Source organism: Dipteris shenzhenensis, chromosome 14, assembly GCF_047967505.1.
Source record: "Dipteris shenzhenensis isolate YYH24624 ecotype China chromosome 14, Dip_SZ_1.0, whole genome shotgun sequence".
NCBI lineage: Eukaryota > Viridiplantae > Streptophyta > Polypodiopsida > Gleicheniales > Dipteridaceae > Dipteris > Dipteris shenzhenensis.
The window spans coordinates 26,468,127-26,718,912 of NC_141609.1; the positions used below are offsets into that span (position 1 = coordinate 26,468,127).

The window sequence follows — 250,786 nt, forward strand, 5'->3', positions numbered from 1 at the left end:
AATTTCTTGTTCCCCTCCTTGGGTATCAGCTTAATAATGCCTCCATTAATGTGAGGTGGGAGGTATTGATTTGCCACACTCTCATTCCAAAGCATTAGTAGATAAGGTCCTGTGAGATCCAAAAAAAACTTGTAGAACTCAATGGGGAGGCCATCCTCACCAAGGTTCTTTCCCTTAGCCATTACATCCACAACCCCTTGAAGGTCATCTAATGAGAGAGGAGTCTCTAGGTAAGTCTTTTGTCCAGCTTCCTGGCATATCTTCCTTGCCCTCTACACAGAATCATCAGGAACAATGGATGTGGAGGGAAAATATCTAAAATGCTCATATAGAGTATGCTTATTCCTCAAAGTCTATAGCTGTTGTTCCATCCTTTTTCTTAACAAGAGGTATTTCCTCATTAGCTCTCTTTCTTTTGATGAGTTTAAAGGTGTCTTTTGTAGGTTTGTCCACTACCCACCATTCTCTAAAGTAAACCTTACTCTCATGGAATCTTGATTTCTCCTACAATCTTAGATCTCTTAAGTAGCTATTCTTGGGCTATCTAGTCACCCTGTCTCGCCTTCTCTTTAGGACAAACTATTGACTATTGGGATGGCATCCATTCTCTTTGGCCATAAATTTTGCTCTTAGATCTCTTTTGGCATTAAGTAGCTATTCTTGGGCTATCGTCACCCTATCTGGCCTTCTCTTTAGGACAAACTATTGACTATTTGATGGCATCCATTCTGCTGGCCCTAATTTTTGCTCTATTTTTTCTTGTTGGTTTTAATATTCTCTTAGTGTCTGTCACAGCCCTTTCCCAAGCTTCTCTGTTTTCTGCAAAGCAACTCTTTCAAGTGGATGAAATTTGAGTTTGAACAATCTTGATTTGAAACAGACTAGGGTCTACTTTAAACTAGGATGAACCCCTTGTCTCATTCCCAAAATCTCAATGCAATAATAGAGGTTTGTGATAAGATTAGCAAAGGGAAAAAAAATTTGCCATGCAATTTTAATAAGGTCTTGAGACAAGTATACTCCTAGTATACTCTATCTAGTCTGGCTTCTCTTCTATTTTCTCCTGTTCGATTGTTGTACCAAGTGTAATCTCATGATGTGTATGCATCTGTCGATTGTAAATTGTCTTTTAGCTCAAGCCATGCCTGCAATTCTAAGCCCCTTACAATTGTCCCCTTCTTGTTCCATGTGTCCTTTATATTTTCCACCATGTTAAAATCTTCTAAGACGATGTTGTTCCCTCCTAAAGTAGCCAAGGAGTCCCAATTATGTAACCTTGTCTGGATCCCAGTAGGAGCATAAACAAAGACCACATTAAAAGCTTGCCCTTTGATCTCATAGTAAACAAAAATCCAGCTGCTCTAGTAGTAGTAGGGTCACTTAAAGTGTGTTTAACACTTCAGAAGGAAAGACTTGCTATAGCTGACCCTCCTCTTCCTTCCTGGTGATTTGTGTAGTACCATTCTCTTCTATATGTCTAAGTCTGTCCTCTAGAGTGTAACCAGTTATCTTTACTTCTTGCAATGCAATGAAAGTAGGGGATAGGGAGTTAGCTCATAGGCTGTTAGGGGACATTTGGTATCCATCGTTGTGCTTGCTAGGCAATGGGTACTTTTGGGTAAGGAGGATACTTGCATGTATCCACCTTCTCTGCATAACCTTAGCAAGTGGGAGGTAGAGAACTATCCGTGGTGGATCAACATGGAGGCAGACCATATTTTAGAGAAGAAGAAGGATTGGCATATGCAATCCAAGGCACAAAGCATAGTCAAGTACCATAAAGAACCAAGCGTGGCTATAGAGAGCACACTACCTCCTAGTATGAGTGATCTTTTCATATTATTTGACAATCCGATATTTTAGCTTGCATGATATTATTTTGTTTTGCATGAATCTTTGTTTGTGAATTGAGGGAATGGTCCTCTAGATGGTAGCGTTCATAGTATAGAGGAGGGCTCATCCTCTTTTGATGATCATGCTGCGGGAGCAACTAGGGTGAGTACTTTTAAAAATGCTTTGACTCATAATTAGATGGTGTTTTTTGCGTAACATTAATTTGACATTTTATTCTCCTAGTGGCGGCGATGGGCAAAATGGTGTTGAAAAAACCTTGCATTTTTGTGTTTTTTGACGGACCACACGTATGCTAATGCTCCCCTTTTTGGGGAAGCAGAAGGTTATACCACTGTTGTGGATTACATCACCATTCTGTGAGATTTTGCTACAGGTTTGCAGAGCCCTTTGTATGAAAACATTCACACACACATGTCAATGGCTAAGACGAGGGGACAGGAGTGAGGTGAGATGTCTCATGAGCAGATTGGATATTTTTTGACCTTCCATTTTGGGGGGGAACACTCTTCATCCCCCGCACATTCGGGGTGGGACATGCTTAGCACGAATCATGTAGCTTACGACATTTCCTTATTGGCATTGGCTCTTTTAGATGCGGGATGGATTATGGTTATGGCCTCCATTGGAGGTACTTTCCGTGCAAGTCCGTCATGTTTCTCATGCTTCTTTGAGAATATTTGGGCAAATGTAAAAATCTGATGTATTGAAAGGGCTTGCAGGAGGGTCCACAGCTTGAGTGGAGTAGAATTCTTGTGTTTATGAGCTGGAGGTGGTACGATGTATAGTTGTCGTGCACAACATAGCGTATGGATCTTATGATTCCATTAGTCTACACACAGAGGTGACTCGCTTTGCTTTGATTCTAGACGTGGAATGCAATTGTAACTCATTCTTTATTTTAATCTTCATAGAGTTCCACTTTTGAGCTCTTCTTGATACGTTGCCCACACACATACGTGTTTGAGAGTATGCCTTTCTTTCAGGCCCTCTGCATGTAGGCGAATGCCAATGTTTATACCACTAAATGCCCGAGTCATCTCTTGCGACATTTTGGAGCGTCTTGGAGAGGAGTCATACTTTGCTCACTTGCTTGAGTAGGGGCATGTCAAACTTTTGTTCTACATGAGTGGACAAGTGGCGTGCACTTTCACTAGGCACCACACTGTCCGCCGTTTTGTGGGCAGACATGTGTGAAACCCCCCTTAGATAACTTTGCTAATCGCTATGCTGGGAGAGCATTGCGTGGAAGCTCATTGTTTTGTTTCGAGTGCTTGTTTTTTTTTGCGTTGTGAGGCACTAACATCCAACTCACAACACAACTCAAGGAGAAGTGTGTCCCCGGACATGCTGTATTTTCTCTTTGGTTTAATACAATTCTACCTTTATCCCCCTGCTCAACCTTTCACTCTAGGGTTTAAGGAGTTGAGGAGTCTTTCTTGTATGTGAGAGTCCCCTTTGATAGTTGTTCTTGTTTGCAAAAGTGGAAATCAAAAGTGTGGATCTGCCTTTGTTTGAAATGTGATGGGAGATCAAAATTGTGGATTTGCCTCTGTTTAATACGATTCTACCCCAAAAAAGTAAAGGTTTTAATGGTCCTCAACGTTTCAATCTAGGGTTCAAGGAATATGAGAGCCCCCTTGATAGTTGTTCTTGTTTGCAAAACAAGAAATCAAAAGTGTGAATCTAGCCCTTGTTCAAATGTGATGGGAGATGGATGTGCCCTTGACATTCTATCAAAGCTCCATGGGTAAAATTTTCCTTGGGTTAATACAATTCTAATCTACCTTTTTCCAAAAAAAAAAAAAAACTTTCAATGAGTCTAGGCCCTAGGGTTTAAGGTATATGAGAAGTGTGGATCTGCCCCTGTTTGAAATGTGATGGGAGATCAAAACTGTGGATCTGTCCCATTTTCGAATGTGATGGGAGATCGTAATGGATTTTCGTCTCCCGGCATCTTCCTTGACTCCGGCCGGGTCTCCGGGAAGAAGAGGAAACGAAAACCTGGCGATTTTTCTCTGCTTTGCACCAGTCCTGCCCGTTCAGAAGCTTCAAGCGGACGTCTTGGAGACACCACGGATGCCTTGGCGGCGAATGGGTTTGTACGCAGGCCTGCTGACGCTGATAGTTTGTTGCAAGAGAAAGAGAGTAAAAGAGAAAGGAAAAGGAGGAAGAAGAAGCTGCAGCGTCATATGAAGATGGGTATATCGGGAAAGGGATCGCAGGCGGTAGAGCACATCAGTACTCGTCACTCCGATCATGTTCCGCTTGAGCCTGACGCTGCAATAGAAATGGAAAAGAAATCTCTGTTGGAGTGGGTAGAAATGGATGTAAAGTCTAAAGCTGCGGGAAGTAGAAGGGTAACGGAAAGAGTTGCCAACGGGTACGATCTTATTGACAGCGAAATCGCGAGGGCGGACAAACTCTGTGTGTATCATGAAGGTGGGACTACGTTGGGGAATGGATGCAACGGAATGGGCGAGAGCCCTAACCGGAAGAAAAGAACGCGGGAGAATGACAGAGTTCTACAGTACGTTGTCAAAAGGTCCGTTGTGGTGAGCCCCCCTCCTATATCTAAATCCCTTTCACACACATTAAGGACAGTCCAAACAGAGGTAGATGCTTGGGGTAAACATATTTCGGTGACGATCACAAGCGAGGCATCCGCTATTCAAGAGTGGATACGGGAACAAAGCGGGGATATATTTGGCCTGGACGTCGAATGGAGACCAAACAGGGTGAAGGGTATAGCCAACAAGGTGGCTCTGTTACAGCTTTGTGGTGAGAACGAATGTCTCATCATACAGATGCTATTCCTCGATAGACAACCGGAAGCCCTCACAGAGTTTCTCTGCAACCCTTTGAAGAGCCTTGCAGGAGTGGGAGTCCATTCTGACTTGAAGCGGTTGCTACAAGATCACGGGCTGGTATGCCAGGGGGGAATTGAGCTTACAACGCTTGCTGTTGAACGTTTAGAGCGGGATGAATTGAAGCATGTTGGCTTGAAAGTCCTTGTGCACGAGATCCTGGGCCTCGACATGAAAAAGCCCAAGAGAGTCACACTTAGCAATTGGGCAAAATTCAAACTGGACCGCTCACAGGTTGAATATGCCTGTATTGATGCATGGGTATCATTTGCCCTGTCTCAGAAATTAATGGCTGAGAGGTAGGGGATTAATTCCCTTGCTGAGAGGTAGATGCTTATCATTCGCTTTGCCTCAGAAATGCATGGCTGAAGTGGTACAAGGAGAAAATTCCTTGGCTGAGTTTAACACCTACATTCTATGTATCTTGGTTGCATTGGCCACCCTATTTCAAGGATGAGTCACAAGTTTTACAAACATTGTTCTCATCTGCTCATTCAAGAGCTGTACTCTAATTTTCAATTGTGACATTTTTGCATTTTCATGAATAGTTAATGTGATATCAGGGACTTCGATGTGTTGACAATGTCTGTTTTCATAGCATTGTTGATATATACAGGTTGTTCACCATGGTGATGGAAAGATAATTCATGCGATGACTGCAGCTTATACTGGTGACTCACGATGCATTCTTCTGCCTAGATGGCCCATATAAATGTTATGACAAAGTAAATATGTGCGTATTATACCACAGATTAAGATACTTGTACTTGAGCTTTCCTCTACTTTATAAAATTACTTATCAGGGGAGTAGGTTTTGCATTTGTTGTCCTCCCCATGTGTGACTCTGATATAGCATTGGGCAGAACATTGTGAAAATAAGACACATAATTGTATGTAGTTCCAGCTCCAAAGCCCTACTTGCAGCCTGCAGGTATCGAGAGTTGTGTAGCTTCTGTATATTTGAATCTTACATGCAAGTTGGCGACCATTCAATTTTTGGGGGCTTGTACGATGGTCTTCTCATCACGAAGGGCCCTTTCCATGTTAAAACCGAGGCACACGTTCCGCAGGTCTGGAAGATCTTTATAGATTGCTTTAGTGAATGCAGAAATGTGTATGCATTCCTCATCAAGTTGTCTCCTGCTTTTCAAGTTTTCCTTTGTGACTGAGAGGATGGAGTTACATGATTTCCATGATTGTGGTTTTATGTAGTTGCTCATCTGACTATCATTTCACCATGAAGCTGCACATCGTTCATTAACAATTGTTCTGCGTGTGGTGTTTTTGGTATCTTTAATTTGAGTTCTTATTCCACAATACTTCAGTATCATTAGCCAAATGACCTTAAATACTTCACGTCATTGTCATCTTGTATAATTGGGCTAAAGTTTATCATATGCATGAAAACTTAGCGTTCTACTTCTATTATTGTGGCAGTGTTGAGTGACTTTGCTTGACACGGGGTTGGTTTTGATGCAGATTTGTTGTTGAGGCTGGGTTTAAATTATCGGTTTCTATTTTGTTTTTTGTTGGGAAACCCACTGCTTTTTTTGCGGGTTGTTCAAGACGACTTATGGAGGTTCACATTGGCCTAACGCACCGATTCAACCTAGTAGTATGAAAGGTTTTTAACTACATGATTTGTTGCTGGAGCTGAGCTCAAATTACTGTTTATTATTTTGTTTTTCTGTTGGAAAATCCACTATTTTTGTTGTGGTTGGTCTAGACAAAGCTTGATCATATGAACAGGTGAAATGCATGGTGATTTGTTGCATTGATGACAGCAAATATATGTCCTTACCTGAAGCTGATTCTTTGGTCTGCATAGGTTTGGCCTAACAAGATGTAAACGGGTTCTGTATTGGATATGAAATAAGGCCAGATAGTTACCTGGAGAAGATGGGGTATTGAGCTATGTGAGCGATGCTCCTTGGGAAGATTGTTGTCAGTGGAGTAATAAGGTATTCTGGGTTTTAATTATGGAATTAATGGACGGTTCGCCTGTTGGTATAATTATTTGACTGATTTGCTCTGCAAAATGTGACTCATGGTTGTTTAGTCTTATTTCTATTTTCATGGAATAGAATGAATGGCCATGGTAACTTTAGCTTTTTTTGGATTGAAGACAATCTTCACAATTTGGGAGATTGAATTTGAACAATGCAGTAGAGTAGGCAATAAGTGTCAGAGGTGGTATGTGTGTGCTTTAGCTGATTACCTGCCTCGAAGAGTGCCTACCCATGTTGTAGAGTTCCAGCTGTCTGGACTCTGACACCACCCCTCCAGAATTTATCCCTCTGCCCCCTTCCCACCTGATTATCTCCCACTGCTTCTCCTTCCCCTTCCATCTCCTTGCTCTACTCTGTCCCTTCTCTATTCTATATCCCTGCTCTACTCTGTCCCAAGCCTTTGTTACGTTGATGGAATTCCCTAATTTCTTCCCTTTCTTTGTTTCAGCCCGCTCTTTTCTTTTGTTTTTTGGTATGGGCAGGCAAGCAATGGGATATCTAGGATGGGGGAGCCTGTAGAAGGGGCTTGTAAACTACTCGGTGCTTTCTATCAATTCAAACAACGGATTTTGCAGAGGCATTTGAATGATATGATTGCGAGTTGCCAAACACATATACTTGAACTTAAAAGTTTGCAATTAAGCTGGAATTAAGACTTATACAGCTTAAACACAAAGTGACATCATTGGAAAATGCAATATGATTGAGGGGCCAAGACAGCCCCCCCCCCTTATCCAGGCTCACTTTATTCTTGAAAATGGAGATACGAGACCAAGGTGCAATGCACCTTCCAAATTGATGAACTCAGTGAAAACCTAGGACTTAGATACAAGACTCAAAAGCATATGTACAAGGTAGACAACAAAAAGGAGGACTCCAAGCTCAAGTTTCAACTCTTGGCTTGCCCAATCCACAAGGAAGAAGCCTGCAACAATCACCACTTACATCCAACATTAGAGACAAGCACTAGTTTCTAGAAAGATAGTAGAAACAACATGAAATAGTGCTGTAAATGAGATAAACTTGACAATACAAGCTCCCTTCGTGACTTGACCCTTTTGTAGATGAAGTCCTTGATGCCTCTGAAGCTACCTTGGGTGAGGAGAGTGTGGAAATGGGGCTGGAATGAGAACAGCTTAGAAAAAACAGCCTGTAGGCTAGAGAGAGAAAGCTTTTATGGAGTGATAGCTGTAGAGAGAGAGTGCCAATGCTGATCCCAAGGGAGGAGATGTAAGAGAGGAGCTGCTGCTGTTTAGAGGTGCACAGAAAGGCAGATTTCTGCAAGGCAAATGGGCTGGAACAGTAGAGAGAGAAATTTTGCAGTAGAGAGAGAAAGATTGCAGCAGGAGAGAGAAAGGGGCTGTGGTTGCTCCAGGCTAGGTGAAGGAGAGAGGATGCTGCTGCTGTTCCAGAAGAGCTGAGAGGGGGCAGATTTCTGGAGAGGAGGGGCTGGAACTGTAGAGAGATAATGTGCTGTTGTAGAGAGAGAAAGTGCTGCTGAGGTGAGAGAATGGCCTGGGGAGAAGCTGGCTGCACCCAAGGAGCTGGAGAGGTTCTGCTGCATCATCCAAAAGGAGGGAGAAGAAAAGTGACGAAATTTTCATGTGAGGAATGAGGGGAGAGGCCTTCTTTTATAGGCTCAGCCCCCCCCCTAGGCCTAGAGTGGAAGGTGGACACTTGTCCCAGATTTTTGGTGGGCTGCAGTCCCAAAGAGGACAGCTCACAACCTGCCCCAAATCTACCAGATTTGGGGCCAAACACTTGGCCTGCATGCCCTGCCACTTGCCATGCATGCTGCCACGTGTGGGACAGGTGGACTGACCTGCCAGCTCAGATTCCATGTGGCAGTCTGCCACGTGTCAGCTGCCAGGTCACTCCCAAAAACCCTAAAATTTCAAAGTTGTCAGAATTTAATTCTGATCGCACCCACGGGTTCCTAACAGCTTAGACTATCTATTGACGTACTCTAAGGTCATAATTGAGCCATACTGAGCTCATTTGTTTGTCGTCTTATCTTGTATCTCCATTACTCTTGGCATGCTGTCAGGCCCACACCCAAAGCTCAGGGAACATTCTCTTGAATGGTTCCTAGGTCGGTATGCAATCTGTGCATTTGATTGGTCCCATGTTTGGGTACTCAGGTGGGGTGTGGTTCCTAGAAGTTCCTCTCAAAGAGAGGCCATCACTCTTGTGGGTCACTAATGCCCATAACCCCAAGCAAGGGGGTCCACCCTCAAATGCTAGACCTAGTCCCCATTGTCCGTAACTAAACAGTAGGAAAACATTTCATTTCTTAATAAGCATTCTATTGAAAAACAAAAAGAAATAGTACCAAGCAAGTGGATACATGTTGAAGCAGGATGACATTCCCTCCGTCTTTCATTCGGTTGTCCGCAACTGAAATGCTTCCTCATAAGCATCCAAGATTTCAGGACACTCCTGAAATGTAGCTCTGTCCACCCATTGGGCATCGGTGGATGGGAGCCCTCTGAACTTCAAAAGGTACATTTTGCGAGTCGTGCCTCGACGTTCCGTAGTGAAGTTATGCAAAATAATTTGCTCTGGGATCAACAAGATCTCAGTGTCCTCTACTTCAGGTGCATCGTCCAGTGTGGACTCTTGAGGTGGTTCCCCAATGAAGGGTTTCACCAAGCTACGTGGAAGACATTGTGGATCTTCCAATGCTCTAGAAGTCTCAATCGGACTGAGACATCATTTATTACTTGCAACACCTGAAAAGGACCATAATATCGAAAGGATAGCTTGAAGTAGATGCGCTTTTTGCCCACTTTGGTTTTTAACCGAGCTTTCTCAAATTTCAATAAGACCCATTGGTCTTCTTTCACTACAAACGCCCTCCGTCTTTTATTTGCAGCTGCTCTTTGTTTCTCCTGTGCCTTTTGAATGGCTGCTCGAACTGTGGCATAAGCAGAGTCATAATCCTCCACGAATTGATCAGCGGCAAAGATTTACTCTTTTGTTTGCATGAGTGGAGTTGGTAAAGATCTACCAAATACAATTTCGAAAGGAGCTTTTCCAGTGGAGGAATGAATTGTGTTGTTATAAGCAAACTCCACAAGAGGAAGGAATTTTTCCCAAAAGGTTTGCTGGTCATGCACATAAAATTTCAGCAAATCCAAGAGTGTACTATTCGTAACTTCAGTTTGGCCATCCGTTTGAGGATGAAAAGCTGAGGAGAAACTTAGAAGAGTTCCAAGGTTCTCAAACAAAGCCTACCAGAAGTTACTAGTGAACTTTGAGTCTCTATCTGATACTATAGACTTGGGCATGCCGTGGTGTCTAAAGATGTGTCTAATAAATAAATGGGCAGCTTCAGGTGCCTTGAGATTCTTTCTGCAAGGAATGAAGTGGGCTTGCTTGCTGAATCGATCTACTATCACCCAAATCATGTCATGAATTTGATTGGTCCTGGGAATTCTTGTAATGAAGTCCATGGTGATGTGTTCCCATGGTCTCTCAGGAATGGGTAGGGGCTGAAGTAAACCCTTGGGTTTTCCTCTCTCATACTTAGCTTTTTGACATGCGAGACAAGCTGAAATGTAGGCAGCAGTGTCCTTTTTCATATTAGGCCAGTAGAAAAATTTATCCATGGCTGAAAAAGTGGCCACAATACCCCTATGACCAGCATAGGGTGGGTTATGGCTTTCCTCCATCACTTTAGATCTAAGCTGCTTTGTGATACATAGTTTGTTCTCCATGAATAAATAGCCATCCCTGATGTGGTAGGCATGATGGGTGCCTCCATCTTTCAAATGTGCCCATGGCTGAGCAAAATCAGCATCTCCCTCATAGAATTCTTTGAGGGCTGTTAGCTCATCATGATAGGGAACTGAAATATGGTGAAGCCGTGGTCTACGAGAAAGGGCATCAGCCACTACATTCTCTTTTTCAGGAAATGAAATGATTGCAGAAAGGTAGACCATTTCATATGTCTCTCTCTGATCAGAGGTTGAGTTAGAAAATATTTAAGACTTTCATGATCAGTTTTTACAAGAAAATCTATCCCTAAAAGATAATGTTTCCAAAGTTTGAGATCATGAATTACAGCTAAGAGTTCTTTTTCATAGATATCATAATGAAGTTCAGCATCTCTTAGCCGTCGGCTTTCAAAGGCCACAGCATGACCATCCTAGGTAAGAGAATGTTAGAGACTCACTGTTCCCACCTGTGAGCCCCCGTTTTGTGGGGACAAGGGGCAGTGAGGGTAAGGAGGGATGGGAAAGAGAGACTCAGCAAACAGCAGAGATTTGGGGGGGGCTCCATGCCTTCCTAGATGCAATGGACTGGCTGCACAGGGCACCCTTTTATAGGGGCCTGTGGCAGGGCCAGTCGGCCCAACCAGGGTCACCGACCAGGGCCGACCCTGGTCGGTTTTCCAGACTGATCTGGTCGGTCCCCAGTCAGGGAACTGACCCTGCTGGTCGGCCATACCAACAGGCCTGGGCAGTGCCTATAAAAGGCCCACACTTCCCTTCATTTTGCCATCCAGTGCAGGACAGAAAGCCTCTGTTTATAGGTTGTGTTGTGCACTCAGATTTGGCATCTTCTGACAGAGAGAGTTTCTTCAGTTTGTCTCAGCACTTGGCTGAGTTTTGTATTGCTCCCTTGGAGCCAGTTTTCTGCCCACCATCCGGTGGATGAATATATTCTCTCTCTGTCTAAGTTTTCTCTGGGTGAGTATTGTATCTGTGATCAGTTATCTGAGTTGAGTGTTGCAAAAGCGGGAGAGGTCTTGGCTGGAGGTTAGAGTGATTCTTTCCTTCTGTTTTCTAACATGGTATCAGAGCCATAGGCTCTCGACTCTTCCTCATCAATAACACTCTCTGAAGGAAGGAGTTCCTTGGCTGTAAGGCAACTCTGTTTTCAGCTCAGTTCAGTACAGAAGGTCAGTTCATTTATTTCTGTTTCAGTTTTTTTTTTTCAAGTTCTGTAGCTTTTCACCGAGATGGATCAGCGATCAGAAGCCTCTACATCCATTGCTTGTCCTTCCTTCTTCTCCAGTCATCTTCCTTCTTCATTTATCCCTAATTTCGGTGAAGCTGGAAAGCTTGATGGTACAAACTTTCCAATCTGGAAAGTCAAGATCCGAAGCCATCTGTTGGCACGGAGGTTGTGGAAGATTGTCAATGGGACCGAAGAAAAGCTGGAGGATATTGTGGACAAGAAAGGTGAAGTTCTAGCTGAAGCAGATGCAGATGAACTCTGTGCATGGGAGGAGAGGGATGCTCAGGCCTTAGCAATGCTTATAGGCACGACATCAGATTCTGTAATTCCTCATATCCAGTTGGCAGAAACGTCTTCAGAGGCGTGGACCATACTGAAGGAGCTGTATGAAACCGATAATACAGCTCGTATCATCACACTGCAGCATCAGCTTTATAACCTTGATATGAATGAGGGTGATAGTGTTCATGATCATCCGACGAAGGTGAAAGTTGTGCGGGACCAGCTCGCAGCGGTTGGTCAGAAGGTGGACTCGAGTCAATTAGCACTACTCACACTCCACAAGTTGCCACAGAGTTTCAAAAGTTTTGTGACTACGGTCACTGCGGGTCAACGGACAAAGCCAATCAACTTTGAGGAGCTTTGTCCACTCCTACTTCAGGAGGAGGCTCGAGAGAAACTCTTTACGCAAACCGACGAAAAGGCATTGGTTACCAAAGACAAGCCTGGCAAAGGCAAGTCAAAGGATTCCAAGAAATCAGAGGACGTTGAACGTAAGAAGAAAATGAAGTGCTTTTACTGTGAAAAGCTTGGCCACTCCGCCAAAGAATGCCGGAAGAAGAAGGCGGATCAAAAGCGGAAACGAGAAGCCAAAAACAAAGAAGAGCCTAAGAGTGATTCTGCCAATGTGACCACTGGACAGTTATTCTTACTCAGTGAACATTGTTCAGCTTATGCAGTTAGTGAAGGTAAAGAGGGTTGGTATGTTGACAGCGGTGCTTCCAACAGAAGGACGTGGTTCAAAACCATGGACAGTACACACCCGGATTCCAAAGTTTCTGTTGGGGATAGCCGGACATGTCCTGTGAAGGGCATAGGTAGCATTCCTTTCATTACCACAGTGGGTGAGGAGAAGGATATCTTTGGAGTACTTTATGTACCCGACCTTTGCAAGAATTTACTATCTGTAAGTCAGATGGATAAAAACAACATGGCAGTTCTTTTTCAAGATGGCAAGGTTACCGTGACATCCAAAGGGAGTGGGCAAGTGGTGGCACAGGGTGTTGAAGAGAATGGACTGTACCGTCTCAGTGCAATGTTGGTTCATGATGATCACGGAAAGTCCAAACTTTGGCATGAGCGCTTCGGTCACGTCAGCTATGGAATCTTGGCTGAAATGTCAAAGTCGAAGATGGTGGATGGACTTCCACCAATTACAGGCAAGGATGATGTCTGTAGGGCTTGTCTTGAAGGCAAGCAGCACAGGGATAAGTTCCCACAAGAAGCTTCGTTTCGGGCCAGCAAACCACTTGAGTTGGTTCACGCCGACATTTGTGGTCCAATGTCTACTGCATCATGGGCAGGATCCAGGTATTCACTTCTCTTTGTGGATGATTTCAGTAGAATGACTTGGGTATATTGTTTGGCTAAAAAGTCTCAGGCTTTTGAGAAATTCAAAGATTGGAAGGCTAGAGTTGAAAAGGAGACAGGGGAAGATGTCAAGACATTTCGCACAGACAGGGGGGGAGAATTCACCTCAAGTGAGTTTAATACATTTTGTCGCAAACATGGGATCAAGCGACAACTCACCACGGCACATACTTCTCAGCAAAACGGGGTAGCCGAGAGAAAGCATAGAACCACCACCGAGACAGGGCTTGCTATGCTCCGAGGGAGAAATCTTTCTAAAACCTATTGGAGTGAAGCTATCAATACAGCGGTACACATTCTCAACCGGACCAAGACGAAGGCCGTCAAGGACAAGACTCCATATGAGGCATTTTATGGTAAGAAGCCCTCTATTTCTCATCTCCGCATTTTTGGTTCTAACGCGTGGGTGCATGTGCCCAAGGAAGATAGGACCAAGCTTGATTCCCGAAGCAGACCATGTATCTTTGTTGGGTAGAGTGAAGAATCCAAGGCCTACCGCCTCTTCGATCCAGTAAAGAAGCAAATACTCATCAGTCGTGATGTTGTCTTTGCGAAAAAAGAACCTGAACCCCAGGAGGAGCCTCAGATTGAGGAGGAGGAGATTGTTCAACCCCCGATCCAACCCCGTCCCAGATTGACCATTCAAGAGGTTACCCAATCAAAAGCTGATATTCCACCCGATACTCAGGAAGAGCATGATGTTCCAGCAGAAGTTCCCGTTCCTCCTCCCACAGAGAAGCAGAAAAAGTTGCCCCAATGGTACCTCCGGACATTGCAAGAGTCTCGTGTCACCTCATTACCTGAGAGTAGCAGTTCCGGATTGCGTCGGTCTCAACATCTTCAAAAGACCCCATTTGTGAATGTTGCTTTGGTGGCTCAAATTGTTGAGCCAAGAACCTTCGCGGAGGCGAAAGACAATCCCGAATGGCAGGCTGCCATGCAGGTAGAGATGGATGCTATTCTGAAGAACCATACATGGGACTTAGTGGCCAGGCCCCTTCGACGGAAAGTCATCGGCACTAAGTGGGTATACAAACTTAAAATACAAATCTGACGGCAGCTTGGATAAGTATAAAGCAAGGTTGGTTGTGAAAGGTTTTGCTCAAACTGAAGGCATGGATTTTGATGAAACTTTTGCTCCTACAGCCCGCATGGTTACTATCCGGACAGTGATTGCCCTTGCTGCCCAATTCCAGTGGCCTATTTTTCAAATGGATGTGAAGTCTGCATTCCTTAATGGAACCCTGGAGGAGGAGGTATATGTGGAGCAGCCACCGGGCTTTCAAGATCGAGTGTCCCCATTAAAGGTCTGCAGGTTGAAGAAGGCGTTATACGGGCTGAAACAGGCCCCCAGAGCTTGGTACCAAAGGATTGATATATTCTTTCAGAAGATAGGGCTCAGTCGGAGTCCTTCTGAGGCAAACCTTTACTTGTTCGTTGAGAAGGGATTGCGATTGGTACTCATCCTCTATGTTGATGATCTTATCTTGACAGGTGATCATGTCAAGAAGATTTCACAGGTCAAGGAGCTACTCATGTCTGAGTTTGAGATGACTGACCTTGGGTTATTACATTACTTCCTTGGGATTGAAGTAAAGCAGGCTAAAGACAGGATCTTCATTTCACAGGAGAAATATTGCAGAGAAATTCTGAAGAGATTTCAGATGGAGGATTGCAGAACAGCATTAACTCCCATGGAGGTCGGGCTGAAGCTAAGTGTTCACGACACATCTCAGCTGGTTGATACTCTTTTGTATCGACGATTGGTAGGAAGTTTGCTTTACCTTACCAATACGTGCCCTGATATTTGTTATGCAGTTGGGCTATTATGTCAGTTTTCTGCTTCTCCCAGGAAGAATCATTGGAATGTAGGTTTACGCGTGCTGAGGTATCTGAAGGGTACTTGCACCTTTGGGATCAGCTACACCAAAGGCATTGAACTAGGCGGGTTCTGTGACAGTGATTGGGCAGGTGATGTGGACACCAGAAGGTCGACAACAGGATATTGTTTCTTACTTGCATCTGGAGCCATCTCTTGGCTAAGTAAGAAGCAACCCACAGTGTCCCTTTCATCTACAGAGGCAGAGTACAGAGCTGCGTGTACAGCCGCTTGTGAGACATTGTGGTTGAGGTGGATTCTGGAGGACATGGATGTGTGTTAGGAGAATGCGACAGTGCTGATGTGCGACAATCAGAGTTGCATAGCTATTGCCAAGAATCCAGTGTACCATGCGCAGACCAAACACATCGAAGTTCATTATCATTTTGTTCGAGAGCTCATCATCGACGACGTGATCGAGCTTATCTACTGCCCGACCGCCGACAATTTGTCCGACCTTTTCACGAAGGCACTCCCTCGAGAACAGATGGAGCACCTCATCAAACGCATGGGGATTGGCCCACAGTTGTGACATTGAGGGGGGGTGTTAGAGACTCACTGTTCCCACCTGTGAGCCCCCGTTTTGTGGGGACAAGGGGCAGTGAGGGTAAGGAGGGATGGGAAAGAGAGACTCAGCAAACAGCAGAGATTTGGGGGGGGCTCCATGCCTTCCTAGATGCAATGGACTGGCTGCACAGGGCACCCTTTTATAGGGGCCTGTGGCAGGGCCAGTCGGCCCAACCAGGGTCACCGACCAGGGCCGACCCTGGTCGGTTTTCCAGACTGATCTGGTCGGCGGTCCCCAGTCAGGGAACTGACCCTGCTGGTCGGCCATACCAACAGGCCTGGGCAGTGCCTATAAAAGGCCCACACTTCCCTTCATTTTGCCATCCAGTGCAGGACAGAAAGCCTCTGTTTATAGGCTGTGCTGTGCACTCAGATTTGGCATCTTCTGACAGAGAGAGTTTCTTCAGTTTGTCTCAGCACTTGGCTGAGTTTTGTATTGCTCCCCTGGAGCCAGTTTTCTGCCCACCATCCGGTGGATGAATATATTCTCTCTCTGTCTAAGTTTTCTCTGAGTGAGTATTGTATCTGTGATCAGTTATCTGAGTTGAGTGTTGCAAGAGCGGGAGAGGTCTTGGCTGGAGGTTAGAGTGATTCTTTCCTTCTGTTTTCTAACAGAGAAGCCCCAAGGCAATCGCCACTGGCATCAGCTGCTACTAGGAATGGTTTCCTTAAGTCAGGAATGATAAGTACAGGAGCTGTAGTCAGGGCATGCTTTAGAGCATTAAAAGAGTCCTTTTCTTTTTGGGTCCATCTGAACTTCAGATTTTTCTTAGTGAGATCATGTAGAGGGGCTGCAAGTTCAGCAAAATGCCAAATAAACCTTCGGTAATATGAGCATAGGCCTAGAAAAGACCTTACCTCATGGGCATTCTTCAAGTCAGGCCACTCTACAATTGTCTGTATCTTGGCTGGGTCCATACGGACACCTTCTCGTGAGATAATGTGACCAAGATAGTGAATCTCAGGAAGAAAGAACTCACTTTTCTTCTCATTGATGTGAAGAGCATTTTCAGCTAAGATTTGAAATACAATCTTTAGATGTTCCTTTTGCTCTTCCTCATTCTTGCTGAAAATGAGGATGTCATCAAAGAAGACGGCAGTGAACTGTCTATAGTTCCTGAACAACCGTTCCATCAGTCGATTGAACGTGGTGGGGCATTAGTAAGGCCAAATGGCATTACCATATATTCATACAGCCCAAATGTGGTTCGGAAGGCTGTTTTATGAATGTCCTCAGGTACAACTCGTACCTGATGGTAGCCACTCTTAAGATCTATACGGCTGAAAATTTCAAATCCTCCTAAACGATCAAAGATATCGTCTATACGAGGAATTGGGAAACGATTCTTAACCATCTGTTTGTTTAAGGCTCTATAGTCTATGCACATCCTGGAGGTTTTATCCTTCTTTTGGACTAGTAAGACAGGAGAGCAAAAAGAAGAACTATTGGGTTGGTTCAATCCCTTGTCCAAGAGTTCTTGGACTTGCTTGAAGATTTCATCTTGTTGAGATTGACTAACTGTATATGGGGGTCTATTTGGAGGTGAAGACCTTGGAACTATGTCAATTTTGTGATCCTCTGGTCTCTCAGGAGGGAGGTGACTAGGAAGTTCCTGAGAGAAGCAACTAGAGAATTCCTGAAGGAAATCTAATCTTTCTTTTGTGAGAGGATTTGACTTTTCTTCACTTGGTTGCTTATGGCATACAAACACTAGAAAAGAACATACTCCTTTCTTAAGCAAATTGGGAGATCGTGCATGACTTACCATAGGAATGGTGTTTCTTGAAACTCCCGCTGTAATGCTCACATCTCTACCCTTATGTTGGAGGGTTAGAATATTCTTCACATAATCGATTCGGGGGTTGACTTGCTTATGCCAGGGCATGCCGAGAATTACATCTGATCCTTGAAGTGGTGCCACCATGAAGGGTAGATGATCCAAGTACCCTTGGATGTGTACCCGAAGCTTGCCGATGATGGGGTACACCTTCTCTTCTTGGTTCTTGAAGGCTGCAATTGCCTCCAAGGCTTCTCCTTTATCCTCTGGGGCTATCTCCAAGTTCTGTGCCATCTCATGAGAAATAAAGTTGTGAGTAGCTCCACTATCAAACAAAAACAAAGCGGATTGATCCTTTACCTGACCCCATGTTTTCAACAAACTATGGGTGTCGTTTACAGCTCCCTTTTCTGGAGGTGCTTCCACCTTGTTGACTACCAAAACTGGCTTTTTTAGGGCTGCTTCTTTGTTGCTGCTGTTTTTGGCAGCTTGAGGGCATTCGTAGAAGTTGTGGCCTCGATCGCCACACTTGAAACACCGCCCTTCGGAGTAATACTTTTGCTTCTGTTGTGGAGACAATGAGCTGAAAGTGCGGGCTGCTTTCTTCGAAGGAGGCTGGCTGGCTGACTTTTGCTCTTTTGGTGCGTCCTTTGCTGTCTCCTTACCCTTTTGTTCCTTGGAAGAGGTTCCCTGGGACTTTCGCTTGTTGTTGCTGCCATTCCGCTTGTTGGAGAAAGATTGTTTCTTCTCCACCTTCAAGGCGATGTTGATGGTGTCTTCGAGAGAAGTAGGAGTGGCAATGTCCACCTCATGCTGAACGATATACCGTAGGCCAGCAAAGAACTTTCTTTGCTGCTCTTTTTTATCCTTCCTACTGAATGCTTGAACTTTTAACAAAGTATCCCAAAAACGATCAACATACTCACCGACTTTCTCTTCTTGGCGTTGCGGAGGATGTCCCACTGCACCATTGTATCTCTCTTAAACTCCTTAGGCAGGAAGTGCCTCATCAAGTTCTTCTTGAAGTGCTTCCAGGTGTGGGCTTGCTGTCCAGTGTTGACCATAGCTGCCCACCAGAGTGAAGCACGGTCTTGCATGTGCAGGACGGCAAACCGGATCTTCGCCTTGTCTTCGTACTCGTCCCCCTCAAAGAAATACTCGAGGTCTCGGATCCAGGCCAGCAAGACCTCGGGCTTGTCCTCTCTCTTGTACTTGGTAAACTTGAAGAGCTTATCTCCAAGAGGTACCTTATGCTTTGCATACCTTCGTCTCCGTGGACGTCTCGAAGGAGATGGACTCTGATGACGCCGTCTACCTCGAGGAGGGGAAGAAGAGGATGATCTTCCCTCCTTGTTGGAGTTGGTGTTCTCCGCACGGCCTCTTCCTTGGGATTGGGGCCCTATGTCATGAGTTTCTGCTTGGCTGCTTTCCAGCACTTGAACCTGTTGAGCAATGTTTGCCAAGAGAGCACTCAACTCATGCAGGTTAGGAGGAGGGTCAAGTCCATTGGCTGCCATGATGACAAGATGACTCAATGAAGGAGAGACTCAACAAGAGAAAGCACAGAGTACAGGACCACTGCCTAAGCTCTGATACCAATGTAAACTACTCGGTGCTTTCTATCAATTCAAACAACGGATTTTGCAGAGGCATTTGAATGAGATGATTGCGAGTTGCCAAACTCTTAAGTTCAAGTATATGTGTTTGGCAACTCGCAATCATCTCATTCAAATGCCTCTGCAAAATCCGTTGTTTGAATTGATAGAAAGCACCGAGTAGTTTACAGGGCTACTATGTTTTGGATAGTGGTATTCTGTACAGGCAGCCTCAGCTGCCTAGACACTTTGTGACAGCAGTCTTGCCTGCTGGTTTGGGTATTGGATGAAGCTCAATGAACACGTAGTCCTCCTATCGCTACTGGTGAGGGGATCCGTGACTGTATAGGAGGCCGGAGAGTAGCAATGGCTCCAACTGCCTGTTTCATTGCAATGGAGGGCACACCCCCCATCTGACAGTTTACAATCCAAAGGAGGCGAGCTGTCATTACATGTTATGGTTGGCCTTTGCCTCCCGGTGCCCTTGGTGGAGATCAGTTCATAGGCCCTCAGGCTACATCGTTGTATGCCAACCTGCTATTTCACTCTGCTCTTAACACAGCACGTTTGACCCTCAAGCTTGCACACCGTCAATTGTCCACCCTAGCGGTATGTGTTGCAAGCTATTTCACTCTGCTCTTAACACAGCACGTTTGACCCTCAAGCATGCACACCGTCAATTATCCACCCTAGCGACGCTAATGAGCAGTGTTACTGCCATCTCTTGCTTGCTCAACTACAAGATCATTTTGTTCATTAGCGACGCTAATGAGCAATGTTAAACAGTTGGCTCCCACATGTTTTTTGCCAGGCCTATGAGTAATTTTAAAGTTGAACTCCTTCAGTATCAGCATCCAATGCACAAGGTGTCCTTGAATAACCGTCTTGTTGATTAAATAAAGCAAGGCGTGATGATCGACATAGAAACAAAGGGATTGCCGTGTAAACAATGCCTTAATTTCTGTACCTTGAATATTATGCCAAGAGTTCACGCTTGGTAGTGCTATAGTTAGACTCAGTAGGTGTCAACAATTTAACCACGGTTAATTATACTTAACCACGGTTAAGTATCTTTGATCGAAGTCAATACTTTGACCAATAAAAGATAACTTTTTGAACATAATTAAGTAAATGAAAGACTCTTTAATTATGATCAAATAAAAGGTCAACTGGAACTTTGACTGTGGAGTATATACAACTTGGTGACATTTGTAGCTTTTAATTAACCACGGTTAGGAAGACTTGGCGTATGCCAAGAGGTTTAATTGTGGCTAACCAAAAAACCTGTGACTCGGTCAGAAAGAGTTGACTTTGGTCAACAAGACTTGGCTTCGGCCAAAGCAAGCTGACTCCGGAATCGGGTCAACCTAGATTATTACTGACTCCAGTTGGAGAGTTTTGGCATTAATTAAGGCACCTTGACCCCTGGTCAAAGTCCTTAATTACAGCCAGAAGGGTTGGTTGTGGTCAACCGCAGAGTTAGGTATTTTTATGTGCACATGTTTGTTTGGTGGGGACGCCCACAGCGACTAGGATTAGTCTATAATTTATTTGCATGCAAAAGCGCTAATGATTAATGGGTGCCATGGCGATGTGCATTTAATTAATGGTTGCATATTTTAAGAGGGGCTGATTGCCCAAGAGCTATGGAGCCCAATGGGCAGCCAGAAGGTGTCCATGTGACCGAGGGCTACGAAGACCCTAGAGTTTTGACCTTTTGTGGCATGCAACTAAATTTTAGCTAGTTGATTTGACAAGTGGCATGTTGCCAAAGATGAGCCTGAGAGTTCCTTGTAAAATGATTCGTGTGGATTTTTGAACAGCAGCTTGCGTGCAGAACGTTTGTATTCAGAATTCTCTTTGATAATAAAACCTTCGGGGGGGGGGGGGTCCAGCCCGACATGTCCTCCTGGGGCCTAGTGGTGTTTGCACACATATAGAGAGAGAGAGAGAGAGAGAGAGAGAGAGAGAGAGAGAGAGAGAGAGAGAGTTTGAAAAAGAATAAAAGCTTACAAGCTATGCTGAATGAATTGCTTGAAGGTTTCACCAGAGGCGCTGGCATGGTAGCATATGCGGGTGACACGTGGCCTTGCCACATGGCAGACAGGTGGCTGACGTGGCCAGTGTGTTGATGTGGCATGCAGAAGCCTGCTGATGTGGCATGCAGCCAGTGCTGATGACATGGCCAGACCAGACTGGTCTAGTTAACCAGATCTCGGTCTGGTTCAGTTACTTCAGTTATCCAGCCAGTTACTTGTATTTATATTATAAAAAAAACAGTTTCACCTGTCAGTTTTCACCTGTCAAAGGCAACTTTTGAGCTGTCAGAAAACAGCAGACAGACAGAGAAAATCAGAGATTTGATAAAGAGATATGCATGCTTTTGAGCAGAGAAATAGGGGTCAGATGCATTTTTTAATGTTATTTGCAGTAGCCAAAAAAGAGGCACACAGTTTTGAGGTTTTGCTTCAACTTTGACAGCCAGTTTTTGGCACGAGTCTGGGCTAAGTTTGTGAATGCATTACACCTCTTGTTGAGGTATGTTCATTTTGAAAAGGCAAGCTGAGTGCATTGGCTGCATATACTCTGTGTAAGAGTTTGCAAATCTCAGGATAAGTTTGCAAAGAATGGCTTCACAGAAGGATGCCATACCCTCCCATGAGGAGAGTGGCAGGAATGATCAAGCCATGCAAGAGCAGAGTGTGCAGTCAAAGACTGAGGCAACTCATGGACATTTACTGGCACAGCTAATGGAAGCCAAAGGGGATCCATTGTTTCGCAGGCTTGTAAATCCTTATGCAGAGGAAGAGCAGCAGAGAGTTTCTTTGGGGGCAACCCAGAAGGTGACAGCCAAAAAGAGATCCCTGGATACAGTCCCTGTTCTTCCTGTAGATATTTTCAGGAAGAGCAAGAAACCTCGAAATGAGGACAGTAGAAAGAGGAAAGCAGGTAGCCAAGAAGGGAGTACACCTTCCAAGAAGAAAATGGCTAAGCATCATCATAGCTCTTCAAGTTCTTCTTCTTCGAGCTCTACCTCTTCATCCTCATCATCCTCTTCTTCTATGGCACGTCCCGACAATAAGTATCCATCCACGATGGAATAAGCCTCTAAACCCTCGACCTCGTTACGTTGAATATTCCCATAAATTTCAGCGAAGTCCTCATCTAAAGGATAAGCTTCAACCATCGCTCCTAATGATTTCTCCTTAATCACAGAAATGTGAATAACGTGGGGCCGTCTACTCAAAGCATCAGCTAGAAGAAACAATGGGTTGAGAAAACAAGTGCTTCGGCCACCAAAGGCCAGCCTGGAGCACCTTACGTGCCATAACACATAAGGAGTCGTTAGGTGAGAAAGCAAAGACCAAGGAGTTCAAAGAAGATGGGAAGTCTGTCAGGTTTGCTACATTTAATGGTCAGTACGGCCAAACAGAAAAGGCCATGCAGTTTATTAGGCAGTTTGATGTAGCTTTTGGCAGGGGGAAATTTTCGGAGTCCTACAAGCTGCGATTAGTTTGCACCTGACAGCAACAGCGAGTGCATGGTGGAGTGCACAGACCATAGCTGGTACTGCTCCAAAGAATTGGAAGGGCTTCAAGAAAGGCTTCTACAAACAGTTTATGCCCAAGTAGTTCAGAGACCATGTCCTTGTTGCTTGGGATAGTTTGCATATGGATGCAGGAGATACAGTAGAGACCTATAACCAGAAATTTTGGGATGCATACTTGCAGATTACTCCCTTCAAGAAGTTCTCAAAGAAGACCCAGGCAAGAAAGTACAGGTCTAGTCTCACTCCAAAGATACAAGCTGTGGTTAATACCCTGCAACGTAAGGGCATACAAGACATCATGCATGCAGCCAATGTGGCAAGCTTAATGCACATGCAGGATCCCACCACAATGCCTTCTCTTTTTGTTAAGAAAAAGCCAGCCACACCTCAGTTCAAGAAAAAGGAGTTTCCTAGGCTCAAAAGAGGGAATTTCAGCCTCAGAAGCTGAACCAAGCACCGAAAGCTTTCAAGGGTAAACCTCAGTTTTCTCTTGAGCAGATAGCCATTTTTTGCAAAGAGGAGAAATGTTTCAGGTGTGGAAAGGAAGGGCATGTGGCTGCCCAATTCCTCAAGAAACCTTTAGGTTCTAAGGAGTAGAGAAAGCCACCAAGATAGCGAAAGCTGTCACCACAATGTAAATATCCTAAGTTAAAATACAGTTGACCATTTATTTGATCATAATTAAAGAGTTTTCATATGTGTTAATTATGGTCGAAGAGTTCTTTTATGGTCAAAGAATTGACTACATTCAAAGATACTTGACTCTGGTCAAGTCAACCTGACTTTGGTTGGGGAGACTTGGTTTATTACCAAGAGCGTTAACTACGGTTAACTAGAGAACCATAGAGCTGACTATGATCAGAGAGTGTTGACTTTGGTCAACGAGACTTGGTTTATTCGTGACCAAGTGCTTCGAAGACTCCAGAGTTGCCCTTAGTGGCATGTAATTAGGAAAGTAAAGTAGAATTGACAAGTGGCTTGTTGCCAAGAAGGGGAGCCTGAGAGCTCATGTAATTGAAATTCACGTTTGAATTTTATATGTGCAGCTTCTACGCTGAACTCATGTACTCAGTTTTCTCTCAAGTAATAAAAACCTTCGGGGGGGTCTAGCCTGATGATTTTCCTGGGCCCTAGTGAATCTGTTGAGAGAGGGAGAGAAAAGAGTGTCTTTGTTGTCCTTTACGAGTAAGATTTCATAGAGAATTGTAGAGGGAAAGGTTTCATTGGTATTAGAGCTTGGCTCGTCTTCTTTTTGAAGGGGGTGACGATCTTAAGCTTAAAGGCTGTGACGACCCAGCAAGAGAGTAAAAGGATTCGATGTTAATTCATGAAGGGAGGATGGTGTTGGCTCAAGAGATGGTAAATAGTATGCTTGGAGCTTCGAATGTGACGGGATAAGAATGCACAGTTCGAAGTCTGAGACCTACGTTGTGCCGGAATTTCTGGAGACCAGCCAGGAGTTTACTCTACCCGGTACTATCTTCTATGCACGGGGCCCTGCAACTCAATAGAAAAGGGAATGTGCTCTCAAGAATGCAACACTTAGCTGGTTAGAGGTTTAGTTAGTTGGTCTAACCAAACTAGACTGGTTAGTCAAACCAGGTCTAACCAACTAACATTAGTTTTAGTTAACCAAACCATAGCTGGTTAACTAGACTACAGATGGTTGAGGTCCAGTTGAGAGCCAACTAGACCAGAGCGTGTTAGTTTGGTTAGAGTAACCAGCCGGTTATTCATCCAGTTACCATCAAAAAAGAAAAAAAAGAAAAAAAGAAAGACAGTTGCAGAGAGTGTTTCTGCTAGTAGTTTTCACCTGTCTGAGAAAGTATTTAGTGTCAGAAAAAGCAGAAATCAGAGGAAAATCAGAAAACTGCACAAGTAAAAGGGATGCATGCCTTTGTGCTCAGAAAAAGGGAATCAGTTGCATACTCAGTGCTTTTTGCATACTCAATACCTTGTGGGTATATGCCTTGAGTTGACAGCCCGGTATTGGCATAGATTGTGAATGCAAGACACCTCTTGTTGAGGTAATTTTTCTCACAAAATAGGGATGCACATCAAAGACAGAAGTGTGCAGCAAAATCAGCAAGAATTTGAGCAGATGGTACGCACTCGTATGCAAGAGATGGAAAATCTCAGAAGGGATCCAAGAGCTCAACATTTGTTTCAAGCAGAAGCTATGCCTAATGCAGCATATGATGTGCCAATGCCAGAGACACACTCTCGTGTACAGCCAGAGAAAGAGAGATCTCATAGGGGACGGTCTCATAGCAGTCACCAATCTCCCAGTCCTTCACTGTCTACCTCGAGCTCGACTTCAGTCTTCTTCTTTATCAGATAAACCAGCCAAGAAAAGAAGGAAACACAAGAAGTCTAGGAAGAGAAAGTCTTCCAGAGAGACCAAGGAATTCAAAGAAGGAGGAAAATTTGTGAAGTTTATGACCTATAATGGACAATATGGTCATACAGACAAAGCATTGCAGTTCATCAGGCAGTTTGATGTTGCATTCGGTACAGAAAAGATTTCAGAATCCTCCAAGTTAAGAATGGTCAATTTGCACTTGACAGCGACAGCTAGTGCATGGTGGAGTGCACAGACCATAGATGGGTCAGCCCCAAAGAGGTGGAAGGACTTCAAGAAAGCCTTCTACCAGCAGTTTATGCCTAAACAGTTTAGAGACCATGTTCTTCAAGATTGGGACAGTTTGCATATGGATGCAGGAGATACAGTGGATGTGTACAACTAAAAGTTTTGGGATGCTTATTTGCAGGTTGCACCTTTTAAAAAGATCTCCAAAGGAACCCAAATGAGAAAGTACAGAGCAGGTCTCAGTCCAAGAATTCAGGCAGTAGTGAATGCTTTGGGGGCAAAGAACATTCAAGACCTTATGCATTCAGCTTCAGTAGCTAGTCTTGTTCCGTTACAAGATCCATCCACGGTACTATCCTTGCATGCAAGACGTGCTAAAAGAAAGAAAACTGATTTTTCAAAATCAGAAAAGAAAGAGTATCCCAAGGTTGAAAAGAAAGGGTTTCAGCCTCAAAAGCCGAGGGGTACTTAGTTTTCAAAGACTTATAAAGGCAAATCCCCATTCACTTCTGAATAGATAGCTGAGTTTTGCAGAGATGGGAAATGTTTTAAGTGGCAAAGAGGGGCATGTGGCTGCCCAATGCCTAGAAAAGCCCTCAACTTTGAAGGGAAAAGAGGTAGAGAAGCCACGGGGACCGCAAAAGCCAATGGCAGGAGGAATTCTTGACATAATGGGTCATGTTTCAAACCCAGAAGAACGAGAATTGTTGCTATCATGGGGCAAAGTCAGAGACCAGCAAGCGCTAATTTTATTTGATCCAGGGGCTACTGATAATTTCATATCAGAGGACCTAGCCTTGAGACTGGGAATAAAGACGGAGAAGTTGGGCAGGGCTTTGGATGCCGATCAGATGTTCTGTGGGAACCTTGTGCCAGTTACTCCCTTGATAGGGAAGCTTCGTCTTCATGTACAGAGTTATGTGGATCAGGAAGACTTCTTCATTCCTCCACTGAAACATCATGATGTAGTCTTGGGTATGCCTTGGTTTCATCGCAAGGCAGTGAAGTTGACTCTTCCTGAAAGAGTGCTGGAGTTTGTACATAGGGGCAAAGTATATCGTGTGGTTGCTAGGAATAGAGGGGAAACTATTCCCATTGTATGAAACAATTCTGTTGGAAAAGAAATAAAGTCTGCAGTTTCAGCTTACATGATTTTTGTAAAAGAGAGAGATGTGAAAATGCATGCTGAAATAAGTGAGGCAAATCAGAATAAATTTCAGTTTCTTGAAAATTTTAAAGATTGCTTTTCTGACACTTTGCCAAGGGAGTTACCCCCTGAGAGACCTGAAGATCATGGCATAGAACTTATTCCTGGCAGCGAGCTACCCAATAGGCCCCCATACAGAGTTAGTGCAACTCAGCGAGGAGATTATGACTCTGGTGCAAGACTTGTTGTCTAAGGGGTTGATTCAGCCCAGTTCTTCTCCTTTTTGTTTCCATGTACTACTAGTACAGATGAAAGATGGCTCATTCTATATGTGTGTCGATTACCACGCATTGAACAAAATGACCATCAAGAATAGATTCCCTATTCCGCGCATTGATGATGTGCTGGATCAGTTAAATGGAGCTTCAGTTTTCAGCAGGATAGACTTAAAGAGTGGCTATCACCAAGTGAGGATACAGCCTCAGGATGTGCACAAGACAGCGTTCTGCACTACTTTTGGCTTGTATGAATATCTAGTGATGCCTTTTGGATTAACAAATGCCCCAGCCACCTTCAATAGGATGATGGATTGTATCTTCCAACCCTACAGACAGTTCACTGGTACCTTCTTCGATGACATAATTGTCTGTTCTAAGTCCGAAGAAGAGCACAAGGAACATGTTGCTATAGTGTTTCAAGAGCTGAGAAATCATCAGCTCTATGCAAACAGCAAGAAAAGTGAATTCTTCTTGGAAGAAATCTATTATCTGGGGCATATAATATCCAAGAATGGGATATAGATGGATCCAACAAAGATCCGTGCCATTCAGGAATGGTCAGAGCTGGAAACTGTGCATGAAGCTCGAAGTTTCCTAGGCCCGTGTTCTTACCACAGAAGATTTATCAGGCATTCTGTGGATATAGCCGCTCCACTCCACGATCTTACTAAGAAAAATGCAGCTTTCAGATGGGGAATTCTAAAAGACAGCTTTCACCACACTTAAGGAGAGGTTGACTACAGAGCCAATCTTAATCGTTCCAGATTTGTATCAACCATTTGATGTGGATTGTGATGCTTTTGGGGAATGTGTTGGGGCTGCACTGCATCAGAATGGTCATGTAGTGGCTTATGAGAGCAGGAGACTCCGGGATGCAGAGAGATATCTGGGAATCTATGAGAGAGTTATTGGCTGTAATCCATGCCATCCATACATGGAAGCACTATCTTTTGGGTGCATATTTTACTGTTAAAATAGATCACCAAAGTCTGATATATTTTTTAACTCAGACAAAACTTTCCGAGAAGCATATGAAATGGGCAAATATGCTGTCAATGTTATCATTTTTAGATTGTCCATACCCCAGGAATTCGGAACAGAGTGGCAGATGCCTTGTCTCGAAGACCCCAGGTCAATAATGTGACTATTGCTTATCATCAGGACCTGGAAGGCATGAGGGAGCAATATGCTAATGATGCAGATTTTGGTGAGATTTTACAGCAAATGCAAGAGGGGCAATCCACCAGTCACTATTCCCTGAAAGATGGGTATTTAATGAAAGATGACTGCCTATGCATCACCCAAGAGATGAGGAAAAAGATTTTGGAGGAATGCCATGCCCCTCCCTATGCTGGACATAGAGGAATTACAGCAACAACTCTAGCACTAGAGAGGTATTTCTTTTGGCTAGGGATGCGGAAAGATATACATCAGTTTGTTACCGAATGCCTTACGTGTCAGAAAGTGAAGTATGATAGACGGAAGGCACCTGGCCTACTTATGCCTCTTCCTGTGCCTCAGGCACCGTGGGAAAGTATTACAATGGGCTTTATTTTTGATTTGCCAAGATCAAAGTCAGGGAATGATGGGATTTGGACTATCATTGATAGATTCAGCAAGCAAGCTCATTTCATTCCGGTTCGCAAAACCATAAAGGCATATCATATGGCTAAGCTTTTCATGGCACAGATCTTTAGGCATCATGGTATGCCTAGTGATCGAGATCCCAGAATGACCAGTCTATTCTGGAGAGCTTTATTTGATAATATGGGGACGAATCTGAATTTTTCTTCTTTCCATCCCCAGACAGATGGTCAAAGTGAAGTAGCAAATTCTACAGCATTGGATATGTTGAAATGCTACGTGGGTGACCAAGGTTCAAATACCTACCATTGGTAGAGTTTGCTTATAATAATACTGTACACAGCTCTACAGGGAAAGCCCCCCTTGAGGTCATTTATGGGAAGGTGATTCTGCCACCTATCCTGAGGACCAAGGATGAAATATTTGCAGCTGATCAGTTTGTGAGAGACCTCTAGAAAGCTTACAGCGAAGTCTAGACAGCAATTGAAAGGTCTCAAGAGAAGCATAAAAGAGCTGCAGATAAGCATAGGAGACAGCTAGATCTCAAGGAAGGGGATTGGGTACTTTTGAAGTTCGAGAAAGCTAGGCTCCGTAAGTTTAAAGGCAAATAGAAAGTGTATGCAAAGTTATCTCCCAGGTACTATGGCCCTTTCAAGGTTACAAAAAGAATAAATGAGGTTGCATACAGGCTAACATTGCGAGAGCATTGGAGGATTCACAATGCATTCCATGTGAGTTTTCTAAAGAAATTCCAGGGGCCAGAGCCTACAGAGCCCATATTAGAGGATCCACCAGAGGTGGATGAGCTGGAGGAGGTCTTTCAACCAGAACAGATTGTGTACCATACTAAACGCAAAGGCCCTCAGGGCAAGGGGTTTTACAGGTATCTTGTAAAATTCAAGAATTATACGGCATTAGATGCCAAGTGGATGGATGAAGACATGTTATTCGATCATCCACAGCTTTTGGATGTTTACAAGGAAGCTTTTCAGTTGAGGTCAACTGAATAGAAGCCGAGGGGATGTCACCACGATGTAAATATCCTAAGTCAAAGTACAGTTGACCATTTATTTGATCATAATTAAAGAGTTTTCATATGTGTTAATTATGGTCAAAGAATTGACTACATTCAAAGATACTTGACTTTGGTTGGGGAGACTTAGTTTATTACCAAGAGGGTTAACTATGGTTAACCAGAGAACCACAGAGTTGACTACGGTCAGAGAGTGTTGACTTCGGGGTCAACGAGACTTGGTTTATTGCCAAGAGGGTTAACTACGGTTAACCTAGATGTGCCAACTTCGGTTGGAGAGACGTGACTATAATTAAGGCGCCTCGACCCTTGGTCAAAGTCTCTTAATTATAATCAAGAGTGTTGACTTCGGTCAAGCAGAGAATAAATATAAATATATATTTTTATATTTGTTATGTGTGCACATGTGTTCAATGGGAACGCCCACCGTGACTAGAATTAGTCCACAGTGTATTATTTGCATGCAAAGCGCTAACAATTAATGGGTGTCATGGTGGTGCGCTTTAATTAATTGTTGCAGGTACTAGGAAGAGTGATTTTCCTAAGCGCAATGGAGCCTACCAAGAGTCTAGGAGGCGGTTCGCGTGACCAAGTGCTTCGAAGACTCCAGAGTTGCCCTTAGTGGCATGTAATTAGGAAAGTAAAGTAGAAATTGACAAGTGGCTTGTTGCCAAGAAGGGGAGCTTGAGAGCTCATGTAATTGAAATTCACGTTTGAATTTTATATGTACAGCTTCTACGTTTGGTGATGCCTTGGCTACTTTCAACAGAATGATGGATCGTAACAGTTCACAGGCACCTTCTTTGAGGACATCATTGTTTTCTCTTAGTCTGAAGAAGAGCATAAAGAACATCGTGCTATAGTCTTTCAAGAGATGCAAAATCACCAGCTCTATGCAACCAACAAGAAAAGTAAATTCCTTCTAGAAGAGATCCACTAGGGACATATAATATCGAAAGATGGGATATGGATGGATCCAGCAAAGATCCAAGCCATTCAAGAATGTCCAGGGCCGAAGATTGCGCATGAAGTCCGTAGTTTCCTAGGCCTGTATTCTTACTACAGAAGATTTATCAGGCATTTTGCGGATATAGCCGCTCCACTTCACGACTTAACCCAGAAAAATGCAGCTTTGAGATGGGATACTCCACAGAAGAAAGCATTCACTACACTCAGAGAAGCTGACCACAGAGCCAATTCTGATAGTTCTTGATTTGTATCAGCCATTTGATGTGGATTGTGATGCCTATGGGGAGTGTGTTGGGGCTGCATTGCACTAGAATGGTCATTTAGTGCACTGCCAACAAGAGTCGAAGACTTCGGGATGCCGAGAGATATTTGGGAATCTACGAGAAAGAGTTGTTGGCTGTGATTCATGCCCTCCATACATGGAAGCATTATCTTTTGGGTGCAGACTTTATAGTAAAGACAGATCACCAAAGTCTGAGATATCTCTTGACTCAGACTAAGCTCTTCGAGAAGCACTTGAAACGGGCAAATATGTTGTCTATGTATCGTTTTTAGATTGTCCATACTCTGGGAGCGCAGAGCAGAGTGGCTCGAAGACCCTAGGAGAACAATGTAACTATCGGTTATCATAGGGATCCCAATGATGCAGATTATGGTGAGATTTTGCAGCAAATGCAAGAGGGGCAGTCCAACAGTCACTATTCCTTGAAAGATGGGTATCTAATGAAAGATGACTGCCTATGCGTCACCCTAGAGATGAGGAAAAAGATTTTGGACGAATGCCATGCACCTCCATATGTTGGGCATAGTGGAATTACAGCTACAACTCAAGCATTAGAGAGCTATTTCTATTGGCCAGCGATGCAAAAAGATATACATCGGTTTGTTATAGAATGCCTCACCTGTCAGAAGGTCAAAAATGATAGACAGAAGGCACCTGGTCTTTTTATGCCTCTTCCCATGCCCCAGGCACCATGGAAAAGTTTCGCAATGGACTTTGTTTTTTATTTTTCAAGATCAAAGTCAGGGAATGATGGGATTTGGACTATCATTGATAGATCCAGCAAGCAAGTGCATTTCATTCCGGTACGCAAAACTATAAAGGTGGATCATATGGCTAAGCTTTTCATGGCACAGCTCTTTAAGCACCATGGTATGCCTAAGTCCATCGTTAGTGACTGAGACTCGAGAATGATCAGTCTATTTTGGAGAGCCCTTTTTGATAATATGGGGACGAATCTGAATTTTTCTTCTTCTTTCCATCCCCAAATAGATGGTCAAAGTGAAGTAGCAAATTCTATAGTGTTGGATTTATTGAAATGCTATGTAGCTGACTAAAGTTCAGACTGGGAAAAGTACCTACCACTGGTGGAGTTTGTATATAATAATACAATTCACAGCTTCACAAGGAAAGTCCCCTTTGAGGTCATCTATGGGAAGCTGATTTTGCCACCTATCCTGAGGACCAAAGATGAAATATTTGCAACTGATCAGTTTGTCAGAGACCTCCAAACAGCTTTCAGCCAGGTCCGGACAGCAATAGAAAGGTCTCAAAAAAAGCATAAGAAGGCTGTAATAAGCACAAGAGTCAGTTAGATCTCGAGCGAGGGGATTGGGATCTTTTGAAGTTCGAGAAAGCTAGGCTCGGCAAGCTTAAGGGCAAGGAAAAAGTGTATGCAAAGTTGTCTCCTAGATATTATGGCCCTTTCAAGGTTACAGAGATTAATAAGGTTGCATACAGATTGGCCTTGCCAGCGCATTGGAGGATTCACAATGCCTTTCATGTGAGTCTTCTAAAGAAATATCAGGGACCGGAGCCTACAAAGCAAGTAACAGAGGATCCACCAAAAGTGGACGAGCTGGACTAGGTCCTTCAGTCAGAACAAATTGTGTATTATACCGTACGCAAAGGCCCCCATTGCAAGGAATCTTACCGGTATCTTGTAAAATTCAAAAACTGTTCGGCATTGGATGCCAAGTGGATGGATGAAGACATGTTGTCTGATCATCCACAACTATTGGATATTTACAAGGAAGCTTTTCAATTGAGGTTAATTGAATAGAAGCCCAGGGGGTTCCACCAAGTTCTAAATACTCCAAAGTCAAAGTTCTATTTGACCATTTATTTGACCCTAATTAAAGAGTCTTTCATTTATTGGTCAAAGTATTGACTTCGATCAAAGATACTTAACCACGGTTAGGAAGACTTGGCGTAAGATGGTTAACTGTAGTTAACCTTTGACTCAGGTCAGGAAGAGTTGACTTTGGTCAACAAGACTTGGCTTCGGCGAAAGCGGGCTAACTTCGGTCAACCTGGATTATTATCGACTCTGGTCCGAGAGTTTTGGCATTAATTAAGGCGCCTTGACCCTTGGTCAAAGTCCTTAATTACGGCTAGAAGGGTTGGCTTTCGCAGAGTTAGCTATTTTTATGTGCACATGTTTGCTTGGTGGGGATGCCCACAGAGACTAGGGTTAGTCTAGAATTTATTTGCATGCAAAAGCGCTAATGATTAATGGGTGCCATGGTGATGTGCATTTAATTAATGGTTGCAGGTTCTAAGAGGGGCTGATTGCTCAAGCGCTATGGAGCCAAATGGGCAGCCAGGAGGTGTCCATGTGACCGAGGGCTACGAAGATCTACGAAGATCCTAGAGTTTTGCCCTTGTGGCATGTAACTAAATTTTGCTAGTAGATTTGGCAAGTGGCATGCTGCCAAAGAATGAGCCTAAGAGCTCTTTGTAAAATGATTCACGTGTGGATTTTTGAACAGCAGCTTGCACTCTGAACGTTTGTATTCAGAATTCTCTCTGATAATAAAAACCTTGGGGGGGTTCCAGCCCGACATGTTGTCTTGGGCCCTAGTGGTGTTTGCACAGAGAGAGAGAGAGAGAGAGAGAGAGAGAGGGAGAGAGAGAGTTTGAAAAAGAATAAAAGCTGCAAGCTACGCTGAATGAATTGCTTGAAGATTTCTGAGTAGTGGTAGATTTCAACAAACTTGATAGGTTCTAATCAAGGTGAAATTTCGGAAGCACTTTGATATGGCCACACATCATTTGATGGTCACATCAACAAGTTTGCGGCATGCGCCTTTTACCAAGGCAAACATTGATGCAAATGTGCAGCCAAGGACTGCCTTTTGGGGGCTGCTTTGCGACAATGTAAAGGGATTCTAAATGATGGAATCACTATAATAACAAATAAAGATAAAAATAATGAAATCACCGTAACAAGTATGGACAATGGACACGTAATGAAACCAACAATGTACACTCCAAAGTGGAAGATTTGGTTAGCAATGACCCGAATGGACATGTGAGGCATATGCAGGTATAAAATGGATGCTACCCACCCTTGGAAACTTTGTTGTTGCAATCCATCCCTGCAGCCGTGATTCTGCTTTTTATATTCTTTTCACGTACAGGCAAATACCCTGCTCCAAATTTCGTCTTCCGATTTTGCTGCTTTTTTCAGTTCCACACAATGATTTCTAATCTGTGTTTGCTTTGGGAGGCAATTCTACACACTTCCAAGCTATTCTAACTTCGTTCTAGGTCGGATTTCAGAATATTGATTTCTAGCTGTTTTCTAACTGGATTTGCTAGGGTTAACAGATACTAAGGTGGATTTGTGTGTTTTACAGCCTCAGAGAAAGACTGGTACCTGTATCGTGATCGTAGTAATCTCAGCCTTGGTGTTCTGAGATCTTTACCTGGAGTGTTTTGTTCTTCTACACCTGAACTTCTCCAGACTGCCATTGTCTACTTGCTGTTATTTTACTCAATAGGAGAGACCTGTGTAATCATGGATATGGCTTCCAGGTCCCTTGAAGTTTTCTCAGAGGATTTATATTGCTATTGTTTAATTGAAGCCTCCCAGCTGCTATAATGGGAAGCGAAGACATGACTGCAACTGAAGACATGGACTTCATGATGTTCAAAATGCTCTGAAGGGCTGACATTTTCCTATCCACATAATGTAAATACAGATGTTGTAAGGTGTCATCCTTTTTGAAACAAATCTATGCTAATTTCTTTTATGGGGACACAAAGGTCTGACAATTTCTTTGCACGTCTTCAAAGTGTTGGAAGGATCTGTGTGAACGGTTGACCATGAAAATGATAGACAAAATCATGGTAGGGTTGGATGGCAAAACAGAGTTCGATGTTAGGACAGTTTTGAAGAGCAATGCTCTATGCTAGGATGCTTCTTGAATAGATGTAACAATGATGATGGAGAACCTTTACACAAGTCTTCTCATTCATTGTAGATTTTTGAACTTTAGAACAACAAAAAACTGAATTTGTACGATTGGATATATTCTAGTCTTACTAAGATATATAAAGTCTTCTCATATTTGATAGTTACTATGCCCATCGGTATATATGTGATGCATCGAGTATTCCTCCTCTATATTGTATTGCAATATGTCTGCCATTTGTTGGAATCTTGCAATGAGAACACAACATTTCAGTATACTAATCTGCCATGCATCGATTTCCCTCTTTTTGCATTGCAATATATCTTGAAGTCCCAGGAATCTCTACAAATAGGAACGTGGATTTTCACCATCCCTTGTATATTTAATCTTTGGTCTACCTTTGCTAGATGGTTTGCCAGTGGAGCTATTGATGGAGTCCTAGGTGGATACTCCATCCTCATGGACGCTCCATTGAACTCAAAGGTCTCCTTGGATTTAGTGGGGTATTGCTTCTTGGTCCTTCATGTCATGGTATGCCCAATTGTCCTTCAAAGATTGAACCTTGACTCCCTTGGCCTTTTTTCAATCCTCTCTCTTTGCTTTGTGTTTGACTACTCAAATTTCCCACTCTTTTCCTTGTCTTGGTTTCTTTTGTCATTCTTTGCAGTTTTCTCACCCACTCTTCTCTTCTTTGCAAACATTTTTTAAAGTTAGTAAGCTCTTTCATCCTTGGTTGTGCCTAACATTCATTTCATGTTGGTTCACACTGCTTGCTCTTTGACCCTCTTTGATTCTTGTCTTTAGCATGGTACTAAGGTGTTCACATTTGATGCGTAGATCATCCCTTGAAAAGTACAGATTCATCGCCAAATTGATGAATTCATTGGGATGTAAGTAGCTTCCTTTCCACATTTTGATGTACACCTAGAACTCATTATGGACACTAGCTTTGGCAAGTCTTGCATCTTGGTGTGCTGAATCAGGGTTCCACCTCTTGTGGGGGTCATTGGTATCTCCATCTTGCTCCCTTGTCTCACTACCTAAGTTTTTGCCATTCTTGCAAACTCCATCCTATCACCTTCCCTCAGTGGTACATCTAGCATAGACCTTCCCTAACAGGGTTACTATGGCCAGAGTTCCACATGCTCATTTTGCTAAAAATGCATTCATGTTTCCCCCACTCTTTTGGACGGCCTAACAAAAGTAGTTGCTCGTTATCGAATGGATTCATAGTGCCACAGCCCCTTTGAAGATTTTGATTTCACATAGAAGACTGAATATAGATGGTGGCAAATTCTTTCGTGAGTGCACAATGCATGCACTACTAATACGCTAATCTTGATTTTGAATTTATTCATTATTTTATTCTTTGTGTGCAAGTACTGTTATCGCACTTGACACGCCCATGGCTTCGTCTTCCTCCCATACAGAACCCTATACTACCTACATACTTTGCATCTATCTATGCACACCTTGCTCATGGAGAACACTGCAATCCACACCACTACTACTATCCTCTCCTATCATACCACGACTAGTGTTCCCTTCACATAAACACTTCCTCCCATAAAGTGTTTCCTGTGCCAAGAGTCGCTCCTGGATGACATTAAAATTGCTGCTAGAACATGTTGAAACTCCCGCACAAAGATCTTACAAAAATTGTTTGGCAAGATCCCTCAACTTTTAGCCACGCACCTTTGTGGCTACTTCGTGTGCTCCTATCACTGACTCCCTTAGTCTCTAGATTGGAGCTTAGACCATTCAACTCAAAGCCTTGGCCACACTTGGCCTTTGCTTCATCCCTCGTTTCATAGTTGGGTCGGTTGTTGAACCTCGCCAATTTGGGTGTTCTCAACAAGAGTCATCCCTTGTTAACATGTATATATGCTTCTATTGATAGCAAGGAATGCCAATCATATGCCATTGTGGGAAATTTGCCCTTGTTAATAGGTATGGCAACTCTATGGCAAGCATGAGAGCTTCAATGGTGCAAGGGATGTAGTTACAAAGATTCCACTTTAAAATGTTCTTTAAGGTAGCTCATTCTTTCAATGGGAATGCAAGTGTCCTTGTATCTTGTTGAATGAAAAAGTATGGCTTTTGACTATGTTGCATAGCTTTTGTGCTTAGGTTTTTGAGGTTGTTACATCTTGGTAGATAGTTAGATATTATTTTCCCTATTGTGGTTATATTGGTTCATGCTCTTGCCTCAAGCGCAAGTGAGCACAGAGATGAGAATGTGAAAAAAATGCTTAAAAGGGGGAAGGTCAAATGTTTGAAGTGTGATTATAAATTGAGCACAGTTTGGATGGAGTGAGCAATCGGAGTGTCTTGGCTTGCAACTTATAGAGCTTTAAGTTGATATGTAATCTCAAGAAATGTTGCTTGAGGAGGAAGCATGGATTGTTTTCAGTAGATGCAACTAAGGAATCTATCTTTGGATGCTAGTATATGTTGAATCAAAGTCAAGAACTACACATGAAATAATAGAAACCAACCCAAAGAGTAGAAATTGTAGTACAAGAAAGTAGATCAATTTAGTAGACATACAAAATTCTATTGATCTACATAGCAAATAAGGAATTTTGACAAAGGCAACATGACTAACCCTCTACATCCCTACGGGGCTTGTAGGAGTTTTACATCATGAAAATACCACACACACGCACGAGTCACATCTAGCCATCACAAGAGATCACATAGATATAACATGGGCAGATGGTGAGCAAGATATGCTAGTGATTAATGAGGAGAGGCTGACATAGAGCTGGTAATCACAAAAGACAAAAGTGAGCTGTATTAATTGTAGGTTATGTAAACTTGGCCTTGGTCAAGAAGTGCTACAATGTCTTGAAAGGATGCAACATGCAAGCTTGTCTCTTGATATTGTCAAAGACTTTAGTGAACCACATGTTGCATACATGTCAATAGAGTGCTGCATGCAAAAGTTTATTCTCTTATTCCGTTTGTGCAATTGATAGTTGATTAAAGACTTATAGTGACATAAAAACTGAGCCAGATCTTGCATACATGTCAACATAATGTTGCATGAAAAAGTCCCATTGTGCAATTTTAGCATGTGGAGAGACATGTATGCAAAACATATCAATGCATCTTGAGTAGATCCATGTTTAGCATATAATGTAATTAAAAGCTCCCACAACATCGAAGTAGAATCTTGTGAAACATTTCCTTTACTTTTGCAAATTGGAATTGATATGATAGGTCTACTACGCTACAATAAAAGTTCAAGCGACAAAAGTATGTGTTGTTAAAATTGAGCAATCTTTGTTAGGGACTTGGGTTATGTGTCTTTAGTAGAGATGATTGAAGGGGTCATTATGCATTAGCCAATGGGCTAGTACGTGGCAAGAAAACACGTAGGAAAGTCATGCATTTGGTGATTGGTGTTGTTTTTAGGTATGTCACTTCGTGGTTTTTGATTACCTGCTCTATGGCGCCCTCTCATCATTGATCATCAATGTATCCTATTCACCATCTACCTGTGACTCTTAGGTTGCTATATCTATGTGACCTATTGTGATGGCTCGTTGCCAATGTGAGTGTGTGTGGTCTTTTAAGTGTGTAAACCTCCTACACGACTACTAGGGATACAAGAGGGTTAGTCATGCCACCTTTGTCTTAGTCCTTATCTGTAGTTTAGATCAATAGAAGTTTCTATGTCTACTTTCTTGTACTATAGTTTCTACTCTTTGAGTTGGTTTCTATTATCGCATGTGATATATTCCAATTTTTCTTTTAATAGAGAAAAAGGGTGTCTTTTGGTCATACAATATTCAGATATGAGGGATTTCAAAAATAGGCCTTGAATGCACATGATAAAGAGGGTTTATCGAGGAAAAAGCAACCACTAGCAAATCTCATTACGTCACAGGATCTCCTTCACATTCATTGGCTTGTAGTTATGGTTGACCCTTACCCCAATATGCTAGAATTACAACAATCGACCACCTCCTACAACCATAATGAACACTCTCCCTCCTCCATGACTCAATTAACCCTCTGCATCCCTATTAGGCTTGTACGAGGTTTACATAGTGAAAGACCAAACACATTCACATCTACAATGATAACAAGATATAGCAACCCAAGCTTGTCACAAGCACATGTTGAGTAGGATGTGCCGATGATCAATGAGGAGAGGTTGCCACAGAGCTAGTAATAATCACAAACAACCAAGTGATCTACCTAACAAAGATGACAATCGCCAAATACTCAGCCTTTCGGCATGTTTTCTTGCCATGTTTCCCCATTGGTTGCATGCATAGTAAGCCCTTTAATTGACTTTGCTAAAGACACTTAACCCAAGTCCCTAACAAATTTTACTCCATGTCAACCCCCCCTTCAAATTGAGGTAAGGGTTGGTTCACAGACTTCTAAAACACCAAAAAACACTACTTGACAAATAGTGAAGACCCAAAACAAAAGTGTCTCACTTTACAAAGCAAAATCTACCAGAAAATAAGCATGAGCCTTCAAAAAAGACAAGGCAAGAGAAGGAATCCCAACCAATAAGACTTTGCTTAACAATCAATAGCTTGACTGCGAAAATAAGAGCTAACTAGGGACATTGTTGGCTTAGAAACATTAATCCTATACTCCTTAAAAACATCAATTCTATACTAGTAAAAAACACCATCCTCATTAGGAAAAAAGGGAGTTCATTTTGGGGCCTTTTAGGGTTTCGAAAAAATGTCTCTCAACCAATGAGGAGAAGGCCAACGTAACGTAGAAATTCCATAAAAAAAGGCAAAAATATGAGAAAGAAAATAGTACTTTATGTTGTTACAAGTGTGTGGCATTAATGAGAAGATTTTTTTTTAATTCTTTTATGGTTCGCCTATCCTATCAAGAGATGTGTACCCAAAATTGAAACAGAGCTCCATTTTGAAACCTTCCCGCGTGGTGACCCAAAACAACCATCCACTTTCTCTTGTTCTCCGGCACCACTCTCTCTTCAACAAGCATTCCTCTACTTTCACCACGATGAGCCATTCCATTCTCGCTTCAACAAGCATTCCTTGTTGCATCACTATTGTTGTGATGCTCTTAAACTTTCAAGACAATAAGCTCCTTTCAACTTTTATTCGCTTGTTCTCAGTTTCGTTCATTTTTGTTAATGTCTTACTAGTTTGGTGTTTCTTTGACTTCACAGGAATTAGAGTGAGGATTTCACATGGCAACCAAAAACTTTGGGTGTGCCGCTAGGAAACAGTCTGTCGCTCTACTTGGCGAAGATGTGGATGTACAAAGTATCTGTTTGCCACGAAGACCTACCTCACTAATCTCATGTGTAGAAGTTTCCAATACTATGAATGTGGATGGTAGCTGGAAACGGATAGCAGTGGCGAAAGGAGATTGGGTTCTAATGCAACCCAACAAGCGGAGAAAGCAACAATCAACCAACACTTTTTTGGCTTCTTGGAAGGGCAGAGTGAAAGATTTTAGAGAAGAAAAGGAAGGCACAAGATGTGTCAGAGAGGTTCAGATACAACATGTCTACATGCACCAAGAACTTGTATTACGAGATTATCCTGCTTATCTTCCACACCATAGACCCAATTATAAGTGCATTTGTGTAATGAAATACTTGAAACGAAATAACTGTTTCTTTCTACGACAGAAAGTCTCTTTGTTTTGGTTCAGATATAAATCCCTCATCATACAAAGAGTGGCAACCAATGGAGTGCATACTAGGATTCTTTGATGCTTTACATGGTGCTATTGGGGAGCTACAATACAAAGGCAAAAAATCAACAACGCTAGTTGAATCAAGTATATTTTTTAATGATCACTTTTATCAATTGCTAGACAATGCTCACTCACACGATTTATTAAAAAAGAAAGATCTCCCAGCATGGAATACAGTTGATTAGATAGTCCCTGATGACAGCATCATAGAATCATATAGAGCCAAACTATTTTCGAAAGTACAGCATTCCTTGAAACCAAATATTGCTACCAGGATAGTTAAAATCAATGTTTTCATGCAACTTACAATTTTAATAGAACTTTTTCAGGATTATCCAGTTAAAGTTTGTAAGACAATGTTGACTTTCAAAGCAAAAGGGTATGATGAAATTCGACTTCCAAATTTTTTGGATAATGGTTGGGATAGAATGGTGGCCAACAATGTGTATTGTGAGGTTGCTCATAACTCCATCAACATTAAGTACATGATTGCCTCGTAAAACTTTATTTTCTCTTTACTATAAACGCAACAGGATGATAGGCACAAAACTTGTCGAAATGGACCAAGACGAGAGGTCATCAGGTCCAATAATTGAAATAAATGTTATTGAGAATGACATCCTTCTTCTCACTGGGACAATGTTGCACTCTCTCTCAGTTACACAATGACATTATTATGGAGAATGAGGACAATATCTGTAAAAAATTTCCATTCATTTTGAACAACAGGAAAGTAAGTTGGTTTCCACCCAGTGTTTCTCCTAATTTGATTCTCTTTACATTTGCATAATACATTTACATATTGCTAAAAATTTATTTTTGCAAATACTTCAAAGGAGTGAAAGCAAAATTCAATGGAAGGACATTGTAAATAGAACAATTCACATAATACAAAGCTATTGCCTTCATGTATTACTTGCAACCAAAAAAAAAAAGTTGACATTTGATATATTAATACAAAATGATGACAAGTATCATCTGTTTTTCTATTATTGCTCAAAATCTCTCTCTTGACTTTTTTGCAGTGGAGACTCCTTCTGAGAATCTTCCACATGCTGCTTAGGTTGCTGCTGCTATGGATCCTACTGTTGTACATCCTGCCTATTGCACATCCTCCGTCGGTACTGCCTCCTCGTGCATCGATTCCTCCTGCTCCTTTGGTGTCCCTGCCTCCTCATCCATGGGCTCGGGCTCGTGCTGCTTTGATGTCCCTACCCCCTCGTGCATAGGCTCGGGCTTATATGGTGGCTCTACCTGGAAAAAATCAACTATACGTTCTCCTTCCACACCTCTAGCAGCTTCAAAATTGTCTTTGCTCTGAAGCTATATACATATTTAGAGCCAAAACTATCCTCTTTCATCTGCAATAAAAACAAATAATGTTTTCAATCTTTTTTGTATCAATGCATTGAATTTAGAACTTCTTAAATAGTATGCAATGAAAGTACTTACAAATTCACGATGTTTCTTTGAAAAGTATGTGTCCATCATATATTTTGCACTTATTAGAGTCCTCCATCCACAAGAGAAAGGATCCTCCTGTTGTGGTATCTCTTTTATCAAAATAGAAAGCTAAGATGTATATTGGACTATGAAGAGTGCAAAAATAAGAGGGAGATAAAGATAAATGACAATGATTACTTCATCTGGAATTGCATTGGTTGAGTTGAATCTAACATCTTTAAATTTGGATCATGGAGGTCTAGTGCATGCATTAGTATTTTGAGACAGTTGCAATGGGAATGAAGGGCAACAAAATATAAAATTTATACTTCTGCATGTAAAAGCAATATGGCTGACTTTTCAAGAGAAAACCTGGAAAATCACGTTTTAGAGCAAAAGTATGGGGAATACTAACTTACAATTCTAAATCCTGGTGGGTACCCTTTAAGGAGTTGAAGGTATAGCATAACTTTTGCTATACATCTATATGTACCAAACTCCAGTGATTGCTGCAAGAGAAACAAATAACATGAGGGGATTAGTTAGACCAAGAGGGTGTAAATACAATTTGAACATATCAGGATTTTGTCAATAGAGGGTAGTAGTGGAAAAGGTCAGGGAACATACTTTGAACAATATCGGAGGAGAATCATATCAACCACATCCAAATTGCAAAAACGAAACCACTTGGAAATGGTTTTGGTTGATGTCTTACTATCCTTCAACTTGAAAGATATAGCTGGATCAACTATATACATAGAGTGCTGAAGGCTTCGGTAGATTTGACTCTTAAAAAAACTACAAAAAAATACATCACTTAGCTTATGAAAAAGTAAATGCTACAAAGACATAAACACAATTGACCTAGAAAGATATACTTACTATAGAATTGCAAGCATGATTGTGCAAGTGACATGTTTTTCTTTTTGTGCTAAAGCCATGATGCAATCTTTTGTCAAGTCCCAGATCAAGTCATCATTCACAGTTTGAATAGATACTCTGATCCTTGGTCCACTCTGATCCCTGGTCCAAGTTGTAGGAGCTTCTACTTAATTTGCACCATCCTCACTAATGTCTGGGATTGCAAGACAGACACTGTTTCTTTGACTCTCTCCCTGAGGGACTCTTCATAGGCAACCTTGCCTCTGGTCTCATGTTGGTGAGTGACCTCTATGAACTTGGCTGCATCTTCTTTAGGTTTCCTGCCTAGAGGTATCAACAAGATATCTCTCATTTTTAGATCATCCCAATCCTCTGCATTATGGATCTTGTCATATCTATACCTGACCCTTACAAGCGTGTGGATGTCTTTTTTCATGATAGTGACCCTATGTGCATGTATTGCTACCATCATGGTGTCCAGGAAAAACTCTATAAGCCACTCTTCAACAGCTTCTTGGAGAGCAAGCAGGGTAGTCCTTTGCCATCTAAAGTCCACATGCCACTTGATGCATTTTGCCCTCAGAAGCCTTTGTAATGGTGTCATGGGTACTGCATACCCTATGGCTTTCTGAGCCTTCTTGATCTCCATCAAGGCAGATTTGCTTTGGCTCACTCTCTTCTTCTTGTTCCTCACTAGCATGTGCACAGGCTTCCCCTTCTTTGAGGATTTTGATCTGGATGGAGCTGTGGCAGCCCCTGCAATGTCAGGTCCTTTCCCTTTCCTTCTGGATGTTGCTTTGGTTCTTGCCATAGTCTATTGTGTTCTTCTCTTGGAAAAAAACCCAAACATAAGAAGGAAATAAGCCACCCAAGTGTTTGTTTGAAAACACGATTTGTGCAAAAATATGGAGAAAATGTTGAAATCGCATTTTTCAGCAAATATTATTTTACATACTTTAGTAACACACACCATGCAAAAAATTTGCTGAAAAACGCGATATGGAGGAGAAATACAAAGAAAAAGCTAAAATCGCAATTTTGAGCAAATTTAGTTGAAGCATAATCTAATCAATCAGTTGGACTCCACCAACCTCCTAAACCCTAGAATGCAGTTGAGGATGTGCTCAACAAAAACAACTCATAGAGTGTCTTTGAGAGAAATCTATGGAATGGTCATTTCACCTTAACAACAAGAAAAACAAATGAATGGTGACAGATTGCTTACCTGGGCTTGTGTGTAGAGCTACAGCTGGTGAGGTTAGAGCTGGAGTTGGGGAGGTGTGAGATGGAGTTGGGGAGGTTGTGGCTGGAGCTGTAGTGGGTGGGGTGGAGCTGGTGAGGTTGGAGTTGGAGCTACAGTGGGACTCTATGATGGAGGTGGTGAGGTTGGAGCTGGAGCTGCAATGGGACTCTATAATGGAGGTGGTGATCTGGTGAGGTTGGAGGCAACTGAAACTAGAGATAGGGGTGAAATGAGGGGTAACTCTACTTAGTGGTGATTTTGTCTCGAAATCTATGCAAGCAATGATGAGGAAATAAATGCACACATACCTAGAAGACCGTTTTCTGCACGTGTGGTTGACAAGACAGATGTGATATGCATTGAAAAATGTGCCCTTTCCTCTTATCTACACTTTTCTCCATCCCTCTAGCAATTTTGATCTACACTTTCCTCCATCCCTACGCCACATCCTTATCTGCATCACTGACATCATCCCCCCCCCTTACTCCCATCACCCCCCCCCCTTTATTGCACCCGTGCAAGAGCCACATACAAGTCACCACGGCCATGGATAGAAAAAATCCAGGTATTCATATATCCCACTTTGGAATCTGATATATTTGTGGGCAATAGTGTTTTATTGATATGTGATTGTCTAGACCTCACCTTTCCTTAGATCCCAGTCCTTGCTCCATAGAGGACAATAAATTTTTTCAGAAAATGTGATTCGAGGCCGCGTTTGCATAAAAACACCCTATATCGCGTTTATCCCCATAAAACATGCTACGTGATCTAGTCTTTGATAAAAAACGCGATTTGGAGCAGTTTTCTTGAACAAACTTGAATATTGCATTTTTAAGCAAATTGTTCTGCGAGAGTCTATAGAATGTTTGAGAAAGACCAGTTTACAAAAGGTACTAACCTTATTAGTATGTAGATAATAAGAGCTTCATGGATGATAGCTTGCTGGTTGTCAGCTTGATGGATCTTGAGTTGTAGTGGGTCAGTGTGATAGAGCTGGTGAGGTTGTGGGTAATTGTTTAATGGGTGTCAGCTTGATGGGTTGAGCTAGAGCTATAGTGAGTCTGGATGATGGAGCTTGAGTTGTAGTGGGTTAGTGTGATAGAGCTGTTGAGGATTTAGGTGACAATTTGATGGGTGTCAGCTTGATGGGTTGAGATAGAGCTATAGTGGGTATGGGTGAAGGAGCTGGAGCTGTATTGGGTTAGTGTAATAGAGTTGTTGAGGTTGTATAGCACAAGACTGTAGGGAGGAAGATGAAACTAGAGATGCAGATGACAAGGGGATGATTAAGTCTGGCAGCTTGGTCTAAAAATAGGTGCATGCAATCACTAGATACTTAACTCAAGCTTGTGTAAGGTCAATAGTGCCAGTTGATTTGACTCTACCTTCTGACCAACTGCCGCGAGCTGGTCCCTCACCATCTTGACTTTCGTAAAATGGTCATGAACATTGTCACCTTCATTCATGTCTAGGTTGTATAGTTGGTGTTGAAGCATCAGAATCCGAGATGTATTATCCATTTCATACAAATCCTTCAGGATAGCCCATGCCTCTATAGACGTCTCGGCTACGTGGATGTGCGAAAGAATAGAGTCTGTGCCGTGGTTCCTATGATTAATGCTTGGGAGTGGGCATCTCTCTCTTCCCAATTCTCAAGTTCTTCACCATCCACTGGAATGAGAAATGTTATCTAACAAATCTTCTGGTTCTGCCTCCACCCCTGTTGTCAGCTTCCACAACTTTCGGGCCACAAGATGGCTCCAAATCTTCATTTTCCAGATGTAGTTTGACCCCTCTAGCTTTCCTGACTCTCTGAAGTTCGGGATAGTAAATGAGAGGAATCTAGAGGAGGAGGAAGGAAGAGAATGGGCTGAAGAGGCAACAATTGAATCTTTGTCCTCCATCCTTGTTGTAATAAAAAAATAGTAAACTGAATATACAGCAGAGAACTTGACCACGCACCTAAGCCTGAGTGTCAATTGGATTCGCCTTCTAGCCAACGAGTTTTCTTGAGAATGAATTTGAGCCTTCTTTAGCTTAGGATTACCCCATATCGTGTTTATGAGCAAATTTCTCACTTCTGCTAGAATTTTTTTTGCATCAATAGAATTTTTTGCTAGAAAACACGATTTCAGTGTATTTAACTAGAAAGACAGTCATATCACGTTTTTCTGCAAATTTTCAAAGAGGAGGAGCTAACCATCTAGGTGATGTAGCAAGACCTGTCACGAAGACCATTGACCTATTAGCTTATGCTATGAGGGAGGAGGAATCTCCTAGTAAGAATTTCTTTATGAGTGCTTCTGTTTCTTTCTAGCTATATGTGTAGGACTCAATTTTGATTTTGTATGATGCAGTCAAGAGAAGAAAGCCCAATGACAAGGGTTCAGTTTAAGGTGGACAGTCAGTTGCTAAGGGAAAGGAGAAGGAGGAAAATAAGTCACCCCAACTGCAGCTCTTAAAATTTCTACAAAAGCCACAATGCCAAATGCACTATCACAAATACCATGAGATGTTTAATAAGGAGATGGATTTGCAGTCTCTTTTGACACAGCACAAGGATTTTCTTGGAGAGGTATATGAATCCTTCCACAAGCTGACAAATAAAGGATCAAAAGTTGTCAACAGTAAGACTTTTGTACATATCAAGGACATTGCCGCAAATGACAGGATGAGATATCAAATGCACAAGCTGTTTGATAGTTTTGAAGACTGCCACAAGGGAATCTGAACTGTACACAAGGGCAATTGCAGGATACTTGAAGAGTCACTTGCATCTGCCATGTATGTATACTATGCTGATGGATCAGTTGAGGACCCAAAGGATAGCGATAAGGAAGAGGAAACAGAAGATAAGTCAGACCTACCAGAAGCGGAAGAGAAGATGGACCCGAAAAAGGAGGAGCTTGCAGTTGCAGCATTGGACCTAGTGGCCTTAAAAAATGAGACCCTACGAGATGCTGTCATAGTGGATGACATTGAGGCTAAGAGTTCCAACCTCATTGTACCCATTCTTCCCTCGTTCAATATTGAGGGAAAAGAGTATGTCTTGTTATATGACGTACAGTGCCTGTATAATTTGAGAGAAGATTATGCAATTGCCCTTATTGCACAATCTTGTAGGGTTGACAAGGAAGTAAAGATTGATGAAGATCCTTTGTAAGAGCTGAAGGACAAATTCAATCCTTCGGAAGCATTGTCCTTCTATTTTGAGCAAGCCAAAATGTATGAAGAGGTGGATGAAACAATCTTCCAAGAACCCAAGCACGAATGAACCTCATAGCAAGCTTGGATATCAGTCACAGGTCCAAGGGGAAGGAAGAGATGGGTATCTCCTTGTTTAACGATGATATACTAGAGAAAGATGAGAATATTGAGGTAAGGCACCTACCTTTCTTGAATTTGGAGTTTAGATATGCAATTTGATGGTTTGTTTTAAATCTAAGTGTGTTTCGCGTATGACAGTTGTTCGTTGAAGATGACAAGTTCCTCCTGAGGGCAACTGGAAGTAGAATTCCTGGGCTTGGTAAAATATCAAGTCTTTCTCATTATATTAAAGACCTATCTGCTACAAAGATATTGATTTTTAGCAAATGGCTTAGCAACGATAGAGTTGCTCTTACTTATTTTTTCAAGTGTTTGTCAAAAGTTTTGGGTGGTCATCCTATATCGTGGTAAACAGATAAGATCATTTTGATAGAGACGCGGTATGCTTTAATTATTTTTGGGTGTTATGCTGGAAAGCAAGGCTCAAGAGCTGGTTACTTTTTGACATATACTGCCTGGGCACTAGCTTTTGGTGTAAAGGATCCCCTCTCCTTGGAAGCTTATGAAAAGCATAAGCTCATAAGGAATCGAAAGCCTTCTTTGGTGGCCCTTCCCGACAAAATGATGAAGAGGAAACTGTGACAACAACAACTCTTGCACAAGATGAGAAGAGTTCGGTTGCTCCTCATCTCAAGAAAAAAAGGGTCTCCAATCAAAGTCACAAGAAGGATTCCAAGCAAAGTTGGAAAACCATTGGAAGGATAGCCTGTATGGCATTGTATATTTTACAAGATAGAAGTAGAGTTGAATTGTAAGAACAGTGTCATTTTAGAATGTCTTAGTTATGTTTATGTGTATTTGTGACAAAAACAATGTACATTTTGAAATAGAAATATATGTAATACTTTTCAAATATTTCAATGCTTGCGTATAATGACTTCTTATGAATGAAAGATCCAAGTGTTGTTCATTGCAAAAAAAAATTTGTTACATTTGATGACACCAATTGATGAACAAGGTTTAGCACTTAGCTTCTATCTATCCATTTGTGGTTTACAAATATCTTTAAGTGTCTCCATTGAGCATGTCTTTGTGCTGCATTTGAGTTCTCCAAAATCTGCCTCCTGCCTCTTTCTTTCCTTTTGAGCCAATCTAAAAGCTAGCTTAACCTGTGATGTATTAACTTTCTTCTTGGCTTGAAGTCTTTGTAGTATTCCTCAATAGAACCACTAGAAGACTTCTTTTAAACTATTGGCTTTCTGTTTTCCTCCAAAATGTTGTGTATGTCCAAAGAATGCATTCCGTGCCATGAAGTGTGATTTCTGCATTCCCTATGTGGACCAAATTGCAGGGCATTCATATTTTTTTTCAAAGAAAGGAACGTAATTGTAGATTATATGCTGTTTTGATACATAGGCACGTGGGCATTAGAATATATAAAACTAATATTGTTTGCTTTTTAAAAAAAACATGCACAAAAATAGAATATTGTTCTTACCATGTAATGAGTAATGTTACATGTTGTCCAAGCCTCTTTCATTGCCTTTCCAAAACTCTTTACTGCTTCTTCAAATGCTTGTTGATCATTTTTACTAAAGGTGGCTTGGTCACAAAAAACAAAAAGCTTATCTAATGTAGTGTGATTTCTGCATTCCCTGTGTGAACCAAATTGCAGGGCATTCATATTTTTTTACAAAGAAAGAAAGGTGATTGTAGATTATATGGTTTTTTGATCCTAATTTAATTCCCATCAAACGAATGAAGGGTTTAGTCTCCACTCTTGTTGCAAAGAACATGATGGAGGAAAATAAGCTTAAGAAGGTAAAACATGAAGTTCTTGAAGACTTTGTATTGGAAAGTAAAGCTGATGTCACGAAAATTCAAGAGGCTCTTAATGTGAGTGAAGTGAGCAGAAAGGGATATGCTTCAATATTTAGAGTTGTGTCATCAACATTAAAAGATCAACAGATAAAACGTGTGTTGTTACCAACACCAACACAAGTGTGGAAGGAACGAGGTCATCTCAACCAAGAAAGTGTATCTGAAAGTGAAAAGGGAAGCACTACATATAATGCTTGGAATAATATTTTTGTAGACCTTGAACAATTGCAAAGACTAATAGTTGAGTTCTACAGTATCACATTTGAAGAATGTAAAGGAGTTTTGAAGTTTGTTGTGAACCTCGATGAGTGTGAAATTGTCAAGGAAAAAAAGATAGAGAGAGTTTCTACCACTTTGATGAATCGAGCACTTGATCAATCGATCACAAAGTCTAGCTCAAAGTACTTTCTATCACTTTGATGAATCGAGCACTTGATCAATCAATCACAAAGTCCAGCTCAAAGTACTTCAGTGTCCAGTCGGAAAAGCATGTATGGTGATTGGGCTCATTTGAGGTATGTAAACTATCGCCTTCCAAATTAGTCTTTGCTCAAAATGTAATAAATTTTATATCATATATCTTGCCAATCTGTGGTTTTAAATTATAGGTGAAGACTGAAGACCATGCAGTACTTTATTGGGTATTTCATCAAACAAATATACCATCAATTATTAAGAGTCAAGTCCAAGGACGCCATCTTCATGTTCCAGGGAACGGTGATGTTCAAATTGAATGGCATATGGCAGGTGACCTGAAGACACTGAAGTGTATGTTCAATATACGCAAAGGGGATAACTCAAAATCTCCTTGCTTGTACTGCAACGAACCAGCTAATGTCCTAGATTCTAAATGGTGGAAAAGAGCACCCAACAAAGATAAAGTAGATAAAAATTTCAAAGCAGTTCTTGAGATCCCATTATGCAATATTCACATTTGTACATTGCATGCGTTATGTAGGATCATTGAGAAACTAGTTTTCCTATATATTGGATTTGCATGGAAACTTCGCCCTGAGAGCAGAAGAAAAGAGGCACTACAATCATTAGAAGTAGTCCTATTAGAAATTGGTCTCCATGGAGGAGATGTACATATTACGAAGGATCTTTAAAAATCTACAAATGGAAAGGATGTTCCTATTAAGCCATCTATTGGTGGAGTAAAGGCTAGAAGATATTTGTCTCATCTAGAGAAAAGAAAAATAAATGGCAGTAAAACAACATACGTATCAAGGATAAAGTATAACTTGTGGAGGAAAATACACAATGTTGTCAAAGATCATCAGGTCGACAGATTGGAAGAGATGTCAAGGTAGAAGTGTGGAAATGCTTAGATAAGCTTTTTGTTTTTGGTGACCAAGCCACCTTTAGCAAAAATGATCAACAAGCATTTGAAGAAGCGGTAAAGAGTTTTGGAAAGGCAATGAAAGAGGCTTGGACAACATGTAACATTACTCATTACATGGTAAGAACAATATCCTATTTTTGTGCATGTTTTTTTTAAAAAGCAAACAATATTAGTTTTATATTTTGCGCATGTTTTCTTTCTGAGGTCCTAAAATTTCCCTGCAACAAGTACACTTTGCGATATCAGAGATTTTCGTGCAAGATAGACACACATATACAAATACAATGGCTAAACCAGATGTAGTCTTACCTTGCTTTCTATACTCTGCGCTTACATCCTCCAGTGCCAGCTTTCAACTCCGCAATGTTTCGAATTCTCTTGCTTCGTTGTCTCTCTCCAAGAACCGTTCTCTTCATTCTTGCTCTTAGTAGCTCATTCTTTATCTTTGAATGCTCTTTGACTTCCCTTTGCAGCAGCAGCTGCTGCTCTTTCAAGTCTAAATTTATCGACATTTCTTGCGCCTTCTCCATTCTTTCTCGGACATACAATGTCTTGTACATTTCCGCAGTTGAATGTTGAGTCAAGATGTATCCATACATTCCATTGTTCCTGTCACCCACAAACCTCAATAGCGTTGTCGGATTAGAAAATGGAGGACTCGAATTTCTCAATGGACATTTTGGGTAAATCTGTCCGTCGCACCATAAGTCGATATGTTGGGAGCCTGCTGTTCTCATGTTTTTCGTTTGCTCAACATTTACAAGCGTAACCTTTCCTCTTTTCTGTAGCGGTGCATATTGTTCTTCTAAATCAATGTGCAAATGGTGTAGTCGCTTCTTTTGACGTTCTTCTTCAACAACATGGTTGCACGCAGCCATTTCGTGAGGGTTGGCTCTTCATCTTGTCTGGTTTTAATAAAACTCATCTAATCTTTCGTGATAACCATTCAAATATTTGAAAAAAAATAGATTAGTGATGGCGTGATGGGTTCTTTATGAGAGGCCTCCAGAACGCCATCGAAAGAGATGTAGAATCTATATGGAGAGTTTAATTCAGTGTCTTCTCAATTATTTGAAAGGACTTTTTTATTCCTCCCTGGATTGACACACCTGTAGTCCTGAACTAACATATATCCATATTTTATTGCTTTCTCCACATTTTAGAAGAGAGATAAAATAGAAAATAGCGAATTCCTTACAGGGCCCCAAAATGAGCTCCCTTTTTTCCTTATGTCTTTAGAATGCATAGTCATCATCACAAGTGTTAGGCTCTTGTTCAACACATACTCATTAGAAACATAATTTGCTACTATGATTGACTTCCATTTTTCTTTGAAGTCTTCAAACTTTTTAAAGAAATACTTCTCTTTATGAGCCTGGTTAGGCTTTCCACAGTAGTCACACTTGAACTTTTACTTCTCTTTATGAGCCTGGCTAGGCTTTCCATTAGATCTATCTAAGATCTAATGGTCCACAACAAATAGCGACCTCTTCCTTTTTATTACACCTCTATTTTGTCAACCTTTGCTAGTTTGGAGCCCACCAAATGTGCCTCCCACCAATTTGAGCATCCTAGGCCTTTGATCCAACCATGATCCACCTCCATCTAAAGGCCAAGGTTGATCAATTTCAAAATAAAGGTACCCATGTCAGTTGAGTAAATGCTAGGGGACCCTTAGCCCATGGGTTACCATAGTGGGTTCACTTGGTCTTAGCTTAATCCATTTCTTAATCCATTCCTTATGAGGCCCTTTTGAGACCCCAATTCTCCCCTAATAAGTTTGCAAGCTAGGTTCCTGTGGCAAAATCAAAGACGTGAACAAGGTGCAAGAAATAGATGATGAGATTGCACAAAAGGGATTGAAAAGATATCCCTTTATCAACAAGATTTTGATTGGTATATATGCTAAGTATGGATCACATTTAGAGCTTTGAAAAGTTGCTAAGTTGCAGGTCAAGTTTCATGGGATGAATGCTTTGAATAATGCAATTGAAGGGTGCCATTCTAGCTATTATCACATATGTGTGTGCCGTGAAAGTTTGTAGTAGCATATGAGCCATATGCAGACCAAGAAATAAATGCTTAAAAGGATATATTTGGAATAAAATATTTGAGATTATTTCATTGGAGACACTTTGGTTGTAAGAGGCAAAATACACTTCTAGAGGCACGAGACACCAAATGTGGCTCACTTTTAGAAGCAGAGGACACCTTCAACAAGTTACTAGTATGTAATTATTAGGGTGCGACTATTTTGAGCATATGCTAAACATGGGCATAGTCAAGAAGTTTTGAGAAGTTCTGATCATTGAAATATTAAGACTTTTGCAAACAATATTGTGAATTAATTTGTGCAAAATTAACTTTGGCAATTCAATAAAAGTTGTGATTGAGCTTGAAAATAAGATTGCAATTGAAATTGTGATTGGGAATGCACGTTTCAAATGGAAGCCATAAGCTTGCTAATTTATAAAATCCAAATAGGACAATTTCCATTTCTTTTGCTAATTTATAAAATCCAAATAGGACGATTTCCATCCCCTTAAAAGAAATATTTTCCTCAAGATAGCAAAAAATGTCCATTGTGTTCTCTTGATGTTGTGTTAACTCATTACTTGAGAGTCAATTTTGACACATCGCATCTATTAAAAATCCTCATGCATTTAGAATGTGCTATGAAGAGTCAACGTTCAATTTATATTTTGAAAGTTAAGAGTGGATTAATGATTATAAAACTAGTAATAACTGCACGACAATATATCTAATAGATAGAAGCATGACAATTAGCAAAATCCACACACATTTCAACCTCATTGAATTTAATACTGCACTATGCATAACTTATGTTACGACTACGTGGATCTAATCTATTTTGGCCTTACAAAATTGCACGACATCCTACACTTCCCAAATGGCATAAATGCAAAATAAATTTTATTACAAAGTTGAGAGGTTGAGAGAGAGAGAGAGAGAGAGAGAGAGAGAGAGAGAGAGAATTTGATACGAATTTATTAAGTCACTCAAGCTTACTCTTTTATTTAAATTCTAGGGGATCACTTGCAATCACAATACCCAATGTTGATTTCAATTACATATTTGATGATGAGATCTTCAAGTTTCTTTATCATTTTAAAGACTAACTAGTGACCACGTGTTGTTTTAAAAGTGACAAAGTAAATACTCATTTTATTATTGTCCTTTTTTGTCCATTTTTATTGGAGTATGTGCCTAAGCAGTACTCTTTTACTTTACGTACTTGTACTCATTGTCCTACTTACCCTTTCTCACTTTTGTAGTCCTTTATGTTTTCTCTTGCAAGTTTCTGTCTGACACACTCATACAAACCAACCTAACAGATTGGGCTACTCTATCTCAGATACTAGCAATCCAAGGCTCCTGCTTGATACTATGACCCTCCGCTCTAGTCCTTGCATAGAGCTTCTTGGAGTACCCAAAAGGCAAGTCACCAAGAATTAAGTTCATGAAGAAATATCCACAATGGGATCCATGCAAGCTTTCTTGTACAAAGACATTCCAATACATGTTACACACAGAGAGAGAACACCACAATCATTGCCAAACCCTTGTTGCACGCACTATGGGAAAATTAATTTAAGGGGGTACAATTCACTCCCATTATACTCTTCAAAGAGTTATGATGCTAATGACCCAACAATATCTTACATTTCACTAATAATAACTATGCTAATTATTAATATGCTCCATGCACACTCAAGTGTGTTTTTTTCCATAAAAATTCACCCACCCACTCCCCCACTGTATTGAGGGGCACCCACCTTGGAAATATGCTACAAGCAGCTAGATTTGAATGCGGACCGTTGCCATGGTCAAGGCACCCTACCAAAGGGCCGCTACTACGGCATCCACTGCACACTTGTGTTAAACATTACAGGAGCTTAGATGTCGGAAAAGCCATGTAGAGCAAATGCTAGCTCATTAGAAACCACAATTTTTTAAAAAGAACATTAGAAACCACAGACAAACACACACACACATATATATAAACCCCCCCCCCCCCCACACACACACATATAAACCACACCAAGGAAGAAGATTTTGAAGGTTGTGAGCCAGAAAGGGTGACCTAAATAAGTGAAGTTTATACGAGCAAAGTTATGCCTCATCTTGATTCAAGGAGGTCCTGTTTGCCCACCACTCATCGGTTTCTGAAGCCATCCCTAGTCTGTCTTCCTGACCACACCCAACAAAAACCCTACTACCATCCCAATCTTGAGCTTCTAGAGGATTGCAATTTGTTCCCAATAAGCGCTCCCAAACATTCTCTCCTGCGGCTACAAATTGATTCTCCTCCTCCTCATCAAGTTCTACTATCACGGGCAGATCTTCCTTCTTCACCTTTGTCTTCGCCTTTTCAGCAGCCTCCTCACTCACCCTTGCTATAGTAATCTCTTCTATCAGATTATGTAGCTGCACTCCCGACATGTCTACCTCTGCATTCAAATACTTCACAAGCCTCACCCTGCTGCTGCTGTTGTCGCTCGTCAATCGCACGTCCTCATCATGATTCATGTCCGGTACTGACCGCCGATCATCTGTTCCATCTTCCAGCTGCGCCGGCCTCTCCTCCCAGTACGCCAATCGGCGTCTCTTGCAGCTCTTTGCGCTCTCCAGACGTTTGGGCTCATCGCTGCTTGTAAACTGATAAGGATAACTGCAAGGTTGCATAGCTTTCGCTAGAAACGCCATTATCTGCTGTTGCCGATTCTCGGTGGCCTGGAGACGTTGCCCCATTGATTTCATCTCATCCAACGTAGCCTGATTTTGATTACCGAGTCTAAGAAGCTCGTGCATTATTGCGCTTCTGTCTCTTTTAAGGCGTCCCAGTTCGTGCTCTGCATGGAAGGCATCGAGGCAACGACCAGCGATCTGTGCAGATGACTTGCGTCTATGTATGTCTTTTAAAAGATGTTTTTGGCCTCTTAAAAAGTTTTCGTTCGCAAATTCCCACCGGTCGGGGTCGACCTTCCTAAAGCCCTGCCAAGGACGAGAGAGAACTTCATCAGACGTACGCTGAATTGCGTGTCGCAGCTAGGCTAAATACTTTCCACCACGTTTACAAGACATATAAAATCGCACTAACTGGAAAACCTGAGCGAATTTCAAACAACGATGCTACAAAAAAAAGGACTGAAAAGCCACAACGCTATAACTACGGCAAGTGGAAGGCCAAACATATGTATTGAGTTGCCGAACGAAGCTGGAGAAATTGTTGTGCTTGAAAAATGTAGGGAGGAGGACGAGGGAGAACTGGTAGAAATCCCAGACGACGAAGCTGTTGCCGGAGGAGCTCCAGGAGACGATGGCATTGGTGGAGGGGTCGTCGACCATGTCGAAGGTCTTGGTAAGGAAAGGGGGAGGGCAGGAGGAAGGCGGGGAGAGCTGGGAGGTAGTATAATCCATGGAAGGAGTGGCAAATTGGCAATGCACAGAGGCGGGTGTGGCTATGGCGTCGCTTGGTGAGCTGCAATGCAAAAACTGTATTGGTGTGTGGCTATGGCGATATTAATGGAGGTCTTGGGCGAAGCTGAGCATCAACCATGACAGTAGTAGGCATTTGCGTCAAATCAGAGCGACAGAACCGGCAGAGTGAGCTTGATAAGATGGCTCAAACGATAGATTTGGACGGAAAAGTGTGGTGGATTTCGCCGGAAAGAGACGGATTTTCGACCGGAGAGCTTTCGCTTGTGAACCGCCCTTTCGCAGGGAAAGGTTTAACCCTTTAATCAACCCTTAATCAAGATACTAATCTCGCTTTTCGCGATCTGATTGGCCCACGCTGGCTTCTAGATTTGTCGCTTTTACCGTAGCTAAAGAAAATAACAGCGGAAAAATCGTTAAAATACCAAGAAACTATTAAAAAATGCATTACAAAATTCAGGCCCGTTTTCCGTGTTGCAACATTATAATAGTTTCTTCGTTTTTAATTATTTTCTCGCCTTTATTTTCCACAACGCGTCAAAATTCAGGCCCTTTGTCCGTGTTGTAATATTATAATAGTTTCTTCGTTTTTTAATTATTTTCTCGCCTTTATTTTCGTCTGGAAGCATCCGTTGTCGGCGCCTGCCTACGTGTCACTGCGTCCACGTCACCCTGGCGAGAGTCCACAGCGGCGTTGTCCACCGTGGCCTCCAGGCTGGCAAGACACGTAGTTCGAGTACGTATTCCACGTCATTTTGACAGTGGCGTTATCTGCCGTGGCCTCCCGCCTGGCAAAACACGTATTACGAGTACACGTCATTTTGACAGTGGCGTTGTCCGCCGTGGCCTCCGCGCTGGCAACGCACTACTAGAACACTTAGAGTGACATGCGGGGCCCACCTCCACACTGGTCAACTCGTGAAGGGACCGGTCCAGCTGGGCTGGTGGTGTCCTGTCTACCACGCCTGACGGCCAATTATATACGGCCACGTGCACCACCCGTCCGATGGGACAATGAACTGATTGATGGGTTATCCCCACCTGCACCACCGTCCGGGGTCCACGTGGGATCTTCCGGACTCCACGTGGCTTTTTAGATTCTTGTTGCTGGGGATCTTGTGGGATATTCGATTGCTCTTTGCAAAGAAGGAGGAACTCCCTAACGGCCAACTAAACTTGCCGTTATCCGTTGCCCCTTCCTCTTGCACAAATTTCAATTCTTCACGAATTCGTAGCGGTGCGGGTAGAGCCTATTTGTATTGATTTTGAGTTGCCGCAATCTAGGTATCCGCTACTTTATTGTCGTATTTACCGGAGGAATAGCTCTCTCGCTAACCTCTCCAAGCCATCCTAGCTAAACAACGTGATCGCTAACCTCTCCAAGCCATCCTAGCTAAAGAACGTGAGAGCATGCGCGAGAGAGATGGAGGTGGGCAATTGAGCGAGCGAGAGCGAGACACACGATTTGGGCGAGGGCGACTGCACAGAGTGTGTGTCTGTGTGTGTGTGTGAGAGAGAGAGAGAGAGAGCAACTAACAGAATGACCCCTTAACTAGAACTGTTCAGAGACGGAGGGGTAGAAAAAGTGAGATTGCTTATCCGGAGCTAAGTTGAGAGAGAGGCAGAGAAAAGGATCCAAAAGCGAGCGAGAGGAGCCCTTTACTTCCAAAGAAGCCAGTTTTAGTTAGCCCCGCATTTAGTGCAGGGAAAGGGGATGGATGCAAGCGACTGCATAAACGGCCTACAGCAGCAGGGCGAATTAACCTTTCACAATTTGCAATATATTATAACCGTGTGCACGACGCCAACGGAACTATTGAAGGTTGAGGCCGAACAGAAGAGTGATGGTACTCGGTGGCGTGGAAGCTTCTCCGCACGCAGTACGTAACCCGTACCGTTTCTCTTGCAAATGGTTATTTAATTATCTGCCGATGATTATTTCTGCAAGCAAAACTTCACAACCAAGTCTTGGCTTTTCAACAACCCAAGCATGCGATAAACTAAGACCTACTGAGCATCCATGCTACTCAGTGCCTTCTCCTCATAAAGGGGGCCTTACAAAGTAGATCTAGTTGGAACCCACGTAGGTTACATGAGAGTGGAGCATTGATTTTTAGCAATAGCTTCTACTTTGTTTTAACAAGAACCCACTATATCAATTGGCAGTGATTTGGGGAAGGCTATTTTGAGAGCTTAGGAGCGACTCGACATCCATCTATCAACAAAATAATCCACAAAGCCCTAGATGGAATTATGATACCACGGCTAACCACAAGAGGTAAAAATGGAGGGTGAAACTGACGTTGCAAAGTTCTCCCCTGGTGCCAAGTGCCGCAGACCAAACCTCCCCTAGTGCCAAGTGCTGCAGACCAAAAAGTGTGATGTGGATATGACCTGAAAGCGACATACCTGACTTGTTGCAATCTCTAGAATTCAGTTTGTGTTCATGAAGAAAAAAATATCATTGGGTTCCCCTGAGGAACCTGTATGCAACTGATTATGTATCTTTTGGTGCTTCTAGTATGGTATCAAGAGTTCCTAGATATAGGTTAGGGATGTGGCACAGACCAATTTCCCCTTCTTAAGTGAATCATTACGTCCTAAGGGGGGATTGAGTTGGCTTGACCTCTCCACATGATATACACTTGGATTTGGCACTAGCCGCTTACATCTCCCAACTTACTGCTTATTCAGATTAGTAGATTTTATATTCAATTTATGATGTACAGGTTGAACAGAGATGAGTTTGTTGGGATGTGTGCTAGTGTTTATTGTTCTTTCTGTCTTAAATTCGTTGGAGATTCGAGCATATATTCTTACTCACATCCTCTTTTACTTATAGTTCTTTCAGTCTTAAATTTATTGGAGATTTGAGCATGTATCCTCTTTTATGTCACAGATGTTGAAGACATGACTCAAAGAACAGGGAACTGTAAAAAGTTTCCTGTGTTTTTGAAAATGCTTTACTCTGCAATATTGCAGGATTCAGACAGTGTCTTTGTTGACCTACTAACATATGAAGACCTTGAGGTACTGAAGTCCAGGTACGATGTTAAAATGAAGAGGCTAATTATTGACTTCCAACTTTGTAATTTGCTTGCCTACTGCTTCATTTCTGCGTACCTTGAGTTTTATCAGGTACCATGCGTAGCCATTCAAGGGCTAAGTGGTATGCTTAAAATCTAAAATGCGATCAACTTCGGAGTTGTGTCAAGTTTGACTCTCAGCAGTTTATGGGCTATATGCAGGAGCAAATGACATCAAAGGAAGAGGTTTCTTTGCATGCTTGTGATGCAATCTTATGGTTCGCCTGAAACAGGAAGACACGGAATTTGGATCGAATAATGGGGTCTCATACTAACAATAAACGCTACCTGATATTGACCTATATTGGGGAGTTTGATAGGTAAAATTTTCCTGTGTATGTCTCATTGTGACTGTGATTCCTTGCATTAGTTTAATTGATCTTGTCTGCAGCACCTTATAATCATTATTTCATACTGCAAGAGCTCTATTCAACCTACTTAATTCTCGTCCTTATTTTTTAAAATGCATTTTTAAAGCTATACTCCCAAGATTTGATGGCAGCAACATGTTGTACATGATCATTTCATCCATCAGCCCAAAGGACTTGAATAATGTCTGAAAAAATGCCTGGAATTAATGTGACTAGATCAACCCCGGCTGCTTTGCCTTGGTTGACAAAGGGCTGGTCTTACGCAAGCTGAGCGAAGAGGCATGGCATAAAGACATCCACGTACAAGCAAGCTGGAGTATTTGTGTGTTTGGCTTCTGCTATCCCAAAAGATTCACCCTTTATCTGCTGGTTGAAGTTTGTCCTAGCTTCTAGAACGAAATCCCTATGAAATTGCATGCGCAAGGCCGCCAGGCAATAATGGTTCTTGGGAAAGAGACTTATGAGCCTAGCATTACTGAGAGATTCCATCTAGGGATAAGAAGAGCTTTTTACTCTCCATATTCGATTCTCCAATATGTTCAGATTGGTCGCCCAGAATTGGACCATTAGGGGAGAGGCCCTTTACTAGAGCAACTATATCCAAAGGCTAACTGGCCTTTCGTCTCCCTTGGCATACCCTCCAGGTTGATGTGACTAGCATTGGGCCAAAATGGACCAGCTTCTTCAATGAGATAGAGCCCACAATCTTGAGACCTTGGTGGTGAAGGGGAAGGGGGCGCTGATCCCTGTATTTCATGCTTGTACTCGATGCCCATTGATGGCTGAGCACACTTTTTACCAAAGATGGAAATTCGACTTATCTAAGGAAAACGTAGTTTTAAACTTTCCAATATGATTACAAGGTTTCATATATTCTTCAGCAGTTTAATCCTCTTCCAGTATAGACATCATTTCAGCCAGCGTCACCATTCTAGCCCTTTGAGTACCACCCATTTGTCGTATGACATAGTCGCCTTGCCTATCAAATGATTCTCCTCCTTAGCGTACAAATTCCTTCCTGCTGTTTGCCGCCTGTCTTGTTGCCCATCAAAATTGTGCGGCAAGTACTGCCACTTCAACAGAGAGGGCATACACTCGACTAGAGATATACGAGGAGCTTATTAAGCTGCCACCTGTGGTGCACAATATCTTTTCTCAAGTTTGACTTCCGTAAGCAATGCCACTTCGACAAAGAGGGCATACACTCGATTGGTGAGCCTACTAAGTTGCCACCTGAGGTGCACAATATGTTTCCTCAAGGTGACCTTCGGTGCTTGAGTACTGGGAGAAACTAATAGCAGATCTTTATACTTCATTCAGCTTTGCATCTAATATCTCTTTGGACACTTGATTGTACTTGTAGGACATGGCATCGAAACATGAACCACGATCTTGAGACGAGTTTTTGCAAAGCAACAATGGAGGGGGTTTGCTCCGCATGAGTGTGTGATTGCAAGTTGCCATAATGGGAGCACATACCAGTGGAAAGAATGCCTTCCCGTCCTATGTCCCCTCAGGCCCAGTTTTTGGAGGCACAACTTGATGGTACAGGGTGGCACTCTTTTGTAGATGGGTTACTGAAACATGAACCATGACGTGGGATAGATAAGCCCTAGTTTAGTCTAATCCAAGACTATAACGTGAAGCACAAGATTTGGAAAACCACCAAGCATTATTAGGACCAATTTGAGGGAGTTGACATGCTCACCACCGAGCCATAGATCTAGTATAATGGACCACCCTTCGAGCCAAGCCACGTCTTTGGCCACAACCTGGTTCCCATACCACAAGGGGTCCACCAATCCAAGTGTTTAGTTAGACTAGGCATAGGCCTTCTCTCTATATATGTGTGTGTGTGTGTGTGTGGGACGCTGGGAGATTTGTAGGGAAGATTCCTGGCTGCCCTTTCTCTACTGCTCTGATACTGGACTGGAAACAAGTACTTTCTAAGGTCAAATGGGCTCCTGATAATCGCTCGGGGACAAACTCAATGAGGAAAGAAAGTATTCATTGGAGTGCCATCTTTGACATTCCACTTGCTTTACAGGAACCTGTTCGGGCATATAATCTCATGAAATTGGGAATTAGATACATCAATGATGTGGTAGATGATCAGGGCTATGTCTTATCTTTTTCTCACGCCACTGTCTCTTATGCATTGGGAATGCATCATAGGTTGATATGGAAGAAAATTGCTAATCTCTTGCATCCTTTTCTACCTATTCCTCCTGTGGCTGACACAGACAGGCTTATGGATTGGCAATTGCACCCCTCTGCTACATGCTCTCATCCTATTCCTCTGCTTGTTTTGACCTCCATCAAAGCCTACAAGCTTCTTCAGCCTGCCCCATGGATTCATCAATATGCTAATACTCTGTGGCATATCAGGCAGTCCCTTTCTTGGTGGCGGAAGAATCTCCGAATATTATGGAGGTGTAAAATGCCTTTAAAACAAAGACTTTTTCTTTGGAGATGCATGACCGGCACATTGTCAGTGGGAATCACACTTGCCAAACGTCACATTGCACCATCCACATGCTTACGGTGTCAGGCTCCATCAGAGACTGTCCCTCATTTGCTTTGGCACTGCCCGTCTTCTCGGAACCTCCTTGGGAAAATTTCAGATCATCTTCGCCTCTGTTTTCTGAGTCACAGATTTGGGAAACTTTTTTGGTTATTTGGCAGATTTAGGAGGTCTTTATCTCAATACTCACTATTTCTCTCATGGGTGAGATATTGGGCTCTTTGGACAATCTGGGATGAGCATAATTTGGCATACTTGGGCCGCCAGATTCACAAGTCATATGAATCTTTCAGAGCCTCATTGTGGCAATCTTTATATGATGCCTGCCATGAGGGTGATATACATGCTTCTTGCATAGAGCTTTTCTTTTTATGCTTTTGATCTTTGGGATACTCTCCATTTTGGAGACTTCCCTTTTTGTAAAGTTATGAGAATATAAATACAATGCACTGGATTTTACCAAAAAAAAAAAGTGTGTGTGGGACGCTTTGAAACCTACATGCGGGCCAATTAGATTATTCTTAGAATCTGGCATATATGCAAGTTTTCTCAAGATGTAATTGCTCTCCTTCTTGGAGACAATTTTGGCTAGTATAATTATTTGAAGGAATAAAAAAGTGTGTGTGTGTGGAGACCTTTCCCAGCCCCAGTTGGAACTTTTTTATTACTGTTTTTAGTTATGAGTAGTAGCTGTCCCACTTTGAGACGGCTATGAATGTAAATGCTTTCTTAATGCAAAATTTCTTTTACCTAAAAAAAGTGCGCACGCGCGCGTGTGTGTGCACAAGCTTTCTTTGATTGCTTGCGACGAGCCCATCAGATTCACAGTACTTGTATAATGACCTTTTCTGATCTTGTAATTGCTTCCCCCTTCTTTTAGGGGGCTGCAAATTTTTATATAAATATTTCACCACACAAAAAATGTGTGTGTGTGTGTGTGTGTGTGTGTGTGTGTGTACATTCTCTTGGAGACCTTTAGTCAGAAGTCTTTTACTATCGCTTTAAGTTCCAAGTAGTAGCTGTCTCAAATAGATATTTTTTGTAATGAATAATGTTTCTTACCCCCCCAAAAAAAGTGTGCGCGCGCGCGTGTGTGTGTGTATGAGTACGCTGGATATAAACTGAAGGTCACATTAGATCCCTTTTAAAGGTTCCCTTTCTTGGATCTAAATCCATAATAATGCTAGTTCATACTATGAGTCCAATGAATCCTTTTATTGTTGCTTTTGTGGAAAGTTCACAGTGGATGTTGAAGTGTACGGGGGCCTGCTGGCACAGTCATTATTGATTTCTTCAACGGCCCTTGAAATTTCCTTCCCCACGTAAAAAATGCTCCATTCTTGCCAATTGGTGGGATGCTTATCCTAAGGTGCAAGTCTGGTGGAGGTATACTTTTGCAATAATCCAAGTATTTGATTCTAGGAGCTTAAGACGACTTCTGAAGTACCTCTCTCTTGGGAGGATTTCAAGGCTAAATACATAGAAAAGCTCTCCAAGGAACCTGATGAGTTTGAGAACTCGTTAAAGTGATCCTCATGCAAGGAGAGGGATTGGAGATTGATACCAAGGAATTTTTTCTCTTAATGAGCAAGTTTCCAACCACCTTAATTAGGTATGGCTTTTTCTTTTCTCCCTTGAGAGAATCAAAACGAGGTGCACCGTGCACCATAACAAGATTACATCCCTTGAGGATGTGATGGATTTTGCAAAGAATTATGACACCACCATCACTTGAGTAAAGGAAATTTCGAGGGTCATCAAAGGAATAGTAACAATAGTCATGCCAAGAGATCAAACGCCACTTCATATTAGCATGAGTGATGTTCATGCACACATATCTCATTCCTTAAAGAGGTTGCACAGCCCTTCATACCCAAAAATTGAAATCAACAGGATGAGTTTTAGCAAACTAGATAACACTAAGGTCTTCAAGTGATTATCTTTTACCCCATCAAACTCTTCCACACCTAGTAGATGTCGATTTCTCAAGGATAGGAAAAGAGGATTCACCTTCTTACCACAATTCAAAACACCACACCTTGAAAGCTGTAGGAGAGCACACAAAATTTCCAAATAGAAATCTCCACGCATTCAAGGTGGGTCACCCAAGTTTTGGCAACACATGGCTCTCATAAAAACTTAAACATGAAACATGGTGAGGGGTAGATCTAGATTAATCCAACACCATACTCCGAAGCACACGAACTACAAAACCACCAAGCAATAGCAAGGAGGGGCCTGGCAAGCTCAACACACATTTATAGATTTAGAATAAAGGATTACCCTCTAAGTTTGAGGTTAGCCAAATCTAGCACAAACTAAGCCCCCTCAGTGGGTATTCTACTAGCTAAGCTACTATGTGTTATGACCCCAAAGCACGAGTTGACACAACTAGGTTGGTGGATTCTAGTGGTATGGGACACAAGGGTTGTGGCCGAAGATGTGGCTTGATGCTTGGCTAACCTCAGACTTGGGGGTGATCCTCTAAACTGAATCTATAGCTGGATGGTGAGCTTGCCAACTCCTCCAATAATGCTTGGTGGTTTTGTCAATCATGTGCTTCAAAGTATGGTTTTGGATAACACTAGGCTTGGGACTAGATATACCCCATGTATATAGGGCCCAAGTTGGGGACACCTTGTATAAGATTGCTGGATTCCAATGGCATGAGACACAAGGGTTGTGGCTGAAGACGTGGCTCGGTGCTTGGGGAGTAGATCTCCCAACAACTTGGGGTAACCACTGCGCTTTAAGACAAGGGTAAGTAACCTACATCCCTACCTGGGGATCGTTCTAAGGGACATGCTATCTTTTCTCTACTATGAGGTCTAGATGCTCAATAAGCTCATAGTTTTCAACCGTGTCTCTCCAATGGAAATTCATTTGGGATTGATGATGCATTCTGTGCACTACTAGGTGATTTCATGCTAGATACGAAGCCCTATGTATTGCAGCTCTCCATGCCTTTTAGACGAAGCCATCTATTCCTTGTCAGCTTAATGGCACAAATCTTGCCCCAAGGAAGCCAATGACTGTCATGAGTTCTATTGTCCTATCCCCAATCACCATGACTAGTGAGATGATGGGTTCACGCTGTATTGTAAGAGTGGGAGAGAGGTAAATCCTTCTCCCATGTTTTTGGTTCACAGTGGGGCATGCAATCAAGAACATATACTCTTATCTCATAGCATTTGAGCACCCATAGTTTGTGTCACCTCATGCTTAGATGGGAGGCGCCACGTTCTAGTAGCAGAGTGGGACGGTTGACCAACCAAACACTAATGAAATCTTGTTTGATTCTTTGAGGCACCACATTTTAGTAACAGAGTGGAACGGCTGACCAACCAACATTAATGAAATGTTGTTTGATTCTTTGTGGGCATATCATGCTCTACTTAGGGACATTAGAAATTATATGCAATAAGAAATGAGATGCTCTATTTAGGGACATAAAAAACGAGATGAAATTTCATTACTATGTAAAAGCCTTAATGGGGCATGGCTTTTACGAGATTCAGCCTCAGTACTATGCTGCTAAATATATCAAGGACAAGCTCATGGTACAAAAGTTCCAAGGGGACACTCGAACCCCTAATGAGCTGGCGGAGAAATGGTTTACGAATTTAGAAGACTACTTCTCTTCTATCCCAAGGGAGATGAGTATTGGATTATTTTTTATGGTATACATTTTACAAGATTATGCTCATACTTGGTGGTGCTACACACAAGATTTACCAAACACGCGATCAATTCAAAAACCTCATGGTGACTATTTTTGTTCCCCCACTTTTCTTGGAGCAATACTTGGCTGATTTTTATGTATTATCCAAAACCGGCATGATCCAAGACTACATATATAATTTTCAAAGACTTTCAGAGTCTCCATGCATGATATTTTGGAGAGTGTGTTAGGGCTATTTGGGTCAACCTGTGAGTGCATGGGTAGGCTAGTTTGCGTATGATGGGTTAGTATGAAAAGAATAAGCATGTGGCTAATATCATGTGTTAGAAATCAACCAACAGAGGGTATGCATAGCGGAAGACTGATAGAATAGCCCAGGAGCTCACACAGTGTGTGTGGTGAGGGAATCACAAACTTCTTAACTTATGTGCTTCACGCCCCACACACACTGTGTGAGATCCTGGCCTATTGTACCCTCTGTTGGTTGATATCTAACATGGTATCAGAGCCCAAGTAGGTGGCTCACAAGTGTGGGAGCTTGAAGGCAGGGACCTTGCTGAAGGACGACCTTGATTCAGAGGCTCTAGGGAATCGCCTTTAGCGACTGTAGGATAGTGCCCTTGTGAGAAGGAGGGTGATTCAGGTTCAGTTAGGTGTGTACGGAGTTCTAGTCTACAAACGGTGAAGGTTGCTTTTTTATTTTGCTGTGGTTTGGCAGCAGAGATGGCAATTTTAGAAGCAAAAGCCTCTTCATCCCCTTCTCTCCCTCCTCCAGTCGAGTTCTTTCTTTCACCATCCCTAACTTTGGAGGGTTCGGGAAACTGGATGGGACTAACTATTCTGTCTAGAAGGTGAAGATCCAGAGTCATTTAGTGGCTCGAAAACTGTGGAAACTGACAACAGGAGCTAAACCAGTAGATGGAGAGAAACTCGAAGCATGGGAAGATAGAGATGCCCACGCACTGGCATTGATCATAGGGACTACGGTGGACTGTGTGCTTCCTCACATCCACACATTAATAGAGGCGTGGGCCATTCTGAGGGATCTTTATGAGACAGATAATACGTCCCGGATCTTGCTTCTTTAGCATCAACTCTACAACTTGGATATGGATGAGGGAGATTCGGTACATGCCTGAGGAAGGTCAAGGTGGTGAGGGATTAATTAGCATCGGTTGGTCAAAAGGTAGACCCTGATCAGTTGGCCTTGATGGTACTTCGGAGGCTACCACGGGGTTTCAAAAGCTTCTTTACTACTATGACAGTAGGACAAAGGACCAAACCTCTGGCTTTTGAGGGGTAATGCGAGATTGGAAGGAATGGGCCTTCTTCAAAGGCAGAAGGGGAAGGGTCGCTACTTCTTCGAATCTCGGACATAGATTGCTGGAAGGGGATGGATAAGGTGTACTGAAGCCAGAAGAGTACTTGCTTGAGAGCTCAGTGCGAGTCCATGGTCCAGGTTATCTGGAGATATTCTTGGGATTTTATTTCTCCAGATGGTTCTTTTGTTGTGGACCTTGCCACCGTAGGAAGAACGGGTTGAAAAAGACCTTGGGAGCATGGGGCCTGGAAGACTCCAGGTTGTTCACTCATTATGAGAGGGATAACTGGAAGATGGTGGCATCTGGATTGCTCGAGTTTGAAGGCGGGAACGTGACTGAAGGTGGTGTAAGTTTTGGAGAGAGAGAGAGAGCAAGAGAGTGAGCTTGAGAGCTGAAAGCTTGATAGCTTGGTTGCAATAGAAGAGTGTGAGAGTACAACTGAAAGAGTGAGAGATAAGGTTTTGTCCTAGTGACAAAACCTTAGTAGTCACTAACCATAGTTAGTGGACTAACTGCGGTCAGGGGGAAAACCTCTTAAAGAGGGAAAAGTGTCCCTAACTAGCTTATTAAATTACATTGGTCACTGCTGAATTATATCTATAATTCTAACACCCCCCTGCAGTGCCAATGTCATGTACAAGGCTGATTAATCACCAAACGGATATAAGTTCAAGGCACTGCGAAATGCCTCAAACTTTTCACGTGGTAATGCTTTCACGTGGTAATGCAACATTGTCATGTGTGGACACAAAGATCATATTGATCTCTCCTGCATGCAACTTCTCTCTGACGTAGTGATAGTGAACCTCAATGTGCTTCGTGCGAGCATGAAACACTGGATTCTTTGCCACTGCAATGGCACTCTGACTATCAGTGAGAATTGGAGAAGGACCCTCCAATGACAGATGAAGATCAGCAAATAGACGTCGTAGCCAGACACATTCAACTATTGCTGTGAAAGCTGCCCTGTACTCAGCTTCACATGATGAGGTAGCCACTGTAGATTGTTTCTTGCTTAGCCAGGAAATGCAAGATTTACCCAAAAAGAAACAATTGCCACTAGTGGACTGCCTAGTGTCATAATCACCAGCCCAATCTGAATCACTGTAGGCATGCATCTGCAAGTCACCCCCCCTGGGAAATAACAAGCCAAAAGACTTCGTGCCCTGCAAATAACGGAAGATGCGCTTAACTGCCTGCCAATGCATAGTTTTTGGGCTGTGCATATACCTGCTCACCTGAGATACTGCAAACTGAATATCAGGTCTAGTGTTGCAGAGATATATGAGGCATCCAACAGCCTGACTGTAAGATGTGGCATCAACCGATTCTCCTGCATCATGCATTGTGAGTTTCAACCCCGGCTCCATGGGAGTGGCTATGGGCTTACAATCATGCATGTTAAATCTGTCCAAGAGTTTCTGCACATACTTGGACTGAGACATAACAGTGCCACGTCTCTCTTGAGAGAACTGGATCCCCAAATAAAAGTGAAGCAGCCCCAAATCTGACATGCTGAAGGTGGTCTGCAAATCCGCTTTGAAATCTGCAATATTATCTTCATTGGACCCTGTGAGCAGTAAGTCATCGACATAAAGAAGGATGACTAAAATTTCCCCCCCATCCATCTTGATGTAGAGGGTGCTCTCAGTAGGACTATTGTGCAGCCCCTTGCTGGTCAAAAAGGCATGAATCTTGGCATACCATGCACGAGGGGCCTGTTTCAGCCCATACAAAGCTTTGTTTAGCTTGCATACCTGAAGTGCATTTGCTGTAATTTCAAAGCCTGGAGGTTGTTTGACATAAACCTCTTCCAACAAGTCTCCATTTAGGAAGGCTGTTTTTATGTCCAACTGATGAACATTCCACTCAAAATGTGCAGCCATTGCAATAACAGATCGGATGGTGGTCATCCGGGATGTAGGAGCAAAAGTCTCCTCATAATCTATGCCCTTTTTCTGAGCATAGCCTTTAGCAACCAGCCTTGCCTTGTATCTGTCAATAGAGCCATCTGGCTTCCGTTTCACCTTGAAAACCCATCGTGTGCCAATGGCATGTTTATTTGGTGGCAAGTCTACGACATCCCAAGTCTGATTTTTCTTAATGGACTGCAACTCATCGTGCATGGCATTCATCCAATGCACATTGTCCTTTGCTTCTTCGAATGTTGCAGGCTCCTCCTCATCGAGAAGAGTACATGCATATGCTGATTCCACTGAATTAGCACCTTCCATGTGCCTTACTGCACTGCGAGTCCTGCCAGGTAATGGAGCATCAATCTTACTCTCCCTGAGAGTCTGTAACAGCCAGTTTGGGACTGTTTTTGCTGCATGTATGTCTGCAATTTCTTGCTGAACTACCTGTTCCACTGCCTGTGGAGGTGGCAAGACATCCTGTGGCTGAACTGGAGCATCGGGAGGTGGCTGTAAATTCTGATTTGCATCAAAAATGTCAGCAGGGGAACCCAAGGCAATGGGTAGCATCCCCTCAAAAACATCCTCTGAAGAAGAAGGCATATGAAATTCAGCCTGAGTGTGAGCTGAATTTTCTGCAAATATCACATCTCTACTGACAATGATCTTGCGTGTAGCAAGATTGTAGAGACGGTACCCCTTGCTTTCTGCACTGTGCCCAACAAATATGCATTCAATTGCCTTATCTGACAACTTATGCCGAAATTCAACTGGCACATGAGCATATGCAAGGCATCCAAAGACTCGGAAATGATCCACTGAAGGCTTTCTCCCATTCCAGACTTCATAGGGAGTTTTTGTTTTCAAAGCCTTAGTGGGAGCCCGATTTAAAATGTAGTTGGCACACATTAGACCTTCAAGCCAGAATTTGTGAGGCATGTGTTTGCTTTTCAGCATACATCTGTCCATCTCCATAAGAGTTCTATTTTTCCTCTCAGCTTTGCCATTTTGCTGAGGGGTCAGCCTCACTGTGAGCTGATGCACAATACCCTTGCCTTTCAGAAAAGCATCAAAATCTGCAGACAAGTATTCCCCACCTCTATCTGTGCGCAACGTCTGTATCTTGAGTCCGGTTTCATTTTCAACCATGGCTGAAAAGTGTTTAAACACCATGAACACTTCTGATTTGCGCTTCAGCCCAAAAACCCAAGTGAAATTGGAGTAATCATCAATAAAAGTAACAAAGTAGAGATGACCACCCAATGATGGAGTCCTCATGGGACCACAGACATCACTGTGTATAAGCTGTAATTTCCAGACAGCTTTAACTGAACCATCCTTTTTGAAGGGGAATCTATGCATCTTGCCTAAAATGCACCCTTCACAGGCATGTGGAGGAGGTATCTCAAGAGGTGGCAATGCATCAACCATAGAGTGCTTCTGAAGTGTCATCAAGCTGTTGTAATGCATGTGACCATATCGGGCATGCCATAATTCTGCATTTTGCATGGCAGCAGTAGGAGTAGAAACTGCCAGAGCATGGGCTGCTCTTTTTTCAAAAAGATCAAGCTGAAAAAGCCCACGCAGCAGAGTACCAGATAATCTCAAGGCATAATCATTTTCCCTGTCTCGGACAACACATTTGTCATCCTCAAAGATGACCTGAAATCCAGCCCTGTTAAGAGTGGACACTAAAAGGAGATTCTTGGTGATACCAGGCACATATAAGACATCTGAAAGTCTGAAAACTGAGCCATCAATGGCAGTAAGCTCAACTTCTCCTGTGCCACGTTCTGAATATGACGAGTTATTGGCACAAGTGACTTTCTTACCAACGGGAGGTGGATGCAAGTAAAGAGACACTTCCTAGAAGTGATATGCTTGGATGCACCGCTGTCAAAATACCAAGTATTCAGTGTTTCATTGACACTGAAAGCAGATGCATCCGTAGAAGAGTCATAACTGCAAGTCAAAAAGGCATATGTATCATCATTACAAGTGGCTGTACTATCCCGAGCATCTGGAGCAGCCAGCCTAGAATCTGAAATGCAAGATAAAAAGGCATAATCCTGTCCAACAAAGTTGGCTGCAGCATCCCCACTGTCAGAGGCATGAGGAGCTGAATCTGAAACAGCCATACCGGAGCTGTTTTTCTTCTCTTTTGCAAGCCTTTTCCTGCATTCTGCAATGTGATGACCTGACTTTTTGCATAATGACAAAAACCTTTCTTCTTGGGATTACTTGCATCATTTTTAGCCTTTTGTGAAGGCTGTCGTGACCCATTGGAAGGCTGATTTACTGATGTCTTTTCCTGTCCTTTTGTTTTTGACTTGAATTTTGAGAGCATAGCTTGTTCACCTGCACGTGAAGCCAAGTTTTTCCTGGTCTGCTCTTCCTGAAGCAGAAGTCCTATCAACTCATGAAAAGTGAGACGATTTGCACCCACCCCCCCTCAATGATAAGTTCAGCGAGGTATGAAAGCTGAGATAAGACTCAGGAAGAGAATTCAGAGTGGTGGTAATCATCTCTGAATCAGGAATAATCTCATCTATGTTCAATAATTGCTCTCTGAGATCCTATAGCTTTGTGAGGTGGACTGACATGGAGTCACCCTCTTCCATATGTGTATTACTTAACTCTCTTTTCAAAAAAGATACCCTTGCACCATTCCGGGCTGCATACATGCTTTCTAAAATATCCCACGCTGCCTTCGAGGTCTTACACGACCGGATATGCGGAATGATAAATCTTTTCACTGAAAGAGAGATGCATGACAAAGCTAAGGCATCCCGTGAATCCCATCTCTTCTGCTCTGGAGTAGTGGCTGTAGCTGCACCAACAACTTGTCCTGCAGCTGCACCCTGTGCACGACCTCTTCCACCTCCTTGCTGGTGAGGGGTAGCAGGTGCAATATTTGCTGGTCAGATCTCACCCCCATTCACATAATCCCATAAATTGCGAGAAATCAGAATATTGCGTACCATAAAACTCCAGAGGGAGTAGTTGGTACCATCCAACTTGTCTTCCTGTGAAAGACCACCGAACTGGAAGTCATTCTGATTTTGATGGGCCATATTTGAGAAAGAGATTTTAGCAGATACAAAACTGAATTCCCTTACTGGGAATGAAATGCACAACTCCCAAAAAGAACACAGCCAAGCACTGGCTGTAAATGCAACTCAGATTTCTACACTTGCGCTGTCAGAAATCTGTCCAAGCATCAAAAACTCTCCAGAACTTGCCAAAAGTGCTGTAAAACACTTCAAGAAAGGCAGTATGAACTGAAATCTCCAAAATTGCTCTCCCAACACAAAAGTCCCAAAATAGGCCAGAGATTGCAACTAGAAAGGGGCAAATTGACCAAAAGCCCCAAATTTCTGAAGTAGATTCTGCAACTTGATTGCAATGTCTGCAACCAACAAGATGCCCCAAATGTGCTCCCAAAAACTAAGCCAAACAATGGCTGTCTGCAAAATGTGCCTGCCAAAGATCACCTGCAAGTTTCACCTGCAAGGAAGAGCTTGTGCGCAAGTATAACCTGTACGGCCAAGTACACACACTTGGAGTAAGAACCGTACAACTGTACGGCCGATGGTGTACAGACACTCAATGATGTACGGACCAGCTGTACCGAATGTCCTGCAGATGTACGGCGGTATGGACAGTCAACTAGTACGGATAGAGTACATTCGATGTACGAACAGTTGCATAGAACCGTATGGGGTGATATGCAGGTACGAGCTGTACGGAATATGACGCAGGAGTGCCGTACGACGTGTACCAACGGCTGGTCGACTGTACGATCTATGGACACCCACCGTACGGGCAGGTAGCGAACAGGAGTCTGAGGTGTAACAGACCTGTACGGACGCCTGCAACACAAGAGTTGTACGGAGCAACGGCTACCCATCGAGCTTCGGGAAATGGGCGTACGGCAGTACGGACGAATTGCCAACGGAAGGTACAAACGAGAAGCGATGGTACGTGCATGTACAAATTGGTACGGATGCAGCACTTATGGCAGATGCGAGCAGGTACAGGACGAAGAGCTGCAGCAGATAGAAGGTATGGCAGCAAAGGGAGCGCTAGAGTCCGGGGGCTGAGAGTAGGTCCAAGAGCACGATCTGCTCTGATACCAAATGTAAGTTTTGGGGAGAGAGAGAGAGAGCAAGAGAGTGAGCTTGAGAGCTGAAAGCTTGATAGCTTGGTTGCAATAGAAGAGTGTGAGAGTACAACTAAAAGAGTGAGAGATAAGGTTTTGTCCTAGTGACAAAACCTTAGTAGTCACTAACCATAGTTAGTGGACTAACTACGGTTAGGGGGAAAAACCTCTTAAAGAGGGAAAAGTGCCCCTAACTAGCTTATTAAATTACATTGGTCACTGCTGAATTATATCTATAATTCTAACAGGTGGTGGTGCCATCTGGTGCTACCTTGTATGGACCTGTGTGTGCTCCTCAGTGAGCTTCCATGTCTTTCTGCAAGTGCCCAACAAGCCCCGAATGTGTCTTGCTTGTAGGCATAGGGATCTCAGTTTGTCCTCGTAACGTGCTGGCCAATGACTCTTGTAGTAGTAGGATGAACCGGCCCTGATGTGATAGGGATGACAAACCCTAACTAGGGCTGCCCACTTACCTACAAGCCGATAATAGGCTAGGTTTTGAATGCCCCAAACACTCTAGTCCATAGCCACAACGTGGCCACCATATATGCTTTTGTTATGTCCACGTGTGGCTAGTGTTACAAAGGTCAGGTTAACCTAGGGTCTCGTGTTTTAACCTTGGGACAGTTAGGACACGTGGTATACCACCCTTGGTACACTGAGGATAGTGTTAGTATCGATATACCTAAGACATCCAACATCTATATAAGTGAGAACAAGTACTCACTTGGGGGCATTCTGGGGAGTGGGGCCTCCTTTGAGTACCCAACTAGGTTGTGAGCTCATCCAGACGTGGTCATTATACTCTATACTACTCCCACATCATGCCGCTCCCTTTCCAGCCTCAACATCTCTCTCTCTCTCTCTCTCTCTCTCTCTCTCTCTCTCTCTCTCTCTCTCTCTCGCCGCTTCATCTCCAGACGATCCAGGATGATGGCAGCTTTTCGGAGGAGACTTACTCATGGAGATCTCGCCCCACCGGCCGCTCACCTCACCTTTGCTCAGATTTGTACTCTCATAGCAAGAGGCAGAGTCGATGGACAGGATTTCCAGTATTATTTTGGTTCTCAGACTCCGTGACACCTGGACTTGTATCTTTGCATTGGCATATTGTACTCATCCCCCCATTTTGCACCCAGGGGCGGTTTTCTTGCATCTAGTTTACTTTGTATTTAGGCTCAGATTTGACATTATGTACTTTCACTTGCATTGTATTGCGTAGCACTTAGATGATATTCGACGATGCCTCTTCTTTGTGGCACGTTGATTTTGTGCTATCTTGTATGCAGATTTCTTGATGTCCCATGGGCCCATTTTGGCCTTTAGTGGACAATAATACACTTTCTTTCTTTCTTTCTTTCTCTCTCTCTCTCTCTCTCTCTCTCTCTCTCTCTCTCTCTCTCTTTCTCTCTAGCCTCAATAGCGGGATAGAGGAGGAGTTAGCTGATATAAGATGTAGCCACCAGATCCTTCCCCATGACCCTGTCCACATGGGCCTGAGATGGGAAGATGCCTCAAAACCCTTGGTTTGACGACGAGTGCAAAGAGGCAAGAGTACATCTCACACGGGAGTGAGCCCTGGGCCATTTGACGTCATATGAGGCACAACGCCATAAGAGGCGGGCCTTCCTCACACATAGGATGGATGAGATTATCATATCATTGCGAGGAGGAGATTCGACCACTGGATGGGTGCTTCTATCAGAGGAGAAGCCACCTATTCCCATTACTGATCCAGATGTATGGCACACTTATGCATGCTCTCTCTATGATGTCCCGATGTAGGCACCATCGGATGACCAGGCCCACTATCTGTCACTTGTTCACTACACAGAATGTATGGGCTGCACAACAGCAAAGCGCAGGATCATGAGGGCCATCGGACTGAGCATTTTGCACATGGGTAGGAGGGTTTAGCTCCGGTCCTAGCACATATGCTCGACCATGCTATATGCCACGGCTTCCCCCGTGCTTGGAGCACTACCAACTTTGTACCGATACACAAAGCAGGAGACCCCATCGCCAAAGACGAGATCCAAGAAATCGTGCCCCCCCACCATAGCGTGAGACAGCCCGACAAATGCAGATCCGAGATATTTTCATAGCTCACCGGAGAGCCACCACAGTGCCAGGCTTCGGCTTTAGAGTCCCAGCTCTCAATTTGCTTTGACCGAGCTCATTAGATCAGTATAGATTAGTACTTAGCAAGGGCCTTAGCACGCCCTTTGCTTCAGCCCACTGAGGCTTGTATGAGTTTGTTTTTTGTATACTTTGTCCCATAGGCTTGCGAGGCCTCCCGCGTATGTTAATACATCTCTCTCTCTCTCTCTCTCTCTCTCTCTCTCTCTCTCTCTATCTATCTATCTCTATCTCCAGCCAGACCATGCAGACTCCCACACCACGAGGCCCCGCAACGATCGTGACACAGAGCCAGTGACGCGACAGCTTAGACAGAGGGTTGATGCACAGATTACACTTGGGGATATTCCTTCCCTGTTTAGAGTTGGGGCTCCACCGATAGGGATCATTGTAGCCCTTATCAGATGTAGAGCTACGACTAGGAGATGACACAGGACCACATCTGCGGGCAGCCACCAACACTCTATCTCAGACTTTATACCCTCACTAACTCCTCCCCCTCGGTGCTGTGATGATGAGGATGTCAGTGTTGTGTAGATGATCATTATTCTGACATAACTGTAGCACTCATCACTTATCATTTGCATTCTGCATTGGAGTGGATGCTCGTTTAGTAGGTTCACCCACACAGCTTGTTTGTAGCAGGATTTTTCACAATCTCATAGACCCATTGGTCTTTCGAAGAATTTAATAAACTTTCTTTCTTTCTTTCTCTCTCTACCTCCCCTTTTAACTACTCTATCTGCTCTATCCCCCATCCTAGTTCCCTCTTCCCTACACCAATACAATGAATGTCTCAAACCCTATGTCCTAGAAAAGCTTTGATTCCATAAACTCTTTAGAAGGTCATAGGAGCAATTGGCGTTAGAATATGGAAGGTAGAAGGTGGCAATGCAAGGAAGACTACAAAAGTTTTGGTCATCTCACTTTAGTTTAGAAGTGGTGGCTTGAAAGTGGTGCTATGTCCTTAACGAATGTACTTTTTGAATTGATTATGTCCGCTTAAGCAAGTTGTGAGGATATGAAATAGATATGAAATAAAGATGGGCTGAGGATGCACACAAGAGTACAATTATGGTATCGACATAACGCAGTCAAGCTCTTTTGCTGTGGGGAGAAGTTTAGAGGCCTCTTTATTGATCTAAGTAGTTGTTGCAACCATGACACTCAAGCTTTAGCTTTTGTTGCAAGTAGGCCTAAAATCTTAAAACGAGCAACAACCGACAATAGGGGATGAGCATCTCAATGACGTGTGTAGAGAGGCTCAAGAAGGAGGAGGGTCCATGGGCAGCTATGACCATGAGGATGACGAGGAGAATGAGGATGAAGAGGTAAATCAACAACAATGGCAATTATTAGATGACAAACACAACGACAATACTCCTCTTCGGACTCTTAGAGGCCATGTGGCAAGGCCAATAGACCTTAGTACCATAGACAAAGGGACATAATAGAGATCTAGCCATATAAGGGCTAGGACCAAAGAGCACTTCTACCCTCCCGGCTTTTGGGGAGAGTACTCATATTGGAACTGGCAAGTGGCAGAAATGGCTTCTAATAACACACGGGTAGCTCGGTAATTAATCATGGCATGTGGCCCACGGTTTTGATTCGGTTTAGAGTGTGATACCTCAGGCCACACATATTCACAGATCCATGCACTATGTGGTGGTGGGGTGATCCAAGATTCTCAAGATAGTTGCTGGCTGCGCTAAGCAGTGGTAGAGGTGCTCAAATGCAAAGAAAAATCTGCCTGCAAATCATGGCAGGAATATAACTGTTATTCAATGGGATTCGCACATAACGACTTGGACAACTGGCTCAGGTGCCCCGATGAGGCACAGTGGCCACACAAAGAACAGCTCAGTCCACTTAGAGCCGGTGGCTAAGAGACAAGCAAGGCGTAAGGAATGACCACGATGGCGGGTCTAACAAGTGCAAGGCACTTGACACTTGCAAAGCATTGAAGTGATCCAATGACATGATGTGGCGACCTGCAGGGAAGAAGACATGGAAATGTCAACCCATAATGAGGCCTCCGAATTGAGAGACTGTGAATTCTTCTTCTTGGTCGCTTTGGGTTAGGATCAAGGGAGGTTGTTAGAACTGATAGGGAGGGATAAAATGCCCAACACTTTTCAAGGCGATCTTTGTTGCGCACCTAACTGCTCTACGATCATATATACTAGCGTGATACCCTTCTCTCCTTTACAGGAGTATTCTTCAGTAGCAATAGTTATGGTGTTTCTGACTCTAACTTTGAGTCCTCGTTCTCTGAAACTGTTGCCACCTCCTCCTCTTTTACTGTCAACTTGGGCACTGGAGCAGGTAATGCCAGAACTGAGGCTTTCTTAGTGTCAAGATAGGGCTGAGTATCACGTAATACCACATCCCTATAGCCAACGCCTTCTTTGACTCCTTGTCGAACAACCGATAAACTTCAGACTCTTTGTTGTACTCAACAACAATGCACTTTCTAAGCCTAGGATCGAACTTGTTCCTAGTACCTTTGTAAACATGCACATAAGTGTTAAAACTGAAAACCCTTCAAGTGCTTTGGCAAGGCCAAGGTGTGAGTCCCATATTCAAAGGGGAGAGATCCAACCATATAAGATCAGTCCAAACCCCTCGGGCTTTTAGGGAGAAAGCTCATAGTGGAAGTGGCTAGATGGCAGTGTGTGGGGCCCTCCTACATGGGTTCCAATTCAATTTCCTTTTTAGCTCATTACAGTGTCGAGTATTCATGTTTCCTAATGATATTATTTCACTCTCTTTTTGGAAAAGAATTTTTTAGCACTATGCTGACAATATTTTCAGAGATCAGGTGTTTGACTCTGTATGGTGATATGTATGCAGAATACACTATCCCTTGCCACTATCATACGAGGAGAATCCAGAGCCTGAAAATTTAAAAAGAACAATCAAGAGATTAAGAATTGAAGTGGAGAGCATTAGAAAACAGCTGCAAATTAGCCAAGAACAAGAAGCACATCCTCAAAGTGCTGACAATAGTTTTGGCATGGATGAAGATGAACTTCAAAGACTGCAGAAAGAAAATACGAGGCTTCTCATACAGGTTTTGCATGTTCTCTTGGAAGCTGTTGCTGGAGTTTGTGTACATGCGATTTTAACTGTTGTACAAATTCCTGGCTGTTATAACAGTCCACGTCTATGAAGTCTACCCACAGTACAAAATTTTGCGAAACGCCAATGGTCTTTCAAAATCAAAATGTACAATTTTATCCAAATTGGCATGATTACTCCTTGGAGTTTGTTAGTTAGATGAATGGTTTTTCGTTGCTTTGGATAATGTGGTGTGACCTTTTTGTGCCAGAATTTCCTTCACATTATTAACAAATCAACGTCAGATATTGGACCCCTGCTTGAAGTTCATTTAAAATTACTTATAAATTGTCCAACTGAAGTAAAGTACCTTTGCCAAGTCATGCCATAATTCATCAATCAGAAAAAACCATGCAATCCCATACACCTAAGAATCCCTAGAAGACCTATCCTACTGGCTCCTTAAAGTGTGGATTTTCATAATCAAATCTAATATTCATTTAGTAGAAATCACCTCCCATGGTGTGTGTGGTGGGGGTACTCCCTGACTCTCTGTATTTACTGCACCAGAGACCAGTCCTGATGTAAGTCTCGGATGACAATATTTCCTCAGCCCCTGTCCTTCTTTTCAGCCCTTCTTAATTCCCTTTCATTCTCTCTCTCTTTCTTTCTAGGTCTAAGTTGAGTTCTCTCCATTTTCACTGCTTCCTTGAGAAAATCTTGCAGGGTGGCATACTTAGGTAGCTTGTTGGTCAGCCTCATAGCTACGGGGGTGTAGGGCAGCGCGTTGGAAAACAGTTGTCTATAGCATAGCACAGCTAATACAACAGGTAGATAAACAAATATCATTGCAATCACCAACTGAGAACACAAGACATCTAGTGCGGAAGACATGCCAAGAAACAACACCCACTGTATCTCACTTCAGCACACATGCACACACAAGAAGATAGAAAACACTCACAGATCTGGGAGAGAGAACACTAAAATGTACAGCCCAAAATAGATGTATAAATCAGTACAAAAGAAGCTCCAAATGTGTACCAACACCTGTAGCAAACTCTGCTGAGAAAGCTACTACCACAAGCCTCATATGCTGCACCCTTTGTCATGACAAGAGAAATCACTAATATTGTGGTTACTAGACATTAGAACATTATTAGATATTATACGCCAATTTAATGGTGTAACATGTATTTGTATTTGTAAGCATCTCTGAAACTTAATTTGCTTGCTGGCTGAAATCAATTGTTGCTGAGAATTCAGACACTCTCTCTCTCTCACACACACAGCACAAGGGCCCAGGACAACAGTCTGGCTGGACCCCCCCAAAGGTCTTTATTACTTGAGAAATTTCTGAGTACATAAGTTCCTTGTAGAGCTGCTGTTACCAGAATTCCATACGTGAAAAGATTACAAGAGCTCTCAGGCTGATTCTTTTGGCAACATGCCAAGTGTCAGATTTTAATCTACTTTCCTAATTACATGCCCCCTAAGGGCAATTCTGGAGTCTTTGAAACGCTTGGTCATGCGAGTGATCTCCTAATCGCTCGCTCAGCTCCATATTGCTTGGCTCTTCAATCCTTGCTAGTACCTGCAACCATTAACTAAGAGCGCACAACCATGGCACCCGTTAATGGTTAGCGCTTTGCATACAAATAATAATCTGTGGACTAGTCCTAGTCACTGTGGGCATCCCCACCAAGCAAACATGTGCACATAACATAAAACAAATTCTTTGGTTGACCAAGGTCAACCCTCTTGGTCGTAATTAAGGGGATTGACCATCAGTCGAAGTGCTTTAATTATGGCCAAGTCTCTCCAACCGGGGTTGGCACATCTTGGTTAATTGAAGTTAACCCTCTTGGCATAAGCCAAGTCTTGTTGACCAAAGTCAACGCTTTGGTTCTTTGATTAACCATAGTTAACCATCTTGGCTGAAGCCAAGTCTTCGTTAGGCTTACTTAACCGAGGTTAAGTAAAATGATAATCAGAAGCACAACCACCAAAAGAAAGAACTAAGGCTTGCCTCTTTGGTGAGTCAAGGCAACATGCTTATGTTATGTAGGATGACACTGTCTTTGCAGTGGTGGAGGAGGTTGCTTGTATAAGTGACACTATTGATTGCAAGGGGGAATCCATGTGCATGCTGGAAATATGTTGTCTTATGCTTCTACTTTTGAGAGGACAATGAGTTTTTTTAACAAGAAAGTGATATATTCCATTCAAAACGAATCATACAACAGGTGGGAGAGAAAGTACTCTATCCCTAGCCTCAACAATGTGGCAAAAAAGCCATGGTGGTGGTCTAAAATGCCACGACATCCCAAAAGGGGTCAAATGAAAAAATAATGAGCAGTCCCATGTCCTCATGAAGGATAAAAGTCTCCCACGAGCTGCCAAAGAGGTGCCTGTACACCGTTCCCACTGACTCCTAAGAGTGAAGATAATCTCCGCCCAAATGGAAGCAAGAATGTCGGCCTCCATGCATAAATGACCCCCAAGGACAAAAGAACAACGCGAACACCATATTCGCCATAGGGTAATGCTAGAAATCACCTCCCAAGCTGAACTTGCAGGTGAAGTAGGCGTGGAATCCTGAGCTGGTACTGGTTTAAAAAGTAAGTCCTGTGGCTCCATGATGCTAACATCAGTGGGACCCCGTCTTTGGCGACACTGCATGAAGAAACCGTGGTCTCCTGGCTCTGACTCATAGAGGGCAAAGGCTCCAGATCCTCTCCCCCAAAGGGCAACACCCCATGTCATCAGAAAGGACTCGGATGTAACATATGAGAGCAACCTGAAGATACCTATCCATACCACTCTAGAGCTGGGGCAGAGAGCTGGGGCAGCTCCATAAACAATGCTTACTAGATTCCTCTGCAAGCTGACAACGCATACACAAGGAGGGTCTACCCATCTGCTGAAGCCAAGTACCCACAGGTATACCCCTATGAATAGTGAGCCAAAGGAAGTAGGAGACTTTCCTGGCTCTACTGATGCCCCAAAAGTGAGTCCAGTAGCTCTGCAAGAGCTCTGCAGTAAGTCCCTGTGCGTGCCAATGCTGTGAGGCAGATGGTAGGTGATGAGAGTCTCTCTGCTGAAGCCTGTAACCTGCCCTCGTCGAGTACTGGAAAAAAGGAAGAGAACGAGCGCCTGCCACCGGAGCAGGCCACGCCCACTCACCTGGGTCCCAGTCGAGCTCCGCAAGAGGTCGACCCTGAAAAATCCAAAGTCTCCATCTAGGATCCTCTGCAATGGTCAACCTGGACGGATCTGTGGCCCATTCCTTACCCAGGCAGCCAATGATCCTGACTCTCTGCCAAAGGAGCTCCTGTCGATCCAGTGGCTGAGTGGGATACAATCTGTGAGAGGAATCTGTCTCAAAATAAGTAAACGGTGCCGGTCCTAAACGAACTCCAATGCATAGCCCAGACTCACTAAAACAACCTGACCAAGTAGAGATGGGATGAACATAGTCTGGATCTGTAAGCATATCCCTCCACCTCTCAGGAATAGCTCTCATGATCAGTAATCTAGTGGCAGCAATCTGTCCAAGTGGCCCGTGTCTATCTCTGATCACCTCCTCTGACATCTCCACACCTCCCCTAAACCAATCTCCGACTGTCACAACCCCTTGAGCATGCCATCTGGCCAAAGGAGTCCTAAGTTCTGTACCAGGGGAAGATCCCTGATACCGAACCAGGGGGTTATGATATAGTGGCTGTCGGGCAATTTCCTCTCTGGAGGAGGGAACTGCTCTGATGAGGTGTTGTCTAAAATGATCCCATATCTGAATAAGCCTCTTCACTAGTGGTGAGGAAGGCTGAGAATGCTGGTCCGTCAGGAAGATGCAACTGACTCTACCTGCCCACACTGGCCTGCTGCTCTGGGGGTGCACTGGTGAATCCCATGCAGTAGGAACTGCTTCCACGGCTGATCTCCTGGAATCAAACCTCTAACAAGAAGTTTGACTAAAAGGGCCCTGCTCTGCATCTCAGGATCAAGAACTCCAAGTCCTCCCTGCGAGGCGGGTAAAATGATAGTATCCCATGAAACCCTGGCCCTAGTGTCCTCAGAACCATCACCACCACTCCACAGGAAGTTCCGGAGCAATCTCCTCACTGACGGATCGAGTCAGCATGAAAGCACCAACATGACGCAACATGAGGACAATGAGTTTGGTGCAGGGTTGTAATGAAAGGACACACATGGTATTTAAACATTGGTGTTTGAAGGCATTGGCTCATTAGAAAGAGCGATTTTGAAAGCAGCAAATCTATTTCATGGTATAGGTCTCATGACATTATGAAAGTGCAAAATGTTCCAATATATGTGTGTGCTTGGGATGTTAATGAATTTAAAATCTATTCTTGTTAAACCTATGCTAGTAGTGAACGAGCATAGAGGTTCCATTTTTGTAATGCCTCTAGTGCAAATGAGCAAGCTTTTGCAACTTGAGGGAATGGGTTTTCAGAAGCACAATGACAACAAGTGTGGTAAATTTGATGTATTTGGTCAGGCTCATCTTGCAAAGGATGGAGTTGAAGAAAGATGAATGCAATTACTTTGAATAGTTGGTCATTCCATTGCAGAATGTCTTAAAAGGGTGTCCAATTCTAAAAAACGAAAGGGCACTCTAGATTGTAATTTTATTACAGATATATCAGAGAACTAGAAGTCCCCAAAACTGTAGAGATATACAATGATATCTATCATCCAATATAGCTAATCGTCCATCACGGCATCAAACATTGTTGGTGTCCACTTCTCCATACTTGTGGAGGCAAGCTGATGAACGTGTACAGGATTCAACCACACTGATTAAGCCCTCTTTGTGGGGCTGCAATATCAAGACCGTCAACTCTAGAGGCATGGGATACAGGTTTGTAATATCAAGGTAGTTCCATGGCCCGAGCCCATGAGGGCTCGCCAGTCCTTGCATTATTGGGGCTTAGAGGGCTGGGATCTAGGCTGGGATCTAGGTTTATTTCTAGGCTTAGGCATTGATGAAGAGGTGCAAAGGCAAGCCATGAGAGGGTTTGAAAGGAAGGGTCCCTTGTGAGATACATGGCACCAAGAAAAGAAGCCGAATGGCAAGTATTGGGCATGGAGAAGTGTTCTAGAGAGAGTTCCAACTAAGAAGAACTAAAAATAAAACAATAAAAAAATTTGAGGTGCCACCAGGGCCTAGCTAGGGGTCTAACTCACACACACACACACACCCTCCTCAACCACCAAGCTAGGGCCCAACTAAGAAGAATTGGGAAAAAATATATGGACGAGTTCACATAGAGAAAAAACGAGGGAGCTCTATGTAGACCTGTCCATGGCTGGGTGGAAATGATTGAAGAGTCTTCATTACATTTCCCCTGGCCCCACTGAAGAGGCTGAATCCTACAAAGGAGGGAAGAGAGCTGCTGAATTGAGAAAGAGGCGGGGAAAAAGGGTACGGCCTTGCCCTTACCTAGGGGTTTATAGCTAGGACTGGGGCCAGAAGTAGTACGAGAGCCGGAAGGAACTAGGGTGATCTTGCTATCTGCGAACAGGTGGGGTGGGAGCGTTGGGGGAGGGGGGGATGGGTGACTAGGGTGATGATGACAGCATGGGGGGCAGGGGGAAGGGAGGGGGGGGAGGGGAGAGACCGGATGTGGGAAGGGGGAGGGAGGAGGGTGAGGAGGACATCCACCAGTCATTAATGAGGGAGGAGGGTGAGGAGGACATCCACCAGTCATTAATGAGAAGGAGGCTCGATGACGTGTGGGTGCCTGGGAACTTTGGGACTTCACCTCTCCAACAGTGGATTGACAGATTGATGAGGGGCACCGAGAGAAGAGCTTCTCCTTCTTTAGCTATACAACTAGAAATGCTCGGAGGTTTCAGCTCAGCAGTAGAGGTTGGAGGCTCTCCAGAGAGCCTCATTGGGATAGTTTTCAGATTTTCGTAGTTGTGCGGAAAAACTTTTGGCGTAGGCTTTGGAAATCCCTTAGGAATAGAAAGGTCACTCTTTTCTTTTGGCTTTCTATTCATGGAGGGATTGCAGTGAACTTGTGGAGATTTAGGTTTGGGGCTGACCCTACTTGTCCTCATTGTCACATTGCAGTTGAGTCAGTATAACATTGCCTTTGGGAGTGCAGAAAGGTGAGGACGATCTAGAAAGGTGTTGCTAGGATTTTCAGTATCTTTCATACAGCACCTTTCTATATGACCTGGGGTTCAGTGGCTTGGTTATCTCTTACCGGCCCTCAGGTGTTTTTCAAGGGACATGATCCAAATCCAGCTCTCATTGTACGGCGACACTCAGTGGAGTCTTGTTCCCTCCAGGATGTTCCCTTCACTCCTTTCAGAGTTGCTCATGCCTCAGTAGACACGTCTTGGGAGATTCTGGCTAGCATTGTAGCTTGGCATATTTGGAGAGCTAGGTGTACAGAGGCGATGGAGGGTATTCAGGTCCACCCTTCCCAGGTTATGGCCAGTATTTGGACCAACACAGTACACACTCTGATGGCCATATGGGCGAGCATGTAGGGATCCTCCAGAGCAGCTACTTCCAGGAGAGTTACTTTTTTCTAAGTTTGGAGAGAATCTCCTTTATTCTCTGAGTCTCCCTCAAGATTGAGGTGGCATTTTCAGCCCCCGCCTTGGCTTTTTATTAGCTCGCTGTAGCCTCCGAGTGCTCAATTGCTTCTGTAACCAGTTGCTGCTCTGCGGGGGACCAAGATGCTCGGGTCCCCTACTTCGAAGGGAGCTAGTGGAAGGGTAGACGTCGCACCCTCCGGGGAAGATGGGCAGCATGCTTGGGGGGCTCATGTCTGCCTCTCCTGGGAGTGGGAGGGCTGCCTGCGCTCTCCTCTTCTGGTTGGCCCACTGCCTATGGCTCTTCGCGGCCCACCTACTCGGTTTCTTTTTCTAAATTTCCACCTTAGTCTGGGACTTCTTTGCTACTGGTGGAGTTGCGGGGTCCTATCCGCTTTAGGCTCCCTTTGTTGTCTCTGCTCGTCCTTCTGAGGGAGAGGAGAGGCCCGACCCTGATTTTAACCTCTAGGCAATCTTGGGTCAGGTGGTCCATCTACTTGCAACGTAGACACTGTTCTAGTAACCTAGATACCTCTAGCCTTTGTGGGAGCATTCCCTTCTCAAGGGTCTTAAGGAGAATCACCTCTGAAAGAGACTCCAGGTCCTCTACGATCATCGTGAGCCGGGGGACACCATCATCAGCCACTATTGGAGCTGTAGTATCTATGGGGGACTCTTGCACGGTACTAGAGGCTTGACTGATGGAGGGAAGGATGACTTTGTACTTTGTCAGAGGCCTGGAAATTGAAGCATCATTGGAAAACCAAGGAGAATGGCACTCTGCTCCCCAAGTGCCAGGGTGGTGGCGGGGGAACCCAGCTGGAGGAGGAAGACACCTCTCTCGTAGATGGTAACCTCCTAGATGTGGTCCCCTTCTAGTGCCAAGCTTGCCCGATTCTAGTCATAAACCTGTCTCCTCATGTGTGTGAGGCCAACTATTCTACCTACTACGGCCCTCTCCTAGAGTGAATGCAATGCATGCTTCACCTGTTGCTCATTCGGAGAGAGGAGAACCTTAACGGCTGGGGGATTCAATGGTTATGGCTGACATATCATTGAAAGGAATGTTCTGCTCAAGCTGAGGTAACATGACCTTGAAATCTTTTGTTCCTTTAGAGGACCAACAATTGTAAATGATCTTTATTGTGCTTTATGTATATGGGCAAATGGATGTAATCCCAAGGTCGTCAGTGAGGGTGATTTTCGTGACAAGGTGGGTCTAAAGGCCAAAGGCCTATGTGTTCCTAATTACAAATTATGCCTCGGGGCAAATGGTTTTAAAGAATACCAAGAAGGGGTAAAAGGGGCACCTAAGTGCAGCCTAGATTAACGGACGATGTATTGGCCTTTATGTATATGGCTGTCGATTAGGGTGATTTGCCTGACTAGGTGGGTCTAAAGGCCAAAGGTGGGCTACATGTTTCTAATTACAAATTGTGCATGGGAGCAAATGGATTTGAAGAATCCCAAGAAGGTGTAAAAGGGGCACCTAAGTGCAGCCTAGATTAACGGACGTGGCATTCTAGGACCATCTAGGAAACTAATGGGCTTTCTAAAAATGGAACATGTGATGAAAAGAATTATGTGAAATCAATCGAGAGTTCGTTTTGTAAAGCGTGGCTGGGAGGAAAGTTATAAGCAATCACCCGTGATCTTAGCTCATACTTGGAAAGTTACAAGTGATCACCCGTGATCTTAGCTCACACTTGGAAGAAAATGTGCATAATAATAACCAATGAACTTTGAAAAGTAAGGTGACTTTTAGCATTGCCAAAGCCATGTGAAAGTCTCATGAAGCCTAATTTGATGTCTTGTTTTCCAAGACCCGCAAATGTGGATGCTTATTTCCTCCCCCTTCTCCTCTTCCTTTTGACTCATAGATTGGATGAGGACGAGATAATAAGGATATGGTTTCTTTGACTTGGAGCCTCCCTCTCTTCAAAATCCCCGTAGGGGGTTGCATAGGTGTCCATAAGGTCCTACTGGCTCTTGTTATGGGGTCGAGAATTGGAAGGTTTAGGGACAATCCCTATGGGGGATTTCTTGGTGACCAGAATTTGTAGGCGAAGGATTGGCAGTGTGTAGGGCTCTTGCGATGCGATAAATGGTCTCAATATCTTCTCATGTCCAAAATAGAAAGGCCAAGCATCTCTGATCTCCAAAACAAGACATTACTGATTTCATCCCGAAAAGGACACTGGAACCGTCCTTTTGTCTCCTAGCAGGGACTACACTAAAGATCCAATAATCCTCAATCTTGAGCTCCTAAACGTGACATACCAGACCCATCCTTTGGTTAATTTTGAAACCCTGAAATGACTCAAGGCAATTCTCAGTAATTGTGACGTGGATCTAAAGTATTCAAGAGTCCATTTCACAAACATGAAATATTGGTGAAAATGATATGCTTTATATACTACATTTGTGTGTCTTCTATGTTTTCTTAACATTATATTTCACAATTGATCTAGTCACGTTTTGGAAGACCGAGAATGAAAAATAATGAACTTTTTCTTACTTGAGTAAGTGACTTGATGGGTTCATGTTTTCATTTTCTTCTATTGTACATTATTTGAAATAGTGTGACGTGGCAGATTGGAATTCTAACCTTGTTGTTCTAACGCACAGATTCATTGCCTTGAGGATTCCATGATGCGGCAAATTGGCTACATGGATAACAAGTAAGGCCGTTTCACGCACTCATAAACAATAATAACATTCTTGTGAATTTCTAGTTCAATACTTAGTTACAAACTGACTAATAGATTTTAGCCCCTGGTCTAGCCTTGTAGGCTAGTTTGTGTGCTAGTGTGCACATTGTGTACTATTAGTTCATTAGCATAGTATCAACCTTAACCGTAAATTTGCTCCATGGGTTGACCAAACTAGGGCTTTAGGGTTAGCCCTCAAAGTGACGTATTATCACCTTTCACTCGTACTTTCTCTTGCACATGAGTGCTACTACAATAACACATCTCTTTTTTCAGCTGTAGCTGTTGTATTTCTGCACTACCGCCTCCATGCAAGCTATCAGTGTATCAGAGCAGACTTTGAGACCTAAACCTGTGCATTCCATCTTGTTTTGGAAGCCTTCCATCGCACAAGAAAAGGAGTTCTACAGCTTAAGAGGAACTGTATGACCAACCGCTACCTGCAGCAGCAGTCTGTGAACTTTGGAGAAGTTTGGAGCTTCCTAGAGCTGCTTTTTGCCAATGCAACTTGATTTGGAGCTTCCTAGATCTGTTTTTTGCTAGTGCAACTTCATCTATAGCTTTCTGAAGTTGCTTACAGCTGCTTCCGTCATGTTGATAGTCGCAATCGACCTATCACAGGCTATATGCCACCACAGCAGCCTCGTACATTGATGCCCCCCTCCCAGAGTTGATGCTCCTACTTGTTCCCACTCTGAGAGCCCATAGACCTCTCATTGTGTACCGATGCTCTTGTGATTCAGGACTTTGGGTTTCCTTTTGTACTGACCATGGGTGTTGATGCCTGCTTTGTGATTCCACCTTCGGCTCATTGTATCAGTTTCTCTATTAGTCTGATAGACCCTTTTGGTCTTCTGAAGACTTTTAATAAAATTTATTTCTATGCGACCTCTTTTGAAGCTTTTCTCAGCTGTTGTGAGCTGATTTCTGCTGCACAGTAGCTGCTGCAACACTTTTGAGCTCAGCTGTTACAGTTTTGGAGCTCTTACAGCCTTCCAAACAGTTTTCTACAAGCGCATTTGTGGTAACCTTTATAAGTGTGCACTTATGAGCTACATCTATGAAATTTTCTGCTGTTTAGCTCCACAACAGGGAAATTTTGTGCATTCTTCTAGAGCGTCCATTTGCAAAAGCACATTTCAAAGTGTTTTGGTACTAGTCTTCTTGGTTCGTGAGCTCTGCCTCAATTTTGAGGTTCAATTGAGCTTCCTTTTGCTGTTTAGACTGGTTAGAGCATCTCAGTTTTATGCAGTTCTGAAGCTCTCAGGAAGGAGTTGACTTGTAGTGGACCATTGCTTCAGTCTGGGCTTTTGTAATTGTTGGACTTGTTGTGCAGTTCATTTCCACAAAGTTTTTGGGTGCCCTTCTCTGGCATATTTTCCTTCGTACCTTGGGTTTTGTTTGTAGGTCGTCTCATTTGTAGCATTGTGCAGGCAACCCATCTTTTGGTTCTTGGATTTTGTGCAGGCATTGTGTGGTCAGAATTAGGCATCGCACTTGCCTCATGTTGTCATTTGATTCAATCAGTTTTCTTGGGGTTCTTTGCATTTGTACCATATCTACAATGCAAACAATGACCTTTTGGATATGCTTGCTTCTGAAGGCAAGCTTGGTGGCGCCAACTATCCCATGTGATCATACATGATGCATCATGTGTTGGCGGCCAAGAACTTATTGTAGGTTTTGAGGTGAGACCTCCGTCACAAGCAATTGCTACCACTACACCCATTCGTTATCATCTGCCAGTGCTGCCCAAGTGCCTCCAACTCAAGATTAGGTCAATAGGGAAGACAAAGATGCTCAAGCTCTTGCCTTAATTACATTATCAGTTATCCCTCACATCAGGTCTTGCAAGACTGCAAAGGAAGCTTGGGATAAGTTAGCCTCATTGTATCAAGTATACAATGCACGTGTTGCATAAGCAATTAGATGGTTTAAACATGGACGAAGGGAAAAGTATGGATGCCTATTTGATGAAGGTCAAGGACTTCAAAGGGCAATTGGCCAACGTTGATGAGGTTGTGCCAGACAGTCAGGTTGCGTCCACGATGCTGTGTGGACTTCTTGACTCATATCAGGGGTTTGCTACCACATTGATGTTGGTTGCCATTAGCAAAACCAACCAATTACAGTTTTGACCAGCTGGTCATTCTATTGTTGCATGAACAACAAAGCCGTGCTAATTGGGATTCGGAATGCCTCTATCTCAAGTGATCACGCTTTTACTACCCTTTATAAGGATAATGCAAAAATAGTAAAGCCTAGTGGTAAACCCAAGCATAATGGTGGTGGTACTTTGGACACTAATAAGATTGCATAAACAAAAAAGAAGGGATGTAATTCTTGCCGGAAATAAGGTAATGATATCTCTGAATGTCGAAAGCGCGTAGAATCAGAGAGAAAGAAGCAGCAGTCTAGCTTTGCATGCTTCTCTTCTCATGAGAAGGATGAATTAGCCAATGCTGCTCACCATGATTGGGGATTTTGTGGTTACATGTCAGTATAGTCCTCCTATTCATGATTCTTGCATGGCAGTTTCTGATGCATTCAGCACGTAGAGTATTTCGACAGTAGTGCTTCTAAGCATATCACTTCTTGCAAGAAGTTCTCTCTCTCTCTGTGTCATGCACTGAAGGAGGGCACAATGACTTGTGCCTATAATGCATCTTATGCCGTGAAGGGCATTGGCCAAGTTGAACTTGCTATAACATCAAGTGATCCTATCTCTCTACAAGATAATTTGTATATTCTAGGAGAAGAATCTCACATCCATTTCAGCTATAGTACTTTTGGATATAGAGTTATCTTTGACCATCTATGGTAATGCCATTGCTAGTGCTGGGACATTGACATGGGTCTATCAAAGTAGCAGCATAAGTATTTATGTGGAAGAAAGATGCAGAAATGCAGCTAGAGAGGGAATGTACTTGTCATTAGAGAGAGAACGTTTTGCACAATGAGCTACAATGGATTGCAAGGAGCAAGTGATGGAAAAACTCTGCCCTTCACTACTGAGAAAACTACTTGGAAGATACAACCCAAGGCAGGAACGTCACCATGGAATACTACACACAAAGGTAGACAACTGTGCCTATGGATGAGTGCAAATAGAAGCTGAACTGATCCTCTAAATGGTTCGCAAACTGAAGTAGAATTGCACCTCAAAATGTGTACAATACAAGGGAAAATGACCCGATTTATAGGAGGGGGTAGGCTGCCAACCTAACCGACGTAACCCGACTAACCCAACCCTAGTCAGGTGGGCTGACCCAACCCCATTGGTTCGGTGCTTGGCTGGCTTGACTGGCCCCAACCAGCCAGCCCTAAATACCCCTTTGACCAGGCCTTAACCAGGCCATAAACTACGCCTTGTTCCATCCCTTAACTCAGCCTATCTACCCTAGCTAACTGCCCCCAACTGATAGTATATTGTACAGCCACATCTCGTGTTACGACCATTTGGTGCGTCATTGCCATAGCAGCCCATCATCATTGGCAAGTACAACACCTTGACATCAAAACTGCTTTCCTTCATGGAGATTTGCAAGAGGTCTATGTCTCTCAGCCACCTAGTTTTTTTTTCTTCAATAAAAATTCTTCTACTAGTATGAAAGAAATCCACACGCATAAACTTAGAAGCGGAAATACATCATGCGAAGCGTGAGAGAAAAAGGCTCCTAAAAAAGAGCTTAAAAAAGCCAGGGTGGAGGCTGAAAATGCCACCTCATCCTTGTAGTAAACTCTGAGAAGAAGGGAGAACCCCACGATTCTGTAAGGAAGATAGTCCTCTAGGCAGTGTCTGCCCCAAATGAACCTTGCATGGTACCCCAAATGGCCATCAGAGTATGAATAGTATCCGTCCAAATACTGGCCAAAGTGTGAACTTGAGATCCATCCATAGCCTCCGTGCATTTGGCTCTCAAAATGTGCCATGCTGAATTGCTAGCCGGTATCTCCCAGGAGGAATCCATAGAAACATGCATAGCTCTGAAAGGTGAGGTAGAAACAACATCCAAAGAGCATGACTCGAGTATGTGTTATCGGATCGAGAAATCCCTTGAAGAGTCATGCCTCTCGTAGAACACCTAACGCCCCAAGTGCTGAAAATTCTGGCAAACCCCTTCCAAACTATCCTTGCCTGTCTACAATCCCATAAGCAATGTATGGATCGACTCCGCTTTCGACATGCATCGAGACAAGTAGCATCTACCCCAAATCTGGTTCTCCACAGGTTCACTGCTCCACAAAACCTAAAATCCTCATAGGATGAAAAAGAAACTCGAGCAAAATGTATATGTGGATCTGGATAGCCAACCTCTTGAGTGCACACCAAAGACAAGGGCACCCTCACCTGCATGGCAAAGGGCAATAACCTGCAAAGGAATTCCCACTCTCGAAAAAGCCCCCATCAGAGCAAGTAATATGCATATAATCTGCCTCAATGACTCCACTGGTATGGCTGCATCAATCTGCTCAATCCTCTCTGCACTTCCCTTGAGGTGACTCACCAAGCAAACTCTGTTATCTTCTGGCAGCTTTTTGAATGCTTTCCAGGAACCCATAGAAGAGGTAGGGTTTTCTTTCCGAGAGAAAGGGGGAACTCTTCGAAGAGCTCCTGAAGCTGGTTCAAGATTTCAGGATAGCAGCCATAAAAGGGGAGGAAGGAAACACTGAGGTAAAGATCAATCTGGTTCTGCCTATCCAATCTCCTCCTGATGAGGGTGTACACGGCTGAATGCAGCGAATGACGAAGTCCTTCCACACCTCTTGCCCCAACAAAAGTCCCTCGCCACCACCTTGTAGAGTAAGGCTATGCACTGCAAGTCCGGACCAATAATCTTAAGACCCTCTTCCCGAGTGGGAAGAATGACTGTATCCCAAGCCACCCTAGCTATTATATCTATCGTGCCATCAAGCCCACTCCAAAGAAAGTTTCTTATAGGCCTCCTGAGCTGAGCGATACAATCCCTAGCACAGCTCCAACAAGAGCAAACAACCAAGCTATGGCAAGGATGTGATTGACAATCATTGCCGTGGATGCTAAGTCAAGTCTGGCTGAACTCTAGAAAAGGAGTTTTCTCATCATGCTCTCCAACACGGTAGCAAACTATTGCGAAGGAAAGAAACCCAAGCCGACCTGGCATCCCAAATACTTGACGGGAATACCCCTCTTGACCCAAGTGAACCCAATATCCATCCCCCAATCCGGAGTGTCCTCATCACAGACCGAAAAATCATTGGATTTATTCCAATTAATATGTGCATTATAAATCCAAAATTGTCCTGAAAGAAGAGAGCGTCTGCGGAGTGGCATCCAAAAAAACAGATGTATCATAAGCCAACTCACTATCTAGAAGCTCTTTTTCCCGTCTGATGAGAAGTCTCAACCCAAGAATGTCAACTTGAGATCTAAAAAATATGCTCATAGCTTCAGCCACAAACAGAAAGAGATAAGGGGCTAGAGCGCATCCCGGCCGGACTGATCTAGAAATTTGAAGCCTCTCTCCCCCGACTCCACCAATAAGTACCTGGTTGTCGGCTGATCTATAGAGAGAGGAAAGCCCTCTGATCCAAGCATCTGTAAATGCAAAACGGTGAATGATGCCTTCAAGAAAATCGCAATCCACCCTATCATATGCTTTCTCAAAGTCTAGGAGTAGAATGGCAAGCCTCTAGCTGCTCTGCCTAGCCCATTTGGAAGCCTCCCAAAATGAGAAAATGTTGTAAAAAATGCTTTGTTCGTGCACAAAACCCATCTACATATCATAAATAAGATTTGGAAGAAAGGGATGTAAATGCAAACGGATGGCTTTAGCCAAGATTCTGTAGAAAGTTACCAAAAGAGTGGTAGGCCTCCTTTGGGACACCAAATTTCTACTACCTTTTTTGCGATGAGATGGATGAGACGCTCTGTAAATGAATCAGGCATCTTCACGAAGGCCCACGACCCAAGTTTGAAGCTTTTCGGCAAGCTTTACACATGATTCAATTTGTTACGTGATTCTACCCCCTAGAGAGAGTGAATATGAAGTGGACATGGAATTTGAGGATGTGTATACCGCTGATAAAGACAACCAAGAATTATGTACTTCACCACGTTAGATAGCTGAGACTTCATAGGGATTAGCTGCAATGTGGGCTCATAGATGATGAGCTTATGAACCAGGTTTCAGAGCAGGTGTCTTTGTATTAGGCACCGAGACAAACCCCCCACAAAAACTGACTGAACATAGATCACACAGACTCAGAGAGAACCAAAAGACTACACAGCCCAAAACAGACTGAACTTAGAACTGAACTTCCCCCCAAAACTCAGAAAACAGTCAGCCTCAGAATACTATGAACCCACAGCCCACACTCCTAAGCTTCCATCAAGAACAACAGCTCATAATTCCTGCAAAGCTGCAACAGCGCCTCCTCCTCTCCCTCTGTATCAGTATCCAGAAATCTCCCGCGATCAAATCAACATAAGATCACAACCATGTCAAAGAGGCTTTCGATTCCTTTAGGATAGCTTCTCTTCCCTCACAAAGCAGAAGATCAGTGATTGACGAACATCTGCAGCAAGCATCAATTGCCTAGCTCCTTTAGGACAACCATCATCGATGAAGGTCACGACCCATTGCGCCTTAGCCTGCAATTCCTTGGTCCCTCTATCTCTTTGCATACGGAGTTCATGGAGTGTCTATCACCCAAAATCCTTCAGCTAGCAGACAACGATACACAGCTATGCCTTAAGCTGTGCTAATCCATAGATCATCACCAACTATGCACAAACCCAACGGAAGACACTTCCAGCAATAGCCCTACTGCCTTCATTTCTCACGGAGAGACTAGCTCACATTTATAGCGTCACCCGCACAGCCACGTAGCTTTCTCAATCAGAAAAAAAACAGAGCCCTTCCATATGATCTCAGCCAGACCACGATTCTCTGCATCACCTCACGTGCAAACAACGACTGTCCTACCTATGTAGTAGCTATGCTCAGCCAACGAACAACAGCTCGTAATCTCTGGAGATCCCCAGCGCCAAGGTCTTCTCAGCGCACACACCCTCTTTCATATACGAGAGCCCCTCCATTTTTCGTCGTTCAGCCTTCTCCTCTCGGAGCCCCCCTTGCATCGTAGATCCTTCCAGCGTAAAACCGAATCAGCTCCCAGTCGCTATCTCCACGTAGCTCTAGCTCACAGCCTAGAAGCTCCCCTTCATCCATCACGTAGCCACCTTTGCATGAGCAAGATGCCTTCCCAATCAGTCCAGCCACCTCAGCCTAATTTGCCACCTCATCAGTGACATTTTACCACTCTCAAGACATTTCCCCCAAATCACATTAAATGCACATTTTGGACCTTTAGTCACACAATTCCCACACACATTAGCATGCACATTAAAGCTTGCATGCAACCCCGTACACACACATGAAAAGCCCTTTGACATGGACACCATAACATATCAAATTCTTGTAACATGCAAGTGCACATTGACTCAGGAAAATATAAAAAACCCCTTCATGACTTGACTTTACATGACCCCAAAAACATTTCGCTTGACCACACATTGGACACCCTTGCTCTGGAAGTCTGGTACAACCACATTGCATTTCATCATTTCCCATGAAGTCCTTGCAAAACATACTTTATTGTCTCAAAAAAACTATACATCAGTCCATCATGCTTGTGAAAGAAAAATCCACAAATGGATGGATGAAGGGGAGCTTCTAGGCTGTGAGTTGGAGCTACGTGGAGATGGCGGTTGGGAGCTGATTCGGTTTTACGCTAGAAGGACCTACGATGCAAGGGGGGCTCTGAGAGGAGAAGGCTGAACGGCGAAAAATGGAGGGGCTCTCGTAGATGAAAGAGGGTGTGTGCGCTGAGAAGACCTTGGCGCTAGGGATCTCCAGAGATTACGAGCTGTTGTTCGTTGGCTGAGCATAGCTACTACGTAGGTAGGACAGTCGTTGTTTGCACGTGAGCTGATGCAGAGAATCGTGGTTTGGCTGAGATCATATGGAAGGGCTCTGTTTTTTTTCTGACTGAGGAAGCTACGTGGCTGTGCGGGTGACGCTATAAATGTGAGCTAGTCTCTCCGTGAGAAATGAAGGCAGCAGGGCTATTGCTGGAAGTGTCTTCCGTTGGGTTTGTGCATAGTTGGTGATGATCTATGGATTAGCACAGCTTAAGGCATAGCTGTGTATCGTTGTCTGCTAGCTGAAGGATTTTGGGCGACAGACACTCCATGAACTCCGTATGCAAAGAGATAGAGGGACCAAGGAATTGCAGGCTAAGGCGCAATGGGTCGTGACCTTCATCGATGATGGTTGTCCTAAAGGAGCTAGGCAATTGATGCTTGCTGCAGATGTTCGTCAATCACTAATCTTCTGCTTTGTGAGGGAAGAGAAGCTATCCTAAAGGAATCGAAAGCCTCTTTGACATGGTTGTGATTTTATGTTGATTTGATCGCGGGAGATTTCTGGATACTGATAGAGAGGGAGAGGAGGAGGCGCTGTTGCAGCTTTGCGGGAATTATGAGCTGTTGTTCTTGATGGAATCTTAGGAGTGTGGGCTGTGGGTTCATAGTATTATGAGGCTGACTGTTTTCTGAGTTTTGGGGGGAAGTTCAGTTCTAAGTTCAGTCTGTTTTGGGCTGTGTAGTCTTTTGGTTCTCTCTGAGTCTGTGTGATCTATGTTCAGTCAGTTTTTGTGGGGGGTTTGTCTCAGTGCCTAATACAAAGACACCTGTTCTAAAACTTGGTTCATAAGCTCATCATCTACGAGCCCACATTGCAGCTGATCCCTATGAAGTCTCAGCTATCTGACGTGGTGAAGTACATCATTCCTGGTTGTCTTTCCTTTTTTTTCTTATCATCTTTTTTGGCGATCCTGCTGAGGAGTTTTGAATTGAGATTGGGTACTCAAGACAAAATAGCCCAGAAGATTGGCTGGGGAATGTTGCTTGAATTTCTGTGTGGTTAGGGATTGAAACTATGAGGACAAAGAATGCATGAGAGTGATTCATTGTGAGTTATGTGGGGGGTGTGGACACAGGAGAGATAGATGCCTTGATGTTAAACTTCGGGTGATACGTCTCCATGCTAAGGTTCAAAAGGCTTTGAAAGTGATTGCTCTTAGGAAGAAGAATGCCAGTCAGATGCAGGGTAAGTTTTCTTCAGTAGAGTGATTATTTTTGCTTTCTTCCCAAAAGAGGTTGGGTAGTATTTCTGGTTGGAAGTGTGTTTGAGATAAGTTAGTTAAGAGGAGAGATGGCTCATGAATTTCCTCGATTTCACGGATTGCCCAATGAAGATCCAGAGAGGTTTTTAGAGTGCTTGGAGTTCACACCTCTTATTAAAGATAGGAATGCTCCAGAAGTCCTTCTTCAGATTCTATTCTTTTGTTTGTTGGGAGAAGCGAGAACTTGTTGCAGTCTTTCTCTGCAAGGATGCGTGATGATCAGGGTGCTCACAGGAACCCGACTTATCCAGAGGTGAGGACAGTTTTCCTGGACAGGTTTATGTGTGTTAGAGATCTTGATGGCATTTGGAGAGAGCTATGTTTATTGCAGCAACAGCCGACTCAGTTAGTGGATGAGTATGTCGGTAAGTTCACTGTGTTGTGGAATAAATGGCAGGTGGCCTTATTACCTGAAGTTCCTCCCAAATTCATAAAAAAGGATAGGTTTGTTGCTGGTTTGAAGCCGGAGATTAGGATAAAGATTGAATGTAAAGAGCTGGTTACTTATGAGGATGCTCTCAAGGTAGCAAAAGAGAAGGAGAGGAAGCAGATAAGATTGTCACAAATTATCTGACAAACAGAGAGGCAATCATAAAAAGGATTGCCTAAGCAATATTCAAAAATAATGAAACATGGAAAAGGTGGAATTCCCAAAGACTGTGGTTTCTTCTTTGCATTGAGTCCAGAGTGCCCAATATCGAACCCAAGTGAAGATAAGGTCGAACTCAGGCCTTTGTGGATAAATGCCAGCCCAGCTATATTACATAGGACAATCCCATGAAAAGGGACAGCCAGTTACAAAGCATCAGAAGATACCATTCTACAATAAAAAGGTAAGATAATCTAGATCCCGTACACTTAGGGAATCATAAAATGATTACCTTAAGGATGCCCGAAAGCAATGATACTTAGCCAAAGAGGGATCACCAAAGACTCGATGGTGGTAGCTTCTGATAAATGTAAACCATGCCATGTAACCAACACCGTGGGTATCTTCCGATTGCGTACTTGCATTGTTCCTCGGTCCAGGATTCTTGTTGGTTTGCGTCCTGCATTATCCTCTATCTCCTAAAACAAAACAACACCCTTGATTAGTGAGTCACCTGTATGCAAAAATTTCTGTAAACGAGAAACATGGAACACTGGTGGGTGCACACTCTCCTGTAGTCAAAGACTTTTGAGTGTGAAGAAACTCTGAGAAAAACTTTTTCTCCTTAAATTCTCTAACGGATCTGTTTTCATCCGCATACGCCTTAGCTCTATCCATAGCTTGGCGGATGTTAGCTCTCGCAACTGCTAGCATCTTCTGCATTTGAACCACAAAGTTCGTGGCACTAGGCATTTTTTGAGGTACTCCAATTGTAGTTGGATTTGCTGGTCATGTTACTTCGCTCTAGCCGAGGTAGCATGACCTCGGAAGAATCAGTTGACATTATAGAGAAACGATAGGGTTTGCAGTGGAGCGATCAGAAAATAGACAATACTCAGACACAACTGAAGAACGGAACTCAGAAAACATAGTGCCTATCGGTAATATGAAAAACTGAATACAAGAACCTCAAGCCGGTGTGTCTCAAGGACCGTGGCTGAGGTGAATCAAAAAGATGATTCCATGTAGAGAAACAGTAGAAAAGATAGCAGCAGACGGAGCGAAACGCAGTCCTCCGTGTAGCTCGATGATGACGAAGAAGATGAAGGGCTAGAGCTGCCCTAGGAAATGGCTGAAAACCAGCATGCTCTGAGGAACAAACCTTCAGGCTATCTGGAATAGCAACATGATGAAGAAAAGGAGCATATCTGGAGCAGGGGTGGCAGATCTGGAGCAGAAGGAGCAGAGGAGCAGATCTGGAGCAGATCTGGAGCAGGATGGGGCAGATCTGGAGCAGAAGGAGCAGAGGAGCAGATCTGGAGCAGGATGGGGCAGATCTGGAGCAGAAGGAGCAGAGAAGCAGATCTGGAGCAGGATGGGACAGATCTGGAGGAGCAGATCTGGAGCAGGATGGGGCAGATCTCGAGGAGAAGATGGAGCAGCCAAGAGAGGCAGAGAGAAGGCAGATCTGAAGAGGAGAGGTAGATGGAGCAGGCAGGGCTGCAGCAAAGAATGGCGGAGATGAGGAGCAGCTGCAGGTCCTGTCCTGTCTATGAGAGTGTGGGGGGCTTGTGCCTTTATAGGCCAGACCTAGCTGGTCGGCCAGCTGGTCGGTGGGCCTGCCAGCTGGTCGGCCAGACCAGCTGGCTGGCCTGAATTTGATCGGCCATTTCTGGCTCTTTCTGGCCACTTGTTTGGCCCTGCTGGCTGACCTTTTGGCTGGCCTGCAGACTGTTATGTTTGCCTCAGAAATTGGGGATTGCTAGTTGCTTGATAGACATTTCCCTTAAAGGATCTATGTTTGTAATATATTTGTTTGCGCTTCATGTAAATGATCGGGAGGGAATTAATGTCAAGGTCCTAGGTGAGGGCTGATAGCACCATACTAGGTGGATCCAAGGCTAAGGACCTAATGCAAGAAATGTGCTTAGGGGCAAAGGAAATTAAAGTAGCCCAAGAGAGGGGTGAAAAGATGCATTAGTAAGGCCCTATAATGATGACATGTGGCATCTAGATCCATCTAGGGAGATGGGGCTTGTTGGAGCTAGTGAGAGAAAGAGAAGGAGCTTTTATGTGGATGTTTGATTCTCTGTTAGCTCTCACGTTTCAGCAAGGTTGGCTGGGTGGAACAATATTGGTGCTACTCCCGTGATCTGCATGTAGTTAGAAGTTAGTGTTTAACATTTGGTACCAGAAGAAGGGGCTTCCAGAAGGGACCCTGGTGAGTCAGGAGTCTGGCTGACCCAGCAGGTGTAGCGCCCAGTAGCTCACACCTTATATGGCAGGATTGCATTGCTTGAGGATGCCTTGCAGCAGTTATTAGCGCAACAGTTACAGGCCAATGCAGGGCAGTCTGAACTTAGAAGAGTGATACACAGTATGTCTGCCAGACCTTCTCGAGATGAGAAGGGAAAGGCTCCAATGGAACCGGAGTCTAGTGTCCATACGGTCGAGCCTAGAAAGGCTAAAGTACCTAATATTGCCAATTATAGGCCGGAAAAGTATTCTGGTTGGATGAATGACCGTAGTTCTGATGTCATTGAGACCTGGTTACACAAATGAGACGAGGCGTTCGCCATTTGTGAAATCAGAAATGATATCAAGAAGATCTGCAAGGCCACCCACATGTTTAGTGAGGCAACGGATAGGTGGTGGATTAAACAACAAAAAGATGGTATAGCATCCACTACCTGGGAGGGGTTTAAAAGAGAATTCAGGAAACACTTCTTACCTCCTGACGAAGCATCCCGAGCTTGGGATCAGTATAGAAACCTTCGTCAGAGAAATTTGTCAGTGGCTGAATACACTGATAAGTTTCGAGAGAGCGTAATGAAGGTTGATGAACCCCTACCTCAATCAATCCAAGTGAAAGATTTCATATTTGGATTGAATGATCGGATTAAAATGGAAGTTTGGGCTAAGTATGCGAACACGTTGGATGATGCAATAGCCATAGCCCTGAACTATGAAGATGCCAAGGGCAGTAGGCCAAGTGGGTTTGCACAGGTCAGAACCCAGTATGGGTACCAGAAGAAATCTAAGTTTAAGAAGAAATGGATTAGTAAAGGGAGTGGTTCTCAGCCGAGTGGTCAAGCCAAGCAGGCGAAACCAGCTGAAACTCCTAAATCAAGTACCACCATTGGAGTGAAGAGGAAAGTAACACCAATGGCAGCTCGGGCTTGGTCTAAGTCTCCCTTAAACCCAGAGCAAAGAGAAAAAGCGAGGAGAGAAGGCTTGTGTTTTGGTTGCCTTCAGCCTCATCAGTGGAAGGATTGTCCACGTAATAAGGATCGTCGGATGGCTGAGATGGTAGTCTCAGAATGCGACGTGGAAATGGAGGGAAGTCCCAGAGTGAAAGAGATGCAGATTCAGCTAGTGGGATCTTCTCAGAGGTCAGTACCTTGTTTGTTATGTGTGTCTGTTACTAAGCTAGTAACGAGTGCACCTGATAACATCCTATCTAAGCCCACAGCAACGGGGTATACAGCTTTAATGATACAATGAAAGGGCAAGTGGCCACTCATGATGTCATTGTGTTGTTTGACTCGGCGTCAACTCACAATGTAATTAACTCCAAGCTTGTGAAGAGGCTGAAGTTAAAGACTAACCCATCTGACTATGCGTATACAGTCAGGATGGCAGATGGAAGTTCAACTGAAGTATGGGACCAAAGGGTTACCCAGTTGGAGCTTCGTATTCAGGACTATGCTGAGAAGCTTGATTTTGAAATGACTAAGCTTGCTCATGCAGATATAGCCCTGGGTATGGCGTGGCATTCTAGGAAGAATCCAGCCATTGATTGGAAAAGGCATGTATATCAATTCAGGATGAATGATGTGCTTTATGTCTTGCGAGGTGAAAAAGATATACCTCAGGGACCATTGGTTTCCGTGATGGAAATCCGAAAAGCTCAAGAAGAGTTTTTATTCCTTTGTACAGCATCGGTAGAGCCAGTTGATGATTCTTCGGCTAGCACTGATGTTACGCAAAGTGGTGAGATGGCCAAGCTAGCTAATCTTATAACAGAGGAGTTCTTTGAATGTTTTAGGGATGAACTACCTTATGGGTTACCTCCAGAACGGAATGTTCAGCATAAGATTGAACTGATTTCGGGGGCAGAACCTATAAATAGACCTCCCTATAGAATGAGTATTACTGAAGAGGCGGAGGTGCGTAGACAATTGGAAGAATACCTAAAGTTGGGGCAGATTCAACCAAGTTTCTCACCTTTTGCTTCGCCAGTGATATTAAAGAAGAAAAAGGATGATATGTTTCGCCTCTGTATAGATTACAGAGCATTGAATAATATCACTGTTAAGCACAGGTATCCGATGGCTTGGATTGATGATTTGCTAGATGCATTACATGGAGCCGTGATTTTCAGCAAGATAGATCTTAAGTGTGGCTACCATCAGATCTGGATTAGAGCCGAGGATGTGCATAAAACTGCTTTCAGAAGCAGGTTTGGTCATTATGAGTTTTTGGTAATGCCCTTTGGACTTACCAATGCTCCAGCGACATTCGTCATGCTTATGAACGATTTACTAAGTCCGTATATCGGAAAGTTTGTAGTACATTTTATTGACGATATTCTAATATTCAGTAAAAGTATTACTGAGCATCGCGAACACTTAAGAATAGTGTTCAGTACTTTGAGAAAAGCCAATCTTTATGTAAATAAAAAGAAAACTATACTGTGTATGGTTAGGATTGAATATTTAGGATTCATAATTACTCCAGAGGGGGTAGAAATGGATCTAAAGAAAGTGGCTGCGATACTGACTTGGCCAATTCCTCAGAGTCTGACTGCTTTTTGCGATCATTCTTGGGATTTGTCCAATTTTATAGAAGGCATATCAAAGGATATTCCGAAATAGTATCGCCATTGACTGATCTGACCTCAGATAAAGTACCTTTTAATGGAGACAGAATAAACAAGAAAGTTTTAACACCATAAAACAAGCTGTGGTCACAGGACCGGTGTTAAAAATAGTTGATTCCCAGAAACCGTTGTTCCTAGAAACTGATGCAAGTGGCATTTCGGTAGGAGCAATTCTCCTTCAAGAGGGAAGGCCAATAGCCTTTGAAAGCAAGAAGCTTTCTCCCTCTCAAAGGAATTGGCCAACTCATGAATTAGAGTTGTATGTTGTTATCTATGCTTTGAAAACATGGAGGCATTATTTGTATGGTTCAGAGTTTTATGTGGATGTGAATCATGATACTCTGAAACATTTTTGTAAGCAGCCTGACTTGAGGGGCCGCCAAGCTACGTAAGCAGAGCTCATGCAGGAATTTAATTTAACGATTCGGTACCGAAGAGGAAAAGATAATAAGGTTGTTGATGCGTTGTCTCGCATTATGCACAATATGAGTTTCACGGTATTAGAGAGTGCTCTAATGACCGAGATTAGAGAAACTCAAAAGGTGGACGAGTTTGTCCAGAGCTTATGGCCTAAGGCTCATATGTTAAAACCCGGGGAAAACGAAAAGGATGACCTGGTATCCAGAAAAGGCCAAACATATGCAAGATATACCATAAGGGATGGTATGCTGAAAAGAAATGGCAAGGTTGTAGTACCTAGTCAGAATGATCTCAGGCAGAGAGTCATTCGACAGTGCCATGATAGCCCATGTGCGGGACATCCAGGAGTCGAGAAGACATATGATCTCGTGAAGCGAGATTTCTTTTGGCCAAAGATGAAAAAGCATATTCATGGATATGTGACACGGTGTTTTTCGTGTCAGGTAAGCAAGGCGGAGCGGGTGAAGCCACCCGGACTTTTACAGCCCTTGGAAATACCACTAAGTAAGTGAGAGAGCATTTCCATGGACTTTATTGTAGGGCTGCCAACAACACAAGCAGGGTATGATTCTATCCTTGTGGTGGTTGATTGTCTAACCAAGATGGCTCACTTCATTCCGACTAGAGAGTCTATTAGTGCCCCGCAAGTGGCGGATTTGTTTATTAGACATATATTTCGTCTGCATAGATTGCCTAGATCCATAGTATCAGACAGAGATGTCAGATTTACCGGTCATTTTTGGACAGTGGTATTTGAGACACTAAGGACTGAGTTGGAAATGAGTAGTGGGGATCATCCTGAGACGGATGGTCAGATGGAGAGAGTCAACCAGACTTTAGAGGATATGCTGAGGGCATATGTGTCATTGAGGCAACATACATGGGACAAGTGGTTGCCATTGTTAGAGTTTGCCTACAATGATAGAAAACATTCCTCTACAGTGTTCAGTCCGTTTGAGCTGAATTATGGTTATAGACCAACGAATCCAACTATAGTTGGAATACCTCAGAAAGTGCCTAGTGCCGTGAACTTTGTGGTTCAAATGCGGGAGATGCTAGCACTTGCGAGAGCTAATATCCGCCAGGCTATGGATAGAGCCAAGGTGTATGCGGATGAAAACGAGTCTATAAGAGTATTTAAGGAAGGAGAAAAAGTTTTTCTCAGAGTTCCTTCGCACTCGAAGTCGTTAACTTCAGGAGAGTGTGCTAAGTTATCACCTCGATACTGTGGGCCGTGGTTAATTCTAAAGAGAATAGGCAAAGTAGCCTTTAAATTAGAATTACCACAGGGGTGTAAGGTGCACCTAGTTTTTCATGTTTCGCGCTTAAAGAAATTTTTACATACAGGTGACTCACTAATCGAAGGTGTGGTTTTGTTTCAGGAGATAGAGGATAATGCAAGGCGCAAACCAACAAGAATCCTGGACCGAGGAACAATGCAAATACGATATCGGAAGATACCCACGGTGTTGGTTGCATGGCATGGTCAGCCTCTATCTGAAGCTACCTGGGAATCCATATACCAGTTGCGGAGAGTGTTCCCAGACTTTATCATCAAGGACGCTGATGTCTGAAGAGGGAAGGATTGTTACGCTCTAGCCGAGGTAGCATGACCTCGGAAGAATCAATTGACATTTCCCTTAAAGGATCTATGTTTGTAATATATTTATTTGCACTTCATGTAAATGATCGGGAGGGAATTAATGTCAAGGTCCTAGGTGAGGGCTGATAGCACCAGACTAGGTGGATCCAAGGCTAAGGGCCTAATGCAAGAAATGTGCTTAGGGGCAAAGGAAATTAAAGTAGCCCAAGAGAGGGGTGAAAAGATGCATTAGTAAGGCCCTATAATGATGACATGTGGCATCTAGATCCATCTAGGGAGATGGGGCTTGTTGGAGCTAGTGAGAGAAGGAGAAGGGGCTTTTACGTGGATTTTTGATTCTCTGTTAGCTCTCACGTTTCAGCAAGGTTGGCTGGGTGGAACAATATTGGTGCTACTCCCATGATCTGCCTATAGTTAGAAGTTAGTGTTTAACAGGTCAGTTCAGCTCAAACGGACTGAACCCTGTAGAGTAATGTTTTCTATCATTGTAGGAAACTTCTAACAATGACAACCATTTGTCCCATGTATGTTGCCTCAATGAAACATATGCTCTAAGCATATCGTCTAAAATTTGGTTGATTCTTTCCGTCTGACCATCCGTTTCTAGATGATCCCCACTACTCATTCCCAACTCAGTCCTTAGTATCTCAAACACTGTAGTCCAAAAATGACTGGTAAATTTAACATCCCTGTTTGACACTATGGATTTGGGTAATCCATGCAGACGAAATATATGTTTAATAAACAAATCCGCCACTTGCGGTGCACTAATAGACTCTCTAGTTGGAATGAAGTGAGCCATCTTGGTAAGACGATCAACTATCACAAGGATAGAATCATATCCACCTTGTGTCGTAGGCAGACCTACAATAAAGTCCATGGAAATGCTCTTCCACCTACCTAGTGGTATTTCCAAGGGCTGTAAAAGTCCGGGTGGCTTCACCCGTTCTGCCTTACTTACTTGACACGAAAAATGTCGTGTCACATATTCATGAATATGTTTTTTCATTTTTTGCCAAAAATAATCTCGCTTCACGAGATCATACGTTTTCTCGACTCCTGGATGTCCCACACATGGGCTATCATGGCATTGTTGAATAAGTCTCTGCCTGAGATCATTCTGATTAGGTACTACTACCTTGCCATTTCTTTTCAGTATACCATTTCTTATGGTATATCTTGCATAAGTTTGGCCTTTTTTGGATGCCAGGTCATCCTTTTCCCCGGGTTTTAGCACATGAGCCTTAGGCCAAAGGCTCTGCACGAACTCGTCTACCTTTTGAGTTTCTCTAATCTCGGTCATTAGAGCACTCTCTAATACCGTGAAACTCATATTATGCATAATGCGTGACAACGCATCAACAACTTTATTATCCTTCCCTCTTTGGTACCGAATCGTGAAGTTAAACTCCTGCATGAGTTCTACCCACCTGGCTTGGCTGCCTCTCAAGTCAGGTTGTTTACAAAAATATTTCAGAGTATCATGATGAACATCAACATAAAACTCTGATCCATACAAATAATGTCTCCATGTTTTCAAAGCATGGACAACATCATACAACTCTAATTCATGAGTTGGCCAATTTTGTTGAGAGGGAGAAAGCTTCTTGCTTTCAAAAGCTACGGGCCTTCCCTCTTGGAGGAGAACTGCTCCTATCGCAATGCCACTTATATCGGTTTCAGTGAAAAACGGTTTCTGGGGATCAATTGACATGCTCACTAACATATAAGCCGTTCCAATTAACCAAATCTACGAGCAATCACGGTGCAGGCACACATTTCTTTCCTCCTAGCCAAATCTTGGTGTTAGCAAGCTCTCACAAAATCTGAATCACACGTGAAAAGCTTCTGCTTGCAAATCCACCAAGCCCCAATTTCCTAGATGGATCTAGTATGCCACATGTCCTCATTCTAGGGTACCTCTTAAATGCACCATATACCCCTCTCTTGGGATATCCATTACTTTACTTGCCCCTTGGCACATTACACATTCAATGCATTTAATACCCATAGCCTTAGACCCATCTAATCCGTGTCTTGTCACCCTCATTAAGGACCTTGACATTAACCCCTTTGACCATTTACATGAAGCCCAATAAATATAATATAAACATTGATCCTTTAAAGGAAAATGTCGACCAACCCTTCCGAGGTTATGTTACCTCAACTTGAGTGTAACACATGCTATCAAAATTAAGGGAGAGTCACTCCCTGTTGTATCTGCTTTTGCTATTTGCTCAGTAATGAAAAATCATCTTTTTGTGTATTTAGTTTGTCAATTGTTTTGAGAATGTATAATGGGTAAGAGTGAATTTCACATTTGTGTACTTTGGATATTCATAGTTTATATTTGCAACAAATTTTATAGGATATTTATGTCTTCTTATGTGATTAGGAGTGCTATAGAAGGTGATAGAAAGAAACTCGCTAGGGATTTAGCATCATGCCAAAGGAAGTGTAGTGTACTTATGTCGAAGCTTAAAGCAAAGGTTGGTAAATATATGTGCTCTCCTTACAGGTGTTTCTTAAGGACTTAGTAACGTGGCTACAATTGTACTATCCAATAACATAAGGTTGTAATGCATTTAGCATCAGGATCCTTCTCAGGTTATCGGCAATCATTTTTAATAATGTTCTTTTGATGGATTCAACTTCTCTTGACTAAGAAGCTAAATGAGTATTTCTATATGTGATAGGTGACAATATTTTGTTTATCTTTCAGATGGTCTGTCAAAAAGATGTTCAAGTACTAGAGAAAAAAGTGGAGCAATTGCAGGTTTCATGCTGTTGTTAGCATATGTTACTTTTTGTTAGGGTGCTCAATATGTAATGCAAGGTCACAACTTAGTATTTGATGATACTATATAACAAATTTAAATTAAAAAATAAGTACAAAATATGGATAAACAAATTTGAAAGATTTGTCTCTATGTCAAATTTCTTCTCATTTTCTTTGTGATCGGAACGGGAAAAAGTTATTTTTTGGATGTAATGATTTTTGAATTGCAGACTTGGTCTCCTTGTCTATTTCCACCATGAATCTATTATGATTTTATGAGGACGAATCAAGTGGAAAATTTCAAATTTCAAATTTGGGAAGTCTTACCATAGAAAATAAAAATATAACCTGGAAAATCTTACCATAGAAAAAAAAGAAAACCTCAAAAGTACAACATTTTAGGAGATATGGCTAACAAGTAAATATCCCAGTCCTAAGATAAAGCCATCGTCTTGGGTGTCTTAGTTGACAAAAAGGACAACCTGGTTGTGACTTAATGGACAGAAAGACAGTCTGGTTGTGTCAGCCAGTTGTTATAGAATAGTTGATTTATCATTTTATCATTTAGTTCCCATACATGTCTCCTATTTCAGGTCCTAATTCCTTGTGGAGGCTACTAATATGACAAAAAAATAGGACCTTGCAGAAGCCAGCATTCCCATGTTGATAAAGCAACCAAAGAGCATTGTTCTCTGCAAATTACACCAGGGAGCGATGCTTAACCGTATCTTTGACTTAACTACTCTGCCTTCAAAAGTTAGCATTCTCCATGACAAGGTCTAGGAAACCTTGACATAGCGCACACTTACATGTGTTCCAAGTGGGATCTTTGAGGAATAGATCTCTCTTTGTGACTAAACACTCTCGAGGAAGGTGATTCTTGAGCTGTCAATTTTTGTGTGAATGAAGATGGACTCTGGTCCCTGATCCACTTCACATTGTTTGTGTAACATTCCACACCACTTGTATTCTTCATGACGTTTCTCTGAAATTTATTGGCATGAATTATGAGATACTTGATGGATATGGAAGTTTAGTGAGAGTTCCAATTTGTAGCCCACATCATTGATCCTCTTCTATGGCCTATGGAGTATGCTGAGGTGTTATGCTGTCTTAAGGGATAGGGTATAAATAAAATTTACATCGTCCCCTTCCTTGAACATTTCTTCTACAAAAAGCTAAGCTTTTTTTAAAACTTTCTGGACATTCAATCCAGCAAAGTGTACCGCTGTGACATACTCAAGGGACTCACCACGATTAGCAAGTTTCAAAAGTCGGAGGAACTTGCCCATTTTAGATGCCTTTCACTAATATATTTAACACATCAATTCTTCAATACTTTGATTGGCTCTTTGTGGTTGACATAAGATTGTGGATTATCCAATACTGATGCTTAGAGTTTCCAAACTATGTCTTGACAAACTTCTTTTAAACCTTAGATCTTTGTCATAACCCTTTTTCATTAACTTTGCAGATATCTCTCATCTTAGGTCAATATGGGAGAGTATCCCTACCATCGTGACTATGTAGTGTGTTCACCCTAGTAACCAAAGCATCCCATTTTACTCAAGGTGAGGTTGTTCTTCTTTCACTTCAGTGCTTATTCGTTGTCATTCCCAGGTGTTGCTCATTGACTTTAGAGGGACGTTCCCCCCCAAAATAAAGAAACCCTGTTATTACATGCTTTGAAAATGATAGAAGATGAGGTTCCTAATAGGAAAAGGGAAATCGGTTGCCTTGCAACTTGCTTCATTGGGAACAAGCTCATTGACTATGATAACTTGGGAGTAAGGTGCCATCAACTACTGCAGAGGGCTATACCCGTTGATCATGAGAATATGGATGATGCTTGTAGGTCAAACCTTCTAACACCTTAACACTACTGAGTTGTGTTCTCCCAAATCAAGTGCAACGCGTACATAATATCCAACCCAATTTTGACACGAGTCTTTGTAGGTCAAATCTGCCCCCTCACCGTATCTCATTATGGTTCTCTTGTTGCGCATCTATACACCACCTTTCGAGCCACTTTGTGCAAACGACAAGGTTGGACACCTACTTGGACATGTGGGCCCCAGCTCACGCAGCTCCTTCAAGTGTGAGGTTGCCCCTCCTATTGTGGCAACACGTCTCCCATCTTACCACCAGCCCCCACCTGTTGTAGTGGCTACATCTTCCCCTCCACCTTCTTCCACCTCCCCTACCCTTGTTGCTTTATCACCTCCACTGATCCGTGCCTCTTTCCCTTGGTGCTAGATCCACCCCTCCATCATCCCCCCTTCATGCCTCTCCTGGTGCTGGTCCCACTTCTACATGCTCTACAGGGACCCAGTTGCTGGTGATGTCTGTACAGGTGGAGAGTCACACTGTTTTGCCAGATGCTCCTACAGCTGCTTCTTCTCTGGTGACCCCATTTGTTGGCCTTACTTTATTTCCCAAATGGTGAGCACGGTCACTAATTCTATTATTTCTGCAGTCCACGGGGGAGAGGAACCACTTTTGAGCCACTAGGCTCTAGGAACACGTTGCTCCAGCGTCTCCGCATCTTTCACAGGTTGATACTTCATGTGCAGCTCCGTCTACTTTTCCTATGGATCCTGGATCAAAGAGGTCCCCACACGTGGCCCATCCATTCGATGTGAATCTTACATTGGGTATGGGCTCCATTGGGTATGGGCGCCATTTTGTAATGGAACTTTTTATTGGTGATATTTGAAAGAGCCACGCTCAACCCAACTATCATCCTCTTCCATTCACCGAGAGGATGAATGATAGTGGCGGGGAACTGTTGTAGGATACAGAAGAGGTGAACTAGAAGAGGTGAACTTTGAATGGGTCAGAGTAGTTGACCTGATAAAAATGCCTTCTAGAGACTTTGCACTAAGGTGATAAGAAAGCGGCACATGATGCTTGGGTCTGTAGTATCGTGTCATAGGTCCACGCACCACCCACTCCTCGCCTCTCACATTTGTGGCCCTTGGCCTCCGGTAACACCTCTAGAAGTGATTGGACCACCTCTCACACAGGTCGTGGCTATGCTGTCTCTTGGGGATTGTTTGCCCGTGCTATCCGACTGAAAAAACTCAGTGATCATGATCTGGGTGGATCCTATTTGAGCCCCTTGATTGTTGAAACACTGAAAGGAAAGAGTAGAGTTGACACAAATTCAGAATACTTGCTTATAGAATGAAGAAGAAAGAGGTCCTTAAGTAGGCACCTCATACAAGGTCACTGACATCACTGATGACCTCAAAGCTCCACAATCATCTCCTCAATCTGCTCCTAGATTCACTCAATCATCCTATGTGGCTCTCCACCACCTAACTGTGCTTGTGGGCACCTAACTGTGCCTCTAGCACTCACACATAGAAACATAAGGTGCGCCTGAGGCATACACCTTGAGATATCCCAACAAACCCCCCCTCAAGGAAATGCCTTAGGCTATGTCAAGGATACATCTAGTCTCATAGTTTCTCATGCCATCTCATGGTGGTCAAGGATTAATCTATGGCTAGGTTCTCATGCTAGCAAGGGTTCCCTTGGGTGTAAGGTAAACAAAATGGGATACAGAAAGACCTTCCAATGGTTATCTCCCTTGCATGTACATGCACACAATGTCTGCAAGAGGTACCATGGAACAAAACATACACATGGCCTACATCATAAGGTGACCAGAGGTGTTTACAAAACACACAAAACACAATAGTTTATTTTCATTCATTTTGGAGGACTATCCAGGCTGAGTACCTTGACATAAAAAGAGAGATCTGGAGCATACATAGAGATGATTTAAAATGCATAATCTTCATGGGATGCCTCATCTTGTGGAGGCAAAATATCCATGTCAAGGCAAGGTCTTACCACATGGGCAGTGTCTAGTGCCTTATAAGATGGTACTATGATAAAACAAGTGGGTCTGAAAGTCATATCCTTCATGAGAACAATTATCTTGTCATCTCCATAGTTGTGTAGAGAAGCATATCTTAGGTGTCTGACCTTCATCTTTTTCTTGTACTTGGAGTCAAATAAAAGTGCCATGAGAGTGTAGATCTCTATATTTGCTTCCTTTTTGGCAACCATTGTTTTGGCAATCTTCAATAAGGAAGTCAGGTTGGCATTTTCATTCTTTGTAGCATAACAAGACATTGCTTTATGTTTTGGCTTTTCACATATTTGGCATAAGCAAGCCATGAGAGGCTCTAACCCAAGTATTGGGTAGTGTCTTCTCTCTTACAGGTGAAAAGAACTGAAATACTTCCAAAGTATAGGCACTTGATGTAGCAAATAGTAGTGACTAGTTTTCAAACAATGATGCTACTTTTTGCATGCTTCATAGAAGTGGATGAAATAAACACTTTCCAATCACAACCAGGTCTAGCAAGTCAAAACAAAACTGAAGCAACACTTGTAGTGAAGTTATTGAAAACTTCAAAAGACCAGAAATGCTAGAGTAGCATTTTATGTAGCATCATTTTCAAAAGTATGTCAAAACTGTCAAAACTAGAGAGCTGAACTTGGAGGGCTCATATCACACTCTTCAAAGCAAAAGAAAGGGGGCTTTCTGAGGCAAAAGAAAGCTGGTATACCACAGTAGATCCTCTGGGAAGAAGAGGCGAAAATATGCGTCAGGTCGCCTTCACCTTCTTGAACAAAGTCGACTGGTTTTTCTCTGTTTTCTCCTTCAATATGCAGCCATTGCTGCTCAGATTTCAGCACAAGGTAGCTCTAGGTATGGAGAAGCTTGCCCTGAAAGGAATTAGACAAAGAAGGAGCAGGCGCAGAGAACTTGCAGCAGAGAACTTCGACGATTTTCCTGCAATGGCGACGAGCAGAGCGCATATTTCGTCAATTCCTTCCAGCCCGAAATTCGCCCCAACAAGAGGGATCTCCAGCAGAAAGGGCGTGGGAAATGGGTGAGAATCAGAGGAGAACAAGCTCAAGCAAATTTTTGGAAGAAGAGGGAGAGATGGTGAAGAAGAAGAAGAAGAAGATGATGATGATGTGGCAAAAATGGGCTCAAGGGGGATCAAATGGCTCTGATACCATGTTGAAACACTGAAAGGAAAGAGTAGAGTTGACACAAATTCAGAATACTTGCTTATAGAATGAAGAAGAAAGAGGTCCTTAAAGTAGGCACCTCATACAAGGTCACTGACATCACTGATGACCTCAAAGCTCCACAATCATCTCCTCAATCTGCTCCTAGATTCACTCAATCATCCTATGTGGCTCTCCACCACCTAACTGTGCTTGAGGGCACCTAACTGTGCCTCTAGCACTCACACATAGAAACATAAGGTGTGCCTGAGGCATACACCTTGAGATATCCCAACATTGATCTCATCTATGCCCTCCGAGCAGCTGGTCTTTGTGTCATACAGTCTCATGAATGAAGATCGTTAAACATCTCTAATCCAGGGGGACCAAGAGCCTGGAGAAGGGTTCCGAATCCATGTCTGACTCCCAGTTTTTCTCATGCTACATGTGCTTTTTCCTTGAGCACTTTGATCTTGGGACTTTTTTCATACTTGATAGAAGTCTCTTTCAAGTTCTATTCTTCATTAGTGTAGCATTTGAGCTGTCCTTTTGAAGGACATTACTGCCCTAGTCTTAGTGCACCAAATTTATGAAATTCAATCCTTGTTGTTCTTAACAGTGAAATTCAAAATCTCCCTCTTGGTAAGGTACAATTTTTAGCTTGTACTGAGCAGGGACGATTGATTGATTTGTGTATTTCTTTCTTTTGAGTGTTTGATTGCCTCCTGTACTCTGCCTGTGAGATTCAGTAATTGCACCTTGGGAGAGTTTCTATCACTCTGTGTTTGTAACCCTATATTCTGTTGCAACTTCTGCAAGCTTATGCCTGACATTTCCTTCTGTTACAATTAATAAAAGACACACGCTTGCATATTTGACCAGTATAGAAGGATCATGGATAGTAAGAATCCATTTGAAAATGCACGTGTGTATAAGAATCATTAAAGGTTAACATTAATTGTTAGACACACGGTTGCTGTGACCTGCAATTGGAACACTGTGCAGGGTGCTCTGACGGTAGAAAAGGAAAATCGAAAGAAATGGGTGGCAAATTTGACTAGGGAAAAACTTGCTTTATCAGAGCAGGTGAGGTGAGATCATATCACATTACATATATTTTTCTTTCCTGATTATGTCCTATTTTATCTTTTCTGCAAAGCTTGAAGTCACAGGTCGGATGTCCTGCAACCAAGGAGTTTCGCTTCATTTAAAGGACATAATATAATCACATTTAAGATGCCATGAACAGAGACCACAGAACCTTAGAATCACATCCAAGATTTCTGTCTGCCACTCGCTGATATGGTATGAAGCACTGCAGGAAATGTTGCTATTTGGATCCGATCTCCCATTGTTTTACACACACATGTAAATTCCGGCCTTGATTTTGGGTCTGTCTCCCTATTTCCTGCACAGGTTAGGATGGTCCATCACCCTTTGATGTTAGGATGGTCCATCACTCTTTGTAAATTTCCTGCACAGGTTAGGATGGTCCATCACTCTTTGATGTTAGGATGGTACATCACTCTTTGTAAATTTCCTGCACAGGTTAGGATGGTCCCTGACTCTTTGATGTTGGCTATCTTTTGAGTAAGAGTGGGGTCATGAGACAACGAATTCAGGGAAAATCAGTTTATATTGGGGCCTTGAGGTTTGCCTCAGCACAACATTTGTACATGCAGAAGAAATAATTTTAGAATGCACATTACCACTATTTGCACAAAACCCCTAGGTTTGTTGTGTCAAGAGTCATGCCCCTCTGGCTGAGGATCGTTATTCACACTACCTATGTTGAAGTATCTTCTAATAGGTGAATATGCAATTGGGAAAGTCCCATTTTTTGCTACTACATGTACCCTATATTAATTGAACTGCATTTGATCTTAGGTTCACAGTATACATAAATCATCCTGATTTCCCTGTCTATATGTTATATAGCCCATAAGCCCAAACATCATGGTAAGTTTGGTTGATTTTCCTTTATCTGTTTACTGTAGAAATTGATCCTTTAGGTCTTATATCATGATATCAAAAAACTTGCAAGCTAGGGAAAATCAAAATCGTGCACCTTAAAGTTTGAAATCTTTAAGGTTGGGCATAGTGTGAAGAGGGAGCCACCAAGGTCTGTGTGCAGTGAGTTTCAGATCATGCCGATCATGCCCTGATATCATATATACTGTTTCCTCAAAGTCTCAAGACCCAGATTCATTAGGAGATTTTTCAATTCATTTTAAATTCCTTCTTCAGGGATAAGAGTCTTTTTTCCAGAAAAAAGACTTGTATTAAGTTTAACCAAATACAACAAAACCATGAGTAACTTCTGTGATCAACAACACCCCAGAAGGTAGTTACACGATGAAATGGCAGTCTTAACCTGTTGTTTGTCTTGTGAGGAAAGTGAAATCTGAACTGTCTATGGCAGTCAAGGGAGTTGTCGATGGGGATGTCATAGTAGCTAGTCCCTGCTATGCGTGAGAGTTAATGGTTCAATCTTGTGACTATCATGGAGACATTATATTGTGTTTTTATAGGATGAGTTTGGGCATGTTCTTGCAGTCATCTATATATGTATTGCTCCGGCCCCCTAGTCTAGCTTCTCAGGGTCCTTGAAATGAGGAATCTTTCTCGGGTGTTCGTCTAGCAACCGGATGGGCTTACTCAACCAATTCTGCAACTCGGTGAGACTAGCTCGGACTTCTCAGCCCATTCGGACTATAGGGCTTGCAGTTGCTTTTATAATGCATCATGCTCTCGGACAAACTTTAGCATATTGGGATTCAAGCTCAGATTGAAGCCATTTAATCCTTAATTTTTGGGATTTGCATCTCAGCAGCGTCGAAGCAGACCCAAGTTCTGAGGTTTTAGGTGGGCTAAGAAGTCTGGGACTTGTGTCCTTAAATTTCTCTGAAGTCTGGACATACTAAAAGCACATGCATTGCCCTAGCAAGTTTAACTACACCATTAGCCCAAAAGCTTGCATTTGTTGATGGTTAGCTCCTTCTTGGAATACTCAAAGCAATTGAGGAGTTGGCAAAGGCCCTTCTTTGTGCTCAATGGCATGCTATTTGGGTCCATGATTGGCCAAGTTGGGGTTGCAGGTAGTGCCAATATCGTCCACCTCTTGCGGTTTTGTGGAATCGAAGAGACCAACTCTCACTGGCAAAACCACAGCTTCAAGGCATCTTTTGTCCGTGGGGCATGGCCATGGAGGCAGGACATCCCAAATCTCATGCCCCGTTCCATGAGGAAGGGCTATGAACGGGCAGCAACTAAAGGAGTTAGAAGAAATCAGAGAAGGTCTGAAGGATAGAACAAAGGTGGATGACCAGTCGTCCTTTGAGGCCCAGATTAGATTTGGTATTTGGTGCACAGAATGCAAGGGTTCTGGCCATGGTCACTGGTAGTAGTGTCCCTCCAAGCGTAAGGTACCTACTTCTACCTTATTTTGTACATTTTGTGAGATCCATGGACATGATGCCTCTGAGTGTAGGTACCTCAAAGGATTAAGGAAGCTTCTTAAAGAGTATTCTTCGGGGGAACATCTAGTTGTTGCAGTCAACAGGCACTGATAACTTCTAGCCCGGCACCCGTACCCCCTGCTCCTCCTCTTGGAAAAGCATCTGAGCCACCTTCTCCTCCTATCATTCCGCCTCCATTACTTCCTACTTCCCCTTTGCTTCAAGCTCCTGCACCCAATCCGGTTGGTGCCTCATATTTCTATCCTCAGCCTTATTATGCACCGTACCAAGCACCTATGTTAGGAGGTGGATATGGACCCCCTTATCAATGTGGTCGACGGGGTGGCTCCTCCTCCTTCTGTCCCTCCATTACCTTCTTCTTCAGCCTCTTCTCCCTTTCGGACCATCCCCTCAGCCAACCTCTCCACGCAGCCCTTCCATCCAAGCCCTCTCCTCGTCAGGTGGCTCCTTCATCGCACTCCCTCACTTCAGCCTCTCCATGTGAGCCCTTTCCTTGCCAGCCCCCCTTCCCTCCCTCCATGCTCACGCGCCCCCCCGGCTCCCTCATCGAACACTCCTCCTAGCTCCCTCATCGAGCCCCCTCTCGTGGCTCCCTCATTGCACCCCCCTCCTAGCTCCCTCCATGGCAGCCCCCCTCACTCATTCCTCGCTCCCTCTTTGGCTGCGCCCCTCTCCTTGGCTGCCCCCTCGCTCCCTCCTCGCTCGTTTCCTTGTGCCTCCTTCGGCACCTTGTCCCCTCCTTGGTGGCTCCTGTGGCGGCTGTTGTATTGGTGGCTCATGAACCAGCATGTTATCCTTGACATCAACACCCCCTCCTTGCTCCAATTCTTCACCGCACCCTTCTCCCTCCTTTGATCGAGGCTCTCTCCCGTGGGCTCACACCGTCTTTGCCTCTTCATAAGGAACCCCTCCTTGTTCTACTTCTCTCGACACACCCTCTTCTGCTAACACACCCTCCTTTGATGCGCTTTCCTCTGTTGAAATCTCTTCTACTCTGCCATCATTGTTTTTTATGTCATGCCTGTCCCTCGTCACAAGTACAAGCCCAGGTTGCCTAAAGCCACTCTCTTTGTGAGATTTCACTCCGCTAGGGCAGCCAAAGGCCCACCAACAATGGCGTCACCGGGCAAACAAACTAGCGATGAGTGCTAGGTCTATACCACAAGGCACTTTAACTCATCATCCATTGCTGAAAGCTTCTTTTCCAATTCAGCCATGCAGGAATCTGATTTGTCCTTGGCAAACAGTGAGGAAGTCAATGAGTTTTGCAATCGAGTAAACTCATGCTGTAATTTGGATACCTCTGTGGCATGCTGGTCTCGCAAAGTTGCCATATCTGCCTCCCACTCCTGTTTCTGAATTAGGTGGCGATCCTCTAGGGCGGCCCTCTCAATATTCCAAGCTATGTCGCGCTCATAGATGGCTGATTCTTGCTGTTTTTTCCAGCCCTCTTCCTACTGCCGAAGTCTCACCTCTCATGCTCGTTGTTGTTGTGTTGCTTGGGATTTTTCAAACTCCAGCTTCAAGTGTTGTTGCTGGGAGAGCAGTTTATGGGTATAGCCTGTTGAATTAAAGACTGCGGCACCCAGTTGGGTGAAGGTGTCATCCATGATGTGCTGTGCTAGATGTAGGGACCTCTTCAACCATGCGTATCTATCACTGAAATTCAGCCTGTCAGCCATATTTATGATATCCCCCAACTCCTTGAACATGGCGGGCATAGCGCGCTCTTCTACCTTTGCCAGACTTTCTGTTGGGGCCAGATGATCTAAGTCTACATAACCTTGCGGGGCGTTGGAGGTCTGCCGAGAACGCCGGTTCTCGGCTTGGGATTCCTGCAACGGAATGGTAAAAATCTGATTCACATCCTCCTCTTCCAAGCTTATAGGAGAGCGTTTTTTGTGTAGGACACATAGTAATCTCCTGTAGTCGCTATTTTGTTGCTCCACAAGAGATACATTGGAGAATGATGGACCCGAGGAAGTAGCTATGTAAGATGTCAACATGTCATTCTGATGAAGGGGTGGTCAATCAATGGATGTGGGCAATTTTCCTCCTTCAAATCCCTATCCCTTGGGTGTAGACGCCAGAGGATTGACCTCGGAGGGGCTCCTGCTCCTGCTGTGTTTACACTATGGAGGGTGTGGGGGGGCCTATCTATGAGAAATGTGAACTCCTGGAGAAGCATGAGAAATTCCTTGAGAAATCTCTCAGAGTCAGGTCCCAGAGTCAAGTTCAAATCCAACCCATGATGGGGTCCTGCGAGGCGTGCTGGCTCTTGGACGGTGGTGATGACTGCATCTGTGAAAGTAGTGGCAAGGCAAGAGGTTACTGCCATGGTCCATCTGTGAAGACCGGATGCCACTGGATGTAGACCTGATGTCAAGGAACCAAAGGAACTGGCTCGCAAAGATGAAGTATCCGAGGGGGTCATCGGTACAACACCCGTCGTCACTGGTACAAGACCCGTCGTCACTGGTTGATCATGGGGCAAACCCAATGTGACCATACCAACTGTATGTCCTAAGGTCACTGGTGAAGCATGCACAACGGCAAGTGATACAGATGCCACTGATACTGATGTCACTGCGGGTGGGGAACTTGAGACAAATGTCACTGCGGATGGGGAGCCTGAAACAAAGGGCATTGCTAATGGGGAACTGGAGACAAATGTCAATGCTGATGAGGTAACCAATGTTGGTGAGACCTGCTGTACATCACAGGGGGAGCTTGTATTTTTCCTTTTTCTTTTTCATTGGTTCTCCTCTTCATTTTCTATTCACCGGAACGGTGAATGATAGTGGCGGGGGGAACTGTTTCAACCACATGTCGTCAGGCGTTGACCACATGTCAATCATGTGTCGATACATGTCAACCACATGTCAACAACAGGTTCACCCAGGAGTACCCGGGGGAGAATCAATGTCTCCCTTGCCCGAGGGATAGGGTTAGAGGAAGGGCAGGAGGTGAAAGAAGTGATCGGAACTACTACAAAGGGATGAGGAGAGGAGGATAGCAGAGAGGAGGAGGGAGGGGGGATGGGTAGCGAGAGTGATTGCAGCAGGGAAAGTGGGCAGAAGGGGGAAAGTAGAAGCAAGCGGGGGCGGGGGGAGTAGGGCATGAGACCCACAATCCTGCCCACCAAGGCTCTATCCTGGAGTGCCTGAATTGCAATTTAACCTATTGCTTGTACTCTGGCGAAGGAAGAACCTTGACACCTATAGGAGTTGAGGGTGTTGCCATTTGAGCCCCTCTTGCCTCACCCATTGAGATTCTTTCTTCAAAAAGTACACGCTGCGCCACCAAAGGAAAGGCGGGAGAGGAAAAGGATGAAAAGGAGAGAAAAGAAAAAGGAAAAGAGCTCGTAGCTAAGGAGAAGAAGGCACACGCCTTCACACCCCTAGTCCTCCAGCTTAAAAACACTGTAAACTAGGCTCAAGGGAGCACTAGGCAGCTAAGGCTGCTCACCAAGTACAGGAGCAGCAAAAAAGGCGTTCCAAGATCCCGAAAAGGAGCTTGAATCCGCAAGCAAACTCCAGGCTAGTTTCAAGGAAATCAAGATCTTTTTGGACTAGTTGAGATGACAGGACCAGCCACCAAAGTCAAAGGCTGCTGCAAGCTAACGAACCCCAAGCTGTCTTGGACCAAGAGAGGGATAAAGGAGGCCAGAACACAGACAAGAAACCAGGAGAAACCACCCAGCTCAGGCTGGGAACTAGCAACTATCAGATCGTACCATTAGCCAACCGAACTTTGCAAGCTTCGAACCAAACTACTGTAACAGGCATAGAATGAGTGCAGCCCAGAAACACCAAAGAAGCCTGATGAAGGCACCTAGGTCTCAGCTGTAGAGCAGCTGCGAGAGGGATCCACACTGTTAGGAACTGGCACGGGATAGCCACGGCAACACGGGCTCCAATAGAACAGCCGTCTGAGGGCTCATGAGCTGGCCGCAGCAGGTCCAAATACAGAAACATGCAGATGAGCTCAGGAAGGTGACCAAGGGAAGGGAAGAAGAAGAAAAAACAGCAGGGAGGTGGGGCAGGAGGAGAAGGGGAGGAAGTGAAACTTAGGAAGGAGGGGGAGGGGGACGCAACGGCCAGGGAGAGCGGCTTGTCCTGCTTAGTAGTATATAATTTCCTTGTGCAAACTATTCTCGTGGATGGTCATGTATTTCTAGAGATCCGATATAACGTATGGACAAAAGGTGTGATCTAGAGGATTAAACGATAGTCTTGCTTATAGTAATTGATTTCCTTGTGCAATATATTTCTGCGTATGGTCATGGATTTCTAGAGGTTCTGTGCATGAAATCAATAAAAGGTGCTGCTTGAAGTTTTGTTTTGCTCCATGCAACTAAGAGTGACATGGGAAATCATACGTTTAAATTTTAGTATGGCTGGTTTAAAGAAAGTGGAAGTTGATCTCCATGAGGATGGCAGGTAAAACAGGCAAAAAATGCAGAGAGAACTGTGCCTGTATAATTCTGTTTTGCTCCATGCAACTAAGAGTAACATGGGAAATCATATGATTAAATTTTAGTATGGTTTGTTCAAAGAAAGTGGAAGTTTATCTCAATAAGGATGGCAGGTAAAACAGGCAAAAGATGCAGAGAGAACTGTGCTTGTATAATTCCGTTTTCCTCCTTTCAACTAAGAGTGGGAAATCATCTGGTTTTTTTTTATTGTGGTCTGTTTAAAGAACGTGGAAGTTCAGCTCAATAAGGATGGCAGGTGAAGCAAGCAAGAGATGCAGAGAGAACTATGCGTGTAAGCATTCGAGCATTAGAGGGCGAGATTGATCACTTGAAAAGGAGGTATAATAGAGACCACTTGAAGTTTCACATAACCAATGAATGGAAAAGTTGTGAGCATATGCATTTTTAATTATTCTATCGATAGTAGTCTTTTCTAATTCTTTAAATGATTGGAGCTGCCAAATCTTCCTTAGGAAGTGTTATGCTCTAGTCGAGATAGCATGACCTCGGATGGATCGGTGGGCATTTTCTCTTAGATGACCAACTTGTGTAATAGTTAATGTGCGTAATTAAATGGTCGAGAGAAGTAACTGCCAAGGTCCAAGGTGAGGGCGTAATGGCATTGACTAGATAGTTCTAATAGGGCTAGGGCCTAGGTGCATCTAAATGTGTAAATTGCCAAGGGGCAATTGTTTTTAAAGGAACTCCAAGAGAGGGGTGAAAAAGGATGCATCTAAGTAAGGGCCTAAAATGAAGACATGTGGCCAGGAACTATCTAGGGAATTGTGGGTCTCAGGGATAAGGATGAAGGTATTAACGAAATGAAAAATAATTAGAACGCATCAGGTCCCTGAGAGTTGGCTGGGAGGAAAAACCAGAAGCCATCGCCCGTGACAAATATCAGCGATATTAGAGAACTATGGCATGAGTAGCAACGAGTTAGGTGAAGGTCGATGACATTTGGTATCAGAGCACAGGGATCGACGGAAAAGAAGCGGCGTACGTTGATACCTATTTAATTTTGCGTTAATACGCAAAGCTCGCGAAACCTCGTCGTTCTCCGTTGATTATCTTCCCTTTCGGGCTTTCGATGCCTTCGCAACGGAGCATGTGGTCTGCGTCGCGTCGTTTCAATTCGCCTGCGCCGACGATGTAGATACGAATCTCGACCATGCAGAAAGTCTGGAAGGACACTCCACTATTTGAGGCTTGACGCAGCGACTGGTAACGGGGCTGAATCGTGATAATTACTTGCGACGTGGAGAGAATTACTAGATAGCAGAAACGACGACAAGTATGAAGAACGTTACGCAGGAAACCAGCCGCCACCTTCAATCCAACGCAAACTGATGATAACGAACAGCTGGTGGCGAGCCTTCAATCCAGAGCATACGTGACGGCAGATTTGAATCCAGGAAGCATTTTCTTTCGAAAAAAATTCTGAGTTGCAGTTAATTCGTTTTTACAACAGGGATTGTCGTTTATCTTTTCTGAGTATAAGCAAAAAGGGGAAATCCATCATTTGTGAAAAAAAAAAAAAAAAAAAAAAAAAAAAAAAAAAAACCTCCCTCTCAACAAATGGAAGCTGAAGGACAGAGTTCAAGGGTGAACCCTAGCGAGTCTAGAGTACAGTCAACACAACCAATATCACATCAGGCAGCACCTACATTGGTTGGTAGGATTTTAATATTAGAGGATGCTTTACAGCAGATTATGAACCAGCAACTTCAGGCGAATGCTGGTCAAAATGAGATTAGGGAGATGGTGCAAGCCTTGTCGGCTAGACCGTCTAGGATGGATAAGGGCAAAGCTCTAGCTGAGCCAGAGCCCAGTGTACATTCCTTAGAGCGCGCAAGGGTCAAAGTGCCTAATATCGCTAATTATAGACCGGAGAAGTACGCTGGTCGGATGACCGAGCGCAGCTCTGATGTGATCGAGGTTTGGTTGCACAAGTGGGAAGAAGCCTTCGCCATTTGTGAGATTAAATCCGATCTAAAGAAAATCCGCGAGGCCACACACCTGTTTATTGAGGCAGCGGATAGATGGTGGATAAAGCAACAGAAGGATCAAGTTGCTCCAACCACCTGGGAAGGGTTCAAAGCTGAATTCAAGAAACACTTTCTTCCACCTGATGAAGAATCCCGAGCTTGGGATGCTTATAGAAGTCTTCGTCAGAGGAGCTTGTCAGTGGCAGAGTACACTGACAAATTCAGGGAATGTGTTATGAAAATAACAGACCCTCTCCCTATGTCGGTTCAGTTAAAAGACTATATCTATGGACTGAACGACAAAATCAAAATGGAAGTTCGGGCTAAATATGTAACTACACTAGATGAATCTATAGCAGTAGCCCTGAACTATGAGGATGCCAGAGGTAGATCTGGTGGATTTGTGCAGGCAGGGACTCAGTATGAGCACCCGAGGAAAGGGGGATTTCAGAGGAAATGGGTTTCAAAGACAAGTGTCTCGCAGCCAAGTGGCCAAACCAAGCAGGTGAAGCCGGTTGAGGGACCAACAAAGACAAGTACCACCGTTGGGGTAAAAAGGAAAATAACTCCAATGGCAGCCCGGGCTTGGTCAAAGTCCTCGTTGACCCCTGAACAAAAAGAGAAAGCCAGGAAAGAAGGATTGTGCTTCGGCTGCCTTCAGCGACATCAGTGGAAGGATTGTCCACTGAATAAAGATCGTCGCATGGCTAGTATGATAATATCTGAATGCGACGTGGAAATGCAGGAGAGTCCCAATGCGGAACATATGCAGATGCAACTGGCGGGACCTTCTCAGAGGTTAGTACCTTGTTTGTTATGTGTATCTGTTGCTAAGTTAGTGACGAGTGCACCTGATAACATCCTATCTAAGCCCGCAGCAACGGGGTATACGGCCTTTAATGATACGGAGTTAATTAAAATGAAAGGGCAAGTGGCCAGTCATGATGTCATTGTGTTGTTTGACTCAGCGTCAACTCACAATGTGATTAACTCCAAGCTCGTGAAGAGGCTGAAACTAAAGACAAGTCCATCTGACTATGCGTACACCGTCAGGATGGCAGACGGAAGTTCAACTGAAGTATGGGACCAAAGGGTTACCCAGTTGGAGCTTCGGATTCAGGACTATACTGAGAAGCTTGATTTTGAAATGACCAAGCTTGCTCATGCGGATATAGCCCTGGGAATGGCGTGGCATTCTAGTAAGAATCCAGCCATTGATTGGAAAAAGCACGTATATCAATTCAAGATGAATGATGTGCTTTATGTCTTGCGAGGTGAAAAAGATATACCTCAGGGACCGTTGGTTTCCGTGATGGAAATCAGAAAGGCTCAAGTTGAGTTTTTATACCTTTGCAGCGCATCGGTAGAGTCGATTGATGATTCTTCGACTAGCACTGATGTTACGCAAAGTGGTGAGATGGCCAAGCTGGCTAATCTTATAACAGAGGAGTTCTCTGAATGCTTTAGGGATGAACTACCTTATGGGTTACCTCCAGAGCGGAAAGTTCAGCATAAGATTGAACTGATCCCGGGGGCAGAGCCTGTAAACAGACCTCCCTATAGAATGAGTTTTACTGAAGAAGCCGAGGTGCGTAGGCAACTGGAAGAATACCTCAAGTTGGGGCAGATTCAACCAAGTTTCTCACCATTTGCTTCGCCAGTGATATTAAAGAGGAAAAAGGATGATACGTTTCGCCTCTGTATAGATTACAGAGCATTGAATAATATCACTGTTAAGCACAGGTATCCGATGGCTCGGATTGATGATTTGCTAGATGCATTACATGGAGCCGTGATTTTCAGCAAGATAGATCTTAAGTGCGGCTATCATCAGATCCGGATTAGAGCCGAGGATGTGCATAAAACCGCTTTTAGAAGCAGGTTTGGTCATTATGAGTTTTTGGTAATGCCCTTCGGACTTACCAATGCTCCAGCGACCTTCGTCATGCTTATGAACGATTTACTACGTCCGTATATCGGAAAGTTCGTAGTACATTTTATTGACGATATCTTGATATTCAGTAAAAGTGTTATTGAGCATCGTGAACACTTAAGGATAGTGTTCAGTACTTTGAGGAAAGCCAGTCTTTACGTGAATAAAAAGAAAACTATACTGTGTATGATTAGGCTTGAGTATTTAGGGTTCATAATTACTCCACAGGGGGTAGAAATGGATCCGAAGAAAGTGGCTGCGATACTAACTTGGCCAATCCCTCAGAGTCTGACCGCGTTGCGATCATTCTTGGGATTTGTCCAGTTTTATAGAAGGCATATCAAAGGATATTCCGGAATAGTATCGCCATTGACTGATCTGACCTCAGATAAAGTACCTTTTGTTTGGGGACAGAATCAACAGGAAAGTTTTAACACCATAAAACAAGCTGTGGTCTCAGGACCGGTGTTAAAAATAGTTGATCCCCAGAAACCATTGTTCCTAGAAACCGATGCAAGTGGCATTGCGGTAGGAGCAGTTCTCCTTCAAGAGGGAAGGCCAGTAGCCTTTGAAAGCAAGAAGCTTTCTCCCTCTCAAAGGAATTGGCCAACTCATGAATTAGAGTTGTATGCTGTTATCCATGCTTTGAAGACATGGAGGCATTATCTGTATGGTTCAGAGTTTTATGTGGATGTAGATCATGATACTCTGAAACATTTTTGTAAGCAACCTGACTTGAGGGGCCGCCAAGCTAGGTGGGCAGAGCTCATGCAGGAGTTTAATTTAACGATTCGGTACCGAAGGGGAAAAGACAATAAGGTAGCTGATGCGTTATCTCGCATTATGCACAACCTGAGTTTCACGGTATTAGAGAGTGCTCTAATGACCGAGATCAGAGAAACTCAGAAGGTGGACGAGTTTGTCCAGAGCTTATGGCCTAAGGCTCATGTGTTAAAACCCGGGGAAAATGAAAAGGATGACCTGGCATCCAGAAAAGGCCAAACTTATGCAAGATATACCATAAGGGATGGTATGCTAGTTAGAAATGGCAAGGTTGTAGTACCTGGTCAGAATGATCTCAGGCAGAGAGTCATTCGACAATGCCATGATAGCCCGTGTGCGGGACATCCAGGTGTCGAGAAGACATATGATCTCGTGAAGCGAGATTTCTTTTGGCCAAAGATGAAAAAGCATATTCATGAATATGTGACACGGTGTTTCTCGTGTCAGGTAAGTAAGGCCGAGCGGGTGAAGCCACCCGGACTTTTACAGCCCTTGGAAATACCACTAAGTAAGTGGGAGAGCATTTCCATGGATTTTATTGTAGGGCTACCTGCAACACAAGGAGGGTATAATTCTATCCTTGTGGTGGTTGATCGTCTAACCAAGATGGCTCACTTCATTCCGACTAGAGAGTCTATTAGTGCCCCGCAAGTAGCGGATTTGTTTATTAGACATATATTTCGTCTGCATGGATTGCCTAGATCCATAGTGTCAGACCGAGATGTCAGATTTACCGGTCATTTCTGGACTGCGGTATTCGACACACTAAGGACTGAGTTGGGAATGAGTAGTGGGGATCATCCTGAGACGGATGGTCAGACGGAGAGAGTCAACCAGACTTTAGAGGATATGCTGAGAGCATATGTGTCATTGAGGCAACATACATGGGACAAGTGGTTGCCATTGTTGGAGTTTGCCTACAATGATCGAAAACATTCATCTACTGGGTTCAGTCCGTTTGAACTGAACTATGGTTATAGGCCAGCCAATCCGACTATAGTTGGAGTACCTCAGAAAGTGCCTAGTGCCGCGAACTTTGTAGTTCAGATGCGGGAGATGCTAGCACTTGCGAGAGCTAATATCCGTCAGGCTATGGATAGAGCCAAGGTGTATGCGGATGAAAATCGGTCTATAAGAGTATTTGAAGAAGGAGAAAAAGTTTTTCTCAGAATTCCTTCGCACTCGAAGTCGTTGACTTCAGGAGAGTGTGCTAAGTTATCACCTCGATACTGTGGGCCGTGGTTAATTCTAAAGAGAATAGGCAGTGTAGCCTATAAATTAGAATTGCCACAGGGGTGTAAGGTGCACCCGGTTTTTCATGTTTCGCGTTTAAAGAAATTTTTGCATACAGGTGACTCACTAATCGAAGGTGTGGTTTTGTTTCAGGAGATAGAGGATATTGCAAGGCGCAAACCAACAAGAATCCTGGACCGAGGAACAATGCAAATACGAAATCGAAAAATACCCACGGTGTTGGTTGCATGGCATGGTCAGCCTCTATCGGAAGCTACTTGGGAATCCGTGTACCAGTTGCGGAGAGCATTCCCAGATTTCATCATCGAGGACGCTGATGCTTGAAGAGGGAAGGAATGTTATGCTCTAGTCGAGATAGCATGACCTCGGATGGATCGGTGGGCATTTTCTCTTAGATGACCAACTTGTGTAATAGTTAATGTGCGTAATTAAATGGTCGAGAGAAGTAACTGCCAAGGTCCAAGGTGAGGGCGTAATGGCATTGACTAGATAGTTCTAATAGGGCTAGGGCCTAGGTGCATCTAAATGTGTAAATTGCCAAGGGGCAATTGTTTTTAAAGGAACTCCAAGAGAGGGGTGAAAAAGGATGCATCTAAGTAAGGGCCTAAAATGAAGACATGTGGCCAGGAACTATCTAGGGAATTGTGGGTCTCAGGGATAAGGATGAAGGTATTAACGAAATGAAAAATAATTAGAACGCATCAGGTCCCTGAGAGTTGGCTGGGAGGAAAAACCAGAAGCCATCGCCCGTGACAAATATCAGCGATATTAGAGAACTATGGCATGAGTAGCAACGAGTTAGGTGAAGGTCGATGACAGGAAGTCGATTTGAACAAAGGGCATATGTATTTTTAAAGCTTCTCTCTTTTCTGATTTCTTTATATAAATTAGACTCACAAATTTTTCATAGGAAACAGATTCATTTTTTAGAAAACGTCACTATTAGTTCCAGCTGATCACTTAAAATCAAGGCATTATCACAATCCCAGAGATTACAAATGGCCTGATGATAATGATAGTTTTAGAAGAGCTGTATGACTTGGTACAAAGGGCATGCATGCTTGGCAACCACACTGGTGAAAAAATTCTATATTGGTGCATCGATTTCATTTCAATCGTCGTATTATGAGTCTATTTCAATGGAATGTATGTTCTCAAGAAAGAGCAAGACATCCACATCGTTTGATGCAAGAGTCAGCCATGTTTTCCTCAGTTGATGCTCTTTTGCTCCTCTAGGTTTCCATACTCGCCACTCTGTGCAATATTTGTTGGTCATATTTGTTGCCCTGCCTTTCTCCTTTCTTCTCTCGTTCTTGGATGATCCAAAGTCATATGCTTTTGGGATCCATGTATCTTAGAGTATATTGTATTGTTTCTTGCATGGAATCACTGAAAAGGATCCCTCAACAGAATTCGAACCAAATGCATCAAGAGACATCTCTCTATGTATCTTTACCACATGTTCTCAACACACACATGGCTCCCTACTATAGCCTAAAAGGTAGGTTTTACGTGTTTATACTTTTCGTCTAAGATCGAGCTAGAAGCATTCAACAATCCAAAGTTTCAGTCTGTTCTTTAAAACAACCATGTAACTTTTGGGATGTTATGTGGGGTAATTTTGAACTGTGGGTTGAACACCATAGAGGTGTTGCCCCTGGCCTAGGATCGCTAGTGGAAGAAGGTGATTTGCATGCCTAAACAATATAAGAAACAATAGGATAAGGCAAGACAACCCCAAAGGCCAATGTGGAATACTGTTGAAGGGTGTCCTGAAATACTCGCACAAAGGAATTGTGGCCAACCTGTGTTGCTCGTGGAAGGAAGTACATTTTGTGCCTTTAGAAAATGAGTAACAACATTAAGAAGACAAGACACCACCAAAGGGAGAACATGCAAATAGTTCACTCTCATAGATTGTTAAACTTGAGAAATAACAAATGATGCAGACACCCAATAGAAATAGACAAGACGTCCAGTGGGGAAGACAGAAATTCAACGAGCTCTGCATATAATGGCATCACGTAGCCAATGATCCAACAATGGCAGCGAACTCATAACTACAGACTGATCCTCTCGTCTACTTTATCTCATCCATGTACAGGCTAGAAAAGTTGAAGGAGCAATACTTACCTCTCCTTGAGAAAATAAGACAAAGCTGATTTGAACAGTGTGATTCATCTCTTCTACCATACCCTTCACTTTGCCAGTCCAGGGTTAAAACTGCAAAGTATGGGTTTGATACATCTTGACTCTCTAGAACAAGGACCCATGTGTTGCTTTCATCTAACTTCCTGAAATCTTTGACATTATAGACTTAGGACCTCATCCAAGAGGCTCAGCTATTATGGTGTTTGAAATCTAAACTTATGGTGGATGAACTACTCCACCTTGTGCTCTCATCTAGTTTTGGTCATTGTGGGGAAGAGCTTGCATGCACAAGTACAATAAGTTCCTACCTCATGCAAATGCGCCTTACCCCCCCCCCCCCCCCCCCCCGCACCCCCCCAAAAGAAAGAAAAGGGTACCTTCTATATCTTAACCTTGAAAACACAATACAAAGATCGATTATCCATGGGGCAAAGAGAAAAAATTAATTTGTTTCTCGGTGTTGAAGATAATTGGTTATTTGATCATTAGGTCCTAATGTTGGAAGTCAACGTCCCCACCTTTGAGCCACCATATGAGGAGATAGGGGGCAATATGACTGTGAGGGGGAAGGGATCGGGCAGGTTTGGAGCAGCAGCATGGGCTGCCTGAGGCACAGCAGCAGCAAGCAAAAAGACTGGCACGGCCTATATGGACCTGCCCAGGGGGGTCGGCCAGCAACCAGCCAGGCTGGTTGGATCAGTCTGTGGGAACCAACTAGCAGGTCGGCCAGATTAAAGGGGCAGCCAGCCCCTATATAAACCCTCCCTCTTCCCGCATTCACTCATCAACTACTGAAGCCTTTTTGGCAACGTGGAGAAGTAGTTTTCTGAGATCTACAGCAGCAGAGAGTTCTAACCTTTTATCCCAGCCCGTGGTGGTTGTTTTGTGCTCACCTCTGAGCTCGCGTCTTGCCCACTGTTTGGTGGAAGAATATATCTGAGTTGTCTCTCTATCTCTCTCTCTCTTTCATGTGCTTTCTATTCTCTATTATCTGAGTGAGGTGCATCATGAAGTGTGAAGGATAGGGCTGATGCATGTGAGGTTGAGTGATTTTAGCTCATGGTTTGGAGCCAACACTGCGGTGCTTTCTTATGGGTGAAGGTGGGCGAATGCCAAAGAACTGAAGAAAGCTCTTATTTCAGCTCCTCCTGTGCTAGTAATATAGGATATTAATGGATAGTGAGAGTGTTTATGGAAAAAAACTACTTGCTGTAATTCATGGTATACGAATTTGAAAGCACTGTCTTCTTGGAGTTGATTCCTAATCCAGACTGATAATCAAAGTGTGCGCTATTTTGTTATGCTGCCTTTGGTAAGAAAAAGAACATGCGATGGGTGAACTTTCTTACTGCGTAATCTTCGGAATCAACCAAGGTGGTTAATATAATGACGATAAAGAAACCTTTAGACAAAGAGGCAATCATCATAGGGTATGCTCAGTCGGAGGGTCTCGACTTTGATGAGACATTTGCCCCGATAGCTCGGATGGTAACCATTTGGACTGTTATAGGCTTGGCTGCCCATCATGGATGGACGATATCCCTAATGGATGTAAAATCAGCATTCTTGAATGGGACCCTGGAGGAAGAGGTACATGTAGCAGCACCCCAGTTTCAGGTTCTAGGTTTACTTCCAAGGTATGCAAATTGAAGAAGGCATTGTACGAGCTGAAACAGGCCCCGAGAGCATGTACCAGTTGTTCAACAAGTTCATCTCGAAGATTGGGTTGGCTTGAAGTCCTTCAAATGCCAATCTTTCTCTTTCAGAGGGGGGAAATGAGGCTAGTATTGATCCTATAACGTGGATGATTTGATACTTCCAAGAGACCACACAAAGAAGATCTTTATTGTAAAGAAGCTTCTAATGGTGGAGTTTGAAATGACAGATTTAGGTTTTGATACTGTTGAGAAGGATAGTGGGGTCGCCTCTCGTTTTACCCGATTCCCCAGCCTCCCTCAGGTGTACCATCAACACCTTGCTACTATGGGAGCCTCTTTTGGAGTGGTCACAGAGACCTCCCTTCCTCCCTGGCTTGCTATCTTCCTCAGTGGAGGCAATTAGGTTCAATGGGGAGAGTTAGGGTCATTGTTTCTGACCCTAACATCACTGTTCCACTTTATGCTTCAGCGCCCAGCTGGTTATTTTTTTCGCCAAAGAATTGAGATTGTGGGCACAAAGGATTAGTGCATGATTTCTAGGACCTTTGGGCATTTTGCTAGAGATTGCCCAAGGAGGAAGAAAAGACCTTGGAACTCTTTTGGTGCGGTTTCTCCTTGTCCCACTCCCTCGACACCCACTGCTCGTCTTGCAACTTTGGTGCACCCTACTAGACCTTCATCAACAAAACTATCAACTCCTGCCACGCGTCTAGGACCCTCCTTGCATCCTCCACCTATTGTCCCCTGTTAGGTCATCTATAAGTAGAAGTAAGGCTGCCAAGGGGAGGGAAATCCACGGGGAAAAGAATTCCCACAACTTCGGAAGGAGATGCTCTATCGATAGGAAATCCAATAACAACATCCCCAAATGTGGAGGGCACAAACTTCTCCTCCACAATCTCCGCCATATCTGCCAGGATAGAAAAACAGTTCTTGTGAACCAAACCTGACACTGGAGCACCAAGACTCTCTGTACTCAAGGAAGGTGAAGGGGATGAAGCCCCCTTGCCTCTATCAATGGATGTATCCTAGAGAGTAGTAGAGAAAGGGGACTCCTCCAGAAAAGGGCCAAGAGTCTAAGTATTTGGATGAGAACCATCATTGGCCCTATCCACGACTGGAATGAGGATTGAGGAACTTGATGGCTCCTCCTGATCTGTAATTGATGGAATGGTAGCCTTAGTCGCAACTAAAACAAGAATGTCTTCTATTCAAATCAAAGAAGAGCCTAGGGCACGAGAGGTGTCCTTCTGAATTACAGATGGTGCAATGACAACCCTAACTCCTTTTGATTGGGGAACGTAAGGTTGGCTTCCTCAACCTTTATGCACTCAATAATAGAGGGGATTGTTTTCCTAATGTGGAAGGAGCTGCTCTCTTGGGACCCCATTGCAGATTCATGGGTTATTGGAGGAGACTTTAACATGGTTTAGTTGCCTGCATATAAGAAACGGGGTGGAGAGAGTGGCATTCACTCCTTGGAGAGAGCATCATGGGATGCCTTCCTTTTTCGATTCATTGGCAAAGATGCATGGTTTGATGATGCTTTTCACACTCAACCATAGCTACTGCTATTTTGGTGGTCGAATAGGAGAATGCAGATGCGTATCCATGCATGGATTGATAGATTCTATGTTGATGATTGGGCTGGTAGATCAGTATGCATTTCCACAGGTGTACACTTCTAATCACTTTCTCGTGCTATTGATGATTTCGGAGCCTCATTTGAGAGGACGCTTTGCTAGTCTCAGGATTCTATATGCCTTTTATGCAGAGGAGGACCTCACAGAGGCAGCCTTACAGATTTGTGTTTCTCACGTGCAGGGTGGAGTGTTGTCCCCTTCACAAGTGGTTGCAGCCCTCACTGGTATTAGTGACTTTTACCATTTGGTTGCTAGGACCAGAAGACGTGACATTCTCAGACGGGAGATTGGTATTCGCTAACAGTTGGCAACCATGTGGAGGGAGAGTAGAAACGGCCTACTGATGCTTGGATTCAAGAGTACCTTGCTACAACAAAGGCTCATTGGCAAATATTGCTAGATCACAGAGCAGAGTATGCCTTTCATGGATGCGAGTCATATTGGACTCAGATGGGAGGTAGAATCAATAAACACTTCTTCTCTACTTGTGGTCCTAGACATAGTAGGGAGAGTGTCTCGTAGCTTGTTGACTTAGACGGGATTTTGCACACAAATCTGGATGTCGTAGCTACAGATTATTATGCCTCCCTTCTTACAACAGCTCATGACACACAAACCAAAGATGATGCTAGATATGCTATGTGGTAGTGTAATTCTATTTTGGTGAAACTAGATATGTGGGTCTCACTTGATGCACCTTTCACCAACATAGAGTTTACGATTGAGCTTCTTGTGCTTCATAAGGGTAAGTGCTTGGGTTCGGATAGGCTTATCCCCTCCTCCTTTATTACTTTTTTGGGATAGGTGATTGGGGATCACATTACCTCAGCCCTGCAGGGTGTTTTGGACTTTAGTGAGATGCCGGATACACTTATAGAAGGTCTCACTTATCTTATTCCAGAGGGGGTAGTAGAAATTTAGTGTGTCACTAGAGGCCTTACTCTTTTGGGTACTTTCTACAAAATACTGGCTAAAGCAATCAGCTTGCGGTTGCAACCTTTATTTCTAGATCTTATCCATGATACATAGACGGGTTTCGTGCATGGCAGAAGCACTTTCTAATTGGGCTAGGCAAAGCAGCCAGAGGCTCGCCATTCTATTATTGGATTTTTTAGAAAGCTTATGACATGGAAGATTAGGGCTTTCTGGAGGGCACCCTTATTGGCTTTGGATTCATAGATGCATGTATTGGAGGGGTTTCCTCATTATACAAATCAGTCCACAGCCAGGTGCTCATTGGCAAAGTCACGGGAGAGAGGTTTTAGATTTCAGATCGGTCTATCAGGAATGTCCTCTAGCTCCTTTTCTCTTTTGTATGTGGCAGAAGCTATGAGTATCTACATTAGATCTTAAGCTGATATCTTTGGGCTGAGACTTCCCCTCATATGGAAGAAGAACTTCTATATAGTGAGTTGGCAGATGATATTGTTGTTTTATGGATGCCACACCACAGATGCTCAATTCTTTTAGGACAGCCTTGGACTTATTTTGTACCGTTGTTACGGGGGCACACATCAATTTGCATAAATTAAATTGCTTTTGGATTAGTGATGAGGACACCCCAGATTGGGGGAATGATATTGGCTTCACTTGGATGCAGAGGGGTGTTCCAGTCAAGTATTTGGGATGCTAGGTCGGTATGGGTCTCTCTCCATTCCTATGTTGGAGAGCATAAGGAGAAAGCTCATTTTTTGGAGTTCATCCAAGCTTGACCTTGCCTCTAGAGAAGTGGTGGTTAACCAGGTTTTGTTGGCCATGGCTTGATTTTATATGCTCTTGCTGGTGCCGTTCCAAGGATTGTATCACTCAACTCAAGAGACCTATAAGGAACTTTTCATGGACTTGATGGCACAACAGATTTTATAGACACGTGGCTTGGGAGACCTTGATTCTGAGCCACACGGAAAGGGGGTCTAAACATCATAGGTCTAGATTTAAAGTGCTGCAAGATGGTGGTGAGGGGACTTATGTCTAGGGAAGAGTCTTGGAAAGACTTCTTTATTCGCAGCATGCAGTCTTGTATTCCTACTTTGGAAGGAGACTAGATGAAGAGTACAAGATAAATTTGTACTTCTGCCCACCTCAAGTCTCCTTCATCCCCTCTTATGGCTGCTATCTTGAAGGCTTGGACCAGCTTCAGGATTACCCTTCAGAGAGTTCCCCCTTCCTTTGGTAAAGAGATCGATAGGCAGCCAATCATGTGGAATGATAGCATACTTGTTGAGCATGGCAGACCACCTGGTACCTCTCACTACATGCAGTGGACTAGGTGGGAGAGGGGCCCTGCCTTTATTGTGTGATCTTGGAAATCTTTCAAAAATCTTCCAGAGGACCGTAAGGCTTAGTTAGTAAGATAGATTTCTACTTCCAGAGGACAATAAGGCTCAGTTAGTAAGATAAATTTTTACTTCAGCCCACCTCAAGTCTCCTTCCTCCCCTCTTATGGCTGCTATCCTGAAGGCTTGGGCCAGCTTTATGAGTACCCTTTAGAGCGTCCCCCTTTCTCTCATGAAGAGATCGATAGGCATCATGTCATGTGGAATGATAGCATACTTGAGCTAGTCGAGGCCCAACACGAATGAAACCGCGCCTGGGCCAAAGAGGTACACGATGAGCATGGCAGATCACTTGGTACCTCTCACTACATGCAGTGGACTAGGTGGGAGAGGGACCCTGCCTCTATTGTGGGATCATGGAAAGCTTTCAAAAAGATTCCAGAGGACCGTAAGGCTCAGTTAGTAAGCAGTCTCAAAGGGACTGTAGGTAGAATTCAATAGATTGATGCAACCATTCTAGTGGGTACAAATTATATACCTATTTCATGTTTCACTTGGATGGGAGCTTTAACGAGAGCGGGCATTGCTCTACAAGTATTGCTTTTCTTGGTGCAGATGAGGATGCCATGGTTTTTTATGTCCTTGCGGGAGGTAGGTCATCTAGATTCATGCCAGTTGCTTGGCTCTCTCTTTTGGGGAATCAGGTCTTTTATGAGAGGCAGGACTCTTCTAACCTTACCGATTCGACGCCACTTAGTCGAGCCATGCTTTTTGGACGATGTTCCTGCCTCATCATTTAGAGTTGTGCATGCCTCTATAGACTTTTCATGGGAGATATTGCAGCGTGGCATACCTGGAGAGCCAGATGCACAGAGGCATTGGATGGATCCCAAGCTCACCCTTCTCACACTTTGGCCAGTATATGGACTGACACTATACATACACTGATGTCCATCTGGGCGAGCAAGCGGGGGTCCTCTCGTGCAGCTTCTGCGCAGGGAGCTACGTTCTTTAGAGAGTGGAGGGGTTCTCCCTTCTTACTACAAGGTTGAGATGGCATTTTCAGCCTCAATCTTAGTTATTTTCTACCTCTTTATGAGGAGTTTTTTCTCATGCATTGTAGAGTTTCGATGAAGTTATTAGCTCTAGCGCGACTGCCCCAATGGGTGCACTTTATGCTCGGCTTGAGGACTTCTCAAACCTCCATTGCACATGATGCTTCTTATGTCATGTTTGGTCTGAAGGAAGCCTTCTCTTCACTCTTCTCTCACTCACTTTCTCAAGGTTGTCAGAACTACTCGGACCACTTCATTTTTTGCTATATGTCCCTCCGTGATCACCATAAACTATCTAAGGGGGGTCATATCACTTTAGAAGTTGTTACCGGAGGCTAGAGGCCACTGGTGTGAGGGACAGGGAGGTGCATGGTGGTGTCGTACACTATGGTGTAGTGGATTGCACGGTGAGGGTGCAACTACGCAATGGTGATGGCCTGGACCACGATTTTGATGATGGTGTAAGTACGGGATGTAAAAACACTTAAGAATAGAGAAGGCAATGAACCCAAAGAAAACAACAATACTCATGCTCACAAGAGTCGTAACCAAATATCTATCCTAGAGAAATAGAAATGACAAGACGGTGACCAAGTCGGCAGAAGTACACAAGTCAGTGAAATGGACAAGAGGTCACCATGTCTGCACAAGTCATTGAATGAACAAGAGGTGACCATGTCTGCTCTGGTCACTCTCTATGTTTCGTGTGGTCTCGGCGTCCCTCCTATGGCAGCGTCGTGTCATCTCTCCCCGTTGCTCCCCATCCTCCACTCCACCATGTTCTGGAGCTGACTTAAATGGATAAAAATCCGTGACATGTCACAGAGCGAGAGAGAGAGAGAGAGAGAGAGAGAGAGAGAGAGCATTCTTGATTTTGAGTATTTTAATGATGTCAATTCTAGGATGAAGCTTCAAGGCTTGCGAGACATGGATTGTAGCAATGATCCCTATCGGTAGGGACATTAGTTTAAGTCGCATTAATTTATTGAAGAGACAATTGTTTGGAGAAAGATAAGAAAGTTTAAAATCTTTGTTCTGATGTTTTGTATTTGGGTGATCTTTATGCAAGGGGATCCACATTAAATGCAAGCCGCAAGACATCTCCAGCCTCAAGTAGGGAACGTTCACCATATCATCTCCGCTTTACAAACTATGGTATGCTTTTTTTTGCTAGTTTTGTTTTATCTGAGAATCATTAAAATTTAAGTAGTTAATATATAAGAGCTCAAAGATTTTCAACATTGTTTGAATAGCTGTAATGCTGAATGTTTAAGTTGGTGGTGGTTATAAATGTAATTCATGCAAATTTGAAGGGAAGTTTGCAAATTGCTTGTAGGTCCTCGTTCGTCATCATGTCCTACTTTTGGATCCAAATATCAAAGGCCAAATTCAAAGGATAAACTAAGCATTCCAGTATACAAAGAGTATCTAACAAGAACCTCAACATCACAGCCTTCATCTGCACGATTACGGTATGATAATTACAATCAAAGCATTAAATATGATGTGCTTGAATGTTTATAGCTTCCGAGCGATGGCTTGGCACATCTTGTTAATATTCCAATTTCAAAAGCTCTGGGAATTGGTCTAGTAAGTAATGAATGAAGGCCGATTTCTCTTTGGGAATTGGTCTAGTAAGTAATGAATGAAGGCCGATTTCTTTCTGATTTAAGTTTACACTAAATGGACAAGCTGTGGAGTGATTTGTCTAACTACAAGAACTTGACAGTGGACTTTCCTAGTCTTTAAGCCTACTCCCTCTTTCCGTTTGCTAAAACCCCTGTCTCCTTCCCCTTGCTACAACTGTAGCTTTGTCAATGCCTGCTACCTTCTTTTTAACTCTTTACGGGTCACTTTTCTTTCGTTACTTTTATATCCCTGCCTTTTTTCTTCTTGATTCCTCTCAAAGATGGGTGTCCCTTTTCTCTTTGATGATTCTTTTTTTAAATTGTTTGTCATTGAAGTTTTGTTGCTAGTATTTTACCTAGATACATTCTGGTTCCAGTTTTAAGAGATGATATGGCAAATGATTTTGATTTTCTCTAGGAAGAATTCCCATTTCTTGTGAATTATCAAAAGACCATTATCTGATAAGACTTTGAATATAGCTGTCAAATGCTCTCTATGTTCTTTCTCATTCTGATTTCAGATAATAATTGTTCCATTAGTGTGTCAAAAGTAGTCGAGTATTTGTTAGGCAAAAAGGCATCATAAAGTCCAAAAGTTGGTTGAAATAAAGTCCTACGAATGTATTACTTGGACTTGATGATAACCACTCTTGAGGTCTACTTGGCTGAAATAGTACATCTTCCTAGATGATTGTCGAGATAATATCATCTATTCGAGCATTAGGAAATAAATTTTTGATTGTATAGTGTATATATGCCTTGAAGGATCCATCTTTTTTAAGGACAAAGTAAGACAAGAGTGCAAAAAGGAGAACTACTTGCTTGAAGATAGAACTACTTGCTTGAAGATGTTATGTTTTACTTTCTTCATATTAAGGTCTATTGGGTGGAAGTTGACTAGGCAACTCTTGTGAAAAACTATCTGAAACTTTAAGGGGGTCTAATCTTCCTTGGATAATTGGGTTTGGAGTAATTTTGCATGGAATAAAAAAGCAAGAAAGTACATCTGCCTTTTCTAAGAACTGTTGCACTCATGAATGATTTACCATAGGGATAGTATTCCTTGAAACTCCAAATGTAATGCTCAAAAGCCTTGACTCTTGTACAGGATGGTCAAGATGTTTATTGCATAATCAATGCAAAAATGGACGTGGTCATGCCAAGGTATTCCGAGAATGAAATGTGTGCCTTGTATTGGGCCAATCATGAAAGAAGAATGATCAATATGTTCATGAATATGAACCCTGAGTTTGCCAACAAGAAGATACACCTTCTCTTGATGATATTTGAAAGCACTAAGTGCCTCTTATGATTCACCTTTGTCTTAAATAAAAATGCATAGACTTTGTGCTAATAGATAAGAAATAAAGCTGCCTATTGCACCGTCATTGAATAAGAAAAGTAATGAATGATCTCTTACCTGATTCCATTTTTTAAGTGAACTATAAGCTGATAAATCCTCATCCATACATGGAGCAGTCTTCATGTTGTGAGGTATAGATGTGTCTTCTTTGGAGCCTCTTTATCGTTGTCAGCAATGGCAGCTTTTGGAAATTGTGGCCATGCTTAAAGCATCTACCTGGTAAGTCGAAGAGTTTGAAGACTTTCCCTGAGGATATTTTGAAGGTGGGGCATTGAATGCTCCTTGAAGCTTGAATCTTGGTTTTTGAAGGTGGGGCATTGGATGCTCCTTGATTCTTGATTCTTGATTTTTGAAGGTTGGGCATTGGATGCATAGATTCAAACAAACACGTTTGCATGCTTTAGCAAACGTTTACTAAAAGCACGCTTGCAAACCTGTTATTTCTTTGCGCATGCTTCACCTGCAAACACAGAGGGGATGAGGGTGATGAAGATTGTGAGGCAATGACACTTGAGCATGAGTGATGACCTGCAGCCTGCAAGCTTCAGTAGCCCTTACATGCACTTCGGTAGTACTTGTTTTTTTTTAATGAAAGTATTTGAATTTTGGTAGCCTGGAGTTGAAATTGCTAAATGAATATATTAAAAATTGCAGCTCTGTAAAGTGCCCACGTTTGTTTCAGCAAACAAACATTTGCAAACTGCAAATGTTTGTGCAAACATTTGCTTGCTACTATGGCTGGATGCTTCTTGAGAATAAATGACATCTACTTTATTGTGAATGGAGCACCTCAAACCCGCATATAACTTTCTTTGCTGCTCAACCAAATCTTTTGAACTAAAAGCTTACGAGTAAAGTGTCCCAAAGCGAGTAACATATTAACTTTTTCTTCTTGTCGTTGCCAAAGAGTATTCCATTGTACCATCATCTCTCTTAGAATTACTTGGACAAGAAAGGATATTGCAATTTGCTTCTTGAACTTCTTCTAAATCAATCAGCTATGACTGAATGTGAGACTATTACTTTGTCAAACCCCCCCCCCCCCTCCTTGCCCACTCCTAACTAGGTACAAGGTATACCTCAGAAGCCTAGAACTAAGGCTCTCACACAAAATCTCAAATACAATCATTTTTGGGGGACTACCTAGGGAAGAGTATCGTTACTGACACACACTCTCACTTAGAAAACCAAATTGTCATCGAATGCATCGCATCTTTTCTCAAATTTATTTGGCTGTGAACTTGAAGTTTATGTGATGTCTGGAAGACTCAGGCCAATTAGGGCAATGGCTTTCTCATTGCATTGCATCCACACTTTGTGTTCATCTGACTCACTATCTCCAGATTTTCATCACCTATTGAAACTATCTCCCATATTCCCTGTCGAATCGGTATGGGTCGCATCAAAGTCTGCCAAGTAAGAAATCCGGTGCCAGCTACCATAATGTAGAGATACCACTCCAAAAGAAGAAATCTTGACCTCGAGCAAGTCTTTCTCAGAGTGATAAAAGCATGTCAAAGGTAGAGCCTTGTTGAATTGGAGAAGCCTCGAGCAAATACTCCTAAATGAAACTCACAAAGGCAAGCAACCAATCCATGGCTAGGGCACCCACTGCTTGGCAAAAGATGGTACAGATTTAAAGAGTAAATGCGGTCTCCAACAATAGTATACCTCTAAAAAGTGTCGAGCAGCTATGCAGGTAGCAGCCATTGATGAGGACGACCCCTTCAAACAAGCGGCAAGTTAAAAAACAAACACTTTCAATGTATAAGCTTGAAAACCATAAACTCCATCACGAATAGCACGGACTATGACATCATCAGTGCCCAATGGTGGGTGTAGACCATAGTATAAACATAGTTACAAATGTTCTCACACATACAAATCCACACACCCACAGGTGACACATGCTTTTGCTTTTACGATGGTGACACATGCAACACAGGTATCAGCGTGGGTGCACAGTGCACAGTGCAGGTGCCACGAGTGACGCAAGACTCACAGTAGACACATTGTCTTGGTGACGACGGATTCATCGGTGCATTGTGCGAATCACATCTTTGACAATCATCTGTTCGATGCCCTCCAAAAATCCAATCGCCTGACCATTGATTGGTCGGTGCTGTCTAGTAATCCCATTTCTTATAGATCGCCCTCTCAATTCATTGACAATTTTGTTGCCATTTTGAAGGTTTATGCACTCCCTCATGGGGTGCTTGATTAATCCTAGGTGGCGTATCTACGTGGTGGACGACGGTCCATGCAAGAGGTGAGCAATGGCCAATACATGGGTGGTGTAGAAGACACTTGGCATGAACCGAATGCTTCTCGGTGCATGGCGACTCTTGGAGTCGTTTAAGATCCTTCGAGAATCAAAGGCGGTGAATTGAGGGAGGTCGATCGCCACTCTACATAGCCTTGCGAAGATGCTGGTCTCCATCCTTTTTGTCCAAGCCCTCGAGGCTGTAGATGTCTAGCTTGATACGGTCGTTAGTCGTCTGAGTAGTGTATCCTGCTACAAACCTGGTCGGGTTGCGTAGTGAGTCTATGATAGCTATAGAGGTTTTTGTAATAAGCACATAGTGCTTCTTGAGTGACTTATAATCGACGTGAGGACTTGATTGTCTGATAACATGCAATATCTCTATCATTTCATGCTCTAGATTCTTCATTTAATAGTGGGTGCTTTCTACAATTGCCTCATGACCCTGCATGCTCACGTCTTGTGGACACATCTAGCTTGTATCCGTGCATGTTTTGTTGTAATTGCTCACTTATGTATGTGACCAGAAATTTACCTTACTCAGCGTATCCTGCCATTTCCCACTAATTCAAATGACGTTTCAGAACATCTCAAAGCCTCCACATTTCTTGCATGGAAACGTTTCGTGCAGGTTATCATATTTGTGGATGACACATATCTTGCACTATGGACATATCATATTCTTTACATAGCCTTTGAGTCTATCTTTGTCAGAAGAAACTGAGTCTTCCAAATTTTCCATAGAGGCTCTGTGACATTTGTTGGCTGCTCAACTGAGAGTCTCTATGGCATTTCTGCTTAGCACCGTGACTGAATTGTACTGCTTGCAATTTGTTGTCCATATCCAAGAATTCAAAGGAGCAATACTCATTTTGAGTAAGATCTGTGCTTGCTTGTTGATAACCTAAAATGCATTTGTGCATGTATTATTGTGTTTGTCACACGTTGCTCCTTATTTTGAAAGAAGAGTGGTTATGTTCAGTAAAAATTATAATTGCCTTGGATTGTACTAATGTCTGAATCATACTTGGTTTTCTGACCCTTTCTTTCTTTTTGCATAGCATTCAAGTGATCTAACGATTGATTGTGTATCATAGTCATATCTGAAAATTTGAACTCTGTGATTCCTTTGTTTGATTCCAATGCACTTTGTATGTGTTTGATGCAATTTGGCATGTATTATCTTTGCAAATGTACTATGGCATATTTATCAACTTGCTTTATGCCTCTGAGGGCGAGTTGTTCTAATTTTTGGATAAACTATCCATGATTTTCTTGGCCTTCATTGAGATGTTCATGTAATTCACTCCTTGATTGAAGTTCTGTCATTGCATTTGCATATAATTCTACTTTTGTCTTTGAAGAATCATTTCATTGAGCCCTTTGTACTGAATATAATATGTTGGCTGAATTGAGCATTCTTTAGTATTAGCTACATCTTTGTGGTACTGATCGGAAAAAGAACCGTAAAATTCAGTTTGCATTATAGACAACCTGGAAATTCAATCCCAAATAATGAATTCTTCATAGCGCAAGAGCTATTTTAGGTTGTGTTGCTGCCATAGGTTGGGCTGGCAAAAAACATGTATGTGTTTTTCCTGTATTTATAGACTAAACTAATCACCATGCATAGCAAATCTCAAGTTAAACATAATAATTCTGGTATCCAGAATATAAGCCAAACTACAACTCTATATCAGTCTAGTAAGATTGTGCTTTCAAGTATTCAAATCAATCAAATGCAATATCTGATCTCTGGCTAATAGAGCTCAGTATTTATATGAGTATCATTCAAAATATTCATTTTTTTAAATTTTATATACAAATTCATATCCGTATCAGAATTCATATATCTTACAAAGATGGTGGCTTGAAAAGTAACATAACCACTAGGAAAAAAGTGCACGCTATATTTGTCAATAGTTCACACAAGAAGGGGAACTGAAATGTGTCTCAACTAAATTACAAAAAGTATAGAACTATTACCATGTATAGCATCAAACGATAAAGTCATTCAATTGAAGGTCAGTATCACCGCTAAATGCAAGCATCCAGCGTCACAAGATTCATCCTCATATATCTTCAAAATGGTGTAGGCAAACCGAATCACCTATGACCATCCCGCAAGGCCAAAATTAGTACTTGTAATACTAGTGTTTAGTATGCAGGACTCGAAACAGCCTGTGGCTTTATCCCTTAACAATTTTCTCTTTTTCAAGAAATAGACTCGGAGTGAAAAACCCCTTCACAATATTTTGAAAATATATGTTCTCACAAATCCTTCTTTTTTGTAATTCTTGAAAATTGTTTAATAACATGGTTAATATTGTCTATGGGACAACCACAAAGTGCCCACTTCTTAGTCTATTAAAAGAATCAAATAAGCCTCTCCTATATCTTTGCTCAGCTTTCCAACAGCAAGAGTAATCCTAATGAACCCTTAATAAATCATGGTACAAGTCAAATAGGATCATGCCAAAAGATTACGTAATATGTATCAAAATAAAGGATTTCTTATGACTTGATAAGTATCTTTGAACTTAATAGCCCCAAAATGTCATAAAGTCTCAAAATGCTAAAATATTTTCAGAAGTTCAATAATTATAAGAGGTACCTTATCAAATCAATCGAAGTAGAGATGATTCAATTATATATTTGCAAAAACTCTAATAAGATTACAACTGTTCAGAACTAAAGTAAATTCTATAGTAGGCACTATGCGCACTTGCGCGCGTATATGTGTGTTCAACATGAGATCATCTTTTATCTATGCAACTGGGTATCGATGTGTGTTCAATACCCTGTTGCATAGATAAAAGATGGTCTCATGTTGATCTCATATACAAGAGACATTGGGCGGGGGGCAGAAATGTATCTTGTTTAGTGTTCTTCAAGTGCGTGTGTCATCAAACATAATCTTTTTCTATGAGACAATTTCAGTTTTCCAACGCGCTGAATATCTTGAATACCGATAAGTGCATGCATCCAAATGTGTGACACACACATCCAAATGCACACTCTTGCAATGGTAATGTGTTTCTACTTCAATTTTGGGCTCTTCTAAGCTGATTTTGAAGTTCTTAGTTCTCCTTGCAGAAGCTCACCAAAAAATGGAGTCTCATCCAATATGGGTTATGATGAATTTTATGCAATATCCCCACGCATGCTTCCAACACATCGCCAAAGATCCTTGGAAGAACGGAAAGATATATTGTTACAGGTACCCTTTTTTATTCCCATTATTAAGTATGGTTATCAAACACCCCCCCCCCCTGCCCCCAACCCACCCACCCCAATCACAAGGGTTCTTTTGGCATCTAAACCATGCCTCGTAAAACAAAAATTAAAGTGTGCATCCAAATATCAGTAAGGAGATATAGACATCGCAACACAACAGCTTTGAAGAAATGTTCCATACAAAAAGTATTTGGCAACTAATATATTTGAGCTAAAAGGTTGTCCTTGCTTCCTGTAACGACCATAGAAAGAATCACCTGTCCATGTAATGGGTATAATGAATCAAGTTGTGCCTCTCCATGTTGCTTCTGCCTTCAGTGCTTTTTGACTGGTAACTTGTTTTGTAGGAAAGGGATGACACTGTCTTGTAGGAAGAAATGATGGTGTTCTAGCCTTTACAATTAAGCTACAAGGAATACTGTACAAATTTAAAGACATCTGAAGGAATAAGATTTTATGGAATTAGTGAAGTAGTTCTGTATGTTAATAAACTGATGGTGCAGATATTGATGTATGCCAATGACATAGTCCTCATATCATCCTTAGTAGAGGGGCTGCAGAAACATCTAGAGGCTCTGGAGATGTTCTGCGGGGAGAGAGACTTGACAATTAACCTTGGGAAGACCAGGTTATGATCTTCAACACCTCACGAGCAGTGTCTCGTCACCATAGTTTCACATACCATGGTGTAGCATGTGGAGATAGTGCAGTCCTACACATATTTGGGGATAGTGTTCATTGGACCAAGTTTCACTATGATCCATGCGGGTACGGCACGACATACATGAGGACGGGGTGCTCTGGCCTGACTAGAGAGGCGATGCTTCCAGGCACACTTCCAAGACCCCGGGTTGGCTCTTTGACATGATGGTGAGACCGACTGCCACGTACGCAGCACCTTTCTGGGGGAGTGATATTTCAGCCGACTGAGTGGAAGAGATTTGAGAGACTACAAGTGACCATGGGATCCAAGATGATTCGGAGTAAACCCTCAATCCCTCATCAGATTATACAGGCAGAGTTCGCCATGACCCCTCTCCATCTTCCAGACAGTGACATTCCTCCACAGAGTTTGGGCCTTACCCCAGTGGAGACTACCGAGGTTAGCATTAGAGTCCTCCAATTAGTCAATTGGAGGGGCCTTGAAGGAGAGGAGAAGATAGAGAGCTATAGAGGCGCGGCCCAAGGAGGGAGGAAACGCAGATTGATAGGTGCTCACAATTCATTTTGGGTAGATTAATTTGGGCTTCAAACTTAGGTTAAAAGTTAGATTAATGATTCACCAATCACTAATTAAATGAATTAGAGACGATGATTGGGAACAAATGTTTAGTGATAGGAATTCTTTACAAAAAATCAGCTTTTGATTGCAAGTGATTCAGGTTGAGGATCGTTAGGTGAATAGAAGTTACGAATTTTAGAAGTTAGAAGAGCCCTTAGAGAACTCCTAAGTATGTATAAGATGAAACATTCTCAATTGTTGCCCCATTGAAGGTGGGCTACTCTTGATGATCGGCTGCCTCAGATGTGTTGGAGATTGTAACCCTTATTTTTCCAAGGTTGACCTTCAAATCATCTGCCTCACAGAAAGTTCGAATACATCCAAGTGCTGCTGGAGACTTCAGCTGAGGAGGAGAGTAAAATGCCATTTGTATACAATAAAATTAAGATTAGAGATCCATCTAACTGCTCTTCCTAGTGTCGTGATGAATGAATCCAGCTCATGAGCTGTATTGGCCAAACAAGGTCATTAATAAAGGACAACCATGTTTGACACCAATCGTGCTCATGATCTCATTTGTCCACCCGGTCGTCATCCTAACTCTACTTGAAACCCGCTTATAGAGTGTTCGGACTGTCTGAATGATGTTACGACTATACCCTAACTCATGTAGTCGCCCGACTATTTGGACTCGTGGCAACATGTCAAAAGCTTTGAGAAAATCCACAAAGCAACAAAAGACCCTCTGCTTTCATGCCCTAGCCTCTTCAATGACACCTCTCAAAGTGAAATGTGGTCCATAGTCACATGGTCTGCTCAAAAGCACATTCGCCCAACAGCTGTGAATCCCTCATGCTCCAGAAACTGACTAACCTGAGTGTTAGGTACTATGGCATAAATCTTGTACATGACATGTTTGATTCTAATTGTTCTATAGTTTTCCAGACGCAAATGGGACCCCCTATAGTTTGAGGGAAACTAGTGCAACCACTTTGTTACATAGCTTTGCTAAGGTCAAGACCAGGGCACTAAGTCCATGTCAGTGCATAGCCCTCATGATCTTTGGCTTAGCCACTGTGTAGCTTGCAGGGTGTGTGTTTGATATCACTAGTGGTGAAGCACAAACAGAAGGTAGGCGGGATAGCCATGAAAGGTACGGTTTGATGAGGGATGTTATAAAGGGTGCGTGCATATGTGCAAGGTGGTTGGGCGAGTAAGGGACGTCCGCTCAAGGACCTTCAACTAGAAGTCATTGGAGTTACTTATAAACAAATTGTCTAGTAATTCCTCATTTCAGTGGATGAAGACTCGACATACTAGATGACACATCCCAGCACTCCTGAAACCCCTGATCTGCAAAATAACCACACACAACATCAGAACTGAGCAGGCTGCTCACCACCCAACCGTGACATCTACGGGATGTGATCCCGAATCAGAAGATGTCCCCCCGAGCCACGAGCTGAGCTACTAGCACGAACTCCCAATCAGATCCCAACCAGCCTGGTGTCCCATACCACCAGGTGGCGCTGTGAAGCCCTTGATCTGCCACTGGGCCTTGGGCTACGCTAAGATGCAGGCGCGCGTCCGCGACACAATCCAGGATCAGACCTAGCACCTGGGAACGAGACTTGCTCCCAACTGCACCCTGAGAACTGAACCCCCTGGGCCTCTTTTATAGACTCGGGCCCCGGCGCCAAAAATAGCGAAGACCTATAAATAGTTCGTACCCTTGCCACTCAACCCGAGAATCAAGCCTGCCTAGCTTTAAGCCTCCCCAGGCTAACCTGAGATAGTTCTGTGTAACTAGTACACGTCAGATACCGATCCGTGCACATGACATACTCCCCCTCCTCTAAGAACTCACTCCTGAGTTCGCTAAGAAATCGGGAAATGTTCTTTGGAGGTTTTGTAATGTCTCCCATGTTGCATCCTCCTCAACACGATCTTTCCACTTAATCTTGTATTCCGTGATAGTACGATTTCGAATCTGTCTTTCACGGAATTCAAGAATAGATTCAGGTTCGTGAGGAATAAAAGTTAAATCTGTAACTTCTATAATCTCATGAGGAGAAACAATTTGATCATCTGCACCCAATACTTCTTTCAGTCTACTGACATGAAAGACTGGATGTACTTTAACATCAGGAGGCAATTCTAGTCGATATGCAACTGGTCCAATTCTTTTAATGACCTTGAATGGGCCACAGTATCTGGGGGATAATTTCGGAACCAAACCAGTACTTAGGCTCTTGGATTCCTTAGGAATTCTCAAATATACCATCGTTCCTTCAGAGAATTCTCTAGGTGAACGATGTCTATTAGCATAAAATCTGTCCCGATCTTGGGCACTTCTAATAGACTCCTTGGCAAACTGCAACATTGCCTGCATATCTTGCAAGAAGTTCTTAGCAGCATCATTTGGAATTCCTTTTAATCCAACCATAACTGGTGACTTAGGTTGAAACCCGTACATAAGCATAAAAGGACTATAACCTGTACTAGAATGCTTTGCACTGTTGTAAGCAAATTCAATCATGGGTAGATAATCTTCCCATGAAGACTGTCTCTTAGATACATATGCCCGAAGCATGTCTTCAACCAACTGGTTGACCTTTTCTGTACTGCCATCAGATTGTGCATGATCTGAGGAACTCATACTTAGAGTAGTTTCCAACTTCTCAAATACAAGTGTCCAAAAGTTACTTGTAAACTTTGAGTCCCTGTCACTGACTATGTCAGATGGCAAACCATACAGCTTGAACAAGTGGTCCACAAACTCGTGAGCCAACTGAACAGCTGAAATAGTTGTTCTTGTAGGTAAAAATCTAGCCATTTTTGTCAAACGGTCGACTATGACCCATATAGAGTCATGACCCTTGCGCGTTCGAGGTAAACCAGTAATAAAATCCATGGAAATACGCTCCCATTTATTACCTGGAATCTGTAAAGGCTGTAATAAGCCCGCGCTTCTAAGGCGTTCAGCCTTAGTAACCTGACAAACTCGGCAACCTACCACATAGTTCTCTACAAATGCACGCATCTTAGGCCAATAAAAGGTATGCTTCACAAGAGACAGAGTCCTATGTATACCTGGATGTCCCGCACTAGGAGCATCATGACACTCCCAGAGAATCTTGGATTTTAGGTCCAGAATATCAGGCACACAAATCTTTTCATTCCGGAATAGCAAGCCGTTCCTAATCATCCACTGACCTCCCGCCGCCTGTATCCTAGGTGGCACAATCCCTGAGTCCTGGTCAACCATGGAGCTCCCATCCTGGACTCTCTGCCAATAAGAACTGAAATGACTATCAGTTGCGTATAGCCCTCTCAAGGATTGAAATAGGTCTGAGGATATTTCCGTAAATGACAAAGCATTTACAAACTTAACTCGACTTAAGGCATCCGCCACACTATTCAACGAACCCTTACGATAACGTATTTCGAAATCAAAATCCTGCATTAACTCTGCCCATCTAGCTTTCCTTCCTCTTAATTCTGATCCATCACACACATACTTAATTGACTGGTGATCAGTCAATACAAGGAACTTTGAACCATACAAGTAGTGTCTCCAAACCTTGAGAGCATACACTACCGCATAAAGTTCCTTCTCGAGTGTGGGCCAACGATACTGAGTGTCGTCTAGCTTCTTACTCTCAAAAGCTACAGGTCTGCCCTCTTGGAATAGAGCTGCCCCAATCGCATAATCACTCGCATCGGCCTCTAAAACATAAGGCCGGGTAGGATCGGGTAATGCAAGAACGGGTGCTTCCTTGATAGATAACTTCAAGGTTTCAAAAGCCTTGTTCATTGCATCATTCCAAGGGATCGGCTGAGTAGACCTGCGTCCACGACCTTTCAATATGTTGGTCAAGGGTACCGTGATTTGTGAATAATCACGGACTGACTTCCGAAGAAATACCGTAAATCCTAGGAAAGAGCGAAGTTGTTTCACAGTCTGAGGTATAGGCCAGTCTAAAACCTTCTGGATACGATCCAGATCAATGCTAATACCTTCAGAAGAAATCTTGTGTCCTAAGTAAATGATCTCCTTCATAAAGAAGTCACATTTACTCATCTTGGCATAAAGCTTATGCTGTCTTAGAACAAGTAAGACAACCCGAAGGTGTCCTATATGATCCTCAAGCGTTTTACTATATACCAAGATATCATCTAAGAACACGACAACAAATTTGCCCAGATAATCTCTGAACAAATCGTTCATCATCTGCTGAAAAGTAGCAGGAGCATTGGTCAAACCAAAAGGTAATACGAGGAACTCGTAATGACCATACCTAGTCCGGAATGCGGTCCTATCTATGTGTTTAGCATAGATACGGATTTGGTGATAACCCGTACGCAAATCAATCTTAGTGAAATACTTCGCTCCGGCCAAACGGTCTATCAAATCATCAGAACGAGGTAAAGGATAGCGGTTCTTAATTGTAACTTTATTTAGTCGTTTATAATCTATACACATCCTCCAGGAAGAATCCTTCTTCTTTCTTAAGAGGACAGGTGCACCCCAAGGAGATTTACTTGGGCGGATATAGCCCATATTCAGGTAATCCTGAAGCTGGATAGCTAACTCATCCTCCTCTACCTGGCTCATCCTATACGGTGGTACACTGATAGGTTGAGCCCCTGGGACTAAGTCTATGCGATGATCTACTGCCCTTTCTGGAGGTAAACCTTCCGGCAGTTGAGCTGGAAATACGTCTTTAAAATTATCTAACAACATTCTCAATTCTCGGTGTTCGAACACACTTAATTCATTTTTGTTAATTACCGAAACGACAAATGTAGAAAGTGGAATCAAAACACACTGATAGACATCATAATGAGAAGTGTTCAATATATTCCGAAGCTGCATCGCAAATACAATAGGCCCCTGAGAAGGGGTAATCCTATCACACTGAATACAAAATTGGGTGCCTTTGTCTTCAAAAGAAAGCGTATGCTCCGTCCATCCGATCTGGATATTGTGGGTTTTAAACCACTCTATCCCGATCAGCAAGTCTACATGCTCTAGATGCATAACGTAACATGTGAGAGCTCCCGTGTAGGCTTGAATCCGGATGGGAAGCGCTTCAACCTTGCGATCCCAAAACTGCTTCCCGGCTGGAAGCTGCACCTCGTAGGTGTGGTCGCTAGGTACTGTGGACAGCCCCATCTTCTGCACAAATTTGTAATTAACAAAATTGTGAGAACTGCCCGGATCAAAGAGAATGTGAACCTGTTGGTCCCTAACTTCTCCATAAACTCGGAAAAGATCATGGGAACCAAACAACGAAGTATTAAAGGTACAATTGCAAGAAAGGGGGCAGGTAATGACATTTACTGAAATACCTGTCATCGTAACCTGGTTGGCTCCCTTGGCTGCGGTACGTGGACCTGCCTGGAGCTTCGGTCCTAGCACCAATCTCTGGTTCTTCCGCTTAGGACACTCATTCTTCGTGTGGCCCCGCTCCTCGCAATAAAAACACCGGCCCTCTTTCTTGAGCCTGAGAGTGCGAAGGAAACGGGCCTTACCATTCTTCGCAGGAGTTAAGCTTTTCCTGGAGGCGTTGTCCGTAGACTTCGTCTCCCCAATACCAGTCGCATGCTGAAAGAACTTGCGTTTGTTCTTTCCGCTGGTCTCGATAACTGTGGTTGCCTTGGTTCCGGCCATGGTATCATCATATATGCGCGCATATGTCATGGCCTCCTGCAATGTTGTGCACTTGTTATTCTTAATCTGTAACTTATAGGAGTCTGGCAAACCATCCACGAAAAAACCTAACAAGGTTACAGGATCCATTTTAGTGGCCCTGGTTTGCAGATCCCTAAATCTCTGAAGATAGACTTCAAAAGTTAAGTTCAATTTTGACATATCGAGGGCTTTGAGCTTGCCGACGATATCGTAGTCATCTTCCTTCTTCAGGAACTCCTTCCTGAAGATACCCTCAAATTCTGTCCAAGTGTCAGGCTTAGGCTGAAGTTCTTTCCACCAAAGCAAGGCTTTACCTGACATAAACCCTGCTGCTAGCTGAATCTTTTTCTCGTCTGGATAGGGGTGAAATTGGAAGTGTACTTGCCACTTGTGCAACCAAGTGTCAACCACCTCCTTTGTTCTTGATTTCTGGTCACCTGGAAAGGGATCCGGAGTGATATTCGGGCCTAGCACGGAGGCCATGGCATCCACATGCGTGAGTGCCTGAACCGTGCTAGCCAGAAGAGTCAAAGTAGCTTGTATCCCTTGGAGTTGCTGTGTCAACCCCGATTGATTAGCGTTGACCTGCTCAAATTTACCATCCAGAGCAGTCGTGAACTCACTGAAGGCTTTCTTAGTGATCAGGTCGTCATAGAGACCCTGATCATCCTCTCCCACTGGAGTGTAATCTAATTCCTGCTCTCCCATAGTGAACTCGGGATTCGGAGCATCAGACATGGCTGAATCTGATTTGATTACAAACGGAGAGAAATAAATAACTGAAACGGAGCACGGAGGGAGATGGAGTAGAAGAAAACCGTCCCAGATAAATCTGACAGAAAGGATGCTGGAATCTGGAAGACCACGAGTCCTGGTGCCTCCCCGAATCGGCAACCGGATGCGCAGTCAACAATAGAGGCTGTACGGACTGCTGACGTGGCCTGTACGGCTGCTGACGCAGGCCGTACGGTGGCTGCAGGTGCAGGCGCAGCTGCTGTACGGAGCAGCAGCAGGTACAGAAGCAGACGGTACAGTCCGTACAGGCTGTACGGCTGTCGCTGCAGCTGTACGGGCTGGTACGGAAGCCTTGGGAGCTGCGCTGGGCTGACGCAAGCAAGGGCTGCAGCAGAGGAGCTAGTCGAAACAGGGCGCAGGCTGAAGGGCGAGTATGGCTGGCACGAAATTCGAGGTAAGATCTCGAATCTGGGGCTGCTTGTGGGTTGCCTAGCACCCAGCCCCCACCTATATAGGGTGCAGGGCTGCCTGATTTGGAAGCTAGGCTTCCAAAAAAGGCTGAGCCCCCTCCAGCTTTGGAGGGGTGCTTTTGCGAAAAAAGCACCTGAGCCCCTCCAACTTTGGAGGGGTGCTTTTTTCGCAAAAAAGCACCTTCCTCCTGCGCAGGCTGCACGCAGCCCTAGGCGCAGGCTGTTCGCAGCCTATTGCGCAGGCTGTGGACAGCCTATTGCGCTGGCTGTGGACAGCCTATTGCACAGGCTGTCCCGCCACTTCTGCCTCGCCTACTGCGCCCCTTCCTACACCCCGCATCCTCTACTCCCTGGCTGTCAATTTCCTGCCCTACTCTCCTTCCTTTCTGCTCTCCTTCTCCTCCCTCAGACTTCTCTCTGTAGCCTTCAGAATTTTCGATTCTATTTCACTCCTCTTCTTCTTCCTTTCCCAGATATTTCTTCACCCCTTCTACCCCAGGTAGACAACAAAAACGCAGCAGGAAATCTCGAATTTTAGGGCATACCTGGAAGAGAAATCCGTCAAATTTCTCGCATCAGAAGTTCCTACCTCAGGAGCTGGCTCTGATACCAACTGACACATCCCAGCACTCCTGAAACCCCTGATCTGCAAAATAACCACACACAACATCAGAACTGAGCAGGCTGCTCACCACCCAACCGTGACATCTACGGGATGTGATCCCGAATCAGAAGATGTCCCCCCGAGCCACGAGCTGAGCTACTAGCACGAACTCCCAATCAGATCCCAACCAGCCTGGTGTCCCATACCACCAGGTGGCGCTGTGAAGCCCTGGATCTGCCACTGGGCCTTGGGCTACGCTAAGATGCAGGCGCGCGTCTGCGACACAATCCAGGATCAGACCTAGCACCTGGGAACGAGACTTGCTCCCAACTGCACCCTGAGAACTGAACCCCCTGGGCCTCTTTTATAGACTCGGGCCCCGGCGCCAAAAATAGCGAAGACCTATAAATAGTTCGTACCCTTGCCACTCAACCCGAGAATCAAGCCTGCCTAGCTCTAAGCCTCCCCAGGCTAACCTGAGCTAGTTCTGTGTAACTAGTACACGTCAGATACCGATCCGTGCACATGACACTAGACCATGATATTCTTGTTTGGTCTCCATCTTAGTCAGAAGGTGATGCTTTCTCTGAAACCTATGTTGATATTATAGGGGACCAGTCCAATGGGTGGTGCCTGGATCATTGACTTTCAACATGACTCAGATGAGGTGGGTATTTCTTGAGTCTCCATAGATAGAAGAGCCCTAGTCACCTCACATGGGCATTGTTTATGGATATGGGCAAGGTGCATGACGTGATTATTACAATGGCCTAGAAAGAAGGCCCTCTTTCGATGGGCTCACTTGTTTTCCACATGGAGGAGGTTGTAGTGTAGTTGACTACCTCATGGGATCCTTGTCCTTTGTTTCTTACGTCATATCCCACTGGCACCACTTGGAGCCGACCATACCTACGTATTCTTTAGCTTGTCCACCACACTCTGGACACTGAGCACATATCGTCACACATACATCAATGTTGATGATATGATTGTACCAGAAGATAGAATTGCCTTGATCACAACTCTCTATGGGATGCCGTTTTGCCTACACCACCAAATCCACCCGATATTTGGTGTTCTATAGTCTTGACGTTACCTGCTTCATCTAAGTCATGTTGAAAGTCAATGATACATGGTGGTCTGAAGTCTTGGTGTTGAAGTTTCCAAGAAGGAGAACTTCCCTACAGCTCTATCCGAGTATAGGGCTGTGTACCAATGATGTCTCACCCTCCTCTTGAAATTCCCTAGAAAAATGTAAGGTCTCTACGGGAAAGTAGCAAACTGTGGTAAAAGTGTCTCACTGAGATGTGCCTTAGATCGAGATTCATAGGAATCTAGTATGTGGGTCGCATTACTTGACATAGACCAACAGGAATAGAGCTACTACTACGTCTGATCCCCATACTTCCCATCTTTCTAGGCTTGTTGTGATAGGCTAACTCCCACGTAGACCCTTGGTAGTCGGTGCTCTTGGCCCTGGTGAGTCTTTGTGTAGAAGACAATATCTTGTCCTGTGTATGACTCTGAGAAGTTTCCTGGCTCCAACTAAAAGGTGCCATTACAGTTCCAAATGGTACAAGTCAAGGTCTCGGTCTTTTGAGGCTCATAGCTATACCTTGCCTCCCTAGGTAGGTGTGTCGACAGGCATCCATCTAGGACCAGTCAAGAGTCTTCCCTCTCGTACCTTGCCACTTTCCCTCGTTATGGGACACATCCCGCTGCTTAAAGACGGTCGGTCTCTCCTCTACCTATAGGGAAGTGGCGTTCTCATCCATCTGAACTAGTGCTAGCCTTAGGTTTGGAGGGTGGTGCACAATCACTACAATGGCATTCACTGGCAGTGGCTGCTCTGAAATAGCAATAAATCTGCCCCAAAAATTCTGCTCAAACCTCAATCCCTTCCGGTATACAAAATGCAATCAAGCACACTATTTTTGCCCCAAAAAATTGTCCTCAACCATAGGCAAACATTGGCTCAAATGCAATATACTTCTGCCCCGAAAAATCAGCTTGCATCTAAGCCAAACAATGGCTCACAATGCAATAGCAAACTCTTGCTTAATAGGTATCCAAAAGTGCATCAACTTATAGCCAACACTTGGTCTAAAAAATGCACAACACCTGAGCAATGATTTGCACTCAATGTGTAGGCAAAAACTGTCCCAAATGCACTAACACCTGTGCATTGCAATCTTTAAGACACCTGTGCAATGTGCAATGAGCTGAAGCAAGGATCTCGAGTTGGAGCAGAAGCAAAAGTCGAACCACTAGGCTAAATTCAGAGCTGGAGATGCGAATGGTGACCTGGAGAGGCAATGGACAGCAATGTCGAGGTGTACGGATGGCAGTATGGATGGCGAGGCAGTGTACAGAGCTGGGGATCGCAGACAACTTGTTGCCCCTATGGCACCCATACCTCCACTCTTCTCATTCTAATCTCTCCAAACCTCTTTGCAGCCCTTGTTGCAAAGGGTATGTAGACCTTGAGGGCATTGGAGACTTTCTTGATGATTGTCAAGCCCAAGCGTCCTATGGTGTGGGAGCATCCTCTACTATCTAGATTTGGATATTGTCTTGATGCACATATTTCTCCTAGTAGAGGTCATCTAGTATTCTCACTCCTCTTTCAGGTAGTCTTTGAGGTAGCTTCTATAGGCATAGATAATGGGAGAATGATATGACATCATCAAACCTGTGAGAACGCTTGTAGATCCTTCTTCAAGTCTCCAATAGAAAAGTGGTCCAATCATTCAACGAATCCATTACAGCAACGCTAACCAAAAGAAATCTATATTCTAGTGAACTTTGGCTTTGCGATGGGCCCCAACCTCTGATGGAGAAGATTCCATGCTCCCAAGTGCCATGCTCTGCGGTGGGATCTCTAAGAAAGAAGTGATTCTAGCTTCTCCTTGCATGCTCCAGGTTGTTGAAATGGTTTCCAACCACCCAAGAGTGCATGTCCAGCAAACATCTAGTAAGCTGGCACCAAAATGGACTTCTTTCATTTCTCCATGCCGGAACATACACATGCCGAATCCAATCTTTAGATCCCCTACCATCAGCCCAATCCAAACTGCTTGATTCCCAACAAGCTCATCCAGGTCAAAGACATCCGATGCCAAAACTAAGCTAAGCGAAATGCAAATACCCCTACTCCACCCCACAAATGGGGACTAGATCTTAGGGTCTCTCGTTGGAAGAAGTTGCGTGCACTAACGAATGTTTGCTTTAGGAAACATATGCTCCTGCAGCATGAGAATAGCCACCAATCCTTCCACTAGGGATCTCTGCAACTCTTTCAAAGGATCATGCGTTGGTATCGTTGCCTACCATGGTTGTCAAAGGGATGGATTAGATTCCCAACTGCCCCAATGGTATTGCCTTTTAAATGACTGTACGATCATGATTGACACCTCAAGAGCAATGGGGTAGGACTTAGCACCTCTCTGTACCTCCAGGGCCACAAGCTAGAACTCTCATGGAAGCAGCTATTCTGGGTGGGGCTTAGGTCTAGGTGACTAAAAGAATGGGGCTGATTCTGATGCACGAGTCCTTGTATGGTCAGAGCCGGAGGAAGGGTGTAGAGAGGGGGAACTAGGAGCAAAATTCTAGGATGAAGAAACAGGGTGTAGAGAGGGGGAAGGAGGAACAAAATTCTAGGATGTAGAGTTCAAGTAGAAACAGGGTGTAGAGAGGGGGAAGGAGGAGAGATGAAGAGAGGGAGGAAGGGATTGGGTGGGCGGGAAGGGGCGGAGGAAGGGCTCCTTTGTTGGAGTCATGGTTACAATTATAGGCTCCACCGGCTGCAGGGTCAAAGTGCGGCAAGTATTCTAACTGTGGCCATCTTGGCATTAAGTGCAAAGGTGTCTTCATAAGCTATTCAATGTTATTGGGAATATACTCTCGCAACTAAACTAAGCTGATTTGTACTTGTCAAATCTTCGATCTTGAGGAAGCATGACTTCGTATACCCATTTGCAAGCAACAGGAAATCAGGACTGCTTGTGGGTGGCCAAGAAAGAAAGAGAAAAAGAAAGCATGGAGGAGGGCGGTGAGCAAAAGAGGACCAGAAAAGAGTGGAAGAGGGGGGGGAAGGGTGTGCAGAGGAGGGGGTTGCAAGGGCTCCTTTGTTTGTGGAGTCATGATTACAATTATAAGCTCCACCGGCTGCGGGGTCAAAGTGCGATAAGTATTCTAACTGTGGCCATCTTTGCGTTAAGTGCAAAGGTGTCTTCATAATCTATACTATGTTTTTGGGAATATACTTTGGCAACTAAGCTGATTTGTACTTGTCAAATTACGATCTTGATGAAACCTAACTTTGTATACCCATTCGCAACCAACAGGAAATCAGGAATGCTTGTGGGCAGCCTAGAAAGAAAGAGGAAAAGAAATCATGGAGGGTGGGGGTGAGAAAAAGAGGACAAGAAAAGAGTGCAAGGGGGGGCGTATTGGCAGACCAAGGGCCAATGGCCTTTGAGAGACCGCCCGAGAGGCAGAAAAATATGTGGTAGCAGGATGCTTGAGAGAGACTTTTAGGAGCTGCTAATAAAAGGTGGAAACATGGGAGAGGAGGCAAGCTGTTTGTTGCTGTTTAGGGGGGGGGGAGTGTGCTGACTGACCACAACAGGTTGGACAGTAGTATAGCGGCTGAGGCAAGGGCAGGGTAAAGAAAGTATAGAGGAAGAGCTGCATAGATGAAAGTTAGGGACTGTGGGAAGGAGTAGGAGAGGGCTCACTAGAGGAAACAATGTTGGGCAGCATTGATTCTGTGAGACGATGGGGTAGTGGCAAGATTAAGGACCGTGGGAATGGGGGGATAGGCACATAGGGTAACAGCAGAGGTAGGCAGCGTCAGGGGCTGCAAGAAAGGGTGGACGAGCATGAGAGACTTATCTTAGGGAGAAGGGGTAAGGGGAGCAAAAAAGACAGAGCGCAGTTGTAGACTAGGGAAGGAAGAAGGGACAGAGTGCAGGACTAGAAGGTAGTGGGAAGGGCAGCAGAGCAGCAAACTGACAGGGACAGAAGAACATCCAGTAAGAGAAGCAGCAAACTGACAGGGAAAGGGAGAACTGAAGAATATTCAATAAAAGAAGGGAGCAGCAGGGGCACAACAAGAGGGCAATGATGCATTGGGAAGAAGAGACAAGAGGAGAGGAGGAGGAGAGGAGAGGGGTTTGGACAAAACATGAGGCTGCAGTGAAGGGATAGTTGGTAAGTGGGACAAGGTCAGGAGAAAACTATGTGTTTCTACACTACCATCATCATTAAACATACACATAGTCATCCTTGACAATAAATGATTGTGAAATCTTTGGTGCATTCTAAACTCAACATCACCTGATCAAAATACATGGTAAAAACATATGAATTTCTGCTTTAATACTATGCATCTTATCCTAAAGTCATGCGTATCAAGATCTAAAGTCAAAATGTCGTAAGTGTATGGCATTATTCATTATGTCTCTTTCATCCTGCAGAATAAAAAAGACAGAGCAAGTCCAACATCTTCTCAAAATAATCGAAATGCATCCGGTAGATATACCTGGTAAACAGAAAGTTGATATTATCATTAAGAAAACTGCCAACTGTGGAATGATTCCTGGTTCTTGTTGGATGGCTCAGATTTTCTGTATTGGATAATGTGCCCTTTGAATCTGTATGCCTGCACATATTAAAGTTGTTAAACTTTAATTTGTTTCAGGGGGGATAAAGTGGACAGGCTACCTGCATCAAGGCTACCTGCATCAAACATCAAGATAAAAGAAAAGCATACAGATTTTACAGTACCGAATATCAGCAGGGACTTTGACTACCAGGCATGTGAAGATAAATCTCACCTTGCTTGTTCTACCACATTTGATGATTTTATTCCATGAACAATTTTTTATTGCTACTTGCATGTGTGGGAATATTAAAGATGCCTGTACAATAAAAGTTTGCCGTGAATTTTTTTGAGTTATGAGAGGCTGGACCAAGAGGATTAAGAGGCTGAGCTGAGCACAGAACTAGATAGTACAAGTATCAGTCTCTTGGAGGGACTCCAGTAAACCACCTGCAAAAAAGTCGCATGGATAATTGTATTAAATAACTCTTCGCAACATGTAACCCAAAACGTATGGCAAGCAAAAGACTCTGGATGATGCTTTGCAAAGTCTGGGTTTTAAGATGCTTGCTCTTTCTTTAGGAAAGCTCTTCTGAAGTTGTTCTTCTGAAAGAATCTTTTTTAAGATAATAATGATCTTATTTGGACTTCCTATGCTGGAGCATCATCACACCCAGCAAGCCAGCCCTGCAATCTCACTTGATGATACCCAGACTTGGGTTCGAGCTTGGAGAGGATTTTAGCTCCTCAGAGTTGATCTAGGATGTCATCTACTCGAGGTAATATATGAGTGACTTGATATGACGTGGCATGATGTTTCATTGCTGTCCACTAGAGATCCAAAAGCTCTCTCAAACATGCAATCATTACATCAAAGTCATCCCATGGATACTTTTCTAAAATGCACCGTATGGATTCAATTTTCAGAGTAGAATTTCTAACCTGTCTACTTTCCATACACATCTTGCTATGGTGCAAGGTAGCCTATTTCAAGTTCTCAATACTTTTTGGCTTGCCCTCGTGGGAGGGGAGGTCATAGTGAAGAGAACCAGGCAAGAAATGAAATTAGGCTTTTTTATTTTTCCGAAATTTCTTTGAATTTGCTGGCACTGCGCCATTGTTTCTCGGATAGGTGTCGGTCGCTGCTCACTTTTGGAGCCACGACTGGTACCACCTCATTGTGTCTTGCCCAGGTGTGGCTCCCTACTCATTTTCTTTGCCAGACTGGTGGTGTATCAGCTGTCTTGAATTGGCACATTCCAAATTGACAACCACACGCAGCATCTACAAGGACCGCTCCCTCCATCGGCCTTGCTAGCGTTGGGCATTCCCACTGCCTGTTGCTGCTTGTGGTGATTGTGAAGAGCTCCGAAGCAGACAAGAAATGGGCGATGCTGACGTTCATGTGGAGAGCATGGACACCGGAAGCATAAATTTTGGCAGAGGTGGGGTGGAGACCACGTTCAGCCATGTATAGCGTTCGTATTTCCGTATTCATTCCTTATGATTCTGTTTTGGTTTTCCACCAGCACTCGAGAAGATTGGGCAGAGCAAAGGCGACGTTTGTGCGGAAGATGCGAGCTGGGAAGACTGTGCAGAAAGACCCTGGGTTGATTGCAGGAAACATTAAAGGAGGGAAGGTGGTCGCTACCGATCTTGTAGACAACAATGCCTGATCATATTCACAGCATTCGAAGCTATCGAAGGGCAGGTCGTAGCAGTATTGAGTGCGGGATCTTCCTCCATTTCCTTTGAATCTTCCCACGCATTTTCTTCCCGGTTTTGTGATCTGCTTTTCTACGTCACTGTTACGTCTCCGGAGCCAGGCTACCGACTCCAACTTCCAAACGGTACTCTCAATATCTTCTGTAGTTGTTGGACTCCTGAAAACAATAAACCAATCCCTCATATCTTCATCTCCCTGCATATACTCTCACCAATTAGTAGAGCTATAGCCTACAGGAGGCCTTGCAACAATCATATCATTTGTACTTGCGTAGCTACTTCCTTGTAGAGGTCCAGCCTTGCGCAGTCTCTAACAACATGTATGTTGTCATGTATACGTAGATTGAGTGGTCTCATGCTCATCAACTTGTTTCATCGAGTTCCGCGTTCCCCCCCACACGCATATCCGTTCCGATGGACCTTTCTGAAGCCAAGCTAGCCCAGAAGGATCGCACTTTATTGAGGATCTCACCAATTCAGAAGAAGTCGAAAAGATTGCTGAAGAAAGGTTTCCAGTAGGTTGATACGTCCCATTCTGATTTCTTCCAGCTTTTCGTTGAATCACGGGCACAGGCACTTGGTTTATCCTCCCAGCCAACCTCGTTGGTTGCAAGCTTCTCTACTGAAAATCCAGAAGGATCTCTTTTCGTAAAAGCTTTTTCTTGCTTAATCCCAACGAGCCCCAAACTCCCTAGATGAATCTAGTGTGCCACATGTCATAAATTTAGGGTCCTTCCTTAATGCATTATTTACCCCTCTCTTGGGATATCTTTGAAACATTTGCCCCTAGGCACATTTCATACATTTAGGTCCCTTAGCCTTAGATCCACCTAGTCTAGTGCCATGTCACCCACACCAAGGACCTTGACCTTTATTCCTTTTTTATCATTTACATGAAGCCCAAACAAATATAATACAAATATTGATCCTTTAAAGGAAAATGTAGACTGACCCTTCCGAGGTCATGCTACCTCGACTTAAGCGTAACATTCCTTCCCTCTTCAGCATCAGCGTCCTCGATGATAAAGTCTGGGAACACTCTCCGTAACTAGTATACGGATTCTCAGGTAGCTTCTGATAGAGGTAGACCATGCCATGCAACCAACACCGTGGGTATCTTTCGATTGCGTACTTTTATTGTTCCTTGGTCCAGGATTCCTATTGGTTTGCGTCTTGCATTATCCTCTATCTCCTGAAACAAAACAACACCCTCGATTAGTGAGTCACCTGTATGCAAAAATTTCTTTAAACGAGAAACATGAAACACTGGGTGTACCTTACAACCCTGTGGCAATTCTAATTTATAGGCTACTTTGCCTATTCTTTTTAGAATTAACCATGGCCCACAATATCGAGGTGATACTTAGCACACTCTCCTGCAGTCAAAGACTTAGAGTGCGAAGGAACTTTGAGAAAAACTTTTTCTCCTTCCTTCAATTCTCTAGCGGATCGGTTTTCATTCGCATACGCCTTAGCTCTATCCATAGCTTGGCGGATGTTAGCTCTCGCAAGTGCTAGCATCTCCTGCATCTGAACCACAAAGTTCGCGGCACTAGGCACTTTCTGAGGTATTCCAACTATAGTTGGGTTCGCTGGCCTATAACCATAGTTCAGCTCAAACGGACTGAACCCTGTAGAGGAATGTTTTCTATCATTGTAGGCAAACTCTAACAATGGCAACCACTTGTCCCATGTATGTCGCCTCAATGACACATATGCTCTAAGCATATCCTCTAAAATCTGGTTGATTCTTTTCGTCTGACCATCCGTTTCTAGATGATCCCCACTACTCATTCCCAACTCAGTCCTTAGTGTCTCAAATACCGCAGAGTCCAAAAATGACCGGTAAATTTGACATCTCTGTCTGACACTATGGATTTACCAAAAACTCATAATGTCCAAACCTGCTTCTAAAAGCAGTTTTATGCACATCCTCGGCTCTAATATGGATCTAATGGTAGCCACACTTAAGATCTATCTTACTGAAAATTATGGCCCCATGTAATGCATCTAGCAAACCATCGATCCGAGCCATCAGATACCTGTGCTTAATAGTGATATTATTCAATGCTCTGTAATCTATACAGAGACGAAAAGTATCATCTTTCTTCTTCTTTAATATCACTGGCGAAGCAAAAGGTGAAAAACTTGGTTGAATCTACCGCAACTTGAGGTATTCTTCTAGTTGTCTTCGCACCTCCGCCTCTTTAGTAAAACTCAACCTATAGGGAGGTCTATTTACAGGTTCTGCCCCCGGGATTAGTTCAATCTTATGCTGAACATTCCGCTCTGGAGGTAATCCATAAGGTAACTTATCCCTAAAACAATCAGAGAATTCCTCTGTTATTTGATCAGCCAGCTTGGCCATTTCTCCATTTTGAACAACATCAGTGCTAGCTGAAGAATCATCAACCGGCTCTACCGATGTTGTACAAAGAAGCAAAAACTCTTCTTGAGCTTTTCGGATTCCCATCACGGAAACCATCGGTCCTTGAGGTATATCCCTCTCATCTCGTAAGACATACAGCACATCATTCATCTTGAATTGATAAATGTGCTTTTTTCAATCTATGGCTGGGTTCTTCCTAGAATGCCAAGCCTTACCCAGGGCTATGTCTGCATGAGCAAGCTTAGTCATTTCAAAATCAAGCTTCTCAGCATAGTCCTAAATTCGAAGCTCCAATTGGGTAACCCTTTGGTCCCATACTTCAGTTGAACTTCCGTCTGCCATCCTGACTGTATATGCATAGTCAGATGGGCTAGTTTTTAGTTTCAGCCTCTTTACGAGCTTGGAGTTAATTACATTGTGCGTTGACACTGAATCAAACAACACAATGACCTGATGATTAGCTACTTGCCCTTTCATCTTAATTAACTCCGTATCATTTAAGGCTGTATACCCCGTTGCTGCGGGCTTTGACAGGATATTATCAGGTGTACTAGTTACTAACTTAGCAATAGACACACATAACAAAAAAGGTACTGACCTTTGAGAAGATCCCGCTAGCTGAATCTGCATCTGTTCTGCTCTGGGACTTCCCTCCATTTCCACGTCGCATTCTAAGACCATCATCTTAGCCATCCGACGATCTTTGTTCCATGGACAATCTTTCCACTGATGAGGCTGAAGGCAACCAAAACACAAGCCTTCTCTCCTCGCTTTTTCCCTTTGCTCTGGGTTCAAAGAGGACTCCGACCAAGCCCGGGCTGCCATTGGTGTTACTTTTCTTTTCATTCCAATGGTGGTACTTGATTTAGGAGTCTCAACTGGTTTCGCCTGCTTGGCTTGACCACTAGACTGTGAGGCACCCCCTTTGCTAATCCACTTCTTCTTAAACCCATTTTTCTTTGAGTACCCATACTGAGTCTCAACCTACACAAATCCACTTGGTCTATTCCCTTTTGCATCTTCATAGTTCAGGGCTATGGCAATTGCTTCATCTAGCGTGTTCGCATACTTAGCCCGAACTTCCATCTTTATCCGATCATTCAATCCAAAGATAAAAACTTTTACTTGGATTCAATGTATTCTGTTGGGCACGACACCTGCGGGTTCGGCCGGACTCCCGACTCTACGGGATCCATCCTGGAAGCTTCTTCTTCTACTTCCATTCAAGTCAATGGGGTTGTGTGTGGTTTTTTTATTATTATATAAATAATATAGATACCGCTTGAAACTGTAATTGCAAATTGAAAGTCCAACTTCCAACTTTACAGCTGACAAAGCATATATCACATTGTAACCAAACCCGCTTTTCCCTATACTAGGGAAACTCGTGCAATTGAAAAAACCTCAAGCCCTTAAATCCAAAGGCATAAATTTGTTCCCAATCCAACTCACATACCTCGAAACTTCAGAATTTTAACCAAATAAAATAGAGGGAATAAAGAGTCGAAAGCCCCCTGGTATCTCCACGCGAACAACACACGCTAAGGTATGCTATAAGCGTGATTCTACGCAGTGTCTGCAATTGACTCCACCAAGGTGCGCTTCTTGCTTCTAAGGGCTTGTTCACGCGCAGGGCGTCGAGCTAGGCAACTGCCAGTCTCGAGTGACTACGCTTTGGTCCTCTGTTGATTGAATTTTTCCACGCAGCCCCAATATTAACGATCTATTGTGAACAAAATAAAAACGTGATCGTTTATCACGTCCGCAAGAGATCTCCATGTCACGCAAGTATCAAGAGCCAAAGTTCCCTGGCCCTAAGCTAGCTGTAAACCAACGGGTGTCCAAAATACATAAGTCTAGGTAGCGTGATTGAACAGCGCATGACGAGGGTCATGGGATTAGTTGCCGCAGGTGATGGCGCAAGTGTGGGTTCACGCACGTCATCGTAGTGCTAGTCACAGCACTAGCTGTCGTAGGAGGGTACGGTTCACGTAAGCTGGTGATGAATAGGTGACGGATGATGATACAGTTAAACCGCAGGTTCATATCTTGGTTGAATCTGCCCCAACTTGAGGTATTCTTCCAGTTGTCTTCGCACCTCCGCCTCTTCAGTAAAACTCAACCTATAGGGAGGTCTATTTACAGGTTCTGCTCTCGGGATTAGTTCAATCTTATGCTGAACATTCCGCTCTGGAGGTAACCCATAAGGTAATTCATTCCTAAAACATCAACCTGGCTCTAACACCAAATGATACGTCCCATTCTGATTTCTTCCAGCTTTTCGTTGAATCACGGGCACAGGCACTTGGTTAATCCTCCCAGCCAACCTCGTTGGTTGCAAGCTTCTTTGCTGAAAATCCAGAAGGATCTCTTTTCGTAAAAGCTTTTTCTTGCTTAATCCCAACGAGCCCCAAACTCCCTAGATGAATCTAGTATGCCACATGTCATAAATTTAGGGTCCTTCCTTAATGCATTATTTACCCCTCTCTTGGGATATCTTTGAAACATTTGCCCCTAGGCACATTTTATGCATTTAGGTCCCTTAGCCTTAGATCCACCTAGTCTAATGCCATGTCACCCACACCAAGGACCTTGACCTTTATTCCTTTTTGATCATTTACATGAAGCCCAAACAAATATAATACAAATATTGATCCTTTAAAGGAAAATGTCAACTGACCCTTCCGAGGTCATGTTACCTAGACTTGAGTGTAACATAGGTGGCTTCCTAGGCATATGCTGAGGCGCGTTTATGTTCTGAGCTCTTCTTTATTCCAAGTGATTGTGTTACGTTTTGATAGCTCAAGGCAATTGCTTGATCACCCTCCAGTGCGAAAGGCGGATAGGAAAGGCACTATAAAGTGCAGCATTAATATTTATGCAAGACCATCTCACCGATGCAGTGGTGAAGGCATGGAATAACAATGATGCAGCAGTCGTCGTCGTCAAAAGCCAACGATAGAATGCAGTGTAGATCGAGCGGGCAAAGTACATATGAAAGGTGTGAGGACATAAAGTGGGGGACTCAAGCGTGTTCTATGTGTTTTGAAGCAGTGAGATTGTATTGTGTGCTGTCGTAGGTTGGAAGTTCGTAATTCGCGTCCAATATGGCGCAACCCCATAGACAAGTGAAGCACAAGTGTATCGACTACTATGACTAAAGTATACAAGTGATTCCAGTCAGTAGGCATATTAGATTAAGAGTATGTCGTGAGATGATGCAGAACATAACACCCACAAGTGGAAGAATTGATGCAAGTAGTGTAAGCAAAGCCCACAACCCATAATGCCATGCAACCTTAATCAAACACAAATGTGTGCTTCCAGCCAATGCGAGCATGCGAACAAATCAAGACGCGGCTACAGGCAAGAATGAGCAAGGGACAGAGACCATCCTTCAGATTGCTACCCCAATCTATAGGGCATTGGTACCCAAAGATTTTAAGCCTCCTAGCTGCAACACACTCCCTATGTTGGAGATAAAGGACCTCTCATAATATGTTGATCACCGATTTGCATTTGAAGGCAAGGTCGTAGCCAATTACAATACATTCAAGGTCAGGGATGTGACTTCTGCAACGTACATGCGACTGGACCTGACCAATCGTGACAGCTGTGACACAATCACTTTACACGTACCACATACCTATGTTTTCCAACTAAGGGATATCTTCGAATTAGACGGGTTTTACCAAGGGGAGGGCCCTACAATTGCAAGAAAGCGCCTGGTGAAGGCCATACATGCTCTGTATCTTTTTGTGTGGACGCGACAACGAGTGTGTTGAAAGGAGAGCCTTTCGATGGTACACTATCATTTGTGCTAGAAAGCAATAACCGTGTATGTGCATGGGTCACCCAGAAGTGCAAAGTGGAAGGGTGCCTTTCACTTTTTTCATGGAAACTATCGTGTTTGTAGTTGTTAAGGTGGACCTCAATGGCCCCTCATCTGAGCAAATCATCATTTCAGATGGCCCAAACCTTGAAGACTGTGCAACATTAAGTCTCTATCTCGCTCGAGTCACACCCTTTGGAGTACCATGTGCTTGATCTTACCATAAGTCGTCGTTTCAACTCTCATTTGTAGCAGATCAATGTCAAACACTTGTGTAGTTGGTTCAAGAGTTTCTTGGTGAGGGCATCGTAATGTATGTGGCCAAGAGTATCTCATACATGCGCACTTGACACACACTTGTAGTCTTTGACTTCACTATTCTTGCAGCAGTCCCAGAAGGGAGGATCCATGATAGACTGCAGGAGGCATTCACACATCAAGTATCCTAGCTTGGTTATGACTTTAGGTACGAGAACCTTGAGCGAATACATTTGTCGACTACAAGCAATGATTGAAGAAGAATCTGTTCGCTATGGTGCGACAAATTGGGCCATCAACTTTCTTTGTCACCTTCTATGCAGCAGAGCGACAACGGCTTCTTGTGGAGCGCTGGAGGACCAACCTATGGTTCAGCTAGCAATGCTGACATTGAAGCATACATCGATAAGTACATCACAACAGACATCACCCTCCTTGCTCTTGCAGAGAAAGACATACAAACCCATAAACATCGGAAATCATGTAAGAAAAGAGGCACGACCTACAGGTTTGGCTTCCCTTACCCTCCCATGTTGGCAACCTAGATTTTGGAACCTCTTCCATCTTCTATGAAGTTAAGTTTGCACAAGGCGATGCTGGATGCGTCCATTTTATGAGCAAAAACCTATGAGCAGGTTTATCCGAGCGTGTTTTTCAAGAGATTTAAAAAATTGTATTTCTTTAGGAAACATGGTTTTTACACGTTTATTTTCACTAGAAATAGATTCCTTTATCATAAAAATATACAGACTAGTCACTCATTCATTTTTACATAACATAAGTTTTCTTATTCATAGACATCCCTTTGTACCCCTGTTATTACCTTAAAAAAGTGTTCAAAAATAATTCCTTTAAAAAACATCCCTCATAATCACTCTCAATGTCATAATATTATACATATGTAATTACTTATTAAACACATTTATATCATATGACAATATCTTTCTAGTGTTTTTTAAGCATAAATAACAAGATATTTATGGACATGTTTCTAAAGAAGTTTAAATTACTATAAATAAGTATTAAATTGGGCTTATATATCACTCTCATAAAATACACTTAATATTTAATACTCTATATGCAATATTTTCCAAAATATAATCCCTTAGATGTGCTCAAATGGGGTTTTCCAATCAATCTAAGTGGTTGAATGACTATATTTGGATATTGGATGTGAAGTTATGTCACTTTAAAAAGTGTTGTCCAAGGTAGTTTCGCTGGCGAAACTACCTTGGAAGACCTACTTCAAAGGGGTTTCGCTGGCGAAACTATCTTGATGGCTTGCTTCAATGAGTTTTCTTTGGAGAAACCCTTTCATAAAAATAGGTTGAGAGAGTTTTTCAATGTCACCCCCTATTAAGTCAAAGTTGTAAGAAGGATCATAAGGGCATTTTCATAGAGAAGTCTACTCTACATGTGGGTTCCTTCAAAAGCCATCCCATTATGTTCTCACCATTCCCAAAGATTCACGTAAAGAATTTTGTATACAATAGGCATTGCTATAATACTTTTCATATTTCTAAGTGAAACTATGTTTTCTTTCGATCCATTTTTGCCATATTTTGTTGTAGTTAGAAAGTTTTTTTCTCCTTCGCTCGGACACTTGGAAGATTTCGCTCGGAAAATTCTCGTCCCCGGCGATGCTCAAATGCATTTCAGATTTCACAACCTTCCACATTGTCCCTCGATTTTGAGATGTTCTTCCAACAAATCGGAGTAACAAATGAGGAGTACATCATGCTATTGTTGGATTTCCCAACCAACAGTCTTCTTATACGAAGGGAGCCAAAGGACTTATATACAAACCAACGATATTGAAACTATGGGGTATGAACACTGACATTCAAGAGATTGCTCCAAGTCAGGTAAGCTGCTTTCAGGCCGGACTTTTTGGCTTCATGCCCTGGGAACCAGAGGAGGTACATGCATATGAGTTTTAGATTCTATTCTCCCTCTGGTCATTGGACACGGTACCATCACCCCCTCCAGGGCCCAGTGGATTTTACTTTTGATTGACGGACGTAAGATTGGTTTCCTCAATCTCTACGCTCCGAACAACAGAGGGGACCGTGTTCTTTTTTGAAAAGATTTGCTCTCATGGGCTGACATTGCAGATTCGTGGATTATTGGAGGTGACTTCAACATGGTTGAGGCACCATCCGATAAGCAAGGGAGCAGAGAAGGTGGTATTCATTCCCTCGAGAGAGCAGCTTGGGATGCCTTCTTGTTCAGGTTCAATGGCAGAGATGTTTGGTCAGATGATGCATTTCATATTCAGTCTTAGTTACTTTTGTTTTCATGGTCGAACCATAGGGTGCAGATGCCTATCCATGCTCGGATTGACAGATTCTATGTGGATGACTGGGCTCTTGATAGAGGGGGGACAGTTTGCATTGAACCTGGTGGTTTCACCTTTGACCATTTTCCAGTAGTTTTGTCTATCTCAGAGCCCCATCTGAGAGGACGGTCTCACAGTATTAGGATCCCTGATGCCTTATACACAGATGAGACTCTCACAGAGGTAGTCCTGGAGATCTGGGTTTCTCACATGCAGGAGGGGGTGGCCAATCCTTCACATGTGGCCACAACACTTGCCAGTATCAGCGACTTTTCACTCTGTCGCTAGTGCTAGGCGAGGTGAGGTACTCAGGCAGGAGATTGGTATCCGCCGGCAGTTGGCAGCCTTGCAAAGGGAGGAGCAGAGACAACCATCAGATGCTTGGGCACAGGAGCGCCTTGCTGCAGCAAGGGCTCACTTGCAAACATTGCTTGATCAGAGAGCAGAGTATGCCTTCCATGCACGGGAGTCCTTTTGGATACAGATGGGAGGGAGAGTCAAAAAATACTTTTTCTCTACACTTGGTCCCAGACATAGTAGAGAGAGTGTCAGGCAGCTTATTGACTCTGATGGCGTTTTACAGTCTCATCTGGATACCGTCATGCACTTAGCGACAAATTTTTATGCCTCCCTTCTTTCTGCAGATCTTGACACACAGGTTAGAGATGTGGCTAGAGATGTAGTCTGGCAGAGTTTACCTGTGTTGGTCACACCAGAGATGATATGCTCACTTGATGCACGCTTTACCAACACAGAGTTCTTTCTGCCCTTCATAAGAGCAAGTGCCCTGGTTCCGATGGTCTTACTCCATCTTTTTTTACAGCCCTTTTTTTTTTTTCCCAAGAAAAAGACTTCTATTAAGTAAGAGAAAAAACCCGCGAGAGCAAGCTCAAAGCAGAATACATCATGAAATCATAAGGATAAATAAAAAACCCCCTCAGAGTGAGGTGGAAAACAACCAAGGCTGAGGCTGAAAGTGCCACCTCAACCCTGTAGTAGTCTCAGAGAAGAAAGGAGAATCCTTCCATTCCCTGAAGAAAGAAGCCCTCCTAGCTGAGGCTGCACGGGAGTCTCTCCCTGCATACCCGTCCATACGGCCATCAAAGTATGTATGGTGTCTGTCCAGATACTAGCCAATGTGTGCGAGGGATGAACCTGAGTATCCTCCAAAGCCTCTATGCATCTGGCTCTCCAAATATGCCAGGATGCTATGCTCACTAGAATCTCCCAAGAAGTATCCACAGAGGCATGTACAACTGTAAAAGGAAGGTGGGGTACCACATCCAACGAACAGGACTCAATTCGATGACGTCGAACCGAAATGGCCCAAGAGGAGTCAACTCTCTCATAGAAAACCTGAGGTCCTATAAGAGAAAGCCAAGCCACTGAGCCCCATGTCATAAAAAATGGGGAGTGGGCAAAGTGACTGAAAATCGTGGCTACCCCCATCCAAATCATCCTCGCCTGTCTGCAATCCCATAAGCAATGCTGAATAGTCTCCGAAGCAGAAAGGCATCGAGGGCATGTAGGGTCGGCTCCAAACCTGGACCTCCAAAGGTTCACTGCAATCCCACCATGGATAGAAAGCCAAAAGAAGATAGTGATCTTTCTATTCCTGTGGGATTTCCAGAGTTTCCTCCAGAAGCACCTCTGCAGATCCGCAGTGATATCAAAAGTCTCCCAATGAGGAACTCTGGAAGGTCTCCAACCTCTACTACTGAGCTGAAACCTCCTAGCATTACTGACCGTGCAACGAAAGAAGGGGATGCTCTTCTCTCGATGCCCTGCGTCAATCCACTCCCACTCTCCGGGGTCCCACTGCAAATACCTGATGGGAACTCCCCCATAGAGCCAGAGCCTCCAAGACCCGGTGGAGAGTAGCCGGGGGTCTGGGTCTAGGAACCACTCTGAATCTGATCCCTGCACCAAAAGACCTACAACCCTGATAGGCTGAAAAGCAGACTCAAGCAAGATGTCCTCTGTGGACCTGAGCAATCTGCCACCATCCTGGACACTAAAAACCAAAGCATCCTCCTGTGCATCTCGAAAGGCCAAAACCTGAAGCGGAACACCACCTCTCGAAAAAGTACTTGCCCAAGTGGAGGAAGTGAGTGGCATATCATCTGTGTCTACCCAAACCTCTGGGAGGGCTGCCTCAATCTGCAAGATCCTCCCTGCACTCCCTCTGAGATGTCCTGTCAGCCTTGATTTGGTCTCCTTTGGAAGCCTGCAAAAAGCTTTCCAAGACCCCATAGAAGATGCAGGTCCCCTCTCCCACCTGGACCACTGCATGTAGAGTGAGGCACCCAGTGGTCTGCCATAATCATCTAAAATACTGTAATTCCACATGATGGGTTGCCTATCAATCTCTTCCCGAGAGGAAGGAGGAATCCTCTGAAGAGTGCTTCTGAAACTGGCCCAAGCTTTCAGAATGGCAACCATGAGAGGGGACGAAGGTGATCTGAGGTGTGTTGTGGTGAAGATCCACCTAACACTGCTCATCCAGTCTCCTCCTGAAGAAGGTGTGCACCTCTGTATGCTGCTGATAAGAAAGTCCTTCCACGGTTCCTGCCCTGGCATAAGTCCCGCACCACCATCTTGCAAAGTAAAGCTCTGCACTGTCAATCTGGATCAATAATATTGAGACCCCCTTCCTGTGTAGGGAGGATGAGGGTCTCCCAAGCCACCCTGGCTAAGGCATCTGCTGTGCCATCAAGCCCACTCCAGAGAAAGTTTCAGATCGGTCTTCTGAGCTGAATGATGCAGTCCCTAGAACGGCACCAGCATGAACAAACAAACCAGGCCGTGGCCAAGAGGACCTGGTTGACCACCACAACTCTAGAGGCAAGATCCAGCTTGGCTGAGCTCCAAAAAAGAAGCTTCCTTCTGATGCTCTCCAAAATGGGAGCAAACTGCTGCGTGGTAGAAATATCCAAGCCGACCTAGCAGCCCAAATACCTGATAGGCTCACCCCTTTGAACCCAAGTGAATCCTATGTCAAGCCCCCAAACTGGAGTGTCCTCATCACTGATCCTTATGATAATTTATCTGCACCCCTGCCGCCAAGCAAAATAAATCCAATGCTGTCCTGAAAGAAGTGAGCGTCTGTGGAGTGGCATCCAAGTAAACTACTGTGTCATCTGCCAACTCACTGTCAAGTAGCTCCTCTTCCCTTCTGATGGGAAGTCTCAGCCCAAAGATGTCAGCTTGAGATCTAACATAGATACTCATAGCTTCGGCCACGAACAAAAAAAGGAAAGGAGCAAGGGGGCATCCCTGACGGACTGATCTCAAAATCTGAAATCTCTCACCCCTTACCCCACCAATAAGTACCTGGCTGTGGGCTGATCTGTACAAAGAGGAAACACCTCTGATCCAAGCATCAGTAAAGCCAAAGTGTAGAAGGGTGTCCTCCAAAAAACCCCAATCTACTCTGTCATAAGCTTTTTCAAAATCCAAAAGTAGAATGGCAAGATTCTGGCCACTCTGCATGGCCCACTCTGAAGCTTCCTAGAAAGAAAAAATGTTACAAAAAATGCTTTTGCCATGCACAAATCCCGTCTGAGTGTCATGAATAAGATCAGGGAGAAGTGGCTGCAATCGGAGGCTGATAGCCTTGGCCAGAATCTTGTAACAAGTCCCCAGAAGTGTGATAGGCCTCCATTGGGACACTAAATTTCTGCAACCTCCTTTTGGGATAAGGTGGATGAGACCCTCTGTAAGCGACCCAGGCATCTCGCCAGAGTCCCAAATGGCTTGCAGGGCTGAAGTAATATAGTCTCCAATTATATCCCAAAATGCAATGAAAAAAGACGGGGTGAGGCCATCCGAACCTGGGCACTTGCCCTTGTGAAGGGCTGAAAGTGCAGTCCTGAACTCTGTGTTGGTGAAAGGTGCATCGAGTAGAACATGCATACCCAGATTCACCATTACAGGGATGCTTTGCCAAATAGCCTATCTAGCATCCTCTCTATCATGTGTCTCAGGATCAGCAGTAAGAAGGGTGGCATAGAAATTTGAAGCTATGCGTAAGACATCATCAGGCTCTGTATGTACAACCCCATGTGAGTCAATAAGCTGGGATACACTCTCTCTACTATGTCTAGGGCCAAGAGTAGAGAAAAAGTGCTTATTGACTCTACCACCCATCTGAATCCAGAAGGACTCCCGTGCATGAAAGGCATACTCTGCTCTCTGATCAAGCAATAACTGCTGATGAGCCCTTGCTGCAGCAGGGCGCTCCTGAATCCAAGCATCTGAAGGCCGTTTATGCTCTTCCCTCTGCAAAGCTGCCAACTGTTGGCGAACACCAATCTCACGTCTGAGAATATCTCGTCTCCTGGTATAAGCAACTGAGTGGTAGAAGTCGCTAATACCAGAAAGGACAGCGGCTACATGTGATGGATATGGCTGCCCACCCTGGACATGAGCAACCCATATCTGCAGGGCTGCCTCTGTAAGGTCCTCCTCTATGTAAAAGGCATCTGGAATCCTGATGCTGGCAGACCGGGCTCTCAAGTGAGGCTCTGAGATAGCTAGCACAACAGGAAAGTGGTCTGAAGTGGAAACCCTAGCAGCAATGCATACCGATCCACCTCTGTCTAGTGCCCAGTCATCTACATAGAATCTGTCAATGCGTGCATGAATAGGCATCTGCTGCCTCTTGTTCGACCAAGAGAACAGGAGGGACTGTGGCTGAATAAGAAAGGCATCATCACACCAAGTATCTCTGCCACAGAAGTGAAAAAGGAAGGCATCCCAAGCTGCTCTCTCCAAAGAGTGGAGTCCGCCTTCTCTACCTCCTTTTTTGTTTGACGGTAACTCGACCATGTTAAAGTCACCTCCAATCACCCATGAATCCACAATGGGGGCCCAGGAGAGCAAAGTCTTCCACATAAGGACACGTTCCCCTCTAATGTTGGAGGCATACAGGTTAAGGAAACCAACCTTACGCCCTCCAATCAAAAGAATAATCCACTGAGCTCTAGAGGGAATAATGACTCCGTGTCCAACAACTAAGGGGAGAACCGACTGCGAAACTGAAATAGAAGTGCCCCCCCTGGTGCCCAAGGCAGGCGACCAAAAAGTATGGCCAGAAAGCAACTTGCCTGACTTGGCACAATCTCTAGAATCCAGCTTGTGCTCTTGAATAAATAAGATATCAATGGAACCCCCAGTAACACCTGGATGAAGCTGATCCCGGATCAGCTGTCTACGGCGGCGATGTGAGACGCCACCTAGGCCCTGTATGTTCCAACTAATAATCCTCATCGACGGGAGGATGTAGAGTGGAACACCTTACCCGACCTAGTGGCGGAAACAAACCCCTCAACAGGGGAAGACCTCCTGCTCGAGGAGGGAGGGATGGAACCAAGTGGCGGAAAATCAACAGGGGAAAGAACCCTGCCACCTGAAGAAGAAGCCTTGTTAACAGGAAACCCAATCACTGGCTCCCCAAAAGTAGCGGGCACAAAATCCTCCTCTGGGAAATCTGAACCATCTGCCAGGGCTGAAAACGAGTTCCTGTGGAGCAAGCCAAACACCGGAGTGCGAAGGATCCCTTTTGAGGGAAGAGGATCAATAGTGTAAACCATCCCCTTCCCCCTATCCAAGGGAGGAAGCGACGACTGCTCTCTATCCTGTGTCTGCCCAGCCGTGGAGGCCTCTACTGCCTCAAGAAGAGCGTCTGGCACCGCTGGATCTAGGGAAGAAGGTGCAACCGGGGAGGAGGTCGAAGCTTCAGCATCTCGGACTCTGCAAGGTGAGACTAGAGGGACAGCTCGAGGTGAAGCAGAGTCCACTAATGTACCCTCGTGAACTGAAGAAGGGATCTGCACACGTGCCGGAACCCACTAGAGAGCGTCACGTGCCCCTGAGGTAGGTGGGGGTCGAGGAGCAGGTGATGGACCTGTACCACCCCCCTGTCGAGGCCGAGGAGCGTGCTGGACCTGTACCACCACCATCCTGAGGAGGACCGCCATACGAAGGTCGAGGAGCAGGTGCTGGACCTGTACCACCCCTCTGTCGAGGCCAAGGAGCAAGTGCTGGACCTATACCACCCCCTGTCCCCCCTATCGAGGCCATGGGGCGGTAGCTGTACCAGAGGGCTTCTTGGGCCTTTTCTTCTTCTTGGGGCAATCCTTGGCAAAGTGTCGAATGGTCCTGCATATCTTGCACTGGTCCTGTCTGTCTGAAATCTCTACTCTCTGGCGAAAAAAGGAACCATCCGGGCACTGGAGCATAACATGATCCATCTTGAGGTTAGGATCCTTACAGAGGACCCTAACTCTAGGTACCCCATCGCCTCTGCTGCAGTCAATGGCAACCCAGGGAGGGATGGGATCTCAGCAACTGCGCCAAAATGCTCCCCAATAACAGAAAGAAGTCGATGGTAAACCTGGGGAAGCCCGGGGAATCTGATGAAGAGCGAAAAGATTTCCTTATCTACCTCCATTGGGTCGAAACCAATATGAAAGGCTTCAAAGAAGATCTTCCTATGTCCCAGGTGTAAAAACTCAGCCTTGAGCACAGTGCTCGCAGCCTCTGGAGTGTCAAAAACAACCTGGAAAAAACCTCGTCCCAGAAGACGAACATCCAACAATCGTGGAGTGAGGTCTGAGGGGAGAGCCGCAAGCATCCAGTTTCTGGCTTGGGATCTGGAGGGGTGAGACCCAAAGATGCGTGCTAGCAATGTGGTAGAGTATTCAATCTCTACATCCTTCTTGAGCTGCTGCAACTCGTCTTTAGAAAAGGTAATAGTTTTCGCGGCCGGTGGAGGTGGAGTAGGATTGGCTGACGGAGTATCCATCACCAATCGAGGTGAGGAGGCCGACTCTAACAATTTGGAGGCTCCTTCCGCTCCAAAAAAAGCTGCGGGAGAAAGGGGGGTAGAAAAAAGGGAAAGGAGGTGAGGAGGGAGCGGGGGGAGGGGTAAAGGGGAGAGGCTGAAGGGGAGGGGGGCAGGCTGAGAGGGAGGGAGGGGGCAGGCTAGGAAGAGGAAAGGGAGAGGAAGGAGATGCAGGAAGGGGGCGGGCTGAGGGGCAGGGAGGGGGAGGGCTGAGAGGGAGAGGAGAGGGAGAGGAAGGAGAGGGAGGGGCAGGGAGGGGGCGAGGAGCAGGCTGAGAGGGGGAGGAGAGGGAGCGGGGAGTGAAGGGAAGGGGGAGGAGAGGGAGAGGAGGGGGTGGGCTGAGAGGCAGGGAGGGGGCGGGGGAGCAGGCAGGGAGGGGGCGGAGAGGCACGGAGGGGGCGGGGGGGAGTAGGGGGCGGGCTGAGAGGCAGAGAGGGGGCGGAGAGGCAGGGAGGGGGCGGGCTCCCCGCCCCGCGGGCTGAGAGGCAGAGAGGGGGCGGAGAGGTAGGGAGGGGGCGGGCTCCCAGGGGCGGGGAGCCCGCCCCCTCCCTGCCTCTCCGCCCCCTCTCTGCCTCTCAGCCCGCCCCCTACTCCCCTGCCCCCTCCCTTTACAACCTTTTGGGATATGATAGGTGATCATATTACTTCAGCCCTGCAAGGCATTTGGGACTCGGGTGAGGTGCCTGACTCACTGACCGAGGGACTCATATACCTTATCCCGAAAGGTGGCAACAAGAATTTTGTATCCCATTGGAGACCCATCACTCTTTTGGGCACTCTATACAAAATCCTTGCCAAGATACTCAGATAGGCTTTGTGCATGGTAGGAGCATATTTGATAATATCTTTTCCTTTTGGGAAGCCACAGAGTGGGCTATGCAGAGCAGGCAGAGGCTGGCAGTTCTACTCTTGGACTTTGAGAAAGCCTATGACAGAGTAGATTGGGGTTTCTTGAGGGCACTCTTCTACGATTTGGATTTTCAGATGCATGGATTAGAGGGGTGGCCTCCCTTTACAGATCAGCCCACATCCAGGTTTTGATTGGAGGGGTAAGGGGTGACAGGTTTCAGATTTCTAGATCAGTTTGTCAGGGATTCCCTTTAGCCCCCTTCATCTTTCTTTTTGTGGCAAAAGCTATGAGTATCTTCCTTAGATCTCAGGCTGATCTATATGGGCTAAGACTGCCCTTGAGACAGGAGCAGGAGCTTCTTGACTGTGAGTTGGCTAATGACACTGCTATTTTTATTGAGGCCTCTTCGTAGTCACTTGATTCTTTCCGGACAGCCTTGGATATCTTTTGCTCTGCTATAGGGGCACACATTAATTGGCATAAATTCTTTGGCTTTTGGACGAGTGATGAGAACACTCTAGGCTGGGGAGTTGACATTGGCTTTTCTTGGATTCAGAGGGGTGTTCTTGTCAGATATTTGGTATGCCAGGTAGGATTGGGCATCTCTCCAGCACAGTAGTTTGCCCCAGTACTGGAGAGTATAAGGAAAAAGCTCCTTTTTTGGAGCTCAACCAAACTCGACCTTGCATCTAGAGTTGTGGTAGTGAACCAGGTTCTTTTGGCCACCGCTTGGTTTGTGTGTTCTTGCTGGTGCCGGTCTAGGGATTGCATCACTCAACTCATTAGACCAGTCAGGAATTTTTTATGGAGTGGACTTGATGGCATGGCAGATGTTGTAGCGAGGGTGGCCTGGGAGACCATTATTCTCCCTACATGTGAAGGGGGCCTTAATATCATTGACTTGGACTTGCAACGCAGGGCATTGCTTTGTAAGGTGGTGGTGAGGGGACTCATGCCTGGGCAGGAACCTTGGAAGGATTTCTTTTTTGGACACATTCAGGCTTGCACACCTACCTTGGGAGATGATTGGGAGGACAGCCCTCGCTGGATTTTTACTTCTGCCCCTCTCAGATCTCCTGCCTCTCCTAGCATTTTGGAGTGAGGCAATACATATATTCAGATCGATGCCCTACACAAGCATTGGTTGACAGGATGCCTTTTGAGGCATTTTATGGCTACAAGAATCATTTCTTGGTATTTGGGTCAGTTGCATATGCTTTGGTACTGGCTCAGAATCGATCTAAGCTTGATGATAAGAGCATTAAATGTATCTCTGTGGAGTATAGCATTGAAAGTAGAGGCTTCAGGCTTTATGATCCAACCACCACCAGCTAAGAATGCAAATGCTTCACCATCTCATGAAAAATTTACACAGGAGGGAAAGGATTTTGTATTTACTGCATTTCAGGACAGATTTGGTGCCAGGGGGGATTTGCCTCCATATGATGATACACCTCTGGATATTGTTCAATTTGAGGACGATGCTGATTTCAGTCCTTCAGTTGATTTGGGTTCTCCAGTTGATATTCCCTCTACCTCTCAGACTCCAGCTGAGTTGCCACATGTTGAGGGTGCTTCTCCCTCGAATGTTTCAGATTTGCAGCCAGCTCATGGAGAGGGACAGCCCAATATTTGGAAGCACTATCACCGTCGTGCAAAGGATGCAACTTTCAAACAATGTTAAGTATATACTAAGTACTTGTACTTCATTTGGTTGAACATTTCAGTTGGAGTTCACTTGTGCTCACTTCTTGTTCTCTTGTGTTCACAATCCGTCTCCATTCTTGCTCCTACAAAAACAAGCTCATTTTAATGAGAAGATGCTATCAAAGATGCTTCTGCCATGCACAAAGCCCGTCTGTGTATCATGTATAAGATCTGGAAGGAAGGGCTGCAAATGTAGGCTGATTGCTTTTGCCAAAATCTGGTACATAGTGCCCAACAGAGTGATAGGTCTCCACTGAGACACTAGATTCTTGCAACCTCCTTTTGGGATAAGATGAATTAGACCCTCTGTAAGTGAGTCCGGCATCTCACCCAAGTCCCAAGCGCCCTGTAGGGCTGAGGTAGTCTGATCCCCAATCTGGTCCAAAAATGCAATAAAAAGAAAGGGGTAAGTCCATTTAAGCTTGGACACTTGCCCTTGTGAAGGGCAGAAAGAGCAGTCTTGAACTCTATGATGGTGAAGGGTCCATCAAGTGAAACTCTCATATCTCTTGTCACCAACCTAGGTAAGCGCTGCCAAATAGTAACCCTAGCATCATCTCTGGCTTGTGTGTCAGTTTCCTGACCCCGTTCTTCTGGCACTTCGGTCTTGGAGACTCTGGCTATATGGTGGTTCTCCCATCATGTTCTTGCAGTGGGACCTAAGGGAGTGGGAGTGGGAGTGGATTGATGAAGGGCACCGAGAGAAGAGCATCCCCTTCTTTCGCTACACAGTTAGAAATGCCAAGAGATTTTAGCTTAGTAGTAGAGGTTGGAGGCCCTCCAGGCTTCTCATTGGGATAGTTTTCATATTTCTGCAGAGGTGTAGATAAACTTTTGGAGGAGGCTCTGGAAATCCCTCAGAAATAGAAAGATCACTCTTTTCTTTTGGCTTTCTATTCATGGAGGGATTGCAGTGAACCTGTGGAGATCCAGGTTCGGGGCTGACCCTACTTGTCCTGCATGCCACGCAGCCGTTGAGTCAATTCAGCATTGCCTTTGGGAGTGCAGACGGGCGAGGACGATATGGAAGGGTGTTGCCATGATTCTTTGCATATTTCATAGTGCACTCTTCTTCATGACTTGGGGATCAGTGGTGGCATGGTCATCTCTTATTGGACCTCAGGTGTTTTTCGAGGGACAGGACTCAGACTCATCCTTCATTATATGATGACACTCTGTGGAGTCATGCTCTCTCCAGGATGTTCCTTTCACTGCTTTCAGAGCTGCTCATGCCTCAATAGACACATCTTGGGAGATTCCTGCTAGCATTGCAGCTTGGCATATTTGGAGGGCCAGATGTACGGAGGCGATGGAGGGTTCACTGATTCACCCTTCCCAGTCTATGGCTAGTATATGGACTGATATTATACACACACTGATGGCCATGGGCGAGCATGCAGGGATCCTCTAGAGCAACTACAGCCAGGATATTCCATAACTTTTTGTCCACCAGCACATGACGCATCATGTACGACTACATGGAGTAATTGGTGCCATAAAGCTTATCTTCAAAAGCAAGCATGCCAATGAGGTCCTTGTTTGCAGCTAAGGCTCAAATACGCAAATCCCCAAAGAAAAGTTCTCACTGATCCAAGCTCTAATCTATGTGTTGCTTGCATAATGATGCAACTGAAATAACCTGCAGTTAAATCCGGAGGCACGAGGGCCTAATGCAAAAAATAGAGGGTGCAAAAGCCCAATATGCTGAGGGAAAATGTGCCAAAAAATAGGGCAAGCAGGCCCAATTTATTAGCAGAAAAGCTTGCAGAAGATGCCACAAAATTCAGGATTCAGATTCTTATGCACATAAACTCTGACTGAAGTAAAGTCGTCTATGAGAAATAGTGACTACACAGCTCCTTTCAAAAGTCTCCAAACTGACAGATAACACCAAGGCTGATATGAGTTGAAATCTGACTGAAACCTATCCAAGTCAGCAGGGCAACAGCTCCAAACTCGAGAAACATTGCGGAACAGTGCCGACCGGTTGTGACTGTGAAAACAGAGCTGAAATTGACGTCAAAACATAGGCCAGAGCTCAAAAACTGAGGCAACCAGTAGCAAATAGCTTGTGCTGGTCAAGAACAATGCCAAAAAGCTTTCCCCAGGGCAGTAGGAGCTTTTGAAGTGACAGTTCTTCTCTAGAGGATGGTCAACCAGCAGTGAAAACTAGGGGAGGCGACTCTGCCCGAATCTCATTGACTTAGTTACAAATGAAAACAAAAATGGCTAGCACTAACTATAAGGCCATACTAGGGACTAAACCTAACAAAATCTATGACTCATAAAAATGAAATCCCAAATCAATGCAAAGATGCACCAAGAGTGCATGGCTTGCAAAAACGCAGCTCACTAGAAACTTTTCTAAAAATATATTTCAAGACTTTCAGCAAGATGTTTTGCTATTCTAGAGAAGTTTCACTCAGGAATGTGCTTAATTTATATAGGTAAACATGCTCAATCAAAAACCTTTAATGCTCGTAAAACGTTGGGCTACAAGGAATGGCAATAGCTAGACCAAATAGAGGTCAATGTAACACACAATTTATTCATCTTGCACATCAGGTCTTCTTAATCTTGTGTTTAAGCTTTTCAAGACATACGCCTTTGAAAAAAGGGGCTGCGAAAGTTGAGGATCAAAAGAAAACCATGAAAACTGCTAGTATCGTTGCCTTTCTTTTGAGAATCCCAAGAGCCAAGCAAACCAAGTTTACCTTGATTCCCCATTTCTGATTTTACTTTTACAAAGCGATATCTTGCCATTTGAAAATTCTGTCCATATTTTTATAGATATCAACATCAGTGTCCCAACATGCATCTGTTTATTTGTTGAATTGGTTTTCACCGTAGTAGCAAGCATTTTATAATTTTGAGGACTGTTGCAAAGTAATAGGGACACAACCAATTTGAAACAGAAAGGATTCCTACGTAACAAAATGGATGCTCCAGTGTGAATTTGCATAAGGGGACATTTTTAAAATCGAAGTGTAACGTGAAGGTCTGTGTGTTTCTAAATGTGACTCAGGAATTTCATGATGCTTGCTCACGGACAAATTCACCTAGAAGAGTCTTGCAGCAAGTCAAGTCAAAGCTTGCTGAGTATCCAGCTGTTACCGATTCATTTTAATGCAGATTCTGAATTTGTCTCATTTCATACGTTGGTCCAATTTGGAATTTAAAAGTTTTGAGACAGTTTTACAATAGTCTATGTGATAATAGGCATCCTCAATTTGTCTCATTTCATATGTTGGTCCAATTTGGAATTTAAAAGTTTTGAGACAGTTTCACAATAGTCTCTGTTCTGATGTTAATAGGCATCCTGAAGAAATAACATAGCCTTAGAGCTCATTTGTGCACTTGTTTCCATAACCCTTTTCTTAGATATGCAAGAATGGAGGGAATCTCATTGAGTGAAAGGTCATCAGAAAAATCAGTATGAGAACATTTAAAGAAAGGGCAAGCTCAGTGAAGTTCTTGAATCATACACTGGGTGAATTATCATGTTTGGCTTTGTATAGAGGAGTTCAATGGAGTTTGTAAGGTTCTGGAAATACCTCCGCCCAACAATCAGACTCAATTTTTCAAGACTTGCTTGATGAAGTAAAATTTAGATACATAAACGGCAATATTTCTTCTTATGTGTCCATTGAAAGTAAAAAACAAGTTTTCTGGAGGAAGCTGGTAGATGCAGGGCTTACTTAATAATTGGTGCTCCCTCTCTCCCTCCCTCTCTCTCTCTCTCTCTCATATTCATTGTTGGAGCATGTGCATGGGCATGCGTTAACTTACCAGTTGCAAGGCTTTATTCAATACCTATCCTCCCCCCCCCCCTTCTCTCTCTCTCTCTCTCTCTCTCTCTCTCTCTCTCTCTCTCTCCCCCCCCCCTCTCGCTCTCTCTCATCGACCAATCCCATCCCATGCCAAGGGCAAGAACCAATTTCCTTGAGCTGGTACTAGCTAGCATGTGCATTCACATCTCATATCACTACAATATCTCCCATCTGCGTTTATTTTGCAACGTCCTTAGTTGCTATAAATATATGATATTCCCTCCCTCTATTATTTATAACCTGATAAACCTCTTGTTTGTATCTTTGCCACGCAAGGCCAATACAGGTTTGAGAGAAAGGTGAAAAAGGAACCTACACCACTATATCCCTTTTTTGCCTAAGGGATTTTCAGTCATCTAAACAGAGTGTCTCATATAAAGCAGTGTTGTGGTAATGTTCAAGCATTATGCTCTCAAGTCTCTAGCAAGAAAATGACATACCATTTTCCAATGCAAGGCCCAAACCAAATCCTTTGCACTAAGGGTACACATTGCAACTTCAAGCAAAACTGCAGTCCCATAGGACACCTCCCCACCTATTTGGACGTGGAGCCATGGTCTGTGTGAATTGTGTATGAGTCGGTACTTGATACTTTTCCCTTTTTTCTTGCAATAAATGGTATCAAGACTGCAAACAAGATAGGAAGAGGGTAATTGCAACACACTCAGCATAGGGCAATCAGACCAGGTTGAGGAGGTCTCCTTGTTTTCGTACACTACTCACATCGGGTGCTGTTTACAACTCAAGGCAGCAGCATGGCCCCCTTGAGGGAACGCCATTGGTTAGAGCACGATGTCCCGAGAGAGGTCATAGCCCACTTTTGGCCTCGGTCGTCTTTGGATGAGCTTCCGCCCACGGAAGATTTCTTACTTTAACTGGCTGATGGATCATGGGGTTCTACCCATCAGACCCGATGCACTGGCTGTGCAGATGGAGTTTTGGAGACGATCCCTCACTGCCTATGGGGTTGCGCAATCACACAGTGTATATGGCTGGCGTCCTTCGGGATTGTTGCTAGCGCACAGAGTATGAGCAGGGACTTAACTTGGGGGATGGCAGCCTGGCTCATAGAGGGAGGACACGCCTTCACGATCGACCGTGTCTCTCCGGATTACAAGACACATGGACAAGAGGTTTCCCGGATTGAGATACATCATGCACTCAGCCTTCCTGCTCGCGCCCACCACCTCTTCCGGAGGATGGTGTGTGGGAGACGGCTCGCATCACTGGCTAGAACATCTAGGTAGCTCGATGCAGTCGGGTGATGGGAAGCCATCCGTTTTCTCCGATGGCTATTCTATATCATCTTCACTGCGTGCAATTTGAGAGCGAGGTACTCCAGGATCGAGAGCGACCGTCGAAAGGCGGTAGCATTTCCGCCAGACATGGCCGGCAGGAGTCTTCTACACCCTTTCCGTGAGGGCTATTCGCTGGATACATAGACCACCATCTTGGTTGCTAGCTCTTGTTTCAAAATCTCTCTAGGCAATGAGTCACGAGATCTAAAAATAGGTGATTTTTCTTATAGCTGGCAAGTTGTTTCTCTTTTGCATTTACATCGACAACCCCTTTTGGAAGCTATTTGTATGGCATTTTTCCAAGCATTGATATAATTTACCTTTCTCTGTTTAAAAAAGAAAAAAGAAAATTGCAGCACACGTAAGGGAGGAGAAATTGATAGCCAACAAAAGAGGACAAAGATAATAAGACATTCGTACAAAAATGCATCTTCCCTAAAAATCGACTATGCATGACCTGCCATGGATAGGTTAAAACCGAGCAGCATGCTCTCATAGAGTGCAACACATACAGAGATATCAGAGGGAGATATCCCTTGTATCCTTCAGGGATAACATGACCATACACTCATCCCTTCCACGGAGGTGACCCCCTTGCCTTGTACTCCATAGACCTATATTGTACAATGCCTTTTCGCCATGTTCACATGCACACATGCAGACACTTGGTCCTTTGGCACACCCCCACTAGACTTGGGCCTTCTTTGAAATTGATTTTATGTTGTGTTATGTGCTTGTAGTTCCACAAGTCACGTACAATAGAACAATACACATAAAAGGATAAACCAAATACAACAGAACAATACACATTAGAGGATAAACCAAATAGAACTCTTTTTCCCTCAAAGAGTACTTCAAACACATGTTGTACACAAAGAGAACCTCAAGCTAAAGAACAAAGCCTCATATTAAGAGTTTTGACAAAACAAAGAAAGACTCAGAGAGAAGGGAACCTTCATGAAACAAAGAAACCCCAAAGCTCCCTCAAAGAGTACTTCAAAGAGTTCTTCAAACACATGCTGTACCCAAAGAGAACCTCAAGCTAAAGAACAAAGCGTCATATTAAGAGTTATGACAAAACAAAGAAAGCCTCAAAGACAAGGGAGCCTTCATGAAACAAAGAAACCCCAAAGCTCGCGAGGGAGGAGTTTATTGTCATCATAGAAGGGACCTTTGTTCATCAGCTAAGGGGACAATTAAATGCATTGGCCCCCCAATTTAACAAATGTTCGTTGATGTTAGTTGAACTAACATGTGCCAAAACAAGTAATTGAAATACATTGGAAAGAACGTATCAATACCTAGGAGGGAGAGCCTAAATTGGCCACAAGTGCTCCAGCTACTTTAGATTTGACACATCTTAAGGTTATAAAGAGTATTTCTTTTAGTTGTTCTAAAACCATAATGGCTCTTTGATTCACAAGAAGCTAGAATGATTTTATCTTGCTTGCAGAGATTGTGGCAATACCTTCCTCGAGGACTCATATGTTATTTGTGGTCTTTACTTTAAACTTTCAACCTTCCCTCATCTTTTATTAGAGATAATTTTTACACGAGGTCCACCCACAAGGAGTAATACCGCTAAAAAATCTCTAAAATAACACAATTTTCCTTGGTTTAGAACTAAAATAGCTGCCTGTGGAGTTTCAACACAAGTTGTCAAATAAGGCACTTAAATGCATTTTGTGGGGTATGGTTCACAAAGCAAAGGCTATCGTTTCTACAATCCTGCTTCACACAAGATTTTTGTTAGTAGAGATGTTATATTCTCTGAAAATTAGCACACACACATGCTGAATTTAAGATTCTAGCTTCTTCAGATGATGTTTTTGAGGAGATGCTTCTTATAGCATTTGGTTCCCCTATTGAGGTTCATGCTGAAAATCAGAATTTACAACAACCTCCTCCTGATCCACATGCCCCGATTCAGCCACAGGCTGATTTTGTACCTCTACAGGGTGTGGATGAAGTTGTCAGGCAAGAAATTCAAGAGATACATGCAGCCAAAACAGTACCGAATTGGTTGCTACAGACTCTCAAGGAGAGTAGGCTTGAGGCCCCATTGCCTGGTAGGACTCATAGTGCAGTAAGGCAGGCAGGGGGGGCTCTTTCAGTTGAGACAGCTCATGCAGGGACCCTTCTTGATGAAGAAGAGCCTTACTCTTTTGAAGAAGCAAAGGATAATGTGCATTGGATGCATGCCATGCACAATGAGTTGCAGTCCATAGAAAAAAATCAGACTTGGGATGTTGTGGATTTGCCACCAAGTAAACATGCCATTGGTACCAAGTGGGTTTTCAAGGTAAAACGGAAGCTAGATGGGTCTATTGATAGGTACAAGGCAAGGCTGGTTGCCAAAGGCTATGCACAAAAGAAGGGCATAGATTATGAGGAGACTTTTGCTCCTACATCCCAGATGACCACCATACGGTCAGTTATTGCAATGGTTGCAAATTTTGTGTGGAATGTCCATCAGTTGAACATAAAAACAACATTCCTTAATGGGGACTTGCAAGAAGAGGTTTATGTCAAGCAACCTCCTAGATTTGAACTTTCTGGCAATGCACTTCAGGTTTGCAAGCTTAACAAAGCTTTATATGGGCTGAAACAGGCTCCACGTGCAAGATTGATGCCTTCCTAGCAAGTAAAGGGTTACATAATAGTCCCACGGAAAGCACCCTTTACATCAAGAAGGATGGGGGGGATATTTTATTCATCATTCTTTATGTAGATGACATGTTGCTCACAGGGTCAAATGAGGATATAATTGCAGATTTTAAGGCTAAGTTGAAAGCTGAATTTGACATGACAGATTTGAGCATGTTAAATTTTTATTTGGGGATCCAGTTTATACAAGACAAGCATAGCATCATTATGTCTCAATCCAAGTATGTGCAGAAGCTCTTGGATAGGTTCAACATGCATGATTGTAAGTCTATTGCCACTCCCATGGAGCCGGGGCTGAAGCTTACTATGTATGATGCAGGTGAATCAGTGGATGTCACTTTACAACTAGGCTGTTGGATGTCTCATCTACTTGTGCAATACACGACCCGATATTCAATATGCAGTATCTCAGGTGAGTAGATATATGCACAGCCCAAAGACAACACATTGGCAGGCTGTAAACCGCATCTTCAGATATCTGCAAGGCACAAAGTCTTTTGGCTTGATGTTTCCCGAGGGAGTGACTTGCAGATGCATGCTTATAGTGACTCAGATTGGGCTAGAGACTATGATACCAGGTAGTCCACTAGTGGTAATTGTTTCTTTTTGGGCAACGCTTGCATTTCTTGGATGAGCAAGAAGCAATCTACAGTGGCTACTTCCTCATGTGAAGCTGAGTACAGGGCAGCTTTCACAACGACAGTTGAGTGTGTTTGGCTGCGACGTTTGTTCGCTGATCTTCGTCTCATATTGGAGGGTCCTTCTCTAATTCTCATTGATAGTCAGAGTGCTATAGTAGTAGCAAAGAATCCTGTGTTTCATGCTCGCACGAAGCACATTGAGGTTCATTATCATTATGTTAGAGAGAAGTTGCATGCAGGGGAGATCAGTATGATCTATGTGTCAACACATGACAATGTTGTAGACATCTTCACCAAAGCACTTCCACGTGAGAAGTTTGAGGCATTTTGCATTGCCCTAAACTGATCTCCCTTTGGTGATTGATCACTACCTTGTACACCACATTGACACTGCAGGGGGGTGTTAGAATTATTATTATATTCTAGGCAGTGGCCAATGTAATGTAATAAGTGGGTTAGGGGCACTTTTCCCTCTTAGAGGTTTTTTCCCCTAACCACGGTCTAATCTCTAACTACGGTTAGTGATTAGATAGGGTTTTGTCACTTAGACAAAACCCTCATCTCTTTCATTGTACTTCACTTCAGTTCAGTACACTTTGGGGAGTGAACTACGTTCAGCTCACTCTCTCCATTTTGCTCACTCTTTCTCTTGCTTCCTGTTTTCTCACATGCTCTTCATAGATCCAGTTATACAAAGTTATTTTCTATTCCAATAAAGACCTATGGGGGGGGGGGCATTGTTCTTTTTAGCGTACCTCCATATTACTCCCTTCAAGGAAATTTCAGAAAAGATAAAGATGCGAAAGTATCGGGCTTTGGCCTGCATCCAAGTATTCAACCCAAGTGAGCATTGATCGCAAGACAAAGCTGCGAGATCTGATGCACTTAGCCCTAAACCCAAGTGAGCATTGATCGCAAGACAAAGCTGCGAGATCTGATGCACTTAGCCCTAGTGGTTGAAGTTTTTCCATTGTGGAAAAGAAGGGCATTTCGTTGTCCAATGCCCCGAAAAGACTCCAGGTTTGAGGGAGCAGAAGAACCGTCAAAGCCTTTGGCGGGAGGATGTTGGGCCATTGACCTAGAAGCGTCTCATGGGGTAAAGTAAGAGACCAGAATGCTTTGATCTTATTCAATCCAAGAGCTGTATGGCCAGAAAGCAACTTGCCTGACTTGGCACAATCCCTAGAATCTAGTTTGTGCTCCTGAATAAATAAGACATCAATGGAACCCCCAGTAACACCTGGATGAAGCTAATCCCGAATCAGCTATCTACGGCGGTGATGGACACCACCTAGGCCCTGTATGTTCTAGCTAACAATCCTCATCATCGGGAGGATGTAGAATGGAACACCTTACCCGACCTTGTAGTAGAGACAAACCCCTCAACAGGGGAAGACCTGCTCGAGGAGCGAGGAATGGAACCAAGTGGTGAAAAATCAACAGGGGAAAAAACCCTGCCACCTGATGAAGAAGCCCTGTCAATAGGAAACCCAATCACTGGCTCACCAAAGTAGAGGGCACAAACTCCTCCTCTGGGAAATCTGAAGCATCTGCCAGAGCTGAAAATGAGTTCCTATGAATCAGGCCAGACACCGGAGTGCGAAGGATCCCTTCTGAGGGAAGAGGATCAATAGTGTAAACCACCCCCTTCCCCCTATCCAAGGGAGGAAGTGAAGACTGCTCAAGATGACCCTGTGTCTGAACAGCCATAGAGACCTCTCCTGCCTGTAGAACGGGGAGAGGGTCTAGCACCAAACCAGATAAAGGGGGACCCGCAGGGTCTAGGGGAGAAGCTGCAACCGGGGAGGAGGTCGAAGCTGAAGCATCTCGGACTGTGTGAGGTGAGACTAGAGGGATAGCCCAAACTGAAGCAGAGTCAACTAATGCATCATCATGAACTGAAGGTGGAATCTGCACACGAACCGGAACCCAATGAGGTGCAAGGGATGCCTTTGAAGGTCGTGAGGTGCTGGAGGCAATAGGCAGCGGTACCAAAGGAGCGCTCTGTCGATGAGAAGCACTTTGGCGTGTAGGACCTGTACCACCACCCTGCGAAGGACCACCTTGTCGAGGCCGAGGAGTAGGTGTTGGACCTGTACCACCCCCCTGTCGAGGCTGGGGAGCAGGTGTTGGACCTGTACCACCCCCTGTTGAGGCCGAGGAGTAGGTGTTGGACCTATACCACCCCCCTGTCGAGGCCGTGGGGGGGCTTCAATACCAGAAGGTTTCTTGGGCCTTTTCTTCTTCCTGGGGCAATCCCTAGTGAAGTATCCAATGATCCTGCATATCCTACACTGGTCCTGCCTGCCTACAATCTCTACTCTTTGGCGAAAGAAAGAACCATCCGGGCGCTGAAGCATAACATTGTCCATCGTGAGGTTAGGATACTTACGGAGGGGATCCTAACTCTAGGTGCCCCATCAGCCCTGGTTGCCTCTGCTGCAGTCAACGGCAACCCAGAGAGGGGGGGGGATCTCAGCAACCACACCGAAATTCTCCCCAATAACAGGAAGAAGTCGATGGTAAACCTGGGGAAGCCCAAGAAATCTGATGAAGAGCGAAAAAATTTCCTTGTCTTCCTCCACTAGGTCGAAACGAAGAGTGAAGGCGTCAAGGAAAATCTTCATGTGTCCCAAGTGTAAAATCTCAGCTTTGAGCAAGGTGCTCATAGCCTCTGGAGTGTCAAAGACAACCTGGAAAAAACCTTGTCCTAGAAGACGAACATCTAAAAGGCATGGAGTGAGGTCTGGAGGAAGAGCCGCAAGCATCTAGTCTCTAGCTTGGGATCTAGAAGGGTGAGACCCTAAGATGCGTGCGATCAATGTGGTAGAGCATTCAATCTCTATGTCCTTGAGCTACTGCAACTCGTCTTTAGAAAATGTAATAGTTTTCGCGGCCAGTGGAGGTGGAATAGTATTGGCTGATGGAATATCCATCGCCAATCGAGGTGAGAATGAAAGAGGTGAAAGGCGACGACAGGGAGACAAGAAGCGAAAGAAGGGGACGGGAAGGGGAGGTGGGAGAGGTCAGATTAGGGAGGGGGAGAGGGAGGAAAGGGGTGGGGGAGGCGGGCTAGAAGGGTAGGGGGGAAGGGAAGGGAATGGGGCGGGGAAGGGGGGCGGGTAGAAGGGGCGGGGAGGAGGGGCGGGAAGAAGGGGCGGGTAGGGGGGGCAGGTTGAGGGGGTGGGTAGGGGAGGAGAGGGCGGGGAGGGTAGGGGCGGGTAGGGGAGTAGCGAGCGGGAGGGTAGGGGCAGGCTGAAGGGGCGAGGATGGGAGGAGAGGGCGAGGAGAGCTGCACAGATCTGGTCCCTAGCAATTGGTAGGAGCGATGGGAATTGCATTTTAGCATCACCGCAAATGCTAGCCCTTGAGATTTTTGCACAGGGTGAGCTCATTCTAGGCCGTGCAGTTTGGATGGGGCTTCAGGAAGGAGAGGTGTGGATTGGTATCCTGAACATGTATGCACCGGCTTGCAGGCAGCACTGCCCGGCTTTCTAGTGACGGCTCACGAATTGCCTCTCAAAGGTGGGCTCATGGATTGTCGGGGGAGATTTCAACAACCTTGAGTTCATGGAGTTCTCTATGATGACAAGTCCTCAATTACCTTGCATGCTTTCACGGATAGGTGTTATGACACTAGGTTGTTGCACAATGGCAATTGGTTTATGTTATGGACTTCATACATATCTTGGCTCAACAAAAAGTAGCCCACAATCGCTACTTCCAGTTGTGCGACTGAGTACAGGGTAGCCTTTTAGCTATTGTGGATTGTGTCGGGCTTCGTAAGCCATCTTCTACTATTATCTACATTGACAGCTAGAGTGGCTTGGCTATTTGCTCGTAATCCATATGTTTCATGGCATACTAAAAACATTGAGGCTTATTATCATTATGTAAAGGAGCAATTGTCAACTGGAGATATGTAGTTGTCTTATGTTCCAACATAGGACAACTTGGCAAGTATCTTTAAGTTTGCAATTTTTGGCAAGCTTTACACTTGGTTCCTTTTGTTGCGTGATATTGCTACCCTGTACTGTGATACGTTGTAATATCCTGTATGGATGAACATGTGCAGCCATGATTTAGTTTCTAGGTGTGTCTGTGACATTTCTAGGATACTTTAACGATATCATGGAGGGGGATTTGTTGCCGCATTTTCTTTTAATAAGCCTTATAGGGCAGTTTTTGTCCTTTCAAGAAAGTTATTATATTTAGTCATGTTAGTCGTATCTAGGAGGACACCTTGTCCTCCAAGAGAGAGGAGGCAGCGGTCAAGGTAGACATTGCCTCTTTTCGAACACCAACGGGGTACATGCGTTGCTTGAAAGGAGCTTTTTTAAAGGACAAGCTTAGTGGGCTCAAGTCCCATGATTGGCACAAGGTCTTACAAGCATTCTAAGCTATAGGATTAGTGTACCGATAATCGTGATGCGTTATATTAGTGTAATTATGATTATGCTATATTGTTGACATGACTTCTTTGTTGCTTGGATAGTTCATCCTCCCAATTACAGTGAAAGGGTGCCTACAAGAAGATGCTAGAAATGCTATATTCAAGATCAGTGGTATTATGAGATATGCTTACATTTTCTTCAATTTAAGTTGAATAATCTATAGAAAGATTATGAATCTTACATGGGCACGTGAAATAGGTGGATATCTCAAAAAGAGATCTCCATATCGAGCATCGAGAAGGCTAGGGTGGACTCCATCGAAGCCATATGCTTGCTATTGTTAATGAATAGCACCTCTGTTCTAGCAACTCTTGCTACCCTAAACTAGAGGTGGCTACGCTTCCCATGGCATTCTTTGGTCACCAAGTTGTGAGCACAATTGTTTCTCCAGAATGCTTTGGGAATTGCAGCCACTATTATAAGTACATTGAGTTTAGTGCACGAATGAAATTTCAAACACTCTGGCTTGAATGTCTGCAACTATGTTATAGATTTCATGGGAGATGGTAAATTGGTATAGGTGGGAATCATTGATTGGGAGAAGAGTCTACATTGGACTGAGCAAGCATATTTGGCATTTGCTCCCCCGAATAGATATCCTTGTTTTGCATCAAAGCTATATGCAGGGACCAGAACATAAGGGAGAATGGTCGCAGAGATGTCAGATTCTTTTGATGTGGGTTCTTTGTTTAGCCAAATGGCCACCTTCATAATAGACTATGCAAGAGTGTTACATGACAACTCACAAATGGGAAGGATTGTGATCAAGCTCCTAATAAATTGTCATAATAGTCTATAGAAGAAAGATTGTCGAGAAAGAAATACAATGGAGTATATCCTGGCAAGATTGCATACCTATACCATGGTGATGGGAACTTTGCAATGCGACCCATGGAGGAGACAAAGCTAGCCTCTCTGTAGCAAGAAGGCTCTCCGCAAACAGTAAGCATCACATAGTTTGCCCTTGGAACAAATTTCTTAGGTGGTCTAGATACTCTAGGTGTTCTTCTCAAGAGCATTTCAGCTCATTGTCCCACCTGCATATCAGCCACATTTGGCTCATCATTTCCATCAATAGATGATCCATCATCTATCCTTGATTGTGTACTTGTGGGAGTACCTAGTGTCACCAATTTGTGCACATTCGGTGCATGGACAACTTGTTGCCTATTAACATATGCGGGTGCATTCACATCTTGGAAAGTGATTCTCCTCATTTCCACATCCCTCATGGGTGTCTTATGTATCTTCTCATTGAAGATCACATCATGGCTTTATATGATCTTCTGTGCTTCTAAATCCTAGAGACGATAGCCCATTATGTATTGCATTTAACACAAATACGATATCATCAATCTCTTCGACTTCATTGTTGTCACTAAGTAACTCAAGATCATCTTCTTCTTTGCTAAATGCACCCTCAGCAACTATTTCTATAGTCAATCATTGCCCAACAATTCTCATTGCATTGGCTTCGCTTGCTGCCCTAGCTGCAACATTGAATCCTTTCAACAATTGTAGATTTTCAAAGCAAAAAATCAAATCTGCAGCTCTTGATGGCTTTAAATGTTCTCTTCGAATGAATAAAACCATATGCACTCCAATTTCATTCACATGCACCCGATGATGCAGCAACAAAGAGCACGTGTGTTGCAACATGTTGTAACTCTAATGTCTCTCCACCATATTCCTTCCACCAAGTAGGTGCAATCATTGTTTTAATAGCATCAAGATTCCAAGGATCTCCAAAAGAGTCTTCATGGTTCGTATACCTTACTCGTTGTTGATAGGACAATTTGCCTTGATCTCCTAGAAGCAAGTTCTTGCAAACCTCTCGAAAGTTACTTTTGACTTCTGGATTTTGCGATTGAGCATGCATTTGATATTGTGGATGTATTGCAAATGCGGCTCCATACAAAGGGATGTGCTATTACTTCCATCTCTTATCAATCAAATATACCACATGTTGCTTTTCCTAGGTGCAAAGCACACAAATTCTTTAACCTATCGTATTGCGCCTTCAAACATCTTCCAATACACTTTATCCATAACAAAGGCATCAAAGTCAACTATCCTCAATGCTGTCTCAAATGGCTCTACACCTTTTATTCTATCTACATTTTTCTAGAATGTTGATGATTGAACAAGATGTGCACATTTACTGTCCAGTATTGTGTACTGTGTCTTTTTCTCGAGCCAATTTGTCCATCGTCTATCAGCAATAGTCTCGACTAAAGCTTGATGCACTTTTAAAAATCTAGTAAGAACTAGAAAAGAAGTGACAAATCTAGTTTCATAAAAGCAGTCTGTCGTCCTGAGAGATTTCCAAACTAGAGTGGAAGCCTTGGAAACAAATCAAAGAATGAGGAACTCTAGCACTAACACCTACCTCACCAACTGAGTGAACATTAAGAACCAGAACGGTACTACCACCACCATTAGAAACATCACTCCCAAGACCAATAACACTAGCAACAATCGGAATATAAATGTTATCACCAACATAGCCAATTGATGCACCTCCACGAACACCAATGCTTTGAGAGCATTCAATTGAAGAAACAATAGAAACAACAACAGTCGAGCACCAAACAATATTGCCAACACCACCGCTTGAAAAAGATATTGTATCAGCAGAAGCAACAAAAAACACCTTGACTAAGAATAGGAAAGAAACACGAGCAACAACCCTCCGACCAGACAACAATCCATGAACATGCCTACAAACAGATCAAACTGCACAAATCCTCCAAACCAACAACACGATCACCTGCATCCAAAAATTCTTTACGACTTGCATCCCAAACAGGCTCCAAATCCCTAGCAAACACACAATCAACCTCGAAATTCTACCACAAAACATCTTCATAAACCCTCAATTTTCCATTTTGGTCATACGGATTTTCAGTAACCTACAACAAACAAAAAACACAAAAACTCACAAAAATAAACTTACAACAAATCAAAGAAAATGAAAGAGAAACAGAAAAGACATTAAATCTTACCACAGATCGAGGATTATTAATGACTTGCATAAAGATATGCATCCTAGCATTACAACCTCCATGATCCTCAGGCATATGTTCTCTAGCTGATCAAAAGTAAGTTCCACATCACCTTCATGCACACGAATAGGAGGACGCATGTCATCCTTAGAAAAATGAGTCAAATCCACATGATAGTTCTTCAATAAACGCTGGTTGAACCTGCAAACACAAAATAAGCACACAACGCCGAAACGCTAATCCAACATGCAAACATAACCACTAACAAAACACCAAAAACACTTGCTCAAGAAAACTGCCAAGAGCATCCGTACGTTGTGCTTTCAGCTATTAGTCCTACAATATGACTTTGAGCTTCACTCAGTCTCCTTACTCTCCATTCAACTTAACCAAAAGCACCAAGAGGTCTGCCATGATCATCAAGTATGCGGTCGTTCCACGTGACATGCTACTTATCAATCTCTTCTTGTGAAGAGGGTGTGATTCTTTGAAGATTAATCATGAATCTACCCCAAACTTTTAGGACGACGGCAATAAGGGAGGAGGAAGGAATCCTAAAGTGTGCCGAGATAAAGATCCACATGGAATTGTCCATTGAATCACCACCTTGGGAGGGGGAGCAAGATTGTATGCAATGAATAAAGAAATCTTTTCAATTCTCCTATCTTGGCAAAAGTCCCCTGAGCTCAAGCTTGCAAAGAAATCTAGATGAATAATAACGAGGCCCCCTTCTTATGTGAGGAGAATCGATGTCTCCCAAGCCACTCTCGTTGTGGTATCTGCAAAACCATCAAGACTTACATATCCTTTACCTACATGAGGAGTGTACAACCACACGAGGAGGATTGGATGAAGCTTGTGAAGTATTTGAATCAATTTCTATGCTATGAAGAGGTTATGCTATGAGTCACAAGGGGAGGATGGAAGAGGCTTCAATGATGGCGAAGAGAGGGAAGACCAATTTGCCAATGGAGTTTATAGCAAAAAGTTATGTCAATTTTACTCGATACTATGAAAACTATCCATAATAGATTTAGCTCTGTCTCTATTTGAGAGGCAAAGATTTTCCTCAATGTTGAAGTAGCATCCATGATTCATAGTGGATTGAGCTTGCTTAGAAGAGTAGAAGATACAACCATATCAAATTTGAAAAAGACGACCTCACATGGACGCATGAAGCTTTGAAGTGAAGAGGGAGAGATATTGTCAAGAGAGAATATCCGATTGGAGAGACGTACAAAAGTAAGACCCTAATGCTCTAGGGAGAGAAGGAAGTATGGCTAGATCTAGATACAAGGTGATGGCATAGCTATAAGGAGAAGAATAAGAATGAGGCTAGAGGTAGACATAAGGTGATGGCATAGCTACAAGGAAAAGAAGGAGGCCCTTGATAGGGAAGCGAGAGGATCCTTTTATAGGGCAATTCTCACCCACCTTTACCATTGTTACATTTCCATCCAACAATAGATACCTTCATCCCTTGGTCACATAAGGATGGGTCACTATCAATTGTCCTTTTTGGCACATTTTGATAAGTATAAGTATCCCATCACAAGATGCTCATGATTCTTTAAAAGTTGAAAAATTCAAGAGTCTTCCCACAAGGAGTCCATAGGGACCCTCTCTTTTTCACATGTCCACATCCTTCCTACTCCACATAGGAATACTAGATGGATTCCTCTTAATCCCACACTCTTTCACAATCCTCTACATGCCCTTTACATGCTTGGCATGTGATCTGTATTATATTATTGGCACATGTGGACATGAGACCCACTTCTTTATATGACTCACTCGTCCTATTTTCTAAAACCCTCATAATATTTCATTCACAAATAACTTTTACCCCATACCATGGTATTTATCATTCATATACATGGTATTTACAATGATCCATTCCACTCATTTGCTCAATCCCTTAAAATATCTTAGAAGATAAAAACATATTAACAAAGCATTGGCAGTACTTTACTTTACCCAAAATCCTCCTCATCTCCCTTACATTGGTGGGTGGTGGAAGTGCCATAATTTATGTATCTACTCAGGCTCCATCTCTATGCCTTCCTATGAGATTGAATGTCCCAAGAGAGCCACCTTCTTGTATGTTAAGCAACATTTTCTTGGATTAAGAGACCTTTTCACATCATCAACTCTTTGCAGGGCCATTCTCAAGATTTTGATGTGATCCATGCAGCTGACAAAAGCAAATCATCCAAAAAGACTATGATAAACTTTCTGAAGTATTGTGTAAATACCTAACTCTTGAACTATTGAAAAGTTGCTGGTGCATTGGTCAAGCAAAATGGCATCACTCTATAGGTATATACCTCCCAAGGGATAACAAATGAGATCTTTCTTTGATCTTCTTCATGAATCCGGGTTTGAAAGTGTCAAGTGTATCCATCACACAAACAATACAATTCATGGCCTACAAGTTGATCCAAAATCTCATCTTGAAAAGGTAGAGGAAAATAATCCCTCTTTGTTCTTGCATGCATTTAGGAATCGCATGTAGGATGTGCATGTAGGAATCACATGTAGGATTCCTAGGATTGTTGAGAGATTATTCCTAGGCTCATGTAAGTACAAGGAGAGCTTTGCCCCTACTCTACACACACATTCTATGTTGCTTGAGTCCATGTTGACATAGAGTTAACATAGGGTTAACATACCCCTAGACCCATTTTTATTACTTGTCCTCGGGTTATGGCCTATTGTGATCATGGAAATGGGAAGTCATGCGTGTAACCTAGTGACTATGGAACTTGTGGCATGCCAATCAATCATGTTCCAATGCCTTTACACCATATAATCTTTGCTTAATTTTCAAAAAGCATGTATCCACCATTTGTTCAAAGAGACATATGTGGTGAGCTTTTAAGAAGGTGACTGTTTGATAGTATTCTTGTAGTTCCAGTATCCATCCAGCCATTGGGGTTGAAATTAAGTGTAAGAAGATGGCGATCAATGTGGAGGGGGAGCTCAAGAATGAATTCCAAAAAGATAGCACTTTGCCATAGGATGCGGTCGATTTTGCCTCACATGTGTTATCTATGTTGCTAAAGTACCTATATCAATGTGCCTTGGATGTTCCATTTCACTCCAAAGTATGGCTCTATTAATGGCCAATTAGTGGTACTATACTCACCCAAAGTGTGTGTGTTGGCATCCAAGCGATGCCATTGTGGTACTGCATAAAACTTGGTATGGTTTCTGAGGCATGGAGGTGCATGGAGGTATTTAGTCAGAAGTTCACATCAAAGAGCTTGGGTCCAATTAGGTTGGGAATCCAAGTTGTAGATCTGAGCTTTACTAATATGATGCTAGCAAATGTTGACTGGGAAGTTGTTTAGGGTCATCTGCCGCCTCTTGTTTTTATGTTCGGGTATTTGTTCCATGAGTCCTTGATGGGATTACTTGGAAGTATGATTACATCATAATCATCCCCATCACTGGAATCTGGCATGGGAGTGCAATTAGGATCATCGAGGTCTTGATACTCAAAATCAAAGATCATATCCATTTCAGGCTGATGGCATCTCAATTGGTATTGGAGGTGATGACAATGCCTTAAGAGAATCTAGGGACATGGGGAATTAATATGGAAGGGTGTTATTGATGGGAGGGGTACATGAGGGGAGGGTGTGAAAGAACTGGGAAAATGGATTGAGAAACTTGGTAATTTTGGTGGTGGGATTAGCAATAGTAGGGAAGAAGTTAGGAGTGAGGTGCTGGTAAGTTTGAGACTATTGGGTGAGTTGGAAGTGGTGAGAGGCGTGAGCAAAGAGGTAGTGAAGGGAATTGATATTCGATTGGAGCTAGGGAAAGGTTAAGATAGTGGTAGCAACAGTAAGGGGGAGTGAGGTTATGAGATTAGCATAGAGAGTGGTGAGATATGGCATGTTTTGGGGTTCATCCAGAACCCTAAAAAATATTATGATTAGGAATACATACTGCTCTCATCTCTTAGAAAAAGAAAGTATAGACAACTACATTATAAGTATTTGTAGAAAATGCATCACGCTAACAATATCGACAAAGTAATATGCATTGTAGACAATGCAATCAGAATACATGACAAAAGATTTCAGAACTATAGAATAGTGGATTGCAAAACCATAAACATTTGAATAGAATCTCAAAGGCATTAAACACATGTATTCATCAATCTTCTCTGATGCACATCAACTATCTCTCTCTTTCTCATATCTTTCTAATGTGCGGATAAGAGAGCTTCAAGGGATACACCTGACAGTTGGTGTCCCTTGCCATCTGAAACCAACTATCATAACTATATGAAAATAGAAAATACTTATCCAAATATATATATATATACACACAGATATTTGTTTTATATATCACTAGCACACCCGGTGGATAATAATTTGGAACAAATTCCTAGAATTGAATCCACCCTCAAGCGTGTATCATTAAGTTCTAGTGGAAGAATAGTAAGCTCTCTTCATGAGCCAACATCTCCCCAATCCAAGACTATGCGGTTAATTGTCAAATGAGCTTGGTGTAGTACCAAGATTCTTGCAATTGCCCTACATAGCTGTTTACAATTCCCAAAAGATATACTAAGATCATTGTTTATTGTCTACACTAGCTAAAAGATATATTGAGATCAATGTTTGTTGTCTAGACTAGCTTAAAAACAAGAAAAGTATATATAACATAAAAATGTGTGCTGTTTGTTTTTAAAAACACATTTTGATATCAAGCTTGTAAGTCACATGTGTTGAAAACACATTTGAAAGTTGAAATGAGAAAGACTTAAGTTGATTGATCCTATGGACCAGTAATATCAGTGACTATTGGGTTGACAATGGTTTTAAGAGGATCTTGTATATCTATATCAGTTAATGTAGGCTGATCATTCTGAGTAGTCAAACTAGTAGCTATATCCTTGAACTTTTCCTTTAATTCCATCACTTGGCAAACACATTGGACTATATCATTCAAAATAGTTGCAGCAAAATATTGTACATCTACTTCCACCTCAACTTGCCACCTCGATCAATGCATCTTGCTCTTTTTGAATTTCACATTCTGGGGCACTAATGGCCTCTTGTTCCTTGGAATTTTTATGCTCTTCTTCAATGAAAGTAGATTCACCCAACTCAGAAATAGAAGTAGCAAATATTATTTGTTTGGTCATCTTTCCCTCATATAACTCCTTCCAACTACTCCTACAAACAATAGTGTTACTCCGATTCATTCCTCTATTTTCAAGTGATTAGCAAAGGGATGTACTAGTGCTTTCCTTAATGTACTCTTCACTTGGTTCCACATTTCCTTTTTGTATATGTGCAAAAATATTTCTGAGTGATAAATGTACCATCCACCTCCAGTGTATCTTCATCTCCCTTGGCTTGAATTTGTGCCTCTACTAGTAGTTACCTTGTCTTTTAATAGAGTATTTTTAGTCTTCAACTTTGCATTACCTTTCATGAGCTGATCTAGTTGTTGTGATAAGGGACCCTATGGATCAATTAACCATTGTTGAATGTCCTACACTATGGTGGTTTTAGCAGCAGCAATGAGAAGATTTTGTAACTTTTGTTTTTTCTAAAAAATGATTGTATTTTGCTTCTGTAAATCTGCCAGCGTTGATTGAGCCCCCATCAATTTTTGTTGAGAATCCTACTGGCTTTTCATGAGGTCCTCCTTGTCTTGTATCCATGTTGTCTTCTCCTTTGTGGGTGTTCTGATCTTTGTTTGCAATCGTGTTAACTTATTGTGCATGTGATTTTTGAACTTCTCATGTCCTTCTCTGAAAGTCTAATGGATCCGTCTTTCACCTTCCAGCTCCTCCCTGAGCCCCTGCATGTCTTGCAATTTTCCCTTTTTTGCTGCTGTTGATGAAAATTAGACGGGATATTAAAAGAAGACACAAGTTGTGAAATAGCTACATTAGCATGTTCATCTGAGATTATCTGCCTTGTCTGTTTGTTCTTGCTGCTGTGTTCCCATAGAATTCTTACTCTATTCTCTGCTTGTGGGTTGGGATATTTGGTGATGGAATCTAGATACTATACCCTCTGTTCTTTTGCCAAGGCATGAGCACCATTATTTTGAGGTGGGTTATTCACATCGAATTCTCTTTTGGTCCTTGATTCTTGTTTTGTTCCCCCATGCTTGAATCTTAGCTTCATAGATTTCCTAGTTCCTAGAGTAGGCACATTGGCATGAGGAGGTGATGGTAAAATGTCATCAAACACTTTTATTAGTTTGTAAGATTCCTCCAACTCCTGCTCTGTACACCCAATTTTGTTAAATTCTACTTTGTCCTCTTGTGTTAGTGGCACCTTCTAGGCGAGTGTAATCCAAGGTCCCAAGGATCTAGGTGGGCCTTCCATTGCTCCCAACTAATTTTCTTCCCCCCCAATTGTGTACAGGGCTATCTCAGACAAGTATTGGACATGATGCCAATTGGGTCATAGTTGATCGACTTACCAAGTTTGCACAATTCATACCTACTAAGACAAATATAAAGGCACCATTTAGCACAACAATTTATTAAAAAATTCTCTAGACTTTATGGTCTTCCTAGTGACAAAGTCAATGACTGAAACTCAATTTCCACTGGACACTACTATTGGCAAGAAATTTTCAAGAATAAAAAACTACTTTAACCTTGAGCTTGGATTCAATATGATGGGCAAATAGAGAGGGTGAATGAAGCCATAGAGGATATGATTAGAGAATATGCCACCAAGAAACATTTGATTGGGAGATCTAGGACTTAGAACTATTGAGCCTAGATCTCAAAATCTAAAGCAAGAAACTTGAAAATGAGAAAGTGCATGCAAATTGAATTTAAGTTCATCTCTCTATCATTTTGTGCACACACACACACACACATGTGTGTGTGTGTGTGTGTGTGTGTGTGTGCACATGTGCGTGTGTGTGTGTGTGTGTGTAGATTGAAAAGTCCCATTAATTCCATCATTTGGATAAAAAGTTAAAAAAAAGAAACATATAAGGAAAAAAGGTTTGAGACATTTAAGTTGAAAAATGAAACAACTAGAGTTTGCAAATATTTTAACCAAAGTTAATAATTTTTAATAGGGTCAATGTTTGCTTGGGTGTAGCCCATCGCGAAACTATTTTCGAGGCCATTTTGGGGCCGTGATGTGACGTGCTCTTGGGTGAGATTTTGAATTTTGCACGGACCCGCACTCTCACCAAAAATTTTCCCAATGTCACAATGTTGCCCTTGTAAGAAAATAATACAATGTCTGTGCTCAACAGATAACAGGATCTCGTACACAAGAGAGAAAAATAGATAGTATGGAGAATCAAAAAATTTGATTACTGTAGAATTGATACAATAGATGGCACTGCCTCCCAACCATGCGCTCTTGTGAAAGAAGCTTCGATGGCGAGCAGGAAATAGTAGAGGATGGAGGCTGGATGCTAAGGAATCAGGGTTGCTATAGCCAGTGATGATATGGGCTTCACGGGCTTGCTCTTATATAGCCACCAGTCATAATTAGTTAGGCTCAATTGGGTGACTGACCCAGTCCACCCAAAACGATCGACTAGGGGTCGGTCCCGAAATAGGCCACCTACCACACGATAGAACCAGTGCGCAAAATAGAGCAACTAACCTATGGTTTCCATTTGGCCCAGAGTTATTCTGGATCATCTGAGGCTCTAAACGGGCCCTGCAACCCGAGAGTGGGCTGCCCCGAGAAATGCTCCATCTACCCTCAGTGCGGTCAGTCATGGGATGCCTTCCCGCACTTGCATGTAGCCTAGTTGGCGGTGTGCCAACTCTTTCTGAAGCCGTCCAGCCATCAGGCCACACATGGCCCCCATCTGGTGTCCAAACCAGGACCTACCAGATAACCAAGCTATTCAAATGCCTTCTCCTCATATGGGGGGCCTACAAGTAGAGTTAGCTAGTTCCCGCATAGTTACACGAGAGTGGAGCATTGATATCTAACACCCCCCCTCAATGTCCACCCGCAAGTGAACTTACTTTTTCAACCCAATGCCAAGTCGATGAAGATGCCTCTCCAGCAAGTCTCTTCCAAGAGCCTTTGTGAAGATGTCCGCAGCATTCTTTGTAGTCGGACAATACACCAAGTCGACCTCTCCATCCATGATGAGCTCATGTACATAGTGAATCTCAATGTGTTTTGTGCGAGCGTGGAACACAGGGTTCTTTGCAATCACCATGCAACTCTGATTTTCACATGATAACTGCGTAGGTTTGTTCTGCACTACACCCATGTCCCCCAAAATCCTCCTCAACCACAGTGCCTAGCAAGAAGCAAAGCATGTTGATTTTTGTACTCGGCCTCGGTAGAAGAAGAGCAACTATGGGTTGCTTCTTGCTGACCCATGACACAACTCCAGACCCAAGTGAGAAACAATAACCTGTCACTGATCTCCTACTGTCCACGTCTCCTGCCCAATCCGAGTCACACAATCTTTTCAAGATGTTGCCCTTGGTATAGGTGATGCCATAATCAAGTGTGCCTTTGATGTATTTCAGCACCCGCATCCCTGCCCTCCAATGGTTCTCCCGGGACTTATTGGAAAACCTGCTTAGTACACCAGTTGCGAAGCTGATGTCCGGCCGCGTGTTGCACAAGTAAATCAAGCTACCCACAAGTCTTCAGTACTTTGCTTCATCCACCAGTGGTGATGAATCCTCGTTTGAGAGCTTCACGTCAACCTCCATAAGGGTACCAACTGTCTTGCACTCAGCCATGCCAAATGCCTTCAGTATCTCTCCAGCATACTTCAGCTGTGAAATGAAGATCTATTTCACCTCCTGCCAAACTTCAATCCCCAAACAGAAATGCATCAGTCAGAGGTTTGTCATTTCAAACTCTCTTCCTAGCAAATGCTTCATCTGCGAGATCTTCTCTTCATGGTTCCCTTGACAAGGTCGTCCGCATAAAGGACCACGATCATACACCTGCCTCCTTCTCTAAAGATATACAAATTTGCATCAGATGGGCTCCTCCTGAACCCGTTTTGCAGAAAGTAGGCATCAATTCATTGGTACCACGCTCGTGGGGCCTATTTCAGCCCGTAAAGTGCCTTCTTCAATTTACAAACTTTACCTTCTGAGCCGGGGATCTCAAAACCTGGTGGTTGTTCCATGTACACCTCCTCCTTGAGATCTCCATTCAGAAAGGCAGATTTTACATCCATCTGAAACACGAGCCAACTTCCCTGGGCAGCTAAAGCCAAAACACTATGAATTGTGGTTAGTCGAGCTATGGGAGCAAAAGTATTCTGATAATCAAAACCATGTACCTGTGCGAATCCTTTTGCCATGAGCCGAGCCTTGTACTTATCCAATTGACTTGAGATCTGGTCGTGTTGGAGGATTGCTCCATGGGGATCGATGCCGTTGTCTTCCAAATGAATGCGTAGTCTTTAGGCCACTTGGATCCTTGTCATGTGTTGCAAAGGAGAGCAGATTTTATAGCCTAAGGTCTCTGTAGGAGCCAATGGTTTGTCCAAAGGGAGACTGTGAGTGGCACCTCATTAAATGCATTCGTGGCACATGCAAGCATTGCAGTCTAAAGTTGAAGAAGAAGACATTTCATGTTTGTTCAAATGAAATGAGGGAACACAACCATGCTGCTTTAAAATGAAGGAGATTTGAAAATGTCAATATTGACGGATCCGATAAAAAGAGATGGCTACTATCATATAAGAGTACTCGGCCGAGGGAGCTTATAGGTCACGTGGTTCCATCCCAAATATGTGCTTCACATTTTCACAGTAGTCAGCTGGCAGGATAAGCAGTTTAGGATGTGCCTTGCTAATTTTTCCCATGACACTATTGTCTCTGGTCATAGATTTTGCTAAAATTTATTCATTTCAAGAACAAGATGAGATACAAAGTTCTCATTGGTACAACAAGCGGAAGAGGGTGAGAGAGAGGAAGAGCCACATAAGTTTTTTTGGTGGGTGTAGAAGACCCTAATCTTCTATGTCATTCATATATATGTGTGTTTGAGTATTGTGCATAATCAAGGTTAAGGCACAGTTGCCTTTAACCCCCACATGGTTACATGCTCTTGGAGATCTCCCTTGAGAAAGAGACATCATGTCCTTTTAGTTGCTCTAATGCTGCTTGAACCTGCCAGAACTTCATGGTTCCTCTTGTATCAGGAAAGAAGTGCATTGTCTTCTTTAGCACATCCTAGAGGTCTGTTGGGGCAAGCTAGAAAGCTTGACTCCACCATCTTTACTAATTTAAGCGTTGTAATATACATGTAAAATATCATGTCTCTTCCACTGCTTCTCAAAGAAGTGTGCTTGCAAATTACCTCCAGGCATGCCTAGCACATTTTTAATTATGCTTTCAATGATGGTAATTTTTCGACCTTGATAGATTATTTATCCCTCCTTCACATTCAGCTCCTATATCAACCTGGTGAAGTTGTGCTGAGAGCATCCAAATTGAGATTTTGAAGAGCAAATGCTGCAAAGAGGGAGGAAAGATTGTGTGAAGAGCTCTCAAATTATGTAGGGAGAGAGGAAAGATCATGTGAGGAGCTTTTAAACTATGCAGACATGTTTTGGAGCTCGGTGTGCAAGGGAGAAAGAAACAACGATAGAGAGGGATAGAAGATGAAACAATGAAGGAAATGGAATAGTGGAGGCTTAAGTTTATAGTCCGAGTGCAAGGGAGAAAGAAATTGTCGAGAGGGATAAAAGACAAAACAGTGAAGGGAATGGAATAGCGGAGGCTTAAGTTTATAGCCCGATTGTAAGGAACTATCAAGGTAAGAGCCACCGCAATGGTTGGTCCAAATTTTGATTAATTTAAGACACCAGTACTACCTTGCATATGGTAATGAGTGATTAGAGGTGATTAGGCTTCATGATTCATATCTACGGTAATTACTGCCATCTTCTATTGGTGGTGGCCACCAATGGTGGCGTTTAAGATTACCAACCACGTCTGTGGTAGCGGCTAAGATTCCATCGAGCTAGCAGTTAATTACCAGCCATGGCAATTACTCACCTGCCAATTACCACCACCAACGGGCTTGCATGCATGATTACTTCAAGTACATTAAATTATCACTCATCACCGGGATTACATGTTCAATAGAGTACTAGAGTGCATGGTAATGAGTGATTAGGCTTCATGATTTATGTTTGTGGTAATTACTGCCCCATGGTGGTGACTCTCATCAACCACGTCTGTTGTAGCTAAGATTCCATCATGCTGACAGTTAATTACCCGTCACCGCAGCGGCTTACAATTACTCACTTGCCACCACTAGACGTCTGCTTCATGATTACTAGTCACATCATAATTAATTGCCATTGCCTGTTTGGGATGGTGCTTAAGATTCCACTAGGTTGGCAGTTAATTACCAGCCACCGTAGTGGACTGTAATTAATATGGATGGAACACCGGGCCTCCAGACCTCCAGCCATCATTGTGGTTGAAACTTTATAATCTATAAGATCCATGGCATTTGGTATTTTGCTACAAGACAACTTACCCGAAAGAAGACAATGCCAAACCAAACCAAAGTGTATGCAAAGTCAGGTCGAGGTGCGTGAGGATTGCAGGACGTTTGCAAGGTGGGCGCAAGTTTCAAGTACTTAATAATCCAAGATTTGATGAATGAGAGGTGTGAAAATTCAAAATTCATAGTAGTAAAATTTGAGCCCCGCCGGCTTTCCCCCCTCTGATGATACACGTTAGTAGAATTGGATATCCCAAACAAGTGCAATGTGACCTAAAATGCTTCAAAACACAAATAGGCCAAATGGCATGCTATTGGGTTTGATTCCATGTATTATGAAATGCAATGACCTTTGGCATGCTTATGAGCCATATAGCAAGCAAGTGCATGGAAAAAGAAAAAATTTAAAATTGTACATAGTGTTGGATTTATTAAAAGATCTTTGCACATGCTCAAATTGCATATTTTCAACTTCTTCCATTTTAGGACAAATTTCGATATCAATATCAACAACTATCAATGTTTTAAGACCACCATGTAATAGTCCCACTAGTTTGGATTCCAAGTTTTCAATTCGTTTTGGTTTTCAACAAATCAAAAAAAGTTATTTGAGTGTGCCCTCAAATGGTTGTGCATCACTTTAGCACAACATTGGAGGCTGGTTAACCCATGCCTAATGTTCTCATTTAGGTGTCCTTGGGTTGAGGAGAAGCTCACATAGTGTACTTTTGAATGATTACTTGGTTGCATGTATATACATAACAAAATTTTGATGTTTTTGAATAAATTGCTATATCATATAGTCTTCAGGATGCATGCTTCACATGCAACATAGCACTTGTAATGCTTTAATGATATCATTCCAAATCGTTATTCCATAATTTTTTAGTCTCATGTTTAAGTTTGGAATATGTACTATAACTTGAAGACAAAGTTTGTTGAATTTCGTTGAGCAATGCATAAGTTATGGGTCATGCAAGATACTTATATACCAAAAATTCCGTGAACCTTACCAAAAATGGCTACACCCAAGAAAAAAATGACCCAATAATATTGATTTTGACAAAAATAATATTGAAAAAAGATGTCGAATCCTCAAGCAGTCTAGGTTCTAAGGTTGGTATCCACTTACCTGCCACCATGCAAACAAACTAGGTGTTAGAACATCATAGTTATGTTTTGGTAGATAGATAATGCCTATACTTTTTATCGCTTTACCTAGGAATATAGACAACCATATGAATTCTTACATAATCAAAAAGAGTTTAAGTCACAGGTAAAGTTTAAGTCACAAGTGAAGTAAGGAGCGAATGAGTGCATTTTAGCCAAGTGTAGGAGGTTTTTGATCTATTATTCTATGTTTTTCAAATTTAATCCAAGTAGTACCACATGTCGAATTTGATTTATTGGCATGTTTATAATGGATTATGTAGTCCAAATTTTAGAAAGGGCTAGATATCTTAACTCAACATTTGTCATTTAATTATTACCCATGTTGCCTTTAGGGTAATGCATAGATTTAAAAATATAGTAGCAATCATACTTATATGTCCAAATACTGAAAAATATTCAATTACTCATATGTCTTTTGATGCCTAAGCCCAAGTTAGTGTGGTGGAAAAAACAAGTATGTTGGGTTTAGCATGCCTTTTTGTGTATGCATTCAGTTTTCTTATTAGAGATGATCATTGCTATGACCAAATTTGAATTTCTGAATTGATATATTCAATTGCAGAGTAAATGAAATGGGGGATTTGGTTGAAATAACCAATGGAGGGGAATAAGGGAGATGCTTATTTCCTACAAGACCTACTAGGTCTTGTTGACTATGATAGGTTAATAACTATGATGTCAAGGGCTTGAAGAGTGAGCTACGTTTTTACCATACCACTATAAAGAATCTCACTTATAATCCTAGTTGTACTGGTTGGTTACTTAATTCTATAATATAAAACTAGAAATTATTGCTTGGTGTTTCCCTTCCTATTTGATATGTATAAATGGTTTCTTTACATTGTGGGATCCTTTCATGTTTCTATTGTCAAAATGTTCTCTTTACTTTTATTGTGCGATAGAATTATGGCTGTGATATCTCTACATCCCAATTAAAGTAGTCAACTTACTAAGCTTGATATTTTTTTGGCTAGTACTTATCCTTAATCGTGGGGATTATGTAATGTTTCATGAAAGATCCAATGCATTGACGAATTGAAACAGATTCAGAGGATTTGATGCTTTGCCTATGAGGAGGACCTGATGGATTTGTTATTAGTGCCTGGATCAAAAGATGAAACTGACATGTTTGCATTCAAGTTCAGTGGTACCAGAGACAATAGTTGGTGCCTACATGAATCCTGCGCTTCAAGATGGCTTGCGTGTTTGAAGCCGGACCTAATGGAGTGGGAGCTAAAGAGTTGGCGATGCCTTTAAGATGTTCCAGAGAGCTTCTCCAAGGGAGAGGATGAAACTGCTGCATCAATGTGGGTGTAGGCCCACTGTGGGTCAGTGAGATGGGGTGTTGGAAAATAAGAGTCTATGAGGAGGATATGGGGGAGGTTAACATTTCTTGAAAGGATGAAAGGAAAGGAAGAAAGAGGGCTGTCGTGAGGGCAGCAGCATGGCTATCACATGGGCAGCACAAAGGGCACAAATGTGAAAGTACCCGAGCTAGAAGAGCAACAGTGACAGCAGCAAAATGTGGGCTGCATCAATGCACAACATGATCAGTAGAAAGACTGGAGGGATAGATACCGGACAACAACATGGGACCAGTAGGAGACCCACAGGAGAGTCACCTGGCAACTAGGCTGCAATGGGACAGGACGAGGCCTATTTATAGGCATAGAGGTTGGCCCAGTCTTAAAGTGGTCATGATGAAAAATCTCCGCATGAATTATTCCTGTGAGCTGTGTCTGTGATGCCGCAAGCCTTCTACATGCAAAGGCACGTAATTGCATCCATATCCCCTATGCACGCTCACATCATCCTTCTCCTGGTAGCAGAAGACTAGCATGTATGCTAACATAGACTTGGCAAACATGTAAAGATGACAGCACTGTGTTGGATATGAACCCCATCCAATAATGGGTTTTCATTCTAGTTGGCTACCTGGCATGAGCAACTCTTAATATGTCTTATCTACCTGGGCCAACATGTCCACCTTGAGCTGATTCCCAAGGCTGCCCACATGGCAATGGATTTTGCTCAAAACCTAGCTAGGGGATGGACTAGGGTGATGCCTACAAGCTACGCAAATGTGTTGCCTCATCATGGCTCACAGAGATGCCTTGTGCATGCCTTGCTGCCCCTGGATGTCCTGTTGCTAAGCTCTTGCTACTGTCGGGATGTGGAAGAGAGAGATGGCACGTGAGCCCCTTATATCCCTCCCCCCTTGTAAAAAGCCGGTGCACCTGCTACTGTGGTCTCTGTGTCATGTGCATTCTCACACTAGTGGAGTGTCACACCTGGTGCTGTCATTTGGCCACTGTACAGTTGATGCAGGCAGCTGTACATCCCTCTCTCCTACTGTTAGAGGGCTGTTGCTTGCACCTTGTAGGCTACCCACTGAGTCACATCAGCTGAGGCTTCTTAAAGATAACTTCTCCTATGGCCTATAAGGTCTAGTTATTCAGCTACAGTGTCCACAGGTAGCCTTCAGATAACGGATTGCAGAGCAAGATCCTATGGTCACCACGTGAGTTTAGTCAGCTTCCTAATATTCCCATCCATGAATAGTCATATGTCTCGTGTAAGTGGAACCTAAGGCTAATGTTTTTAACCCAGGCTAAGAGTATATCCCCATGCACTGGGGATCTACAATGATATGGATATTTCGCTGCCAAACCACCCCTTGAACTATGAAGTTCTCAATGGCCCTACAATTGACCCCACTACCCTCTGCATTATGGGCTCCTAGTGTCCCATTAGTCACTGGGGTTTTTCATCATCATCAACCCTTGGTCATTCCCAGAAGAATGTTGCATCATCCTATACAGAATGCATTGACACTGACTGCCACTCTGCTGAGAAAGGCTACTCGTATCTTTACTGCAATCCAAGGTTTGCCAAACAGATGAGGGCCACATGCTGTTACACAGATTTACTTGAATTAAATAGGAAGATTGAATTTAAGATCATAGTTCAAGTGGGTGACTTTTGGAATGGTACTTAATGTGCTTTTGAGCTTTGCTAACTCTCCTAAGATAACGGCTACTCTCAGATAGCTAGGATGTTGATATAGCTATGGCCTCTATTGAAAGCCCTTTGCTTCCCAAGTCAAATTGGGACAATGAGGCCTTATTCACTCTGACCACTTTCAGGAGTAACCCCTCAATCTCTATGTTACACTCAAGTCGAGGTAACATGACCTCGGAAGGGTCAGTCGGCATTTTCCTTTAAAGGATCAATGTTTGTATTGTATTTGTTTGGGCTTCATGTAAATGATCAAAAAGGAATAAAGGTCAAGGTCCTTGGTGTGGGTGACATGGCACTAGACTAGGTGGATCTAAGGCTAAGGGACCTAAATGCATGAAATGTGCCTAGGGGCAAATGTTTTAAAGATATCCCAAGAGAGGGGTAAATAATGCATTAAGGAAGGACCCTACATTTATGACATGTGGCATACTAGATTCATCTAGGGAGTTTTGGGGCTCGTTGGGAATTGGCAAGCATGAGCTTTTACGTAATTAGACTATCTAGGAGCTTGCTACCAACGAGGTTGGCTGGGAGGATAGACTAGGTGCCTTCGCCCGTGATTCAACGATAAGTAGGAAGAAACGAGATTGTGAGGTAACATTTGGTATCAAAGCGCCGAATATCTGGGTAGCGTGGATGAATGGCACGCGACGAGGGCTATCGGGTGGTCATGGGATTAGCTATCACAGGAGGGTACGGTTCACGGACGTCATCGCAGTGCTGATGACGAAATAGGAGATGGACGACGATATAGTCAAGCTGCAGGTTCATACCTTGGTATCTCGGAAGGCAAGCGTGAAGCAATTTTGGACACCCACTGGTTTACAACTAGCTTAGGGCCAATGAATTTTGGCCCGTGATACTTGCGTCGTCCACTGTTCGTTCCAACATCGAGAATTTCACGACACCCTGACTTTTTGCATAGTACCTTGGTTGGATACAGAGCCAGCTTCTTTGAAGCAAGAGGAAGCCCGCTTTGATCGTGCAAAAAGAGCTGGCGATAGACGAGATTTTACAGAGGATTGTGAAGCTGTGACTACGAACTACCACAGGTTTCCTTTTGAGTGTGGAGGTTCTTCAATGTGATAATCGATGCTGGGTGAAAGACCTACGAACGTGATAAACGATCACGTCTTTTGTAGTTCACAATAGATCGTTGACATTGGGGCTGCGTGAAGAAATTCAAATTGGATCTCTGACGAGGGGGTAGCTGAGACACAGCAAGAACAACATGATCTTTCGATGCTGCGTGAATGACCAGGGGGCTTTCGATTTCCTTTTTCCCTCTGTTTTATTTTTTGGTAAAATTTCTAAAGCTTTGAGGTGTGTGAGCTAGATTGGGAACAGATTTATGCCTTTGGATTTAGGGGCTTGAGGTTTCTTAGATTGCAGGAGTTTCCCTAGTATAGGGAAAAGCGGGTTTGGTTACAGTGTGATATATGCTTTGTCAGCTATAAAGTTGGAAGTTGGACTTTCGATTTGTAATTACAGTTTCAAGCGGTGTTTTATTTATTATTTAAAAAAAAAACACCCATTGACCTAAATGGAAGTAGAAGAAGAAGCTTCCAGGATGGATCCCGTAGAGTTGGGAGTCCGGCCGACCCCGTAGGTGTCACGCCCAGTAGGTCATACACTGTCTGGCAGAATTGCAATGTTAGAGGATGCCTTGCAATAGATTTTAGCGCAGCAGTTACAAACAAATGTGGGGCAGTCTGAACTTAGGAAAATGGTGCATAGTATGTCTGTCAGACCATCTCATGAGGAGAAACGTAAATCTTCGATGGAACCGGAATCCAGTGTTCGTACTGTCGAGCCTAGGAGGGCTAAGGTGCCTAATATTGCCAATTATAGGCCAGAAAAGTATTTTGGTCGGATGTCTGACCGTAGTTCCGATATCATTGACACCTAGTTACACAAATGGGATGAGGCATTCGCCATTTGTGAAATCAAGAATGATATGAAGAAAATCCGCGAGGCCACCCATATGTTTAATGAGGCAGCGGATAGGTGGTGGATAAAACAGCAGAAAGATGGAGTAGCATCCACTACCTAGGACGGGTTTTGAAAGGAATTTAGAAAATACTTCCTACCTCCTAACGAAGCATCCTAAGCTTGGGATCAGTACCGAAACCTTCGTCAGAGAAATTTATTAGTGGTTAAATACACTGATAAGTTTAGAGAAAGTGTAATGAAGGTTGATGAACCCCTATCTCAGTCAATCCAAGTAAAAGATTTTATCTTTGGATTGAATGATCGGATAAAGATGGAAGTTCGGGCTAAGTATGCGAACACGCTAGATGAAGCAATTGCCATAGCCCTGAACTATGAAGATGCAAAAGGGAATAGACCAAGTGGGTTTGTGCAGGTTGGGACTCAGTATGGGTACCCGAAGAAAACTGGGTTTAAGAAGAAGTGGATTAGCAAAGGTGCCAAGCAGATAGTAGGAGAGCTTTTGGTAAGATCAGAGGACCACAAAGAAGAAGAAATATAGATACCATTGATGACAAAGAGACGTCAAAAAACTAGGAGTCAAGAAGAATGATAACACCAATGGCAGCCCGGCTTGGTCGAAGTCCTCTTTAAACCCAGAGCAAAGGGAAAAAGCGAGGAGAGAAGGCTTGTGTTTTGGTTGCCTTCAGCCTCATAAGTGGAAAGATTGTCCACGGAACAAAGATCGTCGGATGGCTAAGATGATGGTCTCAGAATGCGACGTGGAAATGGAGGGAAGTCCCAGAGTAGAACAGATGCAGATTCAGCTAGCGGGATCTTCTCAAAGGTCAGTACCTTTTTTGTTATGTGTGTCTGTTGCTAAGTTAGTAACTAGTGCACCTGATAATATCTTGTCAAAGCCCGCAGCAACGGGGTATACAGCCTTTAATGATACGGAGTTAATTAAGATGAAAGAGCAAGTAGCTAATCATCAGGTCATTGTGTTGTTTGACTCAGTGTCAATGCACAATGTAATTAACTCCAAGCTCGTAAAGAGGCTGAAACTAAAAACTAGCCCATCTGACTATGCATATACAGTTAGGATGGCAGATGGAAGTTCAACTGAAGTATGGGACCAAAGGGTTACCCAGTTAGAGCTTCGAATTCAGGACTATGTTGAGAAGCTTGACTTTGAAATGACTAAGCTTGCTCATGCAGACATAGCCCTGGGTAAGGCTTGGCATTCTACGAGGAATCTAGCCATAGATTGGAAAAAGCACATTTATCAATTCAAGATGAATGATGTGCTATATGTCTTACGAGGTGAAAGGGATATACCTCAAGGACTGTTGGTTTCCGTGATGGAAATTCAAAAAGCTCCAATAGGCCCCCATACAGAGTTAGTGCAACTTAGTGAGAAGAGATTATAACTCAGGTGCAGGACTTGTTGTCCAAGGGGTTGATTCAGCCCAGTTCTTCTCCTTTTGTTCCCCTGTACTGCTAGTACAGAAGAAAGATGGCTCATTCCATATGTGCGTCGATTACCGCGCACTGAACAAAATGACCATCAAGAATAGATTCCCTATTCTGCGCATTGATGACAGTTAAATGGAGCTTCAGTTTTCAGTAGGATAGACTTAAAGGATAGACTTAAAGAGTAGCTATCACCAAGTGAGGATACAGCCTCAGGATGTGCACAAGACAGCATTTTGCACTACTTTTGGGTTGTATGAATATCTGGTGATGCCTTTTGGATTGACCAATGCCCTAGCTACCTTCAATAGGATGATGGATTGTATCTTCCGACCCTGCAGATAGTTCACTGGTACTTCTTTGATGACATAATTGTCTTTTCTAAGTCCGAAGAAGAGCACAAGGAACATCTTGCTATAGTGTTTTAAGAGCTGGGAAATATCAGCTCTATGCAAACAGCAAGAAAAGTGAATTTTTCACAGAAGAAATCCATTATCTAGGGCATATAATATCCAAGAATGGGATACAGCTGGATCTAGTTCCATTCAAGAATGGCCAGAGCTAAAAACTGTGCATGAAGTTCGAAGTTTCCTAGGCCTGTGTTCTTACTACAGAAGGATTATCAAGCATTTTGCGGATATAGCCGCTCCACTCCACGATCTTACTAAGAAAAATCAGGTTTCATATGGGGAATTCCTCAAAAGATAGCTTTCATCACACTCAAGGAGAGGCTGACCACAGAGCCAATCTTAATCATTCCAGATTTGTATCAACCATTTGATGTGGATTGTGATGCTTGTGGGGAATGTGTTGGGGCGGCATTGCATCAGAATGGTCATGTAGTGGCTTATGAAGGCAAGAGACTTTGGGATGCAGAAAGATATCTGGGAATCTATGAGAAAGAGTTATTGGCTGTAATTCATGCCATCCATACATGGAAGCACTATTTTTTGGGTGCAAATTTTAATGTTAAAAATTGGCCCAGTAGGAGTCAGGGGGGATACGAAGGACATGGAGGAGGGAGGAGAGGGGGAGGTGCTAGAGAGCTGATGCAAGGGAGTGCGGGAGAAAGCCACCTTGGGTGACAACAAGGTCATGGTTGAAGAGGAAGGCAAGCCATGAGGAGCCCGAGATAGGCATCTGGGATTCCAAGAAGAAGTGGAAGGGAGCACGAGGAGCGTCTCCCTGGTAAAGGATCATGCCTTGGTGGTTCAAGCTTGTGTTTGCACAAGCTCCCTCAATGCACCATGCCTTGTCACTCAAGGTGTGCGAAATTGTGCGACAAGGGTGGTCTTTGGGCGCCGCATTGTAGCCCTGCACGAACACACGTCATGTCATCCTCTAGCACACCCCCGTCGCATATGACCGCATCTAATGCTGCTGCTTCCTTGGATGTTAAGCTGGTCAATAGCCCGGGCATCTCGTCTGGCATCTGCAGCTTGCCCAGCTTGCTCGCCCAATAAGTGATCGCCTCCACATTAAGATTGGATGCATTGATAGTATATTCGCTCAACTACACGCATCACATGCCGTCCTCATTATCACTTGTCATTCCAATTTTCGACAACCGCTACAAAGTAAAGTTTTGGCGGCAGATGAGGTCACTAGCTGATTGCACAAAAACACATCTACATCATCGCATCTATGCAGTTTGAGCAACAATAAAGAAATAATTCATGACCACGATACCAAAAACGCGCACACGAGCAGAAGAAGAAAAGCTACCGCCATGTTCATGGTTGCCAAGTTGCTTGTAATCTCCAAACCTTCTGCGTAAATTTATACACCCTTAGCATGGAATCTGGACGGAGGTATCGACAAGGCCGATATAGACAACGCAATGATTCGACTATGGGCGGAGATGTCGACAATTTGTAGAATCCAATACTGGATGTCTGGTTTGTTGGAGGGTGATTATTCCGCTTCTGGAATCATTGTGCCTTTGGTTCTCGACTAAAATTAAAGTCTTTTGCACCTCCTTGGAATGCCTCTTCACATACCTTGTAAAAGGGAAACTATTGCCTAAATGGGAAGATAAATGTTTGTCTTTTTGGTAAACAAATATCTACCCCATTAAGATCTATGTACAGTCTCAATGTGGTTGAAAAAGTGGATGCGCCTTTTCCACTTAATTTTGCATTCCCAAAAATGGTAACATGTGTACATTTAGATCAACCCTTTTTCTATTTGTACACCATAGCATGGTCACTCGGTGGAGATATTTGGACTCCTGAATACATGGGCACCATGAACGAAAGTTAAGTACAATGGGGTGGATGGGCAGCTGATATATTTCTGTCTGGTCCTCGAGGCATAAATCACCTTGGAAAAAGGACATAGCAAAAATGGGATGAGGTATGCTTTTCGAGCACGGTGCTGAAGTGGAGAGGGGGAAGAGGCTCGGTGAGGTCGATTGAGTACTGTACAAAAGAAGCGACAATGGCGTTGAAATAATAAGTTAGCGTTTGCTCCACCGTACGGTGTTCCAGAGCTAAACTTACTATATTCGATGATGCCGCCATTATCATGCGATGTTCGTTCTCCAGCTGTTCATCCGGAGACACTGGAATCTTGGGTACTTCTTCCAGCTCGCGGATCTGCTGTTCTCTCCTGGCTAAGTAGCTGCTCTTTCTGTTGGAAGGTACACTCCAGCTCTGTGGTTCTGCGGTGAAGTTCCATATTGGTTCTGTAAGCTTGCTGGATGTGCTCCTGTGTGATCATGTCTTTGGTCCTTATCAGCTCCTCCTTCTCCACTTGTAATTTGCGGATTGTTTCCGCATCTGCTTCCTTGGTCCCTCTGCTCTCTTCTTGGGCTTCCCTGAGCTGTTGTTCTAGTTGTTGTACTTGTTGCTGGAGCACCTTTTCTTTGGTTAGGGAGACTTCTAAAGCCTTCTCCACTTCCTCCTGGTCTTTGATGCGGGCTTGGAGCCACTGGAGTTGACTTTGGTTACGCTCGAAAATCTGCAGCCCCACCGTTTGGAAGTGGATGAGGGTCTTTAGGAAGTTCCTTTCACGTTCTGGTACATCTGGGTGCTGAGCCTTGTATTGTTCAAAGGTGGCATCATCCTCATAGTTGTTGGATGACGTGGTTGCCACTGCTTCTAATGCTCTAAAAGCATTGTCTTCTTGTCCCTGCTCTTCTGCTCTTGCCCTCATAGTCTGCATCAATGTTGAGGCCAGCAAGAGGCTGTTGAGCCTCTCCGTGTTGATGTCCTGTGGTGTTGGCATCGGTTGGTGCATCTCGAACTCCGGCTCATCCTCAATTATCAGTTCTTCTTGCATTTTGCTTTTTCCCTTTCCTCTCTAGCTTCGTCTGCAGCCTTTTCTCGCCTGTGTTGTTCGGCGATTTCCTTCCATTGTCGGGCTGCCTCCTCTTCTTGTTGTTTCCTTAAATCTTCTGTTGCTTTTTCTGCAGCTGTTTCTTCCTTTCCTTGATTCCTCGTGGTTCTTCTTGCAGCAGGTTCCACCTTAGGCTTCTTAGGTTCTGGCTCGGGTGCTAACTCTTGTAGCTCGACTCTGATTTTGTCTGCAAAACCAAAATTCTTTTTATCCAATTTCCAAGCTGCCAAATGACAGATAAGTGGCATCAGCAGCATTGGATGTTGGATCTGGTTATTGTGTTGGGCACACACCTTATCCAGCTTCTGATAGAAGTAATCGGCCTAGTTAGTGACATGCTATGCCGGTTTATGTAACTTCAACAAGTGATTGGCCGGGATTATATTGTGATGATCCAATGGCTCAACCCTTGTGAGTAGGCGAAGGACTCGGGCTGCTTTTTGGAGGTGCGGCGAGATGTCAATAAATTTAATGCCTCCCCTTTGCTTGTGGCTCTCGTAATTAGCACCTTCCAGTTTGTTACCCAACTTCATCAAATCTACATAAGGCTCTGAAACCACATCGAGGCCATATGCATTTCTTACCGCATCCACATTCAAAGTAAAGACCCTCTCCTGCTCATCGTCGGAGATGACCTTTGTCTGCTTTGTGTTTCTGTTATAGTTCTTGACAAACTGAACTGCATAGTGCATGTCCAGCTTGCAAGGCAACTTGTACCTCATCTTTCCTAGACCGCAAGCGTCTAGGTATGGAATAACTTCTAGATCCTGCAGTGCCTGATAACACTTGGAGGTATGATAAGTTACTTTGAACCTGGTGGTCGGGTTTAGCATGTAGTTAGAGTGAACTACCATGCCTCCCAGTTGTTCCACCCACTCCTGGCCCAATGGTGAATGTGTAGTAATCATTATTCCTCTTTCTGTCATGGGGTAGAAGCACAAGTTTCCGAGCTGGCTTTTCTCTTCTGAGGGACGGCACTCGCAGTTGAGGGTTCTCCTATATCTTGTGGTGCCACCTGTGGGTGTTTGGTCTTTCTCTTTTGCCTTTCTGTTGCCTCTTGTGCTGACACCCTAAGGGCCTTCTCTATTTCTCTGGCTTCCTCATCCTCTAGTTGATCGGGAAGATGGGATTGGGTTTCAGAGTGACCGCTTGTGAATTCGGTCTCTTCGTCATGGAGGGAGGTGAAGTGGCGGAGAAGATAGTCTTCTGTATCGGAAGACATCTTAGGAGAAAGGTTTTGGAGGTTTGGTGAGGGTTGGAGGTTGATTGTGAGTGATTAGGTTTCAGTGCAAATTTCAACAGCATGCAATTAAAATTGATAATGCAGCGCCCTGTCTTTTTTGGTTATATAAATTTGATGCAACACGTTGCACTAATCAGCTATTGAAGCGCCATGAGAAAATGGCTCCTGTTTGATACTGACAAGTATTTAGTGGTTCCTTTGTATCTTTTTGACCCTAATCTCCACTCCAATATCCATACTTTATCCTCCTCCAGACCTAAGTTGTACAGGCCGATGCATTAACCTTGTTATTGTAGCGTGGCTGGATAGCTGGCTAGAGGAAGTGCACACTTCCTAGAAGTTCCTAAGGGCAAAGTCTAGGTGCACCACTAGGTCCTAGGGGCAAGGCAAAGGCTTTAAAAGAGGGGTCTAAAAGTTGGGCCCAAGGACAACCAACGTTGTCCTTGGTATAGGGGTTAAGACTTTAATGAAGGGGCAAATGGCAAGGAGGAGATGCCATTTGTCATGCATGTGTATGCATGCCCTTCCCCCGCCTTCCATCTCTCTCCCCTCACTCTCACAGACAATGTTGGACGTTTTTAGTTGTTCTTGTGCAGTTTTTGAGCTGTTTGAGCTGTTTCAAGCCCGTTTTCAGCCGTTTTAAGCCGTTTTAACTTTGTTAGGACTGTTCCAAGGCTAGTACGTAGTTCCAGGAAGTGCCAGAAGTCATTTTTGAACTTTTTGAAAATTTTTGTATAGACTGTACAGACGTCCGTAGGGCTAGACAAAATTCGTACAGACGTGTTCAATTGCCTCCAGCGGGTGCCCGGGGTTGTCTTTTGCTATGTTGGACCTTTGTGCACATGTTTTTGGCTGCATGGTGGCTTTCAGACCAGTGTAGGTTGCAGGAGAAACTTTTCCTGCTGCTTTTGGCACTCTCTCTTAAGAGGACTTAGGCACAGATCTCGAGGCAATCATTTCAGGGCAAATTTTTGAACCATCTTTCCTCTATAGCTCTTTCTTATTCACCCTCTGCTCTCTACCTTCATTTCTCTCTTCTCCTAATTGCTGGAAGACACCTGCACCCTACGGGGAGCCTAGACAGAGGATGGGTGTGAGAAAGGAGCTCGCTCCTCTATCACAGACTGCAGGAGTTGGTTCCAGGTTCGGTTTTTCCTTGTTCTTTCTTGCTTTGCAGCTTTTTGCAGTGCATGCATGTTGTGTGCAGTCCTTTCAGGACTCGAACATGTTCTAGGAAGCACCCAAAGGCAAGGGTGATCCTGTGGAAGGCCTAAGGATAGTGTGGATGCATGTGATAGCCTTGAGGCTGCCTTGAGCTTAGTTTGCCAGTGGTTTGGATGCCTGAATGGCTCTAAGTTGTGTCAGATTAGAAGTGAATGCCTGAGTATGCCTTGCCAGTGGGAATTCTAGTGGTGCACTGGGATTAGATGCCTTGAAGACAAGTAGAGGATTTGCAGAGAGGAACAGTGCAGGGTTGAACCCTTGTTGTAAAGCATTTCCATTCAGAAGCATTAAATAAATACCGTAAGAGGCACCAAGGCATTTGGGGCCAGTGGGTGCACTGTGTACTATTTTCATTGAGCAGGGGCATTCTAGCCTCACCTTTGTTGTTGTTAAAGCTTGTTTCTAAGTTGTGCTAAGTGATTGAAGTGATTGAAGTTTGCATTGTGGCTATTTATGAAGTTTATGACTGTGTAGAAGATCACTGCCCTTTTGTTTATCGAAGGCCGGTTTCAGTGGTTCCTTTGTCGGGATCGTCACTGTCTTCCTACAGAGGTGAGCCCTAGTAGTGCTGGGTGAAGGACACCTTCAGTGCAATTGTTGCTATAGCCATCAATCTTAGCAAGCATGTCACACCGTGAGAGGTCATTGACCATTTCAGAGCAGGAGGGGTAGGACGAAGACAAAGCATCAGAGAGCTTTGAAGAGGAGCACAATACCAGCAGGACAGTGGGGCTCATCTAGTCTCTTATGAGCATGCCACGGAGGACTCACAGGATGAGGTAGATGAGGCAGAGGAGCTTGATCCCAATGCACTTTTTCAGCTACGAATGCAAAGTGTAGTGGGAGCCCTGTTGTTGTTGCAACATGATGTCACAGAGATTATGCAAGCTCCTTCCCCTATGGTTGCTTCCCCTGGAAGCAAAAAGTCATCTCAAAAGAAACATATGAAGCATAAGAAGACTCCTAGGCATGTTTCTTTCGGTAGACAGCCGTTAGAGATGCCCTCGATCACCCCTGTAGTGGGTAATGCCAATAACTTTCATTCAGTCAATCAGGGATAGCAACCCCTTCCTCAGCCCACGATGCATTCAGGATATTTCGGACGGGGATCAATTTTTTAGGCAATGGTGGCACCATCCGCAGAGACACCCGGAATGCCAAGTAGCTTTATGGGCAGCACGCAGTCGGGAATGCAGAATTTCCAACAACCTATGATGGGTGGAATGCCCCCCTACAAATGCCAATATGATGTACTCAAACATTGGGATGCAGCCTGGAATGCAGACAGGAATGCCTGGGACAATGGGCAATACTTGGAATATGCCATAGATGCAGGGAGTGGGACCTGGAATGCCAAACCCCACCATGGGTACGGTTGGAATGGCTTAGAATGCGGGAGCAGTGATGCCCCCATGGTTATACAGCCCCTCGTTTATGACAATCTCACCCCTAAAGGCAAATTGAAAGATTACAAGGAGGGAGGGGCAACTGTCAAGTTTGAGACTTTCAATGGGATGCAGGACAGATTGAAGGCTTTGACATTTGTGCAACAGTTTGATGCTGCCTACTGAGGTGGACACTTCACAGAATCCTCCAAAGTCCGAAAGGCAGCCACCTTTTTGAAGGGCAATGCGCTCCAATGGTGGACCAACCTCCTCTTGCAAGGTAGAGCACCTACCACTTGGGTCGAATTCAAGCAGGTCTTCTCAACAGCACGGCTCACTACCACTTTTGAGGTGGATAACATGACCGCCTGGTATAGGTTGGATGCTGCAAATTGCAAAAATTTGGAGGACTACAATAAGAAGTTTTGGGAAGCCCTACTGCCAGTGAATTCTTACAGACATGTACCGTTGTCCGAGCAAATTGATATTGTTGCAGGTTGCCAAAGGAGATTCGAGACTACTTCACGAAGACAAGGGTTTCCAATATGTCTCAGTTGGATGAGAAGGCCACTACAACTTATGCACAAATGCAAGGGAAAGTTTCTGGGTTCAAAGGAAGCTCACAGGAGACATCAAGGTCAAAGGGCAGCAAGACGGAATCCCCTAAGAAGTTCAGAAAGTTTTTGCAGCCCATGAAGGCAAAGTTTGTTGGAGGACAGAGGCGAGTACCGACCTGCATGTTTGATGAGGAAAAGCAAATTCTCTATGATGCCAACAAGTGTTATATTTGCAAGGAGGAAGGCCACGGGGCTTTTGAATGCCCACATAAGAAGCGGAAGTTCCCTCCTTCTGAGCAGGGTGAGCACAAGGAGGAAAAGAGGACTGATCAGAAGAATAAAAAGCCCAAGTCCACTGTTGGTCTTTTACCATACTTGATTGGGGTTGTTCAAAATATAGATGCTACAGAGTTATGCTGGACATGGGGCAAGATAAGAGACCAGACAGCTCTGATGTTTTTTGATCTGGGAGCCAAGGCCAATTTCATCTCCTCAGAGCTGGCTGGAAAGTTAGGAATAAGGGCAGAAGAGATGGGTCCTCCGTGTGATGCAGATATGGCTTGTCCGGGACTCAGCCAATCAGTTACTCCTGTGATAGGCAAGCTGCGGATGCATATTCAGAGCTACATGGATACATAAGAGTTCTATATTATGCCGTTGAATGGTTGTGATGTGTTACTGGGGATACCTTGGCACTTTCATGTACAATTACTCACCGTGGCAAGACCCACATTCTGGATGCTAAATTGAAGGGAGAATCCATCCCTGTTGTATCTGCTTCTGCCATTGGCAACGTAATGAAAAAGCATCTTTCAGCATACTTAGTGTTTGCATATGAAAAGAAGTCAGTAGAAGAAGAGTCTCATTTTTCTAAGCTGGAAAAACAGTGGACAGATTTTCTTTTTCAGTTTTTCACCTTACTGCTCACCCGTGCTCTTGGTCAAGAAGAAGGATGGATCCTGGCAGATGTGCAGTGACTATAGAGCCCTCAATAAGATTACCATTAAGAACATATTCCCTGAATAGATGATATTTTGGATAGGTTACAAGGGTCTGACCACATTTGGTCTGTACGAATTTCTTGTCATGCCATTTGGGTTAACTAATGCACATGCCACCTTCAATAGAATGATGGACAGGATTTTTAGAGAGCATCGAGCCTTTGTTGGCACTTTCTTCGATGAGATCATCGTGTTCTCTTAGGATGAGACTAAACATAGGAAGCATCTGGCAATTGTTCTTGAGGAGCTATGGAAGCATAAGCTGCTTGTCAATGCCAAGAAAAGTGAATTCTTCATGCATGAGATCCATTTTCTCGGGCACATTGTTTCTAAGGATGGAGTTAGGATCGGGCAGCCAATAAGCATCGCCACGAGTTGCTCTTGAAAGAGGGCGATTGGGTGCTGTTGCTTTATCAAAAAGCACAACTCAGGAAGATGAAAGGAAAGACAAAAGTGTACACAAAGTTGAAGATGCAGTATTATGGTCCTTTTTAGATTTTTGAACGCATTAATGATGTAGCTTATAGGCTGAAGCTACCTGCCAGTTAGACCATACACAATGCCTTTCATGTGAGTTTATTGAAGCCTTTCCAGGGTGATGTGCATTGAAGCCTTTCCAGGGTGATGTGCCTACTGACCTGCTGCATGAGGATCAGCCCGAGGTGGAAGAGTTGGATGAAATCTTGGTTTCGAAACAGATTTTGGCACATATGGAAAGAAAAGTGAAAGGTAGAGTTTCCCGTCGCTACCTGGTGAAGGTTAGGAATTATCCTGCATTGGATGCGAGGTGGATGGAGGGGCAGACTCACCTCAGATTTTGCAGCTCTACCTCGATGCGTTTTAGCTTGCGCCAACTATGGTACACGCTCCTACAGGTTCAGCAGAGCAGAGATCTGGAGCATTGCCTGGTGCTCAAGAGGAGGATAGCACCTCACCTTCCTTGATTCAGATTGCTTGTATATCTGGAGATCACTTGGTGGCACCGATTGTCTCACATTTGGTTGAGAGAGCTTTCTTTCATGCTATTTGAGAACGAAAGGTTATCTTTGACATTTGAAAGAGAAAGAGAATCATCCTATCTATCCTATCTGGAACATAGATAGAGTTTTGTGACCATTGTGTATCCATAAGGAGGCTGCTAGCCAGAATGAAGCTCCAACACTCAGCTTCAAGGGCGGCTTGGACCTCTCCATCAAAGAGGGAGACTCAGACACGACCAACGCCACTCAGAGGCGACTTCAACAAGCCAACAAGACTGCAGCTGCTGCAATGCTACAAGCCCACAACCTAGGCAACCGGAAGGAGGCAGCTCCAACAGAAGGCCATCGACATCAACAGCCAGCCCTGCAAGCTCCAAGGTGACCCCAACAGAGCGGCTTGCCAGACGATCATCTACCCAAGATGCTGCTTGCTGATAGTATTTCTACCGTGAGGTCTCCATGATGGGTGTTTGCGACACTCGACATAGAGGATGCATTGATGTATGGATGGACTCTCGAGCTCTCCTAGCCCATATTATCATTGCAGGTTGTATCTTACATATACGATGTATATTCTGGTATGGGCTATTTCTGCCTATTTGTACTTTTTCAGCAGCAACCTAGGTAGTTTGTTGTTTTAAGAGGAGGGTATGTCACGAGGACGTGAAATGTGATGTAAAGTATCTTTGTAACTCAACCTATGCTTAACCCAAGGTTAACCATGGTTAAGTGTTGTAATGGTTTTGTCACGAGGACGTGAAAAGTGATGTAAAGTATCTTTGTAACTCAACCTACGCTTAACCCAGGGTTAACCATGGTTAAGTGTTGTAATGGTTTGGTCATGAGGGACTGGCTAGAGGAAGTGCACACTTCCTAGAAGTTCCTAAGGGCAAAGTCTAGGTGCACCACCAGGTCCTAGGGGCAAGGCAAAGGCTTTAAAAGAGGGGTCTAAAAGTTGGGCCCAAGGACAACCAATGTTGTCCTTGGTATGGGGGTTAGGACTTTAATGAAGGGGCAAATGGCACGGAGGAGGTGCCATTTGTCAAGCACGTGTATGCATGCCCTTCCCCCACCTTCCATCTCTCTCCCCTCGCTCTCCTAGAGGTGTAGGACGTTTTCAGTTGTCCTTGTGCAGTTTTTGGGCTGTTTGAGCTGTTTCAAGCTTGTTTTTAGTTGTTTAAACACTGTTTTGACTATTCCAAGGCTAGTACACACTTCTAGGAAGTGCCAGGACTCATTTTTGAACTTTTGGAAAATTTTCATACGGATGTCCGTATCGCTGTACGGAATTCATATGGACGTGTTCAGCTGCCTCCAGCAGGTGCGTGGGGTTGTCTTTTGCTGTGCTGGACCTTTGTGCACATGTTTTTGGCTACATGGTGGCTTCTGGAGCTGTTTTGGACCAGTGCAGGCTGCAGGAGGAACTTTCCCTGTCGCTTTTGGCACCTTTTCTTAGGAGGACTCAGGCACAAATCCCGAGGCAATCATTTCGAGGCAGATCTGTGAACCATCTTTCCTCTACAGCTCTTTCTTGTTCACCCTCCACTCTCTACCTTCTTTCTCTCTTCTCCTGATTGCTGGAAGACACCTGAACCCTGCGAGGAGCTTGGACAGAGGATAGGTGCGAGGAAGGAGCTCGCCCCTCTGCCACAGACAGCGGGAGTTGGTTCCAGGTTTGGTTTTTCCTTGTTCTTTCTTACTTTGCAGCTTTTTGTGGTGCATGCGTGTTGTGTGCAGTCCTTTCAGGACTCCAACAGGTTCTAGTAAGCACCCAAAGGCCAGGGTGATCCTGTGGAAGGCCTAAGGACAGTGTGGATGCATGTGATACCTTGAGGCTGGCCTTGAGCTCAGTTTGCCAGTGGCGTTGGATGCATGAATGCCTCTAAGTTGTGTCAGATCAGAAGTGAATGCCTGAGTATGCCTTGCCAGTGGGAATTCTAGTGGTGTGCCTTGAAGACAAGTAGAGGATTTGCAGAGAGGAACAGTGCAAGGTTGAACCCTTGTTGTGTGTACCAATTTCATTCCTAAAGAAATAAATAAATACCGGAAGGGGCACCAAGTGTTTGGGGCCAGTGAGGTGTCTTGTACTTGGTTTCATTGAGCAGGGGCACTCTAGCCTCCATCCAATTATTTTTGAAGTTGTTTCTAAGGGGTATTGTTTAACGTTAAGTGGTTGGAAATGATGCAATGTGGCTGTGAGTAATGAAAATGCAATGCAAGTTCTAGTCTATTGCCCTTTAGGAAACTGACGGCCGGTTTCAGTGGTTCCGTTGCCAAGACCTCACCATCTTCCTACAGAGGTGAGCCCTGGGAGTGTTGGGTGAAGACAGCCCCATTGCATTTTTGTTACAGCCCTCCCATCAACAATCATGTCGCACCGCGAACGATCGCTGCCTACCTCCGAGCAGGAAACAGACAGCTTTGATGAGGAGCACAATACCAGTGAGGGGAAAGAAGAGCAAAATGATGAGGGACACCATGTTTCTCTCGAGCATGCCACTGAGAATTCATAGGATGAGGAGGATGAGACAGAAGAGCTTGATCCCAATGCCCTTTTTCAGATACAAATGCAAAGTGCAGTGGGAGCCCTGTCATAGCTGCAACAGACTTTCTTGGAGATTATGCAAGCTTATCCTGGTGGTAATGCTCCCCCTGCAAGCAAAAAGACAGCTGAGAAGAAGCAGACAAAGCATAAGAAGACGCAGAGGCATGTATCTTTCAATCGACAGCCACCCGAGATGCCCACAGTTACCCCTGTAGCACGTAATGTCGATATTTTTCATTCAGTTAATCAAGGACAGCAAGTCCTTCCTCAGCCCATGAAGCATCCAGGATATTTTGGCGGAGGATCAGTTTTTCGGTCAATGGTGGGACAGCCCACCGCAGGGCTTAGTATGCCTGGTACATACTTGGGTAGTTTCCAGCCAGGAATGCAGAATTCGCAGCAGCATATGGAGGGTGGACTGCCCCTTGCAAATGCCAATATGATGTATGAAAACATAGGGATGCAGCCCGGTATGCAGACAGGGATGCCAGGAATGATAAGCAACACTTGGAGTGTGCCACAGATGCAAGGAATGGGATCCGGAATGGTCAACCCCACCATGGGCACAGGTGATATGGTACAGAATATGGGATCCACGATGCCTCCACCATATTTACAACCCCCAATTTATGATAATCTTACTCCCAAAGGTAAGCTGAAAGATTATAAGGAGGGAGGGGCAGCTGTGAAGTTTGAAACCTTCAATGGGATGAAGGATAGATTGAAGGCTCTGACATTTGTGCAACAGTTTGATGCTGCTTATTCCGGTGGTCATTTCACAAAGTCTTCCAAGGTATGAAAGGCAGCCACCTTTTTGAAGGGTAACATGTGATTATTGCACCAATTTAAAGGAACTTTCCCTGTTGCTTTTGGCACCATTTCTTAGGAGGACTTAGGCACAGATCCCGAGGCAATCATTTCGAGGCAAATCTGTGAACCATCTTTCCTCTACAACTCTTTCTTGTTCACCCTCCACTCTCTACCTTCATTTCTCTCTTCTTCTGATTGCTGGAAGACACCTGCACCCTACAGGGAGCTTGGACAGAGGATAGGTGCAAGGAAGGAGCTCGCCCCTCTGCCACAGACAGTGGGAGTTGGTTCCAGGTTCAGTTTTTCCTTGTTCTTTCTTGCTTTGCAGCTTTTTGCGGTGCATGTGTGTTGTGTGCAGTCCTTTCAAGACTCCAACAGATTCTAGTAAGCACCCAAAGGCCAGGGTGATCTTGTGGAAGGCCTAAGGACAGTGTGGATGCATGTGATAGCCTTGAGGCTGCCTTGAGCTCAGTTTGCCAGTGTGCCTCTAAGTTGTGTCAAATCAGAAGTGAATGCCTGAGTATGCCTTGCTAGTGGGAATTCTAGTGGTGTACTGGGATTAGATGCCTTGAAGACAAGTAGAGGATTTGCAGAGAGGAACAGGCAAGTTGAACCCTTGTTGTATGTACCAATTTCATTCCTAAAGAAATAAATAATACCGGAAGGGGCGCCAAGTGTTTGGGGCCAGTGTGGTGTCTTGTACTTGGTTTCATTGAGCAGGGGCACTCTAGCCTCCATCCAGTTATTTTTGAAGTTGTTTCTAAGTGGTATTGTTTAATGTTAAGTGGTTGGAAATGATGCAATGTGGCTGTGAGTAATGAAAATGCAATGCAAGTTTTAGTCTGCTGCCCTTTAGGAAACAGAAGGCCGGTTACAAGTTTGGCCGTGAGGGACTGGCTAGAGGAAGTGCACACTTCCTAGAAGTTCCTAAGGGCAAAGTCTAGGTGCACCACTAGGTCCTAGGGGCAAGGCAAAGGCTTTAAAAGAGGGGTCTAAAAGTTGGGCCCAAGGACAACCAATGTTGTCCTTGGTATGGGGGTTAGGACTTTAATGAAGGGGCAAATGGCAAGGAGGAGATGCCATTTGTCATGCATGTGTATGCATGCCCTTCCCCCACCTTCCATCTCTCTCCCCTCACTCTCACAGAGGTGTTGGACGTTTTTAGTTGTTCTTGTGCAGTTTTTGAGCTGTTTGAGTTGTTTCAAGCCTGTTTTAAGCCGTTTTAAGCCGTTTTAACTTTGTTTTGACTGTTCCAAGGCTAGTACGCACTTCCAAGAAGTGCCAGAAGTCATTTTTGAACTTTTTGAAAATTTTTGTACGGCTGGACGGAATCCGTACAGACGTGTTCAGTTGCCTCTAGCAGGTGCTCGGGGTTGTCTTTTGCTGTGCTGGACCTTTGTGCACATGTTTTTGGCTATGTGGTGGCTTCTGGAGCTGTTTTGGACCAGTGCAGGCCACGGGAGGAACTTTCCTTGCTGCTTTTGGCACCCTCTCTTAGGACTTAGGCACAGATCCCGAGGCAATCATTTCGGGGCAGATCTGTGAACCATCTTTCCTCTACAGCTCTTTCTTGTTCACCCTCTGCTCTCTACCTTCATTTCTCTCTTCTCCTGATTGCTGGAAGACACTTGCACCTTGCGGGGAGCCTGGACAGAGGATAGGTGCGAGGAAGGAGCTTCCCTCTGCCACAGACAGCAGGAGTTGGTGTTGGAAAGGTCACCTCCCCATCTGTAAGCCCCCAAATGAGGAGAGCGTGGGGGAGGGAGACCTAGGGCAGGATGTGCCCAAGAGAGAAGAAAGAGAAAGGGGCTGCCACATGGACAGCATCATGGCTGTCATGTGGGCAGCAAGCCAGGGTTCATACCAGGAGGAACACAAGTGACCTGGAGCCTGGAATGATACCTTTGGGCTGCTGGTGTCTGCAGCAGATGTACATGCTAACAGCACAATTGTACGGGAAAGTACAGAGGGCTGGGAGCAAGGTATGGAGTAGATTCAGATGGCCAAATAGCTGGAACAAAGGCGCAATGCAGGCACATCAGAAGCGCAGGTGTATGGGCAGGTTATGGAGCTGGTACATGGCAAAAAACAAGACTAGAACCAGACCAAACAGAGGCAAAGAGGACCTGGCCAATGGTGCAGTGCCATGTGGCAGGTCGGCCCTAATTGGCCTAGTTTTGTGTACTAGGGCAGGGAACTGCTGGGTTGGCCAGTGGACCCCACTTGGGTCAGGATTTTGACCAACAAAGTCGGCCAGCAAGGGGGGTTCAGTCGGTGGTAATTGGAGGGCCTTGTGCCCTATAAAAGGAGGTCCTTGAGGCCTCACTTCTCATCCAGCAGCTAGCAATCGAGGAGGCAGAAAGGAGCAGCAGGAAGCCACCCTCTAGGCCTATATCCAAGACGTGAGAGGGTGCTTGAAGGGCTGCAGACTTAGCCAGGAAGGGCTGGATCTTGGCTGTCTTCTAGGGCAAGGGTGATCCTGTGGAAGCCCTAAGGACAGTGTGGATGCATGTGATAGCCTTGAGGCTACCTTGAGCTCAGTTTGCCAGTGGTTTGGATGGCCGAATGCCTCTAAGTTGTGTCAGATCAGAAGTGAATGCCTGAGTATGAGTGGGATTAGATGCCTTGAAGACAAGTAGAGGATTTGCAGAGAGGAACAGTGCAGGGTTGAACCCTAGTTGTAAAGCATTTCCATTCAGAAGCATTAAATAAATACCGTAAGGGGCGCCAAGGCATTTGGGGCCAGTGGGTGCACTGTGTACTATTTTCATTGAGCAGGGGCATTCTAGCCTCACCTTTGTTGTTGTTGAAGCTTGTTTCTAAGTTGTGCTAAGTGATTGAAGTGACTGAAGCTTGCATTGTGGTGGTTTATGACTGAGTAGAAGAAGATCACTGCCCTTTTGTTTATGAAGGCCAGTTTTAGTGATCCTTGTTCACATACATGATTATTGAAAACATTTGTGCATGCATATCACTCCCATTGATGAATTTCCTGTCCAACTCAAGCTTTCGATGCATTAACAGATTAATGCAGCGCCTTGAGTTATGGCCACACCAATCACCCCTGTGCATCTTGAGTGTGCTCATAGCAATTATAAGAGGCAGTATAACATTCTGGACCCTTGGTTGCCCTCTGACATGTGGAATTAAGTGTGCCGATGCATTAACTATTAATGCATCAAGGTGAACTCAGGAGGCATACCTGGCTGATATAAGTGATTGGTTGTTCTTTGTATACTTGATAGATCTTGTATGTGGCCTGCCTACCCACTGGATGACATTTGGTAGCAAATTCCATACTCCCGATGCAATGCAGTATTATTGCAGCGCCCTCAATTCTGGCATGTGTTGAGTAGATCTTGGTATTCTGATGTTATAGCCCTATGATTCCAGGTGTGTTTAGTTGCTAGAACAGGTTGGAGCTGATCTGAAGAAGAAAGATTATTGCAGCGCGCTGCAATAACCTCTGGCTTGAAATTCTGCAATTGGTTTGCAGTGGTCTTCATAAATGATATTGAACCTGTAGCTGTAGGAATTTTACCCTGTTGACTCAATTAAGGCAGATGTGAGTGCTAGGAGCGTGTGGACCCTAGTTGGTGCTTATGCTCTTCGTGAGTGTGCCGTGCTCCTAGCACCTATTTTTGTATACGCACATTAGCTTGGACTTTGGTTTGACATCAAAAGTGCTTGTGCACGAATGTATCTGCCCTATGTGAGGTATTTTCACTAAGGACCCTAGAGTTTTGGCTGAATTGAATTGTGCACCATCTTAAGTTCTGACCTCTATTCTATTGGTGTTGAGCTAGGCTAGACACTTATGTGTTGATAAACCAAGTGGCATACCTTGCGGCTGATAGTTGCAAGTTCGATGGTACCTTTAATTGTGATGTGGTGGCGATCATTGAAGTTGCAAAACTCTTGAGCATAATCGTGGTATCCTTGATGATATTAGCTTCAGAATGCTCCTTGATTCTTGTATTGTCAGGGTGAAGAATAGGTTCTTGTGGTTCTACTTCCGTGATGGAAGTGGGTTCTTGTGTAACTGCTCTCTTTCCTGGTTGCCATGTGTTGTCTTTGAGAGGATTGGTTTTACCCACAGTAGGCTCTTGTGTAGCTACCTTACGTCTAGTAACCTTTGTGGCTTGGTATGTCACTGGCAATAGAGATATAGATGTTGATGATGAGGGAATATTGGTGACATCTATCTTTTTTCCCTTGCCTTTGCCCTTTGGAGCAGGTTCTTGTGTAGCTACCTTCTGAATGATGGGTGATGTGGTCACCTTCCTCCAGATAGGTTCTTGTGGTTGTGCTCTTTTCTGCGGTGTAGCTGTTGTTGGTGATGGGCGTTGTTCCTTTGTGGATTCAACTGTTTTTTGTACCCATACCTTCTTTGTCTTCTATGGAGCTTGTGGTTGTGGTACAACCGCATATGATATTTCTGTGATAGTTGCTTTTCTCTGCTTGGGCACCCAAAGTTGGGTATTACCATGGTGAAAACCTTGGCCTTTTAATAGCATAAATGGCACCCATTGTTGATGTGTGCTTTTCCTTCGTTGAGATCCTTTTGCTCTTGATTGGCGAGGTTTGATATAGGTCAGACGTGTTGGCTTTTGATGTAGAGGTTCACAGGGTATCCATACACTTGCTTCTCCCTTGAGGTATCCTTGAGCATGTAACAATTTTGTGGGGACCCACCTTGTCACTAATGATTTTGTCATTAGTTTGCATGGACAAGGTTTAGATCGGGGGCGAGGTTATGGAGTTTGGAGTGGTGTAGTCGAGGATGTAGGTGTGAGGGTAGAAGGTTGAGAGGCATTTGTTGATGGCGAATCTTCTGGAAGGATAGTTTTACTTTTACCTTTTTCAATAGTGATATCACTATTGTTCTGCGTTGTAGATGGCGTTGGTAACTCTTCATGTAGTGATGGTACATGGGTTGCGTGTCCTTTATACAACATTTTGGCTCGTCACGCATGCCAATGGATCTGACAGTTAGTCAAATAGCACCATGTGCGTCCAAGGACCACATGTTCCTCCATTGATCCTACAGGCAACACATAAAAACGTACTTGCAACACATCCTTAGCAATAGCTACATCTAGAGTCACATGGCCTATAGGTTTCATTCGCGTGCCATTTATTGCTCTAACTGTTGCATTGTTTGGGACCATGCTTCCCTTTGGCAGGGTTTGCTAGGCCTCGAATGATATGAAGTTGTGGCTTGCACCTGGATCTAGCAATGCCTCCAACCCAAAGGTTGTATCATTGGTGATCCTCAGGGTTAAGGGGATTCTAGGAAGTTCAATTGTGGTTCATCGTCCCCAGGTCCTCATCCTCGAGGGTGCCTTTGTACAAGGTCATTCTTTTGGACTTTTCCTTCACCTCTCTTTCTTTTGCTTTCTGGTGAGCTTGTAGCTGTGCCATTTTCTCCTCTTTTTTCTTTTTTTAGTTGTCATGGATTGTTTGCAAGGTCAAAGGTCCATAGAACCTTTTTAACTTGCTCCCATTTATGTAGCCTTCTATTACTACTCCGTCAAGAGTAGCAATCCTGACTGAACCTTGGGGCGTGATTTCCACCACTTGATAGGGGTCGTCGTTTTTCCACCTTCATTCCATAGGCTGCGTGGAGTCTAGTTTCCTCGAGTTGCTCTAGATCCACTAACCTCTTCGTTAAGGATTTCTTTGTCAACCTCTCTCGAACTGCTACCCTTAGGCTTGGAACTAAATATTCCATTGGCATGACTGCCTCTAACCCAAATGCAAGACTAAAGGGTGTACAATGCATTGCCACCTTGTACGCAATTTGGTAAGCCCATAAAGCTATTGTGAGCTTATGCTCCCAGTCACCACGGCTGGCTTGCACTGTTTTGGTCAAGATTCAACACACTGTCTTGTTCGTACTCTCAGCCTGACCATTGGCTTGCGGATAATACGCCGAAGATTTTCTATGGATTATTAGGAATTCGCTTGTCGATTGCGCAATTACTTTAAGAAGTGCGAGCCGCGATCACTGATTAACTCCAAGGGGCATCCATAACGGGATATCACTTGTTCATATAGAAATTTAGCAGTTGATCTGGCGTCTACCTTGCATGTTGCTCTTGCTTTTGCCCATTTCATGAAGTAATGAGTGGCAACTATAATGTACCTGGCTTGGTTGTTGTGGGCAACCGGACTTATGGGGTCAACAAAATCAATTCCCCATTTTTCAAATGGTTGTGTGGATAGGTTCATTGACAAGGGCATCCTATCCCAATTCTGTGGTTTCACCGTCCTCTGGCAAGGGTCACATCTTTTCATGAACTCTGCTGCATCACTAAATAAGGTAGACCACCAGAGGCTTGCTTGAAATATTTTTCATGCTGTGGTTTTGTCCGCGAAATGTCCTGCGATCCCTGAATGTGCTTCATCCAAGATGAGAATAAACTCATCTTCTCTGACACATCTGCATATAATACCATCTTTCCCTTGTTTATACAATTGTCATGCAATAAGTTGATAAGGAGTTGCATCCCTAATCAACCTTCTTGCTTTCGTCATATCAAGGGGTTTGTCAGTGGGAAGCATGTTTGTCAAGTAATGACAAATCTCCTCTGCCCATTCTGGAACTAAGTCTATTAGAAACAAGGGTGCATCTAGTAGCTCATCGTCCACTCCTGTTGGTGCTTCTCCATTGGGAATCCTAGACATATGGTCGGCAAGAACATGGGTTCTTCCCTTCCTGACTGCAATTGTGAAGTCAAACTCCATCAAGATCAACAGCCATCGTGTAATCTGTCCCATAAGACAAGATTTATTCACGAGGTACAAAAGCGCTCGGTGATCGACAAAGAACGCAAATTTAATAGGTAATGCTTGAATTTCTTCCCGCATACACCATTGACAACCCTTCTCGTTCTGTAATGGTATAGTTCTTTTTTGCTTCATTCAGTTGGCAACTCGTAAAATAGATGGGATGATCAAGCTTATGTTTGCTTAGGCTGAGCTAGTACGCACCCAATTGCAAAATTCGATGCATCAATATGAACATGAAATATTAAATCCTAGTTCGGTGCTCGTAGGATTGGTGGTGACGCTAGAGCTCGTTTCAAGGCATCATATGCCTTTTGGCATTCATCTGTCCATTCAAAAGCGATAAGTAATTTGTACAGCGGACGAGCTAACTCCGCATACATATAGATGAATCTCCGGTAATACCCAGTGTGTCTAGTGAATCGTTGGACACCTTTGAAATTCGTTGGTGGGGGTAATTCCAAGATCAGTTTGATCTTATTAAAGTCAGTGGAAATTCCATTTCTGGACACCACATAACCAAGGATAACACCATGTCTTACCCAAAATTGACATTTTAGTGGGTTGAATGAAATCCTATATAATCTGCAACGATCAAAGACCATTTGTAAATATCTGAGGTGTTCCAACGATCGAGAGTATACACATAAATTGTTTAGAAAGATTTCTAGCCATATATGTAAGTACTCCTTCAAGACTGTACTCATGAGTCTTTGAAACGTTGCTGGGGCGTTAGTCAATCCGAACGGCATTTTGCAATATGCAAACCCCCCCCAAGTTGTGGCAAAGGCTGTTTTATGTTGATCCTTAGGATCAATGGACACTTGATTGTATCCGGAGAATCCATCTAGGAAACTATATGCTTCATGGCCTGCCACTCTCTCGAGCACATGTTCAGTAAATGGTAAGGGATAATGATCCCTAACAATTGCTGCATTAACCTTTTTGAGGTCAACACATACTCGTATCTTACCATTCTTTTTCGTCACAATCACGATGGGTGATACCCACTCTGTATGCTCGATCTCATATATGAATCCCGCATCGAGAAGTTTATCAATCTCCTCCTTAGCTACTGTCATACTTGGGATTCTTGTCATAAGGTCGTTGTTGCACTGGTTTCGCATCATCTCATATGGGAATTGTGTGTTGCACCAGTTCTGGTGGCACACCTTTCATGTCCTCGTACAACCAGGCAAAACAATCCTTGTATTCCTTTAGCAGCGCGATAAGGTCGCCTTCTTCTTCCTTGGTAAGGTCCACCGACACAAAGACCAGCTTTGGGGTCTCTCTAGGTTCGGCCAAATTAACTTCTTTTACCTTTGCTAGCCCTTCGTAGACTCCATCGTCATATGTGTCAGCTATCCTTTTAGCCTTTTCACAGAATGTATCTCTGTCTTGGATGGAGTAAGATTTAAAGTGTACAGGGACATCCTTCAGATTTTCCTCCTCCAACGACTTGTCTGAACCTTTATCAGGTGAAGACGGTCGAGATTTCTTATTGTGTGTAGGCGTCATATTCATTGTTGGTTCAAGCTTAGGCTCACGCTATCTCTTGGGCAGGGTTTCAATGGCTCCCTTGGATTTCCTTGAGTTCGGAGCTTTTTCTTCACCCTTGTTCCCATCCTTCCGTCGCATCTCTTGCGACGGTTCTTCTACCTTAACTGATCCCACCGGAACTAGGGTCTCTTCCATCCTTCTACCCCAATCATTTGTGAATGTGTGATCATCCGATTTATTCACTGTGGCTCATATATTTCAACATATGAACAATAAAGTAGACGCCAAATGTTATTTGGTGTTCTTGCAGCTAGCTTTCAGTGTGGACATATGTTCTCGGTGAAGTTGTTAGAGGCCTTCTCCAAAGCAAGGGACACAATCCTCAATTATGAACCAGGTTTGGAAAGACCGGCGGTGCGGATGGGGCGTAGAATTGTGTGCCTTTGCAATGAAATGGAAGGAAGATATCTGAGACATATGGTAGGCATTGTACCTTGCATTATTAATAGTCGAAAAAATTTGATTTCCAACAGTACCATCTATGCTATATTTTCATAATCACAATCTATGTGTTTCGATAGCTACCACTAGCTTCTAGAAAGCTGGTGGTTTTGGATTTGAATGGAGTGTTGCTGTATAGGCATTTGAAGACTATAGGAGACAAGCCAGCCCTAGCCATCAATCTTGGACCTAATTGGGTGGTGCTGAGACCTGATGTAGCAGAGTTCATGCTACAAGTAGAAAAAATATTTGATGTAGCTATTTGGAGCTCGATGCAAGAGGGCAACTTGTGTTGTTATATGCAAATACTGAGGGATGGATGCCAAAAAGGCCATGGCCATCAACCCTTCTACATCTTCCAGTATAGACAGAGAGAATGCATCACAGTTCCTGTTGTGGAGGTAGGAGGGGGCAGGCCCATATTCAAGAAACACCTCAGTCAAATCTAGTGGTGCCACTTTGACCCTGATGAGACGTTATTTGTGGATGATAGTGTGGAGAAGATGGTAGATAATCCCTCAAACACATACATAGTCCTGACCACATAGAAAGGAGACTTTGTTGACAACTTCCTCCTTTCATAGATATTGCTTTACATGAGACAATTACCTGTCCATCCTAGGACAGTCTTAAATTTTGTTTCACAAAACACCTTCATGGAAGAACATTAAAAGATAATGCTAGCTTTGAGACATTAATGTGAAGCACAAAATGATTTTTTATTTAAACAAGGTCAAATGGATGCGTATGCATTAATTCCTAGTCAACAAAGAGAGAGAGAGCGAGAGGGAGAGAGACATAATGATAATGTTGTTGAGAGCATGATTATAAGAGAGAGAGAGAGAGAGAGAGAGAGAGAGAGAGAGAGAGAGAGTTTACTAAAGTCTTCAGGAGACCATGAAGGTCTATGAGACTAAAGATAACTGATACAATGAACATGACGGTGGTGGTCTCAAAGTGGACTAGCCAAACTGTGTCTACCAAAAAAATACATACATAGATATCAAGGACGATGAGACTAGTCTTGATACTGAGTGAGAGGGAAAGAGTGAGGGAGTGGAACAACGGGGAGAGAGTGAGAGAGAGGGGAGACACAAAAGATGTGGGTGTGAAGTGTTGAGCCACACCACAAACTCATAGGTTTTATTAGGATTAGGTTTTCACCCTATGATTGTCTTAAGACAGTCATAGGTGTCATATCTTTAATAAAAGGGTGGCAATATGCCTTTACCCCAACAACCTCCCACCTAAAGGCCAATGTGCCTAAAGGGGAGAAAAGAATAAAAATTACAGCAATATACAGTTACTGTATACAAGACCATAAAATAAGAATGGTCTCATCCTAATCCCATGATGTGGCGGCAATGTGCAAACCGCTCTGTAGGCAAGCTCTTAGTGAGCAAATCTGCAGGATTATCATCAGTATGCACCTTCACAAGCTCAAGTCGCTTGTCTTCCAGTACCTCCCTGATGAAATGGTATTTCACATCTATGTGCTTGGTCTTTTGATGAAAGACCGGATTCTTTGCCAACATGATAGCACTCTGACTATCACAATGCAAAATTGGCATATCTCCTGTAATGCCCAAATCTCCCACCAGCCGAGTAAGCCATATTGCTTCCTTGCAAGCCTCAGTGGCTGCAACATATTCAGCTTCAGTGGTTGACAGCGCAACGCATTTCTGCAACTGAGACACCCATGATATAACACCTCCTGCAAATGTGAAAATATAACCGGTAGTAGACTTCCGATTATCGGCATTCCCTGCATAGTCTGAATCTGTAAAACCATGCACCAATGCATCCTGCCTACCATAGCATATGCACAAGTCTTTGGTACCCTTGAGATACCTCAAGACACCTTTCACTGCTTCCCAGTGCTGCTTGCCTGGATTTGCCATATACCTGCTGATGACTCCCACCGCAAAAGCAATATCCGGACGAGTGGCAACCATGGCATACATCAAAGAACCAACTGCAGATGCATATGGAACCTTGGCCATTTCAGCCTTATCATCATCTGATCTGGGGTTGTCCTTACTGTTGAGTTTTAAATGTGGAGGCAACGGGGTACTAATAGACTTCCCCCCCTCCATTTTAAACCTCTGCAGTACTTTGTCAATGTACTCCTTTTGTGACAGAAACAAAAGTCCCTTGGACCTGTCACGAATAATCCGCATACCAAGAATATGGTTTGCATCACCCAAGTCTTTCATGTCAAAAGACTTATGCAATTGCTTCTTCAAAGCAATAATCTCCTGCTGAGATTTGCTGGCAATCAGCATGTCATCTAATATAGAATGAGTAGCATCAAACTGCCATCCTTTGCCCGTTTGGTGTACAAGCAGTGATCGGTCTCACACCTATGATACCCTTGGGACTCCATGAAGGCATCAAACTTCTTGTACCATTCTCTTGGCGCCTGCTTGAGTCCATACAAGCTCCTCTTGAGCTTACACACAAGCTGCTCTTTCCCTTTAACAGCATATCCCTCTGGCTGACTCATATAGATCTCATCGTGGAGATCTCCGTGAAGAAAAGCAGTCTTCACATCCATCTGACATAAATCCATGTCCTCATGAGCAACAAGAGCTAACACTGCTCTCAAAGTAGTCATCTTGACTACAGGGGAAAAGATCTCATCAAAGTCAATGCCCTTCTCCTGCTTAAATCCCTTGGTAACCAATCTGGCCTTATACCTCGGTAAAGCATTTGAATCCACTTTGACTTTGTAAACCCACTTGCATGGCAAAACCTTTCTGCCTGCAGGTAGCTGCACACCAAGTCCCATGTATCATTTTGAAGTAGGGAGTCCATTTCTGACTGCATGGCTTTCTCCCACTTCCTTTTCTCTGTTCTTCCCATAGCTTCCTTGAAGCTGGAAGGCTCACCACAATCTGTCAGCATGATAAAATCAGCCACATTATTGGCTCCTGGAACAAACTTGTCAGGAGGCCGTTGTACACGGGTGCTCCTCCTAACAAAATGTTCCAGATTAGGCTGCTGTCTAGCCTGTTCGTCATGTATGACGGGTGGCTGTACCACCATATTTGGCTGTTCTACAGCCCCATTTGCTGGCATTTCCAGTGGTGCATCATTGGCAAAATTGTCTGGCTGATTTTCAGCCTGTATACCCTCTTGAACAGGGTTATCTACAGCAGCCTGCTGCTGCATATTAATGGGCATTCTTTGCTGTCCGACATCATCATAAACAACCCTCCTGTATTCCACAGGTTGCACGGGTTCTTTGTGTACACTATCCTCTTTGAAGATGACATCATTGCTGCGTATAATCTTCCGTTTGACGGGATCCCATAACTTGTACCCCATTTTACCTTCGTCACCATAACCCATAAAGATGCATCTGGAAGACTTTGGCTCCAGTTTGGTGCGCAATTCTTTGCGTATATGAGCAAAGCACTCGCAGCCAAACACACGTAAGTGCTTATATGAAGGTGGCTTGCCAGACCACACATCCTCTGGCACTTTCAACTCCAAAGCCTTGTTCGGCGACCTGTTAATTATGTGAACTGCTGTTTGCACGGCTTCTGCCCAAAAGCCATGGGGCAATGCAGCATAAGACAACATAGATCGAACTTTCTCCTGAATAGTTCGATTCATCCGCTCACTCACACCATTTTGAGATGCATTATGAGGGGCTGTGAGTTCCTGTTTAATGCCTTTAGCTTCGCAAAATTGTACAAAAGCATGTGACACATACTCACCCCCATTATCGGATCTGAGGCATTTCAGCCTGCGACTTGTCCGATTCTCAACCTGAGCGACAAACTTCTTGAAAGCATCTAAGGCATCGCTTTTATGCTTCAAGAAATAGACCCACACTTTGCGTGTGGCATCATCAATAAAAGTAATGAAATACTTTGCACCCCCTAGTGATAGCTGTGGCATCTCACATAAATCAGTGTGCACTAGATCAAGCAGTGCTCTATTTTGGGGAGTTCTCCTCTTATGAGGAGTCATAGAATGCTTGCCAAATATGCAATGATCACAAGTAGGCAAATCTGAAAATGAAAGAGACGGCAGATAACCCAAACGTGACAGTTCTTGCATTCCTTTAACGGACATGTGTCCCAACCGGCTATGCCACAATGAAACCTTTGGCAGCTCGGTTATGGCAACAACATGATTACCTACACTGGAAACATAAAGAGGGTACAAGGTATCACTCTTATAACCCTTAGCCACTACAACCTGGCCATCAGTAATCACCCATTTGGAATCCCTAAATGTGGTGTGGTAACCACTGTCATCCAACAAGCCAGTGCTAATCAGATTTTTCTTGATTTGCGGCACATGGCGAATACCATCAAGCATAAATGTGCGTCCATCAGGGAATACTATCTGTATACTGCCAATCCCTGCAATCTCACATGCATAGTTGTTCCCAAGGTGAACAACTCCATGAGTACCTGTGTAGGAAGTAAACCACTCCCTATGAGGAGTAACATGAAAAGAAGCACCTGAATCCAAGAGCCAGGTGTGCATGTCATGGCCATCAATAACCAATGTATGTGCAATTACAGCAGAAGAGCATAAAACATCATGTCTGTCACTTTCACTGTCCTCTGCTGCAACATTCACTGCATCCAAGTCATCTGCCTTGGCCTTGCCTTTGCCTTTGCTTCCACTGACTTCATCCTTTGTCTCAGCCTTCTTGGCTTTCTGATCCCGTATAAACTTGAAGCACTTAGACTTCACATGTCCCTTCTTGCCACAGTAAAAGCATTCAATATCCTTTTTGCCTCGGGACTAACTGCGGGATTTGGACTTTCCAGCAGATCTCCCCTTCTGCTGAGTCCTGCCTCTTTCCTGTACCTGCAAAGCATTTGAAGACTTGCTGCCCGCATTATTCTTCCTGCTCATCTCCTCCATAAGGAGAGAGCTCTCCACATCAGCATACATAAGAGTGACATTTGAATTAGACAGGGTGGTCTTGAAAGTGTCCCAACTCTCAGGGAGGGTATACAACAAGAAAGTAGCCTTGAACTCCTCATCAAGGTTCAACCCCTGTGCAATCAGCTGTGTAAAGATGGCATTGAACTCACTCAAGTGTGAGGTCATAGCTGTACCTTCCTTCATGCGAAGATCAACCAGCTTCTTCAACCAATAAACCTTACTGGCTGAACTCTTTTGGGCATACAACTCTTCTAGCCTCTGCCATAGGCCATAAGAGGTCTTTTCAGCCTGAACATTGAACACAAGAGAATCACTGAGAGTAAGCATGATAGCAGCCCTAGCGGACAAATCAAGCTCCTCCCACTCATCATCTGACATCCCAGATGGCTTGACACCCTTCACCCTTATGGGCTTAGAAATCTTCTTTAGCAGAAGTACATTCAAACACTGTTCTGCCCATAATGCATAATTGTGTGCCCCTTCCAATTTCTTTATGTTCAGAATTGATGATTCACTTCCCCCTGATGCCATATCAGATAAGGAAAGTACCTGACTCCCTGTAAGTCAAAAAATGACTGAATAAAATTCTGATTTCTCAGAAAAACCTGCTCTATCAAGAGCCAGGAGCACTCACAATAGTGCTGTTTTTACTGTCAAAAAAAAAATCTGCAGCAAAACAGAAAATTTCCCTCCAGTTACTGTACCTTCTGACACACTGTACCGTGCTCAAATAGGAATTTCAGAATGCTGCAGCTGTTCCACAAGTGCTTTATCAGTGCATCATCAGCTGAGGAAGCACAAAACACTGCTGTCCTGGACACTTCTCCCACCTCAGATGAGGTATTGCACTGATTTGTCATACACTGTTTTGTTCACTGAAAAGAGGCTCCAGACACTTCAGCCTGTCACAAACCTGCAACAGAGAATGGGACAAATCCCAAGCAATCACCCTTCTGCCAAGGGGATAAAAGACATCTGAAGGTCTCAAACAGTAACTCAAGTGCTCTCAAGCAAAATCTGGGCAAAAGCCCCTTGATTTGACACCTGTGCCAAGTGAAAAACACCTCAACACTGAGGTAGCATACAAAATACAGCGCTCTCCTGGCACTTTCACTTGACAATGCAATGCATAAACGGCCCTGTGTACACAATAACAACACAGATCCCAACGTACAAGCACTGAAGAGAAAATCTTTTGAGCACTGTCAACGATGGACAGTTAGGGACCGAGTAAACTCGATGCGCCCTGGCCAAGCGTGGCTCAACTGAGATTTTTCAAGGTGTCGTACACAAAATGTGACCTGCAGAAATGTCACTGAATACACTGCGGAAAACAAGACCAATGTGGGCACCCTGGCTCCACACTGCCTCAAGGCATACACTGCATAAACTTCCAGGCAAAAGCCCTTTGAAAATGTCACCTAAAAGCTGAGATTTGCACTCAGCAAAAGCATAAAAGCCCTCTGCAAAATCAAGGCATTTGACCTTCCCGAAACAAGATAACTGTGCAACCACCACACACTGTGGTACTAGTCACCTCAAGCACGAGGGACACGAGGGTACTTGCTGTACCTTCAACACACAGTTTTGAGAACTGAACAACCGGGAATGTGAAGAGCAGAGTGCTCTCTCTTTTTCTTCTGCCTCCAAAAAAAAAACTGTTGTACCTGTTGTACTTGTTGTACCTGCTGTACAGGCTGTACTTGTTGTACCTGCTGTACCTGTGCAGGGTACAAATCCCAAAAAAAGGAAATTCGAAATGCACCTTCCCTGATGCAGCGGCCTCCTTGACGTAGTCTGTACGGCGGCGTCCGTACAGTACGGCCGCCTGTACGGTGTCCGTACAGCGGTACGGACGGCCGTACGTGACCGTATAGATCGTGCGGTGCGCAGCTAGCAGCAGCTAGCTACTGCTGCGTATGCGAGCGCCCCGCGTTGCCTGCGCGCTGCCCGCGCGCTTCGCCTGCGCGTTGCCCTGCGGCTGCCCGCGCGCGCTGCCTGCGCGTTTCCCTGCTGCTGCCCGCACGCTGCCTGCACGCTGCCCTGCTCAATGCCGAGCTCGTTGCTGAGGCTGCTGAGGGCACGAGGCCCGAGGGGAGAGGGAGGGGTAGAGGGAGAGGGAGAGGTGAAGGCTCTGATACCAGTAGTTGAGAGGGAAAGAGTGAGGGAGTGGAACAACGGGGAGAGAGTGAGAGAGAGGGGAGACACAAAAGATGTGGGTGTGAAGTGTTGAGCCACACCACAAACTCATAGGTTTTATTAGGATTAGGTTTTCACCCTATGACTGTCTTAAGACAGTCATAGGTGTCATATCTTTAATAAAAGGGTGGCAATGTGCCTTTACCCCAACATTGACAGTGAGCTGGTACTGGTACTGATACAAAAGAAAAAATGCCAATACCAGCTCATTTTTAGTATTAAGGACGATGAGTCTAGTCCTGATACTAAATGTGAGCTGGTACTGGTACTGATATTGAGAGAGAGAGAGAGAGAGAGAGAGAGAGAGAGAGAGAGAGAGAGAGAGAGAGAGAGAGAGAGAGAGTTTATTAAAGTCTTCAGGGGAACGTGAAGGTCTATGAGACTAAAGATAACTGATACAATGAACATGATGGTGGTGGTCTCAAAGCGGACTAGCCAAACCGTGTCTACCGAAAAACTACATACATAGACATCAAGGACGATGAGACTAGTCCTGATACTGAAAGTGAGCTGGTACTGGTACTGATACAAAAGAAAAAATGCTAGTACCAACTCACTTTCAGTATTAAGGACGATGAGTCTAGTCCTGATACTGAATGTGAGCTCGTACTGGTACTAATATTGAGAGAGAGAGAGAGAGAGAGAGAGAGAGAGAGAGAGAGAGAGCGAGAGAGAGAGAGAGCTTATTAAAGTCTTCAGGAGACCGTGAAGGTCTATGAGACTAAAGATAACTGATACAATGAACATGACGGTGGTGGTCTCAGAGCGGACTAGCCAAACCGTGTCTACCAAACAAATACATACATAGATATCAAGGACAATGAGTCTAGTCTTGATACTGACGGTGAGCTGGTACTGGTACTGATACGAGAGAGAGAGAGAGAGAGAGAGAGAGAGAGAGAGAGAGAGAGAGAGGTCATAATAATGTTATTGAGAGCATGATTAATTGATAGAGAGAGAGAGAGGGGGGGTTAAAATTCAAGAATGGGCAACGGAGGAGTGTGCTGCTCTCCCTTGTCCAAGGGACTACTACCTAGCTGCCTGCTGTGCCTCTGCTGCAGGCTAGGTACTCTCTGCCTCCTTGCCTTTGTCTTTTTTTTTTTCTGCCCCTTCTCTTCTTCCTTACCTCGGTCCATCCTCCGACTACCTCTGGGGCTGCCTCCTGCTATGACCTCTGTCCTGCTTGGTAAGTTTGTGTGAAAAGGGGCAGTGGAGGTGGGGGAGGCGGGGTGTACTGCGGGAGGCTAGTGAAGTGCGGGCAAGATTTGGCCTGATGTCCAAAGCCATGACAACGCATGTTGCCCTGTGACCATCAGGCTCTGGGTGACGGTACTTGCGTCTCTCACAATCTCAATCTCTGCTGGAAGGGATGAGAGATCAAGCACTGCCACACGAACCCTAGGGACCCCTGCCGCAGCAATCGCATCTACGGACGTATCCTGCATCACCCAGCCGAAGTGGGCTCCTAAGTCTCTGATGATAGGATGCAGCTCGACTGTAAGGCCGGGAAACAGTAAAGTGACTGGGTGGTGAGGTATGCTGAAACGGGCATCGAAATCGACTGCGCTGAAACCTCTATACCATGGGACCAAGAGGATGATCTTCTTGTCCACTGAGACTGGGGACCGTTTGATCATATCGCCCGCAGCCCTCGTCGAAGAGAGCTTGAGCCAGAAGATGCCCCATCCCATGAGGGCCACCTCCTCTATATGACTGTCCTCGAGGAAAAGAGTGGACTGGAGCCAGTCCCTGATGTCCTCCTGTGAAGGAGAATGCCCTATGACTCGGCCATACACGAAGGTGTGGGCAAAGTCAGTGGCAACCTGTTTCACCAAGGACACTTGATGCTCTATCAATGTAACGCGGTAGGCTGTAGGAGAGGGGGGGTCCATTTGGGCCTTCGGTTCCGGGCAAGGAGCCGCCATACCGCAGTAACTAATTGCAAGTAAACTCCAAGAAGAGGAAGGGGCTGCGGAGAGAGGCTGGAAGTGAAATGGAGCCCAAGTGTGGAAGGGGAGCGTGATCTACTGCTGTGGTGCGTGCTGCCTATGAAATGGTTGTGCTACCCAGGCCTCGCTTGAGGCAACGCAACTGGAGAACGGGTCTGCTGCAGCACGCAGGTGACAAACTTGGGCATGGCTGCACAGGTATGTAACGGGCAAACCGAGAGTAGATGGCGGGGCGCTCATAGGGTAACTCGAATCTTCGCTTGGCTTACGACGAGTGGATCAGCAGGTCGTGAGCAACAGTTGTAAGCTGCTCTCACCCATGCACAGCAACACACGAATCAGATCGCGATCAGCAGGGGACAACGAGCAGGGAGAATGCACAGGTCACGAGCAGTAGGCAACGATCAGTGCAGGTCGCGAGCAACAGGAAACGATCAGCGCTACATGCAGGTGGGGGCGGGGTGAACGTCGACGAGGGGGGGGAAGCAGCTTGGGCGGATGGAGAGTGCACTGGCGATGGTGGAGGATAGGGAGGTAGCGTGAAGGGGGGGGCGGGAGGAGCTCGCAAGAGCTTGTGGAGCTCAATTTTCTTTTAGTGTTACAGTTTGAGATGTCTTGATGAATATAGGTTGATGTTCCCCATTACACTTCTTCAAAGTCAAATTGGTCTTTCCATACCATCCCTTAGACAAACAAACAACTTGAATATACCTATATGAATTGGGCAACTATGCAAGAAGAGGGAGGGAATGCTATAACTTGTAGCTAGAATGATGTAGCCCATGTGATCACTTTTGGTGTAGTAAATTCCTTTTTATGTTGGTTTGACTCAACAAGCTTGAAATGCTGCCACACTCTCTCTCTCTCCTTTATAACAGGATCGGTAACTTTGCTTTAAGAATTCATTTCCAACACATATTGGCCCTTTGGAAATTATAGACATCAAAACATGCAAGAAAAGAATGGTAAATTCAAATTGAGACCTGCAATTTGATGATGCTACCAACAGCATACTATAATCACAGTTTGATCCAAATGGAAAAGCCACTATAGTATGTACATTGGTCATTAGCAGAAGATTGATGATGATGGAAAGCGTGCCATATGGAGAGCCTAACATAACTGGATGCATGTGCTTGCAACCACATTGGTGTGAAGCCTTGTCCAGTGTGATACCTTGACACCAGTACTCGAAGTAATTCACACCCATAACCATGTAAAGGACAAGACAGCCTCACTTCACATGAGGAGCTGCACAGGCTCTAATGAAACTATTTCTGAATACATTGAGCTATATAAAACAGTAAATATTCTCTCAAAAGTGTAAAAACTCCAAAGATCAAATCATGGCATAACTGAGTTATGGTAGTAAATGCTCTCTTAAATTAAAGGAAATGATTTAGTGCAGATAAACAAAAGTGGTTGAGTAAAGAAATTGAGCACTTAGGACTGACTAGCATCTCTCATTCCTGCTTTTCGAGTGTAAACCCACTGTCCAATTATGTAGTCTCTGAGCCTTGCAGCACTGCAAATTAACCTAAGCGATTGCCAACCAAGTCTGAAAACCTCTACAAGCCCCAATAAACCTGCCCAGATTCAAAACTGTTCAAGGCTTCATTATTGAATATATTGAAAGTTTTATACATAGCCTTGTGTGCAAACTTGCATCCAACATGGAGTGACCTTATGTGCACATATACAGACTAATGTAAAAGACTGGATCAATGTTCAGCCTGGACACACTACATCATCAATCTATGATTTGATCCAACATGTTTGAGATATTGTATTAGGACTAGATGCCAAAAGTCTTGTCCACATACACCACAGCAAAAAGGGGTAGCAGAAAGAAAAAATCACAGCATTGCAGAAGTTGGAAGAGCACTTCTAAATGAGAAACACATGCCTAGACATTTTTGGATTGAAGCAGTACAATGTGTTGTATACATCATGAATAGAATGCCTACCGCAACAGTTCATAACAAGACTCTAGAGGAGATGTACTCAGGTTACAAGATAGATGTATCTCAGTTCAAAGTTTTTGGATGCATACATTATGTACACATTCTTGATGAGAGTAGGGAGAAGCTTGACCCAAAGGCAGAGAAATGCATTTTATTAGGCTATGTAGAAGAACAAAAAGGCTATAGATGCTATATTCCTCTGACTTGTAAGCTAAACATTATCCAGGATGTTGTGTTTGATGAGTTGAGTAGTTGGTATTACCATGTTGCCACAACACATGACATATTTCCAGATGTATCAGGAAATTAGGTGCAAGGAGAAGCACAAAGTCAAGATGTAGGAAGCTCAAGTAGGTGTTACTACTATTGATTCAAGCAATCCATGGTCTGGAAGATTAAGAGCACGTGTAGGTGACTCAAAGATGGTTAGAAATGCCAACTCTATGGCTGATATTACAGCAATAAATCAATCCACATCATTTGATTTTACGGGATCCAAATCAGCCCCAAATAGTCCAAATTTACGTAGCAAAGGAGTTGCAAATTTATAGCCACTTACAAATGGAGGGTGCAACACTAATGTAACTTCAGGAAATGCAGATTTTGAGCAGCAAATGGGTGTAAACTCTTATGGAGAAGATGCACAATAGAGTTCTTTACCTTGGAGGTCTAACCGAGTTTGATATCCAGTACAAAGACTTACTTATGATGGATTTGCAGCCATACATCATGCATATATGTGCAATGTATTATAAGATAAAGAGCCTGAGAAGTTTGAAGATGCAATTGACAACCCACAATGGACACAAGCCATGAATGAGGAGATGGATGCATTGGAGCAGCAAAGGACATGGTCACTTGTATACAAGCCTGAGGGCAAGAATGTAATTGGATGCAAATGGGTTTATAAGATCAAACATAATTCAGATGGAAGCATAAGCTGATACAAGGCTAGATTGGTAGCAAAGGGATATGCTCAACAATATGGCATACATTATGAGGAAACATTCAGTCTTGTTGCAAAGATGGTTACTATTCGAACAATGATTGCATCAGCTACATCTAATAAGTGGCAAATGCATCAGATGGATGTAAAGAATGCATTTTTGAATGGAGACTTGACCCATAAGTTCTATATGCAATAGCAATTGGGTTTTATTGCTTGTCCATCTTGTTTGCATTGCTCAGGGGGAGTGATAAAGTACTAATTATTCTTTATGTTGATGATCTCATAATTACTGAAAACAATGAGACATTGATTGCTCAAGTAAAAGAACAATTACAAAGGGAAATTGAGATGAAGGATATTGGGATACTCATATATTTTCTTCGCATAGAAGTGATCAAAGTTTCTTCGCATAGAAGTGATCAAAGAAGGTTATGATACATGGATGTTGGAGAGACAGTATGCATTGGATATGCTTGCAAAGTATGGCATGCAAGCCTATGAGTACACCATTGGATCCAAATGCAAAACTTTAGCTCATGAGGGTGATGAGATTGAGAATTCAAATATGCATCAACGTACGGTAGCGAGCTTGATCTATCTTACCATTACTTGCTCAGATTTGAGTTATGCAGTTGGAGTTGTAAGCCAATTTATGCAGTCACCCAAGAAACCATACTTAGATGCAATTCAAAGATTATGCGCTATGTTAAGCATACATTGGCTTATGGTTTGGATTATAAGGTAGATGTAGAACTTGAATTACATGCCTACATAGATGTTGATTGGGCAGGTAGTGCAAATGATAGAAGGTCAATTTTCGGTTATGTATTTTGCCTACCAGGAGCAACAATTTCTTGGATGTCTAAGAAGTAGCTTACAGTTGCTATATCATCGATAGAAGCTGAATATAGAGGGGTAGCAATTGCAACGTGTGAAGCTATATGGTTATGCAACTTGATTGTTCAAATTGGCTATGATGTTGTGGATCCAGTGCCTCTTTATTGTGATAATATTAGTAGCATCATGCTTGCTAGTAATCTAGCATTTCATGCCAGGACGGAACACATAGAGGCTCACAATCGTTTCATTCGTGAGAAAGTACTTGGTGGAGAGGTAGACTTATAGTATGTGTTTACAAGAAAACATGTTGTAGATGTGTTATAACACTCTTCTACTACTCTTCGCTGCTCATGTGATAGTTCTCTCCCTTCCCTAATATTTGTCACGGGCGATGGCTTTCTTGTTTTTCCTCCCAGCCAACTCTCAGGGACCTGATGCGTGATCTTTCATAATATCCATCGTTAATTCCTTCATCCTTATCCCTGAGACCCACAATTCCCTAGATAGTTCCTGGCCACATGTCTTCATTTTAGGCCCCTACTTAGATGCATCCTTTTTCACCCCTCTCTTGGAGTTCCTTTAAAAAACAATTGTCCCTTGGCAATTTGCACATTTAGATGCACCTAGGCCCTAGCCCTATTAGAACTACCTAGTCAATGCCATTACGCCCTCACCTAGGACCTTGGCAGTTACTTCTCTTGACCATTTAATTACGCACATTAACTATTACAAAAGTTGGTCATCTAAGAGAAAATGCCCACCGATCTATCCGAGGTCATGCTATCTCGGCTAGAGCATAACATTCCTTCCCTCTTCAAGCATCAGCGTCCTCGATGATGAAATCTGGGAACGCTCTCCGTAACTGGTATACGGATTCCCAGGTAGCTTCCGATAGAGGCTGACCATGCCATGCAACCAACATCGTGGGTATCTTCCGATTTCGTATCTGCATTGTTCCTCGGTCCAGGATTCTTGCTGGTTTGCGCCTTGCAATATCCTCTATCTCCTGAAACAAAACCACACCTTCGATTAGTGAGTCACCTGTATGCAAAAATTTCTTTAAGCGCGAAACATGAAAAACCGGGTGCACCTTACACCCCTATGGCAATTCTAATTTATAGGCTACACTGCCTATTCTCTTTAGAATTAACCACGGCCCACAGTATCAAGGTGATAACTTAGCACACTCTCCTGAAGTCAACGACTTCGAGTGCGAAGGAATTCTGAGAAAAACTTTTTCTCCTTCTTCAAATACTCTTATAGACCGATTTTCATCCGCATACACCTTGGCTCTATCCATAGCCTGGCGGATACTAGCTCTCGCAAGTGCTAGCGTCTCCCGCATCTGAACTACAAAGTTCGCGGCACTAGGCACTTTCTGAGGTACTCCAACTATAGTCGGATTGGCTGGTCTATAACCATAGTTCAGCTCAAACGGACTGAACCCGGTAGATGAATGTTTCCTATCATTGTAGGCAAACTCTAACAATGGCAACCACTTGTCCCATGTATGTTGCCTCAATGACACATATGCTCTCAGCATATCCTCTAAAGTCTGGTTGACTCTCTCCGTCTGACCATCCGTCTCAGGATGATCCCCACTACTCATTCCCAACTCAGTCCTTAGTGTCTCAAATACCGCTGTCCAAAAATGACCGGTAAATCTGACATCTCGGTCTAACACTATGGATCTAGGCAATCCATGTAGACGAAATATATGTCTAATGAACAAATCTGCCACTTGCGGGGCACTAACAGACTCTCTAGTCGGAATGAAGTGAGCCATCTTGGTTAGACGATCAACCACTACAAGGATAGAATTATACCCTCCTTGGGTTACAGGTAGCCCTACAATAAAATCCATGGAAATGCTCTCCCACTTACTTAGTGGTATTTCCAAGGGCTGTAAAAGTCCGGGTGGCTTCACCCGCTCGGCCTTACTTACCTGACACGAGAAACACCGTGTCACATATTCATGAATATGCTTTTTCATCTTTGGCCAAAAGAAATCTCGCTTCACGAGATCATAGGTCTTCTCGACACCTGGATGTCCCGCACACGGGCTATCATGGCACTGTCGGATGACTCTCTGCCTGAGATCATTCTGACCAGGTACTACAACCTTGCCATTTCTAACTAGCATACCATCTCTTATGGTATATCTTGCATAAGTTTGGCCTTTTCTGGATGCCAGGTCATCCTTTTCACTTTCCCCGGGTTTTAACACATGAGCCTTAGGCCATAAGCTCTGGACAAACTCGTCCACCTTCTGAGTTTCTCTGATCTCGGTCATTAGAGCACTCTCTAATACCGTGAAACTCAGGTTGTGCATAATGCGAGACAACGCATCAGCTACCTTATTGTCTTTTCCTCTTCGGTACCGAATCGTTAGATTAAACTCCTGCATGAGCTCTGCCCACCTAGCTTGGCGGCCCCTCAAGTCAGGCTGTTTACAAAAATGTTTCAGAGTATCATGATCTACATCCACATAAAACTCTGAACCATACAGATAATGCCTCCATGTTTTCAAAGCATGGATAACTGCATACAACTCCAATTCATGAGTTGGCCAATTCCTTTGAGAGGGAGCAAGCTTCTTGCTTTCAAAGGCTACTGGCCTTCCCTCTTGAAGGAGGACTGCTCCTACCCGCAATGCCACTTGCATCGGTTTCTAGGAATTACGGTTTCTGGGGATCAACTATTTTTAACACCGGTCCTGAGACCACAGCTTGTTTTATGGTGTTAAAACTTTCCTGTTGATTCTGTCCCCAAATAAAAGGTACTTTATCTGAGGTCAGATCAGTCAATGGCGATACTATTCTGGAATATCCTTTGATATGCCTTCTATAAAACTGGACAAATCCCAAGAATGATCGCAACGCGGTCAGACTCTGAGGGATTGGCCAAGTTAGTATCGCAGCCACTTTCTTCGGATCCATTTCTACCCCCTGTGGAGTAATTATGAACCCTAAGTACTCAAGCCTAACCATACACAGTATAGTTTTCTTTTTATTCACATAAAGACTGGCTTTCCTCAAAGTACTGAACACTACCCTTAAGTGTTCATGATGCTCAGTAACACTTTTACTGAATATTAGGATATCGTCAATAAAATGTACTACGAACTTTCCGATATACGGACGTAGTAAATCATTCATAAGCATGACGAAGGTCGCTGGAGCATTGGTAAGTCCGAAGGGCATTACCAAAAACTCATAATGACCAAATCTGCTCCTGAAAGCGGTTTTATGCACATCCTCGGCTCTAATCCGGATCTGATGATAGCCGCACTTAAGATCTATCTTGCTGAAAATCACGGCTCCATGTAATGCGTCTAGCAAATCATCAATCCGAGCCATCGGATACCTGTGCTTAACAGTGATATTATTCAATGCTCTGTAATCTATACAGAGGCGAAACGTATCATCCTTTTTCCTCTTTAATATCACTGGCGAAGCAAAAGGTGAGAAACTTAGTTGAATCTGCCCCAACTTGAGGTATTCTTCCAGTTGCCTACGCACCTCCGCTTCTTCAGCAAAACTCATCCTATAGGGAGGTCTATTCACAGGTTCTGCCCCCGGGATCAGTTCAATCTTATGCTGAACTTTCCGCTCTCATAAGGTAGTTTATCCCTAAAACATTCAGAGAACTCCTCTGTTATAAGATTAGCCAGCTTGGCCATCTCACCACTTTGCGTAACATCAGTGCTAGTCGAAGAATCATTCACCGACTCTACCGATGCTGTGCAAAGGTACAAAAACTCTACTTGAGCCTTTCTGATTTCCATTATGGAAACCAACGGTCCCTGAGGTATATCTTTTTCACCTCG

At 43.7% G+C, this 250,786-nt stretch overlaps 4 protein-coding genes across 4 annotated transcripts; 2 read left to right on the forward strand and 2 right to left on the reverse strand.

Annotated features, from left to right (window-relative positions):
• Positions 1-3,714: 3,714 nt before the first annotated feature.
• On the forward strand, positions 3,715-5,277 carry LOC147894393 (uncharacterized). Its single transcript, XM_087384814.1, has one exon. It carries the CDS (start codon positions 3,732-3,734, stop codon positions 5,019-5,021), a length of 1,290 nt encoding a protein of 429 aa, XP_087240940.1. The 5' UTR covers positions 3,715-3,731; the 3' UTR covers positions 5,022-5,277.
• A 49,121-nt stretch (positions 5,278-54,398) lies between these two features.
• On the reverse strand, positions 54,399-55,766 carry LOC147894394 (heat stress transcription factor A-7a-like). The gene is made up of 2 exons (XM_087384695.1): positions 55,503-55,766; positions 54,399-55,304 (listed from the first exon to the last, which is right to left on the reverse strand). The coding sequence occupies exons 1-2, from the start codon at positions 55,728-55,730 to the stop codon at positions 54,423-54,425; spliced, it is 1,110 nt and encodes a 369-aa protein (XP_087240821.1). The 5' UTR covers positions 55,731-55,766; the 3' UTR covers positions 54,399-54,422.
• A 1,696-nt stretch (positions 55,767-57,462) lies between these two features.
• LOC147894395 (uncharacterized) lies at positions 57,463-180,922 on the forward strand. Its single transcript, XM_087385302.1, has 17 exons — positions 57,463-57,628; positions 58,648-58,792; positions 59,068-59,154; positions 77,804-78,023; positions 87,215-87,267; positions 106,418-106,511; positions 106,745-106,798; positions 112,844-112,924; positions 120,051-120,133; positions 135,438-135,488; positions 135,605-135,690; positions 135,872-136,007; positions 142,886-143,009; positions 157,236-157,303; positions 157,460-157,574; positions 180,332-180,405; positions 180,688-180,922. Exons 1-17 carry the CDS (start codon positions 57,463-57,465, stop codon positions 180,743-180,745), a joined length of 1,695 nt encoding a protein of 564 aa, XP_087241428.1. The 3' UTR covers positions 180,746-180,922.
• On the reverse strand, positions 157,638-159,276 carry LOC147894396 (uncharacterized). The gene is made up of 2 exons (XM_087384696.1): positions 159,012-159,276; positions 157,638-157,810 (listed from the first exon to the last, which is right to left on the reverse strand). Exons 1-2 carry the CDS (start codon positions 159,267-159,269, stop codon positions 157,739-157,741), a joined length of 330 nt encoding a protein of 109 aa, XP_087240822.1. The 5' UTR covers positions 159,270-159,276; the 3' UTR covers positions 157,638-157,738.
• Positions 180,923-250,786: the final 69,864 nt, after the last annotated feature.

Bases quoted from the DNA above. Each gene is read 5' to 3' on its own strand.
- LOC147894396 (XM_087384696.1), bottom strand. From the start codon at position 159,269: ATGAGGGATTGGTTTATTGTTTTCAGGAGTCCAACAACTACAGAAGAT. The intron at 157,811-159,011 runs GTAGCGACCACC...ACTTTTTTGCAG, and splicing joins CATTGTTGTCTACAAGATCG to GTGGTTTACTGGAGTCCCTC.
- LOC147894394 (XM_087384695.1), bottom strand. From the start codon at position 55,730: ATGGATTATACTACCTCCCAGCTCTCCCCGCCTTCCTCCTGCCCTCCC. The intron at 55,305-55,502 runs GTTTGGCCTTCC...CGTCCTTGGCAG, and splicing joins TTCGGCAACTCAATACATAT to GGCTTTAGGAAGGTCGACCC.
- LOC147894393 (XM_087384814.1), top strand. From the start codon at position 3,732: ATGGGAGATCAAAACTGTGGATCTGTCCCATTTTCGAATGTGATGGGA.
- LOC147894395 (XM_087385302.1), top strand. From the start codon at position 57,463: ATGGATGCAAGCGACTGCATAAACGGCCTACAGCAGCAGGGCGAATTA. The intron at 135,489-135,604 runs GTAGGGACATTA...TCTTTATGCAAG, and splicing joins TGTAGCAATGATCCCTATCG to GGGATCCACATTAAATGCAA. The intron at 135,691-135,871 runs GTATGCTTTTTT...AATTGCTTGTAG, and splicing joins TCTCCGCTTTACAAACTATG to GTCCTCGTTCGTCATCATGT.